This window comes from Lolium perenne, chromosome 4 (assembly GCF_019359855.2).
Source record: "Lolium perenne isolate Kyuss_39 chromosome 4, Kyuss_2.0, whole genome shotgun sequence".
NCBI lineage: Eukaryota > Viridiplantae > Streptophyta > Magnoliopsida > Poales > Poaceae > Lolium > Lolium perenne.
This window is the reverse complement of record NC_067247.2, coordinates 112,828,927-113,117,284: the sequence shown is the minus strand read 5'-3', so window position 1 is coordinate 113,117,284 and position 288,358 is coordinate 112,828,927. Positions and strand designations below refer to the sequence as shown.

Genomic DNA, 288,358 nt, shown 5'->3' with positions numbered 1-288,358 from the left:
GCAGGAGAGAAAGTAATCGCTAGTTTCCTCATTTTGCCCCTGCATGCTCGCACGATTAAAGCTCCTTCCGCACGCGCTGGACTCCTCGTTTCCTTAAACCTCCTCGTTTCTCGGGATAGACCAACAGTTTTTCAGGATCTTGTTTTTTTTTTTTTTGACAATCAATACCACATATATTCATAGCAACAAATAGTACATGGTAGAGATACATGAACTGACTCCAATGATTACAAAATAAAGTCTAAAAGATAGTAACAAATCTTCGAGGTCTTCAATTTTTTTCTTCTTCCAGAACACAATCTTGTACTTTTACGAAGGCGACCAAAAATAGATAACTAACCATAGACACAGAGATACCGAGTGAAAGTTCTCCCATGATTTTTTGAGCCGCAATGCCAAAGCTGCGTGCACGCACGCAACCATTAAAGCAATCATACAACATCGGCAAGAGTACCAACACCGGTATATCGGGGAATAATAACCGAGCTAGCTTTGTCATCGTCGATGGAGAGCCGAGAGTACGAATCACCATTGTCGAGGACGTAGCAGCCGGGACAAAAGCTGCGAGGATAATCCTCCCCACGGCAACAAAGACAAAAGATCCAAAATCGATCTGGCGAAGCAAGATCCAAAGGCCCATACCTAGAAAATTGTGATCGTTCAAGACCACCATTGACGCCAGGAAGAAGATCTCGTCGCCGAACGAAAGGCCGAAGATCACTTATTGCAGACGATGCCATCTCCATTGAGGGGAAACCAACAAGAAGGCGGCTACCAAAATCCTAACATAATCTAATATAATCTAATGAAAACAATACTTTTATTCGAAACTCCACGCATAGATCGGGTTCCCCACTCCTCCCGACGCCGCGAAGCCAACCGGAGGAGGGGGAACCAATCTATGGAGGAGGAAGAACTGAGGCGGCTAGGGTTGAGGCGGCGGCTTCGGGATCTTGGGTTAATGTGGCCGGAGTTTCGACTTTCGACTAGTGGAAACGGGAAAGCAGGTGCAAATTAGGGAGATAAGCCGAACCACAACCACCCGCGCCTTAAGCATCGAGTAATATCGGGAAAAATGCGCCTTTTGGCTATGATTACGATTTGACAAGGGCTCCCATCGGTATGGGGTGAACAAGCCCTCCCATCGAGATATCAGAGGAATTTGACAAGGGCTACATGACGACTAGATACATCACCAAAAAAGGTGATGCATGTCTCCTTCACCAAAACAATTTGAAACAAGTACATGAACGCAAGTACACCACCATAATAATACTACTACATTAACACAAGTACGAGTAATAAAGTAAGAGTACTACTCCCTCTAATCTAATTTAAACCAAAATTAAACTTAAACTTCATCCTAAATTTGAACTAGTGCCTCGTCCTCGTTCTTCGCTCATTTTCTGATCCAAGACGGCGCAGAGTGCCAGAGTGCATGGCACGGAACTCTTCATCGGTGGCATGCATGGGCATGTCACCGGATGCATGATTTTTTTCGCAATGTTTTAAATTTGAATTTAGGCCGCATGTCACACGGTGACATGCAAAAGGTGCATGTCACCTGGTGGTGGTAGGCAACTACCCTCATTTACGGCGGCGTAGGCGGCGGGACGCCCGCGTGGCCAGCCGGCGCCTCGTGGCCGCCTCGGTTTCCACGCGGGAGACCATTAAACGCCGACGACCAACCTTCCCGCGTCACGGTTAGCGACTATGACTATAAGGGCAAAACGCTAAACTCTCTCGTTCCATTCACTTTCTTCCTCTCTCCACCTAACAAACATTTGTTCGTCGCTCTCTCCTCCAGCAATGTTTTCAAAATTCAGGTCGTCGGCGGTCAAGTACGCGGAGAAAAAACGCCGGCTCGAAATTTCGAGAGACGCTTCCAGAAACCAAGTGGGCTCGCCGTCGCCGCCGCCTTGGCAAACGCGTCCGTGCTGTGCTCACCGGGTTAGTTTCCTTCGCCATGTACTTTCATTTCTTTCGTCGCTCTCTCCTCCAGCAATTAATGTGTTCAAACTTCAGGTCGCCGGCGGTCAAGTATGCGGATAAAAATGCCGGCTCGAAATTTCGAGAGACGGTTCCAGAAACCAAGTGGGCTCGCCGTCGCCGCCGCTGCCGCCGTCGCCGAAACGCGTCCGTGCTGTGCTCACCGGGTTAGTTTCCTTCGCCATGTACTTTCGTTTCTTCTTGCCCGGGCTCAAGCTCTTTAAGAGTCTCTATGGTTATACATCTTAAAGGGTTGGAAGTTCCAACGACGCCCGTGCTGCACCAACTTCCACGACCAAGGAATCATCGTCTTCCGATGATTTCAACCCGGCCCTACCCCGGCGAAATGAGGTAGCACCAAGCACTGTGTAGTTATCTTCTTCTTCTTCTTCTTCTTCTTCTTCTTCCTTTGCGCTTACTTGCTACCGATGATTTCGCCCTGAAGGAAGCGGCGCCGACTATCGACACCACTGTCGCCATCTTGATGGAAAAAAACGAGGAGCTCAGCTTAGAGTGTGATCGCCTCCGAGACGATTTGGCTGCCAAGAAGAAGAATTCGAAAACTCTTGTGGAGCTCATTTGCAGCCTTCGCAATGAGCGCGATATGTTGAAGAACGAGCTGATTAAGCGAGAAGAGAGGAACATTGCATCGGCGGAGAAAGCCAAGCGTACTCAAGACTGTGTGCCTCGAAAGAGACAAGTCCGATATAGAGTACAAAATCCTTCTTCAGATAAAGTACAGTCCAAAAGTTGAACCTTGAATATGTCGACATCGCCATCCTTGCCCTTCTCGAGAGGCGAAGGCACAAGATAAGTTGATGCACCCGATATTGGAGAGCTGCAGTGAAAGAGAAGAGACATTGAAAGAAGTGAGCAGTTTGGTGGGATACATGAGTGACGTCGGGCGAACTTCGCGAGAATCCGCCCTACTGAGCTCAAATTCCAGCGGAACCAGCTTTCAGCAATGCATGTTATGCGCACCTACAACTTCTACTCATTGATTAGAGGTCGCACGACATGGCATTTTCCCTCGAAATAGTAGTACTTTACTAATAGTTGTACTACTTAATATGTACCTTTTTGTAAAATAATTTCTTACATGTATTAGAAACTACCCCTCTCGTTTTTGGATGCACCCGGGACATTGTCATCCGGCCCTCTTCTGGACAAACCCCCTCGTGAAGGACGGTATATTTTGCACATTTCGCTACTAGTACTTCTAATTCCACCGCTTATTTTTCTAATCCGTTAAATCGTTAATTGGATGACCAACTGATGGAAGCTGCGATAGATTAGACCAACAAGTGGTGAATTGTGCAAAAGATATGTCCGTGTTTTATGCAAAAGAGTGATATGGGGATCTGGTGGAATCTTGAATTTCCTCTTCAGTGGTAGGCATGCTTCACTTATATAGCTGGAGTACATTGCGGACCTGGTGCATTTCGTCAGTACCGATCAGCTATTTTTGCTTATCCGGGAAGAAAAGGTAGTACTAGCCTTTTCTGTGAGATGTCTTTTCAGTGCTACGGAGTTGTCTATTGTAAGCCCCAGGAGTAGGAAAACCCAGAGCGCGCAGGTACGAGGGGTTTATGTGCATGAGGTCACTACAAAGGACCGTGAGGTCGCCTCGCATTCCCAAGCTTATGGGTAGGCCAAGCAAAGCTCGACACGCCCATGCACACAACACCCACCTCATAGGCTCACGTTAGGCTTTCCAGGCCTGAGTGCTTCACCTTCCTGTGCACTTCACACATACACACACTGTGCACAGGATACGAGGGTAGAATACAGCTTGAATATCACAACATGACTATGTATGACACAAAAGATGGAAATAAGGTTCATATATAGCAACGCTCTACTGAGCAAGATCCAAATGACACGCAAAGGGACACATATCCCATCAGTACATCGTACATAAGGTAGCCAAATAGTCTGGGTACAGACAAGATCCAAATTGGACTAAGAGTCCTGAAGATAATCAAGCGGTGTTTCCATAACCAACAAGCCACAGGCTGCTGCCTTAGGAACGATCCTGCTACGCAACGAAGTCGTCGTCCGTAAACTCGACAAAGTAGCCACCTGTGTACTGCTCATCATCTGTCGTACCTGTTTGTCGAAAAGCGGGTTCCGGAAAAAGAAGAAGAAAAACGAGGGTAAGTACCGTTGGCACGTACTTGCGAGACAAGACCAGCTATGCTTGCTGGTGGGCGGTGTAAACTTCGCCCGGCTATATGTGGAGTTTAGCGGCAGCAAAGCACTAACCAATAGAGACACGCTACAACATCCGTCTAATAGAGAAGGTGAGAGAGCGCATAATCTAGAAGTTCTATACTCTGCAAACAACAACCCAGCCAGTGCGATCCCCCTTAGCCAAGAGGTACTAACAAGGCACTCACACAGTTGACAATTTTATATCCATTCCATTATAATAGGGCTAACTTACTACGCAAGTAATTAGCAAGTTATTAGCGACAACATTAGGTGTAAGTTGTTCTATGATCGAGTTAAACAGCTCCAAGTCGTCCATAACCGCGGACACGGCTTATCGATAAGATTTAACCCTGCAGGGGTGCACCAATGTTACCATACACGCATGCTCGAACCCGCTTAATTACGGCGGAGTCTCACAACAAGACCGTTCCCAATTCAACAAGAAAGTCTAGGGGGGCCACCCGCCTAAGCTACCCGTATCGAAGTTCGGCCGTACTCCGAGACGGACTCAGAGGTTTGCGCCGGCGGCTAGGCGTGCGAACCACACGCTTCGCTAAACGTCCCGCAAGGTACAGTACAGAATATAAACACCCGAAGGCAACAGGAAGTAAACACCCGAAGGCAACAGTAAGTTAAGCATGGCATACATGGCATAGGCAAATAAAACCAAGGTTGTGGCCCCCTTTTCAACAGACTTGAGAAATGGTAATGGGTGATGGGGGGTCCCGATAAAACCTCCCACGAGTGGTTAGCGCGCTCAGTCTTAGAAACAGATAACAAGAACTCGGGTCCTAGGGGACATTAGCAAGTCAAAGTTCCGATGCTTTCGCAAAGGGGCTCACAGATGCCTCTGCATATTATATCCCTTAGCAATTTTAAGTTGTAGCAAAAGTTATCATCATCATTTTGAAAAGGTAGTACATGTGTCAACATCCCAACAAGATATCCCGAATATTTCGAGATATCAACAGAAAACCCTAAACTCGCCTACGACTCGCAAAGCTGGCAAACAACAAACAATAGGTAGGGCGAGGAGGTGTATCTCGGAGATATAGGTAACAGGTGGATAGGACACGTGACACAACAGAATCGCAACATAAGGATAGCAATAGATCAAAAGAGCATGTAAAAGTAAAATAGGTGAAGGGGTGGGCTACTTTGTCGGATCGAGAGGTAGAAGCACCGACACGATCCTCCAGGGGAACTCGTACTCTGCTCAGATCGCTCATGCGTCGGCGTCTACTCGAGAAGAACCAAATAGCACATACAAAAAAAGTAATAGCACAAATCAATACAAGTGCAATGCGCAATATGATGCATGATGACATGGCAAGATGATATGTGCAAGGTTTCATGTATAGCAAATTAAGTGGGGTGTTCAAATATAGCATGAAAAGATGGAACACCCACACATAACATTTAGTTATGGTTGCAAATTTTACTTATTTCGAACCAGGGATGATGCCAATGATGCATGACAATGTTAAAATTGAATTCCTCTCATTTTTCTGATACAAAAAGATATAAAGTTTGTCAAATTCGGAGTTGTAGAGATGAAGTTATGAATTATGCAACAATAATCAAGTTTAGTCCAGATTTGAAATTGACACAATTTTAGTTGTTCAAAAGTTGAAACAAATTACATGGTTGGAAAGAGCATGTTTTTCTGATCGAAATGGACATATGGTTTGTCCAATTTGGATTTGTAAAAGTGCAGTTTTTAAGATTTTAGAAAACCATCTGTTTGCGTAAACTTCTGAAAACTGAATTTCGACAGCTGAGAACTGAAACGGAACAGCTGCTGTTTCCTGTAGATGGATTTCTGCACGAATTTTAAAGTGACCGCCGCGAGAGATCTGGGCAGTTCTAGACGAGGCTCTCGACAGTCGGAGCATGCTGATTGTGCCAACATTCAAATGGGACAGATTTGGGACGTTTTGGTGAACCGTGGCGACGGTGAGGTTCGCCGGAAAACGGTACCGCGACATGTGCGAGAAACAGCGAAAACTGAAAACAGATTCTGGACAGATGTTTGATCGAAGGTGGCGTCGTCTACAGGCAACGAAATTGAGTGATTCCAAAACGAAAGTTGTAGCCCTTCGTCTCAGCTTTCCAACGGTGCGAAGAACGCAAGCTGGAGTGGCCTGTGCTGGCGAGGAGATGTGTCGAAAGACAGGTGCTGAGAAGAAAAACTGGGCGTTTTTATGTGAACTCGATCTCGTCTGATCTCGTCTCTCCTTCTCAACTCGGACCAGATGAAGCAAGGAAACAAGTAGGAAGGTCAGGGCATGCAGCTGCTCACCCTGGAGGTGTCGACGACGAGGAGGAAACGGCAGGGGAGGTCGGAGTCGAGGCCACGGTCGCCGGAGTCCGGGAACAAGACGGCAGCGGCGGTGAAGATGTTGAGCAGACCACAGCGTCTCCGGTTCCGTGAAGTAATCCGGGAGGTAGAGGAAGGAGTGGCGGTGCGATTCCCGTCCTCAGCTGGGCGTGCGGCGGTCCATGGCGTCGGCGGCGATCATCGGAAGCTCCGGGAAAAACCCCTCTCAACTCACGGACGGAAAGAGATGGAGGTGGCGGCGCGGAGAGGGAGGAGCGAGCTAGGTTTCCTGGGGCTGCTCCTGGCGTCTTAAGGAGATGAAAAGAGGGGCAGGTGGCGAGCATCCATGGAGGGGGAGAAGATCATGTGGTGCTGGCTTGGTTCGTACAGGAGGCGACGCCAAAGTAGGAAGACGTACAGGAGCTGCGTCTCCAAAGTTTGGACCTGGGCTAAGGTTGGGCTTAGACCAAGGTAGGCTGCTGGGTTAGATTTAGCTAGGCTTGGGTTAAAGAAGAGGCTGCCGTGGCCTGAGGCTAGCTCCAGGGAAGAAATAGCTACTAAGGATGCTGGGTTAGATACGTAGGTTAGGTTAGCTTTTCCCTTTTTATTTCTTTTTCCTGTTTTCTGTTTTTATTTCTTTCTCTTTTCAAAACTCTTTTCGGAAATTGAGATGTGAACATTTGAATTTGAATTCAGAGAAGGACTCAAGCGTCTATACCAACCTTGGTAGCTTGAGAGAATAAAAGAAAAAGAAGAAGAGCGGGACATAGAGAAATAAAGAGAAGATGAAATATTAGGTAAACCTTAATGGCTCAAACATTTGAGAAGGTAAACCATCTCAAGATCATAAAACATGTGCGTTGCAAAAATAGAGAGGAGAGGTAGGTTTATAGTAACCATATAAGAATTTTGGCATGACCTATTTGAAAGATAGATCAAGTAGAGGAATAGGTTTAGGCTTGTTAGCTTTTCTTGGAACATCACAAGAGGGAGGGGATGAACCAAGAGAGAGGAAGAGAGGAAGAACCACAAGCAAACAAAGCAAAGCCAAAACCAAATGCAATTTTATCAAAGCCAAAAGGTGGTGATATGCATGAATGCAACATGATGAGATGATGACAATGCAAGAAAGGTAAAAAGGATCTAGGTATTACTCTTGGGATGTTACAAACGCCCCCCCTTGAAGGAATCGCGCCCCGAGATTCTCAGGAAGAAGAGAAAAAGGACGGGTACTCGGAACGGAGTTGATCTTCCCGCTCCCAAGTTGCTTCTTTATCAGAATGGTGCGACCACTGCACCTTGAGGAACTTGACAGAGTTGTTGCGAGTTCGGCGTTCAGCTTCATCAAGAATCCGAACGGGATGCTCTTTGTAGGAGAGGTCTTCTTGTAGGTCGATGGACTCGTGATCAACTGCACGGCCCGGATCTTTGAAGCACTTCTTGAGCTGTGACACGTGGAAGACATCGTGCGCTTTGGAGAGCTTCTCAGGGAGTTCAAGGAGGTAAGCGACTTCACCACGCTTTGCTAGAACTTTGAAAGGACCAATGTATCTTGGCGCCAGTTTGCCTTTGATACCGAAGCGATGAGTGCCCCTCATAGGAGTAACACGAAGGTAGGCTTGATCACCAGGATGATATAACATATCACGGTGCTTGCTATCATAATAGCTTTTCTGCCGAGATTGTGCTATCTTCAGATTGTCACGAATGATTCTCACCTTTTCTTCAGCCTCGTTGATGACATCGGGGCCAAAGATTTGCCTTTCACCAGTTTCAGACCAGTTCAGAGGTGTTCTGCATTTGCGACCATAGAGAGCTTCGAAGGGTGCCATGCCCAAGCTGGCTTGATAGCTGTTGTTGTAAGAGAACTCAGCGAATGGAAGGCATTCTTCCCATTTCATGCCGAAGGAGATAACACAGGCACGGAGCATGTCCTCGAGAATCTGATTGACTCTTTCGACTTGCCCACTCGTTTGCGGATGGTAAGCTGTGCTGAAGAGCAGATTAGTTCCCATAGCTTTCTGAAAGCTTGCCCAAAACTTGGAAGTGAAGATACTTCCGCGATCAGAGCTTATTTCCAAGGGAACACCATGAAGAGAAACAATCTTTGCAGTGTAGAGCTCAGCCAACTGACTAGCAGATATTGTTTCTTTGACAGGAAGGAAGTGAGCAACCTTGGAAAGACGGTCAATCACCACGAAGATAGCATCATTGCCTTTCCGAGACTTTGGAAAACCAGTCACAAAGTCCATCTCAATCTTATCCCATTTCCACTCAGGAATCTTCAGGGGTTGGAGGACACCGGTAGGTCTCTGATGTTCTGCTTTGACACGGCGACAAACATCACATTCTGAGACATAGCGAGCAACATCCCTTTTCATCCTAGTCCACCAATAGGTAGACTTGATATCGAGATACATCTTTGTCTTTGCCAGGATGGATAGAAAGAGGAGTGTTGTGAGCTTCTTTGAGAATGAGGTTTCTCGTGTCCTGGATCATTCTAACAACAAAACGACCTTGGAAGAAGAGAGTTCCTTGATCATCGAGAGAGAAAGACTTGTACTTGGGCTTGTGCATATTCTCTTTGATATTCTTGCTGCAAATATCTCGCAACTGTCCTTTTCGGATCTTATCTTCAAGATTTTGCGTGATCACCAAGTTTGCAAGGTAACCTTGGGGAACAAGCTCAAGATTTAATTTCCTGAATTCTTCATAAAGAGCAGGTTGACTTTCTTGAATCATGAGGTTGTTGCAATAGGACTTGCGACTAAGGGCGTCAGCCATGACATTAGCTTTGCCTGGAGTGTAGCTGATAGACAGATCAAAGTCCTTGATGGTTTCCATCCATCTCGTTTGACGGAGGTTCAAGTTGGGTTGTGTGAAGATGTATTTGAGACTCTTGTGGTCGGTGAAGATCTCACATTTGTTGCCCAACAAGTATTGGCGCCATGTTATTAAAGCATGTAACATGGCTGCAAGCTCAAGATCATGTGTGGGATAGTTGAGTTCATGCTTTTTCAACTGACGAGAAGCATACGCCACAACTTGACGTTCTTGCATGAGGACAGCACCTAGTCCATGAAGAGAGGCATCACAGAATATCTGGAAAGGTTTAGAAGTATCTGGAAGAACAAGGACAGGTGTGGAAGTGAGCTTCTGCTTGAGAAGATCAAAGCTTTCTTGGCATTGAGGAGACCAAAGGAACTTCTTGTCTTTCTTCAGGAGATCGGTAAGAGGCTTGGCGATCTTGGAGAAATTCTCAACAAAGCGGCGGCAGTAACTTGCCAAACCGAGGAAACTTCTCACTTGCTTGACATTCTTCGGAGGAAGCCATTCAACGATCGCCTTGACGGTTTCAGGATTGACAGCAATGCCTTTTCCCGAAATAACATGGCCAAGATAGACGACTTGAGGAAGCCAAAATTCACACTTGGAGAACTTGGCGTAGAGACGGTGTTCACGAAGCTTCAGGAGGATGAGGCGAAGATGCTCTTCATGCTCCTCATTGGACTTGGAGTAGACAAGGATATCATCAAGATAGACTACCACAAACTTGTCAAGGTACTCCATGAAAATGTAGTTCATCAACCGAGAGAAAGTGGCAGGAGCATTAGTGAGGCCAAAGGACATGACGGTGTATTCGTAGAGACCATAACGAGTTTTGAAGGCTGTCTTGGGTACATCCTCCTTGCGGATTTTGATTTGGTGATAACCACTTCTCAAATCCATCTTAGAGAACACAGTTGCACCCGCAAGCTGATCAAAGAGCTCATTGATGCGAGGAAGAGGATATGTATTCTTGATCGTTTTCTCATTGAGAGGGCGGTAGTCAACCACCAATCGATCAGTTTTATCCTTTTTCTTCACGAAGATGGTAGGACATCCCCATGGAGAAGTGCTTGGCTGAATGAAACCAAGTTTTTGCAACTCATCAAGCTGCTTCTTGAGTTCAGCCAACTCATTGGGACCCATTTTGTATGGCCTCTTTGAGATAGGAGTTGTTCCAGGCTCTAGTTCAATGACGAACTCAACAGCCCTGTCAGGTGGCATACCTGGAAGTTCTTCAGGAAAGACATCAGGAAAGTCGCAAACCACCGGTATAGACTCAAGCTCCGGAAGAGAACTAGGATTCAAAGCAAAGAGCTGAACGGAAGGTGTTTGGGAAGATGTATAGGTCAAGGTTCCTGATGAAGTAGGAAAAGAAACTGAATGGTTGGCGCAATCAATGACAACTTTGTTGGCCTTCAACCAATCCATGCCAAGGATGACATTAATGCCAGAGTTTCGAAGGAGTATCAAGGAGGCGAGAAAGATATGGTTTCCAATTTGAATTTGGTTACCATGGCTTAACTTCGAAGATATCATTTGTCCTCCGGGAGAGTGAACCACGAGATTAGATGGCAAGAAAAACACAACAAACTCGTGCATGAGCGAAACTTGAGAGATGAAAGAATGTGACGCTCCGGTATCAAACAGAACTGTAGCTGAGAAAGGGTTGATAGGAAGGACGAGGAACCATTTATCTTGTAAAGCTGAAACAGAACTTTTGCTGAACTTGAGATCTCCGTGGAACAGAAAGAGGGGTGGGAGGGCGGGAAACAAAACCTTCGAACGAGGCACGTAGGTGGGTTGCGCCGGAACAACAAGATCAACACATTTATCAAATTTAACAAAACCCAATATTAGTGCTAACGAGAACTTCAGAGGAAACATGAATATGACAAGATATCTTCAAGGTACAAGAATTCAAGTACACGAGAGGTAGCCATAACATGTAAAAGATTAGAACGATAGCAGCAACAGTACTTCACAAAGATACCTTGCGAGGTTTATGAAGTGCAGCTATACAAAAGTTTTTGCAATAGCAAGTGTCAATAACTTGGGTCGTGTTGACACTAGTTATGCATATTGGAAGGAAAACAACAGGGTATGAGCTTGGCGAAAACAACTTCGGGGAAGGAAAGTTGATATATGCACCGGAACAAAAAGTGGTCGAGATAGCAGCGGAACAACAGAGAGGAAACACATTAGCATGAAAATACCAATATGGCAAAGGAACAGATTATATGTGGAGATTGACAAAAGATGATAAGGAAGCAACCATAGTACAGAAAATTTTTCAAAACATTTTTCCCTATGGCACTATGGTTTCCCACAAGCACGTCCAATCCTAGATGAAACAAGATAAGAATAGAGTAAAACCGTTGCACGTCCTTACCAGAGGGAGGGTGGGTGGGGTAAGAAATAAAAGCAGAATTCCTACTCTCGCGCACAATTTTTCCTATGTAGCTAATAAAATATTAGTTTCTAGACTCAACTTCGTCCGCTGCAAGGGGCTCCTAAAGGCGATCTGCTCGATACCAAGTCTCAGTAAGCCCCGGGGAGTAGGAAAACCCAGAGCGCGCAGGTACGAGGGGTTTATGTGCATGAGGTCACTACAAAGGACCGTGAGGTCGCCTCGCATTCCCAAGCTTATGGGTAGGCCAAGCAAAGCTCGACACGCCCATGCACACAACACCCACCTCATAGGCTCACGTTAGGCTTTCCAGGCCTGAGTGCTTCACCTTCCTGTGCACTTCACACATACACACACTGTGCACAGGATACGAGGGTAGAATACAGCTTGAATATCACAACATGACTATGTATGACACAAAAGATGGAAATAAGGTTCATATATAGCAACGCTCTACTGAGCAAGATCCAAATGACACGCAAAGGGACACATATCCCATCAGTACATCGTACATAAGGTAGCCAAATAGTCTGGGTACAGACAAGATCCAAATTGGACTAAGAGTCCTGAAGATAATCAAGCGGTGTTTCCATAACCAACAAGCCACAGGCTGCTGCCTTAGGAACGATCCTGCTACGCAACGAAGTCGTCGTCCGTAAACTCGACAAAGTAGCCACCTGTGTACTGCTCATCATCTGTCGTACCTGTTTGTCGAAAAGCGGGTTCCGGAAAAAGAAGAAGAAAAACGAGGGTAAGTACCGTTGGCACGTACTTGCGAGACAAGACCAGCTATGCTTGCTGGTGGGCGGTGTAAACTTCGCCCGGCTATATGTGGAGTTTAGCGGCAGCAAAGCACTAACCAATAGAGACACGCTACAACATCCGTCTAATAGAGAAGGTGAGAGAGCGCATAATCTAGAAGTTCTATACTCTGCAAACAACAACCCAGCCAGTGCGATCCCCCTTAGCCAAGAGGTACTAACAAGGCACTCACACGATTGACAATTTTATATCCATTCCATTATAATAGGGCTAACTTACTACGCAAGTAATTAGCAAGTTATTAGCGACAACATTAGGTGTAAGTTGTTCTATGATCGAGTTAAACAGCTCCAAGTCGTCCATAACCGCGGACACGGCTTATCGATAAGATTTAACCCTGCAGGGGTGCACCAATGTTACCATACACGCATGCTCGAACCCGCTTAATTACGGCGGAGTCTCACAACAAGACCGTTCCCAATTCAACAAGAAAGTCTAGGGGGGCCACCCGCCTAAGCTACCCGTATCGAAGTTCGGCCGTACTCCGAGACGGACTCAGAGGTTTGCGCCGGCGGCTAGGCGTGCGAACCACACGCTTCGCTAAACGTCCCGCAAGGTACGGTCTGAATATAAACACCCGAAGGCAACAGAAGTAAACACCCGAAGGCAACAGTAAGTTAAGCATGGCATACATGGCATAGGCAAATAAAACCAAGGTTGTGGCCCCCTTTTCAACGAGACTTGAGAAATGGTAATGGGTGATGGGGGTCCCAGATAAAACCTCCCACGAGTGGTTAGCGCGCTCAGTCTTAGAAACAGATAACAAGAACTCGGGTCCTAGGGGACATTAGCAAGTCAAAGTTCCGATGCTTTCGCAAAGGGGCTCACAGATGCCTCTGCATATTATATCCCTTAGCAATTTTAAGTTGTAGCAAAAGTTATCATCATCATTTTGAAAAGGTAGTACATGTGTCAACATCCCAACAAGATATCCCGAATATTTCGAGATATCAACAGAAAACCCTAAACTCGCCTACGACTCGCAAAGCTGGCAAACAACAAACAATAGGTAGGGCGAGGAGGTGTATCTCGGAGATATAGGTAACAGGTGGATAGGACACGTGACACAACAGAATCGCAACATAAGGATAGCAATAGATCAAAAGAGCATGTAAAAGTAAAATAGGTGAAGGGGTGGGCTCGCCTGTCAGATCGAAGGTAGAAGCACCGACACGATCCTCCAGGGAACTCGTACTCCTGCTAAATGCTTGCTTTCTGCGTCGCGTCTACTCGAGAAGAACCAAATAGCACATACAAAAAGTAATAGCACAAATCAATACAAGTGCAATGCGCAATATGATGCATGATGACATGGCAAGATGATATGTGCAAGGTTTCATGTATAGCAAATTAAGTGGGGTGTTCAAATATAGCATGAAAAGATGGAACACCCACACATAACATTTAGTTATGGTTGCAAATTTTACTTATTTCGAACCAGGGATGATGCCAATGATGCATGACAATGTTAAAATTGAATTCCTCTCATTTTTCTGATACAAAAAGATATAAAGTTTGTCAAATTCGGAGTTGTAGAGATGAAGTTATGAATTATGCAACAATAATCAAGTTTAGTCCAGATTTGAAATTGACACAATTTTAGTTGTTCAAAAGTTGAAACAAATTACATGGTTGGAAAGAGCATGTTTTTCTGATCGAAATGGACATATGGTTTGTCCAATTTGGATTTGTAAAAGTGCAGTTTTTAAGATTTTAGAAAACCATCTGTTTGCGTAAACTTCTGAAAACTGAATTTCGACAGCTGAGAACTGAAACGGAACAGCTGCTGTTTCCTGTAGATGGATTTCTGCACGAATTTTAAAGTGACCGCCGCGAGAGATCTGGGCAGTTCTAGACGAGGCTCTCGACAGTCGGAGCATGCTGATTGTGCCAACATTCAAATGGGACAGATTTGGGACGTTTTGGTGAACCGTGGCGACGGTGAGGTTCGCCGGAAAACGGTACCGCGACATGTGCGAGAAACAGCGAAAACTGAAAACAGATTCTGGACAGATGTTTGATCGAAGGTGGCGTCGTCTACAGGCAACGAAATTGAGTGATTCCAAAACGAAAGTTGTAGCCCTTCGTCTCAGCTTTCCAACGGTGCGAAGAACGCAAGCTGGAGTGGCCTGTGCTGGCGAGGAGATGTGTCGAAAGACAGGTGCTGAGAAGAAAAACTGGGCGTTTTTATGTGAACTCGATCTCGTCTGATCTCGTCTCTCCTTCTCAACTCGGACCAGATGAAGCAAGGAAACAAGTAGGAAGGTCAGGGCATGCAGCTGCTCACCCTGGAGGTGTCGACGACGAGGAGGAAACGGCAGGGGAGGTCGGAGTCGAGGCCACGGTCGCCGGAGTCCGGGAACAAGACGGCAGCGGCGGTGAAGATGTTGAGCAGACCCTGGCGTCTCCGGTTCCGTGAAGTAATCCGGGAGGTAGAGGAAGGAGTGGCGGTGCGATTCCCGTCCTCAGCTGGGCGTGCGGCGGTCCATGGCGTCGGCGGCGATCATCGGAAGCTCCGGGAAAAACCCCTCTCAACTCACGGACGGAAAGAGATGGAGGTGGCGGCGCGGAGAGGGAGGAGCGAGCTAGGTTTCCTGGGGCTGCTCCTGGCGTCTTAAGGAGATGAAAAGAGGGGCAGGTGGCGAGCATCCATGGAGGGGGAGAAGATCATGTGGTGCTGGCTTGGTTCGTACAGGAGGCGACGCCAGGCGAGGAAGACGTACAGGAGCTGCGTCTCCAAAGTTTGGACCTGGGCTAAGGTTGGGCTTAGACCAAGGTAGGCTGCTGGGTTAGATTTAGCTAGGCTTGGGTTAAAGAAGAGGCTGCCGTGGCCTGAGGCTAGCTCCAGGGAAGAAATAGCTACTAAGGATGCTGGGTTAGATACGTAGGTTAGGTTAGCTTTTCCCTTTTTATTTCTTTTTCCTGTTTTCTGTTTTTATTTCTTTCTCTTTTCAAAACTCTTTTCGGAAATTGAGATGTGAACATTTGAATTTGAATTCAGAGAAGGACTCAAGCGTCTATACCAACCTTGGTAGCTTGAGAGAATAAAAGAAAAAGAAGAAGAGCGGGACATAGAGAAATAAAGAGAAGATGAAATATTAGGTAAACCTTAATGGCTCAAACATTTGAGAAGGTAAACCATCTCAAGATCATAAAACATGTGCGTTGCAAAAATAGAGAGGAGAGGTAGGTTTATAGTAACCATATAAGAATTTTGGCATGACCTATTTGAAAGATAGATCAAGTAGAGGAATAGGTTTAGGCTTGTTAGCTTTTCTTGGAACATCACAAGAGGGAGGGGATGAACCAAGAGAGAGGAAGAGAGGAAGAACCACAAGCAAACAAAGCAAAGCCAAAACCAAATGCAATTTTATCAAAGCCAAAAGGTGGTGATATGCATGAATGCAACATGATGAGATGATGACAATGCAAGAAAGGTAAAAAGGATCTAGGTATTACTCTTGGGATGTTACATATTCACTGCTTGCTTTGTCTGTCGGTGACTTTGCCAAGCTGACTTTGCCATGACTTTGGGTGACTGATATGTGGACCACAGTTGTAAGTGACTCAAAGTCACTGACTTTGGGGACTCCTGAATGCTTCGTATATTTCTGACGGTTTCTGAATTATGTACTCCGTACAACTTTTGTAATATTGGTCAAACTAGTTTTGACCAGGGTTTGTGTAGGGTGGTTTTTTTTTGGTTGGTCCAAATGGTGTTGTGTGGTCCAAATGTGATGTATCATCACACCACCATGTGCCCCCCTCCCCCCACCCCACCCCTAGGTTTTGGTAATGCCATTCTGATACATGCTTCTTAGAAGGAGTACATTTTTTCCGTTAGGGCATGACAATTTTGAAAAATTCAAAAAAAATGGGAAGACAGAATGGTAACATCATTTTCCATGTGATGATGCACCCCTGTGCCAAATTTTGGTTCATTTTAAGAATGTAAGGTGACAAATTACTCGAGGAAGCTAGTTGGAGTAGACGGGCATGATCGGATTGGCATAGGGGATTTATTTTTTGAAGGATGTTATTTTTGATAGACAATATCTGACACAAAAAATAAAATGTTAAGGTCTCATATTATTCTGAATGATTTTGAATTACTTATGACGTTTGGAAGTATTGGTATACATGAGTCCCACATGAAGTTAAATGGTCCCAAAAAAAAGTTTCATACACGTCTCCCAGAAAGTGGAAAGTCGAGTACATGCATGACTTCACGCGTCCACTACTGGATACAGAGAGTCAGAGGCTATAACATAATCGGCCTCATCATCTCTCGCGAGCTCGTCCTCTCCACTCCCCCAACTTGCCTCCCCACACCGTGAAAACCCCCATCCACTCACCGCACCTCCGAGGCATCGACTTTCCCGTTTCCAACCGCAGCAAGATGAAGATAGGTATTGCATACGAGGCGGAGCAATTGGCGACCGCCCACGCAGAGGATGCCTCTACGGTAGTGGCCGTCGCGGTGGGTGAGGCTTCACCGGCACCCGTGCCGCTCGTCTCCTCTCGCTTGTCGGATTCTTCGACCTCGGTCGACATGGGCGCCCTGGCCGTCACGACCGGGGAGGCTTCCTCGGGCACCCAGGCCCCTCGTCTCCTCTCGCTTGTCTGGTTCTTCGACCTCGGTCGAAACGGGCGTCCCGGCCGTCGAGCGTAAGGTGGATACCAATGTTGTTTATCCCGCCGAAGATGTGCACGGCATTGCAGGCCACCACGGCGAGGTCTTCCTAGGCCCGATGTCGGACGCGAACCTCGACCCCTTCGACGATTTTGGCCCAAACGTTCGTTCCGGGAGGATGTTGAGGGTGATGACGAGGAGGTACTTCTCTTTGACCGAAACTGTCCCAACCCTCTTTGTGTCATATTGTTGTTCACATGGTTTGCACGAGCCTGGTTCTTGATTGATTTGATATCCTACCTTGTTCTTGTAGATGTAATTGATTCTACGATTCGTAAGATCAGATTCTAGTTTAATTTCGACTAATCTGCCATGTAGTCATATAATCAATTTATGTGTTCATACTTAGTGGACTTGCAATTGTTGTGGCTTATGTTCATGGTTGTTCATCGGGTTTCTCATGATTTATTACGATTTCTTCTGCCATTTACTTGTTCTACACATTTAATTTTAGGGTTTCTAAGGTTTGATTATGTTAGTGGAGTATTTATTCGATCTGTCATAAAAAACCTGATTATGTAGTACTTAATAATTCATAGGAGTATTCTGATGACATGGACAACAACAAGGTGCGCAGGACCGGAAAAGCCGCTATGTTCTCAAGCGGCTGAAGGGTGGTGAAATTCGTTTACGCATGCGCGGGGAGCTATTTTGCCCATTATGTGGCAAATTTCTCTAGAAGGACATCCACAGCCTCGATCCAACATGCGATGGGTGTAGGCCTAAGTACATAGGGGGAAACACCGCCCGCAACCAAGGCCAAGCACGCATCATATGGCCTCTTCCTCCGTAATTACGTCTTGCCTAGCTTGCTCCACGTCAATGCCCCCGCCGCTGGCCCTCATGCTCCCGGTCATGTTTAAAGTTCATATGTGTAATCTTAATCCCTTTGGAAGTTCAGCATTAAACTCTACTAGTACAACCGTGGTGGTCTTGTGATGTAGTACTCTTTTGATGCATTTGTGATGTAGTAGTACTTTTTTTGAAATGATATAGTACTATCTAAGAAAAGTACTCCTCCGATTCACATTCATTTCACATCAAGAAATATGGATCAGAGCGAGGGAGTAAATTAAACATGGCATCTCGTGCATGAAGCTTGACATATCGATCAAAGTTGGCTAGAATAGCAATACAATGCTGCTCATTAGGCAAATGCATGCCATGTACGATAGTATACATCCAAGAAAGAAGTCTATACCGACATAAAAAAACTACTTTGGGGATGAGAGTCAATTGGGGCATCTACAATATAGAAAATCTTGCTCGTAGATGATTTTGGCTAAGAGGGTTTTACTCACATTACACGTGCCACTTTCCTTGTCTCAAGCAAAACAAGTTCCAATAAAGGGAGAGGAAAGAAGAGGGTATTGTGGGCGAGATTGAACACCTTTTTTATGTGTTAAGCCGAGGCCTCGTTTAGATGAGGATTTCGACTTATGCCTAACAGCTCAACACACCCACAAATAATTCTGCTTGCGCGCACCACCGTTCATTAAAATAACAATATTAGCTCGCAAGATTAAGAACGAAGTGAATTTAAGTAACTTGGTAAGCTTTTCGAGCAATATATTCAGAGAAAGAGCACACATGTTCGGCTCAAAATAATCATAAGAGAAGAACAATAAATCTAAGGCACCACATGGATTCATACCTTGAGTCGACGCTGGCTCGTAGAAGGGCGGCCGCGCCTCGAGGATGCCGGGGACGTCTCCACCTCGGTCTCACATGTGACTGCTTATCGGCGGGTGGTGCGCCGCGCCATGTAGAAGATCTATCAAGAGAGGAGAGCCCGATGACGCTACCGACGTCTCAACCTTGATAGCACCGACCTGTTGCTCCGCACCGAGATGCGCCACGTGCAAGATTTAGCGGATGCACCAATTTTAGAGATATGTCATGATCATTGTAACAAATTTCAACGTGATGATGATTTGATCTTGTACTCGGCCTTGAACATAAGAACTAGTACAATCTCACATTTTTTTTATCATTATCCTTTGCGAGATTTAGCGGATGCGCCAAATTCAGAGAAATATCATGATCATGGTAACACAATTTTCAATGTAATGATGATTTGATGTTGCACTCGACCTTGAACATAAGTACTAGTACGGTCTCACAAATTTGTATCATTATACTTTGCAAGTTTTAGTGGATGTGCCCATTTTCAGAGGTAGATCATGATCATGGTAAGTTGGTAACAAATTTTCAACGTGATGATGATTTGATTTTGCACTCGGCCTTGAACAGAGGTACTAGTACGGTCTCACAATTTTTTATCATTATACTTGGACGGTGGCCAAATTCAAAATCTCATAGCGGCAAAACTTCCCGCCCACAAAATACAAAAATTTCACACGCTTCCAAATTCCCATTCTACCCCTGTGGAGATGGCAGCAAAGTCGGTTGGTGGGGTCTCGCCCGTCATTTTTTGGATCCCAACTTCCTAGCCCGGAAACCCTCCCAAAAAAAATACATTTCCTTCAGACCACCCACCGGAACTTCCCAAGTCCCTCTCTCCCACCTCCACGACCACCGCACCGGAACATCCCCGCCAGACTTCCCTGGCCTACCCGAGCCCTCGCGATCCTCGTCATCCGGCTGCCTGCCGGAGCCGCTTCATCGACGCCGTCATCAACCGGACCGGATCATCCCCGCCGAACCTCGAAACCATATGCTCATCCAGCAGTCTACCGCAGTCGCTTCAGCTGCGGTATCATCCACCCCACCGGAGCCGCTTCACCGGATCCGTCGTCCACCGCATCGTATCTTGCTCACCGACACCGCTGTGCATGAACCGGATCTGCTTCACCGGCGCCTTGCATGATCTAAACTCTTCTACTGTCGCTTTTCTATTGCTTGCCTGCAAGTTCTTGTTTAATCTTGGGGGAACCTGTTTGTGCTAACGACGCGCCGTTACGTTTTGCGGATGAGATGAGTAATCATGAAGTGTAATGGCCGTCTCTCCAACCCCAAGTAGCACATGTAGCGTACTTCATCACCGGATCTATCAACCCCGTGAAGATCTGCTTTGTGACTCCCACGAGTGCTGCTCCAAATGTACGTCCCGTGTTGTAGCGCCATGATCGGGGTTCAGACGCTTGTTTGTCTGACGCTCTTTTCCTACATGCCTAGCTAGGCCCGTAACACGTTGCTATTTTCTACTTCATTGCTAACTTTAAGCGATTGAACATTTTGGTTTGCATTCCCTGCTCGTAGATGTAGCCATCATAACTTCTATCTTGCTCGATCATTGTTACAAAAATTATAGGTATTATAGTAACATCCTGCTATTATTTAGTTCATGGCCAATTTTAAGTAATTGCACATGTTGGTTCGCATTCCCTGCTCTATAGCTTTTGGCATCGTAACTTCTATATTTGGTTTACATTCCCTGCTCTGTAGATCTAGCCATCATAACTTTATCTTGCTCAGTCGTTGTTACAAAAATTATGGCCTGCTACTATGTTGTTTGTGCCAATTTTTTACTCCATGAACATGTTGGCTTGCATTCCCTGTACTACAGGTGATGCCATTGTTTTGTATCTAGTTCATTGTAAGCTAACAAAGTAAGGACTTAGTTTGGCATGCTATCACTCTGCTATCTAGCCTGTAGTACAAATAAACTTGTCATACTACTAGATAATAATTTTGCGTGCCATCTTGTTCTTCAAAAGCTGCATTATTGACTTGTTTCTCTGACTTGGCATGACACTCACATATGGAAAGCTGAACATATTGGTTTGCATTCCCTCTTATACAAGTTCACAGTGTGATCCCACTATATTCGTATCTGGTCCATCCTAAGCTCCAAAGCATTAACTATCCTCTATGTGTTGCTCATTACAAGTTTATATCCCGAAACATCTTGATTTGCATCCCCTTCACTATAAGTTCAGAGTATTATTTAGTTCACGGCCAAAATGAAGTAATTGCACTTGGCACATGTTGGTTCACATTCCCTCCTCTTTAGCTTTTTCCATCGTAACTTCTATTTTTGGTTTACATTCCCTGCTCTCGTAGATGTAGCCATCATAACTTCATCTTGCTCGCCGTTGTTACAAAATTTATAGCCTGCTACTATGTTGTTCATGCCAATTTTGTACTCCCCGAACATGTTGGTTTGCATGGGACTCGGCAAAGTAAAGTCTCATTTGTTTCATTCTAACATGCTCTGTTATATTGGTCATTGGTATGCGGCATGCACTCTTTGTTTGCTTATTGTGCGCATTACAATGATCTTGTTATAACGACGAAATGATGAGTTCCAAATTCTTTGGCAAACAATATTGCGGTGTCTTTGCGTTTCCATAGTTCTTTGTCTTAACTTGTAATGTCTTTGTTTCAGATATAGGTGCCGCATGGACAACTTAAAAGATTGCCGGATCGCTTCATTGTATTGCTAGGTTTAATTACCATTCAATTTCTCTCGGGTTCTGTAATATTTTTCAAAGCCTTGCACTGATGTAATATTTAGTTAGTTTTTATAGTTCTTTCGCGCATTTTTTCTTTGGTGCTTGTGGTAAGTGAGGCTATCCGACGTAAATCAATGCTGCGTAAATATTCTCGATATCTAAATCACGAATTCCTATCCCTTAAACAGCCCAATTAAGCGAAATCACATACGTGCCGGCCCGCAAAATCCTAAAGCGCCTTTTACGCCGGCATATAAACAAGAACTAAACGGGCTGGCCCACTTACTTATTGGGCCGGCCCACTTGATTTCTTGTGGACCCCACACTCTAATTGGGCCGCCCACTTGCTTTAAGGTGGACCCTACCCACCACCGGGCCGGCCCACTAACTAGTTGGGCCAGCCCAATTGCTTTTGCGGTGGACCCCGCATACTAAATGGGCCGGCCCTTTAAGACGAAAGTGGGACCCACTGTGTGTTTTAGGCCGTGCCCACTATCTTGGTGGGGCCCACTTGCTATATGGTGGACCCCACATACTAAACGGGCCGCCCTTTAAGAGGAAAGTGGGACCCACCAGTGTTTTGGCCCGCCCACTAGCGTGTTGGGCCGCCCACTTGCTATATGGTGGACCCCACATACTAAATGGGCCGGCCCTTTAACAGAAAGTGGGACCCACCGATGTTTTGGCCCTACCACTATCTTGTTGGGCCGGCCCACTTGCTATATGGTGGACCCCACATACTAAATGGGCCAGCCCTTTAACTAGAAAGTGGGACCCACCTGTGTTTTTGGCCCGGCCCACTATCTTGTTGGGCCTACCACTTGCTATATGGTGGACCCCACATACTAAATGGGTGGCCCTTTAACAGAAAGTGGGACCCACCGTGCTTTTGGCCCGGCCCACTGGCTTGTTGGGCCAGCCCATTTGATCAAATGTGGTCCCCACGTACTAAATAGGCCGGCCCGATAGCAGGAAAGTGGGACCCACATGCTAATTGGGCCGGCCCAATAACTTCTTGGGCCGGCCCAGTTGCTTTAATGTGGACCCCACATTGTAAATGGGCCGGCCCGATACCAGGAAAGTGGGTCCCACATGTCTTGTGGGCCGGCCCTTTTGCCTGTTGACCGGTCAAACGAGTGCATTCGGCCCGGCCCACATGCTTAGTGGGCCGGCCCATTAAAGTTTTGACCAAATCAACCTTAGAGGTTAGGCCGGCCCACGTAACTAATGGACCAGCCCAGCTATATAGTTGACCGGTCAAACTAAGTCACCGCCCGGCCCCGCAAACTTAATGGGCCGGCCCGCTTAAGACGTGGCGGAGCCTCGTGTGGGCCTACCATCTACCACGGGGTTTCGGTTAACGCCGTTAATCGCAATTAACGGCGTCTGCCACGTGTCAGTTTTCATGACGTCAGCAGTCAACGGGCTCCCGGAAACACTTGGGCAACGGTCTGATTTTCCATGGCGGAAGGGCGCCCAAGCGCGACGGACCGAAAAAATCGTCGTAGGACTTTGCCTGACGCAGTTTCCACAACAGAACCCATATCGTCGGGTTAGGCCCATAGGCGACGAAAAATACCCCTTAGCGGACGATTTTGAGACGTTGTCTATCAGAACTTTTCTTGTAGTGTAATGTATTTTGCCATCCTACTAGCATATCTCATAAAAGAAATATGCAGTGATTACTAGAATAATCCACATAGACTATAAGCATCGTTACGGAAGATCTAATCTTATCGTAGTCAACTCTTTGAACTTTGTCATAAATAACTTTTCGACAAGTCGAGCTTCTTCAAGGATATTCCATCCAAGTCCATCAATTTTATAGATCCATTTACTTTCAAAAAGTATTCACCTATCTTGGATTTCATGGCGCATAGCCATTTTAACGGAGTCAGGGCCCATCACAACTTCTTTGTATGTAGTTGGTTTATCATTGTTCAAAATCAATCCTTTGTCCACAAATCATTTATTTGATCACAAAGTAAACCATACCTACAAGGTTCAATAGGTACTTCTATCTCCATGGCTATAACACTTTGTAGACATGGGAGCCATGATCATCGTGGCCGCTTCTAGAACCTATTTCTGATGCTGCGCTACTCTGATCATCATGCTCAGGTTCATCAACCTTATAAAGTTCTATTGTCCTCCCACTCAAATACTTCGCTAGGAACAATTTCTTGGAAATAAGAAACATTAACAAACACTTTTGTCTTTGTCTCCATCGTGGAAATAATTCCCAATCAATTCTCTGGGATAACCAACAAAGACATTCATCTGATTTTGGTTGTAAACTTATTTACTTATGATATGCATACCAAAATTTAAGAAAGGACTATTAGGGTTTATACCCATGCCATAACTCGTATGGTGTCATTTCAACGGATCATGATGATACTCTATTCAGTGTAAAAGCGGTAGTATCTAAAGCATAATCCACAAAAATATAATGGCTTCGTTTTATTTTATCTCATCATTAACCCAACAAGGTTTGGATACGTCTCTCGGATACTCCATCATCACTATGATACTCCAAGGAACGTGAGTTGTAGAATAATTTCATAACTCTCTTAGATGTTCGCTAAAACTCGTAATTCAAATATTTCCACCATGATCCAATCATAGATATTTGACTTTTCTATTACGATGATTTCCACTTCATGCTGAAATTTATTTGAATCCATTCAAATGTTTCAAACTTCTTCCTTATCGAATATATCCACATATATATACTCAATTCATTGTTGGAAGTTTTCATGAAGTAGAAGAATCTTCCGCACACAACTATGCCTAGTGAACCATATACATCACCATGTATGTTTCCACTAAGTTAGTTGCCCGTTCAACTCTTGGCCTATGAACGGTATTTCAGTCATTCTCTTTAGAAAAGATTTGCAAGCGCCAAATGATTCAAAAATCAAATGACTCCAAAAATCCATTTGCATGGAGTTTCTTCATGCGTTCCTTTCTAACATGACCTAAATGGCAGTTCCACAAATAAGTGGACTTCAAATCATTTGCCTTATGGCATTTTAGCGTCAGTGTTATGCATGTGTTTTTCACCATAAAGATTTGTAATAACTTATCCATCGTACATGGAATACTGTCAAAATTTAAACAACTCATTGTTTTCATTTGACCAGAACTAAACAACAATTATGAAGTTCTTTATTATAAATCTGAAGGGCTAGATAGAATGCCAACGATGAACATAATAACACTTTATTTTTGTTCTAGACGTGCATTTCTATCATATTCCTTATCAGTCACTTAGGCCATTGTATTCTTGTATTGCGTTGTTTTGTATGACACTTCATACCAACCAATATGGTACAAATACCCAAGAATTTCATTGTGTGACCAAACTAGGAATACATTCATAACATGTATATCATCTATATACACCTGAGCTAGACTTTCTAGTCTTTTCTTTCTTTCTGCCAATAATTTTTTGTAGTTTCTCTCTTAGCTTTCCTCATTCTCAGAAAAACACTTCAACATCAATAACTTCTAGATTTGTTGGTCAAATACCAATAACCTTTAGGTTCTTACTTTGAAGTTGATCATCATATGACAAGTGTTCCGGATTTCACTATTACTAACCTTTTAATGTGATGAACAATTTCACTCATAATTTTTATCCATCAAATCATGGCGACTTTCTGAGACCATGTCTGTACATGCTAGGCTCATAAAGTTTAACCTCAGTATTCGCATGTGCAAATCTGGCTTGCACCCGTTGTATGCACACGTAGAATCTATAACACCCGATCACATCACATGATGCTTCGAAACGACGAGTCTTAGCAATGGTGCATACTAAGGACGATCACTTCATGGATATGCGAATATCGTTAGTGCCCAACTAGTTGGAGGATTGGGAGGCCTGGAGTCTTCAACCTTCGTACATTCCCATAAAACTTATGAGTTTATGTAGTCTCACCAAATTATATTCTATCACCTTGCAATAAGGTCTTAGATATCACATATATCTCATACCTTGCTTATTTCTGAAAACAAAATTTTCAGCTCCTTACTTTTCAAACAGATTTGAACTTCTAAGTTTCACGGAGACAAGATGATTTTAGGTACTAATTGAAACCATTGTTCTTTGAATCAGCAATGTGAGGTTTACTAAAAGTTTCCAATAGGACTTAATCATTTCTTGATTCTTTAACAATACGGTACCAGTCTGTAAAGTTTCTTGTCAGACTTAACAAAATTTCTATCTCAATTACAAGACTAGCGCATGGTAGATAACGGATGCCAATTCTACAAATTTAATTCAAAATACTATTCAGACTATGTTCATGATAATTAGTTCATGTTTTAATCTAATTACTAATGAACTCCCACTTAATACAACACCCCTCATAGTTGTTTAGTGGTACACGATCCATATCCACTACACCAAAACCGATCATCACGTGAGATGATGTAGCTTCAATGGTGAACATCGACATGTTGATCATATCATCCATATGACTCGTGTTCAACCTTTCGGTTTCCTGTGTTCCGAGGCCATGTCTGTACATGCTAGGCTCGTCAAGCAAACCCAAGTATTTCCGCGTGTGCAACATAGCTTACACCCGTTGTATGTGAACGTAGAATCTATCACATCCGATCATCACGAGATGCTTCAAAACGACGAATTGTAGCAACGGTGCATACGAGGGGAGAACACTTTATTATCTTGATATCAATGTGAGGGATCATCTTATAATGCTAACGTCGTGATCTAAGCAAGATATGATGCATAAAGGATTAACATCACATGCAATTCATATGTGATATGATATGGCCCTTTAGTCTTTGCGCCTTTGATCTTCATCTCCAAAGCACGGACATGATCTCCATCATCAACGGGTGTGATCTCCATCATCGTCGGCGTAGCGTCAAGGTCCATGGCGCCGTCTTCATGGTTGTTCACCACATGTAGCAACTATTACAACTACTTTCAAATAATACTACTACATGAAATATAAAGACAACCATAAGCTCCTGCCGGTTGCCACAATACAATAATGATCATCTCATACATATTCATCATCACATCATGGCCATATCACATCACCAAACCCTGCAAAAACAAGTTAGATGCCTCTAATTTGGTTTGCATATTTTACGTGGTTTAGGGTTTTCGAGTAAGATCCAATCTACCTATGAACATGAACCACAATGGTGATACTAGTGTTGTCAATAGAAAGAGTAGATTGAATCTTCACTATGGTGAGAGAGACAGACACCCGCAAAGCCACTTATGCAATACAAGTTGCATGTCGAGCGTGGAGCAAGTCTCATGAACGCGGTCATGTAAAGTTAGCCCGGGCCGCTTCATCCCACCATCCCGCAAGATGCAAAGTACTCTAACTAAAAGCAACAAAAGCATCAACGCCCATAAAACCATTGTGTTCTACTCGTGCAACCAATCTATGCATAGACACAGCTGTGATACCACTGATGAGATTCGTAGCATAGAAAACAAAAAATTTCCTACCGTAAGAACGAATAACAAGCCAAGATCCAATCTAGAAGATGGTAGCAACGAGAAGATCATGAGACTAACCCTCGAAGATTTCCAAAGCCTACGAGATTAGATCTCGTTGTTGCTGTAGTCGATCACTTGCCGCTTTCAAAAGCGCGTAGAAGATATTGACGGTGCCACAGTCGGGCAGCACCTCCGTACTCGGTCACACGTTCGGTGTTGATGACGACGTCCTTCTCCCCGTTCCAGCGGGCAGCGGATGTAGTATATCCTCCTCGGAATCCCGACATCACGACGGCGTGGTGTCGGTGGTGGTGGAGATCTCCGGCAGGGCTTCGCCGTAAGCACTACGGGAGAAGAAGGAGGGAGAAGCTAGAGTTTGGGAGAGGGGGGCTCTAGGGCGCCGGCCTCAAAGCCCCTTGTGTGGTGCGGCCAACTTGGTGGCTGGCCTCCTCCCTCTCTCCCTCATTATATAGGTGGAATCCCCCTAGGGTTTGCCCCAAAACCAATCTGAAGTCCAACTCCAAAACTGCCATATGGACGAAACCTAGAGGGACATGGACTCTCCCTTTCCCCCCTTGCTTGGCCGGCCAAGAAGGTGGAGTCCACCATGGACTCCACCCTCCCACTTGGTTGGCTGGTTAGGGTTGGTGGAGTCCAACCGGGACTCCACCTTCCATGGTGATTTCTTCCAGAAGGTTCTAGAACATTCTAGCGCCTTCCATAAATACATCGGATCATTTTCAAACTTGGAAAGTGACTTCCTATATATGAATCTTATTCTCCGTACCATTCCGGACCTCCTCGTGATGTCCTGGATCCCATCCGAGACTCCGAACAAAATTCGAACTCCATTCCATATTCCATATATACTTAAAACGACATCAAACCTTAAGTGTGTCACCCTACGGTTCGTAAACTATGCAGACATGGTTGAGACTTCTCTCCGACCAATAACCAATAGCGGGATCTGGAGATCCATAATGGCTCCAACATATTCAACGATAACTTAGTGATCGATTGAACCATTTACATACGACATCGATTCCCTTTGTCACGCGATACTCTACTTGTCCGAGGTTCGATCATCGGTATCACGATACCTTGTTCAACCTCGTCACCAACAAGTACTCTTTACTCGTACCGTGGCATATCATCTCTTGTGAACCAGTCACATGCTTGCAAGCTAATCAGACGACATTCCACCGAGAGGGCCCAGAGTATATCTATCCGTCATCGGGATGGACAAATCCCACTCTTGATCCATATGCCTCAACTCACACTTTCCGAATACTTAATCACATCTTTATAACCACTCATTTACGCAGTGGCGTTTGATGTAATCAAAGTACCCTTCCGATATAAGTGATTTACATGATCTCATGGTCGAAGGACTAGGTAACTATGTATCAGAAGCTAATAGCAAGTTGAACTTAATGACGTGATCTTATGCTACGCTTATTTGGGTGTGTGTCCATTATATCATTCATCTAATGACATAACCTTGTTATTAATAACATCCAATGTTCATGATCACGAAACCATGATCATCTATTAATCAACAAGCTAGTTATACAAGAGGCTTACTAGGGACTCCTTGTTGTTTACATAACACACATGTATCAATGTTTCGGTTAATACAATTACAGCATGGTATGCAAACATTTATCATAAACACAAAGATATATTATAATAACCATTTTATTATTGCCTCTTGGCATATCTCCAACAATAGTCTGTTGCTTGAAACTTAATACTGAAAGGGATTCGAACGATAACCTGAAGGTGGATTATAATAATAAACACAGTTGGATTACGGTCTATGTATCTCCACTACTTATAAAAGCTCAAACATGGCAGGAACATTTGATCTCAGCCATCTATTTCACTAGATCTAAGGGTTCAAGACTCTTCAATGACATTGCAAGTCATTTCCATTTTGCATCTCCACTAATTCCGGATCACGAGCGTCAGTTACGGATTCACTGGTTGTTTGAGGCCTACCTTTCTGGCCTTAACTGGTTGTGCCTGGCAATGACCTTGTTTGAGGCATTGTTTTGAGAGCGGGGACTATCTTCAGGGTGAAAACCTAAGATCTTTGATCGGGCGACGACGGTGTTAGTGAAGGAGATATGCCCTAGAGGCAATAATAAAGTGGTTATTATTTATATCTTTATGTTTATGATAAATGTTTATATATCATGCTATAATTGTATTAACCGAAACATTAGTACATGTGTGATATGTAGACAAACAAAGAAGTCCCTAGTATGCCTCTTAACTAGCTTGTTGATTAATGGATGATTAGTTTCATAATCATGAACATTGGATGTTATTAATAACAAGGTTATGTCATTGTATGAATGATATAATGGACACACCCAATTAAGCGTAGCATAAGATCTCGTCATTAAGTTATTTGCTATAAGCTTTCGATACATAGTTACCTAGTCCTTATGACCATGAGATCATGTAAATCACTTATACCGGAAAGGTACTTTGATTACACCAAATTCCACTGCGTAAATGGGTGGTTATAAAGGTGGGATTAAGTATCCGGAAAGTATGAGTTGAGGCATATGGATCAACAGTGGGATTTGTCCATCCCGATGACGGATAGATATACTCTGGGCCCTCTCGGTGGAATGTCGTCTAATGTCTTGCAAGCATATGAATAAGTTCATAAGAGACCACATACCACGGTACGAGTAAAGAGTACTTGTCAGGAGACGAGGTTGAACAAGGTATAGAGTGATACCGAAGATCAAACCTCGGACAAGTAAAATATCGCGTGACAAAGGGAATTGGTATTGTATGTGAATGGTTCATTCGATCACTAAAGTCATCGTTGAATATGTGGGAGCCATTATGGATCTCCAGATCCCGCTATTGTGTTATTGTGTTCGTCGTTGGCATTCTATCTAGCCCTTAGAATTTATAATAAAGAACTTAATAATTGTTATTTTGCTCTGGTCAAATGAAAAACAATGAGTTGTTCAAATTATGACATTACTCCATGTACGATGGATAAGTTATTATAAATCTTAATGGTGAAACACACATACATAAAACTGACGCTAAAATGCCATAAGGCAAATGATTTGAATTCCACTTATTTGTGGAACCGCCATTTAGGTCATGTTAGAAAGAAACGCATGAAGGAACTCCATGCAAATGGATTTTTGGAGTCACTTGATTTTTGAATCATTTGACGCTTGCAAATTTTTTCTAAAGAGAATGATTAAAATACCGTTCATAGGCCAAAAGTTGAACGGGCAACTAACTTAGTGGAAAAATACATGATGATGTATGTGGTTCACTGGGCATAGTTGTGTGCGGGAGATTCTTCTACTTCATGAAAACTTTCAACAATGAATTGAGTATATATATGTGGATATATTCAATAAGGAAGAAGTTTGAAACATTTGAATGGATTCAAATAAATTTCAACATGAAGTGGAAATCATCGTAATAGAAAAGTCAAATATCTATGATTGGATCATGGCAGAAATATTTGAATTACGAGTTTTAGCGAACATCTAAGAGAGTTATGAAATTGTTCTACAACTCACATTTCTTGGAGTATCATAATGATGATATAGTATCCGAGATATGTATCCAAACCTTGTTGGATTAATGATGAGATAAAATATTATGACGCCATTATATTTTTGTGGATTATGCTTTAGTGACTACCGCTTTTACACTGAATAGAGCATCGTCATGATCCGTTGAAATGACACCATACGAGTTATGGCATGGTTATAAACCTTAATAGTCCTTTCTTTAAATTTTGGTCTAAGAGTTTTCAACCAAAATCGGATGAATGTCTTTGTTGGTTATCCCAGAGTTTTAATTGGGAATTCTTCCCACGAGACAAAGACAAAAGTGTTTGTCAATGTTTCTAATTTCCAAGAAATTGTTTCTAGTGAAGTTTTTGAGTGGGAGGACAATATAATTAGATAAGGTTTATGAACCTGAGCATAATGATCAGAGTAGCGCAGCATCGGAATTGGTTTCGGAAGCGGCCACGACGATCATAGCTCCCATGACTACAAAGTGTTTTAGCCATGGAGATCGAAGTACATATTGAACCTTGTAGGTATGGTTTACTTTGTGATCAAATAAATGATTTGTGAACAAAGGATTGATTTTGAACAATGATAAACCAACTACAAACAAAGAAGTTATGATGGGCCCTGACTCCGTTAAAATGGCTATACGCCATGAAATCCAAGATAGATGAATACTTTTTGAAAGTAAAAGAATCTATAAAATTGATGGACTTGGATGAAATATCCTTGAAGAAGTTCAACTTGTCGAAAAGTTGTTTACGACAAAGTTCAAAGAGTTGACTACGATAAGATTAGATCTCTCGTAGCAATGCTTATAGTCTATGTGGATTATTCTAGTAATCACTACATATGAGATATACTAATAGGATGGCAAAATACACTACTTAACAGAAGTATGTATTAAAGGTGTATACAAGATACAACCAATTGTTTTGCTAGTCCGTAGAATACTAGATAAGTATACGAACTTCAATTGGATGAAGTGAGTATCGCGAGTTGGAATCTTCACCAAGATGAAATAGTCAAAGAGTTTTTGATTTCATCAGAGACGATGAAGAGGCTTGCATTTGCAAGAAATTAAGTGGGAGCGCTAAGACACATTTATAATACTTTATGTAGGTGACATATAGTTGGTTATAAATGACGTAATTATATAGTTGATTAAAAGGTTTCATTGAGAATTAACTTCAATGAAAGGATATGGACTGAAACAAATTTAGTGTCAAGATCTATGAAGATAGATTGAAACACATAAATAAGTTTAAGTCAAAGTACATAGAATAGATATTGAAATAGTTCAATATAGAAATATTAAGAAAATATTCTTGTCATGTTAAAGTTTTAACAAGACTTGAGTGTATCTGACACTCAATGAGTAAAAACACATGAGTGATTATAGATCACGAATAATATGTACACAATCAGATATCATGTGCTATAAAGTGTTATGAGCATATACCGGAATGATTCATGAGATGATCATTGGACGACAGTAAGAATATCCTTGAGTACTTTAGAAGAACCAAGGATATATATATAGTTTTGTATGGAGAAATGACAAACAAATCGCTGTAAGGTGATTACACCGATATTTGTTTTGTCACATATAAAAATAAAATTTCAATCTCAAATTAGACTAAGTGTTGTTTTAAAAGGTAGCACAATGAGCTAGAAGTTGTCTATGCTAGATTTAGAAGAGTTCTAAATATTGTGACGGAATCTACAAAAGAAGGCGTAGTATGTCATTGTTTTGAAAATGACAAAGGATGTTAAGTCAAAAGGTTATTTGAGAACTTTGTGTATTTTCGACAAGAGTCGAACTTTGAAGCTATATTGTGTGTGACAATATTAGTGACATATTTCAGACCGCGGAATTAAGGTTCCACCAGAAGACCAAACTTATTTAATGCCGACTCATTTGGAAATGAGTGATGCGTTGAGACGCAAATGAATTACAAAATACATACGGTTCTGAGCTTGTCAGATCCATTGACTAAAACCTCTCCCGTGAGCGAAACATGATAAAGCACCAGAAGGCCAAGGTGTTATATCTTTACAAATGTAAACTAGATTATTGACTCTAGTGCAAGTGGGAGACTGAAGGAGATATGCCCTAGAGGCAATAATAAAGTGGTTATTATTTATATCTTTATGTTTATGATAAATGTTTATATATCATGCTATAATTGTATTAACCGAAACATTAGTACATGTGTGATATGTAGACAAACAAAGAAGTCCCTAGTATGCCTCTTAACTAGCTTGTTGATTAATGGATGATTAGTTTCATAATCATGAACATTGGATGTTATTAATAACAAGGTTATGTCATTGTATGAATGATATAATGGACACACCCAATTAAGCGTAGCATAAGATCTCGTCATTAAGTTATTTGCTATAAGCTTTCGATACATAGTTACCTAGTCCTTATGACCATGAGATCATGTAAATCACTTATACCGGAAAGGTACTTTGATTACACCAAATTCCACTGCGTAAATGGGTGGTTATAAAGGTGGGATTAAGTATCCGGAAAGTATGAGTTGAGGCATATGGATCAACAGTGGGATTTGTCCATCCCGATGACGGATAGATATACTCTGGGCCCTCTCGGTGGAATGTCGTCTAATGTCTTGCAAGCATATGAATAAGTTCATAAGAGACCACATACCACGGTACGAGTAAAGAGTACTTGTCAGGAGACGAGGTTGAACAAGGTATAGAGTGATACCGAAGATCAAACCTCGGACAAGTAAAATATCGCGTGACAAAGGGAATTGGTATTGTATGTGAATGGTTCATTCGATCACTAAAGTCATCGTTGAATATGTGGGAGCCATTATGGATCTCCAGATCCCGCTATTGGTTATTGGTCGGAGTGAGTACTCAACCATGTCCGCATAGTTCACGAACCGTAGGGTGACACACTTAAAGTTGGATGTTGAAATGGTAGAACTTGAATATGGAATGGAGTTCGAATATTTGTTCGAAGTCTCGGATGAGATCCCGGACATCACGAGGAGTTCCGGAATGGTCCGGAGAATAAGATTCATATATAGGAAGTCATATTCCAAGTTTGGAAATGATCCGGTGCATTTATGGCAGGTTCTAGAAGGTTCTAGAAAAGTCCGGAAGAAATCACCATGGAAAGTAGAGTCCCGGAGGGACTCCACCTTGCATGGCCAGCCAACCCTAAAGGGGAGGAGTCCAAGGTGGACTCCTCTAGGGTGGCCGGCCAACCCCCCTCATGGAAGGGGGGAATCCCACCCCAAGTGGGATTCCCACCTTGGGTAGGTTTTCCTACATATGGGAGGTTTTAGTGTTGGGGTCTTATTCGAAGACTTGGACTAGAACTCTTGGGGCTTCCACCTATATAATGAGGAGGAGAGGGAGGGGGGCAGCCACTCTTTGGCTCAGCCTTGGCCGCACCCCTTAGAGGGCCGGCGCCCAACCCCCCCTCTCTCCCCAAACCCTAGCGGTCTCTCTCCTCCACCACATCCCGCACGCTTAAGCGAAGCTCCGCCGGATTTCTCCACCACCACCGACACCACGCCGTCGTGCTGTCGGATTCAAGAGGAGCTACTACTTCCGCTGCCCGCTGGAACGGGGAGGTGGACGTCGTCTTCATCAACAACCGAACGTGTGACCGAGTACGGAGGTGCTGCCCGTTCGTGGCGCCGGAAGCGATCGTGATCAAGATCTTCTACGCGCTTTTGCAAGCGGCAAGTGATCGTCTACCGCAGCAATAAGAGCCTACTCTTATAGGCTTTGGAATCTCTTCAAGGGTTAGTCTTGATCATCCCCTCGTTGCTACCGTCTTCTAGATTGCATCTTGGCTTGGATTGCGTGTTCGCGATAGGAAAATTTTTGTTTTCTATGCAACGTTCTCCTACAGTGGTATCAGAGCCGTGTCTATGCATAGATGGTTGCACGAGTAGAACACAATGGTTTTGTGGGCATTGATGCTCTTGTTATCTTTAGTTTGAGTACTTTGCATCTTTGTGGCATAGTGGGATGAAGCGGCCCGGACTAACTTTACATGACCGCATTCATGAGACTTGTTCCTCATTCGACATGCAACTTGTATTGCATAAGAGGCTTTGCGGGTGTCTGTCTCTCCTACTATAGTGAAGATTCAACTTACTCTTCTATTGACAACACTAGTATCACCGTTGTGGTTCATGATCGTAGGTAGATTAGATCTTACTCGAAAACCCTAAACCACGTAAAATATGCAAACCAAATTAGAGACGTCTAACTTGTTTTTGCAGGGTTTGGTGATGTGATATGGCCATAATGTGATGATGAATATGTATGAGATGATCATTATTGTATTGTGGCAACCGGCAGGAGCCTTATGGTTGTCTTTAAATTTCATGTTGAGTAGTATTTCAAAGTAGTTGTAATAGTTGCTACATGAGGTGAACAACCATGAAGACGGCGCCATGAACCTTGACGCTACGCCGACGATGATGGAGATCATGCCCAAAGATGATGGAGATCATGTCCGTGCTTTGGAGATGAAGATCAAAGGCGCAAAGACAAAAGGGCCATATCATATCACATATGAACTGCATGTGATGTTAATCCTTTTATGCATCTTATTTTGCTTAGATCGCGACGGTAGCATTATAAGATGATCCCTCACATTAATATCAAGATAATAAAGTGTTCTCCCCTCGTATGCACCGTTGTAACAGTTCATCGTTTTGAAGCATCTCGTGATGATCGGATGTGATAGATTCAACGTTCACATACAACGGGTGTAAGCCATGTTGCACACGCGGAATACTTGGGTTTGCTTGACGAGCCTAGCATGTACAGACATGGCCTCGGGACAACGGAAACCGAAAGGTTGAACACGAGTCATATGGATGATATGATCAACATGTTGATGTTCACCATTGAAGCTACATCATCTCACGTGATGATCGGTTTTGGTGTAGTGGATTTGGATCGTGTACCACTTAACAACTATGAGGGATGTTGTATTAAGTGGGAGTTCATTAGTAATTAGATTAAAACATGAACTATTTATCATGAACTTAGTCTGAGTAGTATTTTGAATTAATTTTGTAGTTTTGGCATCCATTTACTACTATGCGCTAGTCTTGTAATTGAGATAGAAATACTGTTAAAAATCTGATAAGAAACTTTACGGATTGGTACTGTATTGTTAAAGAATCAAGAAATGATTAAGTCCTATTGCAAACTTTTAGTAAACCTCACATTGTTGATTCAAAGAGTTGTGGTTTCAATTAGTACCTAAAGTTATCTTGTCTCCGTGAAACTTGAAGTTCAAATCTGTTGGAAAAGTAAGGAGCTGAAAATTTAGTTTTCAGAAATAATCAAGGTATGAGATATATGTGATATCTAAGACCTTATTGCAAGATGACAGAATATAATTTGGTGAGACTACATAAACTCATAAGTTTTATGGGAATGTATGAAGGTTGAAGACGCAAGGCGTCACAATCCTCCAACTATTGGGGCACTAACAATATTCGCATATCCATGAAGTTATCGTCCTTAGTATGCACCGTTGCTAAGACTCGTCGTTTCGAAGCATCACGTGATGATCGGGTGTGATAGATTCTACGTGTGCATACAACGGGTGCAAGCCAGATTTGCACATGCGAATACTAAGGTTAAACTTTATGAGCCTAGCATGTACAGACATGGTCTCAAAAAGTTGTCATGAATTGATGGATAAAATTATGAGTGAAATTGTTCATCGTATTACAAAGTTACTAATAAGTGAAATCTAGAACACTTGTCATATGATGATCAACTTCAAAGTAAGAACCTCAAGGTTATTGGTATTAGACCAACAAACCTAGAAGTTATTGATGTTGAAGTGTTTTTCTGAATAATGAGGAAAGCTAAAAGAGAAACTGCAAAAGATATTTTGGCAAAAAGAAAAGAAAAGACTAGAAAGTCTAGCTCAGGTGTATATAAATGATATACATGTTATGGTTGTATTCCTAGTTAAGTCACACAATGAAAATTCTTGGGTATTAGTACCATATTGGTTGGTATGAAGTGTCATACAAAACAACGCAATACAAGAATATAATGGCCTAAGTGACTGACAAGGAATATGATAGGAATGCATGTCTGAAACAAAATAAAGTGTTATTGTGTTCGTCGTTGGCATTCTATCTAGCCCTTAGAATTTATAATAAAGAACTTAATAATTGTTATTTTGCTCTGGTCAAATGAAAAACAATGAGTTGTTCAAATTATGACATTACTCCATGTACGATGGATAAGTTATTATAAATCTTAATGGTGAAACACACATACATAAAACTGACGCTAAAATGCCATAAGGCAAATGATTTGAATTCCACTTATTTGTGGAACCGCCATTTAGGTCATGTTAGAAAGAAACGCATGAAGGAACTCCATGCAAATGGATTTTTGGAGTCACTTGATTTTTGAATCATTTGACGCTTGCAAATTTTTTCTAAAGAGAATGATTAAAATACCGTTCATAGGCCAAAAGTTGAACGGGCAACTAACTTAGTGGAAAAATACATGATGATGTATGTGGTTCACTGGGCATAGTTGTGTGCGGGAGATTCTTCTACTTCATGAAAACTTTCAACAATGAATTGAGTATATATATGTGGATATATTCAATAAGGAAGAAGTTTGAAACATTTGAATGGATTCAAATAAATTTCAACATGAAGTGGAAATCATCGTAATAGAAAAGTCAAATATCTATGATTGGATCATGGCAGAAATATTTGAATTACGAGTTTTAGCGAACATCTAAGAGAGTTATGAAATTGTTCTACAACTCACATTTCTTGGAGTATCATAATGATGATATAGTATCCGAGATATGTATCCAAACCTTGTTGGATTAATGATGAGATAAAATATTATGACGCCATTATATTTTTGTGGATTATGCTTTAGTGACTACCGCTTTTACACTGAATAGAGCATCGTCATGATCCGTTGAAATGACACCATACGAGTTATGGCATGGTTATAAACCTTAATAGTCCTTTCTTTAAATTTTGGTCTAAGAGTTTTCAACCAAAATCGGATGAATGTCTTTGTTGGTTATCCCAGAGTTTTAATTGGGAATTCTTCCCACGAGACAAAGACAAAAGTGTTTGTCAATGTTTCTAATTTCCAAGAAATTGTTTCTAGTGAAGTTTTTGAGTGGGAGGACAATATAATTAGATAAGGTTTATGAACCTGAGCATAATGATCAGAGTAGCGCAGCATCGGAATTGGTTTCGGAAGCGGCCACGACGATCATAGCTCCCATGACTACAAAGTGTTTTAGCCATGGAGATCGAAGTACATATTGAACCTTGTAGGTATGGTTTACTTTGTGATCAAATAAATGATTTGTGAACAAAGGATTGATTTTGAACAATGATAAACCAACTACAAACAAAGAAGTTATGATGGGCCCTGACTCCGTTAAAATGGCTATACGCCATGAAATCCAAGATAGATGAATACTTTTTGAAAGTAAAAGAATCTATAAAATTGATGGACTTGGATGAAATATCCTTGAAGAAGTTCAACTTGTCGAAAAGTTGTTTACGACAAAGTTCAAAGAGTTGACTACGATAAGATTAGATCTCTCGTAGCAATGCTTATAGTCTATGTGGATTATTCTAGTAATCACTACATATGAGATATACTAATAGGATGGCAAAATACACTACTTAACAGAAGTATGTATTAAAGGTGTATACAAGATACAACCAATTGTTTTGCTAGTCCGTAGAATACTAGATAAGTATACGAACTTCAATTGGATGAAGTGAGTATCGCGGAGTTGGAATCTTCACCAAGATGAAATAGTCAAAGAGTTTTTGATTTCATCAGAGACGATGAAGAGGCTTGCATTTGCAAGAAATTAAGTGGGAGCGCTAAGACACATTTATAATACTTTATGTAGGTGACATATAGTTGGTTATAAATGACGTAATTATATAGTTGATTAAAAGGTTTCATTGAGAATTAACTTCAATGAAAGGATATGGACTGAAACAAATTTAGTGTCAAGATCTATGAAGATAGATTGAAACACATAAATAAGTTTAAGTCAAAGTACATAGAATAGATATTGAAATAGTTCAATATAGAAATATTAAGAAAATATTCTTGTCATGTTAAAGTTTTAACAAGACTTGAGTGTATCTGACACTCAATGAGTAAAAACACATGAGTGATTATAGATCACGAATAATATGTACACAATCAGATATCATGTGCTATAAAGTGTTATGAGCATATACCGGAATGATTCATGAGATGATCATTGGACGACAGTAAGAATATCCTTGAGTACTTTAGAAGAACCAAGGATATATATATAGTTTTGTATGGAGAAATGACAAACAAATCGCTGTAAGGTGATTACACCGATATTTGTTTTGTCACATATAAAAATAAAATTTCAATCTCAAATTAGACTAAGTGTTGTTTTAAAAGGTAGCACAATGAGCTAGAAGTTGTCTATGCTAGATTTAGAAGAGTTCTAAATATTGTGACGGAATCTACAAAAGAAGGCAGAGTATGTCATTGTTTTGAAAATGACAAAGGATGTTAAGTCAAAAGGTTATTTGAGAACTTGGTGTATTTTCGACAAGAGTCAGAACTTTGAAGCTATATTGTGTGTGACAATATTAGTGACATATTTCAGACCGCGGAATTAAGGTTCCACCAGAAGACCAAACTTATTTAATGCCGACTCATTTGGAAATGAGTGATGCGTTGAGACGCAAATGAATTACAAAATACATACGGTTCTGAGCTTGTCAGATCCATTGACTAAAACCTCTCCCGTGAGCGAAACATGATAAAGCACCAGAAGGCCAAGGTGTTATATCTTTACAAATGTAAACTAGATTATTGACTCTAGTGCAAGTGGGAGACTGAAGGAGATATGCCCTAGAGGCAATAATAAAGTGGTTATTATTTATATCTTTATGTTTATGATAAATGTTTATATATCATGCTATAATTGTATTAACCGAAACATTAGTACATGTGTGATATGTAGACAAACAAAGAAGTCCCTAGTATGCCTCTTAACTAGCTTGTTGATTAATGGATGATTAGTTTCATAATCATGAACATTGGATGTTATTAATAACAAGGTTATGTCATTGTATGAATGATATAATGGACACACCCAATTAAGCGTAGCATAAGATCTCGTCATTAAGTTATTTGCTATAAGCTTTCGATACATAGTTACCTAGTCCTTATGACCATGAGATCATGTAAATCACTTATACCGGAAAGGTACTTTGATTACACCAAATTCCACTGCGTAAATGGGTGGTTATAAAGGTGGGATTAAGTATCCGGAAAGTATGAGTTGAGGCATATGGATCAACAGTGGGATTTGTCCATCCCGATGACGGATAGATATACTCTGGGCCCTCTCGGTGGAATGTCGTCTAATGTCTTGCAAGCATATGAATAAGTTCATAAGAGACCACATACCACGGTACGAGTAAAGAGTACTTGTCAGGAGACGAGGTTGAACAAGGTATAGAGTGATACCGAAGATCAAACCTCGGACAAGTAAAATATCGCGTGACAAAGGGAATTGGTATTGTATGTGAATGGTTCATTCGATCACTAAAGTCATCGTTGAATATGTGGGAGCCATTATGGATCTCCAGATCCCGCTATTGGTTATTGGTCGGAGTGAGTACTCAACCATGTCCGCATAGTTCACGAACCGTAGGGTGACACACTTAAAGTTGGATGTTGAAATGGTAGAACTTGAATATGGAATGGAGTTCGAATATTTGTTCGAAGTCTCGGATGAGATCCCGGACATCACGAGGAGTTCCGGAATGGTCCGGAGAATAAGATTCATATATAGGAAGTCATATTCCAAGTTTGGAAATGATCCGGTGCATTTATGGCAGGTTCTAGAAGGTTCTAGAAAAGTCCGGAAGAAATCACCATGGAAAGTAGAGTCCCGGAGGGACTCCACCTTGCATGGCCAGCCAACCCTAAAGGGGAGGAGTCCAAGGTGGACTCCTCTAGGGTGGCCGGCCAACCCCCCTCATGGAAGGGGGGAATCCCACCCCAAGTGGGATTCCCACCTTGGGTAGGTTTTCCTACATATGGGAGGTTTTAGTGTTGGGGTCTTATTCGAAGACTTGGACTAGAACTCTTGGGGCTTCCACCTATATAATGAGGAGGAGAGGGAGGGGGGCAGCCACTCTTTGGCTCAGCCTTGGCCGCACCCCTTAGAGGGCCGGCGCCCAACCCCCCTCTCTCCCCAAACCCTAGCGGTCTCTCTCCTCCACCACATCCCGCACGCTTAAGCGAAGCTCCGCCGGATTTCTCCACCACCACCGACACCACGCCGTCGTGCTGTCGGATTCAAGAGGAGCTACTACTTCCGCTGCCCGCTGGAACGGGGAGGTGGACGTCGTCTTCATCAACAACCGAACGTGTGACCGAGTACGGAGGTGCTGCCCGTTCGTGGCGCCGGAAGCGATCGTGATCAAGATCTTCTACGCGCTTTTGCAAGCGGCAAGTGATCGTCTACCGCAGCAATAAGAGCCTACTCTTATAGGCTTTGGAATCTCTTCAAGGGTTAGTCTTGATCATCCCCTCGTTGCTACCGTCTTCTAGATTGCATCTTGGCTTGGATTGCGTGTTCGCGATAGGAAAATTTTTGTTTTCTATGCAACGTTCTCCTACAGTTAGAGCACTGTTCCCTTCTTGGAGGCGTCGTTTTTTGGAGAGTCTGTATTTCAGGTGTTGTCTTGGCGATGGATGTATTGCTATTGTTAGGCCCGAGATACTGTAGCGGGACTTTTGTTTCTTAATTTTCTTTTCCTTTTTTTGGCTGTGTGTATCCGCAGTGCCATTAGGGTGGTACGTTGTTGCAGAAGCTGGGTGTAATTGGTATCTTTTGATATTAATATATTCCCTTTATCGAAAAAAAAAGTTATGAATTCACGCTAGGCAGTTCAGCCAGGACACAGTAAATCTGAGTTCTAATTAACCTCCACGCAAAATTTTCCTTTTCCCTCGGGAGTGGTGTTTTGGAACATGGGAGCATATGCTCCCTCTAATTCGAAATTCATCTTACACATATTTTAAATTTTAAAAAATTGAAACGAAAAATTTGCACGTACATCATCACGTGCTACGCGCTCATAAAGTTGTTTCATAAAAAATGGACTTCATGTGATGGTAGACCACAAAAAATATTATTTTTTCGTGAAAATTGACGAATGCATATATATCATGGAGATGTGCATGTAAAATTTTTTGTCAAAATTTTTCGACAACTCGAAATATAATTTTTGGTATAGGGAGCATACGCACCCGGAAGCCGAATTAAATTTCTGTTTTCCCTCCCTACCAAGAAGAAAAAACAGCCGCCGATGTATTCATGAATCGCGCAACTGGAATACAAGACCTGGCTTCTGTGTCTACTGCGCTCCGGCGTGCGTCGTTGCACTCCTCGCAGCCACCTTGCCCCAGTGCGCCAGCACCCCCAGACCCTCCTGCAGTCTTTGTCGTCCTTCGAAGCACACGGTGACCCTCCCGCACTTGCCGCTGCCGTCTCAGGACCCTCCCGCACTTGTCGCCGCCGTACCCTGGCGCAAAAATCATCTTCGTGTCAAGGCTCCAGCCGGTGAGTCTCGACTGCGTATGCACAGCAAATAAACATGTGAGGTATAGGCGATATATTAGTAAGCAGGCATGGTTCTTCATATGTTAAAAGCAGCTGGTACGAAAACTCTTGCCTGATCGTGCCATCTACGACTCATGCTCTTTTCTTTGCGGATGTACATATCAGACACATGCTCCGTCAGCTCACATATTACCATACTTACACCTGCGGACAACAAATAGCTACTAGAAGTGCAATTGTGTAGTGATCCAAATTACATTGCAGTGCAGTTGTAGTTCATATAAAACATGCCTTTCTTAATACAAAAAAGAATATTATGTGCTATATATGATGAGTTCATTTTTTGGAGATCATCCTACAAACAGGGTACAACCAGGATATGATATTGGTTTAGAAAGGCATGTGTCATCCTTTCACTTTAACATTGTTTCTCCTATATTACTAATTCAAGTTTTTTTATAGCTGAGACAAGGTTTTCTGTTGTTACTAGGCACTATGATTTGATTGGAACTGCCCAGCCAACTATGCAATCATGTCAAACTTATCTGGGAAAACAATCCATAAATTGTATTACTGAGCATCGCTCCAATGAAAAAATACTGTAGGGGAACATGATCCATGTTTCAACGGTTTGAGGCATTATTATCCTGTCAGGCCTATCACCATAAACATGTACATGCAAAATTTTATTTTATTTTGTAAAAAATATTTTAAATAGCATTTGTTTTCAATTTTTGAATAGACGGGTGCGCCTACATCCATGTTAGCTATTTCCGGCGACATTACTCTTCTTTATTTTCTTCTCCACTTGCCTACATAGCATGTTTCATAAATTTTTACACGTCCTCAATACGTATAAATTTCAAGCTTTCACGAATAGGCTAAGATCGAATATCTCTTCAGTTTCAATTGGCACGAAATTAATATTAGGCGTTTTCTTTTGTCCAACTAGCATTGTAATTATATGAAGATTTTAAAGATTTTATTTTCTTTTAAATTATAATGAAAACTATTAATATTCTCTGTAAATGTTTCCCTTGATTATACTACGAAATAAAAAAATGAAAATTATGTAATCACATAGATCATCATGTCATTTGTGGATGTTAAACTTTTTGGAGTATGGTATATATTTTTTTCTAACGTTTCTAAACATGTATTTTGCTTGATTATGATGGTCCTTCATTGGAGTAACTAATTTTTTTTGTCATTTCATTTTTTGACTAAATTATTCATGTGGCATTGCAACTTTACAAAAAGTTCAATTCCAAAGATGTTCATTTCTTACTCGGTTTTGTGCTTTGTGGATTTTAAGGTATGCCGGTTATGTGAATCATATGTTGGACTCACATGGTTCCACCATTAGGCCATGAGACATATTTAAGTGGCTTAATGAACAAAACTATAACAAGATTAACTCAACTTAAAATAATATAATTTTCTAGACGTGCGTTGCACGTGCACGCTTACTAGTTATGTTGTAATGCCCATATCAAATCAAATCTCATAGTAATAATCTTGTCATGTATTGGTCGATATTCTATCAATTGCCCAGCTCTAATTTTTTCACTCAACATGCTATTTATCTTTATGGAGAGACACCTCTGATGAACTGTGGACCCCGGTCCTATTTCCTTTACTGATAAATTCTACTGCAATCCTATTCTATTTACTTTCTGCAAACATCTCTTTCCACTTGATACGTCTAATCTTTTGTGTTCAGCAAACCGGTAAGATTGACAACCTCACTGCAAATTGGGGCAAAGTACTTTGGTTGTGTTGTGTCAAGGTTCCACGTTGTTGATGACGTCGGTAGTGCGCCTTGCCACTAGTCAGCCAGCAACATCTTCAGAAGTCACACCTTTCTCCTACTGGTCGATTAAACCTTAGTTTCGTACTGAGGTAAAACTTTTTATTGTGCTCATCACACCTTCCTCTTGGGATTTCCCAACCGCTTCCACAACAACGCTCAGCAAGATTGTCTGGCGCCATCACCGGAGCACCATCAAGATTTTTTGGCGCCGTTGCCGGGGAGAAAGAGGATTTCTGCAAGGGGAGTCTTCGATCTCCAATCTCTTTACTTTGTTGTAGTTTGCTTAGTTACTTTATTTTGTTTTGTTCGCTTCTTTATATAAAAAACACAAAAAAATTAGTTTCTATTATAGCTATCATTTATGTTGCTTAGTTTATTCCATGCTCACTTTCCATATTGATGTTTCTTGTTTTTATTTTCACTAGTTAGGCTTAATAGAAAATAACAAACAAAATTAGAGATATTTATGGTATTTATCTTGAGTTAGGACATGAAGTGTTCAAAGAGAAAATTTAAAAACCTATGGAACTTTATTTGCATGCTAATAACAATGTTATGAGTATGAATTATTTGAACACCATTATTGCTAATGCTATGGAAAATTCTAAGCTTGGGGAAGCTAGTTTTCATGAAAATGATCTTTTTTACTTCCCATATTTATAGAGGAGAAAATTTGCTATGATGATTACAATGATGAATATGATATTTTCAGTCCACCTACTATTGAGGAGAAAATTAATTATGATTACAATATGTCTCCTATATCTGATGATTATGATGATGAGAATAATAATGACAGCTATTTTGTTGAATTTGCTCCCACTACAATTAATAAGAATGACTATGCTTATATGGAGAGTAATAATTATTTTATTCATGTGGCTCATTATAATAATGTTTTATGTGATAGTTATGTTGTTGAGTTTATTCATGATGCTACTGAAACTTATTATGAGAGAGTAAAATATGGTTGTAGTAGTTTTCATGGTACTAAAACATCTCTCTATATGCTTAAAGTTTTAAAGTTACTCTTGTTTTATCTTCCTATGCTTGCCACTTTGTTCTTTGTGGATTTATTTGTATACAAGATTCTTATGTATAGGAAGTGTGTTAAATTTAAATGTGTTTTATATTTGCTCCTTTATGCTCTCTTTTACTTCAATTCATATTTCTTATGTGAGCATCTTCTCAAATTACTGAGTCAGCCTAGCTGAAAGACGTTAAAGAAAAGTGCTTATGGGAGATAAGCCAAGTTTATTTACAGTAATTTTCCTTTTTGTTGAGTCTTAGAAGTTATTACCTCTGTAATAACCTCTTCTTATCATTTTTATTTCGTTTTTGTGCCAAGAATAGCCTCTAATAGGAAGAAAGTACGATTTGAGAAAGTTGTTGTCCTGAAAACAGATTCAATGCCGTTACCATAAAAATTCGGAAAAATATCCAGTGCGAAATTTTGAGCTGTAATGTTTTATGCACATGCCCGAGGTTATTATGTAACTTTCGTTAGTTGACCACTTTTCGAGATAAGCAACAGAGTATTTTCAAAAAAATCGACCTTTACCTGTTGTTCTGCGTTGATAGATTTCTGCACTATTTGCATTTGCCTCTTAAATCTCTTTCTTTTTAGTTCTTTTGATCAAAGAGATTTTTGAAAGGTTTCTACAGTAGCTTATGCTTTAATAGATGTTTTATATATGTTAATATTGAACCCAAGTGGATTTGTTTATTTTGATTGTAGTAATGCTGCTAATGAAGAATTGTGTGAAGTTTTGTATGAAGAAAGTTTTCAAGTGTAGGGAAAGAAAAATGATGTGATAAGATGAAGAATGGATAAAGGCTCAAGCTTGGGGATGCCCCTGCACCCCAAGATATATTCAAGAGGTACAAACGTCAAAGCTTGGGGATGCCCAAGGCATCCCGTGGGCATCCCCTCTTCATCAACAAAGCGACATGTTATCTCTCTATGCGCTATATTTTATTGCTTCATACGCTATGTGTTATTCTTGGAGCGTCTTTATTTTTGTTTTGTTTTTTTTCTGTATCATATGTTGGATACTGACACATTTGTTTTGGAGAAAGACCCGCTCCTTTTTAATTGCATAGAATGGTCTAGTTTTCGGTGTTATTGTTCTGCGAGTGTTCTAGTTTTCTGGTACTGCATTTAGCTCTTATTATTTCACTTGAATTTTTTTAGAGAATGTTAGTATTCTTTATTTCTGAATGATTACCTCTCTGGTCCATAATGAATTTCATCTCTGAGAGTTATTTTAAATAAGTTGATTGGTGTTGGATACGAGTAAAATATTTCATGACTATAGTGATCCAAAAGGAGCTTGTCTAGACTGTGGCATAGACTTTGGCATGTCATGTTGGATGTTATTTTTGTCATATGCTTAGTATTTATTGTTGTAGCATGACTTGTTTCAAATGGCTGAGAGTGCATAATGTGTCATTGAAAGAATTATGTGTTGTTTCTATCATGAAATCATAATATTATGGTATTCTCCTTTGATGCTTTATTGGATTGACTTGGCGCATGATTACATCATGTTATGACTATAACCAGTCAACTAAAGCCTATATGATCATTTAGTTTTTGACTTGTAATATCACTTTATGCTTTGATTGACAATGTTTTGTCGCTATGCATGATTATGGTCATTATTGCTCTCTTACTTGGTCGCTCCCAGCCTTTTGCTAGCCTTCGTCTGTGTTGAGTACGATCTCTACTCGTGCATCCAACCACCATGAAACAAAGTTTGCCAATTGTGTCCACCATATCTACCTATTAGCATTATTGCTATTCCAAGTAATTCATCATGTTTTTATTTATCTTCCAAATAAAATTTTGGTATGAGAAAATTAGTCAGTAAAGCTCTCACGAACTTGATGGCACATTTACTTTCTTGTACTTAATAAATTTTATCATTGTGCCTATCTTATGAAGTTTATGTGTTTTCAAATTGCGAGTTGGGAATTAGTAGAACCATACTTTCATGGGGAACACTTTCGACATTACACTTATATTTAGTTGATGTCATGTTCTTTTGTCTATGGATGCCTAGCGGTGCCCAAATAAAATGGAAACTTATAAGTCCATGTTGTTTGTATATGAGTTAGGGAAACACCTGGGTCGCTAATATAAGCCATGCATCATTCATGGTGGAAATTTACAGCTAAGCCATAGTGAGCATTCTGTGAAGCATTTGCAATAAAAAGCTATACCCATAATAAATAAAAAATTGCTGAGATGCTTACTGTCCGTTTGTTTTGTCATTTTGGCATGGGATTGCTCCACAAGAGTACCTCCATATCATCGGGCAAGAGGTACCCCGTTGGCGGTTCTCAATGATACATGTATACTTACAATGACAAGAACTTATTTGGGACCTAAGTTGAGTAGCATGAGGTTTAGGTACTCGCATTCAAGGGGCATGAGATTTTCAACTTGTGATTTGAAAGTATATATATAGCTCATTTTTGACTCATAATAACTTTAACCATTCAAGATTCTTATGATAGGGGCAATGAGATCTCAAAACTAATAAGTACCATACTTTTTGGAAGGTTTATAAAACTTGTTTATCTTGCTTACTCTGCAAAGAGTCTCTCTTTTACTTTTATGTTGAGTCTTCACCTTCTACTTTATGCACCGATTAAGAGAGCATAGTTGTCATTCTTAGTGCAATGTGCATAGTCCCAAAATTATTATTGTTTGATTCATGATTGTGACTATTGCTTGTTCTCAAATTACTTGTATCTAGTCACCCTCTGAACTTTGAAGGTGTCCTAGCATTTATTTTTTGCTATTCCATAAAGGACATGTTAAGTACCACTTTTTATGTTTACTTTCAATGCACTATTATTCATGATCTTTGTTTGAGTTACTCTTCATGATATAACATAGTTGCTAAGTTCAATTGAATTATATCTATCATGCCTATGTTAGTGTACTTAGATCCCAGCTCACAATGCTTTACATGCTTGATCAAGATCGTGTTGGCTTCATGTCACCTCAAAAATTATCTTTGTTATCTCATACCTACTCGAGAACGAGAAGGAGTTAAGCTTGGGGATGCTTGATACGTCTCAAACGTATCTATAATTTTTGATGCTCCATGCTTGTTTTACACCAATTCATATATGTTTTGCCTACACTTTGTTGCACTTTTACATGATTTCCGAAACTAACCTATTAATAAGATGCCACAGTGCAAGTTCCCTGTTTTCTGTTGTTTTTGTATTTCAGAAAAGTTGTACAGGAAATATTCTCGGAATTGGACGAAACAAAAGCCAAAGTTAATATTTTACCGAAACGAAGACGAAGTCCAAAGGGGGTTGAAGAGGTGCCACAGGGCGGCCAGACCACCCCATGCCGCGGCCTAGGCCTGGCCCGCGCCAAGGGGTGGTCTGGCCCACCAGGCGCCCCACCGACCTAAATCCTCCGCCTATTTATACATCTTCTCGGGAAAACCCTGGATACCCGAGCCTCCGCTGATGAAAAGTTTCATCGCGGCCGCCAACGCAGAACCCATCTCGGGGGTTCTGAAGCTCTTCCCGCCACCCTGCCGGAGGGGGAAATCATCCCGGAGGCATCTACATCGCCATGTCCGCCTCAGAAGTGAATTGTGAGTAGTTCATACCTGGACTATGGATCCATAGCAGTAGCTAGATGGTTGTGTTGTCCACTTTGTGCTTCATGTATCGATCTTGTGAGCTGCCCTACATGATCAATATTACCTTTATGTAATCCTATATGTTTGGTTTACTGGGATCCGATGAATATTGTATACTATGTGGAGATTGATTATATATTCATGTTATATGTTATTTGTGATCTTGCATGCTCTCCGTTGCTAGTAGAAACTCTAGCCAAGTGGACACTTGTTACTCCAAGAGGAGGTATTTATGCTCGATAGTAGGTTCATGCCTCTAGTTTTCTGGGAGAGTGACGTTTAACTTCTAAGATTGTAGATGTGTTGTTGCTACTAGAGAGAAAACAAGGATGTTTTATCCGAGGGTAATTCTATTGTTTACTTTACACACATTGCTTAATGCGATAGTCTGTTGCTTGATGCGTGCAGTTAACACACGTCCGTTGGGAACCCCAAGAGGAAGGTGTGATGCGTACAGTAGCAAGTTTTCCCTCAGAAAGAAACCAAGGTTTATCGAACCAGTAGGAGCCAAGAAGCACGTTGAAAGTCGATGGCGGCGAAATGTAGTGCGGCGCAACACCAGGGATTCCGGCGCCAACGTGGAACCTGCACAACACAATCAAAGTACTTTGCCCCAACGTAACAGTGAGGTTGTCAATCTCACCGGCTTGCTATAACAAAGGATTAGATGTATAGTGTGGATGATGATGTTTGTTTGCGAATAACAGTAAAGAACAATTACAGTAGATTGTATTTCAGATGTAAAGAATTGGACCGGGGTACACAGTTCACTAGTGGTGTCTCTCCCATAAGATAAAGGGATTTCTATTTTCGTGCCCCTGCTTCGTTAGTTGTACTCAGTTTTCCCCAGCTCGTTAGTTTTTCCTCAGTTTTCCCCTCCTCTAGTTTGAAACCCCTCGAAGACGCGGGTTGCCGTCAGGTCAGAGGCCTTACCGTTACCGTGAGGTCAGTTCCTCGCTGACCGTCTCGTGCTGACGGGTGGATCCATCTACCGCTGACGCGTGGGCCGTTTTATTTCCTGATTGTATACGCGGTGCTGCCAATGACAAATGGGGCCGCTCTATGGGGCTGCCGCAGCCAATGACCAGTGGGTCGTCTATTTATTTATAGAAAATTATATATTGCCGCTCTGTGGGGCCTCCGCAGCCAATGACCGCTGTGGTCGTCTATTTTATTTAGAGAATATAATATAGAGCCGCTCTGTAGGGGTCGCCTCAGCCCATTTTCGCATCTTAATCTAAAGTGACTCTTATGCTAAACATTGTGTATCCCGACGTTGACCTAGCAGTGGCGGCGAGCATAGCCGTTCTGACCATGCCGATATCGGCATCGGCATCGGCATCGTTTGGAGGATGTGGTGCTCGAATAATAGTGGAAATGCGATATTATTTTTTACATGCATAATATATAGAAAATAGCTAGATCTCTAAATCGATGCATATGAAGCTACATATATATTCTTGGTCATAATCCCCTTAATTATCTAAAGGGGATGGATGCATGGCTTCACGTCGTCGTCGCTTTCATCGTCAGTATCTTCGTCGTCTGAGTAGTAGTACCTCCTGCACATTGTTCCGTTGAACACCTTCACTGTGAGCACATCATCGCCTTCATATTTGAAGTGTACGAACCAGCCGAAATCCACACCGTGCGCGATGGCGAATTTCTCCCAGCCCTTGTCGAGGTACATCCGGCCTTGTCCGTCAAATAGGACCTCCACGGTCCAGAGACGAGGACCGCAGTCAGCTGCTCGCAGATACACCTTAGCTGGCTCCTGGCCATCAAGATAGTCCGCAAACTTTTTTGGGAGAGCCTGCAAAGAGATTGAGCGCCGATCGTTTGAAATTAAAGGTTTTTTAGAACATGCCCATAATCAATCACATGCATCATATATGTGGGAACGCGTACGTACCTTCTTGACCAAAGGGTCTTCATAGACGACGATGAAGAACTCCTCTATGATCAATGGCAGTGTTGACGGTGGTGGTGGCAATGATGATGATCCACTTCCCCTTCCCCTTCCCCTTCCCCTTCCCCTTCCCCTTCCGGTCCGCGTCAAGGGACGTGGAAGCCATGGCAATGGATAAAGTGTATGTGAACGAAAAGAAGAGAGAGGCAGAAACTATTGACACAAGGGATGGCCGTGTGGGTGTTTATAAGGGAGAGATGACCGTTGTAGGGTTTACACAATAAAATAAGGAGGAGATGACCGTTGTAGGGTTTACACAATAAAATAAGGAGGAGATGACCGTTGTGGGGGTATAGTTTATCATTTTACCGTGAAAAGTAATGCCTAAAAGGAAAGTAATGGCTACAAGAAATCGGTGATGGTTTATCGTTTTTTGCGTGAAAAGTAATGGGTACAAGAAATGGGTGATGGTGTATCATTTTTTGCGTGAAAAGTAATGGCTACACGAAATGGGTGATGGTGTATCATTTTTGTGCGTGAAAAGTAATGGCTACAACAAATCGGTGATGGTTTATCATTTTTGTGCGTGAAAAGTAATGGCTACAACAAAATCGGTGATGGTTTATCATTTTTTTGCGTGAAAAATAAAGGGTACACGAAATGGGTGATGGTGTATCATTTTTGTGCGTGAAAAGTAATGGCTACAACAAATCGGTGATGGTTTATCATTTTTGTGCGTGAAAAGTAATGGCTACAACAAAATCGGTGATGGTTTATCATTTTTTGCGTGAAAAGTAATGGGTACACGAAATGGGTGATGGTGTATCATTTTTGTGCGTGAAAAGTAATGGCTACAACAAATCGGTGATGGTTTATCATTTTTGTGCGTGAAAAGTAATGGGTACAACAAAATCGGTGATGGTTTATCATTTTTTGCGTGAAAAGTAATGGCTACAACAAAATCGGTGATGGTTTATCATTTTTTGCGTGAAAAGTAATGCCTAAAAAGAGTTTATAATTTAGCTCGTGAAAAATAATGCAGAAAACCAAACTTTGCGTGAAGCTAACCGACGACAGAGAGAGAGGGTGGTGGCCCCGACCAGAGAGAGAGATAGGGGTTATCCTGCCCGTTAGATCATACGATCAACGGTCGTCGGGCACGATCCGCGTGACATGGGCTAGACCAATCAGGGCAATGTTGGGTGTCTGTGAGAGTTTGTGAAGGGAGAGGGCAAAACTGAGTAGTATCAAGAAACCAAGGGCAAGTGAGTAGTAAACAGACTAAGGGATTCAAATATGAGATTTAAAAAATGGAAAATGCGTGTTTTGTACAATGAAACCCATCTTGGCCTACCTCAAACTATTTGCAATACAAATCTACATGAGTGTGAAAATTATGGTCTCATTCAGACAAAGTATGTTTTGGGGAAAGCTGTTTTGGGTAGGGCTTATTATGGAAAACCATGCACCTTCATAGCTACTAGGTGATTTGAGAAGTGGCAATTTGTGGTGAAACTTGATTTATCTACGATTTATCTATGATTTGAGAAGTGGAAATTTGTGGTAAAGACTCCATGAGTAAGTGCCACTCCTTTTCGGAATTTTTGCACATTAAATAACTCATTTAACTAGTTAATCCCATTTGTTGACTCTCTGTTGACCAGCCACTTGAGGGTAAAACTGAGTATATTGCACTAGCCGATATTAGCACTCAAGGTGGAAAACTGAGCATACAAAAAATGCTAGTCTATGACTCGAGGGTATACATGAGTATATCTAAATTTCCAGGGTTAGACTCGAGGACGCGTGTTGCGGTGCGAAGTGGAAGACGTGCCATTGTTGACGCGTGTCGCGGTGCGGACGTGGAAGACGTGCCATTGTTGACGCGGGTCGCATTTAGGACGCGTAAGCCCCTCTCTCCCTCCCTCTCTGCACACAGACGTCTCATTATCGCTCACGCACGAAACCACCCCTTCACGTCCCATCAACTTCTCCAAAAAACCCCAACCGCCGTACGAGCCCTCCCCTGCCGGCGATGGAGAAGAAGAATGCGCCGGCGGCCATCGCCCCGAGCCCGTCGCCTCCGAGCCCGTCGCCTCCGAGCCCGTCACCTCGAGCCCGTCGCCGCCGAGCCCGTCGCCGCCGAGCCCGTCGCCGCCGAGCCCGTCGCCGCCGAGGGCGGCGCATCCAAGCGCGGCGCCTCCGTGACCTGGGCCGGTCTCACGGCTGACGGACCACTTCACAAGATCGGCGAATGCTTATTGGCGAAAGAGGAGTACGTGGACCGCTACTGCTATGAGGCAAGTCTGTAGAAATTGGCGCTACGGTTTACCCGATCCCGACGTGCACCTGCACGAATGGATCATGCTACACCACGCCCTTCCACGCGCCGCTGAGTTCACCTTCCTCCATCTCGGCACATCCCGCTACGTCACCATAGATCTATCTGCCCAGTTCGTGCAAGGTTCAAATTCCTCGGCTTTTCCCGTGGCGTCACCATAGATCTTATTTTCAATCTTAGTGCTGAATGTTATCTTTTCAATATATTTTAGATTCTACTTCGTCGGCTTTTCCCGTGGCGTCATCGTGCTTGCCCGAAGAACCCGCCGCACAAGATACGGTTGCTGAACCCACTCACAAAGAAATCGAACACGATGTTTGAGGCGCAGATGCCATCTGTTTTTACGAAATCGATCGCTGTTATCAAATCCCCGACTATGGTCTTCGTTGCCGCACATTACCCGCCGGAAATTGGTTGGGTCGATGAGAGCACTCCAACTAAGGATATAAATGAAGATTGGGGAGAAGGAAGATTTTCGATCAAGAACCATTATGCTGCGTTGCATTACCCCGTTCAATGGTGAACTGTATGCGATTTGTGGACAATTTTGAGATCGGAAGAATAGTGTGCACCAATGTACGATTGCAGCAGCGCGAAACCTTTATCAAGATGGAGACACTAATTTCATTTCCAGAACTTGGACGTCGAAGTTCTACCTTGTGAAGTCGGATGGTGATCTGCTGCTTGTGTTGTTGGTCGGCGAGGCTTTGGCGGGCAGACCATTGGTGTACCGTGTGGACACTCGAGCCGCTCTCTCCATCCGGTCGGTAACATTGGCGGTAATGCCTTCTTCGTGAATTATACCCGGTGTATCTCCGTCGACACCGAGTGTACCCGACACTTCAACTTTGGCAGCATCTACTACACGGATTTGGGTTATATCGGAGAGTACTCTCATGATACAAAGGCCTGGGATGAGTGGCCACTACGTGTGGATAGAATAGGACTCTACGGTTTGAGAAATGAACACAGGCCATACCGTTTGGAGGATGTATTGGCCTCACACTGCAGACGGAAGGAGTTCAATGAATATTTCCTTGTGGTAATGCACGAATGGAGGGAGGAAGAAATATATGGGGAGGATTGAAGAACAAATTCATTCATCCTGGGGTCCCTATCCTAATCTTCTTGTTGTCCATACATTGCGTGCGTCTTGTATATTTTTCAGCTTAGTTTGTCGTGAACATTAACAACGTTATTGGCTGCTTTTGGCTGCTGTATGCAGTTTATGTATTATACTTAGTTTTCTGATTATGCTGTTGTGAATTTATCATATACTAGCTTCTAGATTTGCTGCCATATTGGGCAAAAAACGAGGGCCAAAAGGCATAAATAACCCCAGAGATTTGCTACTAGATTTGCTACTAGATTTGCTGCCATATTGAAGAAAGACAGAAATAGAAGCTTCTCTAGATTTGATACTAATTTGGTGAAAAAGAAAGAGAGAGAAAGAGGGGAAAAGGTGCTCTTAAAAATGCCAATTTGGGCCGAGAGAGACAAAACCCAGCTCCTGCTCACGTGCAACCAAACGCTTCTCGTCCTATCCCACGCGGTCCCTTTCTACCAGCCCCACACGACGCGGCCCCACAGACGACGCGGCGCAACACGTCAGCACAGAACGTCCAAAACCCAGCTCCTGCTCACGTGCAACCAAACGCTTCTCGTCCTGTCCCACGCGGTCCCTTTCTACCAGCCCCACGCGACGCGGGCCCACACGACGCGGCCCCACACATCAGAACGGAGCGGTCAACTTAACGGGAATCCTGCCGTCTGAGCTGCCTTCTGCGGGTTTCAAACAAGGACTTGGGGAAAAGTGAGGAAAAACTAAGGGGCTGGGGAAAACTGAGCACAACTAAGGAACCGAGGGCACAAAAATAGAAATCCCTAAGATAAATAGCATGTTGGGTGAACAAATTAAAGTTGAGCAATTGACAAATAAAGAAGGCATAACAATGCACATTCTTTAAAACAAGTAATCCTGTTGAGATCGGTGGCCTCTCAGCGCTCGGCAGTGCCATGCCGTGTTTCTGTCACTGACGGTGGGCCTGTGTATGAGAGACATCTGTCGTGCCTGTGTTCGTTGGGCGGTGCCAGCTTGATGGTGAACGTGCCACCTATCTTCGCGTGGTTTCCTTGCTTTGACACCCAAACCCGTCCACATAGCTTGATCTTTTTTTTTTTTTTTTTTTTTTTGAACAGAGAAGGGTCCAGAGGACCCAGAAGCTTCATTCATATCGGTGGGAACAAATTTACAAAGAGAACCCTAAACATTACAGAGATTGCATCATGGCCCTCAGACTTTGCAAAAAGGACCTCAAAAGAAAGCGAAAAACGCGATCCAGTCCTTCTCCACCGTCGCTGCTGCAAAGCTTCAATGCAACGGCCGTCGACCGCACCACCAGGGACGAGACCACTTGGGGCGTGGCTGACGCGCGGCGCCGTGCTGAAGCAGAAGTTCCTCCGCTGTGGCACACCGGCCTGGAGGACGAAAAACCGTCGGCGCAAAAAGCACCGAGGCGTGGAGTGGTTTCTTGAACCAAGGATAACGGCGGCGCAGGATCGCCGGCGTTGATGAACTCCACCAAGAGAAGCTTCAAGATCTTCTTCAACGCCACCAGATCGTATGGTTGCATCCTTCTGTCCACCTCCACGACGGACGGATCTGGAAGCAACCGCACAAATCGGAGACGCCACGAGCTTATTGCTGATGCCGACACCAGATCGGATCCTCACTGCTCCCCTCCACCATGGAGTTCCAGCAGAGAAGCCCACCGGCCATCTTGCACCGCTGCTCGCCCACGACCAAGACCAGCATCTTCTACACGGCATAACGCCAGTCGCCATGGAGGCAAAACCAAATCCTACACTACAGCTGTACAGGGGAGGGACCCTCACCACACCACGACGCCGGCGGTCGCCGGAGACGGGAGGGGGAGGGGCCTGCCGGCCCTGTCTCAGAGAAACCAAGGGAGGAGAGCGGTGGGGAGGAGAGCGGAGAGGAAAAGGTTGCTAGGGCAGTCGTTCCTCCTTTTTATGCCTCCCTCTGCCTCAAATCAACCACCGCACAGCCAGGCCCATGAGGTTGGGAAAGTCCTGCTCGAGGAGGGGGTCATGAGGCCATGATGGCGCCGTGCAGGAGGACAAATCGGCGGCTGAGGCTTTGCCTCTCCCGCCGAAGCCGGCATGGAGGAAGGGCAGTCGGCAGTCTTGGAGGAGAGGAACAGACCTTGCGCCGCTGCAGCCGAGATGGAAGCAGGCCGAGCCGGCCATCAGGGGGAGAATCGCCGGCGCCGGAAGGGACGACGACCATGCCGCCGGGGGATGCCCAGCGGAAGAGAGGAAGACACCGCCTCCAGGCCGACACCGTCCCCAATCATCCAGCGCCCCGGCCACTGCCCTTCCCAACTACTGCGCGCCGCCGCGGACGCCGTGCTGCCTCACCTTTTTTTTGCGGGCGAGCGCGTGTGCGCCATGGCGCTGTAGTTTAAACTCGCCGAGCTGGGAGCGCTGCCGCTCGCGACGCTCGCGGTCGTGCTCCGGCCGCCGTGGACACTGCGGGGAGGCTGACGCACTGCCGTCCCCCCTGCGCCCTAGATTGCCGGCCGGTTGCTACTGGACTCCAGGCACGCAGCGTGGAAGAAAAATACTACCAGAATCACACAGGTATTTTTTTCGTCCTACTTTGATTGTGCAATTTCTTCTTACTGTTTTTGTTACCTGTAGGTTTAACACTCCGGTACATCCAGATTTAATGTACCATCGATTTTATTTGGGATGTTCTTCATGTCTTTGCATTTCCTGTACTGTGAGGGTTTGACGTACAATCATGCTTGTGGTTTAAAGCCATTCAGTTTTTGGCCAAACTAAGTTCTCTTTGTAAAAGGAGATGAAGTGGTGAAAATCAATAGTTACTGCAGAATGATGTTATATTATTAAAAAAATAGTTACATTTGTAGTGAAAATCAATTTTCAAGAACCCAAGAATCATTTTTCAGTTACACTTCGGAAGTACTAGGAACTTAGAACTGATGAACCATTATATGTCGCACAACAACATGGGAAAAGCTTCGTTATTATAATTCCTATAGGTTATTGGACTTTTCTACAAGGAAGATTATAGATATTGTTACAAAACCTGTATTGTCTCCTCTTTTTCATCGGTTGAGCTGAAGCAAATCTATTAAATCGGATCAGTGTCCAGATTACGGATGTGGTAACAAATTTGTAGCATGCAGGAGATTGGTTCCCTTAACGAATCAACTAGACTGAAGGTACTTTGTTGTTAAGCTGGGTAAACGTGATAACCAGATATTTGATAGGTCGAGTTGAATTGTAGCACTACTCTAGAGCAACTTGAGTAGCTCTTCTTTAATCCTTCAGTCTGATTCTTGCTATAGGGATGGTGTACTTCAGGTTGTAGAATATTATGAATGCATACGCACAAGGAGATAGTCAGTTAAATGCATGTTTAAATGGCTAGCGAAGGTATTGGTAAATAAATCAAATATGGATTCAACTTACTGATTTTATCCTTCATTGGCATGTTTATGTATGCCACTCCTTATATTCGAGCGTATAATTTTGTGCTATGTGTGAAGACTGTTAACAGAATGTCTTATGTGGGTGTAACGCAATTTCTAGAATGTTTTCGTTGTTTATGATTCATCCACTGGCTACTTAACCAAATTTGATTATATAATGGGTCAATCACTGACTCATTTTCTCTAACATGCTAAAAGTGTTTTATGGTATATTTATGATTATAACAGTGCTTTGTATGTACTATAACTATTTAACCACTAACTTGAAAAACTAACTTTTAGAGTTAAGCGACAAGCAATATTTAGTTTTTTTGCCGCTTTCTTTCTTAATTATTCGTGGATTTTAGCAACTACTACGTAAATTTAGTTGTGAAGAAGTTTCTGTCAACTGGGTTTTCTCAAGCAGGATATTGCTATGCTTGCTTTAGTTGTTCTGAGATTGCTTAATTTTTCTTACCACAATAAAATGTATACGGAGAGAAGGTGGGAGCTCGACAAGCTACAACTACACTTTTCCAGATTTGTGGTTTGTCCACTCAGAGCTCAGACACCATCATTAATTTCCATTCCTCCTTTTGCTGTATGGTAGAACTTGTGTCTGTAATGTCTTTGCTGAATTGCACAAGTCATGTTCATGCATTTAGAAATCGACAATGGTCTTTAAGTTCATTCCTTTGTATGCCCTTAAATTCTTCACGTTCTAAAATTATCGATTTTCTTAAGTCCCTTTTTTTCTGTTTGTAGGTTCTACCAAAGTACTTCAAAGGTATATACAATACAGTAGGATCTTAGTTCTATAATCTTTTAGTTTTAGGGCCGATGGATGTTTTCTTGGCTTTAATTATCGATGTGTTTTTCTGTTGCCATTGCATAGACCTAACTTCCTGCTGATGGTGAAAGATCTTGTTTAAATATATTTTGGAAGGGATTTTGAGCTATTTGAAAGTTTAGGAAAATAATTCTCACATGATTTTTTATTGATTTCCTTAAATATCCACATGTTCCTGAGCATAGTGCGAGGCCCAGTGCCCCAAACGATGCTATGTGAGCGTGGCAGCTTGTGCAAACAGCCGGGCACTAGCGCAGCAAAATCCACGTGTCACCGAGCTTGCCGGAGCGCAACAGCGTGCGCAGCCAGCAGGGCACTAGCGCACAAAATGAGCACCTGACCATGAGGCGTATCGACTAGAAGCAGATGGACATTTGCAAAGGTGTTGGTTTGGTAGATTTTCGCAAGAGTAGTTCTCTTAGTAGGATCGTCATCCAGCAAGTGAATTAAAACTCCAACACTTTGAGCAGAAGTTACATGGATTCAATTGGGGCAGGGCCTGGAGGTACTAAAACATTATTTATTTTTTGTCGTAGTCAATGGATATATTTATCCCTTTTGATTCAGCAGTAGCATATGAGGTTTGAGACAGCATAATTTTCTAAAAATTAAGCAAAGGTTGAAATTCTCACCGGAATGGAGGTGAACATTTTTCATGGGAGTTAACTTTCCTTTGATGCAGTGGTGAGAGTCACGACTTCAATTCATATAATTGCTTCACGCAAAAGTTTCATATGCTATACAACAAGGCAATCGTTGCCTTGGTTGGTGCTTAATGAGTGTTGTACTTTTCATGTACATCAGCAGGGTTGTTAACTAGAACTCATTTATATGTATCGCAGTGAAACATGATGGTTTAAATCAACTTTATTTTATCTTTAAGTGTTGAATGGAGTTCTTAGTAGGTATCTCCCACTGAGTACAAAAAAGGAAGCCATGTAGTAGGTTTAGCTAGAAATTAAACACATCTAACTTTTTTTGTTTTTTGTTTTACCATGTTCTAAAATAATTCCTGATAGTCCTTTTTCAAGGACATGACTGATAAGATTGCTTGCAAGCAACCAGAAGCTTTGAATATTATCGTAACAAGTTATCAATCTCTTAGTATTCGTTGTTTGTCTTTCGTTTTCGCAAATCAGTGATATGCAAGAGAGGTGTAATCTCATTTGGCAAAAAACATGACACCGTAGAGGTAAATGTAAATTTCCTGTTTAGTCATCATGATTTCGAGATCTTATTTTTGTTCTAATATCAGTTTCCTATACTATGGTACAAATAGCTAGACCTGACAAGTGAGTAATACTCTACAAAAGTGAAATTAAGTTGGTCATGTTATGACCCGAAGGAGAAAAAAACATTAGCTCGAGCAGAAAACATAAGCTCAGTCTTATGCCCCATTTTCCATTCATGCAAAAGCACTTTAGTAGTTTAAACAATATTTTAACACGTTGTTGTGCATAAGAGAATGATTTTTAGCACTTCAAGGTTGTATTTTGAGATCAGACTTGGAAAATATAGCCGTGATAATGATGCATGTAGGTCGGTGATGAATTTGCTTCAGTGTTCAATATCCTCTCTGGTACCACCTATGCATCCATTGACCTATGTGAATCTTGAGTCGATCTCCTGTACGTAATAATATGTAATTCCGCAATTATACTTGAACAATAAGCCTATGCTCAGTGGATTCATGCGGGCTATTTACTCACTTTGAGTAGTATTTCAAAGATACATTGGAGATAAAGAAGATTTTAGCGTTGAAGTTAAAGAATGTTGTCCTCCTACTAAAAAGTGATCACATATTCAGTATTTGGTCATGTATCATCCCTGTGTATAGCAAATTGTCGCATTGTTGAATAGGCATGATCTACCTGCTGTTTCAGCATCCACTGAATCACTTTAATCTGATTGGATTTCTCTAACTAATGATGATCTTGGATATGTACAAAAGAAGATGGATTGGCATGTGACTCAAGAGTCTCCTCTTAGATCTGCTGCTGAAATCATCCCTTTGAGGACACTGAGATCTGAATAATTTTGGCCAACATCAACCCTTTTGCGTCTAAGATGCTTCTTTCCTGTGTGAAAGAAATCAAAACTAGAGTATCCAGATTCAAAAAAGACATTTATGTGATAATCTTGGTGATCTTTGTGAACCATGGTATTTTTAAAATTTTGTACACTATATATATTGTATTGTCGTTCATAGAGGAAAGTAAATGAAACTATTTGTGGTTCAGCATCACAGGATCCTGAGCAAGATCATTTGTTCTTATTATGCCTTGCTCCTCTGCAATATGGAGAACCTTCTCAGAAAATTAAATATTTGTATTGCCTGCATTGTTTTTTCCCAGACATAAGTGTTCCATATCTTACTTTGCCCAATATGACCCAAGATAAATGAAATATATTTATATTGTGGTGTTCATTGTTTTGCTAAAAACAACTGGCATAATTTTGTTTTGTGATTTTTTTCTACATGCAACATTTGTGCCCTCCGACATTATAAGCCTAACAGAAGGGGCAATGTTCACGAAAATAACTCTTCATTTGCAGTGTCGCATGTTCTGACGTTGGACCATGTATTGTGTTAATACCTATAAACGTTTGCACTGATTTTTTGGAGCATGCAAATATGTCTGTGATCTACAAGTATGTATTATGCAAGCAAAGACATGAACTGGCAACCTAAATGCGTGCTACCAGCGCTGGCCATGCTATGATAGAATGAATTGAAGGTGGCGCGGCGAAGCGCGCTTCTTTATCTAGTACATATATCATGATGAGTACTATGAGATTTAATCAGGGCATTACGACAAAGTACATAGACCGCTATCCAGCATGCATCTATGCCTAAATAGTCCACTTTCAGGTTATCATCCAAACCCCTTCCGGTATTAAGTTGCAAGCAACAGACAATTGCATTAAGTATGGTGCGTAATGTAATCAACACAAATATCCTTAGACAAAGCATCGATGTTTTATCCCTAGTAGCAACAGCACATCCACAACCTTAGAACTTTCTGTCACTGTCCCAGATTCAATGGAGGCATGAACCCACTATCGAGCATAAATACTCCCTCTTGGATTCACAAGTATCAACTTGGCCAGAGCCTCTACTAGCAACGGAGAGCATGCAAGAACATAAACAACATATATGATAGATTGATAATCAACTTGACATAGTATTCAATATTCATCGGATCCCAACAAACACAACATGTAGCATTACAAATAGATGATCTTGATCATGATAGGCAGCTCACAAGATCTAACATGATAGCACAATTAGGAGAAGACAACCATCTAGCTACTGCTATGGACCCATAGTCCAGGGGTGGACTACTCACACATCGATCCAGAGGCGATCATGGCGATGAAGAGACCTCCGGGAGATGATTCCCCTCTCCGGCAGGGTGCCAGAGGCGATCTCCTGAATCCCCCGAGATGGGATTGGCAGCGGCGGCGTCTCTGGAAGGTTTTCCGTATCGTGGCTCTCGGGACTGGGGTTTCGCAACGAAGGCTTTATGTAGGCGGAAGGGTAGGTCAGGAGGCGTCACGAGGGGCCCACACAACAGGGCCGCGCGGCCAGCACCTGGGCCGCGCTGCCCTAGCGTGTCGCCGCCTCGTCGCCCCACTTCGTTTCCCTTTCGGACTTCTGGAAGCTTCGTGGAAAAATAGGCCCCTGGGCGTTGATTTCGTCCAATTTCGAGAATATTTCCTTACTAGGATTTCTGAAACCAAAAACAGCAGAAAACAGCAACTGACTCTTCGGCATCTCGTCAATAGGTTAGTGCCGGAAAATGCATAATAATAACATATAATGTGTATAAACATGTGAGTATCATCATAAAAGTAGCATGGAACATAAGAAATTATAGATACGTTTGGGACGTATCAAGCATCCCCAAGTTTAGTTCCTACTCGCCCTCGAGTAGGTAAACGATAACAAAGATAATTTCTGAAGTGACATGCTATCATAATCTTGATCATACTATTGTAAGCATATGAGATGAATGCAGCGATTCGAAGCAATGATGAAGATAATGAGTAAACAAATGAATCATATAGCAAAGACTTTTCATGAATAATACTTTCAAGACAAGCATCAATAAGACTTGCATAAGAGTTACTCATAAAGCAATAAATTCTTAGTAGAGGCATTTAAGCAACACGAAGGAAGATATAAGTTTCAGCGGTTGCTTTCAACTTCAACATATATATCTCATGGATAATTGTCAACACAAAGTAATATAACAAGTGCAATAGGTAAACATGTAAGAATCAATGCACACAGTTGATACAAGTGTTTGCTTCTGAGATAGAAAGAATGGGTAAACTGACTCAACCAAAAAAGTAGAAGAATGGCCCTTCGCAGAGGGAAGCATGGATTACTATATTTGTGCTAGAGCTTTCCATTTTGAAAACATAGAAACAATTTTGTCAACGGTAGTAATAAATCATATGTGTTATGTATAAGATATCTTATAAGTTGCAAGCCTCATGCATAGTATACCAATAGTGCTCGCACCTTGTCCTAATTAGCTTGGATTAACACGGATTATCATTGCATAGCATATGTTTCAACCAAGTGTCACAAAGGGGTACCTCTATGCCGCCTGTACAAAGGTCTAAGGAGAAAGTTCGCATTGGATTTCTCGCTTTTGATTATTCTCAACTTAGACATCCATACCGGGACAACATAGATAACAGATAATGGACTCCTCTTTAATTCATAAGCATTCAACAACAGATAATATTCTCATAAGAGATTGAGGATTTGTGTCCAAACTGAAACTTCCACCATGATTCATGGCTTTAGTTAGCGGCCCAATGTTCTTCTCTAACAATATGCATACTCAAACCATTTGATCATGAAAATCACCCTTACTTCAGACAAGACGAACATGCATAGCAACTCACATGATATTCAACAAAGGTAATGTTGAGGGCGTCCCCAGAAACATGGTTACCGCTCAACAAGCAACTTATTAAGAAATAAGACACATAAGTACATATTCTTCACCACAATAGTTTTTAAGGCTATTTTCCCATGAGCTATGTATTGTAAAGGCAAAGAATCTATACCTAATAATAAAAGGAGGATTGTTTCCTTGGTCCAACACTTTTTTGGACAGTTTTACCCTCCCACCAAATCGCATAATACATGAAAATACTTACCGGTCCGGATCTATTCTTATTGGAAACGGTTCAATGTGTCCCCATCGGTTCGTCCCATCGACGGAAACGACTCGATGTCCAGTTCCTATATATAGCTACCACGATCTCAGAATCTCACATCAGACCGAGAATACCAGAACTCCGAGGGCACGATGTCATCGGCGTAGCTCAGACGAGCTCTGGCAAGACGGCGCCACCGCCGATCGCCAACGAGGCGGATGCAGCTGCAGGTCCGCACGTCTGTACGCAAATTCGTTTGCAGATGATCCGTCCGCGAAGTCGTGTGGTTGATGAGATACGTTTGGTGTCTGGGCTGCAAAAGTGCAGATCGCGGCGGCGCCCGTTCCAGTTCCTTCCGTTTGGTGCTCGGTGCTCTAATGTTCGATAATGTAGCTCCAGGATCTCCCGTCCTAAATAGATTGATTCATGGTGCCGATCTAAGCTGGCCACTCTTTCTAGCTCCAGGATCTCCCGTCCTAAATAGATTGATTCATGGTGCCGATCTAAGCTGGCCACTCTTTCTGTGCTCATGCCGCGGCAGCGGCCAATTTTTTTGCAAGGAAAATATCTTGGAGCGTTGGACTGCGGCACATGTTGGCATCAACTCTGATCGATCCAAATTTTATGCAAGGTTAAATCTTATCAAGAGATGGGCTGCAGAAGTTTTTTTGCAAGGAAAATATCATGGAGCGTTGGACTGCGGCACATGTTGGCATCAACTCTGATCGATCCAAATTTTATGCAAGGTCAAATCTTATCAAGAGATGGGCTGCAGAAGGCTGACCTCAATTCTCTTAGATATAAACTAGCAAAAGTGCCCGTGCGTTGCGACGGTCAAACTTAAAGACGTATATTTCCCCTCATCCGGAAATATCACCACTTATTTTATGCACTCTAGATTTTGTTTTCGTTACAAACAACTTAGGTGTCCTCTAGATTAATTTTTGTACCATTGAAAACATGTTGGCTTGCGCTCTTTAAATCAGACAAAACTATTTCCTTTAAACCTTGATGCACTTGCTACTTGAGAAATCTGAACTTATCTTGAAAAATTGATGCCTACTATTAAATTTGAATATTACCTTGGATGTGTACGGGCGCGGCGGAGACTCGGGCACCGACGATGAGGTCAAAGTCACAACGTTGACAGTGAGTTAAATTGAGCGTGCGTTGAGGCAAAGCTGATGGCACACCAAAGGTACTCATGATTTTCCTGATGAGATCTCGCATTATGTAATCCTCGCCCTCCTTAGCTACCATCCGGGTAGCAAATGAGACAAAATTGACGGGACCATTACCAATATGGCAAAATTTAAGGCGAATGATTTCAAATGTATTACCCACAGTTTTTTTATTCATCCCCTCCACCGAGCTGAACACATTTTTTTATAGACACCATTGTCAACCGGCATATACTGGTATGCCCAAATTCATGTGTTGTGACAATCATGATTGATTATACTATTTGAACAAAGAGATCGGCCAATCGTAAATCCGCTTAGAAACTATAAAGTTCAATTTTTTTTTGCTCTATCTGCACTTTAATAACATCTTATTTATTGTACTATTGCAAGAGACATATCCATCTTTATTGAAAAAAATAGATATATCCATGTTGTGGCCAGACGCAAAACCAATAACACGTCAGACACATCATATGAATAAAATTGATACATCCTGTGCGCCTAATTGCATGAAAGTTTGAGAGCATATATGTGCAAGGGGTATTCATCTGAGTTCCATAAAAAAATATTACAAAGATCATATCAAATACACCACCAGAAGTTTATGCACTATAAGGAAAGGTGAATAAATCTTATAAGCGAGAACCTGTGATTTATGAGTGACATAAAAAGTACATTACCATTACAAACATAGGAGAAAACTTAGATAGTGAATAAAATTGGTAGGAGCCTGGAGCTGCTTTCTTGATCCCCAAATTTCTCCCCTATCGTGAACTGGTATTTTTCTTCCGTTGTGTGGACTCATCCCAAGCTGAGAGCCCTTGCGTGAGGACTGAGGAACAGTGCGTCGCATCAGATCCTAAGTACATGGAGCCCAAGCACTGCGCAGTGCTGCACATTGAGTGACCGGAGGAAATTGGCGCTCAAGGAAAAAAGCGGGCACTCAGGCTTCGCACGACGCGGCGAGGTCACCGGCAGGCACCTGCGCCTTCTCTTACTTACGATGGTTAACGAAGTGCTCCTGTCTGCCAGATAGCTTGGGGGAGGTTGGGGGTTGCATGCCGTGCTCGAGGGTGGCCGCAGCTACCTGCAGCCGACGAACTTTGGGACAAGCTGCCGCCAGCAACCGACGAAAAACAGGCGGATAGCTGGGGACCCTCGATCGAGCCGAACTTGAAGGTGCATCCCGCGGCGCTGCAGACATTCATCGGCACCACCATTGTTGCCTTCATCCAATTTCGAGGGATCCGAGGGCATAGTTGAGATCTCGGTCAGGGTTTTGACGTAGATGTACATCTTGGCAGATTGACCAACCTCTCCCTCGGTTCTTAGCTTGTTCAATTGATGGCCAACGGTCTCGTGTTGTGGTAGATCTGGTATCCTCTGCCCCACGTCTTGGTTGCTATATAGAGAATCTGGGAGCTAGGAAACACATCATGTATATACCCGATCGACCCAATCAATGTAGAGTTCTTTTCTTCCACGATGGTCGAAAGAAAACCGGCTACGACTCTGAACGTACATGTACGGAAAATCAAACGCGGTGGACGATTAGTTACGGACGAAAACACACTTTAGGACGGACCAAAGCGTACTTAGACGGACGAAACCAAGGAAACGTTAGCTCCTTTATTATTAGGTATAGATATATATTAAGCAACCGATGGTTAATATTTTTTTGGTGATTTATGTGGCGACAATGGTTGAGGCTTGCTCGGCCGTGATCGAGAGCAATTCACAAGGTACGGCAGCACACATCGGGAGCAATGCATGCTACAAACGAAATATGCACGAGAGCGGCAGAACGAGAAACATGCCTTCAGTGCGTGGCCCCAAGCTCCGACCAGCTGCGGCAGCGAACGTGCCAACGAACGCCTATGCTGCCACCGCGGGTGAAGAGAATACAGGGAGGCTTCGAGCCGGAGCAGAGAACGGGGTAGAATATGCGACGCCGCCTGCACTCTGAGAAAGCGAGATACAAGGTTCAGATGTCCTCTTTAGTTATTCTTTTGTGTATTACACATGTCCTCTTGAGTTGGTTTGAAGCTCACCTATCTGTTATTTGCTACGCCGTACTATACTAGATACTATGAAGTAATATTATTTAGTAATTCACTGGTTTCATGTGTTTTTGGTTTCACATGTATCTAGGTATTTGTAGGTAAATATTGTACAAAGTTGGCCCTTTTTTTTTGTGACATCCTTCCTTTTTCTTATTCACAAGCATGTCTTTGGAATCTGTATATTCACTTAGGTGGACATTTTTTACGATTATGTACACTTGGTGTGTAAACAGAGCTGTTAGGACTTGGCATGAGGTGCCGCAAGCGAGCGGCCAAAGCTGGCGTCAGGGCTAACTACATGACGGGCGGCCATGCTTGGAGGCCGAGGGAGAGGATTATACACAAATCATTTTTCTCTCCAATGAGAAAAAGAAAGGCATCGACTAGGGTTCCATCTTAGCTGTCGCCGCTACCAACATCGTCTTCGTCATCTCCGACCATGAGTCGACGGGTCCCAGCCTCCTTTGCTTGCCGCTCTGGATGATGGAGGGGGTGAGGACCTCGGACTTGCGTTCGGCGCTGCAGTAGGGTTCCTAAAGTTAGAGATTGGTCAACCAACTGTGACGTTTTGGTGGCTATACCCACCTCCTCGTCCACCTTGTCGGCAGCGATCTTGCCGATGACGTGAGGAGGGTGGGGTTCGTCTGGTCCGTACTTCCATAGGGTGGTTAATCTCGTTCATTCTATGTGTGTTTACATGTTTGGTGCAAATATTGGATCAGTTGAAGACCTCAATGGTGATGAATTCTGCTCTGGGACGCTGGTCCTTGGGAGCACGTGCATGAAGATTTCCCGGCTGTCATCAACAATTTCGGGCCGGTTCCGATAGGGGAGCGGCGCGTTGGCGCATCGTTCCGGCGGAGTGGTCGTTAGTCGTTTAAGAATCTCAATGTAATTTTTATTATGTTTGGGGTGATTTTTTACTTCTTTTTTACTTCTATAATAGATCCGGATTTTTCTCGCAAGAAAAAACTTGGAGGGCCGAGGCAACCGATATGTCTGATTAGGAGGGAGACATGTTGGCGTGAGCGAGGGAAACTGAGAAGAGAGAGAGAAAGATAGTAGGGGCACAAGCTGATGAGGTACGTAGGAGATCACGCTAGCGAGAGGGAGGTGTCACTAGGACTGTTGGGAGATCGAGGAAACGAGAGGTAGAGTAGAGGCCAGCGAAGGGTCATGTAGGGATCCTACGACGCTGCGTTATATGGGGTTTTGGCCGGGTAAATCCTATTTTAGACCCGATCTAAATTGGGCTGGATGTTTCTCTCCCGTTGCAACGCACGGGTTTTTTTCCTAGTAGAATTTTAAAGGTAGCACTCAAGTAATGTACTTTGGAATGGCAGGGAAATACCATGTGGTAAGTAGGTATGGTGGACACAAATGGCATAGTTTTTGGCTCAAGGATTTGGATGCACGAGAAGAATTCCTCTCAATACAAGGCTAGGCTAGCAATGTTGTTTGAAGCAAACTCAAGTATAAAAGGTGCAGCAAAGCTCACATATGAACATATTGTAAGTATTATAAGACTTTACATTGTCTCCTTGTTGTTCAAACACCTTAACCAGAAAATATCTAGACTTAGAGACCAATCATGCAAACCAAATTTTAACAAACTCTATGTAGTTATTCATTAATGGGTGCAAAGTACATGATGCAAGAGCTTAAACATGATCTATATGAGCACAACAATTGCCAAGTATCACATTATTCAAGACATTATACCACTTACCACATGCAGCATTTTCCGTATCCAACCATATAACAATGAATGAAGTAGTTCAACCTTCGCAATGAACATTAAGAATAAAGCTAAGAACACATGTGTTCATATGCAACAGCGGAGCGTGTCTCTCTCCCAAACAAAGAATGCTAGGATCCGATTTTATTCAAACAAAACAAAAACAAAAACAAACAGACGCTCCAAGTAAAGCACATAAGATGTGACGGAATAAAAATATAGTTTCACTAGAGGTGACCTGATAAGTTGTCGATGAAGAAGGGGATGCCTTGGGCATCTCCAAGCTTAGACGCTTGGATCTTCTTAAAATATGCAGGGATGAACCACGGGGGCATCCCCAAGCTTAGACTTTTCACTCTTCTTGATCATATTGTATCATCCTCCTCTCTTGACCCTTGAAAACTTCCTCCACACCAAACTCAAAACAATCTCATTAGAGGGTTAGTGCATAATTGAAAATTCATATATTCAGAGGTGACATAATCATTCTTAACACTTCTGGACATTGCACAAAGCTACTGAAAGTTAATGGAACAAAGAAATTCATCAAACATAGCAAAACAGGCAATGCGAAATAAAAGGCAGAATCTGTCAAAACAGAACAGTCCGTAAAGACGATTTTTTTTGAGGCACCAGACTTGCTCAGATGAAAATGCTCGAATTGAATGAAAGTTGCGTACATATCTGAGGATCACGCACGTAAATTGGCAGTTTTTTCTGAGTTAGCTACAGAGAACCCTGCCCAAATTCGTGACAGCAAGAAATCTGTTTCTGCGCAGTAATCCAAATCTAGTATTGACTTTACTATCAAAGACTTTACTTGGCACAACAATGCAATAAAATAAAGATAAGGAGAGGTTGCTACAGTAGTAACAACTTCCAAGACTCAAATATAAAATAAAAATGCAGAAGTAAAATGATGGGTTGTCTCCCATAAGCGCTTTTCTTTAACGCCTTTCAGCTAGGCGCAGAAAGTGTGAATCAAGTATTATCAAGAGATGAAGCATCGACATCATAATTTGTTCTAATAATAGAATCATAAGGTAACTTCATTTTCTTTCTAGGGAAGTGTTCCATACCTTTCTTGAGAGGAAATTGATATTTAATATTACCTTCCTTCATATCATGGTAGCACCAACAGTTCGAAGAAAAGGTCTTCCCAATATAATGGGACAAGATGCATTGCATTCAATATCCAAGACAACAAAATCAACGGGGACAAGGTTATTGTTAACCATAATACGAACATTATCAATCCTCCCCAAAGGTTTCTTTATAGCATTATCAGCAAGATTAACATCCAAATAACAATTTTTCAATGGTGGCAAGTCAAGCATATCATAGATTTTCTTAGGCATAACAGAAATACTTGCACCAAGATCACATAAAGCATTACAATCAAAATCATTGACCCTCATCTTAATGATGGGCTCCCTGATGTCTACGGGTGCTTCTATTCTTGTAGACAGTGTTGGGCCTCCAAGAGCAGAGGTTTGTAGAACAGCAGCAAGTTTCCCTTAAGTGGATCACCCAAGGTTTATCGAACTCAGGGAGGAAGAGGTCAAAGATATCCCTCTCATGCAACCCCTGCAACCACAAAGCAAGAAGTCTCTTGTGTCCCCAACACACCTAATAGGTGCACTAGTTCGGCGAAGAGATAGTGAAATACAGGTGGTATGAATGAATATGTGCAGTACTAACGGCGCCAGAAAAGTGCTTGCTGGCGTGCAGTTGATGGTAGTAATATTGCAGGAAGTAAAGATGCGTGACAGGTAAACAAACAAGCAGCGATAGCAGTATTTAGGAACAAGGCCTAGGGATCAGACTTTCACTAGTGGACACTCTCAACATTGATCACATAACAGAATAAATAGATAGATGCTAGACTCTACACCCTCTTGTTGGATGATGAACACCACTAACTGCGTAGGATTACACGAACCCTCAATGCCGGAGTTAATAAGCTCCACAATATTCAATGTTCATATTTAAATAACCTTAGAGTGCATAACAGATCAACATAACCAAACCAAGTACTAACATAGCATGCACACTGTCACCTTCACATTACGAAAGGAGGCATAGATCACATCAATACCATCATAGCAATAGTTAAGTTCATAATCTACAGGAGATCACAATCATAGCCTACGCCAAGTACTGCACGATGCACACACTGTCACCATTACACCGTGCAGGAGGAATAAACTACTTTAATAACATCACTAGAGTAGCACACAGATAAATTGTGATACAAAACACATTGCAATCATAAAGAGATATAAATAAGCACTTCACTATGCCATTCATAACAGTGAATAAGTATTCTGTGAAATATAGCCTAAGAGACCCACACGGTGCACACACTGTCACCTTTACACATGTGGGACAAGGAGTCTCCGGAGATCACATAAGTAAAATCCACTTGACTAGCATAATGACATCTAGATTACAAGCATCATCATATGAATCTCAATCATGTAAGGCAGCTCATGAGATTATTGTATTGAAGTACATAGGAGAGAGATGAACCACATAGCTACCGGTACAGGCCCGAGCCTCGATGGAGAACTACTCCCTCCTCATGGGAGACAGCAGCGGTGATGAAGATGGCGGTGGTGTTGATGGAGAAGCCTTCCGGGGGCACTTCCCCGTCCCGGCGGCGTGCCGGAACAGAGACTCCTGTCCCCCAGATCTTGGCTTCGCGATGGCGGCGGCTCTGGAAGGTTTTCTCTGGTTTCGTCGAACGTGATAGGGTTTTCGTGACGGAGACCTTAAGTAGGCGAAAGGGCAACCTCGGAGGGGGTCTGGGGCCACCACACACTAGGGCGGCGCGCCCCCTCCTGGGCCGCGCCGCCACCATGTGTGGGCCCCCTGTGGCCCCTCTCTGGCGGCTCTCGGGTGTTCTGGAAGCTCCCGGGGATTCTAAGATGCTGGGCGTTGATTTCGTCCAATTCCGAGAATATTTCCTTACTAGGATTTCTGAAACCAAAAACAGCAGAAAATAGCAACTGGCCCTTCGGCATCTCGTCAATAGGTTAGTTCCGGAAAACGCATAATAATGGCATAAAGTATGCATAAAACATGTAGATATCATCAATAATGTGGCATGGAACATAAGAAATTATCGATACGTCGGAGACGTATCACTCCCAACCATCTTCTAACTTCCTAGGAACAGAAGTTTCAAGTTTTAGTTTATCTTCTCTAGCTTTTATGAGAGCATTTGTAATATGTTTTGTAAAGGCCAAATTTATAGCACTAGCATTGGGACTTTTAGCAAGTTTTTGTAAGAACTTTATAACTTCAGAGATGTGACAATCATCAAAATCTAAACCATTATGATCTACAGCAATGGGATCATTGTCCCCAATGTTGGAAAAAAATTCAGCAGTTTTATCACAAGCAGTTTCAGCAGTTTTAGCAGTTTCAGGCAATTTTGCACGCTTTGCACTAGGAGTAGTAACATTGCCAACACCAATTATTTTACTATTGGTAGTAGGAGGTTTAGCAACATGTGAATCATTATCATTACTAGTGGTGGTAATAGTCCAAACTTTAGCTACATTATTCTCTTTAGCTAGTTTTTCATTTTCTTCTCTTTCCCACCTAGCATGTAATTCAGCCATCAATCTTATATTCTCATTAATTCTAACTTGGATAGAATTTGCTGTAGTAACAATCTTATTATCATTATCCTTATTAGGCATAACTTTCAATTTTAAAATATCAACATCAGAGGCAAGTCTATCAACCTTAGAAGCAAGGATATCAATTTTATCAAGCTTTTCTTCAACAGATTTGTTAAAAGCAGTTTGTGTACTAATAAATTCTTTAAGCATGGCTTCAAGACCAGGGGGTACATTCCTATTATTGTTGTAAGAATTACCATAAGAATTACCATAACTATTACCATTAGCAGAAGGATATGGCCTATAGTTGTTACCAGAATTATTCCTATAAGCATTGTTGTTGAAATTATTATTTTTGATGAAGTTCACATCAACATGTTCTTCTTGGGCAACCAATGAAACTAAAGGAACATTATTAGGATCAAAATTAGATCTACCATTCACAAGCATAGACATAATCACATCAATCTTATCACTCAAGGAGAAGGTTTCTTCGACAGAATTTACCTTCTTACCTTGTGGAGCTCTTTCCGTGTGCCATTCAGAGTAATTAATCATCATATTATCAAGAAGCTTTGTTGCCGCCCCCAAAGTGATGGACATAAAGGTACCTCCAGCAGCTGAATCCAATAGGTTCCGCGAAGAAAAATTCAGTCCTGCATAAAAGGTTTGGATGATCATCCAAGTAGTTAGTCCATGGGTTGGGCAATTCTTTACCAAAGATTTCATTCTCTCCCATGCTCGAGCAACATGTTCATTATCTAATTGCTTGAAATTCATTATGCTATTTCTCAAAGATATAATTTTAGCGGGAGGATAATATCTACCAATAAAAGCATCCTTACATTTAGTCCATGAATCAATACTATTTCTAGGCAAAGATAGCAACCAATCTTTAGCTCTTCCTCTTAAGGAGAAAGGAAACAATTTCAATTTTATAATATCACCATCTACATCCTTATACTTTTGCATTTCACAAAGTTCAACAAAATTATTAAGATGGGCAGCAGCATCATCAGAACTAACACCAGAAAATTGCTCTCTCATGATAAGATTTAGTAAAGCAGGTTTAATTTCAAAGAATTCTGCTGTAGTAGCAGGTGGAGCAATAGGTGTGCATAAGAAATCATTATTATTTGTGCTAGTGAAGTCACACAACTTAGTATTTTCAGGAGTATTCATTTTAACAGTAATAAATAAAGCAAACTAAATATAGTAAATGCAAGTAACTAATTTTTTTGTGTTTTTGATATAGAGAACAAGATAGTAAATAAAGTAAAACTAGCAACTAATTTTTTTGTGCTTTGTTTTAGTGCAGCAAACAAAGTAGTAAATAAAATAAAGTAAATCAAGACAAAAACAAAGTAAAGAGATTGGAAGTGGGAGACTCCCCTTGCAGCGTGTCTTGATCTCCCGACAACGAGCGCCGAGAAAAATCTTTATTACTGTGGGAGTTGGCAATTTTCGTGGTGTAGCTTTTCTTCAGTTCCCCGGCAACGGCGCCAGAAAAGGTGCTTGATGCGTGCAGTTAACACACGTCCGTTGGGAACCCCAAGAGGAAGGTGTGATGCGTACAGTAGCAAGTTTTCCCTCAGAAAAAAACCAAGGTTTATCGAACCAGTAGGAGCCAAGAAGCACGTTGAAGGTTGATGGCGGCGAAATGTAGTGCGGCGCAACACCAGGGATTCTGGCGCCAACGTGGAACCTGCACAACACAATCAAAGTACTTTGCCCCAACGTAACAGTGAGGTTGTCAATCTCACCGGCTTGCTGTAACAAAGGATTAGATGTATAGTGTGGATGATGATGTTTGTTTGCGAAGAACAGTAAAGAACAATTGCGATGGGTGTATTTCAGATGTAAAGAATTGGACCGGGGTCCACAGTTCACTAGTGGTGTCTCTCCCATAAGATAAATAGCATGTTGGGTGAACAAATTACAGTTGGGCAATTGACAAATAAAGAAGGCATAACAATGCACATACATATATCATGATGAGTACTATGAGATTTAATCAGGGCATTACGATAAAGTACATAGACCACTATCCAGCATGCATCTATGCCTAAATAGTCCACTTTCAGGTTATCATCCGAACCCCTTCCGGTATTAAGTTGCAAGCAACAGACAATTGCATTAAGTATGGTGCGTAATGTAATCAACACAAATATCCTTAGACAAAGCATCGATGTTTTATCCCTAGTAGCAACAGCACATCCACAACCTTAGAACTTTCTGTCACTGTCCCAGATTCAATGGAGGCATGAACCCACTATCGAGCATAAATACTCCCTCTTGGAGTCACACGTATCAACTTGGCCAGAGCCTCTACTAGCAACGGAGAGCATGCAAGAACATAAACAACATATATGATAGATTGATAATCAACTTGACATAGTATTCAATATTCATCGGATCCCAACAAACACAACATGTAGCATTACAAATAGATGATCTTGATCATGATAGGCAGCTCACAAGATCTAACATGATAGCACAATTAGGAGAAGACAACCATCTAGCTACTGCTATGGACCCATAGTCCAGGGGTGGACTACTCACACATCGATCCGGAGGCGATCATGGCGATGAAGAGACCTCCGGGAGATGATTCCCCACTCCAGCAGGGTGCCGGAGGCGATCTCCTGAATCCCCCGAGATGGGATTGGCGGCGGCGGCGTCTCTGGAAGGTTTTCCGTATCGTGGCTCTCGGTACTGGGGGTTTCGCGACGAAGGCTTTATGTAGGCGGAAGGGTAGGTCAGGAGGCGTCACGAGGGGCCCACACAACAGGGCCGCGCGGCCAGCACCTGGGCCGCGCCGCCCTAGCATGTCGCCGCCTCATCGCCCCACTTCGTTTCCCTTTCGGACTTCTGGAAGCTTCGTGGGAAAATAGGCCCCTAGGCGTTGATTTCGTCCAATTCCGAGAATATTTCCTTACTAGGATTTCTGAAACCAAAAAACAAAGACAAAGCGGCTCTTCGGCATCTCGTCAATAGGTTAGTGCCGGAAAATGCATAATAATGACATATAATGTGTATAAAACATGTGAGTATCATCATAAAAGTAGCATGGAACATAAGAAATTATAGATACATTTGGGACGTATAATTGCTTGCGATATAATATTGAAAGGGTTCGGACGATAACCTGAAGGTGGATTATTAGTCATAGACGCAGTTGGATTAGGGTCTATGTATTATGTTGTAATGCCCATATCAATTCTCGTAGTAATCATCTTCTCATGTATTGGTCGATATTCTATCAATTGCCCAGTTGTAATTTTTTCACCCAACATGCCATTTATCTTTATGGAGAGACACCTCTGATGAACTGTGGACCCCAGTCCTATTTCTTTTACTGATAAATTCTACTGCAATCCTGTTCTGTTTACTTTCTGCAAACATCTCTTTCCACTCGATACGTCTAATCCTTTGTGTTCAGCAAAGCGGTGAGATTGACAACCTCACTGCAAGTTGGGGCAAAGTACTTTGGTTGTGTTGTGTGTAGGTTCCACGTTGTTGCTGATGTCGGTAGTGCGCCCTACCACTAGTCAGCCAACAACACCTTCAGAAGTCACGCCTTTCTCGTACTGGTTGATTAAACCTTGGTTTCGTACTGAGAGAAAACTTGCTGCTTTGCTCATCACACCTTCCTCTTGGGGTTTCCCAACTGCTTCCACAACAACGCTCAGCAAGATTGTGTGGCGCCATCACCAGAGCACCATCAGCGTTGTACAACTTTGGAACAGTGGTGTAAGGTAAGGGTCGGGCACCCGTGAAATCACTTCAACCTCCGAGATCTCGTTGTGAATCACTCACACCCATTCACCACCGAGGTTTTGAGGACATGGTCCACCACTGCCTCCTTGGCATGTACAGGGAGGTCGTAGAGTGATACTAGGTACATAGTTTGATTGACTCCATCCCTGGCGTAGATGTAGATTGGGAGCGAGAATGGAGAAGGGAGTTGGGTGCGAAATGCCAAGGAAATAGGAGGAAATTATATAGGAAGGGCATTCGACCAACTCAGTATTTTGTAAGTGTCTGTCTTGGTAAAAGCTAGAGGCTCCGTCATTCCTCCAAATATTTTTAAGGCTTTGTACCATATATATTATGTATTGAAATACTCAATAGAGCATAAAGACTCACAGCGATGAACTCGTAGTTGAACATGTGTTAAGACACTAGCCAGTTTCGTGACGTGGTTAAAAAAAATATCACCCTCCCGATGGGCAGGGCCTATCACTAACAAGCAATATATTTTCTAGGCCTTCTCGAGTGATTTGATTTGGAACCATGGCCATACACAACTCGGTTATGAGTTAACTAGGGAGTCAGATTAAGTGTTAGTCCAAATAAATAGAATCGAGAAGAGAGTTATGATATTAAAGGGATAACACGTCTATAGCTTAACAATATATATCGTGATGCAAAGGGACTTAGACATATGCCACATTGGGTCATTAGGGATTCGTCATGTTCTACTAATATTCGTTGCTGACTACCGGCTTAAGCCAGAATAATGAAAAATACGTACTCTCTCTAATCCAATTAAATTGACTCGTCAACAAACACATCTAGGTAGAGCCGTATCCAGACGAAGTAGACTCAACTAGTTTGGATCGGATGAAGTATTGTATTTTTGTTTGTTTCATAGCATTGTTGTTCGCATATTAGGTTAAGAAAATAATTTAATCTGGCTTCATAGATTAGTATCAGACTTACCAATACTTCATCATAAATTATACTTATCGAAAAGGAAAATGTGGGTTTCAAAACAAAGTACACAATACAAATCAACACCACAACATCATAAGGGGATTTCATATGAACCACATACTTGACTGAACAATAGATTTTTTTGGAGGGGATGACCAATACATTTATTTACAAACTAAGCGCTGGAGGTGCATCTGGGCTTGAATCTCATGCCGTCGACCAAACCTAGTCTAACAACTTATTGCCAGGGCCTGCCTAAAAATCAACAACCAATCCAGGTCCGCTCCCGGCCCATAACACAGACTACGCTTCCGCAACGCGGCTTACGTACTCCGGGCTCTACATTAGCCCTGCCGTATCGAACGGGGCCAAACCCTCTCTCACTCGCTCCGTCCGGCCGCCCACTTTGACCGGCTCCTCCTCTCCCCTGCTCACCCACCCGCCGGCGGGAGAGGCCAGCGGCGGCGCGCGAGGAGGGTCTACCCCACCCACCGGCGGCGAAGATGTTCGGCCGGTTGCCCAAGAAGAGCGACAACACCAAGTACTACGAGATCCTCGGGGTGCCCAAGACCGCCGCCCAGGACAACCTCAAGAAGGCCTACCGCAATGCCACCATCAAGAACCACCCCGACAAGGGCGGCGACCCCGTGATACGTCCATTTTGCATCACTATTTTATATCATAATTTACTGTTATTCATTGATATATTTCATATTTAGAGATGATACTTATGTTATTTCATCTATTTTGCATGTTTCATGATTATTGGAGGATCATTCACCGGAGTCAGGATTCTGCTGGAAAAAGCACCGTCAGAATGCAATATTTCTGGAGATCAACAATTGACGGAAATTACACCGAAGATCTTATTCTTCCAGAAGAATGAGCCATCCAAAAGGAGGGGCCGAGGAGGGCCGCCATGGCCCCCCCCATAGGCCGGCGCGGGCCCTGGCCTGGCCGCGCCGCCTTGTGGGGAGGGGGCCCACAGCCCCCTTCGGCCGCCTCTCTTTCGCGTACTTCTTCTCCCCGAAAACCTAAGCTCCAGAGGATAACCGCGAAGGGACACAACCGCCTCTGCGGGGCGGAAAACACCAGAGAGAAAAGAGCTCTCCGGCAGGCTGAAATCCGCCGGGGAAATTCCCTCCCGGAGGAGGAAATCGACGCCATCGTCACCACCATCGAGCTGGACTTCATTGGGATCATCATCACCATCATCTCCACCACCGTCACCGTCATCTCCACCACTGCACCTCGTCACCGCTGTAACATCTAGGGTTGAATCTTGATTGTTTGGTAGGGGAAACTCTCCCGGTATTGATTACTCCTTGTTATTGATGCTATTGAGTGAAACTATTGAACCAAGGTTTATGTTCAGATTGTTATTCATCATCATATCACCTCTGATCATGTTCCATATGATGTCTCGTGAGTAGTTCGTTTAGTTCTTGAGGACATGGGTGAAGTCTAAATGTTAGTAGTGAACTATGTTGATTAATATTCAATGGTTTGATATTTAAGTTGTGGTGTTATTCTTCTAGTGGTGTTATGTGAACGTTGACTACATGATGCTTCACCTTTATGGGCCTAGGGGAATACATCTTGTATTCGTTTGCTAATTGTGGGGTTGCCGGAGTGACAGCAACCTGAACCCCCGTTGGTATATCGATGCAGGAGGGATAGCAGGATCTTAGAGTTTAAGGTTGTGGTTAGATTTATCTTAATTACTTTCTTGTATTTGCGGATGCTTGCAAGGGGTATAATCACAAGTATGTATTAGTCCTAGGAAGGGCGGTGCATTAGCATAGGTTCACCCACACAACACTTATCAAAACAATGAAGATTAATCAGCTATATGAAGCGAAAGCACTAGACTAAATTCCCGTGTGTCCTCAAGAACGTTTGGTCATTATAAGTAAACAAACCGGCTTGTCCTTTGTGCTAAAAAGGATTGGGCCACTCGCTGCAGTTATTACTCTCGCATTTTACTTACTTGTACTTTATTCATCTGCTATATTAAAACCCCCTGAATACTTATCTGTGAGCATTTATAGTGAATCCTTCATCGAAACTGCTTGTCAACACCTTCTGCTCCTCGTTGGGTTCGACACTCTTATTTATCGAAAGTACTACGATACACCCCCTATACTTGTGGGTCATCACCCCGAGAAGGGTCCGCCCCTTCCCCCTCCCTCCCATGATCGGATCTTAGCTACTTGCCATGTCTGCTTTTTGGCCCCGTCCGGCGCGATCTGGTATGATCTGTTCTTGGTAGATAGATGGGGTCATGTGATGCAGGTATTGACGTTGGGGTAGATGTATCTGCGATGGTAGTTGCGCTATGATACGTCTCCGACATATCGATAATTTCTTATGTTCCATGTCACATTATTGATGATATCTACATGTTTTATGCATACTTTATGTCATTATTATGCGTTTTCCGGAACTAACCTATTGACGAGATGCCGAAGGGCCAGTTGCTATTTTCTGCTGTTTTTGGTTTCAGAAATCCTAGTAAGGAAATATTCTCGGAATCGGACGAAATCAATGCCCAGGGTCCTATTTTTCCACGAAGCTTCCAGAAGTCCGAAGGGGAAACGAAGTGGGGCCATGAGGTGGGGACACAGTAGGGCAGCGCGGCCCAAGCCCTGGCCGCGCCGGCCTAGTGTGTGGCCCCACCAGGACTCCACCGACCTTGCCCTTCCGCCTACTTAAAGTCTCTGTCGCGAAAACCCTACCACGTTCGACGAAACCAGAGAAAACCTTACTGAGACGCCGCCGCCGCCAATCCCATCTCGGGGGATTCAGGAGATCGCCTCCGGCACCCTGCCGGAGAGGGGAATCATCTCCCGGAGGACTCTTCACCGCCATGATCGCCTCCGGAGTGATGAGTGAGTAGTTCACCCCTGGACTATGGGTCCATAGCAGTAGCTAGATGGTCGTCTTCTCCTTGTGTGCTTCATTGTCGGATCTTGTGAGCTGCCTAACATGATCAAGATCATCTATCTGTAATGCTATATGTTGTGTTTGTCGGGATCCGATGGATAGAGAATACTATGTTATGTTGATTATCAATCTATTACCTATGTGTTGTTTATGATCTTGCATGCTCTCCGTTATTAGTAGAGGCTCTGGCCAAGTTTTTGCTCTTAACTCCAAGAGGGAGTATTTATGCTCGATAGTGGGTTCATGCCTCCATTAAATGCAGGACATGTGAGAAAGTTCTAAGGTTGTGGATGTGTTGTTGCCACTAGGGATAAAACATTGATGCTATGTCCGAGGATGTAGTTATTGATTACATTACGCACCATACTTAATGCAATTGTCTGTTGTTTGCAACTTAATACTGGAAGGGGTTCGGATGATAACCTGAAGGTGGACTTTTTAGGCATAGATGCATGCTGGATAGCGGTCTATGTACTTTGTCGTAATGCCCAATTAAATCTCACTATACTTATCATATCATGTATGTGCATTGTCATGCTCTCTCTATTTGTCAATTGCCCAACTGTAATTTGTTCACCCAACATGCTACTTATCTTATGGGAGAGACACCTCTAGTGAACTGTGGACCCCGGTCCATTCTTTTACATTGAATACAATCTACTGCAATACTTGTTCTACTGTTTTCTGCAAACAATCATCATCCACACTATACATCTAATCCTTTGTTACAGCAAGCCGGTGAGATTGACAACCTCACTGTTTCGTTGGGGCAAAGTACTTTGGTTGTGTTGTGCAGGTTCCACGTTGGCGCGGAATCCCTGGTGTTGCGCCGCACTACATCCCGCCGCCATCAACCTTCGACGTGCTTCTTGACTCCTCTTTGGTTCGATAAACCTTGGTTTCTTGCGAGGGAAACTTGCTGCTGTACGCATCACACCTTCCACCTGGGGTTCCCAACGAGCGTGTGCTTTACGCGTCATCAAGCTAAATTTCTGGCGCCGTTGCCGGGGAACGAAGAAAAGTTACACCACAAAGATTTCTAACTCCCACGTCAACTACACGCCAGCAAGCAAATTTCTGGCACCGTTGCCGGGGAGATCAAGACACGCTGCAAGGGGAGTCTCCACAATCCAATCTCTTTACTTTGTTTTTGTCTTGCTTTATTTTATTTACTAATTTATTTGCTGCATTATATCAAAACACAAAAAAAATTAGTTGCTAGTTTTACTTTATTTACTGTCTTGTTCTCCATATTAAAAAAAACACACAAATTTTTTTTAGTTACTTGCATTTTACTTTTGCTACCATGTCTAGTTCTGCACTGATTACTTCTTCACCTGAGGAATTAGTCTTCACTTTTAAACAAGGGGATGAGGAGAGTTTTAAAGATGCTTGGTCCAGAATTTTTACTTCTTATCGTAAAGCTGAACCTCAAATGACTCTAAGTTTGCTCCTTAGTAATTTTTATTTTGGTCTTATGATTCGCTATAGATATGCCTTGGATGCTGTAGTGGGAGGAGATTTCCTTCATTGCAATGGGGATCAAGCTTTTAATGCCATAAAGAAGTTGGTTGCATCACATGATTCAGCTAATAACTTTGATTCAGCCCTTATTAGCATTTATAATAGATTAAACACTCTTGAGACAAGTGCATCTCGCTTGAATGAAAATTATAGATATGTTCGTAACCGTCTTGATCAAGTTTTAGTGAACTCTGAACCTTCATTATGGGATCCTACTATTAAAATTGTTATCGGTGACCAAACTCTTCATGCCAATTGTGATATTATGTCTGAATTTTGCTCAATGCCTAAGAGTATTCATGAATCTTTGAAACTTTGGGGATTCGTTGAAGGGGGAGAAGGAATAACTCTTATTGATAACTCTGTTATAATTCCTAGAGGAATAGCTGCGGGTGTGCATACAACCGTTCTTGGGAGAACAATATCCATTGATTATCTTGTTATTGAATGTGCAGGAACAGGACAAATCACACTCGGAAGATCCCTGTTGAAACTTTTGGGAGCAGTCATAGATATGGGAGAAGGCACCCTAAAATTCATCTCTACACCCGGGGGTAGACATATATTCCCTAAATCAAAGGGTAAGAAAAATAACAAGAAAGGTAAGGGTAAAGCCCAAGATAATGTTGATGCTTCATCTCTTGATAACACTTGATACACACTTATTGCGCCTAGCTGAAAGGCGTTAAAGAAAAGCGCTTATGGGAGACAACCCATGTTTTTACTACAGTACTTTATTTTATATTTGAGTCTTAGAAGTTGTTTACTACTGTACCAACCTCTCCTTATCTTAGTTTTGTGCATTGTTGTGCCAAGTAAAGTCGTTGATAGTAAGGTTCATACTAGATTTGGATTACTGCGCAGAAACAGATTTCTTTGCTCTCACGAATCTGGGCCTAATTCTCTGTAGGTAACTCAGAAAATTATGCCAAATTACGTGAGTGATCCTCAGATATGTACGCAACTTTCATTCAATTTGGGCATTTTCATTTGAGCAAGTCTGGTGCCACTTTAAAATTCGTATTTACAAACTGTTCTGTTTTGACAGATTCTGCCTTTTATTTCGCATTGCCTCTTTTGCTATGTTGGATGAATTTCTTTGATCCATTAATGTCCAGTAGCTTTGTGCAATGTCCAGAAGTGTTAAGAATGATTATGTCACCTCTGAACATGTAAATTTTTATTGTGCACTAACCCTCTAATGAGTTGTTTCGAGTTTGGTGTGGAGGAAGTTTTCAAGGATCAAGAGAGGGAAATGATGCAATATGATCAAGGAGAGTGAAAGCTCTAAGCTTGGGGATGCCCCGGTGGTTCACCCCTGCATATTTTAAGAAGACTCAAGCGTCTAAGCTTGGGGATGCCTTGGGCATCCCCTTCTTCATCGACAACATTATCAGGTTCCTCCCCTGAAACTATATTTTTATTCCATCACATCTTATGTGCTTTGCTTGGAGCGTCGATTTGTTTTTGTTTTTGTTTTTGTTTGAATAAAATGGATCCTAGCATTCATTGTGTGGGAGAGAGATACGCTCCGCTGTTGCATATGGACAAATATGTCCTTAGGCTTTACTCATAGTATTCATGGCGAAGGATGAATCTTCTTCGTTAAATTGTCATATGGTTGGAATCGGGAAATGCTACATGTAGTAATTTTAAAATGTCTTGAATAATTTTATGCTTGGCAATTGTTGTGCTCATGTTTAAGCTCTTGCATCATATACTTTGCACCCATTAATGAAGAAATACATAGAGCTTGCTAAAATTTGGTTTGCATATTTGGTCTCTCTAAAGTCTAGATAATTTCTAGTATTGAGTTTTGAACAACAAGGAAGACGGTGTAGAGTCTTATAATGTTTACAATATGTCTTTTATGTGAGTTTTGCTGCACCGGTTCATCCTTGTGTTTGTTTAAAATAACCTTGCTAGCCTAAACCTTGTATCGAGAGGGAATACTTCTCATGCATCCAAAATCCTTGAGCCAACCACTATGCCATTTGTGTCCACCATACCTACCTACTACATGGTATTTCTCTGCCATTACAAAGTAAATTGCTTGAGTGCTACCTTTAAATTTCCATCATTCGCCTTTGCAATATATAGCTCATGGGACAAAATAGCCTTAAAAACTATTGTGGTATTGAATATGTACTTATGCACTTTATCTCTTATTAAGTTGCTTGTTGTGCGATAACCATGCTCCTGGGGACGCCATCAACTCTTTGTTGAATATCATGTGAGTTGCTATGCATGTTCGTCTTGTCTGAAGTAAGGGCGGTTTTCACAATCAAATGGTTTGAGTATGCATACTGTTAGAGAAGAACATTGGGCCGCTAACTAAAGCCATGAATCATGGTGGAAGTTTCAGTTTGGACATAAAACCTCAATCTCTTATGAGAATATTAACTGTTGAATGCTTAAGCATTAAAAGAGGAGTCCATTATCTGTTGTCTATGTTGTCCCGGTATTGGTGTCTAAGTTGAAGAATGATCAAAATCGAGAAATCCAATGCGAACTTTCTCCTTAGACCCTTGTACATGCGGCATAGAGGTACCCCTTTGTGACACTTGGTTGAAACATATGTTATACAATGATAATCCGTGTTAACCCAAGCTAATTAGGACAAGGTGCGGGCACTATTAGTATACAATGCATGAGGCTTGCAACTTGTAAGATATAATTTACATAATACATATGCTTTATTACTACCGTTGACAAAATTGTTTCATGTTTTCAAAATAAAAGCTCTAGCACAAATATAGCAATCGATGCTTTCCTCTTTGAAGGACCTTTCTTTTACTTTTATGTTGAGTCAGTTCACCTACCTCTCTCCGCCTCAAGAAGCAAACACTTGTGTGAACTGTGCATTGATTCCTACATACTCGCATATTGCACTTGTTATATTACTTTACATTGACAATATCCATGAGATATACATGTTATAAGTTGAAAGCAACCGCTGAAACTTAATCTTCCTTTGTGTTGCTTCAATACCTTTACTTTGATTTATTGCTTTATGAGTTAACTCTTATGCAAGACTTATTGATGCTTGTCTTGAAGTACTATTCATGAAAAGTCTTTGCTTTATGATTCATTTGTTTACTCATGTCATTACCATTGTTTTGATCGCTGCATTCATTACATATGCTTACAATAGTATGATCAAGGTTATGATGGCATGTCACTCCAGAAATTATCTTTGTTATCGTTTACCTGCTCGGGACGAGCAGGAACTAAGCTTGGGGATGCTGATACGTCAGACTCTTCTCCGACGTATCGATAATTTCTTATGTTCCATGCCACATTATTGATGATATCTACATGTTTTATGCTTACTTTATGTCATTATTATGCGTTTTCCGGAACTAACCTATTGACGAGATGCCGAAGGGCCGATTCTTTGTTTCTGCTGTTTTTGGTTTCAGAAATCATAGTAAGGAAATATTCTCGGAATCGGACGAAATCAACGCCCAGGGTCCTATTTTTCCACGAAGCTTCCAGAAGTCCGAAGGGGAAACGAAGTGGGGCCACGAGGTGGGGACACAGTAGGGTGGCGCGGCCCAAGCCCTGGCCGCGCCGGCCTAGTGTGTGGCCCCACCAGGACTCCACCGACCTTGCCCTTCCGCCTACTTAAAGTCTCCGTCGCGAAAACCCTACCACGTTCGACAAAACCAGAGAAAACCTTACTGAGACGCCGCCGCCGCCAATCCCATCTCGGGGGATTCAGGAGATCGCCTCCGGCACCCTGCCGGAGAGGGGAATCATCTCCCGGAGGACTCTTCACCGCCATGATCGCCTCCGGAGTGATGAGTGAGTAGTTCACCCCTGGACTATGGGTCCATAGCAGTAGCTAGATGGTCGTCTTCTCCTTATGTGCTTCATTGTCGGATCTTGTGAGCTGCCTAACATGATCAAGATCATCTATCTGTAATGCTATATGTTGTGTTTGTCGGGATCCGATGGATAGAGAATACTATGTTATGTTGATTATCAATCTATTACCTATGTGTTGTTTATGATCTTGCATGCTCTCCGTTATTAGTAGAGGCTCTGGCCAAGTTTTTGCTCTTAACTCCAAGAGGGAGTATTTATGCTCGATAGTGGGTTCATGCCTCCATTAAATCTGGGATAGTGACAGAAAGTTCTAAGGTTGTGGATGTGTTGTTGCCACTAGGGATAAAACATTGATGCTATGTCCGAGGATGTAGTTATTGATTACATTACGCACCATACTTAATGCAATTGTCTGTTGTTTGCAACTTAATACTGGAAGCGGTTCGGATGATAACCTGAAGGTGGACTTTTTAGGCATAGATGCATGCTGGATAGCGGTCTATGTACTTTGTCGTAATGCCCAATTAAATCTCACTATACTTATCATATCATGTATGTGCATTGTCATGCTCTCTCTATTTGTCAATTGCCCGACTGTAATTTGTTCACCCAACATGCTATTTATCTTATGGGAGAGACACCTCTAGTGAACTGTGGACCCCGGTCCATTCTTTTACATTGAATACAATCTACTGCAATACTTGTTCTACTGTTTTCTGCAAACAATCATCATCCACACTATACATCTAATCCTTTGTTACAGCAAGCCGGTGAGATTGACAACCTCACTGTTTCGTTGGGGCAAAGTACTTTGGTTATGTTGTGCAGGTTCCACGTTGGCGCCGGAATCCCTGGTGTTGCGCCGCACTACATCCCGCCGCCATCAACCTTCGACGTGCTTCTTGACTCCCTCTTTGGTTCGATAAACCTTGGTTTCTTACTGAGGGAAACTTGCTGCTGTACGCATCACACCTTCCACTTGGGGTTCCCAACGAGCGTGTGCTTTACGCGTCATCAAGCTAAATTTCTGGCGCCGTTGCCGGGGAACGAAGAAAAGTTACACCACAAAGATTTCTAACTCCCACGTCAACTACACGCCAGCATGCTACGAATTTCCTTGTGGATTACTGATCTGGTTCTGCGGGGTTTCGTAGTTTGCGGTGCGTCCCTTGAGGAGCTGCGGTGGCTGATCAAGGTCTTCTAGCCTGGGTTGTTCGTTGGGGCTTTACGTGATGCGATCATGATCACGATCTTGCGGGGCGTGATCAGGGTTTGATATTTCCTTCTGCAAGTTCTGTCTATTGTTACCGACGAGACCTGAGAAACAATTCCTTCTACCGTAATTGAGGTAGTATCCAGCTTAGTACTCATTTTTGCGGATTCACCTAGGGATAATGCATTTTCTAGACGGCTTTGCTAGAATGCTAGTTAAAGCCACCGACTTATGAGCATTCTTTTCTCTATGCTATCCATCTTTGTCTATCACAGGTAGTGGTACTCAGAGGCGCTCTCGGACTCAAAGGTCGAGTGATGAGTTTGCACACAACGCTCCAAGGAAGTCCACCACTCTGAGGCGGAAAGGCAAGGAAACAAGGGAGAACTACAAGACCATGGACATTATCCCATATGCTGCTATCGGACAGAAGAACTGGTATGACGATGTTGAGAGGGAAATTGACATTGAGGATCAGCGCTTCTGGTGCATGGAGCAGAGTTACATTTTCAAGGACATCTATGAACCTATGAAGAAGGTGAGACCTATGAAAGCCATTGATGTGGAACTTCTCTCTCAGAATGATCATTTTGAGGATGCTATTTGGGTTACCGGAAGGATGGGGTTGCAGAAGCTTATGAAGGTTCAGTGCGACTACAGTCCTGATTTAGTCAAGCAATTCTATGCTACTCTGGCTTTCAAGAAGGATGAAGAGCGCACTATTCAGTGGATGTCTGGCTCCTCTCCCTGTGCGGCCTCTTTTCGCCGGTTTGCTGCGGTTCTTGGCCTTCCCTATGAAGGTGGTCACCGCCTCCATGGACCTCAGAAGACTGATAAGGATGTTCTATGTGATCTATATGACCAGTCTGGAGCTGTTGGTACTACCAAGGGGCTTCTACCTATTTATGGTCACCTGCTCCGCTTCTTTAGAGCCACCATTGCTCTAAGTGGTGGGAACAATAATGCTCTCCGTGGAGCTCTAGTGGACCTTATGCATCTCGCCTTTCAATGTGCTCAGGATGGTGATGAGGAATCAGATTTCACTCTTGATATCATGGACTATATCTTTAATGAGATTCATGATGCCATGGTTTCCCGGACAACTATGCCTTATGCTCCATACATTCAGCTTCTCATCAGCAACACTGCGCTAGCAGAAGATTTGAGTCAGTTTTCTACAGAGAGTCACACATTCAAGAAGGCATATAAGAAGAAGCCAGTTGCCCGTGTTGCACCAGTTTCTGGCTCTTTTATGGGAGATGCCCGCTCTAGTGGTTATGCACCCGGTCGTCCTGTTGCTACCCCTCTGATTCAGAAGCAAGTGAAGAAGCTCAGTTGGTTCCAACGCAATGTTCTAGGCATGAACATTGAGATTCACAAGGAGAACTTTAAGGCCAGCCGTCAGCGCACAGAGATTCAGCATACTCAGGTGGTCATTCTACACAGGCTCAGTGGTGAACAAGGGCCTCCTCCTCAGCCTCCAGTTCACCATGCCTATAGTGGGTGGCACTCTTCTCAGGTTTCGTGGTCTGACCTCGAGCTCAGTATTCAGAGGGCCAACATCACTCACGACTCTTCTCCAGCTGCTGACAGTGATGACGAGTATGTCTCCGAGTCGGGCTCCGAGTGATCTCCGTGGGACGCGTAGCATCGCGCTTTTCTCTTGTTGGCATCTCGATGCCAAAGGGGAGAAGTGTTCTATTTAGGCCTTCTCTACGGGATTTGCATGGGTAGGGCACAAGCATATGCGTTTACCATTCCTTTATCGCTTGTGTCCTCTTTTATGTCATTTGTTTGAACTATTTGGCTTGGTTTGTTCGTTCAAAACTATGTTATATGTGTGGTTGTGAGACATTGTGTTAAGGATTTCTGAATTCTATATGTTGAGACCAAGGCTTATGATATGGGGTGTTATTTTAAATATTCAGTATTATATATCTCCATATGGATATGATCTCTATCACCTTATCTCAACTATATATATATTTTTGTCAATGTCTCTTGTTTGAGCACATGTTGGATATCTTTTGAGTTGAGGCACCTCGCACCTATATGTTGTGCATTTGTATTCAAATGCAAATTATTTGTATGCACACATGTAGGGGGAGTGCCTCTATCTTTTGCCAATATGTTGGTTCCTTCTAGTGCTTTTATTGCAAAACCGTATATTGTCATCAAACACCAAAAAGGGGGAGATTGAAAGAACATCTCCCGGTTTATGTTTTGAATGTTTGATGTCAATATATGTGATACTCTAATGTTTGATGAGATGGTGCAGATAATATATATGTATGTATATGTGGTTGTTTTGTGTGAAAAAACAAGACAAAAAGCAACTGCATCAACTTCACCAGGCCGGATTTTCCGGGCCGGATATTTGCAAAATATTCGGCCCCTGAAATTTGGCTAGACAGTGTCGCGCAGTAACCCCCTGGACCAGGGCCAGACTTTTGCCCGGAATTTCCCAGAGGCCGGATTTTCCAGGGGGGGGGAGGCGGATTATCCGGCCCTCACTTACACCGGATTATCCGGCCCTGGATTTCCCCTAACGGCTGGATTTTGGAAGGGGGTATTTATACCCCCTTCGTCCTCCTCCCCAAGCTGCTCATTTCATTGCCAAGTTCATCACCATTAGAGCCACCTCAAGAAACACAAGAATCACAAGATCTCCTCCTCCACCCAACCAAAAATCTTGATCTTTGGAGAATCGAAGGAGAAGACCCCGATCTACATCTTCACCGAAGCGATTTGCATTTCACCCTCATATGCTTGAGGGCCCCTTTGCCAGTGTTCCTCTTTTGAGAAACCCTAGTTGTTTGTAGTTGATATTGTTCTTCTTGTTGTTGTTACAGATCTGGGAGCCTCCAATTTGGTTGTGGATGTGTGCCCCAAGAACCTTGTAAAGGCCCGGTTTTCGCCTCAAGGAAATCCCTTAGTGGAAGTGGGCTAGGCCTTCGTGGCGGTGCTCACAGGAGACCTGAGTGAAGCCTTCGTGGCGTTGGTCTGGCTTTCGTAGCGACCACACTCTTCCGAACGTACACGTACCTTGTTGCAAAGGAAGGGAACTACGGGAATCAACTCCGTGTCTCCGCATGCTCCACTCTCGGTTACCTCTATCCTATTATCTCCCTTATATATTGCGTAGTGATACGTCTCAAACGTATCTATATTTTCTTATGTTCCATGTTACTTTTATGATGATACACACATGTTTTGTTCACACTTTATGTCATTATTATGCATTTTCCGGAACTAACCTATTAACGAGATGCCGAAGTGCCAGTTCCTGTTTTCTGCTGTTTTTGGTTTCAGAAATCCTAGTAAGGAAATATTCTCGGAATTGGACGAAATCAACACCCAGCATCTTAGAATTCCACGAAGCTTCCAGAACACCCGAGAGCCACCAGAGGAGAGCCCTGGGGGGCCCACACGTGTGGCCGGCGCGGCCAGGGCTGGGCCCGCGCCCCCTATTGTGTGGCGCCCCCGTAACCCTTCCGACTCTGCCTCTTCGCCTATTTAAAGGTCCCTGACCTAAATCTTCGAGACGGAAAAGCCACGGTACGAGAAACCTTCCAGAGCCGCCGCCATCACGAAGCCAATATCTGGGGGACAGGAGTCTCTGTTCCGGCACGCTGCCGGGACGGGGAAGTGCCCCCCGGAAGGCTTCTCCATCGACACCACCGCCATCTTCATCACCGCTGCTATCTCCCATGAGGAGGGAGTAGTTCTCCCTCGAGGCTAAGGGCTGTACCGGTAGCTATGTGGTTAATCTCTCTTCCATGTACTTCAATACAATGATCTCATGAGCTGCCTTACATGATTGAGATTCATATGAGTTTTGTATCACTATTCATCTATGTGTTACTCTAGTGATGTTATTAAAGTACTCTATTCCTCCTTCATGATGTAACGGTGACAGTGTGTGCATCATGTAGTACTTGGCGTAGGTTATGATTGTAATCTCTTGTAGATTATGAAGTTAATTATTGCTATGATAGTATTGATGCGATCTATTCCTCCTTCATAGTGTGATGGTGACAGTGTGCATGCTATGTTAGTACTTGGTGTAATTGCAATGATCTATCATGCACTCTAAGGTTATTTAAATATGAACATCGAATGTTGTGGAGCTTGTTAACTCCGGCATTGAGGTGCTCTTGTAGCCCTACACAATTAGTGGTGTTCATCATCCAACAAGAGAGTGTAGAGTGGTTTTATTATGTGATCAATGTTGAGAGTGTCCACTAGTGAAAGTATGATCCCTAGGCCTTGTTTCCAAACATCAAATCTCCGTTTATTTACTGTTCTGTTGCATGTTTACTCACTGCCATATTTTATTCAGATTGCTATTACCACTCATATACATCCATACTACTTGTATTTCACTATCTCTTCGCCGAACTAGTGCACCTATACATCTGACAAGTGTATTAGGTGTGTTGGGGACACAAGAGACTTATTGTATCGTGATTGCAGGGTTGCTTGAGAGGGATATCTTTGACCTCTTCCTCCCTGAGTTCGATAAACCTTGGGTGATCCACTTAAGGGAAACTTGTCTTTGTTCTACAAACCTCTGCTCTTGGAGGCCCAACACTGTCTACAAGAATAGAAGCACCCGTAGACATCAAGCACTTTTCTGGCGCCGTTGCCGGGGAGAAAAGGTAAAAGGCACTCATACTCCGGTCCCAGGTAACTAAGTACTTTTCTGTTGCCGTTGTGTGTGTGCTCGAAGCTATTTCCTTTAGATCCTGCAATTGCATCTTTTTGTTTCTTGTTTTCACTAGTTAGGCATAATGGAAAACAACAAAATATGAGAGATCTTTATGAACTTTATCTTGAATTAGGACATGATGTGTTTGAAGAGAGAATTAAAAAACCCATGGAACTTTATATGCATGCTAATGGGAATGTTATTAATATGAATGCTTTGAACACCATTGTTGCTAATGCTATGGAAAATTCTAAGCTTGGGGAAGTCGGTTTTGATGAAAATGATCTCTTTAGCCCTCCGGGTATTGAGGAGAAAGTTTATGTTGATTATGATATGCCTCACATATATGATGATTATAATGATAGTGGTCTTTTGGTGCCGCCTACTATGGAGAGTAAATTTTATTATGATGATACTATACCTCCTATATTTGATGATGAGAATAATAATGATAGCTACTTTGTTGAATTTGCTCCCACTACAACTAATAAAATTGATTATGCTTATGTTGGGAGTAGTAATAATTTTATGCATGAGACTCATGATAAGAATGCTTTATGTGATAGTTATATTGTTGAGTTTGTTCATGATGCTACTGAAAGTTATTATGAGAGAGGAAAATATGGTTGTAGAAGTTTTCATGTTACTAAAACACCTCTCTATATGCTGAAAATCTTGAAGTTGCGCTTGTCTAGTTTTCCTATGCTTGTTGCATTATGCCTACATGACTTGTTTATTTACAAGATTCCTTTTCATAGGAAGTGGGTTAGGCTTAAATTTGTTTCATATTTGCTTCTTGATGCTCTCTTTTGATTCAACTCTTATTTCTTGGGAGTGCATCATTAAAACTTCTGAGCCCATCTTAATGGCTATAAAGAAAGCACTTCTTGGGAGATAACCCATGTTTTTTTTTACTACAGTACTTTTGTTTTATATTTGAGTCTTGGAAGTTGTTACTACTGTAGCAACCTCTCCTTATCTTATTTTATTGCATTGTTGTGCCAAGTAAAGTCTTTCATAGTAAAGTCAATACTAGATTTGGATTACTGCGCAGAAATAGATTTCTTGCTGTCACGAATTTGGGCAGGGTTCTGTGTACGTAACTCAGAAAAATCTGCCAATTTACGTGCGTGATCCTCATATATGTATGCAACTTTCATTCAATTTGGGCATTTTCATCTGAGCAAGTCCAGTGCCTCTAAAAAATTCGTCTTTACGGACTGTTCTGTTTTGACAGATTCTGCCTTTTATTTCGCATTGCCTCTTTTGCTATGTTGGATGGATTTCTTTGTTCCATTAACTTCCAGTAGCTTTGTGCAATGTCCAGAAGTGTTAAGAATGATTGTGTCACCTCTGAACATGTGAATTTTTGATTATGCACTAACCCTCTAATGAGTTTGTTTTGAGTTTGGTGTGGAGGAAGTTTTCAAGGGTCAAGAGAGGAGGATGATATACTATGATCAAGAAGAGTGAAAAGTCTAAGCTTGGGGATGCCCCCGTGGTTCATCCCTGCATATTTCAAGAAGACTCAAGCATCTAAGCTTGGGGATGCCCAAGGCATCCCCTCTTCATCAACAACTTATCAGGTTTCTTCTCTTGAAACTATATTTTTATTCGGTCACATCTTATGTACTTTACTTGGAGCGTCTGTGTGCTTTTATTTTATTTTCGTTTTGTTATTTTCATTCTCTGAATAAATACATGCTTGTGTGGGAGAGAGAGACACGCTCCGCTGTTGCATATGAACACATGTGTTCTTAGCTTTACTCTTAATGTTCATGGCGAAGGTTGAAAACTGCTTCGTTCATTGTTATATGGTTGGAATCAGGAAATGCTGCATGTGGTAAATGGTATAATGTCTTGAATAATTTGATACTTGGCAGTTGTTGTGCTCATATAGATCATGTTTAAGCTCTTGCATCATGTACTTTGTACCCATTAATGAAGAACTACATAGAGCTTGTTAAAATTTGGTTTGCATGATTGTTCTCTAGAGTCTAGATATTTTCTGGTTGAGGTGTTTGAACAACAAGGAGACGATGTAAAGTCTTATAATGCTTACAATATGTTCATATGTGAGTCTTGCTGCACCGTTTTATACTTGAGTTTGCTTCAAACAACCTTGCTAGCCTAGCCTTGTATAGAGAGGAATTCTTCTCGTGCATCCAAATCCTTGAGCCAAATCCATGCCATTTGTGTCCACCATACCTACCTACCACATGGTATTTCTCTGCCATTCCAAGCAAATACTTCATGTGCTACCTTTAAACAATTCAAAAGCTATTATCTCTTATTTGTGTCAATGTTTTATAGCTCATGAGGAAGTATGTGGTGTTTTATCTTTCGATCTTGCCATTTACTTTTGACAGACTTTCACAATGGACTAGTGGCTTCATCCGCTTATCCAATAATTTTGCAAAAAGAGCTGGCAATGGGGTTCCCAGCCCCAATTAATTAACTTGCATTAATAATTCTCTTCACATGCTTTGCCCTGATCTATCAGTAAGCAACTTAATTTTGCAAATAGACACTCCTCCATGGTATGTGAATGTTGGAAGGCACCCGAGGATTCGGTTAGCCATGGCTTGTGTAAGCAAAAGGTTGGGAGGAGTGTCATCAATAATGAAACTAAAATACATGTGTAAACAAAAGAGAAGAGGGATGATCTACCTTGCTGGTAGACATAACGTCCTTCATGGGAGCCGCTCTTGAAAGTCTGGTTGATAAGGTAGTTAGAGTACCCATTACCATTCGTTGACAACAACAAACACCTCTCAAAACTTTACTTTTATGCTCTCTATATGATTTCAAAACTTAAAAAGCTCTAGCACATGATTTAATCCCTGCTTCCCTCTGCGAAGGGCCATTCTTTTACTTTATTGTTGAGTCAGTTTACCTACTTCTTTCTATCTTAGAAGCAAACACTTGTGTAAACTGTGTGCATTGATTCTTACATGTTTACCTATTGCACTTGTTATATTGCTTTATGTTGACAACTATCCATGAGATATACAAGTTGAAACTGAAACTTAATCATCCTTTGCGTTGCTTCAATGCCCTTTACTTTGAATCTATTGCTTTATGAGTAACTCTTATGCAAGTCTTATTGATGCTTGTCTTGAAAGTATTATTCATGAAAAGTCTTTGCTATATGATTCAGTTGTTTATTCATTGTCTTCATCATTGCTTTGAATCGCTGCATTCATCTCATATGCTTTACAATAGTATTGATCAAGATTATGATAGCATGTCACTTCAGAAATTATCCTTGTTATCGTTTACCTACTCGAGGGCGAGTAGGAACTAAGCTTGGGGATGCTTGATACGTCTCAAACGTATCTATAATTTCTTATGTTCCATGCTACTTTTATGATGATACACACATGTTTTGTTCACACTTTATGTCATTATTATGCATTTTCCGGAACTAACCTATTGACGAGATGTCGAAGTGCCAGTTCCTGTTTTCTGCTGTTTTTGGTTTCAGAAATCCTAGTAAGGAAATATTCTCGGAATTGGACGAAATCAACGCCCAACATCTTAGAATTCCACGAAGCTTCCAGAACACCCGAGAGCCACCAGAGGAGAGCCCTGGGGGGCCCACACGTGTGGCCGGCGCGGCCAGGGCTGGGCTCGCGCCCCCCTATTGTGTGGCGCCCCCGTAACCCTTCCGACTCCGCCTCTTCGCCTATTTAAAGGTCCCTGACCTAAATCTTCGAGACGGAAAAGCCACGGTACGAGAAACCTTCCAGAGCCGCCGCCATCGCGAAGCCAAGATCTGGGGGACAGGAGTCTCTGTTCCGGCACGCTGCCGGGACGGGGAAGTGCCCCCGGAAGGCTTCTCCATCGACACCACCGTCATTTTCATCACCACTGCTGTCTCCCATGAGGAGGGAGTAGTTCTCCCTCGAGGCTAAGGGCTGTACCGGTAGCTATGTGGTTAATCTCTCTTCCATGTACTTCAATACAATGATCTCATGAGCCGCCTTACATGATTGAGATTCATATGAGTTTTGTATCACTATTCATCTATGTGTTACTCTAGTGATGTTATTAAAGTACTCTATTCCTCCTTCATGATGTAACGGTGACAGTGTGTGCATCATGTAGTACTTGGCGTAGGTTATGATTGTAATCTCTTGTAGATTATGAAGTTAATTATTGCTATGATAGTATTGATGCGATCTATTCCTCCTTCATAGTGTGATGGTGACAGTGTGCATGCTATGTTAGTACTTGGTGTAATTGCAATGATCTATCATGCACTCTAAGGTTATTTAAATATGAACATCGAATGTTGTGGAGCTTGTTAACTCCGGCATTGAGGTGCTCTTGTAGCCCTACACAATTAGTGGTGTTCATCATCCAACAAGAGAGTGTAGAGTGGTTTTATTATGTGATCAATGTTGAGAGTGTCCACTAGTGAAAGTATGATCCCTAGGCCTTGTTTCCAAACATCGAATCTCCGTTTATTTACTGTTCTGTTGCATGTTTACTCGCTGCCATATTTTATTCAGATTGCTATTACCACTCATATACATCCATACTACTTGTATTTCACTATCTCTTCGCCGAACTAGTGCACCTATACATCTGACAAGTGTATTAGGTGTGTTGGGGACACAAGAGACTTATTGTATCGTGATTGCAGGGTTGCTTGAGAGGGATATCTTTGACCTCTTCCTCCCTGAGTTCGATAAACCTTGGGTGATCCACTTAAGGGAAACTTGCTGCTATTCTACAAACCTCTGCTCTTGGAGGCCCAACACAGTCTACAAGAATAGAAGCACCCGTAGACATCACGTAGCTATATCTTGCTTAGTCGTTGGCCTTGTCATATAGGTAAATTCATATAGTTGCATATCTAGAGAATTTATCTTCGTCTCTAGCCTAAATTGAAAAAGAACTAAAAATTGGTTAGCACCAATTCACCCCCTCTAGGTGCGACATATGATCCTTTCACAACTGCCATCGCCACAGGACGTCGGAGGAGGACAGGAGCCACCGCCATCCCCAAAAGCCGAGGTCGCACCATCGCCATACACTGGCGTTGTGAGTCGATTGAGGTCCCCGCCGAAACCGGCGAGGCACATCCGTTGTGGCGCGTCGACCGGGGAACTCCCCGTGCTTGCTCGGCTACAGAACCAGTGACCTCAATCGACGTCGTGGACGAAGCACCACCGGATCCTCCACCTCCAGCCGCAAACCTTGCATCAGGGCACCAGATCGCTCGAGCGCCGACGCCGGCGAGTCCAATACTGACCACGAAGCTCCTGCAAAGGCTCCCGTATCCACAAGCAGAGTTGGAGAGAGCTCTACCGTGACGACGATGGATCCGAAGCACAAAAGTCCAGGGCTTGGACGGCACCGTCGTCTCTCCGCCAAACCCGACCATACATTTGTCCTCTCTGGACAACATCCAGCAGAGGCACACATATCTTGCCATCGCGCACGAGCGGGAAGAAGACCAGGCCACCGGCTTCGTCACGCCGCCCCGAGGGACGCCATGGTGGGGGAGAAGCCTCATCACCTTATTCAGACGCGGTGTTGACTCCTCCACTCCGACAACGCCTCTGGAACATCTAACCCTAACCCTATCTACAAGCCGGAGATAGAGGACCGGGGTTCCCCCACCCTCCCGCTGCTGTGGCAGCAAGGGAAGGGGAAGGGAACCGCCGACCTCGCCGGCGCTCGACGGGAGGGACGCGGTCGCCTCCGGTTTTGCCTTTAGATGTACTATAGCAAGAGTAGGAGGGGAAAGCGGAGCAAACTTCCTACAAGAGTTGATTTTTGGCCGGGTTCGAATCAAACTGCGTGGCATGGATGACCAAGACAAAATGTGCCCCTCCAACTTGGAGAGATATTCTCTAGTCCCTCTCGAGTGATTTGATTCAGAAGCGTGACCATGAGCGACTCAGTTAAGAGTTAATCGGGGAGTCGGATTAACTGTTAGCCCAAATGAATCAGATAGAGAAGAGAGTTAAAATATTCAAGGTACAACAATTTTTAGCTTGATAATATATATCGTGAGGCAAAGGGACTTAGACATATGCCACATGGGGTAGGTTCGTCGTTATGACTTTGAGACATTAGGAAGCCGACATGCTCTGGTAGGAGCAGCTGCCGACTATCAACTTAAACCATAATAATGACAAATATGTATTTTTCTCTTTGTTTCACAACGATGTCAGGTTCGTATATAAGAGAAGAAAAAATTAATTAAATCTTGCTCCATGGATTGGTATCAGACTTACTAATTAATACTTCATAAATTATAGTGGTTGAAAGGGAAAATGTGAGGTTCAAAATAACAAAAGACACAATACAAATCAACACCACAACATCATAAGGGGATTTCACATAAACCATATACTTTTTTTTGAGGTACATAAACCATATACTTGACTGAACAATACAATATTTTTTGGAGGGGATGAACAATAAATTTATTTACAAATTATAAGCGCTGGAAGTGCATGTGGGCTTGAATCTCCTGCCGTCGACCAAACCTAGTCTAACAACTTATTGCCCAGGCCTGCCCAAAAATCAACAATCAATCTAGGTCCGCGTCCCGGCCCATAGCATAGACTACGCTTCCGCAGCGCGGCTTACGTATTCCGGGCTCTACATTAGCCCTGCCGTATCGAACGGGGCCAAACCCTCTCTCACTCGCTCCGTCCGGCCGCCCCACTTTGACCGGCTCCTCCTCTCCTCTGCTCCACCCACCAGCCGGCGGGAGAGGCCAGCGGCGGCGCGCGGCGGCGAAGATGTTCGGCCGGTCGCCCAAGAAGAGCGACAACACCAAGTACTACGAGATCCTCGGGGTGCCCAAGACCGCCGCCCAGGACGACCTCAAGAAGGCCTACCGCAAGGCCGCCATCAAGAACCACCCCGACAAGGGCGGAGACCCCGAGAAGGTCCGCCCCCCTCTCTCCCTCCCTCCCGTGATCGGATCTTAGCTGCTTGCCGTGTCTGCTTTTTTGGGCCCGTCCGGCGCGATCTGGTATGATCTGTTCTTGGTACATAGGTCGGGTCGCGTGATGCAGGTGTTCACGTTGGGGTAGATGTATCTGCGGTGTGGTTGCGCGGCGAATTTTGCGGTGGATTCATGATCTGTCTCTGCCGGGGTTCGGAGTTTCCGGTGCGTCCCTCGAGGAGCTGCGGTGGCTGATCAGGGTCTTCTAGCACGGGTTGTTCGTTGGGGCTTTACGTGATGCGATCATGATCACGATCTTGCGGGGTGTGATCTGGGTTAGGCATTGCAGTCTGCAAGTTCTGGCTGTTTTTACCAGCAAGACCTAGTAAACAATTCCTTTTACCGTAATTGAGGTAGTATCCAGTTTAGTAGTACTCATTTTCGGGGATTCACCTAGGGATAATGCATTTTCTAGATAGCTTTGCTAGAATGCTAGGTAAAGCCACCGACTTTTTTTTGCTATAATGTCATGAGAAGATGCATGATGTTTCTTCTAGTTTCTTTCATAAATATATGTTCAATTTCCATATTTCACCTACCACCCCTAGAGAGTATTAGTGCTCAGCTATTGAACTTGTTAGGAGTGGCAACGTTGCCCTATCATGGGAGCCCATCTCTTAGCTAGTTTATGACATGTGGCAGCTATAGTCTGTTTGTCATGCATGATGTCCCAGCTGATAATTGTGCATGGGTTGGTTATACACTTCATGGCTCAAGTGCCAAATTCCATGCTGGTGGATGCACATGATGCACAGTGGTCTAGTCTGCTTTTCAGACTAAGGTTATTCTTATGACATTTCGCCTTTATGCACTTTTGATTTATGTGTAGCTTATATCAGAAGACACCCTGTGGAACTTTTAGTTTCCTGCATTACCCCTACTTAGCTGTGATGCAGACTCCCTTTGTAATGCCTAGTTTGTTTTGTTTTGTCTGAGGTTTTATTAGTTCATCGTTGTTATTGGGGGTTTATATCTGTTGACAACTTAGATATGTCTGATGCAGTTTTATTTTCTTACTCATGATGCGTATTATAATGCTTCTTAGTTATCTTGTGATATGTCTGAAAGTTCAAAAATATGCGCTCTGCTACTTGTTAGCAATGTCATTATACTTCTGTACTTTGTTTAAGTTTTACCAAATGGTACTCTTGGAATTTATTGATAACATGTTTATTGAACATAATGGGGTATCTGCTTGAAAATGTTCAAATGTTATTAATGAGCGTAACTGTATATTGCCCCCTCTTTTCTGTTCTATTTTTTGTTCTTGTGCTAGAATTGAAGGCTTTTAATTTCTTTTCAGTTCAAGGAGCTAGCACAAGCTTATGAGGTTTTGAGTGACCCTGAGAAGCGTGAAATCTATGATCAGTATGGTGAAGATGCCCTCAAGGAAGGAATGGGAGGAGGAGGAGGAGGTGGAGTTGATCCATTTGACATCTTCTCATCATTCTTTGGGCCGTCTTTTGGAGGTATTTCTTAAATACAAACTGTTTCTTTTTGTCCGCTGAACTCTGTTATACTCCATGTGGTAGTAATGTGATAAATTACATATATGTATTTTGTGAACAGGTGGTGGTGGCAGCAGCAGGGGCAGAAGGCAAAGGAGGGGAGAGGATGTTGTTCATCCACTGAAAGCTTCTCTGGAAGATCTTTACAATGGTACCTCAAAGAAGCTCTCTCTTTCCCGCAGCGTCCTCTGCTCCAAGTGCAAGGGGTAAGTCTTGTTTGCCCTTTCCAAGTAACCCAGCTGGCCACGTATTTTTTGTTATACTGCTCTTGAACATACTTTCTTGTTTATTTCAGCAAGGGCTCCAAGTCTGGTGCTTCCATGAGGTGCCCAGGTTGCCAGGGTTCAGGCATGAAAGTGACTATCCGTCAGCTGGGGCCTTCCATGATACAGCAGATGCAGCAGCCTTGCAATGAGTGCAGGGGTACTGGAGAAAGTATTAATGAGAAGGATCGCTGCCCAGGCTGCAAGGGTGAGAAGGTTCATCAGGAGAAGAAGGTTCTGGAGGTCCATGTTGAGAAGGGGATGCAACACAACCAGAAGATCACCTTCCCTGGAGAAGCTGATGAAGCGGTATGCTCGTTCAAACCATGATCGTTTGTACTAGTTAGTGCCTTGGGTGTCCACAGATTTACAGTGTGGTTTGTTTTGCAGCCTGATACTGTTACTGGGGACATTGTATTCGTCGTCCAGCAGAAGGAACACCCGAAGTTTAAGCGGAAGGGCGATGATCTCTTCTATGAGCACACCTTATCTCTCACCGAAGCTCTCTGTGGGTTCCAACTTGTTCTGACCCATCTGGACAACAGGCAGCTGCTCGTGAAGTCAAACCCTGGTGAAGTTGTTAAGCCTGGTAAGACCTTGTGTAGGTCTCGCGTGGGGTTGTTTCGCTTACACATATGTACTTGCTGACAATCCTTGTTTTTTGAAAAATTGAGCAGATTCATTCAAGGCAATCAGCGACGAGGGAATGCCGATGTACCAGAGGCCTTTCATGAAGGGCAAGCTCTACATCCATTTCACTGTAGACTTCCCTGACTCCCTGGCGCCTGACCAGTGCAAGGCTCTCGAGGCCGTGCTTCCACCAAAGCCTGCATCCAAGATGACTGACATGGAGCTTGATGAATGCGAGGAGACAACGATGCATGATGTGAACAACATCGAGGAAGAGATGCGCAGGAAAGCCCAGGCTGCTCAGGAGGCGTACGACGAGGATGATGATGAGATGCCCGGAGGCGGTGGCCAAAGAGTGCAGTGTGCACAGCAGTAAGCAAGCGGGGTACATTGTCTAGGAACCTGTCGTTGTTGCGCCAAGGTTGGCAGCAAGTCTTTTGGATCCAAGATGCCTGCTCTCTGGTTTTGGTGTTGCTATCGATGAAGCTGATTTAGGGGCGTATGGCGCCAGGACTGTATCCTCCTTGCCTTTGAAAATTGCTATCCAGGAATAGCTTGCTACTTTTGCTGTAGTACGATACCTCGTAGTACGAGTGCTTCCTATAATGGTAATCTTGTGGTGGAAACTACAATGCACGGTCGCTGAATATGTTTGTCTAAACGACTGATTGTGCAAGTATATGTTTGTGGTTTTTGCATCATTCTACACATCATCATTCATTTCCTAGCTATTAGCTAATTCTTGGAATAATCCCTTGAATCAGTGCTGAATTGCTGATAGTATCTTACATAGCACGTACATGTGTATATCACCAGATAGATTCAGGAGACGAATGGAAGTAGGTACTGTAGGATACACTAGAGAATGCAGAGAAGTACTACTATTATTCAAGGCTAGGGTCGTTTCTCTGACGGGAGCCAGATCTTGACTCCGAGGCTGCAGTAGTTGGCGATGCTGCTGATGAAGTAGCGCACATCAGGGAACTCGATATGGTAGACGGCGGGGCTGGTGTCGAAAATCTGGTAGGGGTCCTCCGCCGTGCAGGCGTCGTACTCCCCCCTGCCCACCTGCATCACGTTGTACATTCCTGTGTCGAACCGGAACACTGCACACACACACACACACACACACACAGAGAATAAGTTGCGTTCTTTGCCGCGAGGTAACAACAGAGAGACAGCAGCTCTGCTCGCTACTACATGAGCGATTCGACGGCGGCGGCTTACCGAGGTTGTCGCCGGCGAAGAAGGTCCGGTTGCTCGCCCAGACGCGGTAGTGGTCGTTGCTCGTAGGGATGGACCAGATCGAGTCCCCGATGACGTGGTCGGTCGCTGCAACGCCGGACCACGGCGGCGGCGCGACGAGGAGGAGGATGAAACCGGCCAGGAGCGCCGTCAGTAGACTTGGAATCGCCATCACCGACGTTCACAGGCAGGAGGGAGATGGATGGAAGACGAACGAAGAAATGAGCAACTGCTCTCCAGCACCGTGCGTTTCCCTCTTCCTGTCGAAGGAATGAACGGAAAATATTTAATGGGCCTACGAGAAAAACAACTAAAAGAGGCCCATTTAGCGGACCGTCGTAGCCCAACAAGCAGGAAAGCCCACGTAAGGGTATATATAAGCTCGGCCAAGCTGCCTCGCTCCCCAGCCCTTCTCTCTCGCCCGCCCGCGCCGCCGCCGCCTCTCTTCTCAGGAGCTCCCTCCTCGCAGGCGAGATGGTACGTCCGCGATCTCTCCTCTTCCCCTCGACCATGGCTGCTGCTTCCATCCGCGCGCTGCTGCGCGTTGCGACTGGCTTTCGCGCGCCGCCGGTCTAGGTTTTCCATGTCTGTAGTAGGTTTTGCTGCTAGCTTAGGGTTTTAGTGATGAATCAGGACCTGCGGTGAGATTTGCCTAGCTTCTCCTCTGTTTTGTGGAGAGAACACGCTCCCGACCCGTAGAATCTGGTAGATCTGGAGTTAATCGGTCGTCACTTTTTTCCCAATCGTTTGGTGATGTTAGGGTTCTTCCGAATCATACTGCCTATGTAAATCTCCATTTCGTAGACCGGATTCACCAGTTCCGTGAATGGACGAGTAATCTCGTCATTTTTATTTGTTGTCTCTAGGAAGGGGGTATTATCTAGTACTGGTGTTTACGTTCTCAAGTGTTAGAGCTTCAAATCAGGTTTCTGATAATCTGTTAGAACTACTTTGTGCCCACCCACGGGATATCCGAGCTGAGATGTTCGTTTGTGCCATCTGATAGCGCAACATATTGGGCAGAATTATCATCTATGACCGAGGTGTATTCACGTGCTTCTTTTGGCTACGTCTTCCAGGTGTTCGTCAAGAACCAGAAGTCGAGGGCGTACTCCAAGCGTTTCCAGGTCAAGTACAGGAGAAGGCGACGTATGTTTAATCCCCTGACTCCATTTTACTCTGCTACTTCTTTCATTTGACAGTGATTTTGACTGGTTGCCTTCCCTTTGCCTTTGTTTTTCTCAGAGGGGAAGACTGACTACAGGGCCAGGCTGAGGCTCACCACCCAGGACAAGAACAAGTACAACACACCAAAGTACCGCTTTGTTGTGCGTTTCACCAACAAGGATGTCTGCGCCCAGATCGTGCATGCCACCATTGCTGGTGACATCGTGATGGCTGCTGCCTACTCTCACGAGCTGCCGCGATATGGTCTTGAGGTTGGCCTCACCAACTATGCAGCAGGTATGTTTTATCTTCTGAATGAATGTGCAATGTGGATGCTGTGACTTTGATGTGATGTATCTCATGGTGCCGAATTTCATTTTCTGAATCTCTCATGTAGCCTACTGCACGGGTCTGCTTTTGGCCCGTCGTGTGCTCAAGGTCCGTGATTTGGATCAGGAATATCAGGGCAACATTGAGGTATAATTTATTTGTTGACATTTCATCATTCATAATTGTATATATCTTACCTGCTTCTGACTAACACATAATTTCTCTGGTTCAGGCATCTGGGGAGGACTTCTCTGTCGATCCTACTGGTGAGAGGAGGCCTTTCCGTGCCCTCTTGGATGTTGGTCTTCTTAGGACCACTACTGGAAACCGTGTGTTTGGTGCACTTAAGGTATGTGATCCTGTAATGGCACAATTGTATGCTTGTACTACGTAGGTACTTGTGTGAATATATTGACATGAAAGTTTGGGGTGGATCACCATAAGTCTTGATTCTTGAGATATCTTAGACATGTTAATTACACCATTGGGCCATGAACAGTTTGATGTTTGCTTATTATGGAAGTTAAATTTGGGGGAATAAAATTGTTCTTATTGATTTGCTCGCATCTTTGATTTTTATGGATTTATATCTAACTCATCATCCAGTTATGCTTCCAGAACATCTTTGTGTTGCTTTTTGCTTGCAACCCTTTATAGCATTTTTGCCTTTGTTTTATTTTCGTTTTGCTGCTTAGCCCTAGATGTAAATATTTTTGCTGCTGCAGGGAGCCTTGGATGGTGGTCTTGACATTCCCCACAGCGACAAGAGGTTTGCTGGTTTCAAGAAGGATGAGAAGCAGCTGGATGCTGAGGTTCACCGCAAGTACATCTATGGAGGACATGTTGCTGCCTACATGAGGGTGAGTTGAAACCATTGCTTGCTCATGATAATGTAATGGTGACCTGTTTCATTATCTGGTGTTCTTGCTGTTGTTCCTAAGGCATTGTACTTGTTGTTTGAAGATGTTTTACTGTTATTAATTCTGCACCATCTTATTCCAGACACTAGCTGAGGAGGAGCCAGAGAAGTACCAATCTCACTTCAGCGAGTACATTAAGAAGGGAATCTCTGCTGATGACATGGAAGCAATTTACAAGAATGTTCATGCTGCCATCCGTGCTGATCCCACCTTGGTGAAATCAACCAAGGAGGCTCCCAAGACGCACAAGAGGTAATGTTCATAATAGCACCTCTAGTCTGGACTACAGATTTCTTCGCCTTGACATAGCAGCATTTTAACTTGGCTTCCTGATGCAGGTTCAACCTGAAGAAGCTGACTTATGAGCAGAGGAAGGCCAGTCTCGTCGAAAGGCTCAATGCCCTCAACTCCTCCGCTGGCGCCGCTGATGATGACGAGGACGACGACGAATGAAGAGTGTTGTCGACCCCAGTTTAGTGTTGCAACGTGCATTTTTGTTAAAGTTTGGCACTCCGCGCAATGGACCTCTTTCTTTCTGTTTTCGGTATCGTGCTGGAGTTATAGATTATGATCATGTGACTTGCTGCCATTTGGATATTGTTCTGAATCTGTTGGTTCTGCTCTTATGTTTATCTGTTGTGTTCGTTGCGGACCTTTGTTTTCTTATTAGGTGATTATGATTATAGTACATTCATAGCCACTACTGGCCATTGGCCGATTGCTGTTACCTCAATCGGAAATGGTTCTTTTTGCTGGCCTTGCTCCACCACGACCTTCTTGCTGCCAGCGTGCTAGGATCCGTTTGCCATGATGAAATCTCGATACACACCAAAAATAAATGCCATCGTTGATTTTAGTAGCGAAACTAAACGGGTCGTAGACACTATTCAACATTGCTCTGACCTCGATCCCAAATGATCACCATTTGGCCGGCCGAGCTCAACGAACCAAAAATGCCACTGTTCCTGGCCGCAGGTGCGGTTGACCATGAACAAGTCTCAATTGTTCTCCACACCAAAGATGCCAACCATCGATTTCTGTAAGCGAAAATAACCTGAAATTTATTGTGAAAAGCAAACTTAATACCCACATGTCGGCACACGTTGACACGTAGGGACGTAGACAGCCAAGATGGATATAAGGAACTTCTAGCGTAAGCTAATTCGCCACGGCAAGAAGGAAATCTGCCGAAAGATTCTTAGAAACAGCATCACTGGAGCTCGTACAAAAGCAGAGCTGGATGAGGCGAGTGAAGGCAGACACGGAAAAGAAGGTCACTGGGATTGCCATTTATTTGGTTAACCGAAAGAAGATCCAAGGGACGGCCGCCCCACCTTCAACTCCTCTCCCTTATCTCTAGCTACAGTAGAGAGAGGCGACCGAGAGGGCGAACGCGGCTTCCTCCCCGTTTCTCCGGCGCCGCCGTGGGTTCCCCTCCTCTTCTCCGTCCGCTGCGGCGGCGGAAGAGTGGGGGAACCCCGGATCTGTGCGTTCGGCTGTAAATAGGGTAGGTTTAGGTGGTGCCGGCGGTGGCGTCTGCGAGGGGGCGGCGTCGGCGGGTCCGGCGTTTTGGTCTCCCTGGATCCGGCCCTCTCCCGTCTCCGTTCTTCGCGGTGGCGGCGGATCTATGGGAGTTCTCCTGCGCGGTCGGCATGTCGACGATGCGGAGCGCGTGTGGTGGAGTAGCCGTCCTCGAGCTCTTCTGTCGGCGCGGCGTCGTCCCCTCCAACGGCGACGCGGAGCTTCTGAGGTATGTGTGCGGAGGTTGAAGGAGTCCGGCGGCTGGGTGGGTTTGTGGAGGTTGGTGGAGGGATCTGCCTGTCGTCTGTGTGGCGGCTTGGCTTTCGCCATGGATCCGGAGCTGAAGATGCTTGGGAGCGTGTCTCCCGCCGATGTCCTTTTCGGGTCAAGATCCAGCTTCATGGAGCTGGTGGATACTGCGGTTCTTCAACGCCTGCGTGCTAGGGGCCTCTTCTGCTCCTGGGAGGCTGCTTCGCCGTGCGTTTTCTTTCCTCCGGCGACGGTGGACGGGCGTGCGCGGTGCGGCGGCGACGGTTGCGAGGTTGCCGGAGAACTCGAGTTCTCTGGTTTCTTCTTCGTAGTTAGGTGGTGTTACCTGGCTTGCCTGTATCCTTTCAGTTTTACGTGTATTTGTACTACTCTGTATTGTATTTCCTTACCGTATGAATACAAGTAACGTATGCCTTCGGGCGTACGTAGTCAAAAAAAAAAAAAAAAAAAAAAGAAAGAAGATCCAAGGCCAAGAAAGGGAAGAGGCCACAAGCATTGCCTTTCTATCGGTCAGTCCAACCAGCAGGACATGAGCCCCGACGTGGCGCTCTACCTCGAGGTCGCCGCGGTGGTGGCCATGGTGGTGCTCATCGTCGCCCTCGCCGCCGCTGCCTCCGGCGCCTGCCGCAATGACTGTCGCGCCGCGGCGGCAGCCGACGCCGACATGGAGCGCGCGCTCGGCGACGCGACGCTGGTGCCGTACGCGCAGACGGCGGTGGAGGCGAGGGCGCGGCAGCGCTGTTGCGTGTTCTGCCAGTCGGAGTACGCCAAGGCGCCCGACGAGCTGGTGCGCGTGGTGCCGGCGTGCGGCCACTTCTTCCACGCGGCGTGCGACGCCGACCGGTGGATCCGGACGCGCCGGACGTGCCCGCTCTGCCGCGGCGCTCTCTGGCCGCGCACGGGGACGATCGGCGCCGGCGCGGCTGTCGTCGTGGCCGTACCGTAGCCGATCATTTGTTTGTTGTTCTTGTGAGACTGCCGACCTGCTCCTGGGCACGTCAGCTTCCAGGTGAAGGCAACCTGCTGCCTCTGACTGAGAATCATTCTTTCATTTCCAAGATTTTTTTACTCCCTCTGATCTTGTGATTTTAGTTCGTAGTATAATGATCCGAGTGAGTAACTTACTGGCTTATATTACGCTAACTTGTTGGCGATGCGTTTCACTAGACTTGGGGGATAATGTGTCGACGGATAATTCATATTTTAGGAGGCAGTCCAGAACACACCATTAATTACCAGCACGCCACCGAAAGATAATGTAGAAAAAAAGTATCTCCAAGGTTCAGACTACCAATAGAATGGCTTCACCGAAATAGCTACCTATTTTTACTCACCATTAGCATGGACCACTAAGCAAATTTAAGGCTTTGGACATATTTTTTCGTAGTTACAACCTCACTTGCAACCGATTTTTTTTTAGTTGCAACCCCATGCAACTGAAAAATCTCGGTTGTAACCCCACTTGTAACTCAAGTTCACGAATCACGACGCAAATCCGATGTTGCAAGAGTCTACTAAACACGATCTTCATTCTCAGCCTACCGAGAACTAGCAACTTTGTAGGGGAAAAATAATCCTTTGCCCACGTCCCCCCGAGGGCAACTCACATCTTTCCACCACCCTTCCTCGCCGCCGCCTGATAAGGGCCCCGGACTAGCCCACGCCGTGTCGGTGATGGTGGTGGCGAGGATCCACCACTTTATGTCCTGCGTAAAGGGTTTTGGCAACCGAGCGGCAGTGTTGATTGTGCGTCCCAAGACGGGCACGGTTGCCAGCTGTAGTTGTTGGTGGTAGAGGGATGTCGTAGTTGTTGTCTTCGCTCGGCTTCTCTACATCTTCGTGTTTAGCGGCTGCTCCCCAGTTTACCCTTTTCGTCTTGGTTGCCTTGGGCTTTGAAGCTTCTTGTTGTGATGTGCTCGTCATAGCGAGGTGGTCCGTGTGCTTTGTCCTTTTTGGTGGCCTCTTGGACTGCACGACTCCTTGTTCTAGGGTGAATCTCTCCTTCACCTAGCGGCCCAACATCCTTCGATCCAGGGCGAGTGGGTAGTGTTCCTCTTCGGCGATGAAGGTGGATGGTGTGTTTCCGTATACACATGAAGCTAGGTGATCTGTTGCTGCTACTATGCTTCTACTTTGGAGTTCGAGAGCGCGCAGGACTTCATGTTCTTCAAGACGCGCTTTATTTTTTGTGTGTGAGCCTAGGTTCTGCGTGGTGTTGTAAGTTGTTAAACAGCATCACTTATATCTTTCAGTCATTCTGGTTTAATTAATTTTATTAAAGCCGAGTATTTATGCCTAGCACAACAGCGAGACATATGACAGTTTGCATCAATACACCTATAGATCTGCACGCACAAAGTCGTACTCTGTGGCTCCGTGTGTGAACTTTGACGTGTCTCTAACATTTTCTTCCCATTCGTTTTTTTCCTTTTGGACTTTGATGGCTCTGGAATGTATTCTCTTGCCATTTTTGCCGAAGTTTATACTGACAAGCCAAAAAAAGTACTCCCTCCGGTTCATATTAATTGACTTCAATATGGATGTATCTAGACAGTTCTAGATACATCCATATTGAAGTCAATTAATATGAATCGGAGGCACTCTTTACCTCCTTTAGAGTTCAAACCAGCTGCTTAGGAGATAGCAGATTTCTGGCGCCGTGGTCACGCAACAGAGTACCAGTTCCAAACATAAGTTTGTATTATATGTATATGGCCTCGAGTCTAAAACATTCTGATACATCTCATTCCTATCTACCGGCATGCACTAATCGTACGTGTAATTTCTTTTTCTATTTTGCACTATTCAATAGACCATCCTAACAAGCCGTGAAAAATGCATATTGGATCAGTCATCCTTAAACCTCCTCCATAGCTGTTTAGTACAACTATAAGATCGTGCGCTCTTTGGGCACTAAGTGGATCATTAGCCTTCGATCCTTAATTGCCGCTTTGATCGACGGGAAAACACCACGCTGGGAGAGATTCTTTTGCCCAATCGCTAGGAACCTTGGTCGCAGCGCTCGCTATAGTAAGCCCAATAAACCGGCATAGAGGGAGTAGATTGTTTGTATGAAATTAGTATCATTAAAAAGTGCTTTTCAATACGAATCTAACAGTACTAATTACATATAATATAATCAAGACATTGTTGTTTAATTTTTATGGTCAAAGTTCGTTTTAAAATACGCGTGCGCCTTATGCCTTGAAACAGAGGTAGTATTTTACTCCCTCTGATCTTGTGATATTTGTACGGAGTATAATGATCCGAGTGAGTAACTTACTGGCTTATACTATTGTATTACGCAAACTTGTTAGCGATGCATTTCATTAGACTTGGGGGATAACGTGTCGACGGATAATTCATATTTTAGGTGGCAGTCCAGAACACACCATTAACTACCAGCACGCCACCGAAAGATAATGTAGAAAAAAAGTATCTCCAAGGTTCAGACTACCAATAGAATGGCTTCACCGAAATAGCAACCTATTTTTAACTCAACATTAACATGGACCACTAAGCAAATTTAATGGTTTGGACATATTTTTTCGTAGTTACAACCTCACTTGTAACCGATTTTTTATTTAGTTGCAACCCCATTTGCAACTAAAAAATCTCGGTTGTAACCCCACTTGTAACTCAAGTTCACGAATCACGACGCAAATCTGATGTTGCAAGAGTCTACTAAACATGAGCTTCATTCTCAGCCTACCGAGAGCTAGCAACTCCGTAGGGAAACAAAAATCCTTTGCCCATGTCCCCCCCGAGGGCAACTCAGGGACGACTAGGGTTTCCCGCGCGCCGCCACCTCTTTCCACCACCCTTCCTCGCCGCCGCCTGATAAGGGCCTCAGACTATCCCACGCCATGTCGGTGACGGTGGCGGCGAGGATCCGCCACTTTACGTCCCGCGTGAAGGGTTTTGGCAGCCGATCGGCATCGTCGATCGTACGTCCCAAGGCGTGCATGGTTGCCAGCTGACATCCTAGGCTGTGTGGGCGGCAGGGGGATGACGGGCGTGGGCCGCGTGCAGGGGATGCTTCGACTACAGGCGCACTAGATCTTGAAGATCAGATCTTTCTCTTTCCTCTTGATCTCTTCTCCCCGCCGGTGTAGGATGTCGATGTCCTCTTGGTGCAGGCCCAGATGCTAGCAGGAAGTTGATCATGCGAGTTGGGTCTAGGAGAAATCTCTACTTAGACTCCACGGATTTTGGGTGCCGCTTACCTTCATGGAGATGTCGTTGAGGTCCCATCTCCTCAGCCCCCATCCCATCCCATGTGAAATCCTAAAATTCGCTTCAGATTGGACGACGACGAAGTTGTGGCCGTCGTTTCCTCCTTGGAGGCGCCGTCTGGGGTTCGGCGGTGGAACATGCGAGTGGTGCCATGGTTGGAAGGAGTTTGTCCGTGGTATGGTCGTGGTGTTGTTGGCAGAGGGATGCCGTAGTTGTCATCTCTGTTCGGCTTCTCTACATCTTCATGTATAGCGGCAGCTCCCCAATTTAACCTTCTTTTTGGTTGCCTTGGGCTTTGAAGCTTCTTGTTGTGATGTGCTCGTCGTAGCGAGGTGGTCCATGTGCTTTAGCCTTTTTGGTGGTCTGTTGGACTGCACAACTCCTTATTCTAGGGTGAATGTCTCCTTCACCTAGCAGCCCAACGCCCTTCGATCCAGGGTGAGGGGGTAGTGTTCCTCTTCGGCGATGAAGGTGGATGGTGTGTTTCCCTATACACATGAAGCTGATCACATTGTGATGCCCTCAAGTTGACTAGGTGATCTGTTGCTGCCACTATGCTTCTACTTTGCAGTTCGAGAGAGCGGAGGACTTCGTGTTCTTCAAGCTACATTTTTTCTTTTGGTGTGAGCCTAGGTTTTGCGTGGTGTTTTTCCTGACATGTTCTGCGTGGTGTTGTAAGTTGTTAAACAACATCACTTATATCTTTCGGTCATTCTGGTTCAATATTTAATTAAAGCCAACTATTTATGGTGTGTATTCCTATGTACATGAAGGTGATCACATTGTGATACCGTCACGTTGACTAGCTGATCGATCTTTTGCTGCTAGTATGTTTCTACTTTGGATTTCGAATGCAGAGGACTTCGTCTTCTTTAAGATACGCTTTTGTGTGTGTGTGGTTGTGTGTGGTGTTGTAAGCTATTAAACAACATGTTTATAGATTTATTAATTTAATTCAATCCGAGTATTTATGCCTAGCACACCACTGAAACATATGCCATTTGCAAAAATACACCGGCACATACAAAGTCGTACATACTCTCTGGCTCTATGCGTGGACTTTGTCGTGTCTCTAACATTTCCTTCCCTATTGATTCGTTTTTCCGTTCGTTCTTTGATGGCTCTGGAATGTAGTCTCTTGCCATTTGGCCGGAAGTTTATACTGAGAAGTCAAAAAAAATCTACACTGTTTACCTCCTTCAGAGTTCAAATCGGATGAGATCGAATCAAGCCTTCATAAAGCTGCTTAGGAGATGGAGTGTTTACTGCGGCGCAGTGGTCATGCAATTCAGTACCTCTTCCAAACATAAATCTGTAGTATGTGTATATGGTCTCGAGTCTAAACATTCCGATAAATCTCATTCCTATCTGCCGGCAGGCGCTATCACATCGTACGTGTAATTTCTTTTTCTATTTTGCACTATCCAATAGACCATCCTAACAAGCCTTGAAAAATGCTTATTGAATCACTCATCCTTATGTACCTTGTGAAGAAATACCCTTATGTAGCCAGTTGTGTGTGATGGATATTACTTCACCAACCATGCATTTGCTGCATGCCTCCTCAATAGCTGTTTAATACAACTATAAGTTCATGCACTCACAACTGGAAACAACCACAACACTACAACAACCACACAATAACACAAAGAAGCTGAGCCGAACACATGAGCAGCGGCCAATGATCCGGAAGTAGAACTCCCCAATCCCCATGTAACTTGACAGCTCTGAAGCGCCATCGCCCATCAGAGAAACGAGCACATCGAAAAAATTGATCACCACAGTGGATCTCACAATATTTTTTCAAAGGTGATCTCATTTCACTACAAGGGAAAGGCCTATTGCCGGCGCACCAAATAGGCCTATTGCCGGCGCACCTAAGCCCGCCGGTGCGAACGGACCGGTGATAACAGCTCATTGCCGGCGCGCCTGGATGTTCGCCGGCGGTAAGGCAGCTACTGCCGGCGCACCGGCCCTGATTCGCCGGCAACTACCATATTCCACCGGCGCACTTGTTGCTGCGCCGGCAGTAGGGATGCCAGCACTGGCGCGTGCTTTGTGCGCCGGCAGTAGGTAATGTAGGTTCGCCGGCAGTAGCAGTCGAAAATACAATTTTATAGCCTTTTTCCAGCTTATTACAATGCATATTTGCAAATTTATACAACAGTTCATATTTGTACAGCAGCACATGCAATATGAGAAGCACATAGAGAGTCAAGTATCATTTCGGTATCAATACACAAATACACAAGTCTCGTTCCGGAATGTTGATTCATACAACACATGTGCATATGCAACACCGAAGGACGAAGTTTCACAAAGTTAGAAGTCTCGGTACATAGTCGTCGCAAGTGTCGTTATACACCTCACAATGTAGCTCCTAACCTAAACTACAATCACATAGAACATGACCAACATGGTCACGATGACCATCATCACGAAGGCTATGGTCTTCATCCGGTTCCTCCTCATGTCCCTCATCTCTCCCGCTAGATAACGGGCGTATCTTCCTTCCGCCTCCACCCTAGTAGGGTATCCCTTGTAGCTGTTGCCGCTGAAACGGTGCACCTGTCTCCGACAGTCCTCCCAGTCGTCGTAGACTCCAGGAACCCTCCCCTTGTACACGATATATGTCGTCGGCATCTCCATGCACAAGACAAGTAAAACGTTAGTACCAATGCAATGAACAAGTGCCAACTCAAATAAGAGACAAGTAGTATGAACTAAATAGCATGTGCCTCATACTTTGTTGGTCGAAATAAATAATAACATACAGGGATGGGGTCAGCGAGGCTAGGTAGGATGCACAATAGATTGATATTTGTGGCCATCACACCAAGCCTCACTGGCCCCACCCCGGAGTGTACAGGTGACCAAACATTTTAATCATTGGCCAATGCAATTAAGAAGTGCGAACTCAAATAAAAGACAATTAGTACGAATTAAATAGCGTGCCTCATACTTTGTCGGTCGAAACACATATTAACATCCAGGGATGGAGTCAGTGAGGCTAGGTAGGATGCACAATAGATTGATACTTGTGGCCATCGCACCAAGACTCACTGGCTCCACCCCCGAGTGTACGAGTGACCGAACATTCTAATCATCGGCGAACTCCAAATACGAGGCAAGTAGGGGTCGAGTAAATGCAAATAATTATTAAGGTATCTACGCCATAATCTTGAAATATATAGCAAAGTAAATGAAACTATAGACACATGTTCACATGCACATCCATACAACTAAATAAAAGCAACAAGTCGTTTCTATGGGAATATGTAGCAATTATTACAATACGGAAGTTCAAAGACATATCGTTCAAGCTTTAGCAGTAGTGTTCCCGTAGTAGGATCAAGTTGTACGCCTAGGGGGGAATGGACGGCAGCCCTCAAGCGTGTTGAACGGCCTCTCATCACGCGACATCTCCAAGCGGAGTTCTATCTCGTCATTAGGTGGTAGACCGTAGCCGTAGAAGAACTCGCCAGACCTAGTGTTGACATCCTGCACGATTACCGTGCAAATGAACTGCTGGATGCGACCCCAGTTCTTTCTAATCTCTCTATCAGGGGCATCCGCCATGTTTGCAAACCTGTTTCTGAGACTCTCTGGTAGCAACATGTCATCTGCGTACTTTATGTACTCCTGCATCTGAAGGATGGCGTACCACGCGTCCATCCCATTGTCTTCCTTCGACTGCCTGAGGCAGGGGAAGTTGGTTGTGTGGGTTAAGACCAAGCCTCCTCGGGATTTCCTCTCTACTTTGAGGGGGCCTGCCTTGTTGGCGAAGCCGGTGAGAGCATCATTGAGAAGGGCCTTGATGTGGGAGTAGTCTTTCTTCTTGTCCCTACTCGAGTCGAGATAGACTGCATGCGAGTGTTGCGGGTGCACGACGATGAGGGTGCAGAACTTGTCTCTGCGGAGAACACACGGATTAACCTTTGGAAATGCAAATGGAGATATAGGATAGAATGGTGATGGGGACTAGCGAGTGATTACTTACTCGGGGAAGTAAGGGATGAGAATGGCGCCCTTCTTAATGTTCGCCAGCATGAAATCCTCGACCTGCCGGGTGGCAATCGCCCGATCCCCAGGGTTGCAGATGATGCTCTCCCGCATATAGAAGGGGTGCATTATCGCGATGGTCGGCGTCTCCTCCTTAACGATCTGGGAAGACAAGCTAAGAGCAACTAGGCGAACCACACTAAAGTGGAGCATTTGCATGCGAAAGATGCTGAAGATGTCATTGAACCGGATGAAGCACAAGTCCGCGGGGTACTTCTCGAAGAAGTTCATGCCAGTTGGCACCTTCGCCACGAAGAGAGGGTAACTAGGATCTTTTGATTTGAGAAGCTGCTTCTCCAAATAGAGGACTTGGTTATGCAAGCTCGCCATATCCGCGGTGAGTCTGTTGATGACATGCTCCGGCAGCATCGGTTCACCCAAGTGATGGATAGGTCGCCAATTGTTTGGCAACTTGTCAAGGAGTGGGACCTTGTCCTTGGATTTGGCCGCCGCCTTGTCTTTGGCGTCCTTCTTAGCCGGCCTCTTCCTCTTCTTGGGTTGTAGTGCTGGACCATTGATAACCCACAAGTATAGGGGATCGCGATAGTCTTCGAGGGAAGTAAAACCCAAATTTATTGATTCGACACAAGGGGAGGTAAAGAATACTTATAAGCCTTAACAACTGAGTTGTCAATTCAGCTGCACCTGGAAAAGCACTAGTAACAAGGGTGATGTGAAAGTAGCAGTAATATGAGAGCAATAGTAACAATGATACAGCGATGTGATAATATGAGAGCAATGGCACCAGAAAATAGTTGGTACTACTTCCAATGACATGTAGAACAAGTATATTATGATGAGAGATGGACCGGGGTTCCCAGCGATCTACACTAGTGGTAACTCTCCAATAACAAGTGTTGGGTGAACAAATTACAGTTGGGCAATTGATATGAATCAAAGCATTAAGATAGAACATCAGGCTTATTAATTATGTAGGCATGTTTTCCGTATATAGTCGTACGTGCTCGCGATGAGAAACTTGCACAACATCTTTTGTCCTACCAGCCGGTGGCAGCCGGGCCTCAAGGGAAACTACTGGATATTAAGGTACTCCTTTTAATAGAGTACCGGAGCAAAGCATTAACACTCCATGAAAACATGTGATCCTCACATCACTACCATCCCCTCCGGTTGTCCCGATTTCTGTCACTTCGGGGCCTTTGGTTCCGGACAGTGACATGTGCATACAACTTGTAGATACAATCTAAGCAATAAGTATAGAGCTCAAATCTAAGATCATGCCACTCGGGCCCTAGTGACAAGCATTAAGCATAACAAGATTGCAGCAACAATAACTTCACAAACTTTATTGATAGACTAATCATAATGTATCATCCATCGGATCCCAACAAACACAACACCGATTACATCAGATGAATCTCAATCATGTAAGGCAGCTCATGAGACCATTGTATTGAAGTACATGGGGGAGAGTATACCAACTAGCTACAGCTAGAACCCGTAGTCCATGGGGGAACTACTCACGGAGCATGATGGAGGCGGTGGCGTCGATGGAGATGGCTTCCGGGGGCACTTCCCCGTCTGGCAGGGTGCCGGGACAGAGACTTCTGTCCCCCCGAATTGGAGTTTCGCGATGGCGGCGGCGCCCCTGGAGTCTTTCTGGAGTTTCGTCAATTGGTACTGCGTTTTTAGGTCGAAAGGGGTTTTATAGGCGAAGAGGCGGCGCAGGGGGGTCGACAGGGTGGCCTCACCCTAGGCCGGCGCGGCCAGGGTCTGGCCCGCGCGGCCCTATGGTGTGGGGCCCCCTGGCTCTCCTCCGACTCTTCTTCGGTGTTCTGGAGCCTTCCGGGAAAAATAGGAGGTTTGGCGTTGATTTCGTCCAATTCCGAGAATATTGCCCGAACAGCCTTTCTGGAACCAAAACAGCAGAAACAGGAACTGGCACTGTGGCATCTCGTTAATAGGTTAGTTCCGGAAAATGCATGAAATCATCATAAAGTGCAAGCAAAACATGTAAGTATTGTCATAAAACAAGCATGGAACGACAGAAATTATGGATACGTCGGGGACGTATCAGCATCCCCAAGCTTAGTTCCTGCTTGTCCCGAGCAGGTAAACGATAAAAAGAATAATTTCTGTAGTGACATGCTACTTACATAACCTTGATCATACTATTACAAAGCATATGAAATGAATGAAGTGACTCAAGGCAATGATCTATAGTTGCTAACAAATAGATAACATATAGCAAAACTTTTCATGAATAGTACTTTCAAGACAAGCATCAAAAGATTGCACAAGAGTTAACTCATAAAGCAATAGATTCAAAGTAAAGGCATCGAAGCAACACAAAGGAAGATATAAGTTTCAGCGGTTGCTTTCAACTTTCAACATGCATATCTCATGGATAATTGTCAACATAAAGTAATATGATGAATGCAAATAAGCAAGTATGTAAGAATCAATGCACAGTTGACACAAGTGTTTGCTTCTAAGATGGAAGGAAGTAGGTAAACTGACTCAACATAAAAGTAAAAGAATGGCCCTTCGCAGAGGGAAGCATTGATTGCTATATTTGTGCTAGAGCTTTGGTTTTGAAAACATAAAGAGAGCACAAAAGTAAAGTTTTGAGAGGTGTTTGTTGTTGTCAACGAATGGTAGTGGGCACTCTAACCCCCTTGCCAGACAAACCTTCAAAGAGTGGCTCCCATTTTATTTTTATTTTTGGGTGGCACTCCTTCCAACCTTTCTTTCACAACCCATGGCTAACCGAATCCTCGGGTGCCTGCCAACAATCTCATACCATGAAGGAGTGCCTTTTTATTTTAGTTTTATTATGATGACACTCCTCCCAACCTTTGCTTACACAAGCCATGGCTAACCGAATCATTCGGGTGCCGTCCAACAATCACATACCATGGAGGAGTGTCTATTTAGGTTAATTAATTTGGGACTGGAAATCCCATTGCCAGCTCTTTTTGCAAAATTATTGGATAAGCGGATGAAGCCACTAGTCCATTGGTGAAAGTTGCCCAACAAGAATGAAAGATAAACACCACATACTTCCTCATGAGCTATAAAACATTAACACAAATTGAGAAGCATTTTGAATTGTTTAAAGGTAGCACTCAAGCAATTTACTTTGGAATGGCAGGAAATACCACATAGTAGGTAGGTATGGTGGACACAATTGGCATAGTGGTTGGCTCAAGGATTTTGGATGCATGAGAAGTATTCCCTCTCGATACAAGGCTTAGGCTAGCAAGGTTGTTTGAAGCAAACACAAGTATGAACCGGTACAGCAAAACTTACATAAGAACATATCGCAAGCATTATAATACTCTACACTGTCTTCCTTGTTGCTCAAACACTTTACCAGAAAATATCTAGACCTTAAGAGAGATCAATTATGCAAACCAATTTCAACAAGCTTTACGGTAGTTCTCCACTAATAGGTTTAAACCACATGAAAAAAACTTAATCTATTTGAGAGCTCAAAACAATTGCCAAGTGTCAAATTATCCAAGACATTATGAGGCATTTTCTGTTTCCAACCAAATAATAATAAGTGCTATAGCTTCCAACTTTTATCATTGAACATTAAAAGTAAAACGAAGAACAACTGTTCATATGAAAAAGCGGAGCGTGTCTCTCTCCCAAACAAGGATTGCTAGGATCCGAATTTATTCAAACACAAACAAAAATAAAAGCACACAGACGCTCCAAGTAAAGCACATATGATGTGACCGAATAAAAATATAGTTTCAGGGGAGGAACCTGATAAGTTGATGAAGAAGGGGATGCCTTGGGCATCCCCAAGCTTAGACGCTTGAATCTTCTTAAAATATGCAGGGATGAACCACGGGGGCATCCCCAAGCTTAGACTTTTCACTCTTCTTGATCATATATCATCCTCCTCTCTTGACCCTTGAAAACTTCCTTCACAACAAACTTCTCATAAACTTCATTAGAGGGGTTAGTACTCAAAAAATTTGAATCCACCTTGGTCCTGTAGTGGCACATTGCAAGAACTCAATAAAACATTAGCTACAGCTCTCTATGTCTAGAAAAGCTCGCTTAAAGTCCACAAGAGACAATGCAAAAAATAGAGACAGAATCTGCCAAAACAGAACAGCCAGTAAAGACGAATTTTAAATAAATACTTCCGTTGCTCAAATCAGAAAACTCAAAACTAATGAAAGTTGCGTACATATCTGAGGAACACACACGTAAATTGGCATAATTTTCTGAGTTTCCTACAGAGAATTAGACCCAGATTCGTGACAGATAGAAATCTGTTTCTGCGCAGAAATCCAAATCTAGTATCACCCTTCGATTAGAGGCTTCACTTGGCACAACAAAACACAAAACTAAGATAAGGAGAGGTTGCTACAGTAGTAAACAACTTCCAAGACACAAATATAAAACAAAGTACTGTAGCAAAATAACACATGGGTTATCTCCCAAGAAGTTCTTTCTTTATAGCCGTTAAGATGGGCTCAGCAGTTTTAATGATGCACTCGCAAGAAATAGTATTTGAAACAAAAGAGAGCATCAAGAGGCAAATTCAAAACACATTTAAGCCTAACATGCTTCCTATGCAAAGGAATCTTGTAAATAAACAAGTTCATGAAAAGCAAAGTAACAAGCATAGGAAGATAGAACAAGTGTAATTTCAACAATTTCAGCATATAGAGAGGTGTATTAGTACCATGCAAATATCTACAACCATATTTTCCTCTCTCATAATAATTTTCAGTAGCTTCATGAACAAACTCAACAATATAACTATCACATGCAGCATACTTTTCATGATTTCCAAACTCATAATTTTTATCAAGTTCAAGAATAGTGGAATTAAAACTTTCAAACTTACTTTTATTAATAATATAACAAGGTAGTTGATCAATCTCAAGAGATATGGGACTCATAGAATAAGTCAAGGACTCTCCAATCCCATTTTCATTAGTAGTACAATTAATTTTATAAGTAACATAGGACCATCATCTAGAGCTTTATCATAAACATTTGCTAAGCAAAATTCTTTAGTACCATGCATTTCGACATCAGGCACAAACAAAGCATTATCATAAGATTTATCAAAGTAGCATTGATTATCATAAATAACAGTAGCATAATTATTCTCACAAGTTTTACTCATAGGGAATATTTCAAGAGAATCCACAGGAACATAACATTCAACCTCTTTCGGTAAGCATGGAGGACAATCAAATAGTGTAAGAGATGAAGAGTTACTCTCATTAGAAGGTTGGCATGGGTAGCTAATCCATTCTTCCTCCTTTTGTTCGTCGCTCTCCTCTTCTTTTTCATCCAATGAGCTTTCAGGTTCATCAATTTCCTCCTCTTTTTCATCCAATGAGCTTTCAGGTTCATCAGTTTCTTCTTCCACCGGTTCCTGCAAATTGTGAGTGCATTCTTGTGCATTAATGTGTCTCTCTTTATAATCAAGGATATAAGGATTCCTACTGTAGCATTCTATGCAAGAATTAAGGATAGTAGAGACATAATCTTTAAGGTCCTTACAAATAGCACAAGTTTCATAATTCTCAACCATGAAGGATTCTATCTCGGAGGCTCCCATAAATAAGACAAATTGCTCTACCTCTTCGAACCCATAATGAATATAGCAATTCCGATTATAGCTCTTAATAAAAAATTCCTCACTAAAGCCACATTGAAATTTAAGATGTTTAGTATCCTGTTGAGAGCAACAGTTTATATCATGGCGTCTAAGCAAGATTCTAGCAATTGTATTCAATTTTTCTATCATAGCACACATTACTTTACCAGTTCTTGATTCTCTATAACAATTATAACATTCCATAAGCTCCAAGTAGGTTGTTGGTTCTCCCATGACAGCAGTTTTTAATTTTTCGGTTTTTCAAATTTTTATGGATTTTTGGGTATATGAGGAAAATAAAACAAAACTGAAATAAACTAGACAAAAGTAAACTAAGCAAAGTAATACTAGACAGAAATAAACTAAGCACAAGTAAACTAGGAAAAAGTAAACTAAGCAAAACAAAATAAAATAAAACAGAGAGAGAGGTAGAGTGTACTCCCCAGGTGAACTTATGAGTAGAGCTATGCCTCCCCGGCAACAGCGCTTTAAAACAGTCTTGATAACCCACAAGTATAGGGGATCGCGATAGTCTTCGAGGGAAGTAAAACCCAAATTTATTGATTCGACACAAGGGGAGGTAAAGAATACTTATAAGGCTTAACAACTGAGTTGTCAATTCAGCTGCACCTGGAAAAGCACTAGTAACAAGGGTGATGTGAAAGTAGCTGCAATATGAGAGCAATAGTAACAGTAACACAGCAGCAGTAACAGTAATATGAGAGCAATGGCACCAGAAAATAGTTGGTACTACTTCCAATGACATGTAGAACAAGTATATTATGATGAGAGATGGACCGGGGTTCCCAGCGATCTACACTAGTGGTAACTCTCCAATAACAAGTGTTGGGTGAACAAATTACAGTTGGGCAATTGATAGGAATCAAAGCATTAAGATAGAACATCAGGCTTATTAATTATGTAGGCATGTTTTCCGTATATAGTCGTACGTGCTCGCGATGAGAAACTTGCACAACATCTTTTGTCCTACCAGCCGGTGGCAGCCGGGCCTCAAGGGAAACTACTGGATATTAAGGTACTCCTTTTAATAGAGTACCGGAGCAAAGCATTAACACTCCATGAAAACATGTGATCCTCACATCACTACCATCCCCTCCGGTTGTCCCGATTTCTGTCACTTCGGGGCCTTTGGTTCCGGACAGTGACATGTGCATACAACTTGTAGATACAATCTAAGCAATAAGTATAGAGCTCAAATCTAAGATCATGCCACTCGGGCCCTAGTGACAAGCATTAAGCATAACAAGATTGCAGCAACAATAACTTCACAAACTTTATAGATAGACTAATCATAATGTATCATCCATCGGATCCCAACAAACACAACACCGATTACATCAGATGAATCTCAATCATGTAAGGCAGCTCATGAGACCATTGTATTGAAGTACATGGGGGAGAGTATACCAACTAGCTACAGCTAGAACCCGTAGTCCATGGGGGAACTACTCACGGAGCATGATGGAGGCGGTGGCGTCGATGGAGATGGCTTCCGGGGGCACTTCCCCGTCCTGGCAGGGTGCCGGGACAGAGACTTCTGTCCCCCCGAATTGGAGTTTCGCGATGGCGGCGGCGCCCCTGGAGTCTTTCTGGAGTTTCGTCAATTGGTACTGCGTTTTTAGGTCGAAAGGGGTTTTATAGGCGAAGAGGCGGCGCAGGGGGGTCGACAGGGTGGCCTCACCCTAGGCCGGCGCGGCCAGGGTCTAGCCCGCGCGGCCCTATGGTGTGGGCCCCCCTGGCTCTCCTCCGACTCTTCTTCGGTGTTCTGGAGCCTTCCGGGAAAAATAGGAGGTTTGGCGTTGATTTCGTCCAATTCCGAGAATATTGCCCGAACAGCCTTTCTGGAACCAAAAACAGCAGAAAACAGGAACTGGCACTGTGGCATCTCGTTAATAGGTTAGTTCCGTAAAATGCATGAAATCATCATAAAGTGCAAGCAAAACATGTAAGTATTGTCATAAAACAAGCATGGAACGACAGAAATTATGGATACGTCGGGGACGTATCAACCATCCATCGCCGTAGTGGCCGTAGCACGGAGTGTGTTTGGGCTCAGCATCTTTTTAATGGCGGCGGTGGCGACCTCCTGAGGATTTTCCTCCTCAGCCGTTTCTTGAGAATCGAACAGCTTCTTGGAGCACACATATTTCAAGGCCGGCGCATCCTCATGGACAACTTGTGAAGGCGTAGGAATATCCCATTGGAAGTCGTCACGTTCGTATTCCTCGGCCTCTGGCGCCGCTGGCTGTTGTGGTGGGGCGCTGACCACCGGCGCAGCTGGCCGTTGTGGTGGGGCGCTGACCTCTGGCGCAGCTGGCCGTTGTGGTGGGGCGATGACCACCGGTGCCGCTGGCTGTCGTGGAGGGACGCTGACCTGTGGCGCCGCAAGGTGCTTGTCTTTGCTTGTCGTCGACCCCGAGTAGGTGTTGATCCTAATTAGGGTCTTCGGCCATAGCAGTACCCAACCCTTCAGTGAGGCCAGATTCAACGGGCTATCGTCATCGGCACCATGCGGTTGATTAGGAGGAAACAAATCCTCATAGCCCGGTAACGCTCGATCCACTTCAACCCGGTAAACGTCATCCTCCATATCTCGTGTGTGCCACTTCTTATCCAGGGGCCGAAGGATGGACCCCCTCGCGACGTCTTTGAGTTCGTCGTTTACTCTCATCAGGAAGGTGCATGGCGTTGAGAGCGCCTGCGAGAACATGTGTATGGCGTTAGAGAGAGGGCAAGGATGACGAAACTAATATATTAACTTGATGTACACATTAGTTAATTACCGTGAGGGCATTGAGCTCGGCTAATGTCGATGAGCCGGCACATGCGGCGGCGGGCGTGCAAGTGACGGAGGGGCTGCTACCCGGCATGGACGGTGAATCCCTAGCACCAGCGACATTGCCGACGGTCGGAGGAGTCTCCATTATAACATTGTCATTGCCGGCGGACGGCGGCGCCATCGAGTTGCTGCCGTCGAAGCTAACCACTTGCATTTTCGGGGCTTGTTTGCCACCCTCATACCACGCGTGTAGAGCGTTGAAATCTGCTTGGACTGAAGCGGCGACTTCAGCTTTGACTTCAGGTACGAGTGTAGCTTTGAGTTGCGGTACCAGTTGCAGTACCAAACCAGCTTGGACTTGGGCTAGGATTGACTCCCTCATTTCCTCCGCCTCCCGCTGCTTCCTCTCATTGCGCGCATTTTTATCGGCCGCAGACGACAAGCCGCAGTGACCATGCTTGTAGCCTGTATCGGCGCGAGCCACACGGCCTCTATGCGGCCTTGTCGTCGGTGAATGCTCACTAACGATGTTTAGGCCCGTACGAGAGGCTTGTCCCAGGCTACCTTGCCCGTCGACGCCTGGGAGGAGGAGCCTTCGTCACATTGAGAAAGTTTTTGTCTTTCTTCTTCCTGCGGAAGAAACGCGAACCATTTAGAAATGTTGCTACTATTATATGAACGATACTTGATCTAATTAAACCGGTAAATTGCTTACCAGTTTTTTCTCCAACGCCAGGACCTTCTTGTCGTTCGTGAACCAAATTATGTCGGTTACGACCTTCGGGTCCGTGACAAGTTCCCCGGTTAGTTTCTTCTTATGGTACCGGGACCTGATGAATCTTCTTTCAAGCGGGTCCTTGTACTTGAGCCAGGGGTTCTCAATGCCGGCATTTACATACGCCTCGTCCTCCTTCACCCAATAGGGCTCCTTTCCCTCGTACCCACGGCTCCCAAGGTTGTGGTTGCCGATGTTAAGCTCCCGCATTTCCTTCCCCCACAACTTGCGATTCTTGGTTGCTTGTAGCTCTTCATTGGCCACAAAAGCATCAAAGTCCACCTGGGAGACATGCGGAAAGGCGGAGTGGACCTCTTCGAAACCTTTGCCCTCAGCAATCAGCTTCCGCACCATGTACTTATAGCTGCTGAGGTGTTTGGTGAACTTCAGGAGGGCTTGTGAGTTCACAATGTTGTTGGTTTGATGACTAGAGGCGTAGTCGCCTAGGAACTTGTATCGTGCGTGCAACCTCGCAATGAGCTGGGCTCGCAAAGGCGCTTTGTTCTCAGCTCGGAGGTCCGTCTCGTTGAGATTGACGACCTCTCGGAGGATACATGCCAGTTGGTTGCCGTACCCCTTGGCAACATCCTTAGGCTCCACCGGCAAACCACTGGCGGGGTCCACCTCTTTGATTGTGTCTCTGCCGGTGGCGACCGTGTTTTGGCGCCTTGACTTCCGCGGCCTCTTGGAACCACTTGTCCCGGTGCCACTACTCCCGGCGGCGCCGCTAGGATCGTCGCCGCTTGTCTCACCGCCACCCCCGGCGGCGCCGGTTGCCTCGTCGCCGCTTGGCGCGTAGGTACTACCCCCGGCGGCGTCGCTTGCCTCGTTGCCGCTTGGCTCGTCGGCACTACCCCCAGCGTCATCCTCCATCTCATGGTCCTCGTCGCCGCCAACACCAGCGGCCTCGGCATCCTCCTCCATCCTAAAGAAGTGCCTATTGTAGTGCTCCTCTAATTGTTCTTGAGACGCCATGGTGGCTTGCACTAATAGAAGATGAAAAAGAGTTAGAATTCACGGAAAAATTCGGCATGACCTTTGCTAAAAATTGGTCATGCCGAGTGCTAGAATTGCCGGAACGGAAATGAATCGATATTCCGGCACTCAATAGCAACTCAATCCCTGTAACAGAAATGCAAGCATCTTGACAACACATGTAAATATTTACAGACATGTAAATGTGTAACAAACATCAACTATTTAACACATGCAACACCAACTGATAGCACTTGTTCTTTTTAAATCCAGCATACCTATTTTTTACCTTTCAGCCAGCCAGCACACTTACAGAGAGCTAGCTAGACCTTGGCATTTTGCTATATCTTGGCATTTACAGAATTTGTACAGAATTTACAGAATTTCAGCCAGCCCACATGATGAACCAACAACAATAGTAGCAGCAGCATTTAACCAACAACAATAGTAGCAGCAACATTTAACCAACAACAATAGTAGCAGCAGCATTTAACCAACAACAATAGTAGCAACAACATCTCTGGCTACATCAGGAGCTACTCTCTGGCTACATCAGCATCAAGAGCTACTCTTTGGCACCAAGAGCTTGTAAAAACCATCATCATTTAAATCCTACTGCTAACCAGAGAATAAATGCATCAAGAGCTTGTAAAAACCATCAGCATTTAAATCAGCTTGTAAAAACCATCAGCATTTACATCAGGAGCTACTCTATGGCAGAGAGCATACAACATACAAAACCATCAGCATTTAAATCCTACTGCTAACAAATTATTTCTGAACTAAATAACCATAATCCAAAACTGGTGCATCAAGCAGAAGGGCCTTGGTGGGTTTGTACATTTTTTCATTAAGCATTATTAAACCAGAGAATAAATGCAGTAGCATTCTTTCTTTTTTGATCCAGAGAATAAATGCAGTAGCATTTTTAAACCAGAGAACTATATGAATGCAATGCAATGCAACCAGGGAACATTCTTTCTATATGCAATGCAATGCAATCCATCAAGTAAATCATCAGGCAACATCACTTTTATCTCATTGCTTAAACCAGAGAACTCTCTGCCCGGGGTCATTTTTATTTTGATCAATATATAAAACAATAGGAGCCTAGATAAATGAACTAAATTTCAAACCAGATAAAAAATTCATTTTCTTTTGTTTTTTCAAACCAGAGAACACTTGTTCTTTTTATGAACTAAATGAACCTAGCTACTGCAAGAAAACTAATTTAGCCTTGCTACTGCAACAAAACTAATTTAGCCTTGCTACTGCAAGTATTTTTTTTTGCATTTTAGCTAAATGAACCAGAGAATTGCTAACATCATTTCATCATTTCATTTAACCTTGCTACTGCATTTTCATTTTCATTACAGTAGCAGCTTTGTTTTATCACATTTTAGCTACTACAACCTGCAACTAAATCAACTAGCTAGCAATAATGAACTAAAATCATTTAATACACATGTATACAGGTTATCATTCTTGCAATGTTAACCACATCAAACATGTCATACTGCAAGCATTTTCATACTGCAAGAATTCTAGAGTGTTGAGAATGCATGGCAGTGTGTGCAAAATTCGGCTACTGCATGCAAGAACTAAAATTAGGGCATGTTTTTTGAATGTGACAAGAATAGAGCATCCAATTCCCCCATTTCCATATTACTACTGCAAGAATTCGGCCACTGCAAATTCGGCCACTGCAAGAACTGATGCGAGAGAGGGGAATTTGGGGAGGGACAGGGGAAGGAAGAGGGGGAGGGAGGGAAGGTGGAGGAGATCCTGGCGGCGTCGGGGAAGGATGAGGGGAAGGGAGAGGGGCGATTCTTACCGACGGTGGCGACGGTGGCCGGCGCGTGTGCGACGCCCTCCTCCTCCTCCGCCGCGACGGTGGCGATGGTGGCCGGCGCCTGCTCGATCCTCCTCTCCGAGGCGACGGTGTGGAGACACCTGCTCCTCCTCCTCTCGGTGGCTCTCCTCCTCTCGGCGGCTCGGGTGCGGCGGTGGCGTGACGGTGGCGGTGCGGTTAGCTAGGGTTGTGAGAGATGGTTTGGGGAAGATGGGTTTCGGCCGAAACGACTAAGTCATATGACTAGTCTTATTGCCGGCGCACGAGGGTATTGGTTCGCCGGGGACAACCTTGTCCCCGGTGAACCAATACCCTGGTGCGCCGGCAATAAGACTAGTCTGCTATAGCTGCGACTTAACCCAATCCACAGATAGCTAGGCTCTGGTTTATTGTTTTATTTCCTTTTTTCTTTTAGTTTTCTTTATTTTATGTTTCTTTATTCACATATGTGAGTTATACATACATGACTATTATATTTGAGTTATAGGAAAACAAAGCAAATATGCATGGGTGTTATTAATTATGCAAAAACAAAAAGATATATATGTGAGTTACATACACACAAAATATTGACCAACACAATATTAATTAGTCATACATAAAATATTGTCCATGACCATATGAGTAGTTATGAATTACACAAAATATGAGTTATAGATTGCAAATAAAGTTTTACATCATCGATTGAGAAGAGTGTTTCGCTTTCTTCTTGCTTTTCTTGCTCGTCGTTGAATAATTTAGCCCCGTGTCGTGACTTCTTCTTTTGAAGGGTCGACCTGACCTCGGTAGCGTGGTCCTGCTTCTTCTTGTGGTGTATGTTGTGTCTTCGGGTAGAAACATGGTGGTGAAATACCGGTCTTCTTTTGTGACGCTCTTAGCCCATCTGATACGGAACATCGGCACTTTCTCCCCAGCGTAGCTAAGCTCCCAGATTTCCTCGATTCTTCCGTAGTATCTAGTCTTTAGGTCACCCGTCCAGGAATCCATCGTTACCCCTGAGTTCTGGTAAACACTGTTCTTGTCTTTTTCTTCAGTGTAGAATGTGTACCCGTTGATATCGTACGCTTGGTAAGTCATGATGTTGGGCGCGGGGCCATGTGACAAGGCCAATACTAGTTTATCCTTGTCAGAATCCATTGGTGGGGGATTAGCATCAATGTGGTCTTTGAACCAGCGCGCGAAAGAGGAGTTGTGCTCTCTGTATATTTCTGCTTCCGTCATCATCGGTTTGCCACTGTTCTCTATCATGGTTTTGTGCTCTTTCAACCAAGGATCGATCAAGTCAATGTGTTGTAGCGCTACTAAGTTGGCCCTGTCAAAGTCGGAAGTCCGACCAGACATGTGCACGTGCAGTTCCTTCCTTCCATTTTTGTGGCCTACTCCCTCGAACCTGCGGAGGTGCTTGTTTTGAGGCAAACCAACAGGGTCCTCGATGTCTAGATAATTCATGCAGAAAGAGATGCACTCTTCGGCGAGCCAGCCCTGGATGATGCTTCCATCCGGATGTGACCTGTTACGAACGTATCCTTTAATGACCCCATTCATTCTTTCAAACGGCATCATGTTGTGTAAGAATGTCGGCCCTAGACTGACGATATCATCCATGATATAGACCAACAGATGGACCATCACGTCAAAGAATGCAGGCGGGAAGTACATCTCAAGCTCACATAGGATCACCACGATCTCTTCCTGGAGCCTTGCGAGTTTCTTCACGCTTATCGACTTCCGAGTTATGACGTCGAAGAAGTTACAGAGCCCAGTCAGCGTTGCACGGACATGGTCATCCATTATACCTCGGATTGCAACCGGAAGAATCTGCGTCATCATCACGTGACAGTCATGAGACTTCATGCCGCTGAAGTTTCGTTTCTTGGGGTCCATGTATCTGCTTATTAGCCCGGAGTAACCGAAGGGCACTCTGACTCCTAGAAGGCAATTGAAAAATTGATCAACCTCGGCCGGACTAAAAGTGAAGCAGGAGGGGGGACAGTAATAGTCTGGCTGCTTAATCCTTTTGCGCTTCTGACCGCCGTCCGCCTCCTCCTCCGACAGTCCCTCTTGGGCCGCCGGGATCTGAAGCTCTTCCCTGATTCCCAAAACTTTCAGGTCGTGTCTTGCTTTCGGCCCATCTTTGGTCCGGTCCGGCATGTTGAGAAGAGTGCCAAGCAAGCTCTCGCACATGTTCTTTGTAATATGCATGACATCAAGGCAGTGAGGTGTATCGAGAATTTTCCAGTACGGCAAGTCCCAAAACACGGACCTCCTTTTCCATACACCAATGAGCGGCGTCGTTTCCTTTTTCTTCTTCTTCTCTCCAGGCTTTTGATGAATCTTTCCCGGCGCAGGGCACTCCTTCCAACCTTTCAGTAATGTATCGATCTCTTCGCCGCTCTTCTTACGTGGAGGTCCTCGGGGTTCATTTGTACCATCGAACAGATCTCCACGCTTTCTCCACGGGTCAGTCTTCTGTAGCCACCTTCGATGCCCCATGTAAACTGTTTTCGAAGAGCCGGGATCCTTACCAAGCTGCAAAAACATCGTCTCTTCCATGCACCTGACACATGCCTTGTGTCCATGGCACACCTGGCACGAAATGTAACCGTATCCGAGGTAGTCTTGCACCGTCGTGATCAACGCGGCTCTCAAAGGGAAATATTCTTCCGCGACGACGTCCCATGTATCTACCCCTTCCTCCGCCCACAACGTTTCAAGCTCCTCCTTTAATAGTTCGAGATACATGTTGATATCGTTTCCTGGCTGTGTCGGCCCTTGAATTAGCATACTCATCTGTATGTACTTCCTCTTCATGCACAGCCAGGGCGGGAGGTTGTAGATCCATACAAACACGGGCCATGTGCTATGTGTGCTGCTCTGGTTTCCGAACGGATTGAATCTGTCCGTGCTCGCACCCAACCTGATGTTTCTGGGATCTGCCCCAAAACTTCCGAATTCATTGTCTAATGCTTTCCACTGGCTTGCATCCGAAGGGTGCGTCAGCACTGGGTGCTCAATCCGCTCTTCATCATTCAACACTGCCTCCTTTCTTTCAGCGTGCCAGCGCATGAGCTTTGCTTCCTTGCGGTCCGCGTAGAACCGTTGAAGCCAGGGGGCGAGCGGGAAGTACCACACAACTTTCCGAGGAGCTTTCTTCTTCCCTTTCTTGTACCGTTCAGCTTCACACACAGGACATTTGGTCTTGTCCATGTGCTCCTTGCGATACATGATACAATCGTTGATGCAGGCGTGATACTTTTCGTGGGGTAAGTCGAGAGGGCACGTGATTCTCTTGGCCTCGGCTAGACTACCAGGACACGTGTTCCCGGCAGGAAGGAGATCTTTCACGTATTCCAGGATGTCGTCGACGCTTGTGTCCGTCCATCCGTGTTTCGCCTTCATCTGCAGCACATCGAGAGCTACTCTCAAGCGAGACTCCCCCAACCCGCGACCTGAGTCGTACAACGGAGTATTCGAGTCTATCTCGAGTTGCTCAAGCTTTGATTTCCGCTTGGCGCCTTTCGTCTTTTCGAGAAGCAGATCTTGAAGATGAGGGTCCCGCACGACTGAAGCTAGCGGCACCTCTTCGTCGTCGTCAAGGTTATTGTCGTCGTCAAGGTTATCGTCCTGTGCGACAAACTCTTCATCGTCATCAATATCATGATGCGCTCCTTCTTGCCGGCCATTATTACCATCTGCTGCCGTCGCCCCATTGATCTCCGCGCCATCATCACTCATCCATTGAGTGTGTCCATGCATGAAACCATTAGTGAGCAGGTGCCCCTGCAATTTGCCTGAATACGGGTCAAACCATTTCCCTCGTTTGCATCTCCGACACGGACACAATACCTCCGTGCGGTTATTTTCATACATGTCGATGATCGCGTGTTTCAGATATCTCATCACGATGCTTTCACTCATCTCGATAACCATTATCGCCTGCATGGTAAGATTACATAATTGATTAGAACCATGCATCCGTCGGTAGTTTTCACGGAAAATTTCGGCATGACCTTCCTACACGATAGGACATAGGAGCGCCAGAAATGTGCCGAAACAGAAACTTAACGAATCAACATTTCGGCGCAACGTTGGCAACTCATTTTCAACGCCAACACACACAAGCACAAACACAACATATATATATATATATGCCACACACGAGAGCTTTGCTTCAAATGTCCAACATACGTCGATTTCATTCCTCAATTTGTTCATTAATCACCTATTTGTTTGATATATTCGTCGATGAGATCGAGACGACGCGCCGCGACAACGGCGTATGGAAGCCGACTTTCTAGATCTAGATCTAGATTGAGCGGTCAATGCGGGATAGTAGATCTAGATCTACATAGGGGGATGTGGAAGATGCATGTAGGAAGAGAAGATTTGCTCAAAAAATATGATTTTGTATGGTCAAATTGGCTAAATTGGTGGTAGAAATGGGCAAAAATGAGCTGGATTGGGAGAAGGCTCGGGTTTGTGTGGAGAAGTGGAGTAATGGTAGTGGGGAGTGGTAGGTGTGCAGAAATAAGATCCCAGGTTACTGCCGGCGCACCAGGACCTGGGTGCGCCGGCAGTATACAGCCGTTCCGGCTAAAATTGGTGCGGGCCAGGCCCAGCAAGTATTGCCAGCGCACCGTCCCAGGGGTGCGCCGGAGGAATTCCGGCGCACCCCTGGGACGGTGCGCTGGCAATACTTGCTGGGTCTAGCTCGGACGAGCGAAGCCACGGCCTCAGTTTGTCACCGGTGCGGCGTCTTGGCTGGTGCGCCGGCAGTGTGCTGTCATCGCCGGCGCGGCGACAAAGTGGTGCGCCGGCACCACTTGCCACCGGCGCGGCAGAATAGTGGTGCGCCGGCAACGTTTTCTCCACCTATAGCCATTTTCCTAGTAGTGTTTCTAACATTCCATATAGCTCAGCAAATCGCAGCTACAAGCAAACGTATGAAATTTCTTTTCCAAGTGGAAAAAGAGAGTGTAGCAAAGCAATCTTTTGCAACTACACGGGAAAAGTACAAAAATATAAAAGAACCACACCTAAGCACCAGGACACATAAGACACTTCCAACTTAAAGTAATTTGCCACGACAAGAAGGAAATTTGCCAAAAGATTTTACGAAATAGCATTACTGCAGCTCGTACAAAAGCATAGCTGGATGAGCCGATCGAGTGAGGGGAGACACGGAAAAAGAAGGCCAGTCCGTTTACTTGGTTAGCCGAACGGAGTACAAAGCAAGGTCGGGCAAGAAAAGGGCCACATGCATTGCCGTTCGATCGATCAGTCCAAGAAATGGAAGTGGTCACACGCATTGCCGTTCCATCGTCGCACTCGCCAACGCGGCCGGCGGTCTCCGGCACCGACGACGACGTGGAGCGCGCGCTCTGCGACGCGATGCTGGTGGCGTACACGCAGTCGGCCGTGGCGAGGGCGTGGCAGTCGGAGTACGCGAAGGCCGACGTGCACGCTCTGCCGCGGCGTGCTCTGGCAGCTCATGGGGTCAACGGTCGTCGTGTCCGTACCATAGCCAACATTTGTTGTTCTTGTCAGATTGACGACCTGCTCCAGGGCAGTGGGCACGTCAGGGATTTCATTGGAGCGTTGGGGATAACTTGTCGACTGATAATAGTGGACAAATGGAGACCGAATTACATGTAGCTTTCTATTTTTTTTAAAAAAATGAAAATTATCAAAAAATTACAGAAACAATCCAGAATGTAGCCAATGATGTATTCTACAATGATGCAAAATGGTAATATAAAATCTTTTAAATCATACACTACATAAAAAAGATAAAATCTGACATGTTTTATAGTTTTGGGAAATACTTTTGTACTCACACGCATGGGTGTGGATGTTTCCGTCACCATCCGTTATGCTTTGAGATTCGGATAAAAAGAGGAAAGAGAAAAGAATCTTTCCATCTACCATAGTCAGTATAAATATTAAAATATAAATGGACGGTGACGGAAACACCCACAACCATACGTGTAAGTACAAAATCCACTCTCGTATAGTTTTGGTGAGCACAAATATTGCATTATTCACTCTACTCATATTCACACATTTGTTACTTTTGTGTAGCCTAAAATAGAAAAAAAAATTACATTGAGATTTTGCACGTTTTTTTAGTGCACATCATTGGTTACATCCAAGAATTTTTTTTCAAATTCCTTTAAAACTCTAAAGTATGATTTTCAAATTATTAAAAATAAAAGGCTACATATATATAGATTTTGACTCCATTTGCAGTTTCCGCTTTCACATACGCTTAACGAAGTAAGCATGCAAGTTGCAAGCTAAACACACAGTTAAGTTCAATTAAAATCCAGCTACATACCTACAACAAAACAGTCTTTCCTACTCGAAGAAGGAATAAATTGGGGGAAATTTCAACCCCTGTCTTTCTCTTTCTCGCTACCTAATGATTTGGCTGAGAAGCCTGTCGACCTTAATTAGCTCATGTACGAACGGTTGAGCTACCTTATACTAGACGCTGGCCAAGGTGACCAAGGTAGAATGACCCTGGAGGTCGCGTTTGACATGGAGACCGTCTTGACGCTGCTCATTGTCGCCGTAGCCGCTCCCAACGCATGTTGTACTAGTTTTTTTTTTTTTGGAGCAACCGGCAGGAGCACTGCCTTTTCATTAAGAAGAGGGAAATTTGGTCAGTTTATAAGGAAAACTGACCGAAAACCGTACAACCCAAACGCCACACACCGGCCCCGAGACCGCGCACCACACGAGCCGACGACACTCCCGCCCTAGCAAGAAGTGGCAGCACCCAAAACAGAAAGCTCCCGAAGCCGCCGCTCCGACGTCCACACCGGTCCCGAGACCGCGCACACTGGCGAGAACAGGAAAAAAACACCCAAACACAACACACCGGCCCCGAGGCCGCGCACACTACGAGCCGACGACACTTCAGCCCAAGCTAGAAGGGGCGACACTCAAAGAAAGGAGAGTTCCGGAGCCGCCGCTCCGGCGTCCACACCGGTCCCGAGACCGCGCACCAGCCTGGCCGGCGAGGCAGATACCACACAAAGCATGCCAAAACTTGCCTAGCGGAGTACCAGACCTCCAAGGCATCGCCCCCAAGAGGGAGACGACGATGGCGCCGCCGATGCCCGCTCTAGCGAAAGCCAAAGCTCAGGTTTTCACCCGGAGAGTCTGAGGCTTCACACGACAAGGGAGGTGAAGGAGCTCCTCGACAATGCCTCCAACGAGGGGAACGACGTCCAAGGACGCCGACATCGCCGGCACCAACCGAAGTGGATGCAGTGCTTTCGCGCGGAGTTCACCCGAACCCAAGTCGTTGAAGCCTATCCACGAAGGCGAAGAAGACATGCCCGCGTCGCACCACACCATCGCCACCGCACGAAGCCAACCTTCAGGACGCGCCCCACGGTCGCCCACGCAGTCGTGCCCTGCCGCCTTGTACTAGTTAAATTACAGAGTAGAGTACTTGACTTGATTTTTGCATTTGCTAGCTGAATTACTCTTCGTAATACTTACTTGAAAACCATAGTAGACATGGGCGCAAGTCAGGTGGATTCTAGCAATCGTCTGGAAGAGAAATGCTTCTGACTTCTATTTTACATTTCTTGAGTAATAATAAATAAACAGGGAGCGCGAAAATGTCGGTGTGAAATATCACCGAGTAAGAACTCACCAGGAACTAAACAAGTACTACTTCACGTTCTACAATGTAGATGGCTTTCCAAAAGTGGGATTAGCTTAGAGACACAATTTAAGATTTGACAATCTTGATTTTTGTCTCTTGTCATTTCCATGAAGTTTGTACTGGTAAGTCAAAATTGTACACACGCCTTGACATTTTTAGAGTTCAAATCATATGGGACTAACTGAAGCATTCACAAAGATGCTAAGGAGGCTATGAAAGTCTTGTGCAGCGAACTCAGGAATGACCACCGTATCTAAACATGGCTTTGGGTCTAACCATTCTGATCCATCCCAATCATATCCTACCGGCATGCAGTGTTAGGCCCTATGCACCTGTCACATCGTACGTGTGATTTCTATTTCTACTTTGTACTAGTATCCAATAGACCATCCTAACAGGCCGTGAAAAATGCGTACTGAATCACACATCCTTATATAGCTCGGAAGAACTATCCTTACGTAGCTAGTTATGTGATATCTTTTACTCCACCAGCCATCGATTTGCTGCATGCCTCCTTAATAGTTGTTTAATACAACTATAATTCAGGGGCTCTAACTATTCGGCCTTAGAGCATCTCCAGCCGTTGGCGCTCCCCACGACCAAATCCGGCGCTATTTAGCGTCGGATTGGATGAAATTTTCGACCAGGGAGCGCTGAAGTTCCAGCCGTCTCCTCGGTAGACGCCCGTTGTTGGGCGTTTTTCAGAAATAAACATCCCTGGCTGCTAAACCCACCATGGCGACCGATGGCAGACTCGGCGTACAAGCCGGATAGGCAAACTAGGATCAACATGTGTTCCTCGTCTTGGGCGGCGGCTGCCATTTCTTTTTCAAAGAGCTCGGCGAACATCTGCTCCTCCTCCTCATCGGAGTCCATGTCCGACCAGGGAATTGGACGAACACCTGCCGGGCGTGTCGACGAGGCGCGACGCGAGGGAGTTGCCCGACGGCGGAATATAGGCAGAGGGCACGACGGGTGGCGGAATATAGGCTGCTGGGTGGAGGGACGGCGGAGTTCGGGCAACCAACCCGCGGATTGGCGAGCGGTGGTGCCGGCGGCGACAGAGCAATGAGAGGGGAGGGGGGATTTGCGTCGACAAAGTGGTGGGATTCGTGTGTTCTCTCGCCGACAGAGCGGGCCCATCCCCGCTTTTCTCTCATCCGGAGTCCCCGAGCGCACCCCAGGGGCAGGGATGGCCTGGGCTCTCTGGATGGATTAAAGGCAAAATCCGGGGGGAAACAAGGAGCCGGGGGCACGGCTGGGCTGAATAACACCGTCCGGATGTAAAAAAGGGCTGTCGGGGGCCTCTTCGGGGAGACGGCTGGAGATGTTCTTAGGCCATCTCCAATGGCTCTCCGCATCCGTATGTATTGTGTCTGTTGGGGTTCGCGGAGGGCGAAAACGAGGCCCAACGCAGTACAAAAATGGACTTTGAGCGGCGGATTGGTCTGTTTCGAAGCAAACCTGGTCCAAATTTGAGCCGGGTTTGTGGTAGCGCGGACATCGCGCGGACAGCAACCGAGAGGGAAAATGTGTCCGCCTGCCAACACTTTTCCTCCCCCTCCTCCACTCTCATCCAACCACCACCCTGTAATATCCCAGTATTTGAGGTTACAAAAATAGAGGAAACAGATGTGTGCATTGCATTCATGCATAGAAAATCCGGGGAATTTTCGCGCTTTAAAGTAAAACAGTCACAGTAACTGAAGTTTCACTTGATCTTGGTGGAATTGAAGTAGCTCATCAAATCAAGCGCTATAAACATCGATGTGACTTTGTTAAAACCTTGTTTTGGGTAGAGATGATTTGATCTAAGGGGTTAGATCAAATGGAACTAAAACCAACACAATAACATATTAATCAAGGATCAATTACTTGACCTTATTAAGATCATAATATGGTATTATTTGCCATAACATATGAACATATATTCAATGGTAAATCATGTAACAATAAAATGAAGAAACCATTTTTCACTTATCTTTTCCATATCTTTAAACTAATCATTGATCCTACCATGAACCTCATGGTATTCATCCTATTTCAATCTTGGAAACAAGACAAGGAGATCAACTCTAGAAGTATATATTCTTCTCTATTCCAAATTAATATACATCAAACCTAGAAAGGTGAGAGTTATATGTAATTTATTAAGAGATCAGGAGCAATGACAAACTTTGAGCTAAACCTTGGATATACATCCTTGTCCTTAAGTCATCATCTTTAAGAAGAACCCTAGGATATTATTCAAGATATTCCCTAGGGAGAGAACTAATTTATGTTAAACATAGATATTGATGATCACATCATTCTCTATGGAGCCTAACCTTAGGTTGTTACTAAAGTCCTTCACAAATGAGAGAAACCATAAATACCAACATTAGTTTTACTAATTAAGAACCAATGACAATTCTTAAACTAATGTATTAGGACAAACCATTTCACCTTGGAGTGGTGAGATGAGCTAGGATCAAATGGAATAATATCATATCCATGAATTGATAAAGTAAGAATAAGACCAATCCAACTAAACTAGACAAGTGGAGCCTTAGCCTAGATACCTAAGGAGATATTAGGAGTACACCATAAACCCTAGAATAACTATTCCTATATGAGAGATCTCAAGCTATGGTGTTACACTTAACTCAGTTGAGGCAACACTAGAAATTAAGAGAGAGACCTACGCATATATTCAGTTGATTAAATCATCATTCCTTGAGAATAATTATAAGTGTATATCTCAGGTATTCTCCTGGGATATAAATTATTGAGTTAACCATATCCATTCATGATAATCTAAGAAAGAAACTATATCTAGTTGATCAAGACAATACTTAATCTTGGGAGTGAGAAACCTTAATCTTGAGAGATAACTTAGGAAGCCAAACCTTGATCATTATAAATTGTGTAGTGATCATAAACCCTAAGAACTTGAAGTAGAGGATATAAGCACATAAGAAAAGCTTAGAGTTTAAGCCTATAATTTATATGGTAAGAAACCATTCATCATTAGAATCAAAGTTAACTATAAAAAGATATATAACTACTTTAGTTACTTTAACAATAGATTAAGGATATAATAGCAATCTATTGATATAAGGTAAAACCAATTCTCAAGCCTTAGTAATTAAAGGAGAACAGAAACAATTAAGCAACTAACCATATTACCTTGGTTAGGGGAGATTAAACCCTAGAAAATGCAATATGATGTCATCCCAACTCTACAAACTAGAAGTATATCTCAACCCTAGTTTATGCATCACTATGGTGATCATAATATAAACCTAGGTCATAATTGAGATTCAAACCAATTGCCATTAGGTAAATATAATTAGAACCCTAGAAATTCACCCTAGTTAAATCCTATACTTAATTAAGGAGCATAAGATGAACCTAGTTTAAACCCTACAAATTAAACTTATGTGTGGTGATCAACCACTTATCCTTATAACTAAGACCAACCCATGATGAGAGTTGTACCTACTTTAGGTATTCCAAGGTGTTATTAAAATATAGTACTAGTATTAACCTTGGAATAGGATTATAATAAAACCTACAAGACCTTAACAAGCAAGTGCTCACATAAAATTATATGCAAGTGACAAATTCCTCAAATAGAAACCAAGCCTTAATAACAACCTTTGAAATACTTTGAGTTCAAAGTATTCCATCTAATCATTCCAAAGGATTTTATTCATAAGAAAAAGGAAATTAAAATGAGAATATAAACTCATATCTAATTGTTATTTTGAATAAGCCACATGTATGAATTTAATCAAATATAAAATATTTTCTTCAATTCGGAGAGTAGTGAAATAATTATTGCTCCACATCTTCATTAAAATAACATCATTGAGACACCTGCAAAATAGAAAAGAGTTAAAATATGAATTCAAATATGAATTCAAAATAGAAAAAATGAAAACAGAAAATAAAAATAAAAAGGAAATGAGAGGAGAGGCTTACCAGACTACCTGGCCGTGTAGCCCACCAGCACAGCCCAGAGGAGCCCAACAGTAGCCCACCAACGCCAACCCAACCCAGCCCAGGATAACGATTCGTGGAGGGGAGGTCGTCTTCTTTCTCCTTCTCCGCATGAACGCCACCGAGACAGCATGACGGAATTCGCCGGCCACGTCCTCGTCGCCGATAAGGACGCGTCGGATGCGAGCGTCGTCCCCAGAGCCCTAGGGCATTGCCGTGGAGTCCGCAGCCAATCGGATCATTAAGATTCGGGCATTGAAAACCCTAGCCGCACCACCACCGTATCCTGGCCGCTCGTCGCCGACGCTTGTCGTCGTTCTAGGCCACCTCGAGGCCTATAAAGTCACCAGGAGGGCCGCCGTGTTGTTCTTGTTCACCTCCACCACTCCAATTCCACCCAGACCCTCCTAATCTCTCGCCATTCTCATGTACTGGCCGCCGGAGTCAGAGAAGAAGCCGATGATAGGAGCCGCCCCATACTTCGGCAAGTGGCCCAGGAGATGCGCCTCGATGCGTAGAGCAACTGTACGGAAGTACGCATCCAGGGGAGCTGAGAATCGGCCCAATTTCAACATTTTCTTCATCAGCACCTCGCCGGAATCGGCGATTTCCCGGCCGTCTGCGTCAACAATCGATGACATCGACCATACCCTCAGTACCAAGGTGAACACGCGCTTCCTTAGAGCCTCTTAACACGTCATATCGTCGCCCGTAGCTCGGTTTCGGGGTCTCGCCGGAGTTGCTCCGCCGCGGGCATGTTTGCCGACGATGCTCCGGCGACCCATTCGAAAATCTAGCACCACCACGGTGTCCAGTGTGTCGAGGGGAGTCTGTAGGTGTTAGTTGCGCATCCGGGGAGGCCGTAAATCGGCGGCGCCACCTGCAGTTGACCGCCGGCGTTTAACCGTCGGCGAGGTCAAACGCTCGGTTAAACTTGACCAGTCGTCGCTTGCGTGGCAGCCTACGTGGCACATGCCCCACGGGTTAGTGTCTAGCGCTAGGGTCTGCCACGGTACCAAACGTTTTGTCCATTTATTTTAAATTACAGAAAATTGCTGAAACTTTGCAGATTTATATAAAATTCATTATAACTCAGAAAAATATAAATGAGATATAAAAATTCTTATAAAAATAAACTCTGTCCTATAAAAATATAATATGAAATTTTTATTTTTAATAAAAATGTAATTATTTAATAAATGTTATTTAAGTATTTCCTTTTATTCTTAATTGAATTAAAATTCAATAATTAGGAAAAATTCTCCAAATTAAATAAAACCAGTAAATAAATAAAGAAAACATTAAAACTAATTTTCTTTCTTTATTTATTTTGTTAAATCCTTATTATAAGGATTTGAACCCTAATTAATAATTACCTTATTTATTGAATTCTTTAAAAATAAAAAAGGGACAAATCCAATATTATTTTTATTTCAAAGTTATTAATAACTTCAACTTTATTAATGAAGTTATTAATCCAAGAATTATAGGATAATTAGGAAACCCTAGTTCCATTATAAACAAAGTGATAACCTCATAATTTTATGTGATTCCTAAAACTCTGATCCAAATAGGAACCCTAGCTTCATTAACCAATATGAACCCTAAATTGGGTCTAAACCTAAACCTTAGGTTAGAACATGTGATAATGATACTTTGCTTTTCATCCATAGAACCATAACTAGCAATTAAATACTTGCCATGTTCACATATAATGTAGGAGCTCTATTATCAATAATTTAGTGTTCCATATATGAATCCCTATCCACCTAGATGATCAAATTAGGATCAACCAAGTCTAAACCCTAGTTTCTAATGCCAAAACCATCATCCTTATTCATCAATACTTAGCATCACACCATTATGAGGAACTCCAATAGCAACCTTGCCAATATTGTGCATCCTATTCCATACACACTAAACCCTATTAGGGTGAGAAAATTATTAATCCTCCTATTTAGGAAACCACCATTCCTTACTTAGTAGATCCAATAGGAAACTCTAGATACCCTCACCCACTACAAGAAAAGTTCTGATAGACAACGTCTCAAAATCGTCCGCTAAGGGGTATTTTTCGTCGCCTATGGGCCTAACCCGACGATATGGGTTCTGTTGTGGAAACTGCGTCAGGCAAAGTCCTACGGCGATTTTTCCGGTCCGTCGCGCTTGGGCGCCTTTCCGCCACGGAAAATCGGACCGTTGCCCAAGTGTTTCCGGGAGCCCGTTGACTGCTGACGTCATGCAAACTGACACGTGGCGAGCGCTGTTAATCAGCGATTAACGGCGTTAACCGGCTGAAACCCCGTGGTAGATGGTAGGCCCACACGAGGCCTGCCACGTCTTAAGCGGGCCGGCCCATTAAGTTTGCGGGCCAGGCCAGCTGACTTAGTTTGACCGGTCAACTATATAGCTGGGCTGGTCCATTAGTTACGTGGGCCGGGCCTAACCTCTAAGGTTGACTGGTTAAAACATTAACGGGCCGGCCCACTGAGCATGTGGGCCGGGCCGAATGCACTCGTTTGACCGGTCAACATGCAAAAGGGCCGGCCCACAAGACATGTGGGACCCATTTTCCTGTTATCGGGCCGGCCCATTTACCAAGTGGGGTCCACCTTAAAGCAAGTGGGCCGGCCCAAGAAGGTATTGGGCCGGCCCAATTAGCACGTGGGTCCCACTTTCTTGCTATCGGGCCGGCCCATTTAGTACGTGGGGTCCACATTAGATCAAATGGGCTGGCCCAACAAGCCAGTGGGCCAGGCCAAAAGCACAGGTGGGTCCCACTTTCCTGTTAAAAGGCCAGCCCATTTAGTACGTGGGGTCCACCATATAGCAAGTGGGCCGGCCCAACAAGATAGTGGGCCGGGCCAAAAGCACAGGTGGGTCCCACTTTCCTGTTAAAGGGCCGGCCCATTTAGTATGTAGGGTCCACCATATAGCAAGTGGGCCGGCCCATCAAGATAGTGGGCCGGGCCAAAAACACAGGTGGGTCCCACTTTCCTCTTAAAGGGCCAGCCCATTTAGTATGTGGGGTCCACCATATAGCAAGTGGGCCGGCCCAACAAGATAGTGGGCCAGGCCAAAAGCACAGGTGGGTCCCACTTTCCTGTTAAAGGGCCGGCCCATTTAGTATGTGGGGTCCACCGTATAGCAAGTGGGCCGGCCCAACACGCTAGTGGGCCGGGCCAAAAGCACAGGTGGGTCCCACTTTCATCTTAAAGGGCCGGCCCATTTAGTATGTGGGGTCCACCATGTAGCAAGTGGGCCGGCCCAACAAGATAGTGGGCCGGGCCAAAAGCACAGGTGGGTCCCACTTTCCTGTTAAAGGGCCGACCCATTTAGTATGTAGTGTCCACCATATAGCAAGTGGGCCGGCCCAGCAAGATAGTGGGCCGGGCCAAAAACACAGGTGGGTCCCACTTTCCTCTTAAAGGGCCGGCCCATTTAGTATGTGGGGTCCACCACAAAAGCAATTGGGCTGGCCCAACTAGTTAGTGGGCCGGCCCAGTAGTTGGTGGGGTCCACCTTAAAGCAAGTGGGCCGGCCCAATTAGAGTGTGGGGTCCACCGTAAATCAAGTGGGCTGGCCCAATAAGTAAGTGGGCCAGCCCGTTTAGTTGCTGTTTATATGCCGGCATAATAGGCGCTTTAGGATTTTGCGGGCCGCCACATATGTGATTTCGCTTAATTGAGCCGTTTAAGGGATGGGAATTTGTGATTTAGATACTGAGAATATTTACGCAACAATGATTTCTGTCAGATAGCCTCACTTACCACAAGCACCAAAGAAAAAATGCGCGAAAGAACTATAAAAACTAACTAAATATTACATCAGCTGCAAGGCTTTGAAAAAATATTACAGAACCCAGAGAAATTGAATGGTAATTAAACCTAGCAATACAATGAAGCGATCCGGCAATCTTTTAAGTTGTCCATGCAGCACCTATATCTGAAACAAAGACATTACAAGTTAAGACAGCAACAATGGAAAGGCAAAGACACTACAATATTGTTTGCCAAAGAATTTGGAACTCATCATTTCATCGTTATAACAAGATCATTGTAATGCGCACAATAAGCAAACAAAGAGTGCATGCCGCATACCAATGTACCAATATAACGAGCATGTTAGAATGAAACAAATAGGACTTACTACTGTCGAGTCCCATGCAAACCAACATGTTCAGGGAGTACAAAATTGGCATGAACAACATAGTAGCAGGCTATAAATTTTGTAACAACGACTGAGCAAGATGAAGTTATGATGGCTACATCTACAGAGCAGGGAATGTAAACCAAAAATAGAAGTTACGATGGCAAAAGCTAAAGAGGAGGGAATGTGAACCAACATGTGCCAAGTGCAATTACTTCATTTTGGCCGTGAACTAAATAATACTCCTGAACTTATAGTGAAGGGGATGCAAATCAAGATGTTTCGGGATATAAACTTGTAATGAGCAACACATAGAGGATAGTTAATGCTGGAGCTTAGGATGGACCAGATACAGAATATAGTGGGATCACCTGTGAACTTGTATAAGAGGGAATGCAAACCAATATGTTCAGCTTTCCATATGTGAGCGTCATGCCAAGTCAGAGAAACAAGTCAATAATGCAGATTTTGAAGAACAAGATGGCACGCAAAATTATTATCTAGTAGTATGACAAGTTTATTTATACTACAGGCTTAGATAGTAGAGTGATAGCATGCCAAACTAAGTCCTTACTTTGTTAGCTTACAATGAACTAGATACAAAACAATGGCATCACCTGTAGTACAGGGAATGCAAGCCAACATGTTCATGGAGTAAAAAATTGGCACAAACAACATAGTAGCAGGCCATAATTTTTGTAACAACGACTGAGCAAGATAAAGTTATGATGGCTAGATCTACAGAGCAGGGAATGTAAACCAAATATAGAAGTTACGATGCCAAAAGCTATAGAGCAGGGAATGCGAACCAACATGTGCAATTACTTAAAATTGGCCATGAACTAAATAATAGCAGGATGTTACTATAATACCTATAATTTTTGTAACAACGACTGAGCAAGATAGAAGTTATGATGGCTACATCTACAGAGCAGGGAATGCAAACCAAAAGCAATGAAGTAGAAAATAGCAAGGTGTTACGGTCATAGCTAGGAATGAACTAAAAGAGCTTCAGACAAACAAGCATCTGAACCCAGAACATGGCGCTAAAACAAGGGACTTACATTAGGAGAAGCACTCTGTGGGAGTCACAGCAGATCTTCACTGGGTTGATAGATCCGGTGATGAAGTACGCTACATGTGCTACTTGGGGTTGGAGAGACGGCCATTACACTTCATGGTTACTCATCTCATCTGCAAAAACGTAACGGCGCGTCGTTAGCACAAACAGGTTCCCCCAAGATTAAACAAGAACTTGCAGGCAAGCAATAGAAAAGCGACAGTAGAAGAGTTTAGATCATGCACGGCGCCGGTGAAGCAGATCCGGTTCATGCACAGTGGTGTCGGTGAGCAAGATCCGATGCGGTGGACGACGGATCCGGCGAAGCGGCTCCGGTGGGATGGACGATACCGCAGCTGAAGCGACTGCAGTAGACTGCTGGATGAGCATATGGTTTCGAGGTTCGGCGGAGATGATCCGGTCCGGTTGATGACGGCGTCGATGAAGCGGCTCCGGCAGGCAGCCGGATGACGAGGATTGCGAGGCCTCGGGTAGGCCAGGGAAGTCCGGCGGGGATGTTCCGGTGCGGTGGTCGTGGAGGTTGGAGAGAGAGAGAGACTTGGGAAGTTCCGGTGGGTGTGGTCTCAGAGGAGAGACTGAGGGGAATGAATTTTTTTTCGGTTAGTTTCCGGGGCTAGGGAGGTGGTGATCGAAACAAATGACGGGTAGACCCCCCACCAACCGACTTATACATGGACATTGTTGTCATCTTTACGAGGGTAGAATGGGAAGTTAGAAGCGTGTGAAATATTTGTATTTTTCGGGCGGGAAGTTTTGCCGCTGGAATGAGATTTTGAATTTGGCTACAGTGCAAGTAATACAAAAATATGAGACCGTACTAGTACGGCCAAATGTCACATCAAGTCATCATCACGTTGAAAATTAGCATCATTAGAAAGTGCTTTTCAATACGAATCCAACGATACTAATTACATACGGAGTATAATATAATCAAGATTGTGTTGCTCAATTTTTATTGTCAAAGTTCGTCTTGGAATACGCGTGGGCCTTATTCCTTGGGACGGAGGTAGTACTTACCACTATGACTAGTCTAATATAAAAATGGTAGACCATGCGAAGTAGCTCTGCTCAGGCATTTATTCCCAGCGATCATATCAAGCCATTATCACAAACAAAATCAGTTACTCCCATGTCCTCCGAACTGCAATTCAAAAATGCCTTTGAAATATTTCGGAGTTAATTGGCTAGTGGTTTTGCAGCTCAACTGATTTTGAGTTTGAGTGTGGCTATAGTCGAAGCTATATCTGTATCTGTCCATCTATATCTATATCTGTCCACCTATCCACTATATATAAAAAAAATCTCAGTTTTTGAAATCAGATAAGCCATCACCATGATGCACAAGCAATTATTGGCCGTTGGCACATCAGTTCTCCAACGCTTGATCCAACGGTCAAAGTTCCCTTTTAAGAGAACGGTCAAAATTCATTTGATTCGCTGAATCGCGCGCGCCAAAATGAGTCTGACGAAGAGTTCTCACGGACGCGCCTTGGCGATACATTGAATGCATATCATGCAAGGTCAAAAAAAATGCAAATATTGCAGGATCGTATGTGGCTCCTATGAGCTGAAGTACTCCATGAAACCATGAACATACATGTAGATGGGAATCCCATGTAGATGATCTGAAGAACGACCATTTGCATCTTTCACAAATCCATCTACATGACATCATAAACTTTAATTAGGAAGCAGCCACTTAACAATCATTGCCCAAAATCTAACGGGTTCGACAATAAGCTGGTAATTCTCTATTATATATAAACACCAAAAAAATAAATTAGCAAGTAAGAAAGGAGTGTCAATGCCACCAGGACTTACAAAAAAAGGGAATTAGCACTTTGTAATCTCTTTGTTTTAACACATACGTTACGCTTCAGAATCCAGGGCCTAGGGTCACATCAAGTCATAATCAGAACCAAAGTCGGTTCCCATGTTCTCCAATTCAAAACGCGTACAAAATATTTCAGTGTGTGAAATAATTGTATTCGATAGGTAGGAGGTAAATGCTACAGTGTTGAGATTTTGAATTAGACGGTTGTTAAGCTATTGATTATAATTGTATTTGAGTAGCATACATAAGTATCTCTGTTCACAACTCGCCTCTACAGAAGCAGGAACAGTTGTTGAGTTGCAGCACAACACAAAGGAGAAGCCACTGTTCCGTTCATTGCCCTCAATACAACGATGAATGAACCAGACCAGTTGACAAGCTTCTAGACCTGGACTATATGTAGAAAGCTGGAAACCAATGGATCACAGAAAATCATCAGTGTCAAGCTTTAATGCACTAGCCAACGCGACCAAAAGTCCGAACTGATGGAAAGGGCTAGGCAATCCACTTTATACATCTCAACATAGCCAACGCAACAAAAAGTCCAAACTGACAGAAAGGGCTAGACCGGGAGAAGAGAAGAGAAGGTTTGCGAAAGCGATGACTCGAACTTGAGACTATGGGCTCTGATACCATGTCAAGCTTCATCCACAAGCCAACGGAACCACAAGTCAGAACTGATGGAAAGGGTTAGGTAATCCACTTATAATATTAACAATCAGCAGGGTTTCGGTTCAAAAAAAATCCACATCACAACAAGGAAACGACCACCAAGATCATAGCAATTGCAGATAAATGCACCTACGAAATATGCTCAGACTAAGGAACCATTTTACAAGACCAAGATACTGACCTGTCACTGTCCCCGTTCATCTCCAATTATCTAGCAGATACTCTTCTTACTACTTACTAGCATTCCTAACCTGCTCCAGTAGGGCCTCCTTCAGGTCGCTATCGTTCTAAAATTGTCGACTTCTAGTCTTAGCGCAGCTGATGCAGCTCGTTCTACTTGGAGTTGCTCCTCTAGAACTTGAGCATGCAAATACTTTGACTTGGACATGGACTTGCACTTCACCAGTCCAGCATTCCGTAAGAAAGTGTTTTTGGCAATGCCTTTCTTTTTTATTGCCATGGAAAATGCCTTCACACATTCTTCATCGGTTTTTTCTAGACCGTTTTACCGGGTTTTGCCATCTCTAATTTCATATCTTCCTGCAAAAAATTCAGTTCGTACACATGTGTAAACATGATAGTTACTACAGAGAAACTTGCTGATAGTAGATTTATCATGTGTATGACCTACTTTTATTCCTACAGTTTGGCATGTCCGATTCACATCACATGAATTTTAATAAACATCTATAATATCATATTGACATGTACTTTACTACTCCTACAAGTTGGGATGTGAGTCGTCACAAAATTTCAATCTTAGAGAAGACTTACAAGAACACTCTGTGCGATTTCTCCAATCACTTCAAGTTTGTTCTTCTGGCATGCTTCAAAAATCTCTGGCAGAGTCATCTCTTTGTTTGGTTCCCTTTTACTTGCATTATGTAACATCTGCATTTTAGTACTACCATTTATAAATCGAATAACGCGGTTGAAATGGAGGATCATAATATAAGCTGCACACTGGTGTATATACTCTGCATGATCTTTTACTAAAATATTTCTAAATAGCAGTATAAAACAACATGTCCTTACTTTTTGCCGAATGTGCACTATAAGGTTACGAGATCCCGTACGGCTAGGTAAAAGTAGTTTACCGCGGTTTTTCTGATTCTGTTTAGCCAAATTCTGCAAAAAGGAGACTAGTGAGACACTGCTATAAATAAGAATCCAAGATGTGATCTGGTATCAGTCTTACAAATCATACCATATTCTTTGGATCAGACCAGTGCTTCACAAGATCTCCCCACTGTTTGTCAGTCATTTGCTTAAGAGGAGATCTAGTTGGAACACTCCCAGTAATCTTTCCAGTGAAGTATTTCTTCTTTAGCCTGCTGCGACATCACGCAGCATGACGATCCGAGAATAGACTGTTGAGAACATGCTTTACTTCCTCTTGGTCATCATCGAACTCGAACCTTAACTGTTCACAACAATATAAACCGTTGGTGCGATATGCATAGAGCCAACAACAAGCTAGAAGGAACGGGACGTGCCAATGTGGTATACTAGTATGAGTAACATTACCAAGAGAAAGATGACTTACGTGTAACCTGTGCACTAATTTTTCAAAATGCGCAGAGGTGTCTACGTGCTCTTTCCATGTTGGGAAGATAGGAATTTCATTCCTGACGAAAATTCCTACATCCGATGCTAATTTACAAGATTCTTCTGGGTCCAGTGGCCTTCTGCCACCTACGATAGATGAAAGGCGAAATCTTGATTCCATCCCAGCAAGCTTAGCTACGAACATTTTCCCTAATGTTGGGCCCCTCGTTTTTCTTGATCGTGATGCAACTACAAAGTTAAGCATTACATCAAGCTATCAAGGTAGATTTTTTTTTTATATATACATATTTATCTATAAAGTATAACTTTATAACGGAGAATGAAACTATAAGCATTGGAAAATGTACCTTCTTCGGTGTGGGGCTCATCCTCATTGGAGTTGTCTATGGCAGGATTGGCGGGACTAATATGGGTCAGTGGGAGATCATCAACAGTTTGTTGATGTTGTGCTAGCAGTGTTTGGCCAGTTGTGGTTGTGTCAGCTGGGACTGGTACAGTGTGTCCTTGGGCAGTATTTCCTACCACAGCTACTTCTGATCCCAATTGTGGCTGAGAAGTTGCCGTGGAAACTGGTTCTGCTGCCAATTGTGGTTGAGAAGTTGCTGTGGAAACTGGTTCTGGTGCCAATTGTGGCTGAGAAGTTGCTGTGGAAACTGGTTCTGCTGCCAATTGTGGTTGAGAAGTTGGTGTGGAAAATGGTTCTGCTGCCGATTGTCGCTGGTTGACTGGATTGGTAACAGGTGGCTGATTCAACCGCTTGGGGTGTTCACCACGTTTTTATTTATTTCAGTACTCTTAGCATTTGCGTTATTTTCTTCAACTAGTGCCATGAATCGCTGAGACTGTCTAGTAGCAGAAGCAGATTTCTTTTTTGGTTGCAGCTGTTCTATCACCGATTCAGTTGCCTGTTGAAAGGTCTTCCTCTCAGTGGTGGTTCCTGCGAAATTCTTACTTGAAGCTGCAGATTTCAAGCACACATAAACGATATTTCAGTCTACAGAAGTGCCATATATGATGATATGCAAATGGAATAGAATGAAGAACAGTAAAGGATGACGTGCATGCTGAAACATATATATATGATGCGTTAAGGAGACCTAGAGGTGGCATGTGAACATGTTTGGTGGGATTCAGGATACAAGTATACACCACATGGAAGTTGCAACAGATATCTCAAAGTAAAAAAAACAGAAATCACCTGGTGGGGTTGAGGAGAATGGTCAGGCAAGGCATCTTCCTGAGTCAGCTCTCCAAGAGGCTCAGCAGGATCAAATTGTGAATCATAACATTGTTCTTTATCTTTGGGGAGGGGAAAGGGTTCTTCTCCGATTTTGTTTAGGTTTGCACTAGAGGCAATAGCGTTGCAAATGTTTGTGCCCACACGGCTTGAAAATCTCCTACATATCTTCCGTCTCCGTTCCTCTTTTAATTCATTCTGTAGTGCAATAATATCTAGCATGCATTACAAAAAAAATGCTAATGAGATGGCGGTGCAAGTAAGCAAAAAAATACTTTTCGAAAGCACCTGCATAACGAAAGCGGCCATATCAACCTTCTTGGGAGTGGGCGCGTGTACGCTTTGGTTTCCTGCCGTGGACCATGGAGTCGCTTTGTGTACCCATCTCTCCAGTCCGGTGGACGGAAGGAGTCGGGGATTAAGATACGAGAACCCGGCGATGGTGAATGTCGCTGACAAGGCGGCGGTGGAAGTCGGCTACGGAGGAGCTCGTATGGTACAGTGGTCGTCGGTGGGGGTGGGGGGAGGTGGAAGCTACTCCGACTTGCTAAAAAGCAAGGGAGACGGTGGAACGTCGTCAGTCACTACGGTGGCCGATGAGAAGGCAGTAGTGCTGGTGTGGGAGTGGGATAGTGGGCCGGCGCCGGCGCCGGCGTGTGAGATTATCCGGTGGGTCATGCAAGGTGGAAGCATGAGAGAGAGATGCGGGGTTCGGCGCCGCCGGTGATAGGTCTGAATTGAGCGGTCCGGGGGGATAAGATCGTCACTGTACTTATTTCACATCGCTTTGAATTTTGGAAGCGGGGGGGATTTCGGCGGGAATTTTGGGGCAGAGTTGAAATTATTATTACTGGTTGGTGGAAAACTGTGGAACCCTAGTCTACGAAATCCCAGGTCTGAAGCTGAGGGCCCTTTTGTTGTGCCTTTTTTTTGGCTTTTTGGCTTTGGCAAAAGCCAAAAAAAGCACCTAAATAGGTGCTTTTTTGGCTTTTGATTTTGGAAGCCAAAAACAAAAGGATCTTTTCTTTTGGCTTCCAAAATCCGAAAGCCAAAAAGGCAAAAAAAAGGCACAACAAAAGGGCCCTGAGTAGGTTCGGGGTCAAGGGGATATGCTTGTTGGTTCTTGGGTGCATATGATCTCTTTATTTCGAAATTCATCTTCTATACATTTTGAATTTTCAAAAAAGAATAAAACGAAAAATGCATGTGTACTTCTTCGCTTGCTATATACACATAAAATATTTCAATGGAAAATCGAATAGTAATTTGGGCTATGTAAAAAAGAGTTACTCTGTAAAAAAATTGTGCTAACCATAAGGCTTTTTATGAGACATGTTTTCTCTCTTTTTTTACATCGACCATGAAAAAAACTTGTTTTTTTACATCAACCATGAAAAATACTTTTTTTACATCGACCATGAAAAATACTAGGAATTTGCTAAAGTTATATTTTCCATCTTGTACACAATTAAAAATATCTTTAAAACAAACAAATCTCTAATGTCTAGGTGTACCATCTCTACTAGTAGTATATACTTGTAAATTGCACGTGCCTTGCACGTGAGAGCTTTTTTTTAGTGAAATAACTTCGATGCAATAAGAATTCGATATTTTTTTAACAAAGGAGGGGGGCCCAAGGGCTTGGATACCATTAAGTGCAACAGAGGGGTACATATTACAGATTGCAGTCAACAGTCACTTGCGGTTGAAAGCGAATGCAAGCCCGCCTACATGATAGCAGGATTTTGTGAAGCTTTTTAACTTAATTGGTCAAACATGCGAAGCATGTGCCATTTACTTGTACAACTTTATCGGAAAAAAATACTTGTACAAGCTAGTTCCCCTAAGTACTACCAGCACATAAGTAAACAAAAGAACCAGGGACATCATCAACTGAAACAACAATCTATTCATATAGCGGCTCTTGCATCACCCTTTGAAAATCATCTACCTGCAAAGATGAGTGCAGAGTTTCTGCTCGTGCTTTCAACTATTCCAAGATCGTCCAGTTGATCTCATGGACATCTGCATCAGCCAAAGCGGTAACCAAATTGCCACCCACTAGCTTCTGCAGATCAGCAACAGCATGTAGGCCATCTTGAATTGTAGAATTCATCCTCGGTTCATTTCTTTGTTCCGCCAAGTGGCCACATCCAAGTCCTTTTGAAGATGCCTAATCTTAGCTTCCCCAGTGCCACATCCTTCTGTTTTGTTCCTACAAACGTTTGCATCACTGGAACTCTGGACATCTGTGCTACAATGCTGCTTGGCAGGGACATGAGCAGTCACTTGCTTCTGCGATTTGCCATGCATTAAATCAATCAGCAGATTAAAAGGAAATATGTTGGTTGATTCATGTCACCACTTTGAGCAACCCATGAGTTTCTAAACCTTAAATGGAGTCTAAAACATTGCAATAAAAGGGTGGGTGCATCATTTGGATGCAGAGGCCGGGGCTACCCTATTTTGAAGAAAAAATTAGGAAATCTGAAATCTATATCTATATCTCTACCATCTATACCACTCCACTCCTGTTGACAGTTGATCTCTTTCAGTACATTAGATTATGTCATGTTTAAAACACTATTATAAAATTACCTCCTTAATGTTGAGCTCAGGAGGATCCAGATGTGCTGATCCTAGGTGGCCCCTCAAATGATTGCTTGCTAGAACAATAGGACCAAATCCCGCCTCCTTTCTACCAATGTCTCCATCACTGGCGCGCTCACTGTCTTTGTTAGGAACATGAGCAGTGGCTAGCTGCTGCAAATCAAAGTTCATCAAATCAATCAGCAAACAACACATATGAAATTTGAGCAGTGCGGCTAAATACCTTCTTCAGCAGCAGCCCCACGGGATCGTCCTTTTGGCGGCACATCACACGGGTGAAAAATCTTGGCAACGACTTGGGGTGCGGTGATTTTGTCCCATTCCACAGTATGCCGATCGAGGCTGCAATTATCTTATTCTGCAAGATATTTTGCCTCCGAGATTCTTCGTAGGCATTCTCGAGTGGAATATCTAGCAGGCATTACAAAAAAAAACAGATGCTAATAACAAGCAATGGAAGCAAGCAATAAACTAGTCTCGGAAATCAAATACATAACAAAAGCTGCCGGACAAAGTGTTCAACCTTGGTCGACTGGGGAGGTGGCACGTTGGCTGTTCGGTTTGGTTCGGTGGATCATGGTGGCGCTTTGTGTACCGATCTCGCCGGCCGGTACGATAAACCAGTGAGTCAGGAAGCAGATCCGATGAAGCGGACGGAGTGTGGTTGATTGCGTCGTTGAGCTGGCTCCGGCGCGGTGGATGTCGGCTACGGATGGAGGACTGAGAGGGAGCGAGGTAGGGAGAGAGGTCCTTGCATGTCCGTGGGTGGGGCTGGATATAGGGGAAAAGAAAGCACTAGAAGATAGCATCCTGCTAATATCCTACTCGAATATATGGTGCTGAATTGCGGGCGGCTCATAGCTTGTGCACAAATAAAATGGGAAAATCCAAAAAATGTAGTTCAACAAAAAAAACTCTAGTAGGCAAAGTCGCTAGCTCGCCATGAGAAGATGCACTCCGCCAAAAAAATGTCATGACAAGCTAGTTTGCTATGGATCTTGCATTAACCCTGCTCGATAAAATGGTGGGCACAAAAGACAAGCTAAATCAAAAATAATGGTGGTGGAAAGATGTAAACTCTTAAATGTAAACTCTACTAAACAGGGCCAACTCAAAAACATGCCTCATATTATTAGTACTTCCTCCGGTCCATATTAACTGCCACTAAAATGGATGTATCTACAAATACATCCATTTGAGTGGCATGTATATGGATAGGAGTAGTAGATCAAGGAGTTGCGAGACAGTGGAGGAAATGAGGTGGGGAGGAGGAGGGTGACGACCAGACCCCCACCTCCACGGCACCGCATAATAGAAGCTAAAATATGTGAAACAGTGGAGGAAATGAGGTGGGGAGGAGGAGGGCGATGAACAGACCCGATAACAGTACTCCCCCCGGTCGAACTACTCCTCATGTCGTGCAAGGTGAAAAAAGGGGTATTTTTTTCATTGACTTGATGGAGAAAAAAAGGTCTTCTTTTTAGCCCCAGCGTCACCGCAGATCAGGTGACATGCACCTATTGCATGTCACCGTGTGACATGCGGTTTAAATTCAAATTTAAACATTGCAAACAAATCTGAAAAAAATCATGCATGTTCACAGCACATATTAAAATAACCCCTAAAAATTTCAGATCAAAATTCGAAACATACATCGAGAAACAAAAAAGAGAAATCTGTCCTGAATAGTTCCCGAATTCAAATCTGAGTTTCTCTGTAGACTATTCACATCTGAGTTTCTCTTTTTTGTTTCTCGATGTATGTTTCGAATTTTGATCTGAATTTTTTAGGGGTTATCTTAATATGTGTTGTGAATGTGCATGATTTTTTCAGATTTTTTCGCAATGTTTAAATTTGGATTTAGGCCGCATGTCACACGAGGTGCATGTCACCTCGCTACCGCTCGAGAAATGGAGCCCCTCTCCGCTGGGCTCCAATAAAAGCTTCACTGCTCGTGTCAGACTGTTGAAGACACTGGCAAGTGCATGTCAGGGGGACAGAGAATAAATTGCGTCCACGCGTCGGCGCGTGCTGTCTACCCCAAACCCTAAACTCTGTCTTATGAAGTCAAGCATGCATGAAGAGAAGTGGTTTTTGGTTTCAAACATGGAAATTTCAAAAAACCTCCCAAGAGCTACATTTTGGAGTGACTAATTATTCATATTCATTATTTAAACTTGTTTAAATGGGCATAAAATTCAAAATAAATCAAAATAAATGAAAAACCAAGGCACATAGTCTTCTTTTGTCATATAGTAAGCATTCAATTAAGTTGATAAATGATGCGTGTGGTTGGCACGTCCGTTGGGAACCCCAAGAGGAAGGTGTGATGCACACAGCGGCAAGTTTCCCTCAATAAGAAACCAAGGTTTAATCGGACCAGTAGGAGTCAAGAAGCACGTTGAAGGTTGATGGCGGCGAGATGTAGTGCGGCGCAACACCAGTGATTCCGGCGCCAACGTGGAACCTGCACAACACAACCAAGATACTTTGCCCCAACGAAACAGTGAGGTTGTCAATCTCACCGGCTTGCTGTAACAAAGAGTTAACCGTATTGTGTGGAAGATGATTGTTTGCAGAAAAACAAGAGAACAAGATTGCAGTAGATTGTATTTCAGTAAAGAGAATTGGACCGGGGTCCACAGTTCACTAGAGGTGCCTCTCCCATAAGACGAACAGCATGTTGGGTGAACAAATTACAGTTGGGCAATTGACAAATAAAGAGAGCATGACCATGCACATACATATCATGATGAGTATAGTGAGATTTAATTGGGCATTACGACAAAGTACATAGACCGCCATCCAACTGCATCTATGCCTAAAAAGTCCACCTTCGGGTTATCATCCGAACCCCCTCCGGTATTAAGTTGCTAACAACAGACAATTGCATTAAGTATTGCGCGTAATGTAACTAGTGACTACATCCTTGAACATAGCACTAATGTTTTATCCCTAGTGGCAACAGCACATCCATAACCTTAGTGGTTCTTGTCACTCCTCCAGATTCACAGAGGCATGAACCCACTATCGAGCATAAATACTCCCTCTTGGAGTTACTAGCATCAACTTGGCCAGAGCATCTACTAATAACGGAGAGCATGCAAGATCATAAACAACACATAAGCATAGCTTTGATAATCAACATAACAAGTATTCTCTATTCATCGGATCCCAACAAACGCAACATATAGAATTATAGATAGACGATCTTGATCATGTTAGGCAGCTCACAAGATCCGACAATGATAGCACAATGGGGAGAAGACAACCATCTAGCTACTGCTATGGACCCATAGTCCAGGGGTAGACTACTCACACATCACACCGGAGGCGACCATGGCGGCGTAGAGTCCTCCGGGAGATGATTCCCTCTCCGGCAGGGTGCCGGAGGCGATCTCCCGGATCCCCGAGATGGGATCGGCGGCGGCGTCTCTGGAAGGTTTTCCGTATCGTGGTTCTCTGCACCGGGGTTTCGTCACGGAGACTTTTTATAGGCGGAAGGGCAGGTCAAGAGGCGGCACGGGGCCCCACACCACAGGGCCGCGCGGCCAAGGGGGGCCGCCCTAGGGTGTGGCCCCCTCGTCGCCCCTCTTCGTCTCTCCTTCGGACTTCTGGAAGCTTCGTGGAAAAATAGGCCCCTGGGCTTTGATTTCGTCCAATTCCGAGAATACTTCCTTACTAGGATTTCTGAAACCAAAAACAGCAGAAAACAGAATCGGCACTTCGGCATCTTGTTAATAGGTTAGTTCCAGAAAATGCACGAATATGACATAAAGTGTGCATAAAACATGTAGATAACATCAATAATGTGGCATGGAACATAAGAAATTATCGATACGTCGGAGACGTATCAGCATCCCCAAGCTTAGTTCTGCTCGTCCGAAAGGTAAAACGATAACACGTATAATTTCTGGAGTCACAGGCCATCATAATCTTGATCATACTATTTGTAAAGCATATGTAGTGAATGCAGTGATCGAAACAATGTATATGACATGAGTAAACAAGTGAATCATATAGCAAAGACTTTTCATGAATAGCACTTCAAGACAAGCATCAATAAGTCTTGCATAAGAGTTAACTCATAAAGCAATAATTCAAAGTAGAGATATTGAAGCAACACAAAAGAAGATTAAGTTTCAGCGGTTGCTTTCAACTTGTAACATGTATATCTCATGGATATTGTCAACATAGAGTAATATAATAAGTGCAATAAGCAAGTATGTAGGAATCAATACACAGTTCACACAAGTGTTTGCTTCTTGAGGTGGAGAGAGATAGGTGAACTGACTCAACATTGAAAATAAAAGAATGGTCCTCATAGAGGAAAAGCATCGATTGCTATATTTGTGCTAGAGCTTTGATTTTGAAAACATGAAACAATTTTGTCAACGGTAGTAATAAAGCATATGCATCATGTAAATTATATCTAATAAGTTGCAAGCCTCATGCATAGCGTACTAATAGTGCCCGCACCTTGTCCTAATTAGCTTGGACTACCGGATCATCACAATGCATTGTTTTTACCAAGTGTCACAAAGGGGTACCTCTATGCCGCCTGTACAAAGGTCTAAGGAGAAAGCTCGCATTGGATTTCTCGCTATTGATTATTCTTCGACTTAGACATCCATACCGGGACAACATAGACAACAGATAATGGACTCCTCTTTTATGCATAAGCATATAACAACAATTAATAATTTTCTCATTTGAGATTTGAGGATTATTGTCCAAAACTGAAACTTCCACCATGGAGCATGGCTTCGGTTAGCGGCCCGATGTTCTTCTCTAACATATGCATGCTTGACCATATGGTGGTAGATCTCTCTTGCTTCAGACAAGACGAACATGCATAGCAACTCACATGAAATTCAACCAATGAATAGTTGATGGCGTCCCCAGTAAACATGGTTATCGCACAACAAGCAACTTAATAAGAGATAAAGTGCATAATGACATATTCAATACCACAATAGTTTTTAAGCTATTTGTCCCATGAGCTATATATTGCATAGGTGAATGATGGAATTTTAAAGGTAGCACTCAAGCAATTTACTTTGGAATGGCGGAAAATACCATGTAGTATAGGTAGGTATGGTGGACACAAATGGCATAGTGGTTGGCTCAAGTATTTTGGATGCATGAGAAGTATTCCCTCTCGATACAAGGTTTAGGCTAGCAAGGCTTATTTGAAACAAACACAAGGATGAACCGGTGCAGCAAAACTCACATAAAAGACATATTGAAAACATTATAAGACTCTACACCGTCTTCCTTGTTGTTCAAACTCAATACTAGAAATTATAGAGAAACCAAATATGCAAACCAAATTTTAGCATACTCTATGTATTTCTTCATTAATGGGTGCAAAGCATATGATGCAAGAGATTAATCATGAGCACAACAATTGCCAAGTATCACATTACCCAAAACATTTATAGCAATTACTACATGTATCATTTTCCAATTCCAACCATATAACAATTTAACGAAGGAGAAACTTCGCCATGAATACTATGAGTAGAAACCAAGGACATACTTGTCCATATGCTACAGCGGAGCGTGTCTCTCTCCCATAAAGTGAATGCTAGGATCCATTTTATTCAAACAAAACAAAAACAAAAACAAACCGACGCTCCGAGAAAAAGCACATAAGATGTGATGGAATAAAAATATAGTTTCATGGGAGGAACCTGATAATGTTGTCGATGAAGAAGGGGATGCCTTGGGCATCCCCAAGCTTAGACGCTTGAGTCTTCTTGATATATGCAGGGGTGAACCACCGGGTGCATCCCCAAGCTTAGAGCTTTCACTCTCCTTGATCATGTTGCATCATACTCCTCTCTTGATCCTTGAAAACTTCCTCCACACCAAACTCGAAACAACTCATTAGAGGGTTAGTGCACATTATAAATTGACATATTCAGAGGTGACACAATCATTCTTAACACTTCTGGACATTGCATAATGCTACTGGACATTAATGGATCAAAGAAATTCATCCAACATAGCGAAAGAGGCAATGCGAAATAAAAGGCAGAATCTGTCAAAACAGAACAGTTCGTATTGACGAATTTTAAAATGGCACCAGACTTGCTCAAATGAAAATTCTCAAATTGAATGAAAGTTGCGTACATATCTGAGGATCATGCACGTAAATTGGCTTAATTTTCTGAGCTACCTACAGGGAGGTGGACCCAGATTCGTGACAGCAAAGAAATCTGGAACTGTGCAGTAATCCAAATCTAGTACTTACTTTTCTATCAACGGCTTAACTTGGCACAACAAAACACAAAACTAAGATAAGGAGAGGTTGCTACAGTAGTAAACAACTTCCAAGACACAAAATAAAAACAAAGTACTGTAGGTAAAAACATGGGTTGTCTCCCATAAGCGCTTTTCTTTAACGCCTTTCAGCTAGGCGCAGAAAGTGTGTATCAAGTATTATCAAGAGACGAAGTGTCAACATCATAATTTGTTCTCATAATAGAATCAAAAGGTACCTTCATTCTCTTTCTAGGGAAGTGTTCCATACCTTTCTTGAGAGGAAATTGATATTTTATATTACCTTCCTTCATATCAATGATAGCACCAACAGTTCGAAGAAAAGGTCTTCCCAATATAATGGGACAAGATGCATTGTATTCAATATCCAAGACAACAAAATCAACAGGGACAAGGTTATTGTTAATGGTAATGCGAACATTATCAACCTTACCCAAAGGTTTCTTTGTAGAATGATCAGCAAGATTAACATCCAAATAACAATTTTTCAGCGGTGGCAAGTCAAGCATATTATAAATTTTCTTAGGCATAACAGAAATACTTGCACCAAGATCACATAAAGCATTACAATCAAAATCTTTAACCTTCATCTTAATGATGGGCTCCCAACCATCCTCTAACTTTTTAGGAATAGAGGCTTCACGCTCTAGTTTCTCTTCTCTAGCTTTTATGAGAGCATTTGTAATATGATGCGTGAAAGCCAAATTTATAGCACTAGCATTAGGACTTTTAGCAAGTTTTTGCAAGAACTTTATAACTTCAGAGATGTGGCAATCATCAAAATTCAAACCATTATAATCTAAAGCAATGGGATCATCATCCCCAATGTTGGAAAAAATTTCAGCGACTTTATCACAGCAGTTTAAAGCAATTTTAGCAATTTGAGCAGTTTTTCGCGCTTTGCATTCGAAGTGGAAACATTGCTAACACCAATTCTTTTATTAGTATGAGTAGGAGGTGCAGCAACATGTGTAGCATTAGCATTACTAGTGGTGGTAATAGTCCAAACTTTAGCTATATTCTTCTTAGCTAGTTTTTCATTTTCTTCTCTATCCCACCTAGCACGCAGTTCAGCCATTAATCTTATATTCTCATTAATTCTAACTTGAATGGCATTTGCTGTAGTAGTAATTTTATTATGATGATTCTCATTAGGCAAAACTTTTGATTTCAAAAGATCAACATCAGCAACAAGACTATCGACTTTAGAAGCAAGTATATCAATTTTCCCAAGCTTTTCTTCAACAGATTTGTTAAAAGCAGTTTGTGTACTAATAAATTCTTTAAGCATGGCTACAAGTCCAGGGGGTGAACTCCTATTATTGTTGTAAGAATTCCCATAAGAATTACCATAACCGTTGCCATTATTATAAGGATATGGCCTATAGTTGTTACTAGAATTGTTCCGGTAAGCATTGTTGTTGAAATTATTATTTTTAATGAAGTTTACATCAACATGTTCTTCTTGTGCAACCAATGAAGCTAATGGAACATTATTAGGATCAATATTAGTCCTATCATTCACAAGCATAGACATAATAGCATCAATCTTATCACTCAAGGAAGAGGTTTCTTCGACAGAATTTACCTTCTTACCTTGTGGAGCTCTTTCCGTGTGCCATTCAGAGTAGTTGATCATCATATTATCAAGAAGCTTTGTTGCTTCACCAAGAGTGATGGACATAAAGGTACCTCCAGCAGCTGAATCCAATAAATTCCGTGAAGAAAAATTTAGTCCTGCATAGAAGGTTTGGATGATCATCCAAGTAGTCAGTCCATGAGTTGGGCAATTTTTAACCAGAGATTTCATTCTTTCCCAAGCTTGAGCAACATGTTCAGTATCTAATTGTTTAAAATTCATTATGCTACTCCTCAAAGATATAATTTTAGCAGGGGGATAATATCTACCAATAAAAGCATCCTTGCATTTAGTCCATGAATCAATACTATTCTTAGGCAGAGATAGCAACCAATCTTTAGCTCTTCCTCTTAATGAGAAAGGGAACAATTTTAATTTTATAATGTCACCATCTACATCCTTATACTTTTGCATTTCACATAATTCAACAAAATTATTAAGATGGGCAGCAGCATCATCAGAACTAACACCAGAAAATTGCTCTCACATAACAAGATTCAGTAAAGCAGGTTTAATTTCAAAGAATTCTGCTGTAGTAGCAGGTGGAGCAATAGGTGTGCATAAGAAATCATTATTATTTGTGGTTGTGAAGTCACACAACTTAGTATTTTCAGCGTTCGCCATTTTAGCAACAGTAAATAAAACAAACTAGATAAAGTAAATGCAAGTAAACTAATTTTTTTTTGTGTTTTTGATATAGCAAACAAGATAGCAAGTAAAGTAAAACTAGCAACTAATTTTTTTGTATTTTGATTTAGTGCAGCAAACAAAGTAGTAAATAAAACTAAGCAAGACAAAAACAAAGTAAAGAGATTGAGAAGTGGAGACTCCCCTTGCAGCGTGTCTTGATCTCCCGGCAACGGCGCCGTAAATTTGCTTGATGCGTGTGGTTGGCACGTCCGTTGGGAACCCCAAGAGGAAGGTGTGATGCGCACAGCGGCAAGTTTCCCTCAGTAAGAAACCAAGGTTTAATCGGACCAGTAGGAGTCAAGAAGCACGTTGAAGGTTGATGGCGGCGAGATGTAGTGCGGCGCAACACCAGTGATTCCGGCGCCAACGTGGAACCTGCACAACACAACCAAGATACTTTGCCCCAACGAAACAGTGAGGTTGTCAATCTCACCGGCTTGCTGTAACAAAGAGTTAACCGTATTGTGTGGAAGATGATTGTTTGCAGAAAAACAGTAGAACAGTATTGCAGTAGATTGTATTTCAGTAAAGAGAATTGGACCGGGGTCCACAGTTCACTAGAGGTGCCTCTCCCATAAGACGAACAGCATGTTGGGTGAACAAATTACAGTTGGGCAATTGACAAATAAAGAGAGCATGACCATGCACATACATATCATGATGAGTATAGTGAGATTTAATTGGGCATTACGACAAAGTACATAGACCGCCATCCAACTGCCTCTATGTCTAAAAAGTCCACCTTCGGGTTATCATCCGAACCCCCTCCGGTATTAAGTTGCTAACAACAGACAATTGCATTAAGTATTGCGCGTAATGTAACTAGTGACTACATCCTTGAACATAGCACTAATGTTTTATCCCTAGTGGCAACAGCACATCCATAACCTTAGTGGTTCTTGTCACTCCTCCAGATTCACAGAGGCATGAACCCACTATCGAGCATAAATACTCCCTCTTGGAGTTACTAGCATCAACTTGGCCAGAGCATCTACTAATAACGGAGAGCATGCAAGATCATAAACAACACATAAGCATAGCTTTGATAATCAACATAACAAGTATTCTCTATTCATCGGATCCCAACAAACGCAACATATAGAATTACAGATAGACGATCTTGATCATGTTAGGCAGCTCACAAGATCCGACAATGATAGCACAATGGGGAGAAGACAACCATCTAGCTACTGCTATGGACCCATAGTCCAGGGGTAGACTACTCACACATCACACCGGAGGCGACCATGGCGGCGTAGAGTCCTCCGGGAGATGATTCCCCTCTCCGGCAGGGTGCCGGAGGCAATCTCCTGGATCCCCCGAGATGGGATCGGCGGCGGCGGCGTCTCTGGAAGGTTTTCCGTATCGTGGTTCTCAGATCGGGGTTTCGTCACGGAGACTTTTTATAGGCGGAAGGGCAGGTCAAGAGGCAGCACGGGGCCCCACACCACAGGGCCGCGCGGCCAAGGGGGCCGCGCCGCCCTAGGGTGTGGCCCCCTGCCGCCCCTCTTCGTCTCTCCTTCGGACTTCTCGGAAGCTTCGTGGAAAAATAGGCCCCCGGGCTTTGATTTCGTCCAATTCCGAGAATATTTCCTTACTAGGATTTCTGAAACCAAAAACAGCAAAACAAAGAATCGGCACTTCGGCATCTTGTTAATAGGTTAGTTCCAGAAAATGCACGAATATGACATAAAGTGTGCATAAAACATGTAGATAACATCAATAATGTGGCATGGAACATAAGAAATTATCGATACGTCGGAGACGTATCAATAAACAAGGTCTAGACATATTCAAACTAGAAAAATCATGTATCTCCCCTAACCCTAAACTCTGTCTTATGAAGTCAAGCATGAAGAGATGTGGTTTTTGGTTTCAAACATGGAAATTTCGAAAACCCTCCCAAGAGCTTCATTTTGGAGTGACTAAGAAGCATACATGCTTACTTTTTCATATTCATGTTTTAAACTTGTTCAAATCTTGGTCAAACCTAGTATTTGATCAAGATTCAAATGGGCGTAAAAATTCAAAAAAAAACAAAAAAAATGAAAAACCAAGGTCTTCTTATGTTATATAGTAAGCATTCAATTAAGTTGATAAACAAGGTCTAGACATATCAAACATGAAAAATCATGTATCTACCCCCTAACCCTAAACTCTGTCTTATGAAGTCAAGCATGCATGGTGAAGAGAAGTGGTTTTTGGTTTCAAACATGGAAATTTCAAAAACCCTCCCAAGAGCTTCATTTTGGAGTGACTAAGAAGGATACATGCTTACTTTGTCATATTCATGTTTTAAACTTGTTTAAGTCATGGTCAAACCTTGGATTTGACCAAGATTCAAATGGGCATAAAAATTCAAAAAAAAAAACAAAAACCAAAGCACATAGTCTGTGTATGTCATATAGTAAGCATTCAAGTTGATAAACAAGGTCTAGACATATTCAAACCAGAAAAATCATGGAAATTTCAAAAACCTCCCGCGAGCTTCATTTTGGAGTGACTAAGAAGGATCGATGCATGTTACTTTTCATATTCATGTTTTAAACTTGTTTAAATCTTGGTCAAACCTAGGATTTGACCAAGATTCAACAAATGGGGATAAAATTCAAAAAAAAACAATAAAATGAAAAACCAATGCACATAGTCTTTTTATGTCATATAATAAGCATAAAATTAAGTTGATAAACAAGGTCTAGACATATTCAAACCAGAAAAAACATGTATGTGGCTACCCCTAACCCTAAACTTTGTCTTATGAAGTCAAGCATGAAGAGATGTGGTTTTTGGTTTCAAACATGGAAATTTCAAAAACCCTCCCAAGAGCTTCATTTTGGAGTGACTAAGAAGCATACATGCTTACCTTTTCATATTCATGTTTAAAACTTGTTCAAATCTTGGTCAAACCTAGGATTTGACCAAGATTCAAATGGGCATAAAAAATCAAAAAAAATGAAAAACCAAGGTCTTCTTATATATGTCATATAGTAAGCATTCAATTTAGTTGATAAACAAGGTCTAGACATATTAAACCTGAAAAATCATGTATCTGCCCCTAACCCTAAACTCTGTCTTATGAAGTCAAGCATGCATGGTGAAGATAAGTGGTTTTTGGTTTCAAACATGGAAATTTCAAAAACCCTACTAATTAAGAGCTTCATTTTGGAGTTACTAAGAAGGATACATGCTTACTTTTTCATATTCATGTTTTAAACTTGTTTAAGTCATGGTAAAACCTAGGATTTGACCAAGATTTAAATGGGCATAAAAATTCAAAAACAAAATCATAAACCAAAGCACATAGTCTTTGTATGTCATATAGTAAGCATTCAAGTTAATAAACAAGGTCTAGACATATTTAAACCAGAAAAATCATGGAAATTTGAAAAACCTCCAACGAGCTTCATTTTGGAGTGACTAAGAAGGATCGATACAGGCTTACTTTTTCATATTCATGTTTTAAACTTGTTTAAATCTTGGTCAAACCTAGGATTTGACCAAGATTCAACAAATGGGAATAAAAATTCAAAAAGTAATCATTAAAATGAGCACATATTATTCTTATGTCATATATATAGTAAGCATTCAATTAAGTTGATAAACAAGGTCTAGACATTATCAAACCAAAAAAATCATGTATCTAGCTACCCCTAACCCTAAACTCTGTCTTATGAAGTCAAGCATGCATGAAGAGAAGTTGTTTTTGGTTTCAAACATGGACATTTCAAAAACCCTCCCAAAGAGTTAAATTTTGGAGTGACTTAAGAAGGATAGATGCTTAATTTTTCATAATCATGTTTTAAACTTGTTTTAATCATTGTCAAACCTAGGATTTGACCAAGATTCCAAATGGGCGTAAAAATTCATAAAAAATGAAAAGAATGAAAAACCAAAGCACATAGCATTCTTATGTCATATAGTAAGCATTAAAGTTGATAAACAAGGTCTAGACATATTCAAACCAGAAAAAATCATGTATATATCTACCCCTAACCCTAAACTATGTCTTATGAAGTCAATCCTGAAGAGAAGTGGTTTTGGGTTTCAAACGTGGAAATTTCAAAAACCTCTAAAAAAATCATTTTAGAGTGACTAAGAAGGATGCAGGCTTCCCTTTTCATTTTCATGTCTTAAACTTGTTTAAATATTGGTCAAACCTAGCTAAGATTTGACCAAAAGATTCAAACGAGCATAAAGTTAAAAAAACAGAAAAATGAAAAACAAAAGCATATAGTCTTCTTATGTCATATAGTAAGCATTCAAGTTGATAAACAAGGTCTAGACATACTCAAACCAGAAAAATCATGTATATATCTACCCCTAACCCTAAACCATGTCTTATGAAGTCAATCATGAAGAGAAGTGGTTTTTGGTTTCAAACATGGAAATTTTCATGTTTGAAACTTGTTTAAATCTTGGTCAAACGTACCTAGGATTTGACCAAGATTCAAATGGGCATAAAATTCAGAAAAAATTAGAAAAATGAAAAATAAAAGCACATAGTCTTATGATGTCATATAGTAAGCATTCAAGTTGATAAACAAGGTTTAGACATATTCAAACCAGACAAATCATGTATCTACCCCCTAACCCTAAACTCGGTCTTATGAAATCTAGCATGAAGAGAAATCGTTTTGGGTTTCGAACGTTTAAGCCAAAAGCCCCATTTCAAATATTTCAAACTTATTCAAATGTGGTTCAAATTTGAAAGACATACTAGTTATAGCACACATAGTGCATACATGTTCACACATACTGCAGTAGATGTTCAAACATGGAAACTTCATTTTAGAGTGACTAAGAAGGATACAAGCTTCCCTTTTCATTTTCATGTTTTAAACTTGTTTAAATCTTGGTCAAACCTAGGATTTGACCAAAAGATTCAAATGGGCATAAAAATTCAGAAGAAAATCAAAAGAATGAAAAAACAAAGCACATAACATTCTTATATGTCATATATATAGTAAGCATTCAAGTTGATAAACAAGGTCTAGACATATTCAAACCATACAAAATCATGTATCTACCCCTAACCCTAAACTCTGTCTTATGAAGTCAAGCATGAAGAGAAGTGGTTTTGGGTTTCAAACATGGAAATTTCAAAAACCTCCCAAAACTTCATTTTAGAGTGACTAAGAAGGATACAAGCTTCCCTTTTCATTCTCATGTTTTAAACTTGTTTAAATTATCTTGGTGAAATCTAGGATTTGACAAGATTCAAATGGGAAAACATATGATAAGTGATGCAAATATCATTTCTAAGTGCGGGCAAACCAGCCTTTAGCTTAACATATTACAAGATTTTAGAAAATTGAGTGGGGGCAGCTGCCCCCCTTGGCTATAGTCTGGTTCCGCCCATGCTATAGTTTGAGGCCATTTGGATGACGTCGAAAAAAATCTTCGATTAGAAATGGGGTTGTTCGAACCCCGTAGTTGGTTTTTTTTAACCTTGATCTGTAGTACTGGGAAAACCCTAGTTTAACCTATTTAATTATAGATTCGTAGGTCGATTTTTCTACGGAGTACCTTTTTATTATTACTATGCAGCACATATGTGTTTGCCCGTCGAGTGAAACTCGGAGGAAGAGGGATCACTCGGAAGGAGAGAAGAAGGGAGTGCATTATGCTGTCTCCCTTTTTCGGGTGATGATGTTGACTGTTGTGCAGGTTTTGTCAGTGAGCAGGAGGTGCGAGCGAGCGAGTCGAGCGAGGCCGAGAATGAGAGAGATTTGTTCTTTTTGTGAGAGGGACAACCGAAGGATCCTGAAGGACCCAGAGACTTCCAATACGCATCCTGATGCGTCTTCTCTTGACAAAGAAAATGGCTGGGAGTTTGCGTACCTATTGCACGTGACTTGTGGTCACTGAAGTGCGGGACCTCACGCATGGGCACCACACGTAAGTGACATACCTGTTGGTGTAAAAACTCGGTTGATTATTATAGTGCATTAGAACAAAGTTTCCTATGGATTCATATAGTAAGCATTCTCAATTAAGTTGATTTTATAGTGACTAAGAAGGATGCAGGCTTCCCTTTTCATTTTCATGTTTTAAACTTGTTTAAATCTTGGTCAAACCTAGGATTTGACCAAAAGATTCAAATGGGCATAAAATTTCAGAAAAAATCAAAAGAATGAAAAAACAAAGGACATAGCATTCTTATATGTCATATATATAGTAAGCATTCAAGTTGATAAACAAGGTCTAAAAATATTCAAACTAGAAAATCATGTATATATCTACCCCTAACCATAAACTCTGTCTTATGAAGTCAAGCATGCATGAAGAGAAGTGGTTTTTGGTTTCAAACATGGAAATTTCAAGAACCCTCCCAAGATTTACATTTTGGAGTGACTAAGAAGGATAGATGCTTAATTTTTATATTCATGATTTCAATTTGTTTAAACCATGGTCAAACCTAGGATTTGACCAAGATTCAAATGGGCATAAGAATTTAAAAAAAATCAAAAAATGAAAAACCAAGGCACATAGTCTTATTATGTCATATAGTAAGCATTCTCAATTAAGTTGATTTTATAGTGACTAAGAAGGATGCAGGCTTCCCTTTTCATTTTCATGTTTTAAACTTGTTTAAATATTGGTCAAACCTAGGATTTTACCAAAAGATTCAAATGGGCATAAAATTTCAGATAAAAATCAAAAGACTGAAAAAACAAAGGACATAACATTCTTATATGTCATATAAATAGTAAGCATTAAAGTTGATAAACAAGGTCTAGACATATTCAAACCAGAAAAAATCATGTATATATCTACCCCTAACCCTAAACTCTGTCTTATGAAGTCAATCATGAAGAGAAGTGGTTTTGGGTTTCAAACATGGAAATTTCAAAAAACCTCTTAAAAAATTCATTTTAAAGTGACTAAAAGAAGGATGCAGGCTTCCCTTTTCATTTTCATGTCTTAAACTTGTTTAAATATTGGTCAAACCTACCTAAGATTTGACCAAAAGATTCAAACGGGCATAAAATTAAAAAAACAGAAAAATGAAAAACAAAAGCATATAGTCTTCTTATGTCATATAGTAAGCATTCAAGTTGATAAACAAGGTCTAGACATACTCAAACCAGAAAAATCATGTATATATCTACCCCTAACCCTAAACTATGTCTTATGAAGTCGATCAATCATGAAGAGAAGTGGTTTTGGGTTTCAAACATGCAAATTTTCATGTTTGAAACTTGTTTAAATCTTGGTCAAACGTGTACCTAGGATTTGACCAAGATTCAAATGGGCATAAAATTCAGAAAAAAATTAGAAAAATGAAAAACAAAAGCACATAGTCTTATGATGTCATATAGTAAGCATTCAAGTTGATAAACAAGGTTTAGACATATTCAAACCAGACAAATCATGTATCTACCCCCTAACCAGGCCTAAACTCGGTCTTATGAAATCTAGCATGAAGAGAAATCGTTTTGGGTTTCGAACATTTAAGCCAAAAGCCCCATTTCAAATATTTCAAACTTATTCAAATGTGGTTCAAATTTGAAAGACATACTAGTTATAGCACACATAGTGCATACATGTTCACACATACTGCAGTAGATGTTCAAACATGGAAACTTCATTTTAGAGTGACTAAGAAGGATACAAGCTTCCCTTTTCATTTTCATGTTTTAAACTTGTTTAAATCTTGGTCAAACCTAGGATTTGACCAAAAGATTCAAATGGGCATAAAAATTCAGAAGAAAATCAAAAGAATGAAAAAACAAAGGACATAACATTCTTATATGTCATATATATAGTAAGCATTCAAGTTGATAAACAAGGTCTAGACATATTCAAACCATACAAAATCATGTATCTACCCCTAACCCTAAACTCTGTCTTATGAACTCAAGCATGAAGAGAAGTGGTTTTGGGTTTCAAACATGGTAATTTCAAAAACTTCCCAAAAACTTCATTTTAGAGTGACTAAGAAGGATACAAGCTTCCCTTCTCATTCTCATGTTTTAAACTTGTTTAAATCTTGGTCAAACCTAGGATTTGACCAAAAGATTCAAATGGGCATAAAAATTCAGAAGAAAATCAAAAGAATGAAAAAACAAAGGACATAGCATTCTTATATGTCATATATATAGTAAGCATTCAAGTTGATAAACAAGGTCTAGACATATTCAAACCAGAAAATCATGTATATATCTACCCCTAAAACCCTAATTAAACTATGTCTTATGAAGTCAATCATGAGGAGAAGTGGTTTTGGGTTTCAAACATGGAAATTTTCATGGTTGAAACTTGTTTAAATCTTGGTCAAACGTACCTAGGATTTGACCAAGATTCAAATGGGCATAAAATTCAGAAAAAAATTAGAAAAATGAAAAACAAAAGCACATAGTCTTATGATGTCATATAGTAAGCATTCAAGTTGATAAACAAGGTTTAGACATATTCAAACCAGACAAATCATGTATCTACCCCCTAACCCTAAACTCGGTCTTATGAAATCTAGCATGAAGAGAAATCATTTTGGGTTTCGAACGTTTAAGCCAAAAGCCCCATTTCAAATATTTCAAACTTATTCAAATGTGGTTCAAATTTGAAAGACATACTTGTTATAGCACACATAGTGCATACATGTTCACACATATTGCAGTAGATGTTCAAACATGAAAACTTCATTTTAGAGTGACTAAGAAGGATACAAGCTTCCCTTTTCATTTTCATGTTTTAAACTTGTTTAAATCTTGGTCAAACCTAGGATTTGACCAAAAGATTCAAATGGGCATAAAAATTCAGAAGAAAATCAAAAGAATGAAAAAACAAAGGACATAACATTCTTATATGTCATATATATAGTAAGAATTCAAGTTGATAAACAAGGTCTAGACATATTCAAACCATACAAAATCATGTATCTACCCCTAACCCTAAACTCTGTCTTATGAAGTCAAGCATGAAGAGAAGTGGTTTTGGGTTTCAAACATGGAAATTTCAAAAACCTCCCAAAACTTCATTTTAGAGTGACTAAGAAGGATACAAGCTTCCCTTTTCATTCTCATGTTTTAAACTTGTTTAAATTATCTTGGTCAAATCTAGGATTTGACAAGATTCAAATGGGCAAACATATGATAAGTGATGCAAATATCATTTCTAAGTGCGGGCAAACCAGCCTTTAGCTTAACATATTACAAGATTTCAGAAAATTGAGTGGGGGCAGCTGCCCCCCTTGGCTATAGTCTGGATCCGCCCATGCTATAGTTTGAGGCCATTTGGATGACGTCGAAAAAAATCTTTGATTACAAATGGGGTTGTTCGAACCCCGTAGTTGGTTTTTTTTAACCTTGATCTGTAGTACTGGGAAAACCCTAGTTTAACCTATTTAATTATAGATTCGTAGGTCGATTTTTCTACGGAGTACCTTTTTATTATTACTATGCAGCACATATGTGTTTGCCCGTCGAGTGAAACTCGGAGGAAGAGGGATCACTCGGAAGGAGAGAAGAAGGGAGTGCATTATGATGTCTCCCTTTTTCGGGTGATGATGTTGACTGTTGTGCAGGTTTTGTCAGTGAGCAGGAGGTGCGAGCGAGCGAGTCGAGCAAGGCCGAGAATGAGATAGATTTGTTCTTTTTGTGAGAGGGACAACCGAAGGATCCTGAAGGACCCAGAGACTTCCAATACGCATCCCGATGCGTCTTCTCTTGACAAAGAAAATAGCTGGGAGTTTGCGTACCTATTGCACTTGACTTGTGGTCACTGAAGTGCGGGACCTCACGCATGGGCACCACACGCAAGTGACATACTTGTTGGTGTAAAAACTCGGTTGATTATTATAGTGCATTAGAACAAAGTTTCCTATGGATTCATATAGTAAGCATTCTCAATTAAGTTGATTTTATAGTGACTAAGAAGGATGCAGGCTTCCCTTTTCATTTTCATGTTTTAAACTTGTTTAAATCTTGGTCAAACCTAGGATTTGACCAAAAGATTCAAATGGGCATAAAATTTCAGAAAAAAATCAAAAGAATGAAAAAACAAAGGACATAGCATTCTTATATGTCATATATATAGTAAGCATTAAAGTTGATAAACAAGGTCTGGACATATTCAAACCAGAAAAAATCATGTATATATCTACCCCTAACCCTAAACTCGGTCTTATGAAGTCAAGCATGAAGAGAAGTGGTTTTTGGTTTCAAACATGGAAATTTCAAAAAACCTCTTAAAAAATTCATTTTAGAGTGACTAAAAGAAGGATGCAGGCTTCCCTTTTCATTTTCATGTCTTAAACTTGTTTAAATATTGGTCAAACCTAGCTAAGATTTGACCAAAAGATTCAAACAGGCATAAAATTAAAAAAACAGAAAAATGAAAAACAAAAGCATATAGTCTTCTTATGTCATATAGTAAGCATTTAAGTTGATAAACAAGGTCTAGACATACTCAAACCAGAAAAATCATGTATATATCTACCCCTAACCCTAAACTATGTCTTATGAAGTCGATCAATCATGAAGAGAAGTGGTTTTGGGTTTCAAACATGCAAATTTTCATGTTTGAAACTTGTTTAAATCTTGGTCAAACGTGTACCTAGGATTTGACCAAGATTCAAATGGGCATAAAATTCAGAAAAAATTAGAAAAATGAAAAACAAAAGCACATAGTCTTATGATGTCATATAGTAAGCATTCAAGTTGATAAACAAGCTTTAGACATATTCAAACTAGATAAATCATGTATCTACCCCCTAACCAGGCCGAAACTCGGTCTTATGAAATATAGCATGAAGAGAAATCGTTTTGGGTTTCGAACGTTTAAGCCAAAAGCCCCATTTCAAATATTTCAAACTTATTCAAATGTGGTTCATATTTGAAAGACATACTAGTTATAGCACACATAGTGCATACATGTTCACACATACTGCAGTAGATGTTCAAACATGGAAACTTCATTTTAGAGTGACTAAGAAGGATACAAGCTTCCCTTTTCATTTTCATGTTTTAAACATGTTTAAATCTTGGTCAAACCTAGGATTTGACCAAAAGATTCAAATGGGCATAAAAATTCAGAAGAAAATCAAAAGAATGAAAAAACAAAGGACATAACATTCTTATATGTCATATCTCTACTATTAAGAGCAAACTGGTGAATGCCTGGTGTCACATTTTCAGGATGGACAATAATACCCCCACGTCTACTATCCAAGATGATTTATCTCAACGCAACAAACAACTCCACACCATTAGGCGTAGCTTTTCAAAATTTCAAATGGCACAACAAACACCTACTATTTCTCAACTAACACGTCTTCGTCATCAATTTTTCTCTAACCTAGCGGCTTGATTAAGATCCGGTTAATAGGGAGATGGTTTGGCTTTTCAAAGTCCCAATCTTTAACAGCCAACGCTACAGCCACGCCTAAGATGGATGTTTTTCGTCATCCCCGCACCACACGCTGCCCTTCTCCACATCTCTCTCGGCCGCCTCCCCGCCATCCTCCATCGCAGCCGACGCACACCATCTTCCCCAAGCAAACGCACGCCGACATCATGGAATTCCCCGCACTGCCGGACCAGGAGGAAATAGACGAGGAAGGGAACAACACTAGCCCATTCAACCCTGACTTGCGCGGGCGGCCGCATCGCACGCCAGATCCCACCGCTCATTGCTCTCCGAGGCCGGTGCGCCGTGCAAGGCCATGCTCAACGACCTCCGACAACAACTCCAATGGAACGAAGCTCGTCGCCGCAACACGCGTCATCACGCCGCGGCGGACAATACACCGACGGCAGAGCTGTTCGTCGCCTGCGCGGAGAAGGCGCAGCTCCGTCTCCACTGTCATGGACATCAGCCTAGGATTACAGAAATTCTTGAAGTTACTTGTACAGGTACTACTCAATGGCGTGAGATGAGACTGTAGCTTCTCCATTCCCTGCAAATCCACCTCACGATTTCAGGTGAGCTACGATGCTTTTTCCTGTACCGGATATTTCACACGAAATTAAAGATCATGGTTCTACAACTTTTATTTCCAGTCCATTTGATTCATACAGTGATTTTAAGGACAAATGGTTGGACGGTTACCATCAATTTGATTCATGCAATGAGTATAAAGACAATGGTTCTGGTGTTACTTTCGTATGGTATTCTGAAGACAAACTACATTGATGAACTACTAAATTAGGAAGATGATTAGTATGTCCCAACCCTTAAAATGTTGCTTGTTTTATTTTTCACTTGAAGTAGTCTTGATGAACTACTAAATAGAAAGAAGTTTGTCGATCTTGATGTGATTTTGAGTGTCTGGAGAACTGATAATTCGCTTGGCAGCAGACAATGATTACTTTAGAGTCCTACTACAACTAAAAGTATTCAGTTCAACAGTCCAATACAGTCCTACCAAAAAGGTAAGGTGAACATACAACATGCATTTTCTTTACTTTATTTTATGGTTGTTAGAACATTACTCAAATGCGTGGGATAGGATATGAAATTGGCCCTTTATAATTTTACCTCTGAAGGTTTTTTATTTTCTTATTTAAATCCCTACGGTCGTTTAGTAATTGTGTTTATGTTCATGCAGACAATATGCATTCGTTCATTTGAGTGTCTAGCGTTGTGAAGAGCATATTTGTGTACCATTTTAAGTTCTTCTATAGTTCTATTCTATATGAAAGAAATTGGAATTAAGAATGAGAATAATCCTAGGCTTGCCATAATGTAAACATTACAACGTGTTGATCAGTGGAATTGGATGTAGTTAGCAGGGATGGAGATTGGATGCATGACGAGGCATACCAGTGACACACCTTTATTATCTTTTCAGTTTCGAAGTTTTTGACCGTGTTATAATTTTTGTACTGAGTTATGCATTAATTCCTGATTTAAACCTCCGAGGGAATCACACATGTTGTAGCCAGGAATAACATCCTTACTCACTTGTTATTTTTGTGATTTATAATTGTACCTAATGTAAAGATTTCCTTTTTCTCTGTACATGTAATCTGTTTACGGATGGAGTACACCCATTTTAGCCAAGAAGTTACAATTTGGAGACACGATCAAGCGCAAGTTTAGAATATACAATTTTTAAAATGTGCATTTATATAGTTCTGCATAAGCGTGGAAAATTCCAATTAAAACACCTAATCCTTGGCTTTTGTTAGAGAAACAATGGCATTCATACGGACTGTTGCATAAACTCTTCTTTCTCTCTGTTTTTAGTGGTTAGCTATGGTGCGGAGATGTTTAGCTGAACTTACATAGTTTTAATCCAGTTGTTATTATTTGAAGTGAAAAAACATCAGTATTGACGAAGATCTTCCATGAGTTATATCTTAAAACTGGAATTTTGTACTAAATAATGGAAATCAAAAAATTATTCAACCCTGACTTGCGCGGGCGGCCGCATCGCACGCCAGATCCCACCGCTCATCGCTCTCCGAGGCCGGTGCGCCGTGCAAGGCCATGCTCAACGACCTCCGACAACAACTCCAATGGAACGAAGCTCGTCGCCGCAACACGCGTCATCACGCCGCGGCGGACAACACACGGACGGCGGAGCTGTTCGTCGCCTGCGCGGAGAAGGCGCAGCTCCGTCTCCACTGTCATGGACATCAGCCTAGGATTACAGAAATTCTTGAAGTTACTTGTACAGGTACTACTCAATGGCGTGAGATGAGACTGTAGCTTCTCCATTCCCTGCAAATCCACCTCAGGATTTCAGGTGAGCTACGATGCTTTTTCCTGTACCGGATATTTCACACGAAATTAAAGATCATGGTTCTACAACTTTTATTTCCAGTCCATTTGATTCATACAGTGATTTTAAGGACAAACGGTTGGACGGTTACCATCAATTTGATTCATGCAATGAGTATAAAGACAATGGTTCTGGTGTTACTTTCGTATGGTATTCTGAAGACAAACTACATTGATGAACTACTAAATTAGGAAGATGATTAGTATGTCCCAACCCTTAAAATGTTGCTTGTTTTATTTTTCACTTGAAGTAGTCTTGATGAACTACTAAATAGAAAGAAGTTTGTCGATCTTGATGTGATTTTGAGTGTCTGGAGAACTGATAATTCGCTTGGCAGCAGACAATGATTACTTTAGAGTCCTACTACAACTAAAAGTATTCAGTTCAACAGTCCAATACAGTCCTACCAAAAAGGTAAGGTGAACATACAACATGCATTTTCTTTACTTTATTTTATGGTTGTTAGAACATTACTCAAATGCGTGGGATAGGATATGAAATTGGCCCTTTATAATTTTACCTCTGAAGGTTTTTTATTTTCTTATTTAAATCCCTACGGTCGTTTAGTAATTGTGTTTATGTTCATGCAGACAATATGCATTCGTTCATTTGAGTGTCTAGCGTTGTGAAGAGCATATTTGTGTACCATTTTAAGTTCTTCTATAGTTCTATTCTATATGAAAGAAATTGGAATTAAGAATGAGAATAATCCTAGGCTTGCCATAATGTAAACATTACAACGTGTTGATCAGTGGAATTGGATGTAGTTAGCAGGGATGGAGATTGGATGCATGACGAGGCATACCAGTGACACACCTTTATTAGCTTTTCAGTTTCGAAGTTTTTGACCGTGTTATAATTTTTGTACTGAGTTACGCATTAATTCCTGATTTAAACCTCCGGGGGAATCACACATGTTGTAGCCAGGAATAACATCCTTACTCACTTGTTATTTTTGTGATTTATAATTGTACCTAATATAAGATTTCCTTTTTCTCTGTACATGTAATCTGTTTACGGATGGAGTACACCCATTTTAGCCAAGAAGTTACAATTTGGAGACACGATCAAGCGCAAGTTTAGAATATACAATTTTTAAAATGTGCATTTATATAGTTCTGCATAAGCGTGGAAAATTCCAATTAAAACACCTAATCCTTGGCTTTTGTTAGAGAAACATGGCATTCATACGGACTGTTGCATAAACTCTTCTTTCTCTCTGTTTTTAGTGGTTAGCTATGGTGCGGAGATGTTTAGCTGAACTTACATAGTTTTAATCCAGTTGTTATTATTTGAAGTGAAAAAACATCAGTATTGACGAAGATCTTCCATGAGTTATATCTTAAAACTGGAATTTTGTACTAAATAATGGAAATCAAAAAATTAAATAAAGTGAAGGGGTTGTTTTGTTTGATTGCTTAGAGTGCCAAAAGTTAAATTGGAGAGAGGGCTGGCATAGAGAGGATTCGCACAAATCAAATTAGCCAAATGGAGTTAATGGTTAGATTTTAAAATGTAATTGGCATACTACCACCAACATATATATGTAATTAAATTGTGCAACACGTTTCAAAATCACTTAATGTCACGAGCATCCACAAAATAGAAACTAATCTAAACAACAACATCCAGAATTTAGTTTATATCACGTACCAACACACCGTGTCAATTTTAGAGGACTTCTGAATTTTTCTCTATCTCATGTTTAAATTTTCTAACGTCCTAACGTGTCTTGCTTTCTATCCTTTTTCCTCTCTTATGTTTCAAACTTGAGCCTTTCTAGAGCACCAATATGTAGTTTGCACGGAATTGACAGACGAGGTACGTGCTATAGGCAACAATGCATCATAGCCAAGGTCATTTTAATTGCACATGCTGAAATTGTATACTGCATTCGTGGTGTTGTTAAATATATAGATACCTACATCTGAAGATATTAATTGCCGTTTGCTCCGTAGCGAAGCACGAGCATTCTGCTAGTATATAGTAAGCATTCAAGTTGATAAACAAGGTCTAGACATATTCAAACCATACAAAATCATGTATCTACCCCTAACCCTAAACTCTGTCTTATGAAGTCAAGCATGAAGAGAAGTGGTTTTGGGTTTCAAACATGGTAATTTCAAAAACCTCCCAAAAACTTCATTTTAGAGTGACTAAGAAGGATACAAGCTTCCCTTTTCATTCTCATGTTTTAAACTTGTTTAAATCTTGGTCAAACCTAGGATTTGACCAAAAGATTCAAATGGGCATAAAAATTCAGAAGAAAATCAAAAGAATGAAAAAACAAAGGACATAGCATTCTTATATGTCATATATATAGTAAGCATTCAAGTTGATAAACAAGGTCTAAACATATTCAAACCAGAAAATCATGTATATATCTACCCCTAAAACCCTAAACTATGTCTTATGAAGTCAATCATGAAGAGAAGTGGTTTTGGGTTTCAAACATGGAAATTTTCATGTTTGAAACTTGTTTAAATCTTGGTCAAACGTACCTAGGATTTGACCAAGATTCAAATGGGCATAAAATTCAGAAAAAAATAAGAAAAATGAAAAACAAAAGCACATAGTCTTATGATTTCATATAGTATGCATTCAAGTTGATAAACAAGGTTTAGACATATTCAAACCAGACAAATCATGTATCTACCCCCTAACCCTAAACTCGATCTTATGAAATCTAGCATGAAGAGAAATCGTTTTGGGTTTCGAACGTTCAAGCCAAAAGCCCCATTTCAAATATTTCAAACTTATTCAAATGTGGTTCAAATTTGAAAGACATACTAGTTATAGCACACATAGTGCATACATGTTCACACATACTGGAGTAGATGTTCAAACATGGAAACTTCATTTTAGAGTGACTAAGAAGGAAACAAGCTTCCCTTTTCATTTTCATGTTTTAAACTTGTTTAAATCTTGGTCAAACCTAGGATTTGACCAAAAGATTCAAATGGGCATAAAAATTCAGAAGAAAATCAAAAGAATGAAAAAACAAAGGACATAACATTCTTATATGTCATATATATAGTAAGCATTCAAGTTGATAAACAAGGTCTAGACATATTCAAACCATACAAAATCATGTATCTACCCCTAACCCTAAACTCTGTCTTATGAAGTCAAGCATGAAGAGAAGTGGTTTTGGGTTTCAAACATGGAAATTTCAAAAAACCTCTTAAAAAAATTCATTTTAGAGTGACTAAAAGAAGGATGCAGGCTTCCCTTTTCATTTTCATGTCTTAAACCTGTTTAAATATTGGTCAAACCTAGCTAAGATTTGACCAAAAGATTCAAACGACCATAAAATTAAAAAAACAGAAAAATGAAAAACAGAAACATATAGTCTTCTTATGTCATATATAGTAAGCATTCAAGTTGACAAACAAGGTCTAGACATACTCAAACCAGAAAAATCATGTATATATCTACCCTAACCCTAAACTATGTCTTATGAAGTCGATCAATCATAAAGAGAAGTGGTTTTGGGTTTCAAACATGCAAATTTTCATGTTTGAAACTTGTTTAAATCTTGGTCAAACGTGTACCTAGGATTAGACCAAGATTCAAATGGGCATAAAATTCAGAAAAAAATTAGAAAAATGAAAAACAAAAGCACATAGTCTTATGATGTCATATAGTAAGCATTCAAGTTGATAAACAAGGTTTAGACATATTCAAACCGGACAAATCATGTATCTACCCCCTAACCAGGCCTAAACTCGGTCTTATGAAATCTAGCATGAAGAGAAATCGTTTTGGGTTTCGAACATTTAAGCCAAAAGCCCCATTTCAAATATTTTAAACTTATTCAAATGTGGTTCAAATTTGAAAGACATACTAGTTATAGCACACATAGTGCATACATGTTCACACATACTGCAGTAGATGTTCAAACATGGAAACTTCATTTTAGAGTGACTAAGAAGGATACAAGCTTCCCTTTTCATTTTCATGTTTTAAACTTGTTTAAATCTTGGTCAAACCTAGGATTTGACCAAAAGATTCAAATGGGCATAAAAATTCAGAAGAAAATCAAAAGAATGAAAAAACAAAGGACATAGCATTCTTATATGTACGTCATATATATAGTAAGCATTCAAGTTGATAAACAAGGTCTAGACATATTCAAACCATACAAAATCATGTATCTACCCCTAACCCTAAACTTTGTCTTATGAAGTCAAGCATGAAGAGAAGTGGTTTTGGGTTTCAAACATGGTAATTTCAAAAACCTCCCAAAAACTTCATTTTAGAGTGACTAAGAAGGATACAAGCTTCCTTTTTCATTCTCATGTTTTAAACTTGTTTAAATCTTGGTCAAACCTAGGATTTGACCAAAAGATTCAAATGGGCATAAAAATTCAGAAGAAAATCAAAAGAATGAAAAAACAAAGGACATAGCATTCTTATATGTCATATATATAGTAAGCATTCAAGTTGATAAACAAGGTCTAGACATATTCAAACCAGAAAAAATCATGTATATATCTACCCCTAACCCTAAACTCTGTCTTATGAAGTCAATCATGAAGAGAAGTGGTTTTTGGTTTCAAACATGGAAATTTCAAAAACCCTCCCAAGAGCTTCATTTTGGAGTGACTAAGAAGGATATATCCTTAATTTTTCATATTCATGTTTTAAACTTGTTTAAATCATGGTCAAACCTAGGATTTGACCAAGATTCAAATGGGCATAAAATTAAGAAAAAACAATAAAATGAAAAACCAATGCACATAGTCTTCTTATGTCATATAGTAAGCATTCAATTAAGTAGATAAACAAGGTCTAGACATATTCAAACCAGAAAAATCATGTATTTACCCCTAACCCTAAACTTTGTTTTATGAAGTCAAGTATGAAGAGAAGTGGTTTTTGGTTTCAAGCATGGAAATTTCAAAAACCCTCCCAAGAGCTACATTTTGGAGTGACTAAGAAGTATAGATGCTTAATTTTTCACATTCATGTTTTAAACTTGTTTAAATCATGGTCGAACCTAGGATTTAACCAAGATTCAAATGGGCATAAAAATTCAAAATAAATCAAAATACATGAAAAACCAAGGCACATAGTCTTCTTAATTATGTCATATAGTAAGCATTCAATTAAGTTGATAAACAAGGTCTAGACATATTCAAACCAGAAAAATCATGTATCTACCCCCTAACCCTAAACTCTGTCTTATGAAGTCAAGCATGAAGAGAAGTGGTTTTTGGTTTCAAACATGGAAATATCAAAAACCCTCCCAAGAGCTTCATTTTGGAGTGACTAAAATGGATAGAGGCTTAGTTTTTCATACTCATGTTTTTAACTTGTTTAAATCTTGGTCAAACCTATGATTTGACCAAGATTCAAATGGGTATAAAAAATCAAAAAAAAATCAAAAAATGAAAAACCAAAGCACATAGTCTTCGTATGTCATATAGTAAGCATTCAAGTTGATAAACAAGGTCGATCTAGACATACTCAAACCAGAAAAATCATGTATCTACCCCATAACCCTAAACTCTGTCTTATGAAGTCAAGCATGAAGAGAAGTGGTTTTTGGTTTCAAACATGGAAATTTCAAAAACCCTCTCAAGAGCTTCATTTAGGAGTGACTAAGAAGGATCCATAGGAAACTATGTACTAATACAGTATAATAATCACCCGAGTTATTAGAGCAACAAGTCTGTCACTTACGTGTGGTTCCCATGCGTGAGGTCCCACACTTCAGTGAGCACAAGTCACGTACGCTAGGTAGGAAAACTCCCAGCCATCTTCTTTGTCAAGAGAGAGGCATCAAGACTCTCTCTGTCTCTCCATCTCTCCAATTATCCACCTCCGTTGGCTGCCGGTTTTGGCAGGGCGTTTCTAGCTCAGCTCAGAGGCCATGGTGTGCAGGCTCTGTAGCCATGGCGATTTGGTCGCGCCAAGTTGTTCGTGCCCGGCTGCGACGAGGATCAATCCGGACGGTGGCTGTTAAGGACCCGATCGCATTTCTTGCTTTCAGCCTGGGGTCTAGCATGTAAATCTTAGGGATTTAGACGTAATTTCCTGTTTATTTTGTGTCCTGCTGTAAACTGTGCTCTGATGCGTATTGGAAATCTGGGTCCTTCAGGATCGTTTGGTTGTCCCTCTAAAAAAAACCATCTCTCTCATTCTCGGCCTCGCTCGCTCGCACCCCCTGCGCACTGACAACCCTGCACAACAGTCAGCATCACCCGAAAAAATATAGGCACCATAAATAAGTGGGGCCCCGTGACTGCTCTCCCTTCGTCTCCTCCCGTGTGATCCCTCTTCCTCCGACTACCGACCTTGCGGAAAAGAAAAATGAAATGAAAGAGTTTCACTGGACGGGCAAACACATGTGCTGCCTAGTAATAATAATAATAATAACGTAAAAAAATCGACCTACGAATCTATTATTAAATAAGTTAAACTAGGGTTCTGCCCAGTACTACGGATCAATTTCAAAAAATGCAACTACGGGGTTCGATTTTGGCCTGCTAATATAAAATTAAATAATCTGAACTAGTATTCCTCTAAAACATCATTTTGGTATGCATCGTTTGGTACTTTTGATAGCAAGAGTGCTTACTCCCTCCGTTAGCAAATAGTCTTCATTTTCATGTTTATGAAGTCAAGCATGAAGAGAAGTGGTTTTGGGTTTCAAACATGGAAATTTCAAAAACCTCCCAAAACTTCATTTTAGAGTGACTAAGAAGGATACAAGCTTCCCTTTTCATTTTCATGTTTTAAACTTGTTTAAATTATCTTGGTCAAATCTAGGATTTGACAAGATTCAAATGGGCAAACATATGATAAGTGATGCAAATATCATTTCTAAGTGCGGGCAAACAAGCCTTTAGCTTAACATATTACAAGATTTCAGAAAATTGAGTGGGGGCAGCTGCCCCCCTTGGCTATAGTCTGGATCCGCCCATGCTATAGTTTGAGGCCATTTGGATGACGTCGAAAAAAATCTTTGATTAGAAATGGGGTTGTTTGAACCCCGTAGTTGGTTTTTTTAACCTTGATCTGTAGTACTGGGAAAACCCTAGTTTAACCTATTTAATTATAGATTCGTAGGTCGATTTTTCTACGGAGTACCTTTTTATTATTACTATGCAGCACATATGTGTTTGCCTGTCGAGTGAAACTCGGAGGAAGAGGGATCACTCGGAAGGAGAGAAGAAGGGAGTGCATTATGGTGTCTCCCTTTTTCGGGTGATGATGTTGACTGTTGTGCAAGTTTTGTCAGTGAGCAGGAGGTGCGAGCGAGCGAGTCGAGCGAGGCCGAGAATGAGAGAGATTTGTTCTTTTTGTGAGAGGGACAACCGAAGGATCCTGAAGGACCCAGAGACTTCCAATACGCATCCTGATGCGTCTTCTCTTGACAAAGAAAATGGCTGGGAGTTTGCGTACCTATTGCACGTGACTTGTGGTCACTGAAGTGCGGGACCTCACGCATGGGCACCACACGTAAGTGACATACCTGTTGGTGTAAAAACTCGGTTGATTATTATAGTGCATTAGAACAAAGTTTCCTATGGATTCATATAGTAAGCATTCTCAATTAAGTTGATTTTATAGTGACTAAGAAGGATGCAGGCTTCCCTTTTCATTTTCATGTTTTAAACTTGTTTAAATCTTGGTCAAACCTAGGATTTGACCAAAAGATTCAAATGGGCATAAAATTTCAGAAAAAAATCAAAAGAATGAAAAAACAAAGGACATAGCATTCTTATATGTCATATATATAGTAAGCATTCAAGTTGATAAACAAGGTCTAAACATATTCAAACCAGAAAATCATGTATATATCTACCCCTAACCATAAACTCTGTCTTATGAAGTCAAGCATGCATGAAGAGAAGTGGTTTTTGGTTTCAAACATGCAAATTTCAAGAACCCTCCCAAGATTTACATTTTGGAGTGACTAAGAAGGATAGATGCTTAATTTTTATATTCATGATTTAAATTTGTTAAAACCGTATGGTCAAACCTAGGATTTGACCAAGATTCAAATGGGCATAAGAATTTAAAAAAAATCAAAAAATGAAAAACCAAGGCACATAGTCTTCTTATGTCATATAGTAAGCATTCAACTAAGTTGATAAACAAGGTCTAGACATATTCAAACGAGGAAAATCATGTATCTACCCCCTAACCCTAGCTAAACTATGTCTTAAGTCAAGCATGCATGTAGATAAGTCGTTTTGGGTTTCAAACATGGAAATTTCAAGAACATCCCAAAAGCTTCATTTTAGAGTGACTAAGAAGGATCCATGCTTACTTATTTGTTTTCACGTGTTAAACTTGTCTAAATCTTGGTCTAACCTGCTAGGATTTGACAGAGATTCAAATGGGCGGAAAATTAAAAAAAACAGAAAAATGAAAAACCAAAGCGCATAGTCTTCTTATGTCATATAGTACGCATTAAAGTTGATAAACAAGGTCTAGACATATTCAAACCATACAAATCATGTATCTACCCCTAACCCTAAACTATGTCTTATGAAGTCAATCATGAAGAGAAGTGGTTTTGGGTTTCAAAGATGGAAATTTAAAAAACCTCCCATAAACTTCATTTAGAGTGACTAAGAAGATACATGCTTCCCTTTTCATTTTCATGTTTTAAACTTGTTTAAATCTTGGTCAAACCTAGGATTTGACCAAGATTCAAATGGGCATAAAAAATAAAAATAAAATCAGAAAAATGAAAAACGAAAACACATGGTTTTCTTATGTCATATAGTAAGCATTCAAGTTGATAAACAAGGTCTAGACATATTCAAACCAGAAAAATCATGTATATATCTACCCCTAGCCCTAAACTCTGTCTTATGAAGTCAAGCATGCATGAAGAGAAGTGGTTTTTGGTTTCAAACATGGAAATTTCAAGAACCCTCCCAAGATTAACATTTTGGAGTGACTAAGAAGGATATATGCTTAATTTTTATATTTATGATTTAAATTTGTTTAAACCATGGTCAAACCTAGGATTTGACCAAGATTCAAATGGGCATAAGAATTTTAAAAAAATCAAAAAATGAAAAACCAAGGCACATAGTCTTCTTATGTCATATACTAAGCATTCTCAATTAAGTTGATTTTAGAGTGACTAAGAAGGATGCAGGCTTCCCTTTTCATTTTCATGTTTTAAACTTGTTTAAATCTTGGTCAAACCTAGGATTTGACCAAAAGATTCAAATGGGCATAAAATTTCAAAAAAAAAATCAAAAGAATGAAAAAACAAAGGACATAGCATTCTTATATGTCATATATATAGTAAGCATTAAAGTTGATAAACAAGGTCTAGACATATTCAAACCAGAAAAAATCATGTATATATCTACCCCTAACCCTAAACTCTGTCTTATGAAGTCAATCATGAAGAGAAGTGGTTTTGGGTTTCAAACATGGAAATTTCAAAAACCTCTTAAAAAATTCATTTTAGAGTGACTAAAAGAAGGATGCAGGCTTCCCTTTTCATTTTCATGTCTTAAACTTGTTTAAATATTGGTCAAACCTAGCTAAGATTTGACCAAAAGATTCAAACGGGCATAAAATTAAAAAAATAGAAAAATGAAAAACAAAAGCATATAGTCTTCTTATGTCATATAGTAAGCATTCAAGTTGATAAACAAGGTCTAGACATATTCAAACCAGAAAAATCATGTATATATCTACCCCTAACCCTAAAATCTGTCTTATGAAGTCAAGCATGCATGAAGAGAAGTGGTTTTTGGTTTCAAACATGCAAATTTCAAGAACCCTCCCAAGATTTACATTTTGGAGTGACTAAGAAGGATATATGCTTAATTTTTATATTCATGATTTAAATTTGTTTAAACCATGGTTAATTAAACCTAGGATTTGACCAAGATTCAAATGGGCATAAGAATTTTAAAAAAATCAAAAAATGAAAAACCAAGGCACGTAGTCTTCTTATGTCATATATATATTAAGCAGTCGACTAAGTTGATAAACAAGGTCTAGACATATTCAAACCAGGAAAATCATGTATATATCTACCCCTAACCCTAAACTCTGTCTTATGAAGTCAATCATGAAGAGATGTGGTTTTGGGTTTCAAATATGGAAATTTCAAGAACCTCCCAAAAGCTTCATTTTAGAGTGTGACTAATTAAGAAGGATCTAGGCTTACCTTTTCATTTTCATGTTCTAAACTTGTTTAAATCCTGGTCAAACCTAGGATTTCACAAAGATTCAAATATATGGGTATAAAATTCAAAAAAATAGAAAAATAAAAACCAAAGCACATAGCATTCTTATGTCATATAGTAAGCATTAAAGTTGATAAACAAGGTCTAGACATATTCAAACCAGAAAAAATTATGTATATATCTCCCCCTAACCCTAAACTTTGGCTTATGAAGTCAAGCATGCATGAAGAGAAGTGGTTTTTGGTTTCAAACATGGAAATTTTAACCCCCCCAAGAGCTATATTTTGGAGAGTGACTAAGAAGGATAGATGCTTATTTTTTCATATTCATGATTTAAACTGGTCAAACCTAGGATTTTACCAAGATTCAAATAGGCATAAAAATTCAAAATAATTCAAAATGAATGAAAAACAAGGCACATAGTCTTTTTATGTCATATAGTAAGCATTCAATTAAGTTGATTTTAGATTGACTAAGAAGGATGGAGGTTTCCCTTATCATTTTCATGTTTTAAACTTGTTTAAATCTTGGTCAAACCTAGGATTTGACCAAAAGATTCAAATGGGCATAAAATTTCAGAAAAAATAAAAGAATGAAAAAACAAAGGACATAGTATTCTTATGTCATATATATAGTAAGAGCATTCAAAAGTTGATAAACAAGGTCTAGACATATTCAAACTAGAAAATCATGTATATATCTACCCCTAACCCTAAACTCTGTCTTATGAAGTCAAGCATATGCATGAAGAGAAGTGGTTTTTTGTTTCAAACATGGAAATTTCAAAAACCCTCCCAAGAGCTTCATTTTGGAGTGACTAAGAAGGATATATCCTTAATTTTTCATATTCATGTTTTAAACTTGTTTAAATCATGGTCAAACCTAGGATTTGACCAAGATTCAAATGGGCATAAAATTAAAAAAAAACAATAAAATGAAAAACCAATGCACATAGTCTTCTCATGTCATATAGTAAGCATTCAATTAAGTAGATAAACAAGGTCTAGACATATTCAAACCAGAAAAATCATGTATTTACCCCTAACCCTAAACTTTGTTTTATGAAGTCAAGCATGAAGAGAAGTGGTTTTTGGTCTCAAGCATGGAAATTTCAAAAACCCTCCCAAGAGCTACATTTTGGAGTGACTAAGAAATATAGATGCTTAATTTTTCACATTCATGTTTTAAACTTGTTTAAATCATGGTCGAACCTAGGATTTAACCAAGATTCAAATGGGCATAAAAATTCAAAATAAATCAAAATACATGAAAAACCAAGGCACATAGTCTTCTTAATTATGTCATATAGTAAGCATTCAATTAAGTTGATAAACAAGGTCTAGACATATTCAAACCAGAAAAATCATGTATATACACCCTAACCCTAAACTCTGTCTTATGATGTCAAGCATGAAGAGAAGTGGTTTTTGGTTTCAAACATGGAAATTTCAAAAACCCTCCCAAGAGCTTCATTTTGGAGTGACTAAAATGGATAGAGGCTTAGTTTTTCATACTCATGTTTTTAACTTGTTTAAATCTTAGTCAAACCTATGATTTGACCAAGATTCAAATTTGTATAAAAAATAAAAAAAAATCAAAAAATGAAAAACCAAAGCACATAGTCTTCGTATGTCATATAGTAAGCATTCAAGTTGATAAACAAGGTCGATCTAGACATACTCAAACCAGAAAAATCATGTATCTACCCCATAACCCTAAACTCTGTCTTATGAAGTCAAGCATGAAGAGAAGTGGTTTTTGGTTTCAAACATGGAAATTTCAAAAACCCTCTCAAGAGTTTCATTTAGGAGTGACTAAGAAGGATCCATAGGAAACTATGTACTAATACAGTATAATAATCACCCGAGTTATTAGAGCAACAAGTCTGTCACTTACGTGTGGTTCCCATGCGTGAGGTCCCACACTTCAGTGAGCACAAGTCACGTACGCTAGGTAGGCAAACTCCCAGCCATCTTCTTTGTCAAGAGAGAGGCATCAAGACTCTCTCTGTCTCTCCATCTCTCCAATTATCCACCTCCGTTGGCTGCCGGTTTTGGCAGGGCGTTTCTAGCTCAGCTCGGAGGCCATGGTGTGCAGGCTCTGTAGCCATGGAGATTTGGTCACGCCAAGTTGTTCGTGCCCGGCTGCGACGAGGATCAATCCGGACGGTGGCTGTTAAGGACCCGATCGCATTTCTTGCTTTCAGCCTGGGGTCTACCATGTAAATCTTAGGGATTTAGACGTAATTTCCTGTTTATTTTGTGTCCTGCTGTAAACTGTGCTCTGATGCATATTGGAAATCTGGGTCCTTCAGGATCGTTCGGTTGTCCCTCTAAAAAAAAACCATCTCTCTCATTCTCGGCCTCGCTCGCTCGCACCCCCTGCGCACTGACAACCCTGCACAACAGTCAGCATCACCCGAAAAAATATAGGCACCATAAATAAGTGGGGCCTCGTGACTGCTCTCCCTTTGTCTCCTCCCATGTGATCCCTCTTCCTCCGACTCCCGACCTTGCGGAAAAGAAAAATGAAATGAAAGAGTTTCACTGGACGGGCAAACACATGTGCTGCCTAGTAATAATAATAATAATAACGTAAAAAAATCAACCTACGAATCTACTATTAAATAAGTTAAACTAGGGTTCTGCCCAGAACTACGGATCAATTTCAGAAAATGCAACTACGGGGTTCGATTTTGGCCTGCTAATATAAAATTAAATAATCTGAACTAGTATTCCTCTAAAAAATCATTTTGGTATGCATCGTTTGGTACTTTTGATAGCAAGAGTGCTTACTCCCTCCGTTAGCACATAGTATTCATTTTCATGTTTATGAAGTCAAGCATGAAGAGAAGTGGTTTTGGGTTTCAAACATGGAAATTTCAAAAACCTCCCAAAACTTCATTTTAGAGTGACTAAGAAGGATACAAGCTTCCCTTTTCATTTTCATGTTTTAAACTTGTTTAAATTATCTTGGTCAAATCTAGGATTTGACAAGATTCAAATGGGCAAACATATGATAAGTGATGCAAATATCATTTCTAAGTGCGGGCAAACCAGCCTTTAGCTTAACATATTACAAGATTTCAGAAAATTGAGTGGGGGCAGCTGCCCCCCTTGGCTATAGTCTGGGTCCGCCCATGCTATAGTTTGAGGCCATTTGGATGACGTCGAAAAAAATCTTTGATTAGAAATGGGGTTGTTCGAACCCCGTAGTTGGTTTTTTTTAACCTTGATCTGTAGTACTGGGAAAACCCTAGTTTAACCTATTTAATTATAGATTCGTAGGTCAATTTTTCTACGGAGTACCTTTTTATTATTACTATGCAGCACATATGTGTTTGCCCGTCGAGTGAAACTCGGAGGAAGAGGGATCACTCGGAAGGAGAGAAGAAGGGAGTGCATTATGGTGTCTCCCTTTTTCGGGTGATGATGTTGACTGTTGTGCAGGTTTTGCCAGTGAGCAGGAGGTGCGAGCGAGCGAGTCGAGCGAGGCCGAGAATGAGAGAGATTTGTTCTTTTTGTGAGAGGGACAACCGAAGGATCCTGAAGGACCCAGAGACTTTCAATACGCATCCTGATGCGTCTTCTCTTGACAAAGAAAATGGCTGGGAGTTTGCGTACCTATTGCACTTGACTTGTGGTCACTGAAGTGCGGGACCTCACGCATGGGCACCACACATAAGTGACATACCTGTTGGTGTAAAAACTCGGTTGATTATTATAGTGCATTAGAATAAAGTTTCCTATGGATTCATATAGTAAGCATTCTCAATTAAGTTGATTTTATAGTGAATAAGAAGGATGCAGGCTTCCCTTTTCATTTTAATGTTTTAAACTTGTTTAAATCTTGGTCAAACCTAGGATTTGACCAAAAGATTCAAATGGGCATAAAATTTCAGAAAAAAATCAAAAGAATGAAAAAACAAAGGACATAGCATTCTTATATGTCATATATATAGTAAGCATTAAAGTTGATAAACAAGGTCTAGACATATTCAAACCAGAAAAAATCATGTATATATCTACCCCTAACCCTAAACTCTGTCTTATGAAGTCAATCATGAAGAGAAGTGGTTTTGGGTTTCAAACATGGAAATTTGAAAAACCTCTTAAAAAATTCATTTTAGAGTGACTAAAAGAAGGATGCAGGCTTCCCTTTTCATTTTCATGTCTTAAACTTGTTTAAATATTGGTCAAACCTAGCTAAGATTTGACCAAAAGATTCAAACGGGCATAAAATTAAAAAAACAGAAAAATGAAAAACAAAAGCATATAGTCTTCTTATGTCATATAGTAAGCATTCAAGTTGATAAACAAGGTCTAGACATATTCAAACCAGAAAAATCATGTATATATCTACCCCTAACCCTAAAATCTGTCTTATGAAGTCAAGCATGCATGAAGAGAAGTGGTTTTTGGTTTCAAACATGCAAATTTCAAGAACTCTCCCAAGATTTACATTTTGGAGTGACTAAGAAGGATATATGCTTAATTTTTATATTCATGATTTAAATTTGTTTAAACCATGGTTAATTAAACCTAGGATTTGACCAAGATTCAAATGGGCATAAGAATTTTAAAAAAATCAAAAAATGAAAAACCAAGGCACGTAGTCTTCTTATGTCATATATATATTAAGCAGTCAACTAAGTTGATAAACAAGGTCTAGACATATTCAAACCAGGAAAATCATGTATATATCTACCCCTAACCCTAAACTTTGTCTTATGAAGTCAATCATGAAGAGATGTGGTTTTGGGTTTCAAACATGGAAATTTCAAGAACCTCCCAAAAGATTCATTTTAGAGTGTGACTAATTAAGAAGGATCCAGGCTTACCTTTTCATTTTCATGTTCTAAACTTGTTTAATTCCTGGTCAAACCTAGGATTTCACAAAGATTCAAATATATGGGTATAAAATTCAAAAAAATAGAAAAATAAAAAACCAAAGCACATAGCATTCTTATGTCATATAGTAAGCATTAAAATTGATAAACAAGGTCTAGACATATTCAAACCAGAAAAAATAATGTATATATCTCCCCCTAACCCTAAACTCTGTCTTATGAAGTCAAGCATGCATGAAGAGAAGTGGTTTTTGGTTTCAAACATGGAAATTTTAACCCCCCCAAGAGCTACATTTTGGAGAGTGACTAAGAAGGATAGATGCTTAATTTTTCATATTCATGATTTAAACTGGTCAAACCTAGGATTTTACCAAGATTCAAATAGGCATAAAAATTCAAAATAATTCAAAATGAATGAAAAACAAGGCACATAGTCTTTTTATGTCATATAGTAAGCATTCAATTAAGTTGATTTTAGAGTGACTAAGAAGTATGGAGGTTTCCCTTATCATTTTCATGTTTTAAACTTGTTTAAATCTTGGTCAAACCTAGGATTTGACCAAAAGATTCAAATGGGCATAAAATTTCAGAAAAAAATAAAAGAATGAAAAAACAAAGGACATAGTATTCTTATGTCATATATATAGTAAGAGCATTCAAGTTGATAAACAAGGTCTAGACATATTCAAACTAGAAAATCATGTATATATCTACCCCTAACCCTAAACTCTGTCTTATGAAGTCAAGCATATGCATGAAGAGAAGTGGTTTTTGGTTTCAAACATGGAAATTTCAAAAACCCTCCCAAGAGCTTCATTTTGGAGTGACTAAGAAGGATATATCCTTAATTTTTCATATTCATGTTTTAAACTTGTTTAAATCATGGTCAAACCTAGGATTTGACCAAGATTCAAATGGGCATAAAATTAAAAAAAAACAATAAAATGAAAAACCAATGCACATAGTCTTCTCATGTCATATAGTAAGCATTCAATTAAGTAGATAAACAAGGTCTAGACATATTCAAACCAGAAAAATCATGTATTTACCCCTAACCCTAAACTTTTTCTTATGAAGTCAAGCATGAAGAGAAGTGGTTTTTGGTTTCAAGCATGGAAATTTCAAAAACCCTCCCAAGAGCTACATTTTGGAGTGACTAAGAAGTATAGATGCTTAATTTTTCACATTCATGTTTTAAACTTGTTTAAATCATGGTCGAACCTAGGATTTAACCAAGATTCAAATGGGCATAAAAATTCAAAATAAATCAAAACACATGAAAAACCAAGGCACACAGTCTTCTTAATTATGTCATATAGTAAGCATTCAATTACGTTGATAAACAAGGTCTAGACATATTCAAACCAGAAAAATCATGTATCTACCCCCTAACCCTAAACTATGTCTTATGAAGTCAAGCATGAAGAGAAGTGGTTTTTGGTTTCAAACATGGAAATTTCAAAAACCCTCCCAAGAGCTTCATTTTGGAGTGACTAAAATGGATAGAGGCTTAGTTTTTCATACTCATGTTTTTAACTTGTTTAAATCTTGGTCAAACCTATGATTTGACCAAGATTCAAATGGGTATAAAAAATCAAAAAAAAATCAAAAAATGAAAAACCAAAGCACATAGTCTTCGTATGTCATATAGTAAGCATTCAAGTTGATAAACAAGGTCGATCTAGACATACTCAAACCAGAAAAATCATGTATCTACCCCATAACCCTAAACTCTGTCTTATGAAGTCAAGAATGAAGAGAAGTGGTTTTTGGTTTCAAACATGGAAATTTCAAAAACCCTCTCAAGAGCTTCATTTAGGAGTGACTAAGAAGGATCCATAGGAAACTATGTACTGATACACGTAAATTCAGTATAATAATCACCCGAGTTATTAGAGCAACAAGTCTGTCACTTACGTGTGGTTCCCATGCGTGAGGTCCCACACTTCAGTGAGCACAAGTCACGTACGCTAGGTAGGCAAACTCCCAGCCATCTTCTTTGTCAAGAGAGAGGCATCAACTCTCTCTCTCTCTCTCCCACTCTCCAATTATCCACCTCCGTTGGCTGCCGGTTTTGGCAGGTCGTTTCTAGCTCAGCTCGTAGGCCATGGTGTGCAGGCTCTGTAGCCATGGCAATTTGGTCGCGCCAAGTGGTTCGTCCCCGGCTGCGACGAGGATCAATCCGGACGGTGGCTGTTAAGGACCCGATCGCATTTCTTGCTTTCAGCCTGGGGTCTACCATGTAAATCTTAGGGATTTAGACGTAATTTCCTCCATATTTTGTATCCTGCTGTAAACTGCGCTCTGATGCGTATTGGAAATCTGGGTCCTTCAGGATCGTTCGGTTGTCCCTCTAAAAAAAACATCTCTCTCATTCTCAGCCTTTCTCGCTCGCTCGCACCCCCCTGCGCTGCGCACTGACAACCCTGCACAACAGTCAACATCACCAGAAAAAGGATAGACACCATAAATAAGTGGGGCCCCGTGACTGCTCTCCCTTCGTCTCCTCCCGTGTGATCCCTCTTCCTCCGACTCCCGACCTTGCGGAAAAGAAAAATGAAATGAAAGAGTTTCACTGGACGGGCAAACACATGTGCTGCCTAGTAATAATAATAATAACGTAAAAAATCGACCTATGAATACTCGCGCATTTCAGAAGTTGAGTGCCCAGCTTAGAATAAGTATTGCTTTGGTACTATTTAGAAATATCAACATATCTAGTTAGAATAGACATTTGCAATTTTGTTTCTTTTATTTCAAAATTGTAGTGTAGATAGTCGATATACTTGTATCTCTCCATGAACAAGTACATGATTTCCCTTCTAAGAATAGTGTATGCAATCATATCTCCCTTTCTCTCACTCTTTCTAAAAGAGTTCTCTTGTTGATGTCAATCTAAAGAATCATTTTTCAGGTAGGAGGAATTTAAACGCTTGAAAATGGTTCATGCCGGCGTCTTAGCTCCTAAAAAAAATATACACCAATTGATTTGATGAATTGATGATTTACTCTAGTCTGCTTCTAGACCATGCAGCTAGCGAGCATTCATATGTACTGGATGAAGCCCCCAACTTTTGACTTCCCATGTCGAAAAAGGCCTGTTTAATAATGTGGAGCAGTGAGGTACTCCGAAGTATCTAGAGGGTTCCAGTGTTTCAGGCTTTCTTTCAGCATCGCCAGTCCAAGGGGAAGCATGGGTGACGAATCCGTGCATTCACAGCCGTTAGATCTGAAGAGTCCTTGTATGATGAGCGGTAGATAGCACCTTTAAGCTACAAATCAACGGCTTCAATTACTTCAAATGAGCATTGGCCGGAAGGCTGACAGAGTGAAAAAATTCAAATTCAAAAACTCATGTATAGAATAAAAAAAATTAAAAAACATGTAGATAGATAGAGGTACAGATAGATATTATACTCCAGTAGATAAATAGATTAGCCCAAAAAAGAAGAGGAGGCGCCAGTGGTGACTTCGTCAACCTCAAGATATGCCGGCTCAGGTCCTCGGAGGTGCTCATAGGGGTAGGGTGTGCGTGCGTTCATAGGGGTGTTTGTACGTGCGTGTTTGTGAGCGTCTGCGTTGTACTGTGTTCTCAAAAGAAAAAAAAAGAAGAAGAGGACGGGGAAATTTTCACCAGCAGACACCTCCCTCGCGCACCTAAACTTTCGAACGCGCATCCAATATTTCGAACGCTCGCCTTTAACCCAGCACCCAGCCCACCTTGTTCTTCTCTAGACACCTCCTTCGGCGCCCTGTTCTTCTCTAGACACACCCTCGGTGAACCAGGCCGCGCACCAAAACTTCCCCACGTTGTCTATCAGCCGCGTCAGCCGGCGACTGCTGGTGGCGCCGTTCTTCTCCAGCCGCACCGGCAGGCGCGGTCAGCTGGTAGATCCTCATGGTATGCATGCTATCTTCAGGCCTGGGCAAGTACGGTTCATTATAGCTCAATCGAAGTCAGTCGCCGTCGCCCAACCCTTATAAGTTCGTTAGTTCGTTCGAATCGATCGGTTGATATTGTTTTCCTCTCGATGTGTTTGTTTGACATTGTTTTCCGCTTTACCTATTTGCTCGAATTCATTCATACTGTACACTGTACTGCTCACCATTGCCCAATGTCTGTAGTCGTCGCTTGGTGCCAGTCCTCTATGGACCTGTTTGTAATCTTATAACTTCTGGGTTCTTTGCACTGCTAATACATCAGTGGATTTACGGCCAAAAAGAAGAAAAAAATTGTTGGTATTATATTGCTTTCGATTGATCTGTTCGCCCCCAAGCATTTACAGAAGACGCAAGAGATTCAAGGATGAAATGGCTCTCCTTGTTTGTAAGGCAAAGAGGAAATCATATCATGGCTTATTGATACGTCTCCGACGTATCGATAATTTCTTATGTTCCATGCCACATTATTGATGTTATCTACATGTTTTATGCACACTTTATGTCATATTCGTGCATTTTCTGGAACTAACCTATTAACAAGATGCCGAAGTACCGATTCTTTGTTTTTGCTGTTTTTGGTTTCAGAAATCCTAGTAAGGAAATATTCTCGGAATTGGACGAAATCAAAGCCCAGGGGCCTATTTTTCCACGAAGCTTCCAGAAGTCCGAAGGAGAGACGAAGAGGGGCGACGAGGGGGCCACACCCTAGGGCGGCGCGGCCCCCCCCTTGGCCGCGCGGCCCTGTGGTGTGGGGCCCCCGTGCCGCCTCTTGACCTGCCCTTTCGCCTATAAAAAGTCTCCGTGACGAAAACCCCAGTACCGAGAACCACGATACGGAAAACCTTCCAGAGATGCCGCCACCGCCGATCCCATCTCGGGGGATCCAGGAGATCGCCTCCGGCACCCTGCCGGAGAGGGGAATCATCTCCCGGAGGACTCTACGCCGCCATGGTCGCCTCCGGTGTGATGTGTGAGTAGTCTACCCCTGGACTATGGGTCCATAGCAGTAGCTAGATGGTTGTCTTCTCCCCATTGTGCTATCATTGTCGGATCTTGTGAGCTGCCTAACATGATCAAGATCGTCTATCTGTAATTCTATATGTTGCGTTTGTTGGGATCCGATGAATAGAGAATACTTGTTATGTTGATTATCAAAGCTATGCTTATGTGTTGTTTATGATCTTGCATGCTCTCCGTTATTAGTAGATGCTCTGGCCAAGTTGATGCTAGTAACTCCAAGAGGGAGTATTTATGCTCGATAGTGGGTTCATGCCTCTGTGAATCTGGAGGAGTGACAAGAACCACTAAGGTTATGGATGTGCTGTTGCCACTAGGGATAAAACATTAGTGCTATGTTCAAGGATGTAGTCACTAGTTACATTACGCGCAATACTTAATGCAATTGTCTGTTGTTAGCAACTTAATACCGGAGGGGGTTCGGATGATAACCCGAAGGTGGACTTTTTAGGCATAGATGCAGTTGGATGGCGGTCTATGTACTTTGTCGTAATGCCCAATTAAATCTCACTATACTCATCATGATATGTATGTGCATGGTCATGCTCTCTTTATTTGTCAATTGCCCAACTGTAATTTGTTCACCCAACATGCTGTTCGTCTTATGGGAGAGGCACCTCTAGTGAACTGTGGACCCCGGTCCAATTCTCTTTACTGAAATACAATCTACTGCAATCTTTGTTCTCGTTTTTCTGCAAACAATCATCTTCCACACAATACGGTTAACTCTTTGTTACAGCAAGCCGGTGAGATTGACAACCTCACTGTTTCGTTGGGGCAAAGTATCTTGGTTGTGTTGTGCAGGTTCCACGTTGGCGCCGGAATCACTGGTGTTGCGCCGCACTACATCTCGCCGCCATCAACCTTCAACGTGCTTCTTGACTCCTACTGGTCCGATTAAACCTTGGTTTCTTACTGAGGGAAACTTGCCGCTGTGCGCATCACACCTTCCTCTTGGGGTTCCCAACGGACGCGTGTCGAACGAAAAGACAATACGTCAACCACGCGCATCAAGCAAATTTCTGGCGCCGTTGCCGGGGAGATCAAGACACGCTGCAAGGGGAGTCTCCACTTCTCAATCTCTTTACTTTGTTTTTGTCTTGCTTAGTTTTATTTACTACTTTGTTTGCTGCACTAAATCAAAATACAAAAAAATTAGTTGCTAGTTTTACTTTACTTGCTATCTTGTTTGCTATATCAAAAGCACAAAAAAATTAGTTTACTTGCATTTACTTTATCTAGTTTGTTTTATTTACTGCTACTAAAATGAGTAATCCTGAAGTTGAAGTTCGCACGTTTAAGCAACGAGGGGGAGAATGTTTGAGAGATGCTTGGTATAGAATTAGCGATGCTCATAATAGATGCACTAAGAAGCACTCCACCATTATTTTACTCAGGAATTTTTATGTTGGTATCTCTAGCTGGAATAGATATGTTCTTGATAGTCTCGCAAAAGGTGACTTCCTAAGTACTCCTGCATTAGAAGCTAGTTGCATTATTGAGAGCTTATTTGGAATACCCCCTGTTGATAAAGTTAAAACTGAAATCTCTCTTGAAGATGTTATGAAAAAATTGGAAACCATAGAGAAAATTTTTCCAAGTATTGAAGCTAAATTGGAAATATTACTTGATAAAACTGATGAACTTGATAAATCCTTAGGAGGAATTGATGAAAGAATTAGTGACCTAGGAACTAATGCTGTCCATGATGATCAAATCAATAGGATTGACGAACTTGAAAAAGCTATGGGAACCTTGGGTTCAACATTTTCTTCTCTTAAATATAAGGAGAAAGCTTATGTGGGTAAGGAGCAAAAGTTTATGTATGTCTCTAAAGTGCCTAGGCCAAAGAAGTATTATTATAGGCCTAAAATTGACAAAGCCCTTAGTACCACTATGGATGGGGGAGCTCATGATAACGGTGCACCATCTCTTGATAATACTTGATACACACTTTCTGCGCCTAGCTGAAAGGCGTTAAAGAAAAGCGCTTATGGGAGACAACCCATGTTTTTACCTACAGTACTTTGTTTTTATTTTGTGTCTTGGAAGTTGTTTACTACTGTAGCAACCTCTCCTTATCTTAGTTTTGTGTTTTGTTGTGCCAAGTTAAGCCGTTGATAGAAAAGTAAGTACTAGATTTGGATTACTGCACAGTTCCAGATTTCTTTGCTGTCACGAATCTGGGTCCACCTCCCTGTAGGTAGCTCAGAAAATTAAGCCAATTTACGTGCATGATCCTCAGATATGTACGCAACTTTCATTCAATTTGAGCATTTTCATTTGAGCAAGTCTGGTGCCATTTTAAAATTCGTCAATACGAACTGTTCTGTTTTGACAGATTCTGCCTTTTATTTCGCATTGCCTCTTTCGCTATGTTGGATGAATTTCTTTGATCCATTAATGTCCAGTAGCATTATGCAATGTCCAGAAGTGTTAAGAATGATTGTGTCACCTCTGAATATGTCAATTTATAATGTGCACTAACCCTCTAATGAGTTGTTTCGAGTTTGGTGTGGAGGAAGTTTTCAAGGATCAAGAGAGGAGTATGATGCAACATGATCAAGGAGAGTGAAAGCTCTAAGCTTGGGGATGCACCCGGTGGTTCACCCCTGCATATATCAAGAAGACTCAAGCGTCTAAGCTTGGGGATGCCCAAGGCATCCCCTTCTTCATCGACAACATTATCAGGTTCCTCCCCTGAAACTATATTTTTATTCCATCACATCTTATGTGCTTTTTCTTGGAGCGTCGGTTTGTTTTTGTTTTTGTTTTGTTTGAATAAAATGGATCCTAGCATTCACTTTATGGGAGAGAGACACGCTCTGCTGTAGCATATGGACAAGTATGTCCTTGGTTTCTACTCATAGTATTCATGGCGAAGTTTCTCCTTCGTTAAATTGTTATATGGTTGGAATTGGAAAATGATACATGTAGTAATTGCTATAAATGTTTTGGGTAATGTGATACTTGGCAATTGTTGTGCTCATGATTAAGCTCTTGCATCATATGCTTTGCATCCATTAATGAAGAAATACATAGAGCATGCTAAAATTTGGTTTGCATATTTGGTTTCTCTATAATTTCTAGTATTGAGTTTGAACAACAAGGAAGACGGTGTAGAGTCTTATAATGTTTTCAATATGTCTTTTATGTGAGTTTTGCTGCACCGGTTCATCCTTGTGTTTGTTTCAAATAAGCCTTGCTAGCCTAAACCTTGTATCGAGAGGGAATACTTCTCATGCATCCAAAATACTTGAGCCAACCACTATGCCATTTGTGTCCACCATACCTACCTATACTACATGTTATTTTCCGCCATTCCAAAGTAAATTGCTTGAGTGCTACCTTTAAAATTCCATCATTCACCTATGCAATATATAGCTCATGGGACAAATAGCTTAAAAACTATTGTGGTATTGAATATGTCATTATGCACTTTATCTCTTATTAAGTTGCTTGTTGTGCGATAACCATGTTTACTGGGGACGCCATCAACTATTCATTGGTTGAATTTCATGTGAGTTGCTATGCATGTTCGTCTTGTCTGAAGCAAGAGAGATCTACCACCATATGGTCAAGCATGCATATGTTAGAGAAGAACATCGGGCCGCTAACCGAAGCCATGCTCCATGGTGGAAGTTTCAGTTTTGGACAATAATCCTCAAATCTCAAATGAGAAAATTATTAATTGTTGTTATATGCTTATGCATAAAAGAGGAGTCCATTATCTGTTGTCTATGTTGTCCCGGTATGGATGTCTAAGTCGAAGAATAATCAATAGCGAGAAATCCAATGCGAGCTTTCTCCTTAGACCTTTGTACAAAGCGGCATAGAGGTACCCCTTTGTGACACTTGGTAAAAACAATGCATTGTGATGATCCGGTAGTCCAAGCTAATTAGGACAAGGTGCGGGCACTATTAGTACGCTATGCATGAGGCTTGCAACTTATTAGATATAATTTACATGATGCATATGCTTTATTACTACCGTTGACAAAATTGTTTCATGTTTTCAAAATCAAAGCTCTAGCACAAATATAGCAATCGATGCTTTTCCTCTATGAGGACCATTCTTTTACTTTCAATGTTGAGTCAGTTCACCTATCTCTCTCCACCTCAAGAAGCAAACACTTGTGTGAACTGTGCATTGATTCCTACATACTTGCTTATTGCACTTATTATATTACTCTATGTTGACAATATCCATGAGATATACATGTTACAAGTTGAAAGCAACCGCTGAAACTTAATCTTCTTTTGCGTTGCTTCAATATCTCTACTTTGAATTATTGCTTTATGAGTTAACTCTTATGCAAGACTTATTGATGCTTGTCTTGAAGTGCTATTCATGAAAAGTCTTTGCTATATGATTCACTTGTTTACTCATGTCATATACATTTTTCGATCGCTGCATTCACTACATATGCTTTACAAATAGTATGATCAAGATTATGATGGCATGTCACTCCAGAAATTATCTGTGTTATCGTTTTACCTGCTCGGGACGAGCAGAACTAAGCTTGGGGATGCTGATACGTCTCCGACGTATCGATAATTTCTTATGTTCCATGCCACATTATTGATGTTATCTACATGTTTTATGCACACTTTATGTCATATTCGTGCATTTTCTGGAACTAACCTAATAACAAGATGCCGAAGTGCCGATTCTTGTTTCTGCTGTTTTTGGTTTCAGAAATCCTAGTAAGGAAATATTCTCGGAATTGGACGAAATCAAAGCCCAGGGGCCTATTTTTCCACGAAGCTTCCAGAAGTCCGAAGGAGAGACGAAGAGGGGCGACGAGGGGGCCACACCCTAGGGCGGCGCGGCCCCCCCCTTGGCCGCGTGGCCCTGTGGTGTGGGGCCCCCGTGCCGCCTCTTGACCTGCCCTTTCGCCTATAAAAAGTCTCCGTGACGAAAACCCCAGTACCGAGAACCACGATACGGAAAACCTTCCCGGAGACGCCGCCGCCGCCGATCCCATCTCGGGGGATCCAGAGATCGCCTCCGGCACCCTGCCGGAGAGGGGAATCATCTCCGGAGGACTCTACGCTGCCATGGTCGCCTCCGGTGTGATGTGTGAGTAGTCTACCCCTGGACTATGGGTCCATAGCAGTAGCTAGATGGTTGTCTTCTCCCCATTGTGCTATCATTGTCGGATCTTGTGAGCTGCCTAACATGATCAAGATCGTCTATCTGTAATTCTATATGTTGCGTTTGTTGGGATCCGATGAATAGAGAATACTTGTTATGTTGATTATCAAAGCTATGCTTATGTGTTGTTTATGATCTTGCATGCTCTCCGTTATTAGTAGATGCTCTGGCCAAGTTGATGCTAGTAACTCCAAGAGGGAGTATTTATGCTCGATAGTGGGTTCATGCCTCTGTGAATCTGGAGGAGTGACAAGAACCACTAAGGTTATGGATGTGCTGTTGCCACTAGGGATAAAACATTAGTGCTATGTTCAAGGATGTAGTCACTAGTTACATTACGCGCAATACTTAATGCAATTGTCTGTTGTTAGCAACTTAATACCGGAGGGGGTTCGGATGATAACCCGAAGGTGGACTTTTTAGGCATAGATGCAGTTGGATGGCGGTCTATGTACTTTGTCGTAATGCCCAATTAAATCTCACTATACTCATCATGATATGTATGTGCATGGTCATGCTCTCTTTATTTGTCAATTGCCCAACTGTAATTTGTTCACCCAACATGCTGTTCGTCTTATGGGAGAGGCACCTCTAGTGAACTGTGGACCCCGGTCCAATTCTCTTTACTGAAATACAATCTACTGCACATCTTGTTCTCTTGTTTTCTGCAAACAATCATCTTCCACACAATACGGTTAACTCTTTGTTACAGCAAGCCGGTGAGATTGACAACCTCACTGTTTCGTTGGGGCAAAGTATCTTGGTTGTGTTGTGCAGGTTCCACGTTGGCGCCGGAATCACTGGTGTTGCGCCGCACTACATCTCGCCGCCATCAACCTTCAACGTGCTTCTTGACTCCTACTGGTCCGATTAAACCTTGGTTTCTTACTGAGGGAAACTTGCCGCTGTGCGCATCACACCTTCCTCTTGGGGTTCCCAACGGACGCGTGTCGAACGAAAAGACAATACGTCAACCACGCGCATCACTTATCATCATGGGTAGAACTTTTTTAGCTAGATTTTGCTGTTTGGGATCTATGATCCTTTTAGTTGCTGCTCTCCAGTAACCTTTCCCTCTTTTTTATTACAGTGATAAATACACAGCGAGAAAACCACTGTCCAGCCTAAAAAAAATAGACCTCAGTTGGTTTGCTGAAATCGGCTCAAATAACATGGCATTTAGTTATATAGTTTTATATTCGACCTGTTTGCTCAGAGATGTTGGTTTACATTCATACGCAACCTGTTGGGCAAGTATGGACACAGCTTCAGTGACTTTCAGGTCAAAATTCCAGCGGTTGAGTGATTTTTGGTTGGATCCATTCCTGTGCGTTCGATCGGCTTTTGATGGCTGTTATTGAGACAAAGTCATGGCTGGACTTTTGACGCAGCTCCAGTGACGTTCAGGTTAGAAGTCCAGCTTTGACTTTGGTTCAATATCAGCCATCCAAAGCCAATCGAACGCACATGAATGTATCCAACCAAAAATCACTCTACAATAAGTCGTTTCCAGACTAAAACAATGTTTATTCTCAAACTATTTATTTGAATCCGACCAATCTTTCCCAGAATGCAGAAGAAATATATAAGATTTACTGGAATGTTGTTCTTTTTTCTGGACAGTTTGAATTTTAAGTTTAAAGTTGGTTGTAAAACATAAAATGAGGTTTATTGATAAACAATATGGCTGAATCTGATGAAACTCCCCCAGAATGCATAACCCAACATATAAGATTTACTGGATTTTTGTTTCAAATACTTCTAGGCGATTTAATTTTAAGTTTAAAATTTTCTCGTGAAACTAAAAATGGGTAAATTTTGGATCCATTCTCGTGCGTTCGATCGGCTTTTGATGGTTGTTATTGAAACAACGGTTAATTGGTTCTATGCCACTCCTCAATTCACAAGTTGTGTTTATGCCATTAAAAAAATTGAAGTTGTGTTTATGCCACTCTCAATTCTTAATATCCCCTTCTATGCCATTTTCAATACTCCACTATAATAAATATAGCATATCTATGATAGTACCCCATGATACCACCCACTATGCACCCATGTTCCAAAACGCCACTCCCGCTGACTGTAACTTATTGTATCGACCGATAAGCTTGATGAGCAACCCAAACAAACAAACAAAAAGACTGTACCTTATTGTACTTGCTCTTACCCGTATATTCTCTTTCTCTTTCATCGCGAGTGCAGCTAATTCAGTTAGTCTTCCAATGAATATTAATATTTTGTCTCAATGATTTTTATGAAGTACTAATTGAAGATTCATTTTTGAAAGATGTCATGTTTCGACTAACAATTAGCAATTTTGAATTCTTAGATTGCTTTTTCACACGATGCACTTCTTTTAATTTATTTTACCACATTTCAATGTGAACCTTGACCAAATAAATAGGACAACAATATCACGATCATATAATACATAAGCAGCATTGTTAGAATCGTGATGGAAAATACTTTCTAATGATACCAGTTTTATATCAAAAAAAAATTATATACTTCGTCCTGAAAAATATGTTTCAACTTCATCAAAACTTGCATGTATCTGCAAACTAAACTCATCTAAATACATGTATATCTACATAAAATTGAAACATCATTTTTAAATAGAGAGATATAGATTAATATTTTTTCGAAGATAAAATACGAAAAACAAGGGTGCATTGTTTATTGAAATGGAGTGAGTAGTATATATAAAATCATTTTAGTTGCCAATGATCATGTTGAGGTCCTCTATTTCTTGTTTTGCTCAGGCTCTCCGTATTCTCAGGTACGGCCTGGTGGTCTATGGAACTGTTTGTAATCTAATTACTTTTGACTTCTTTGCACTGCTAATAGATCGGCGGAATTACGGCAAAAAATAAGAAAGAATGTGCTGTTTTGTATTGCTTTCGATATATCTGTTCGCCCCCCCAAGCATTTACAGATGGCACAAGAGATTCAAGGATGAAATTGCTCTCCTTGTTCATAAGGCAAAGAGGAAATCATATCATGGGTAGAACATTATATATATATTTTGCTGTTTGGGATCTATGATCCTTTTAGTTGCTGCTCTCCAGCAACTTTTGTACAAATACAAAGTGGGGAAACCTAGTGGTCAGCCTAAAAAAAAATCTGTTCGCTAGGTAGCTGTAGTTTTGCACTCAGTTCGTTTGCTGAAATCGGCTCAAATAATGTAGCATTTATAGTTTTATATTCGACCTGTTTGCTCAGGTATGTTTGCTTACATTCGTAGGTGACCTGTTTGTTGAAATAGCTTATCGCTTCTTTGACCATCTATTCCCTTAACAGATGGACAGAACTTGGATATTATTTCACTCATTAAACACACCAACATATTTGAGTGGTATTGAAGACTTCATGAAGCAAGTTAGTGATTTTACTGACGGCGACACAACAAAGGAAGTGATTTGTCCATGCCGCGTATGTTTGAATATTGGGTCCAAGCCTCAACATGTAGTCTCAGATCATTTATTCCTTTATGGGATGGACCAGACATATATCAGGTGGATTAACCATGGTGAACACTATGATCAGCCTGAGATTATTGATCCTCTTTATTCTGATGGTTATCAGCCTGAAGATCTCGTCCAGGATGAGGCTCTTTGCTAATTTGTTCTGGGATCTGTATCCATATGCAAGCCAACAGCCCCATGGTTATCACAAAAAGCCTCTTTTCCATGACCTGATAGAAGATGCTAAGCGCTTAGTGGCCCCTGGTTCTGTTGTGTCAAGATTCGAATTAATTGTGAAATTACTTCATGACAAGTCATACCAGGGGATTACCAATAAAGCCTTCAATGCAGCTGCGAAGACATACATCGATGCACTCCCTGGGGCTGGACTGCCAAAATCCTTTTATGAGGTGAAGCAGTACATCAAGGTACTGGGACTTGGATATGAGAAGATTGATTTTTGCAAAAATAACTGTGCACTGTTTTGGATGGAGTATAATGACCTCGATGAATGTCCAGTATGTAAGGAATCAAGATGGAAACATGATGGAGCTGGTGGTAAGAAAAAGATTCCTTGGAAGGTTCTGAGATACTTTCCACTTGTACAAAGATTGCAGAGGTTGTTTGCTTCAGAACAAACATCTCGGGAAACAAGATGGCACAAAGAGAATCTCACGCCCGACCCTGATTTCTTTGAGGCATCCTGGCGATGGCGATGAATGGAAGCAATTCGACACGGATCATCCAGATTTTGCTGCAGATCCAAGGAACCTGAGACTTGGCCTTGCTACAGATGGATTCAACCCATTTGGCAACATGAGCAACTCGTATAGCATGTGGCCAGTACTAGTTACACCTTACAACCAGGCTCCCTGGACATGCACCGATCAGTGGAACTGTATGATGGCCTTACTCATCCCCGGTCCCAAATCTCCTGGGAAGGATTTTGATGTGTTCATGCAGCCTCTTATTAGAGACTTGCAAACATTATGGGAGGGTGTCCCTACACGGGATGTGTGTCAACCTAAAGAACAAAATTTTCTATTACGTGTTTCTTGTCTGTATTGCACCCATGATTATCCAGCTTTGGGCACTATGTCGAGGCGGAAGTAACATCAGGTTATAATGCGTGTGTTCAACTGTGATACGAGATCAGGTGGCGATGAGGATAATAAACAAGATATGCTATATGGGCCATCGCCGTTTCCTTCCAATAGGTCACGGTTTCCGAAAAATAGTAAAAAATTGCAATTTATTGGTGATCAGGCTGTGCAAAGGCGAACCGCAGCACTTTACGAGTCACGAGTTGGAGGCGCACCTAGAAGCGGTCAGAAATGTTAAACCAGGAAAACCACCAGCCGCCACAAACAGAGAAGAATACGAAGATGCAGCAGCGGTAGTAGCGAGGTAGAAAAAGGAAGAAGAGAGGAGATGAACTGAGTCTAGCAGCTACCAAAAGGAAGATGGGAGGTGAAATAGCAGCATGTACCAAGAGGAAGGAAATGGAAAATGATAGACCGAGAATATTTTATAAGCGCAGGGCCACTCTTTGGGACTTGCCGTATTGGGCTGGTAAGAAGCTTCGACATAATATTGATATCATGCACATGGAGAAAAATATATGTGACAGCATTGTCGGCACATTACTCAACATTCCATCCAAGACAAAAGATAGCTCAAATGCTAGGATTGATTGTGCAACATTGAATGTTAACAGGCACTTGCAACTGGATCGTAATGACAAAGTGAACAAAGGCAAGGAAAAACATTATAAATTTCGAGGCGCGGAATTCACATTGCCGATGCCTAAAAGGAGATTATTTTGAGAGTACCTCCGAGGTGTGATGTTCCCGTTCGGATTTGCTTCCAACATTGCAAATTGTCTCAATGCTGAAGGAAACAAGCTCCAAGGGTTGAAAACTCACGATTGTCACATCCTGCTGCAAAGGCTTTTAGCTATTGGCATTAAAGATTTAGTGAAGCCAAATATGTACAACGTGATTGCAGAGTTGGGAAGGTTCTTTAGGGAAATATGTAGTAAAACTCTAAGCAGAGCTGTTGTACTACGTCTTAAGGTGGACATAGCAGTAATCCTGTGCAAGCTGGAGCTGATATATCCTCCAACGTTCTTTGATGTGATGGTGCATTTGGCTATTCATCTACCTGATGAGGCACTTTTAAGAGGTCCGGTACAGTATGGATGGATGTACCCTATAGAACGTCGACTGTGCACTTTCAAGAATACAGTTAGGAACAAAGCTAGACCGGAGGCTTGCATTGCAGTGGCGTATATTGCTGCTGAAGCATATACATTTGCATCAAGATATATTCCTGATATTGAGACCAGATTCAACCGGGGTCGCAGAATTTTGGAAGTTGGAGGATCTGTTTTTAATCATGGTGTTGAGCTAATAGGAAAGAGGACCGAAAAAACATTAGAGCAGTCTGAATTTGAACAGCTGTCTTGGTATGTGCTGAATAATGCTGCAGAGGCTGATGAATATGTTAAGTGAGTACTATGCACACGAAATCCTCAGTTCCTCGCATATACTATGAAATTGTATCAAAATGAAATATATTCAGCTGACTTGGCTACGTTTTGCAGGTTGTACATGGAAACGAATGGAAAGCTATCGGCACGTGGGAGTGGGTTTCAGGACTGGTTTGAGAAACATGTAAGATGTTCAATTGCACTCTGACTTGTCTATGTGTTTTCACATGAGATGACCTCTTGTCTATTTTGTAATCGTAGATCTCGAAACTCCATGCGGAGAATCCAGGCGCTGTTAGTGCTGATCTCCTTGTCCTATCACGTGGTCCAGATAAGAGGGTGTTGGTAGCTGCAGCTTGCAATGCCAATGGTGTCCATTACAGCTCCTATGAGCGTGAACAACATTTGAAGACATGAAATAGTGGCATCACAACCAGTGGAGATCACTTGACAACCAGAAAGAAGAGATCAGAGTCATTTGACCATTATGGTCACATAGAAGAGGTTATTCCGTTGTTCTATAGTGATAAGGTTCTTGTCCGATCTGTGGTTCTATTTAAGTGTTACCGGTACAACCAAGATCCAAACAAGGGCAAAGGTGCCGAAGTGATGGGTATTTCATATCGATCAATACTACGCTCGGTGGTACAAGGATGATCCTTATATTTTGGTACCTCAAGCGGCCAAGGTACTTTTCTTGGAAGACAAATCTAGAAAAGGATGGCAGTATGTGCAAAAGTTTGTGGCAAGGAACATATATGATTTGGATGAGAATGCGGATCCAATAATTGGTGCCCAGCAAGATGATTTCGCTGGTTCTAGGCAAACTAAAGTTGCTGACATTGATGAAACCTCGTTGGATACAGGTATCCCTGCACATGATGGAGAAGTAGATTTCACTGTTGAGGTTAGTATAGTCAACAAAGAGATGGATAAACTGAAGCTACCTGGTGAATCTCAGGAGGAGAATGGACACGACGAGCAGGATGAGACCATGCACGAATATCAGAATGAAGACGGAGGTGATGATGATGATGATTAGACTCTTGTCTCTGTATCATGCTATGAGATGAAGAACCATGATTTGTTTTGATTTTTCTATTTGGAAAACGTATGAGTCCTGAAGACAATTATCTGTTGGATTGTAATCCCATGATGACTAATTATTTATGTTTGTTGTCCTACTAAAAGTTGGTCAAACTTAATTGTGTGGAAGTAATCCCAGGCTGTTTGATTCATAGGGTCATATCCCATAGGAAAATAGAATGATAATAGATCAAACTAATGCAAAATATCTTATAACCACAATCAAATAGAATTTCTCTTGACATAGGATTCAAATTGGCATGGCATCCCTATCATACAGGGTTTTTATTCATACTATGCTACAAATCGAAAATAAGATGGGTCAGCACTTTATCGCGGCAGATAGGGCAGCTGGCGTTCGTTACAAACCAGGAGAAAATGCACTTCCTATGGAACGGGTGTTTGCATCCCCGGAGACGCACCGTTGTGCGCCGCGACAGCCCCAGCATGCATATGCTGCAGTGGCCGTCCTCTGGCGCAACTAGGACCCAACTGTCTTGCAGCACCGGCAAGTTGACGATGAGCCGGTGGTCCACTCTAAGGGTGAGGTCGAAGTGGAGGCCACCGACCCGACGACACGCCTGCTGCCACATCAGGTGCATAACATCGTAAGGCATGATGATGTCCCACTCCTCCTCCATGAGGTTCAGGTTCTTGAGCAGCCATACACGGGCAAGAATCTCGTGCATAGTTCGCACGACATAGCCCCCACTACGCAGCTCCCTCGGAGGCAAGCCAAGATCCAGCACCACCTCTTCGCAGGGTGTAGTGGTGATATCGTCCTCATCCAGTGGGGCAGGGAGGGGGCCGGCCATCCTCCTGAGCTCGTACGTCCTCGAGAAGAAGATGTGCACTGTCATAGTGTACGGGGACGCCTCGCCCTCGCCCACGGCCGGCGGCTCGCCGACGGAGAAGTCGGTCATGCTTGCCGACACACGGCAGGCACGGAAGACATGTGGGCCAGACTCGATGATGCGCTCGCGTGAGGAGCGCTCTAGTAGGGGCGTCACCGCCATTGGGGATTCTTCGGAGGGGTGTAGACTGGCGGCTAGTCGACGGTGAGGTGGTTGGTGTGAGATCTCTGGGATGAGGCCAGGGGAAGTGGGCGAAGTGCTCGGGACTAGGGACTCCCCTCAACTTTCCGCACTAGTATAATAATAATTGGTGGACGAGGGAGACTAGTCCAGAGACTACCCAAAGTTGAGTACAGTAGTAGTAGTACATCATGTTCGAGGGAAAATGCCCAAGATTTATATCAAAATTCAAGCTAATTTTTCCTATTTTGTTCTGCCTTTTTTTCTTGAACACAGTTCTGCCGTTCATTAGACATCATCCAACGGCCTTGGTCTCTGGGATTCGCTGCTACAGTGTCATCTACTATTTTCTACCCATTTCCAGAAACATCCATAAAGCTATAGATAGCTTTCCTGCTTGTTGGCCCCACCCCATTTTTTAAATATTTTCTTCCTTATCCCCTTCGCTCATGCTAGCAGCTACTTGCAGCCATTGCTACACCAGCGAGGTGATCTCTATGATAGGCACGGTTTTAGTAAGACAGCAAGTTGTAGATAGCTAACCATGAGACACATGCCTCCCTGGTTGAGACTGAGCTCGCTCTTGTGATTGGGCTCCAATGGTCGAGGTGAGTCACAGCTGCAATGACAGAGGTTTGTGCTGGATGTAGGCACTGGGATAGAATTAATTAGCACAGAGGCGTAACTAGAACTAGATGGAGAAGGCATAGTACACATATCGGACACGAAGTCGCGCCTGGCGAGCAGCTCGCATTCACTTGCATCAGTGCGGTACAACAAAGATGATGAAGAAGGATTGGAGCTTTGAAGGTAGTCAGAAAAGTTACAAAAAATAATACGTGCAAAACTTAACCTGTATAAACGCACATGCATGGATAATTTTACATTTCTGCATGAGAAAGACATGTCAATTTTCAGTAAGACATGGTTTGATTTGTCAAATTTGATGCTCCTTAATGCATTTTAAGTGAAAATTACAGGTTTATCCATTATAATTGCCGATTTTTAACGTTACATGCAGCTGACTAGCAAACTATAAGTGTGTGATTGCTTGCTTCCAAAATAAGGATATGTAATCATTTTGTATAAGGTAGTACCAATTAGTCGTTATATTGCAGAACTTAAAGAGTTTTGAGAGATTCAACTCGTTGCTACTCCATAAAAATGGTCATGTTGACAAATTTGATCCAGTGTTGAACAGAGCCAGAAACATTTCTAAAACTTGAGCATGGAAGAGGCTAGGGGTAAATGCCCCAAGGCCAGCCGAGCCTATCGTAGGTGCCGTCGCGAGGCCGATGTGCTCGTCGCCGGTACGTATCTCCGCTTAATAGGTACCTTAATTTGGGGCGCGCGCGGACGCTGCGCTACCCCGAGCTCGAGACGCCGCCGTACCGCTAGCTCGACCATGGCGGCGGAGGCGGAAGCGGAGCGGCGGCGGCGGAAGGTAAAGCTCCTGCTGACAAACATATTAGGCACAAATGGGCAACCTTCAGTAACCCATGTTCCATTTTTTTGTCAGGATAACCCCATGTACCACCTTCCCAATAGAAAAAGTACTGTTCAACCTTCCCCTGTTGGGCCCAATATTTCACTTTTGGGTTGCCAACGAACATCTACATGGTAATTGTTATCGGTCTACTTGCTCCGGCTGTCGAAGCCCAATAACTACAAATGGGCCTTTCTGCTCATGCAATTTTGGCCCTTTTCTAATGAAACACAGATCCTATGATTGGCAAAAAAAAAAAACACGGAGATTCTACATAAAAGTTGTTTTTACTTATTTTGAATTATTGGGCTACAATTTTTGAAATTGCTCATGCCCAATATGAAAATCCATGATCGCTCCATACCCACATGGATAACGGTATTTTTAAAAATTCATAAAGTGGATTTGAAATTTAAAACATATCCTGATAATTCCATGATTTAATCTATCAACTTGCAAGATCTTGGAGCGAAAGAGCTTGTATTAGTCTGCAAAAATAATACTGATAAACATGTCGTTAACAAGAAATGAAGGTTTATCGTTCAGAGAGGATGCCACGTGGGACCCATGAGACAGTAGCGTCCTCAACGTTTCAAAGAAAAAGGCAATTAGCCCTAAAATAGGGGTAAAAAATAAATCCTAGAAAGGAAACATTTATAGTTCATAGAGGCTGACCTGTGGGACCGATCTGCCAGCAGCATCCTCATCATTTCGAAGTCGGCAGGGATCAGAAGAAAAAGGCAAATAGCCAGAAATTAGGGGTCAAAAATATATCCAAAAAAGGAAACTTTTATTCTTCATAGAGGGTGACATGTGGGACCGACCTGCCAGCAGCGTTTCAAAGGGGGCAGGGGATCAAAAGAAAAATGCAAATAGCCAGAAATTAGGTGTAAAAAATAATTCCAACAAAGGAATGGTTTATTGTTCATAGATGCTGACATGTGGGACCCATGAGCCACCTGCGACCTCAATTTCAAAGGCGGCATATGAACGAAAGAAAAAGGCAAGTGACCAAAAATTAGGGGGTAAAAAAAATCTAAGAAAAGAAACTTTATTGTACATAGAGGATGACATGCGGGTTCCATGAGCCAGCACCTTACTCAACGTTTCAGGGGCGGCATGAGATCGAAAGAAAAAGGAAAGTGACCAAATATCAGGAGCAAAAAATAATCCAAGAAAAGAAACTTTTATTGTACATAGAGGATGACATATGGGTCCCACTTATACAAGCTCTCCAAGATCTTGCAAGTTGATTGTACATAGAGGATGACATGCGGGCCCCTTATGTCAGCAGCTTACACAACGTTTCCAAGGCGGCAGGGGATCAAAAGAAAAAGGAAGTAGCCAGAAATTAGCGGTAAAAAATAACTCCAAGAAAGGAAACTTTTATTGTTCATAGAGGATGACATGCGGGACCCATGCGCTAGCAGCTTCCTCAACGTTTCAAAGGCGGCATGAGATCGAAAGAAAAAGACAAGAGACCAAATATCAGGATTCAGGAGCCAAAAATAATCCAAGAAAAGAAACTTTATTGTACATAAAAGATGACATGCGGGTCCCATTTTGCAGCAGCGGTGTCAACGTTTCAAATGCGGCTTGAGATAAAAAGAAAAAGAGTAGCCAGAAATTAGGGGGTAAAAAAAACTCCAAGAAAAGAAAGTTGATTGTACATAGAGGATGGCATGCGGGTCCCATTTTGCAGCTTACTCAACGTTTCCAAGGCGGCAGGGGATCAAAAGAAAAAGGAAATAGCCAAAAATAAGAGGGTGAAAAAAATCCAAGAAAAGAAACTTTTATAGTACAGAGGATGACATGTGGGTCCCATGAGCCAGCAGCTTCCTCAACGTTTCAGAGGCTGCATGAGATCGAAAGAAAAAGGCAAGTGACCAAATATCAGGAGCCAAAAATAATCCAAGAAAAGAAACTAGATTGTACATAGAGGATGACATGCGGGTCCCATTTTGCAGCAGCGGTCCCAACGTTTCAAATGCGGCTTGAGATCAAAAGAAAAAAGAAATTAGGGGGTAAAAAACTCCAAGAAAGGAAAGCTTTATCGTTCATACATGCTGACATGTGGGACCTATGAGCCAGCAGCTTACTCAACGTTTCAAAGGCGGCAGGGGATCAAAAGAAAAAGGAAATAGCCAAAAATCAGAGGGTGAAAAAAATCCAAGAAATTAAACTTTTATTGTACATAGAGGATGACATGCGGGTCCCATGAGCCAGCAGCTTCCTCAACGTTTCAAACGTGGCATGAGATCGAAAGAAAAAGGTAAGTGACCAAATATCAGGAGCCAAAAATAATCCAAGAAAAGAAACTTTATTGTACATAGAGGATGACACGCGGGTCCCATTTTGCAGCAACAGTCTCAACGTTTCCAAGGCGGCACAGGACCAAAAGAAAAATGAAGTAGCCAGAAATCAGGGGGTGAAAAAAATCCAAGAAAAGAAAGATTTCAATTGGGCTGCATCTGGACATCTGGGCATTCGAACTATCCTGCTGGGCCTTTTGACTCGTACAATTTCAGGCCACTCCAAAACATGAAAGTTCGGATTTTTCTCAAAAAAAAAACAGGAAAGTCCTATGCTTCGCAAAACAAAAAACAAGGAGATTCAACATATAAGTTGTAAAAATAAAGATTTAATTTATCCGTTGCAATAGCTCAGAGCGAAATACACTATTTATTGTCTGCAAAATAATCGAGATATCACATGTTTCTTGTACGGGGAGGCTGACATGTGGGACCCATGAGCCAGCAGCATCGTCAACATTTCAAAGGCGGCAGGGGATCGAAAATAAAAAAAAATCAGTTGGTAAAAAAATCCAAGAAAAGAAAACATTTATCGTTCTGAGAAGATGACATGCGGGACCCATGAGGCAGCAGCATCCTCAACGTTTCCAAGGCGGCAGGGGATCAAAAGAAAAAAAAGGAAATAGCCAGAAATTAATTAGGGGTCAAAAATAAATCCACCAACGGAAACTTTTATTGTTCATAGAGGATGACATGTGGGACCGACCTGCCAACAGAGTCCTCAACGTTTCAAAGGGGGCAGGGGATCAAAAGAAAAAGGCAAATAGCCAGAAATTAGGGGTCAAAAATAACTCCAAGAAAGGAAACTTTAATTGTTCGTAGAGGATGACATGCGGGACCCATGAGCCAGCTGCTTACTCAACGTTTCAAAAGGCGGCATGAGATCAAAAGAAAAAGGCAAGTGACCAAATATGAGGTGCCAAAAACAATCTAAGATTTATTGTACATAGAGGATGACATGCGGGTCCCATTTTGCAGCAGCGGTCTCAATGTTTGACATGCGGCTTGAGATCAAAAGAAAAAGAAAGTAGCTAGAAATTAGGGGTAAAAAAACTCCAAGAAAGGAAAGCTTTATCGTTCATACAGGCTGACATGTGGGACCTATGAGCCAGCAGAGTCCTCAACGTTTCAAAGGCGGCAGGGGATCAAAAGAAAAAGGAAATAGCCAAAAATCAGAGTGTGAAAAAACCAAGAAAATGAACTTTTATAGTACATAGAGGATGACATGCGGGTCCCATGAGCCTGCAGGTTCCTCAACGTTTCAAACGTGGCATGAGATCGCAAGAAAAAGGCAAGTGACCAAATATCAGGAGCCAAAAATATTCAAGAAAAGAAACTTGATTGTACATAGAGGATGACATGCGGGTCCCATTTAGCAGCAGCGGTATCACCGTTTGAGAGGCTGCACGGGATCGAAAGAAAAAGGCAAGTGACCAAATATCAGGAGCCAAAAATAATCCAAGAAAAGAAATTTTATTGTACATAGAGGATGACATGCGGGTCCCATTTTGCAGCAGCGGTCTCAACGTTTCCAAGGCGGCACAGGACCAAAAGAAAAATGAAGTAGCCAGAAATCAGGGGGTGAAAAAAATCCAAGAAAAGAAAGATTTCAATTGGGCTGCATCTGGCCGTCTGGGCCTTCGAACTATCCTGCTGGGCCTTTTGACTCGTACAATTTCAGTCCACTCCAAAACAGGAAAGTTCGGATTTTTCTAAAAAAACAGGAAAGTCCTATGCTTCGCAAAAACAAAAAACAAGGAGATTCAACATATAAGTTTGTTTATGTAAAAATAAATATTTAATTTATCCATTTGCAATAGCTCAGAGCGCAATACACTGTTTATTGTCTGCAAAATAATCAAGATATCACATGTTTCTTGTACGGGGAGGCTGACATCGGGGACCCATGAGCCAGCAGCGTTGTCAACGTTTTAAAGGCGGCAGGGGATGGAAAGAAAAAATATACCAGAAATCTGTTGGTAAAAAATCCAAGAAAAGAAACATTTTCGTACTGAGAGGATGACATGCGGGACCCATGAGGCAGCAGCATCCTCATCGTTTATTGTTCATAGAGGCTGACATGTGGGACCCGTGAGCCAGCAGCGTCCTCAACGTTTTAAAGGCGGCAGGAGATCGAAAGAAAAAATAAGCCAAAAATCATTTGGTAAACAAAATCCAAGAAAAAGAAACATTTACCGTTCTGAGAGGATGACATGCGGGACCCATGAGGCAGCAGCATCCTCAACTATTCCAAGGCGGCAGGGGATCAAAAGCAAAAAAAGGAAATATCCAGAAATTAATTAGGGGTTCAAAATAATCCATCAAAGGAAACTTTTATTGTTCATAGAGGATGACATGTGGGACCGACCTGCCAACAGCGTCCTCATCGTTTCAAAGTGGGCAAGGAGATCAAAAGAAAAAGGCAAATAACCAGAAATTAGGGGTCAAAAATAACTCCAAGAAAGGAAACTTTTATTGTTCGTAGAGGATGACATGCGGGACCCATGAGCCAGCAGCTTACTCAACGTCTCAAAGGCGGCATGAGATCGAAAGAAAAAGGCAAGTGACAAAATATCAGGAGCCAAAGATAATCCAAGAAAATAAACTTTATTTTACATAGAGGATGACATGCGGGTCCCATTTAGCAGCAGCGGTCTCAATGTTTCAAATGCGGCTTGAGATCAAAAGAAAAAGAAAGATGATTGTACATAGAGGATGACATGCGGGTCCCATGAGTCAGCAGCTTACTCAACGTTTCAAAGGCTGCAGGGGATCAAAAGAAAAAGGAAATAGCCAAAATTCAGAGGGTGAAATTTTTTTCAAGAAAATAAACTTTTATAGCACATAGAGGATGACATGCGGGTCCCATGAGCCACCAGGTTCCTCAACCTTTCAAGGCATGAGATCGAAAGAAAAAGGCAAGTGACCAAAAATCAGAGGGTGGAAAATAATCCAAGAAAAGAAACTTTTATTGTACATACAGGATGACATGCGGGTCCCATTTTGCAGCAGCGGTCCCAACGTTTCAAATGCGACTTGAGATCAAAAGAAAAAGAAAGTAGCCAGAAATTAGGGTGCCAAAAAAAATCCTAGAAAAGAAAGTTGATGGACATAGAGGATGACATGCGGGTCCCATGAGCCAGCAGGTTCCTCATCGTTTCAAACGTGGCGTGAGATCGAAAGAAAAAGGCAAGTGACCAAATATCAGGATCCAAAAATAATTCAAGAAAAGAAACTTGATTGTACATAGAGGCTGACATGTGGGACCTATGAGCCAGCAGAGTCCTCAACGTTTCAAAGGCGGCAGGGGATCAAAAGAAAAAGGAAATAGCCAAAAATCAGAGTGTGAAATAAAACCAATAAACTTAAATTTTATAGTACATAGAGGATGACATGCGGGTCCCATAAGCCAGCAGGTTCCTCAACGTTTCAAACGTGGCATGAGATCGAAAGAAAAAGGCAAGTGACCATATATGAGGAGCCAAAAATAATTCAAGAAAAGAAAGTTTTATAGTACATAGAGGATGACATGCGGGTCCCATTTAGCAGCAGCGGTCTCAACGTTTCCAAGGTGGCAAGGGATCAAAAGAAAAAAGGAAGTAGCCAGAAATCAGGGGGTCAAAAAAAATCCAAGAATAGAAAGAATTTTGGTTCATAGAGGATGACATGCGGGACCCATGAGTGCCAAAAATAATCCAAGAAAAGAAATTTTATTGTACATAGAGGATGACATGCGGGTCCCATTTTGCAGCAGCGGTCTCAACGTTTCCAAGGCGGCACAAGACCAAAAGAAAAATGAAGTAGCCAGAAATCGGGGGTGAAAAAATCCAAGAAGAAAGATTTCAATTGGGCTGCATCTGGACATCTTGGCCTTCGAACTATCCTGCTTGGCCTTTTGACTCGTACAATTTCAGCCCACTCCAAAACAGGAAAGTTCGGAATTTTCTAAAAAAAACAGGAAAGTCCTCTGCTTCGCAAAAACAAAAAAAACAAGGAGATTCAACATATAAGTTTGTTTATGTAAAAATAAAGATTTATTTTATCCGTTTGAAATAGCTCAGAGCGCAATACACTGTTTATTGTCTGCAAAATAATCAAGATATCACATGGTTGTTGTACGGGGAGGCTGACATCGGGGACCCATGAGCCAGCAGCGTCGTCAACGTTTTAAAGGCGGCAGGGGATGGAAAGAAAAAATAAACCAAAAATCTATTGGTAAAAAATCCAAAAAAAGAAACATTTTCGTTCTAAGAGGTTGACATGCGGGACCCATGAGGCAGCAGCATCCTCAGCGTTTATTGTTCATAGAGGCTGACATGTGGGACCCGTGAGCCAGCAGCGTCCTCAACGTTTTAAAGGCTGCAGGAGATCGAAAGAAAAAATAAGCCAAAAATCGTTTGGTCAACAAAATCCAAGAAAAGAAACATTTACCGTTCTGAGAGGATAACATGCGGGACCCATGAGGCAGCAACATCCTCAGCGATTTCAAGGCGGCAGGGGATCAAAAGAAAAAAAGGAAATATCCAGAAATTGATTAGGGGTTCAAAATAAATCCATCAAAGGAAACTTTTATTGTTCATAGAGGTTGACATGTGGGACCGACCTGCCAACAGGGTCCTCATCGTTTCAGAGGGGGCAGGAGATCAAAAGAAAAAGGCAAATAGCCAGAAATTAGGGGTAAAAAATAATTCCAAGAAAGAAAACTTTTATTGTCGTAGAGGATGACATGCGGGACCCATGAGCCAGCAGCTTAGTCAACGTTTCAAAGGCGGCATGAGATCGAAAGAAAAAGGCAAGTGACCAAATATTAGGTGCCAAAAAAATCCAAGAAAAGAAAGTTTTATTGTACATAGAGGCTGACATGCGGGTCCCATGAGCCAGCAGGTTCCTCAACGTTTCAAACGTGGCATGAGATCGAAAGAAAAAGGCAAGTGACGAAATATAAGGATCTAAAAATAATTCAAGAAAAAAAACTTGATTGTACATAGAGGCTGACATGTGGGACCTATGAGCCAGCAGAGTCCTCAATGTTTCAAAGGCGACAGGGGATCAAAAGAAAAAGGAAATAGCCAAAAATCAGAGGGTGAAAAAAAACCAAGAAAACGAACTTTTATAGTACATAGAGGATGACATGTGGGTCCCATGACCCTGCAGGTTCCTCAATGTTTCAAACGTGGCATGAGATCGAAAGAAAAAGGCAAGTGACCAAATATCAGGATCCAAAAATAATTCAAGAAAAGAAAGTTTTATAGTACATAGAGGATGACATGCGGGTCCCATGAGTCAGCAGCTTACTCAACGTTTCCAAGGCGGCAGGGGATCAAAAGAAAAAGGAAATAGCCAAAAATCGTAGGGTGAAAAAATCCAAGAAAATAAACTTTTATAGCACATAGAGGATGACATGCGGGTCCCATGAGCCAGCAGGTTCCTCAATGTTTCAAACGTGGCATGAGATCGAAAGAAAAAGGCAAGTGACCAAATATGAGGAGCCAAAAATAATTGAAGAAAAGAAAGTTTTATAGTACATAGAGGATGACATGCGGGTCCCATTTAGCAGCAGCGGTATCACCGTTTGAGAGGCTGCACGGGATCGAAAGAAAAAGGCAAGTGACCAAATATCAGGAGCCAAAAATAATTCAAGAAAAGAAAGTTTTATAGTACATAGAGGATGACATGCGGGTCCCATTTAGCAGCAGCGGTATCACCGTTTGAGAGGCGGCAGGGGATCGAAAGAAAAAGGCAAGTGACCAAATATGAGGAGCCAAAAATAATTCAAGAAAAGAAAGTTTTATAGTACATAGAGGATGACATGCGGGTCCCATTTAGCAGCAGCGGTATCACCGTTTGAGAGGCGGCAGGGGATCGAAAGAAAAAGGCAAGTGACCAAATATGAGGTGCCAAAAAAAACTCCAAGAAAAGAAAGTTGATTGCACATAGAGGATGACATGTGGGTCCCATTTAGCAGCAGCGGTCTTAACGTTTCCAAGGCGGCAAGGGATCAAAAGAAAAAGGAAGTAGCGAGAAATCAGGGGGTCAAAAAAAATCCAAGAATAGAAAGAATTTTGGTTCATAGAGGATGACATGCGGGACCCATGATCCTGCATCGTAAACGACTCGATCGGAGAGCGTTGAACGAGATGGCGCGATCGAGAAAAAAAACAATGCCAGAGAGGCTGCCATCTGGGCCCTACATCCCTCGGCGGTGCGGATTTGCGTTGACTCGGCCGGCGAACCCGAGATTTCGAGATGCACCACGTCCCGGGACACCATACGCCACGTTTTGGCCGTTTTCGTCGGGCTAGGTGGCCTCAAAAACGAGAAAAAAAAACATTTTGACATGCACAACGGAGAGACCAAAAATCGGCGGCCATGGTACACCAGCAACCACGGCGCGACTTCAACTTCGTCGGCCATGGCAACTTTTCTTGTAGTGACCATTAATTGAAATACTTCGTATTACTTAAGAAGTATGTTCTTCAAAAGTTATTATTTTGAAGTAAACAGAGAATCATCACCAACCCTGCCTAATAGGACCTATAGACAATAGCCAGCCATCACCAGTAAGGTATAACCAATCTTGATAGCACCCCTGTGTAATTAATTGCTTAAGATGCTTAGGCTTAGCTCAACCCTTACAACTTATAGCTTATGAAAAAAAACCAACATGGTTGGGATCCATCTAATCCTTATTCCAGAAGCTAATTGGAACCATAGTCAACTATAGAACCCCACCAACCTAATTATCATACTTGTTCTTTATTAAAGAACATGTTCTTCAAAAGTTATTCTTTTGAAGTATATAACAAGTAATCATCAACCATGCACTATAGGACTTAAAATTGACAACTGCTCTTTACTTATTATACAACTACTATTCATTGATGTGTATGATTATTACTATGCATTTTACCACTTGCTTATGATTCTAAAACAACACAAACCTGAATAAGAACCTTGTTTGTGAATCACTCTAAAAGTGCAACACACCCTGAAACTAATCATTACAACTAACTAATCCTAAATCATCGGGGTTAGGTCACGTTTAGAACGATTGCATCTCATACTTATGCATTATAGCATCTTTGCCAATCTTTTAAACATCGACCTTACCGGACGATGATGCTATTTCAGAATTTGGAGTTATTGCGTATCGAAGACCTTGACTGCATAATCTTGCAGTCAAGAAAGGCAAGTTCATCGCTTGCTCATGTCATTTGAGTATTTTACCAAATTACTTGCAAAGTACTATACTTATAACTCTTGCATAAAAATCAAAAGTACTATTTTCATAACTATGAATATGACTATGTGGTGGGCAATGGAACCATGGTATGTGTTGATATGGTGGAGGTTCCATTGCAATGGGTTTATATCCATCTAGGATTAAACAAAAAATGTCGTCTAGTGATTCTTGTGCCGTAAAACTCGTTTTAACCATAAGATCTGGAATGGGACGGACTAGTCAATTGTATTTCCACCTCTTGTACATCAACGGATGCGCTTACCGTAGCGGTTATATCTGGAGGCGCAATTTGAGGGAGGGGATCCCACTCTAATTCCCCACGGTAATGCAATGCTTACCGTAGCGGTTGCGGCTTGCGGAACAATTTGAGGGTGGGGATCCCACTGTAATTCCCCACGGTAATGCGGTCTATGATGGGTTGCATCTACCGGCGAAGGAGTTTGGCACTAGCCATACAGTCGTCGTGGTAGGGGGCCGTCCTTAATTGGTATAAGAGCACCGGCGAGGACCCAAGGTCGGGGTATGCAACAACGGGTGGGTGTGCGAGGTAGCGGAGGAATATAATTGACTATGACCTTATACCGGGCCCCACACCAAAGGAAGTGTGGACGAGAACTAGACTCGGTTGGCACCAAGGTTAAGATCTCTTATGGATAAAGCAACACACCTCTGCAGAGAGTAATGAATCGTGACCCGTCACTCCCTGTTCCGGGTTTGGAACTGCGAACACTGCCGGAAAGGAACTCCATGAAGTTCTAGTAAACCGGTGAAGGCTGACGGACATAGTTCTTCTGAATAAAAGCAACCTTTTGAAGAAATGATTATGAAAACCTGCATTGGTATTAGACTTTCTGGTCTAATGCCGTAGCTAGTGCATTAAACACCTCTTTCCTATAATGAACTTGTTGAGTACGCTCGTACTCATCCCACTCTTAAATCCCCTGCTTAGATATGGAGGCATCGAAGGAGGATCTACAATGCAACTCGAAGGCCGAGGAGTCAACAACTACTTCCAGGGACAGGACCCTGTCAGAAGAGTCAGATATCACATACAACAAGGAGAAAACCTAGATTAGCAATAGAAAGGAACTAGCTTCCTAAACTTAGCTCCTATTTAGCTAGAATCTATTCATAGCCTCTATAGCTAGTTAAATACTCTACAAATAGAGTTCGTAATAGGATTAGACTACGAGTCGTTCTTCTGGAGTTTATTTGCAGTTTTACCTCATTGTAAAGTAGGAGGCTGTGATGATCTTATGTAACAGAGTCTGTGTGTAATTCTATAGACATGCCTTGGACCCGCATATGTTTCTGTTGTACCACAGCGATATAATACTAGTGGAACGGTGTTTCATTGGTGTTATATCAGACTTGCAAACTACACCATGCAGTGGTATGCCGGGTCACCACAGTTGGTATCATAGCAAATGCTTTGACCCTAGGATTAAAACCCTTTAAACGTGTGAGGAAGTGACGAATTCTGAAGATCTTAAAGACAAGATGAAGATTCGTCAGAAGAAGGAAGAAAAGTTGTGGGAAGTAACCACAATACTCAGAAGGAAGTATCAATCAAAACTCATGCTTTACCTCAACAGAGGAGTACTTTAGTACATAAGAAGCATGAAGGTGAGAAATCTAGTGATTATGGTGAAGTAGAAGTAGAACCATAGTCATTATGGAAGAGGGAATTCAAGGAAGAACACTTTGGATACTATATTCATAGTGGTGTTCTTGCAAAATAAACCCTGAAGGAGGGAAGATGACCTATGAAACCATAGCAGATATAAGAAGACCACAGTTGTGGTATAGGATCAATACTGCGAGATAAAGTAGAAGATGTCTCTTGATTGATCGAACCTATAATAGAATCCATTTTTAGATAACAAATAGCCACAATTGGTATCAAGTAGTCCACCATTGGATTATTTGTACCAAGAAGTTGTGAACAAATAAAATTTTGTCAGCCAAATAACTATGACTTATAAGCATTTAATTGAAGGATTCACATTGGATGTCCACAATTGAGTGGATACACCACAAAGACTCTTCACAAAACCTTAGAAGAGGACAACCCATAAATTAGACCTAGACCAATATTCTAACCATAAGTCCAATGATTGGAAGAAAAAGGAGTTGAAGACCATAAGAAAACTCCAAGGGGTAGTGTAAAGATTGAGTTGGATGTACAATGACTCAATACTTTGAGCAAAATAGAAGAAGAAGGCCTAAACTGAGAGGAAGTTCGATCTTATTTTCATAAGATTGTTAAAAAATACTTTCAGAAGGATGTCAGACCAGAAGCCAAGGTTTATACCTCGAGTAAGTAAGAAGTGGACTATAACTTGAGAAAGTGAGTAATATTTACTCAAAAGTATGAAAGCTGAAGTAAGTTAAGTTTAATGAAGTTGGATGAAGGAATTACAATAGACCATATACAACTTGAGAAGGCCAAAGATTGAAGAAGATTGACCATACCAAAACTAAATACTATTAGAAAGATTCCTTTCATGGAACATAAAGAAACCAAAATAGTTATAGGTATCAACCCTACACCATGATTGGATAGACTAAATGAGTCTAATCCACTCTTAGGGAAATAAACCATCAAGACCATTTCCATGGTAAGTACCTTACTAAGTACCATTATTGCAGTTTTGGTAGTAAGGGAAAACAAAGACCTATGTTACCAATTAAGGGTATGTTATCCAATTAGTCTTCAGTTAGAACTATCAGTACCAGAAGAAGTCTCAATCATTGCATCCTCAATGAGAAAGGAAACAAGATTATAGTATTGAAAGAAATCCTGGAATTGAAGTAAGAAGCCATTGTTCAGAGATAGACACTCATGGATTCCAGGAAGAATCTGGACAAGGGATATATACAATTATATCAAGAGAGATCATCACGGAGTTCGAGAAAAATTGTAGTCTGCACAAGTCAGATCCACACTCCGAAACGTGAGAGAGATCAAACTTCGAGGACGAAGTTTAGTTTAAGGGGTAGAGACTGTAATATCCCAGTATTTTGGGTCACAAAAATAGAGGAAACAGATGTGTGCATTGCATTCATGCATAGAAAATCCGGGGAATTTTCGCGCTTTAAAGTAAAACAGTCACAGTAACTGAAGTTTCACTTGATCTTGGTGGAATTGAAGTAGCTCATCAAATCAAGCGCTATAAACCTCGATGTGACTTTGTTAAAACCTTGTTTTGGGTAGAGATGATTTGATCTAAGGGGTTAGATCAAATGGAACTAAAACCAACACAATAACATATTAACCAAGGATCAGTTACTTGACCTTATTAAGATCATAATATGGTATTATTTGCCATAACATATGAACATATATTCAATGGTAAATCATGTAACAATAAAATGAAGAAACCATTTTTCACTTATCTTTTCCATATCTTTAAACTAATCCTTGATCCTACCATGAACCTCATGGTATTCATCCTATTTCAATCTTGGAAACAAGACAAGGAGATCAACTCTAGAAGTATATATTCTTCTCTATTCCAAATTAATATACATCAAACCTAGAAAGGTGAGAGTTATATGTAATTTATTAAGAGAAGCAATGACAAACTTTGAGCTAAACCTTGGATATACATCCTTGTCCTTAAGTCATCATCTTTAAGAAGAACCCTAGGATATTATTCAAGATATTCCCTAGGGAGAGAACTAATTTATGTTAAACATAGATATTGATGATCACATCATTCTCTATGGAGCCTAACCTTAGGTTATTACTAAAGTCCTTCACAAATGAGAGAAACCATAAATACCAACATTAGTTTTACTAATTAAGAACCAAGGACAATTCTTAAACTAATGTATTAGGACAAACCATTTCACCTTGGAGTGGTGAGATGAGCTAGGATCAAATGGAATAATATCATATCCATGAATTGATAAAGTAAGATAAGACCAATCCAACTAAACTAGACAAGTGGAGCCTTAGCCTAGATACCTAAGGAGATATTAGGAGTACACCATAAACCCTAGAATAACTATTCCTATATGAGAGATCTCAAGCTATGGTGTTACACTTAACTCAGTTGAGGCAACACTAGAAATTAAGAGAGAGACCTACCCATATATTCAGTTGATTAAATCATCATTCCTTGAGAATAATTCTAAGTGTATATCTCAGGTATTCTCCCGGGATATAAATTATTGAGGTAACCATATCCATTCATGATAATCTAAGAAAGAAACTATATCTAGTTGATCAAGACAATACTTAATCTTGGGAGTGAGAAACCTTAATCTTGAGAGATAACTTAGGAAGCCAAACCTTGATCATTATAAATTGTGTAGTGATCATAAACCCTAAGAACTTGCAGTAGAGGATATAAGCACATAAGAAAAGCATAGAGTTAAAGCCTATAATTTATATGGTAAGAAACCATTCATCATTAGAACCAAAGTTAACTATAAAAAGATATATAGCTACTTTAGTTACTTTAACAATAGATTAAGGATATAATAGCAATCTATTTATATAAGGTAAAACCAATTCTCAAGCCTTAGTAATTAAAGGAGAACAGAAACAATTAAGCAACTAACCATATTACCTTGGTTAGGGGAGATTAAACCCTAGCAAATGCAATATGATGTCATCCCAACTCTACAAACTAGAAGTATATCTCAACCCTAGTTTATGCATCACTATGGTGATCATAATATAAACCTAGGCCATAATTGAGATTCAAACCAATTGCCATTAGGTAAATATAATTAGAACCCTAGAAATTCACCCTAGTTAAATCCTATACTTAATTAAGGAGCATAAGATGAACCTAGTTTAAACCCTACAAATTAAACTTATGTGTGGTGATCAGCCACTTATCCTTATAACTAAGACCAACCCATGATGAGAGTTGTACCTACTTAGTATTCCAAGGTGTTATTAAAATATAGTACTAGTATTAACCTTGGAATAGGATTATAATAAAACCTACAAGACCTTAACAAGCAAGTGCTCACATCAAATTATATGCAAGTGACAAATTCCTCGAATAGAAACCAAGCCTTAATAACAACCTTTGAAATAATTTGAGTTCAAAGTATTCCATCTAATCATTCCAAAGGATTTTATTCATAAGAAAAAGGAAATTAAAATGAGAATATAAACTCATATCTAATTGTTATTTTGAATAAGCCACATGTATGAATTTAATCAAATATAAAATAGTTCCTGTTTTCTGCTGTTTTTGGTTTCAGAAATCCTAGTAAGGAAATATTCTCGGAATTGGACGAAATCAAGGCCCACGATCTTATATTTGCACGAAGCTTCCAAAACACCGGAGAGGCACCAGAGGGAGGCCCAGGGCCTCCACACAACATGGCGGCGCGGCCAGAGGGGGGGGGCCTACTGTGTGGGCCCCCCAGAACCCTTCCGACTCTGACTCTTCGCCTATATAAGTCTCCCTGACCTAAATCTTCGATACGGAAAAGCCACGGTACGAGAAACCTTCCAGAGCCGCCGCCATCGCGAAGCCAAGATTCGGGGGACAGGAGTCTCTGTTCCGGCACGCCGCCGGGACGGGGAAGTGCCCCCGGAAGGCATCTCCATCGACACCACCGCCATCTTCATCACCGCTGCTTACTCCCATGAGGAGGGAGTAGTTCTCCATCGAGGCTAAGGGCTGTACCGGTAGCTATGTGGTTATGATTGTAAGCTCTTGTAGATTATGGAGTTAACTATTACTATGATAGAATTGATGTGATCTATTCCTCCTTTCATAGTGTGATGGTGACAGTGTGCATGCTATGTTAGTACTTGGTATAATTGCAATGATCTATTATGCACTATAAGGTTATTTAAATATGAACATCGAATGTTGTGGAGCTTGTTAACTCCGGCATTGAGGTGCTCTTGTAGCCCTACACAATTAATGGTGTTTGTCATCCAACAAGAGAGTGTAGAGTGGTTTTATTATGTGATCAATGTTGAGAGTGTCCACTAGTGAAAGTATGATCCCTAGGCCTTGTTTCCAAACATCGAAACTCCGTTTATTTACTGTTCTGTTGCATGTTTACTCGCTGCCATATTTTATTCAGATTGCTATTACCACTCATATACATCCATACTACTTGTATTACACTATCTCTTCGCCGAACTAGTGCACCTATACATCTGACAAGTGTATTAGGTGTGTTGGGGACACAAGAGACTTCTTGTATCGTGATTGCAGGGTTGCTTGAGAGGGATATCTTTGACCTCTTCCTCCCTGAGTTCGATAAACCTTGGGTGATCCACTTAAGGGAAACTTGCTGCTGTTCTACAAACCTCTGCTCTTGGAGGCCCAACACTGTCTACAGGAATAGAAGCGTGCGTAGACATCAAGCACTTTTCTGGCGCCGTTGCCGGGGAGGTAAGGTAAAAGGTATTCACATCCTCCGACTACTAAGCTATTTCCTAGCACTGTTGCCGGTGTGTGAGTGCTCGAAGCTATTTCCTTTAGATCCTGCAATTGCATCTTTTGGTTTCTTGTTTACACTAGTTAGGCATAATGGAAAGCAACTGTGAGCTTTTTAATCTTTTTCCTGAGTTAGAATTGTTTGCTGCGAAAATTAAAAAACCTATGGAATCTTATTTGCATGCTAGTAGCAATGATATTAGTATGAACGCTTTGAACACCATTGTTGCTAATGATATGGAAAATTCTAAGCTTGGGGAAGCTGGTTTTGATGAGCATGATATCTTTAGTCCCCCAAGTTTTGAGGAGAAAATTTTCTTTGATGATACTTTGCCTCCTATTTATGATGATTATAATGATAGTGGTCTTTTGGTGCCGCCTACTATGGAGGATAAAGTTTATTATGATGATACTATACCTCCTATATTTGATGATGAGAATAATAATGATAGCTACTTTGTTGAATTTGCTCCCACTACAACTAATAAAATTGATTATGCTTATGTGGAGAGTAATAATTTTATGCATATAGCTCATGATAAGAATGTTTCATTTGATAGTTATATTTTTGAGTTTGTTCATGATGCTACTGAAAATCATTATGAGAGAGGAAAATATGGTTGTAGAAGTTTTCATGTTACTAAAACACCTCTCTATATGCTGAAAATCTTGAAGTTGCGCTTGTCTAGTTTTCCTATGCTTGTTGCATTATGCCTACATGACTTGTTTATTTACAAGATTCCTTTTCATAGGAAGTGGGTTAGGCTTAAATTTGTTTTGAATTTGCTTCTTGATGCTCTCTTTTGCTTCAACTCTTATTTTTTGGGAGTGCATCATTGAAATTACTGAGCCCATCTTAATGGCTATAAAGAAAACACTTCTTGGGAGATAACCCATGTGTTTATTTTACTACAGTACTTTTGTTTTATATTTGAGTCTTGGAAGTTGTTACTACTGTAGCAACCTCTCCTTATCTTATTTTATTGCATTGTTGTGCCAAGTAAAGTCTTTGATAGTAGGGTTGATACTAGATTTGGATTACTGCGCAGAAACAGATTTCTTGCTGTCACAAATTTGGGCAGGGTTCTCTGTAGGTAACTCAGAAAAATCTACCAATTTAAGTGCGTGCTCCTCAGATATGTATGCAACTTTCATTAAATTTGAGCATTTTCATCTGAGCAAGTCCAGTGCATCTAAAAAATTCGTCTTTACGGACTGTTCTGTTTTGACAGATTCTGCCTTTTATTTCGCATTGCCTCTTTTGCTGTGTTGGATGGATTTGTTTGTTCCATTGACTTCCAGTAGCTTTGGGCAATGTCCAGAAGTGTTAAGAATGATTGTGTCACCTCTGAACATGTGAATTTTTGATTATGCACTAACCCTCTAATGAGTTTGTTTTGAGTTTGGTGTGGAGGAAGTTTTCAAGGGTCAAGAGAGGAGGATGATATACTATGATCAAGAAGAGTGAAAAGTCTAAGCTTGGGGATGCCCCCGTGGTTCATCCCTACATATTTCAAGAAGACTCAAGTGTCTAATCTTGGGGATGCCCAAGGCATCCCCTTCTTCATCAACAATTTATCAGGTTTCTTCTCTTGAAACTATATTTTTATTCAGTCACATCTTATGTACTTTGCTTGGAGCGTCTGTTTGCTTTTATTTTCGTTTTGTTATCTTCATTCTCTGAATAAATTCATGCTTGTGTGGGAGAGAGACACGCTCCGCTGTTGCGTATGAACACATGTGTTCTTAGCTTTACTCTTAATGTTCATGGCGAAGGTTGAAACTGCTTCGTTCATTGTTATTTGGTTGGAAACGGAAAATGCTGCATGTGGTAACTGGTATAATGTCTTGAATAATTTGATACTTGGCAATTGTTGTGCTCATATAGATCATGATTAAGCTCTTGCATCATGTACTTTGTACCCATTAATGAAGAACTACATAGAGCTTGTTAAAATTTGGTTTGCATGATTGGTCTCTAGAGTCTAGATATTTTCTGGTTAAGGTGTTTGAACAACAAGGAAGACGATGTAAAGTCTTATAATACTTACAATATGTTCATATGTGAGTCTTGCTGCACCGGTTTATACTTGAGTTTGCTTCAAACAACCTTGCTAGCCTAGCCTTGTATTGAGAGGAATTCTTCTCGTGCATCCAAATCCTTGAGCCAAAAACTATGCCATTTGTGTCCACCATACCTACCTACCACATGGTATTTCTCTGCCATTCCAAGCAAATACTTCATGTGCTACCTTTAAACAATTCAAAAGCTATTATCTCTTATTTGTGTCAATGTTTTATAGCTCATGAGGAAGTATGTGGTGTTTTATCTTTCGATCTTGTCATTTACTTTTGACAGACTTTCACAATGGACTAGTGGCTTCATCCGCTTATCCAATAATTTTGCAAAAAGACCTGGCAATGGGGTTCCCAGCCCCAATTAATTACAACTTGCATTAATAATTCTCTTCACATGTTTTGCCCTGATCTATCAGTAAGCAACTTAATTTTGCAAATAAGACACTCCTCCATGGTATGTGAATGTTGGAAGGCACCCGAGGATTCGGTTAGCCATGGCTTGTGTAAGCAAAAGGTTGGGAGGAGTGTCATCTATAAATAATAAAACTAAAATACATGTGTAAACAAAAGAGAAGAGGGATGATCTACCTTGCTGGTAGAGATAACGTCCTTCATGGGAGCCGCTCTTGAAAGTCTGGTTGATGAGGTAGTTAGAGTACCCATTACCATTCGTTGACAACAACAAACAACTCTCAAAACTTTATTTGTATGCTCTCTATATGATTTCAAAACTTAAAAAGCTCTAGCACATGATTTAGGGCCTCTTTGTTTGGGCTTTTAGGTGCTTTCCACTGAAAAAAGCTGGACAAATGAAACAAACAGTCCGGCTGTGCGGTAGGCTTCGGCCGAAGCAGGTGCTGCTCCCGTGTAGACGAAAAAGCACCTCCGGAGGGTGCTTCCCGGGCTTTTGTTCCTTTGCACCGAATCGTTGTAAGGCATTGCCCCATCTATTTCACTTATTTACAAAAAATCTGCCACCGCAGCTCCAACCCAGCACTTTGTACGTGCATGGACCACTCCGTCCGTACATGATTGGACCCAGATTTCATTCTTTATCGTTTCTGCCTGAACATACGTACTGTTTCAAATTAGCAAAAGAAGATTGCACATGCACCTTGTCTCGTCCAATAAACTTCTATTTGAGGCTGGTAAAAAGAGATGGCTTATGCACCATTCATTCATTGTTAATTCACAACGATGATTGGCTTGGCTCGATATGTCTTGGGCATTAGTCACTGACTACATTATTTGCAGCTGTACCAAAAAATTAAGGTTGTTATATTTTTTTGGGTCCATATCTACTACGAGCCGAGCTCAGCGAGCCCAAAGCTCGTCCTGACGTCCAGTCTTAGGGCATCTCCAACGGGCCGACGCATTTCGGACATCCAAATTGTTCGATTGTGTCTGTTTGCTTCGGTCCACGGACGCTATGCGGACTAGGGAGACCGTTTGCATCGGGTGTATCTCCAGCGGTGCGGACGTATTTTTTTAGCGGAGACAACGTCAAGGTCACTAATGGCGGTTAACGTCCCGCCGTGGCTATATATTGTGGACACCGGCGGGGGTGACGGGCACACCTTAAGCTAAACCCTAGCGTCCATCCATGGCCCAGCACAACCTTAGCTGGGATCAGGGCATGAGTGCCTCGCCGTGGCCAGAACGGAAATCGCCGATGCTAGGGCCGAGCTCGCCGAGGCTAGGGCGACGCTCGCGGAGGCGCGGGCGGCGATGGCGGCCCCACCTGCGGACGCCATCATCCACGACATCACCGATGACGACGTCGTACCCACCCGCTTCGACTGCGGTGGCGACCAGATTGTTTATATGTTATTTATTCAACGTAATCAACAAACTAACTTGGAGGCTATTCCAGACAATTCACCAGTTCACAGCCAAACAGCCAACCAAATAGCCAAAGAGTAAAACTTAAAACAGTAGCTTTTCCTGCGCAGCAGCTTTCTCTGCGCAGCTGCACAGCCAACCACAGCCAGCCACAGCCAGCCCAAACAAAGAGGCCCTTAATCCCTGCTTCCCTCTGCGAAGGGCCTATCTTCTACTTTATTGTTGAGTCAGTTTACCTATTTCTTTCTATCTTAGAAGCAAACACTTGTGTCAACTGTGTGCATTGATTCTTACATGTTTAATTATTGCACTTGTTATATTGCTTTATGTTGACAGCTATCCATGAGATATACATGTTACAAGTTGAAAGCAATTGCTGAAACTTAATCATCCTTTGTGTTGCTTCAATGCCTTCTACTTTGAATCTATTGCTTTATGAGTTAACTCTTATGCAAGACTTATTGATGCTTGTCTTGAAAGTACTATTCATGAAAAGTCTTTGCTATATGATTCAGTTGTTTAGTCATTATCTTTACTATCACTTCATTCACTTCATATGCTTTACAATAGTATGATCAAGATTATGTAAGTAGCATGTCACTACAGAAATTATTCTTTTTATCGTTTACCTACTCGAGGGCGAGTAGGAACTAAGCTTGGGGATGCTTGATACGTCTCCAACGTATCTATAATTTCTTATGTTCCATGCTTGTTTTATGACAATACCTACATGTTTTGTTCACACTTTATGTCATTATTATGCATTTTCCGGAACTAACCTATTGACGAGATGCCGAAGTGCCAGTTCCTGTTTTCTGCTGTTTTTGGTTTCAGAAATCCTAGTAAGGAAATATTCTCGGAATTGGACGAAATCAAGGCCCACGATCTTATATTTCCACGAAGCTTCCAGAACACCGGAGAGGCACCAGAGGGGAGGCCCAGGGCCTCCACACAACATGGCGGCGCGGCCAGAGGGGGGGGCGCCCCCCTACTGTGTGGGCCCCCCAGAACCCTTCCGACTCCGACTCTTCGCCTATATAAGTCTCCCTGACCTAAATCTTAGATACGGAAAAGCCACGGTACGAGAAACCTTCCAGAGCCGCCGCCATCGCGAAGCCAAGATTCGGGGGACAGGAGTCTCTGTTCCGGCACGCCGCCGGGACGGGGAAGTGCCCCCGGAAGGCATCTCCATTGACACCACCGCCATCTTCATCACCGCTGCTGTCTCCCATGAGGAGGGAGTAGTTCTCCATCGAGGCTAAGGGCTATACCGGTAGCTATGTGGTTAATCTCTCTCCTATGTACTTCAATACAATGATCTCATGAGCTGCCTTACATGATTGAGATTCATATGAGTTTTGTATCACTATTCATCTATGTGTTACTCTAGTGATGTTATTAAAGTACTCTATTCCTCCTTCATGATGTAATGGTGACAGTGTGTGCATCATGTAGTTCTTGGCGTAGGTTATGATTGTAATCTCTTGTAGATTATGGAGTTAACTATTACTATGATAGTATTGATGTGATCTATTCCTCCTTTCATAGTGTGATGGTGACAGTGTGCATGCTATGTTAGTACTTGGTATAAATGCAATGATCTATTATGCACTCTAAGGTTATTTAAATATGAACATCGAATGTTGTGGAGCTTGTTAACTCCGGCATTGAGGTGCTCTTGTAGCCCTACACAATTAATGGTGTTTGTCATCCAACAAGAGAGTGTAGAGTGGTTTTATTATGTGATCAATGTTGAGAGTGTCCACTAGTGAAAGTATGATCCCTAGGCCTTGTTTCCAAACATCGAAACTCCGTTTATTTACTGTTCTGTTGCATGTTTACTTGCTGCCATATTTTATTCAGATTGCTATTACCACTCATATACATCCATACTACTTGTATTTCACTATCTCTTCGCCGAACAAGTGCACCTATATATCTGAGAAGTGCATTAGGTGTGTTGGGGACACAAGAGACTTCTTGTATCGTGATTGCAGGGTTGCTTGAGAGGGATATCTTTGACCTCTTCCTCCCTGAGTTCGATAAACCTTGGGTGATCCACTTAAGGGAAACTTGTTGCTGTTCTACAAACCTCTGCTCTTGGAGGCCCAACACTGTCTACAGGAATAGAAGCGTGCGTAGACATCAGGAAGTAACCACAATACTCAGAAGGAAGTATCAATCAAAACTCATGCTTTACCTCAACAGAGGAGTACTTTAGTACATAAGAAGCATGAAGGTTAGAAATCTGGTGATTATGGTGAAGTAGAAGTAGAACCATAGTCATTATGGAAGAGGGAATTCAAGGAAGAACACTTTGGATACTATATTCATAGTGGTGTTCTTGCAAAATAAACCCTGAAGGAGGGAAGATGACCTATGAAACCATAGCAGATAGTTGGTATTAGAAGACCACAGTTGTGGTATAGGATCAATACTACGAGATAAAATAGAAGATGTCTCGTCCAGTTGATCAGAACCTATAATAGAATCCATTTTTAGATAACAAATAGCCACAATTGGTATCAAGTAGTCCACCATTGGATTATTTGTACCAAGAAGTTGTGAACAAATAAAATTTTGTCACCCAAATAACTATGACTTATAAGCATTTAATCGAAGGATTCACATTGGATGTCCACAATTGAGTGGATACACCACAAAGACTCTTCACAAAACCTTAGAAGAGGACAACCCATAAATTAGACCTAGACTAATATTCTAACCATAAGTCCAATGATTGGAAGAAAAAGGAGTTGAAGACCATAAGAAAACTCCAAGGGGTAGAGTAAAGATTGAGTTGGATGTACAATGACTCAATGCTTTGAGCAAAATAGAAGAAGAAGGCCTGAACTGAGAGGAAGTTCGATCTTATTTTCATAAGATTGTTAAAAAATACTTTCAGAAGGATGTCAGACCAGAAGCCAAGGTTTATACCTCGAGTAAGTAAGAAGTGGACTATAACTTGAGAAAGTGAGTAATATTTACTCAGAAGTATGAAAGCTGAAGTAAGTTAAGTTTAATGAAGTTGGATGAAGGAAATACCATAGACCATATACAACTTGAGAAGGCCAAAGATTTAAGAAGATTGACCATACCAAAACTAAATACTATTAGAAAGAGTCCTTTCATGGAACCTAAAGAAACCAAAATAGTTATAGGTATCAACCCTACACCATGATTGGATAGACTAAATGAGACTAATCCACTCTTAGGGAAATAAACCATCAAGACCATTTCCATGGTAAGTACCTTACTAAGTACCATTATTGCAGTTTTGGTAGTAAGGGAAAACAAAGACCTATGTTACCAATTAAGGGTATGTTATCCAATTAGTCTTCAGTTAGAACTATCAAGACTAAGAAGTCTCAATCATTGCATCCTCAATGAGAAAGGAAACAAGATTATAGTATTGAAAGAAATCCTGGAATTGAAGTAAGAAGCCATGGTTCAGAGATAGACACTCATGGATCCCAGGAAGAATCTGGACAAGGGATATATACAATTATATCAAGAGAGATCATCACGGAGTTCGAGAAAAATTGTAGTCTGCACAAGTCAGATCCACACTCCGAAACGTGAGAGAGATCAAACTTTGAGGACGAAGTTTAGTTTAAGGGGTAGAAACTGTAATATCCCAGTATTTGGGGTTACAAAAATAGAGGAAACAGATGTGTGCATTGCATTCATGCATAGAAAATCCGGGGAATTTTCGCGCTTTAAAGTAAAACAGTCACAGTAACTAAAGTTTCACTTGATCTTGGTGGAATTGAAGTAGCTCATCAAATCAAGCGCTATAAACCTCGATGTGACTTTGTTAAAACCTTGTTTTGGGTAGAGATGATTTGATCTAAGGGGTTAGATCAAATGGAACTAAAACCAACACAATAACATATTAATCAAGGATCAATTACTTGACCATATTAAGATCATAATACGGTATTATTTGCCATAACATATGAACATATATTCAATGGTAAATCATGTAACAATAAAATGAAGAAACCATTTTTCACTTATATTTTCCATATCTTTAAACTAATCCTTGATCCTACCATGAACCTCATGGTATTCATCCTATTTCAATCTTGGAAACAAGACAAGGAGATCAACTCTAGAAGTATATATTCTTCTCTATTCCAAATTAATATACATCAAACCTAGAAAGGTGAGAGTTATATGTAATTTATTAAGAGATCAGGAGCAATGACAAACTTTGAGCTAAACCTTGGATATACATCCTTGTCCTTAAGTCATCATCTTTAAGAAGAACCCTAGGATATTATTCAAGATATTCCCTAGGGAGAGAACTAATTTATGTTAAACATAGATATTGATGATCACATCATTCTCTATGGAGCCTAACCTTAGGTTATTACTAAAGTCCTTCACAAATGAGAGAAACCATAAATACCAACATTAATTTTACTAATTAAGAACCAAGGACAATTCTTAAACTAATGTATTAGGACAAACCATTTCACCTTGGAGTGGTGAGATGAGCTAGGATCAAATGGAATAATATCATATCCATGAATTGATAAAGTAAGAATAAGACCAATCCAACTAAACTAGACAAGTGGAGCCTGATACGTCTCCGACGTATCGATAATTTCTTATGTTCCATGCCACATTATTGATGTTATCTACATGTTTTATGCACACTTTATGTCATATTCGTGCATTTTCTGGAACTAACCTATTAACAAGATGCCGAAGTGTCAGTTGCTGTTTTCTGCTGTTTTTGGTTTCAGAAATCCTAGTAAGGAAATATTCTCGGAATTGGACGAAATCAAAGCCCAGGGGCCTATTTTCTCACGAAGCTTCCAGAAGTCCGAAGGAGAGACGAAGAGGGGCCACGGAGGGGCCACACCCTAGGGCGGCGCGGCCCCCCCCTTGGCCGCGCGGCCCTGTGGTGTGGGGCCCCCGTGCCGCCTCTTGACCTGCCCTTTCGCCTATAAAAAGTCTCCGTGATGAAACCCCCAGTACCGAGAGCCACGATACGGAAAACCTTCCAGAGACGCCGCCGCCGCCGATCCCATCTCGGGGGATCCAGGAGATCGCCTCCGGCACCCTGCCGGAGAGGGGAATCATCTCCCGGAGGACTCTACGCCGCCATGGTCGCCTCCGGTGTGATGTGTGAGTAGTCTACCCCTGGACTATGGGTCCATAGCAGTAGCTAGATGGTTGTCTTCTCCCCATTGTGCTATCATTGTCGGATCTTGTGAGCTGCCTAACATGATCAAGATCGTCTATCTGTAATTCTATATGTTGCGTTTGTTGGGATCCGATGAATAGAGAATACTTGTTATGTTGATTATCAAAGTTATGCTATGTGTTGTTTATGATCTTGCATGCTCTCCGTTACTAGTAGATGCTCTGGCCAAGTAGATGCTTGTAACTCCAAGAGGGAGTACTTATGCTCGATAGTGGGTTCATGCCTACATTGACACAGGACGATGACAGAAAGTTCTAAGGTTGTGTTGTGCTGTTGCCACTAGGGATAAAACATTAGTGCTATGTTCAAGGATGTAGTCACTAGTTACATTACGCGCCATACTTAATGCAATTGTCTGTTGTTAGCAACTTAATACTGGAGGGGGTTCGGATGATAACCTGAAGGTGGACTTTTTAGGCATAGATGCAGTTGGATGACGGTCTATGTACTTTGTCGTAATGCCCAATTAAATCTCACTATACTCATCATGATATGTATGTGCATGGTCATGCTCTCTTTATTTGTCAATTGCCCAACTGTAATTTGTTCACCCAACATGCTGTTCGTCTTATGGGAGAGACACCTCTAGTGAACTGTGGACCCCGGTCCAATTCTCTTTACTGAAATACAATCTACTGCAATACTTGTTCTACTGTTTTCTGCAAACAATCATCTTCCACACAATACGGTTAACTCTTTGTTACAGCAAGCCGGTGAGATTGACAACCTCACTGTTTCGTTGGGGCAAAGTACTGTGCTTGTGTTGTGCAGGTTCCACGTTGGCGCCGGAATCACTGGTGTTGCGCCGCACTACATCTCGCCGCCATCAACCTTCAACGTGCTTCTTGACTCCTACTGGTCCGATTAAACCTTGGTTTCTTACTGAGGGAAACTTGCCGCTGTGCGCATCACACCTTCCTCTTGGGGTTCCCAACGGACGTGCCAACCACACGCATCAAGCAAATTTCTGGCGCCGTTGCCGGGGAGATCAAGACACGCTGCAAGGGGAGTCTCCACTTCTCAATCTCTTTACTTTGTTTTTGTCTTGCTTAGTTTTATTTACTACTTTGTTTGCTGCACTAAATCAAAATACAAAAAAATTAGTTGCTAGTTTTACTTTATTTGCTATCTTGTTTGCTATATCAAAAACACAAAAAAATTAGTTACTTGTTTTACTTTACTTAATATCATGCATGTTTTTATTTCACTAGTTAAGCATAATGGAAAACAACAAAAATATGAGAGATCTTTATGAACTTTATCTTGAATTAGGACATGATGTGTTTGAAGAGAGAATTAAAAAACCCATGGAACTTTAAATGCATGCTAATGGGAATGTTATTACTATGGATGCTTTGAACACCATTGTTGCTAATGCTATGGAAAATTCTAAGCTTGGGGAAGCTGGCTCTGATGAGCATGATCTTTTTAGTCCCCCAAGCATTGAGGAGAAAATTTTCTTTTATGATTACAATATGCCTCCTATATATGATGATAGCCACTTTGTTGAATTTGCTCCCACTACAACTAATAAAATTGATTATGCTTACGTGGAGAGTAATAATTTTATGCATGAGACTCATGATAAGAATGCTTTATGTGATAGTTACATTTTTGAGTTTTCTCATGATGCTACTGAAAATTATTATGAGAGAGGAAAATATGGTTGTAGAAATTTTCATGTTACTAAAACACCTCTCTATGTGCTGAAACTTTTGAAGCTACACTTGTTTTATCTTCCTATGCTTGTTACTTTGCTCTTCATGAACTTGTTTATTTACAAGATTCCTATGCATAGGAAGCATTTTAGACTTAAATGTGTTTTGAATTTGCCTCTTGATGCTCTCATTTGCTTCAAATACTATTTCTTGCGAGTGCATCATTAAAACTGCTGAGCCCATCTTAATGGCTAAAAAGAAAGAACTTCTTGGGAGATAACCCATGTGTTATTTTGCTACGGTACTTTGTTTTTATTTTGTGTCTTGGAAGTTGTTTACTACTGTAGCAACCTCTCCTTATCTTAGTTTAGTGTTTTATTGTGCCAAGTAAAGCCGTTGATAGAAAAGTAAGTACTAGATTTGGATTACTGCACAGTTCCAGATTTCTTTGCTGTCACGAATCTGGGTCCACCTCCCTGTAGGTGACTCAGAAAATTAAGCCAATTTACGTGTGTGATCCTCAGATATGTACGCAACTTTTATTCAATTTGAGCATTTTCGTTTGAGCAAGTCTGGTGCCATTTTAAAATTCGTCAATACGAACTGTTCTGTTTTGACAGATTCTGCCTTTTATTTCGCATTGCCTCTTTCGCTATGTTGGATGAATTTCTTTGATCCATTAATGTCCAGTAGCATTATGCAATGTCCAGAAGTGTTAAGAATGATTGTGTCACCTCTGAATATGTCAATTTATAATGTGCACTAACCCTCTAATGAGTTGTTTTGAGTTTGGTGTGGAGGAAGTTTTCAAGGGTCAAGAGAGGAGTATGATGCAACATGATCAAGGAGAGTGAAAGCTCTAAGCTTGGGGATGCACCCGGTGGTTCACCCCTGCATATATCAAGAAAACTCAAGCGTCTAAGCTTGGGGATGCCCAAGGCATCCCCTTCTTCATCGACAACATTATCAGGTTCCTCCCCTGAAACTATATTTTTATTCCATCACATCTTATGTGCTTTTTCTTGGAGCGTCGGTTTGTTTTTGTTTTTGTTTTGTTTGAATAAAATGGATCCTAGCATTCACTTTATGGGAGAGAGACACGCTCCGCTGTAGCATATGGACAAGTATGTCCTTGGTTTCTACTCATAGTATTCATGGCGAAGTTTCTCCTTCGTTAAATTGTTATATGGTTGGAATTGGAAAATGATACATGTAGTAATTGCTATAAATGTTTTGGGTAATGTGATACTTTGCAATTGTTGTGCTCATGATTAAGCTCTTGCATCATATGCTTTGCACCCATTAATGAAGAAATACATAGAGCATGCTAAAATTTGGTTTGCATATTTGGTTTCTCTAAGGTCTAGATAATTTCTAGTATTGAGTTTGAACAACAAGGAAGACGGTGTAGAGTCTTATAATGTTTACAATATGTCTTTTATGTGAGTTTTGCTGCACCGGTTCATCCTTGTGTTTGTTTCAAATAAGCCTTGCTAGCCTAAACCTTGTATCGAGAGGGAATACTTCTCATGCATCCAAAATACTTGAGCCAACCACTATGCCATTTGTGTCCACCATACCTACCTATACTACATGGTATTTTCCGCCATTCCAAAGTAAATTGCTTGAGTGCTACCTTTAAAATTTCATCATTCACCTTTGCAATATATAGCTCATGGGACAAATAGCTTAAAAACTATTGTGGTATTGAATATGTCATTATGCACTTTATCTCTTATTAAGTTGCTTGTTGTGCGATAACCATGTTTACTGGGGACGCCATCAACTATTCATTGTTGAATTTCATGTGAGTTGCTATGCATGTTCGTCTTGTCTGAAGTAAGAGAGATCTACCACCATATGGTTAAGCATGCATATGTTAGAGAAGAACATTGGGCCGCTAACCGAAGCCATGTTCCATGGTGGAAGTTTCAGTTTTGGACAACAATCCTCAAATCTCAAATGAGAAAATTATTAATTGTTGTTATATGCTTATGCATAAAAGAGGAGTCCATTATCTGTTGTCTGTGTTGTCCCGGTATGAATGTCTAAGTTGAAGAATAATCAATAGCGAGAAATCCAATGCGAGCTTTCTCCTTAGACCTTTGTACAGGCGGCATAGAGGTACCCCTTTGTGACACTTGGTAAAAACAATGCATTGTGATGATCCGGTAGTCCAAGCTAATTAGGACAAGGTGCGGGCACTATTAGTACGCTATGCATGAGGCTTGCAACTTATAAGATATAATTTACATGATGCATATGCTTTATTACTACCGTTGACAAAATTGTTTCATGTTTTCAAAATCAAAGCTCTAGCACAAATATAGCAATCGATGCTTTTCCTCTATGGAGGACCATTCTTTTACTTTCAACGTTGAGTCAGTTCACCTATTTCTCTCCACCTCAAGAAGCAAACACTTGTGTGAACTGTGCATTGATTCCTACATACTTGCTTATTGCACTTATTATATTACTCTATGTTGACAATATCCATGAGATATACATGTTACAAGTTGAAAGCAACCGCTGAAACTTAATCTTCTTTTGTGTTGCTTCAATATCTCTACTTTGAATTATTGCTTTATGAGTTAACTCTTATGCAAGACTTATTGATGCTTGTCTTGAAGTGCTATTCATGAAAAGTCTTTGCTATATGATTCACTTGTTTACTCATGTCATATACATTGTTTCGATCGCTGCATTCACTACATATGCTTTACAAATAGTATGATCAAGATTATGATGGCATGTCACTCCAGAAATTATCTGTGTTATCGTTTTACCTGCTCGGGACGAGCAGAACTAAGCTTGGGGATGCTGATACGTCTCCGACGTATCGATAATTTCTTATGTTCCATGCCACATTATTGATGTTATCTACATGTTTTATGCACACTTTATGTCATATTCGTGCATTTTCTGGAACTAACCTATTAACAAGATGCCGAAGTGCCGATTGCTGTTTTCTCGCTGTTTTTGGTTTCAGAAATCCTAGTAAGGAAATATTCTCGGAATTGGACGAAATCAAAGCCCAGGGGCCTATTTTCTCACGAAGCTTCCAGAAGTCCGAAGGAGAGACGAAGAGGGGCCACGGAGGGGCCACACCCTAGGGCGGCGCGGCCCCCCCCCCTTGGCCGCGCGGCCCTGTGGTGTGGGGCCCCCGTGCCGCCTCTTGACCTGCCCTTTCGCCTATAAAAAGTCTCCGTGATGAAACCCCCGATCGAGAGCCACGATACGGAAAACCTTCCCGGAGACGCCGCCGCCGCCGATCCCATCTCGGGGATCCAGAGATCGCCTCCGGCACCTGCCGGAGAGGGGAATCATCTCCGGAGGACTCTACGCCGCCATGGTCGCCTCCGGTGTGATGTGTGAGTAGTCTACCCCTGGACTATGGGTCCATAGCAGTAGCTAGATGGTTGTCTTCTCCCCATTGTGCTATCATTGTCGGATCTTGTGAGCTGCCTAACATGATCAAGATCGTCTATCTGTAATTCTATATGTTGCGTTTGTTGGGATCCGATGAATAGAGAATACTTGTTATGTTGATTATCAAAGTTATGCTATGTGTTGTTTATGATCTTGCATGCTCTCCGTTACTAGTAGATGCTCTGGCCAAGTAGATGCTTGTAACTCCAAGAGGGAGTACTTATGCTCGATAGTGGGTTCATGCCTACATTGACACCTGGGACAGTGACAGAAAGTTCTAAGGTTGTGTTGTGCTGTTGCCACTAGGGATAAAACATTAGTGCTATGTTCAAGGATGTAGTCACTAGTTACATTACGCGCCATACTTAATGCAATTGTCTGTTGTTAGCAACTTAATACTGGAGGGGGTTCGGATGATAACCTGAAGGTGGACTTTTTAGGCATAGATGCAGTTGGATGACGGTCTATGTACTTTGTCGTAATGCCCAATTAAATCTCACTATACTCATCATGATATGTATGTGCATGGTCATGCTCTCTTTATTTGTCAATTGCCCAACTGTAATTTGTTCACCCAACATGCTGTTCGTCTTATGGGAGAGACACCTCTAGTGAACTGTGGACCCCGGTCCAATTCTCTTTACTGAAATACAATCTACTGCAATACTTGTTCTACTGTTTTCTGCAAACAATCATCTTCCACACAATACGGTTAACTCTTTGTTACAGCAAGCCGGTGAGATTGACAACCTCACTGTTTCGTTGGGGCAAAGTACTGTGCTTGTGTTGTGCAGGTTCCACGTTGGCGCCGGAATCACTGGTGTTGCGCCGCACTACATCTCGCCGCCATCAACCTTCAACGTGCTTCTTGACTCCTACTGGTCCGATTAAACCTTGGTTTCTTACTGAGGGAAACTTGCCGCTATGCGCATCACACCTTCCTCTTGGGGTTCCCAACGGACGTGCCAACCACACGCATCAGAGCCTTAGCATATATACCTAAGGAGATATTAGGAGTACACCATAAACCCTAGAATAACTATTCCTATATGAGAGATCTCAAGCTATGGTGTTACACTTAACTCAGTTGAGGCAACACTAGAAATTAAGAGAGAGACCTACCCATATATTCAGTTGATTAAATCATCATTCCTTGAGAATAATTCTAAGTGTATATCTCAGGTATTCTCCTGGGATATAAATTATTGAGGTAACCATATCCATTCATGATAATCTAAGAAAGAAACTATATCTAGTTGATCAAGACAATACTTAATCTTGGGAGTGAGAAACCTTAATCTTGAGAGATAACTTAGGAAGCCAAACCTTGATCATTATAAATTGTGTAGTGATCATAAACCCTAAGAACTTGAAGTAGAGGATATAAGCACATAAGAAAAGCTTAGAGTTAAAGCCTATAATTTATATGGTAAGAAACCATTCATCATTAGAACCAAAGTTAACTATAAAAAGATATATAGCTACTTTAGTTACTTTAACAATAGATTAAGGATATAATAGCAATCTATTGATATAAGGTAAAACCAATTCTCAAGCCTTAGTAATTAAAGGAGAACAGAAACAATTAAGCAACTAACCATATTACCTTGGTTAGGGGAGATTAAACCCTAGCAAATGCAATATGATGTCATCCCAACTCTACAAACTAGAAGTATATCTCAACCCTAGTTTATGCATCACTATGGTGATCATAATATAAACCTAGGCCATAATTGAGATTCAAACCAATTGCCATTAGGTAAATATAATTAGAACCCTAGAAATTCACCCTAGTTAAATCCTATACTTAATTAAGGAGCATAAGATGAACCTAGTTTAAACCCTACAAATTAAACTTATGTGTGGTGATCAACCACTTATCCTTATAACTAAGACCAACCCATGATGAGAGTTGTACCTACTTTAGGTATTCCAAGGTGTTATTAAAATATAGTACTAGTATTAACCTTGGAATAGGATTATAATAAAACCTACAAGACCTTAACAAGCAAGTGCTCACATAAAATTATATGCAAGTGATAAATTCCTCAAATAGAAACCAAGCCTTAATAACAACCTTTGAAATACTTTGAGTTCAAAGTATTCCATCTAATCATTCCAAAGGATTTTATTCATAAGAAAAAGGAAATTAAAATGAGAATATAAACTCATATCTAATTGTTATTTTGAATAAGCCACATGTATGAATTTAATCAAATATAAAATATTTTCTTCAATTAGGAGAGTAGTGAAATAATTATTGCTCCACATCTTCATTAAAATAACATCATTGAGACACCTGCAAAATAGAAAAGAGTTAAAATATGAATTCAAATATGAATTCAAAATAGAAAAATGAAAACAGAAAATAAAAATAAAAAGGAAATGAGAGGAAAGGCTTACTAGACTAACTGGCCGTGTAGCCCACCAGCACAGCCCAGAGGAGCCCAACAGTAGCCCACCAACGCCAACCCAACCCAGCCCAGGATAACGATTCGTGGAGGGGAGGTCGTCTTCTTTCTCCTTCTTCGCATGAACGCCACCGAGACAACGTGACGGAATTCGCCGGCCACATCCTCGTCGCCGATAAGGACGCGTCGGATGCGAGCATCGTCCCCAGAGCCCTAGAGCATTGCCGTGGAGTCCGCAACCAATCGGATCATTAAGATTCGGGCATTGAAAACCCTAGCCGCACCGCCACCGTATCCTGGCCGCTCGTCGCCGACGCTTGTCGTCGTTCTAGGCCACCTCGAGGCCTATAAAGTCACCAGGAGGACCGCCGTGTTGTTCTTGTTCACCTCCGCCACTCCAATTCCTCCCTAACCCTCCTAATCTCTCGCCATTCTCATGTACTGGCCGCCGGAGTTAGAGAAGAAGCCGATGATAGGAGCCGCCCCAGACTTCGGCAAGTGGCCCAGGAGATGCGCCTCGATGCGTAGAGCAACTGTACGGAAGTACGCGTGCAGGGGAGCTGAGAATCGGCCCAATTTCAACATTTTCTTCCTCAGCACCTCGCCGGAATCGGCGATTTCCCGGCCGTCTCCATCAACAATCGATGACATCGACCATACCCTCAGTACCAAGGTGAACACGCGCTTCCTTAGAGCCTCTTAACACGTCATATCGTCGCCCGTAGCTCGGTTTCGGGGTCTCGCCGGAGTTGCTCCGCCGCGGGCATGTTTGCCGACGATGCTCCGGCGACCCATTCGAAAATCTAGCACCACCACGGTGTCCAGTGTGTCGAGGGGAGTCTGTAGGTGTTAGTTGCGCATCCGGGGAGGCCGTAAATCGGCGGCGCCACCTGCAGTTGACCGCCGGCGTTGAACCGTCGGTGAGGTCAAACGCTCGGTTAAACTTGACCAGTCGTCGCTTGCGTGGCAGCCTACGTGGCACATGCCCCACGAGTCAGTGTCTAGCGCTAGGGTCTGCCACGGTACCAAACGTTTTGTCCATTTATTTTAAATTACTGAAAATTGCTGAAACTTTGCAGATTTATATAAAATTCATTATAACTCAGAAAAATATAAATGAGATATAAAAATTCTTATAAAAATAAACTCTGTCCAATAAAAATATAATATGAAATTTTTATTTTTAATAAAAATGTAATTATTTAATAAATGTTATTTAAGTATTTCCTTTTATTCTTAATTGATTTAAAATTCAATAATTAGGAAAAATTCTCCAAATTAAATAAAACCAGTAAATAAATAAAGAAAACATTAAAATTAATTTTCTTTCTTTATTTATTTTGTTAAATCCTTATTATAAGGATTTGAACCCTAATTAATAATTACCTTATTTATTGAATTCTTTAAAAATAAAAAAGGGACAAATCCAATATTATTTTTATTTCAAATTTATTAATAACTTCAACTTTATTAATGAAGTTATTAATCCAAGAATTATAGGATAATTAGGAAACCCTAATTCCATTATAAACAAAGTGATAACCTCATAATTTTATGTGATTCCTAAAACCCTAATCCAAATAGGAACCCTAGCTTCATTAACCAATATGAACCCTAAATTGGGTCTAAACCTAAACCTTAGGTTAGAACATGTGATAATGATACTTTGCTTTTGATCCATAGAACCATAACTAGCAATTAAATACTTGCCATGTTCACATATAATGTAGGAGCTCTATTATCAATAATTTAGTGTTCCATATATGAATCCCTATCCACCTAGATGATCAAATTAGGATCAACCAAGTCTAAACCCTAGTTTCTAATGCCAAAACCATCATCCTTATTCATCAATACTTAGCATCACACCATTATGAGGAACTCCAATAGCAACCTTGCCAATATTGTGCATCCTATTCCATACACACTAAACCCTATTAGGGTGAGATAATTATTAATCCTCCTATTTAGGAAACCACCATTCCTTACTTAGTAGATCCAATAGGAAACTCTAGATACCCTCACCATTAATTGAAATACTTCATATTACTTAAGAAGTATGTTCTTCAAAAGTTATTATTTTGAAGTAAACAGAGAATCATCACCAACCCTGCCTAATAGGACCTATAGACAATAGCCAGCCATCACCAGTAAGGTATAACCAATCTTGATAGCACCCCTGTGTAATTAATTGCTTAAGATGCTTAGGCTTAGCTCAACCCTTACAACTTATAGCTTATGAAAAAAAACCAACATGGTTGGGATCCATCTAATCCTTATTCCAGAAGCTACTTGGAATCATAGTCAACTATAGAACCCCACCAACCTAATTATCATACTTGTTCTTTATTAAAGAACACGTTCTTCAAAAGTTATTCTTTTGAAGTATATAACAAGTAATCATCAACCATGCACTATAGGACTTAAAATTGACAACTGCTCTTTACTTATTATACAACTACTATTCATTGATGTGTATGATTGTTACTATGCATTTTACCACTTGCTTATGATTCTAAAACAACACAAACCTGAATAAGAACCTTGTTTGCGAATCACTCTAAAAGTGCAACACACCCTGAAACTAATCATTACAACCAACTAATCCTAAATCATCGGGGTTAGGTCACATTTAGAACGATTGCATCTCATACTTATGCATTATAGCATCTTTGCCAATCTTTTAAACATCGACCTTACCGGACGATGATGCTATTTCAGAATTTGGAGTTATTGCGTATCGAAGACCTTGACTGCATAATCTTGCAGTCAAGAAAGGCAAGTTCATCGCTTGCTCATGTCATTTGAGTATTTTACCAAATTACTTGCAAAGTACTATACTTATCACTCTTGCATAAAAATCAAAAGTACTATTTTCATAACTATGAATATGACTATGTGGTGGGCAATGGAACCATGGTATGTGTTGATATGGTGGAGGTTCCATTGCAATGGGTTTATATCCATCTAGGATTAAACAACAAATATTGTCCAGTGATTCTTGTGCCGTAAAACTCGTGTTAACCATAAGATCTGGAATGGGACGGACTAGTCAATTGTATTTCCACCTCTTGTACATCAACGGATGCGCTTACCGTAGCGGTTGTATCTGGAGGCGCAATTTGTGGGTGGGGATCCCACTCTAATTCCCCACGGTAATGCAATGCTTACCGTAGCGGTTGCGGCTTGCGGAACAATTTGAGGGTGGGGATCCCACTGTAATTCCCCACGGTAATGCGGTCTATGATGGGTTGCATCTACCAACGAAGGAGTTTGGCACTAGCCATACAGTCGTCATGGTCGGGGGCCGTCCTTAATTGGTATAAGAGCACCGGCGAGGACCCAAGGTCGGGGTATGCAACAACGGGTGGGTGTGCGAGGTAGCAGAGGAATATAATTGACTATGACCTTATACCGGGCCCCACACCAAAGGAAGTGTGGACGAGAACTAGACTCGGTTGGCACCAAGGTTAAGATCTCTTATGGGTAAAGCAACACACCTCTGCAGAGAGTAATGAATCGTGACCCGTCACTCCCTGTTCCGGGTTTGGAACTGCGAACACTGCCGGAAAGGAACTCCATGAAGTTCTAGTAAACCCGTGAAGGCTGACGGACATAGTTTTTCTGAATAAAAGCAACCTTTTGAAGAAATGATTATGAAAACCTGCATTGGTATTAGACTTTCTGGTCTAATGCCGTAGCTAGTGCATTAAACACCTCTTTCCTATAATGAACTTGTTGAGTACGCTCGTACTCATCCCACTCTTAAATCCCCTGCTTAGATATGGAGGCATCGAAGGAGGATCTACAATGCAACTCGAAGGCCGAGGAGTCAACAACTACTTCCAGGGACAGGACCCTGTCAGAAGAGTCAGATATCACATACAACAAGGAGAAAACCTAGATTAGCAATAGAAAGGAACTAGCTTCTATTTAGCTAGAATCTAAATTAGCTCCTATTTAGCTAGAATCTATTCATAGCCTCTATAGCTAGTTAAATACTCTACAAATAGAGTTCGTAATAGGATTAGACTACGAGTCGTTCTTCTGGAGTTTATTTGCAGTTTTACCTCATTGTAAAGTAGGAGGCTGTGATGATCTTATGTAACAGAGTCTGTGTGTAATTCTATAGACATGCATTGGACCCGCATATGTTTCTGTTGTACCACTCTGAGCGATATAATACTAGTGGAACGGTGTTTCATTGGTGTTATATCAGACTTGCATACTACACCATGCAGTGGTATGCCGGGTCACCACAGTTGGTATCATAGCAAATGCTTTGACCCTAGGATTAAAACCCTTTAAAGGAGACCTATAGGATTGGTAGTGTCTATAGGAAGTTATCTTAGTTAAACCAAATCTTCTTATGACTTGAGATGGATATTCACTTGAGAATAATCCTGACACACTTGAGTCAACCTTTCCTATCTATCTTTCCTACGTAAAGTTAGTTAGCTAATCCCAAGTATGTAGCATACCATTAAGTTCTCAAAACAATAGAGGAGTAGATCATAGTTGGTATACAACACATGGTAGTCCAAAGAGAGGATATAACCATAAGGAAGATATCCTATTGGAAGATGTGTACCAACACTTGTTATGGTTAAGTAAGAATTATCCAGACCTATAATAAGAGTGATATCAAGTGATAAAGATAAGTAAGAGATCCTATTATAAGGTGTATACCCAGACAAGTAATGGGTAAGTAAAATCTATCCAAACTTGTGAAACATTTGATAGTAAGTAATAAATATAAGTTAGATAAAGTAATATAGACCATGATGAGTCAATCATGGGAGGTAAGGAAGAGTGATAGGAATAATATATGTCTACTTCCAAGGTAGGGATAGTAATTATATATGATTCACCTGAGAATCATTGTGTGATGGAGTAGAACATCATAAATATTTAGGAGGAAAACAACAAGAAGCCAGTTGTTCAACAATAGTGCAAGAATTGTGTTCCAAAACCATTGGTAGTGTGCCAAGCACACCTTCTATCATAGTCTTATGATAGAAACACTTGGAGGTATAGGAGTTATATCCTAATAAATAGGTATTAAGAGTAGACATGTTAGAACAAATTGTATCATAGGAAGTAGTCCTCAACAGCACGTATATATGGTATACTATTTTGTTAGTACTTCCAAAGAAAACTAGGTTAACTTCCACTATCCTAAACCATTTTGTTTCAAGTTTGTCTCATTGCAAATGTGCAATTAAGATAAATGTTGAGGCAAATAGTAGAAATTCACGTATTCATGCTAAGTATCACGATATAAACCTATCTTATGTGGTGTTATATACTACACATCAGAGCCTGATGTTTAGAGATGTCTTACTCAACTATTATATTCAGGCTTATGATGTTGTGTATTATATGCACGAAGCTGAATCTTCTTGGATTTTATTGGATTTTCATTGTTTGACTAGATCCATACATGAAGTTTGACTTTGATATGCAAATGCATGTGGCAATATCAAGTTTTTTACTTGATGCTATCGATCTAGAGGGTAATGGTAAACGTGTGAGGAAGTGACGAATTCTGAAGATCTTAAAGACAAGATGAAGATTCGTCAGAAGAAGGAAGCAAAGTTGTGGGAAGTAACCACAATACTCAGAAGGAAGTATCAATCAAAACTCATGCTTTACCTCAACAGAGGAGTACTTTAGTACATAAGAAGCATGACGGTGAGAAATCTGGTGATTATGGTGAAGTAGAAGTAGAACCATAGTCATTAGGGCATCTCCAACGGAGCGACCCAAACCGCGCCCGCACGTCCGGATGGGTCGAACCGGACAAAAATGCGGCCCAACGCGCGGACCCATCCCTAAAACGGATGGCCGCGGCGTCCGGGACGACCCAAACCCGGCCCAAATCTGGGATGAGTTTGCGTGGCCGCGGACGCCGGATGCTGGTCGCTCGCGTCCTCCCCTTGTCCGCCCCTGGCCCGCCTGTCTGTCTCCCAAAACACAAACCCCTCGCACACATCTCCCGCCGCTCCGCCGCCAGCCAAGGACCGGCGATTTGGGAGAGGTGTCGACGCCGGCCACCGTCATCGACACGCCAGCAAGCGGGGCGGAAGCATAGGTCACGGCCCCGCGCTGCTTTCGCCGCGTCGTAGCAGAGTCGGAGGACACCGTCGCTGTCGCCGCTGTCCTCCCACCGTCGCGAGACCTCCCGCCGTTCGCAGCTGCGCCGTTGCCGCCGGAGGTGAGCTCTCGTGCACCGTGTTTGCAGACCGCAAGTCGGCCGAGACGGCCATGGCCTGCAGGTCCCTACGGACGCACATGATGGCCTCCGCGTGCGACGTGTTCGATGAAATGGGCATACTAAAATTTGTCCCTTTTCATCTGTAGATCATGGTGGACAGTGACGACGACTACTTCTTCAAGAACTTCATCGACACGTCGTCCGACGAGGACTCGGACGACGAATTTTTCACGGATGCTGCGCTGATCATCCACGATCACATTGTCTCGCAGATCCCCGTGCACCGGGGGTCCTTGCCGGGGCGCGCCGCCGCCTTGGACCGCAAAAGAGAACGCGGCCAGGACCAGCTCTTCACCGATTACTTCCAACCCAAGGCATTGTACACGCCGGCCTTGTTTCGCCGTCGTTTTCGGATGTCCAGACCATTGTTCCGCCGGATAATGGATGGCGTCAAGCTCTACGACGACTACTTCCACGCGAAAGTGGATGCAATTGGCAAGGTAGGCCTCTCTTCGTACCAGAAATGCACGGCAGCGATTAGGATGCTTGCATATGGCGTTGCCGGTGATTTCGTAGATGAGTACACGCGCATGAGTGAGTCTACCGGCTTGGAATCGATGTACAGGTTTTGCAGAGCTGTGATCGGTTCGTTCGGAGAACAGTACCTCTGGCAACCTAATGCAGAGGACACAGCTCGTCTGTTGTCAATCAACGCTTCCAGGGGGTTTCCTGGGATGCTTGGCAGCATAGACTGCATGCACTGGGAGTGGAAGAACTGCCCCTTTGGTTGGCAGGGGGCATACAGTGGCCATTCTGAGGGGTGCACAATCATTCTTGAAGCTGTTGCTTCACAGGATACATGGATTTGGCACTCATTCTTCGGAATGGCTGGCTCGCACAATGACATCAATGTGCTGCAGCGCTCTCCGGTGTTTGATAGGCTAGCGTACGGTCAGTCCCCTGATGTGGATTTTGAGATCAATGGCCACCACTACACCAAGGGGTACTACCTTGCTGATGGTATCTATCCACCTTGGGCTACACTCGTGAAGACAATCCGAAAACCCAACTCAGAGCAGGAGGCAAGGTTTGCCAAAGAGCAGGAGGCAGCCCGGAAAGATGTCGAGCGGGCGTTTGGCATCCTCCAAGCTCGTTGGGCTATCGTCAGACACCCTGCCAGAGCCTGGGATGTGCAAACTCTGTGGGAGGTGATGACCGCATGTGTAATCATGCATAACATGATTGTTGAGGTAGAGCGGGATGATTCACTCTATGATAATGACTGGGAGGGCAAGGGAGAGTTGGTTACTCCTCAAGGTGGCCCGGCATCATTCCAGAAAATTCTTCATGCACACCATGAAATTCGAGATCTAGCTGTACCGAACCAGCTGCAGGCAGATTTGATCGAGCACGTCTGGCAGCATGTAGGCAACAATCCTGCAAACAACAATGATCAAGGAAATCCGGAAGCCTAGATCATTTGTATCATTTTTTCAATTTTTTTGAATAATACTTTATCCTTGATTACGTGGACAATGTAATGTGTAAAAAAATTTGAGCATTTGAACTATTTTTATATATTTTCTACAATTTATTTTGTGTTTTTATAGTGGATTTACAAGAAAAAGTACTGTACGGGGCCGCGACCCAAACCTGCCGCGTTGGGCGCAAGGCGCGACCCAAACGGACGCGCGGACGCGGGGCTCCGTCCGCGCGTCCGCTCGGCCACCCAAACGGCCCAAAACGGACGGCCCAACGCGTCCGTTTGGGTCAGCCGGTTGGAGATGCCCTTATGGAAGAGGGAATTCAAGGAAGAACACTTTGGATACTATATTCATAGTGGTGTTCTTACAAAATAAACCCTGAAGGAGGGAAGATGACCTATGAAACCATAGCAGATATAAGAAGACCACAGTTGTGGTATAGGATCAATACTGCGAGATAAAGTAGAAGATGTCTCATCCAGTTGATCAGAACCTATAATAGAATCCATTTTTAGATAACAAATAGCCACAATTGGTATCAAGTAGTCCACCATTGGATTATTTGTACCAAGAAGTTGTGAACAAATAAAATTTTGTCAGCCAAATAACTATGACTTATAAGCATTTAATCGAAGGATTCACATTGGATGTCCACAATTGAGTGGATACACCACAAAGACTCTTCACAAAACCTTATAAGAGGACAACCATAAATTAGACCTAGACCAATATTCTAACCATAAGTCCAATGATTGGATGGAAAAGGAGTTGAAGACCATAAGAAAACTCCAAGGGGTAGAGTAAAGATTGAGTTGGATGTACAATGACTCAATGCTTTGAGCAAAATAGAAGAAGAAGGCCTGAACTGAGAGGAAGTTCGATCTTATTTTCATAAGATTGTTAAAAAATACTTTCAGAAGGATGTCAGACCAGAAGCCAAGGTTTATACCTCGAGTAAGTAAGAAGTGGACTATAACTTGAGAAAGTGAGTAATATTTACTCAGAAGTATGAAAGCTGAAGTAAGTTAAGTTTAATGAAGTTGGATGAAGGACCATATACAACTTGAGAAGGCCAAAGATTGAAGAAGATTGACCATACCAAAACTAAATACTATTAGAAAGATTCCTTTCATGGAACATAAAGAAACCAAAATAGTTATAGGTATCAACCCTACACCATGATTGGATAGACTAAATGAGTCCAATCCACTCTTAGGGAAATAAACCATCAAGACCATTTCCATGGTAAGTACCTTACTAAGTACCATTATTGCAGTTTTGGTAGTAAGGGAAAACAAAGACCTATGTTACCAATTAAGGGTATGTTATCCAATTAGTCTTCAGTTAGAACTATCAGTACCAGAAGAAGTCTCAATCATTGCATCCTCAATGAGAAAGGAAACAAGATTATAGTATTGAAAGAAATCCTGGAATTGAAGTAAGAAGCCATGGTTCAGAGATAGACACTCATGGATTCCAGGAAGAATCTGGACAAGGGATATATACAATTATATCAAGAGAGATCATCATGGAGTTCGAGAAAAATTGTAGTCTGCACAAGTCAGATCCACACTCCGAAACGTGAGAGAGATCAAACTTCGAGGATGAAGTTTAGTTTAAGAGGTAGAGACTGTAATATCCCAGTATTTGGGGTCACAAAAATAGAGGAAACAGATGTGTGCATTGCATTCATGCATAGAAAATCCGGGGAATTTTTGCGCTTTAAAGAAAAGCAGTCACAGTAACTGAAGTTTCACTTGATCTTGGTGGAATTGAAGTAGCTCATCAAATCAAGCGCTATAAACCTCGATGTGACTTTGTTAAAACCTTGTTTTGGGTAGAGATGATTTGATCTAAGCGGTTAGATCAAATGGAACTAAAACCAACACAATAACATATTAATCAAGGATCAATTACTTGACCTTATTAAGATCATAATATGGTATTATTTGCCATAACATATGAACATATATTCAATGGTAAATCATGTAACAATAAAATGAAGAAACCATTTTCACTTATCTTTTCCATATCTTTAAACTAATCCTTGATCCTACCATGAACCTCATGGTATTAATCCTATTTCAATCTTGGAAACAAGACAAGGAGATCAACTCTAGAAGTATATATTCTTCTCTATTCCAAATTAATATACATCAAACCTAGAAAGGTGAGAGTTATATGTAATTTATTAAGAGAAGCAATGACAAAATTTGAGCTAAACCTTGGATATACATCCTTGTCCTTAAGTCATCATCTTTAAGAAGAACCCTAGGATATTATTCAAGATATTCCCTAGGGAGAGAACTAATTTATGTTAAACATAGATATTGATGATCACATCATTCTCTATGGAGCCTAACCTTAGGTTATTACTAAAGCCCTTCACAAATGAGAGAAACCATAAATACCAACATTAGTTTTACTAATTAAGAACCAAGGACAATTCTTAAACTAATGTATTAGGACAAACCATTTCACCTTGGAGTGGTGAGATGAGCTAGGATCAAATGGAATAATATCATATCCATGAATTGATAAAGTAAGAATAAGACCAATCCAACTAAACTAGACAAGTTGAGCCTTAGCCTAGATACCTAAGGAGATATTAGGAGTACACCATAAACCCTAGAATAACTATTCCTATATGAGAGATCTCAAGCTATGGTGTTACACTTAACTCAGTTGAGGCAACACTAGAAATTAAGAGAGAGACCTACCCATATATTCAGTTGATTAAATCATCATTCCTTGAGAATAATTCTAAGTGTATATCTCAAGTATTCTCCTGGGATATAAATTATTGAGGTAACCATATCCATTCATGATAATCTAAGAAAGAAACTATATCTAGTTGATCAAGACAATACTTAATCTTGGGAGTGAGAAACCTTAATCTTGAGAGATAACTTAGGAAGCCAAACCTTGATCATTATAAATTGTGTAGTGATCATAAACCCTAAGAACTTGAAGTAGAGGATATAAGCACATAAGAAAATCTTAGAGTTAAAGCCTATAATTTATATGGTAAGAAACCATTCATCATTAGAACCAAAGTTAACTATAAAAAGATATATAGCTACTTTAGTTACTTTAACAATAGATTAAGGATATAATAGAAATCTATTGATATAAGGTAAAACCAATTCTCAAGCCTTAGTAATTAAAGGAGAACAGAAACAATTAAGCAACTAACCATATTACCTTGGTTAGGGGAGATTAAACCCTAGCAAATGCAATATGATGTCATCCCAACTCTACAAACTAGAAGTATATCTCAACCCTTGTTTATGCATCACTATGGTGATCATAATATAAACCTAGGCCATAATTGAGATTCAAACCAATTGCCATTAGGTAAATATAATTAGAACCCTAGAAATTCACCCTAGTTAAATCCTATACTTAATTAAGGAGCATAAGATGAACCTAGTTTAAGCCCTACAAATTAAACTTATGTGTGGTGATCAACCACTTATCCTTATAACTAAGACCAACCCATGATGAGAGTTGTACCTACTTTAGGTATTCCAAGGTGTTATTAAAATATAGTACTAGTATTAACCTTGGAATAGGATTATAATAAAACCTACAAGACCTTAACAAGCAAGTGCTCACATAAAATTATATGCAAGTGACAAATTCCTCAAATAGAAACCAAGCCTTAATAACAACCTTTGAAATACTTTGAGTTCAAAGTATTCCATCTAATCATTCCAAAGGATTTTATTCATAAGAAAAAGGAAATTAAAATGAGAATATAAACTCATATCTAATTGTTATTTTGAATAAGCCACATGTATGAATTTAATCAAATATAAAATATTTTCTTCAATTAGGAGAGTAGTGAAATAATTATTGCTCCACATCTTCATTAAAATAACATCATTGAGACACCTGCAAAATAGAAAAGAGTTAAAATATGAATTCAAATATTAATTCAAAATAGAAAAAATGAAAATAGAAAATAAAAATAAAAAGGAAATGAGAGGAGAGGCTTACCAGACTACCTGGCCGTGTAGCCCACCAGCACAGCCCAGAGGAGCCCAACAGTAGCCCACCAATGCCAACCCAACCCAGCCCAGGATAACGATTCGTGGAGGGGAGGTCGTCTTCTTTCTCCTTCTCCGCATGAACGCCACCGAGACAGCGTGACGGAATTCGCCGGCCACGTCCTCGTCGCCGATAAGGATGCGTCGGATGCGAGCGTCATCCCCAGAGCCCAAGAGCATTGCCATGGAGTCCGCAGCCAATCGGATCATTAAGATTCGGGCATTGAAAACCCTAGCCGCACCGCCACCGTATCCTGGCCGCTCGTCGCCGACGCTTGTCGTCGTTCTAGGCCACCTCGAGGCCTATAAAGTCACCAGGAGGACCGCCGTGTTGTTCTTGTTCACCTCCGCCACTCCAATTCCTCCCAGACCCTCCTAATCTCTCGCCATTCTCATGTACTGGCCGCCGGAGTCAGAGAAGAAGCCGATGATAGGAGCCGCCCCAGACTTCGGCAAGTGGCCCAGGAGATGCGCCTCGATGCGTAGAGCAACTGTACGGAAGTACGCATCCAGGGGAGCTGATAATCAGCCCAATTTCAACATTTTCTTCCTCAGCACCTCGCCGGAATCGGCGATTTCCCGGCCGTCTCCATCAACAATCGATGACATCGACCATACCCTCAGTACCAAGGTGAACACGCGCTTCCTTACAGCCTCTTAACACGTCATATCGTCGCCCGTAGCTCGGTTTCGGGGTCTCGCCGGAGTTGCTCCGCAGCGGGCATGTTTGCCGACGATGCTCCGGCGACCCATTCGAAAATCTAGCACCACCACGGTGTCCAGTGTGTCGAGGGGAGTCTGTAGGTGTTAGTTGCGCATCCGGGGAGGCCGTAAATCGGCGGCGCCACCTGCAGTTGACCGCCGGCGTTTAACCGTCGGCGAGGTCAAACGCTCGGTCAAACTTGACCAGTCATCGCTTGCGTGGCAGCCTACGTGGCACATGCCCCACGGGTCAGTGTCTAGCGCTAGGGTCTGCCACGGTACCAAACGTTTTGTCCATTTATTTTAAATTACAGAAAATTGCTGAAACTTTGCAGATTTATATAAAATTCATTATAACTCCGAAAATATAAATGAGATATCAAAATTCTTATAAAAATAAACTCTATCCAATAAAAATATAATATGAAAATTTTATTTTTAATAAAAATTTAATTATTTAATAAATGTTATTTAAGTATTTCCTTTTATTCTTAATTGAATTAAAATTCAATAATTAGGAAAAATTCTCCAAATTAAATAAAACCAGTAAATAAATAAAGAAAACATTAAAATTAATTTTCTTTCTTTATTTATTTTGTTAAATCCTTATTATAAGGATTTGAACCCTAATTAATAATTACCTTATTTATTGAATTCTTTAAAAAGAAAAAAGGGACAAATCCAATATTATTTTTATTTCAAAGTTATTAATAACTTCAACTTTATTAATGAAGTTATTAATCCAAGAATTATAGGATAATTAGGAAACCCTAGTTCCATTATAAACAAAGTGATAACCTCATAATTTTATGTGATTCCTAAAACCCTAATCCAAATAGGAACCCTACCTTCATTAACCAATATGAACCCTAAATTGGGTCTAAACCTAAACCTTAGGTTAGAACATGTGATAATGATACTTTGCTTTTGATCCATAGAACCATAACTAGCAATTAAATACTTGCCATGTTCACATATAATGTAGGAGCTCTATTATCAATAATTTAGTGTTCCATATATGAATCCCTATCCACCTAGATGATCAAATTAGGATCAACCAAGTCTAAACCCTAGTTTCTAATACCAAAACCATCATCCTTATTCATCAATACTTAGCATCACACCAATATAAGGAACTGCAATAGCAACCTTGCCAATATTGTGCATCCTATTCCATACACACTAAACCCTATTAGGGTGAGATAATTATTAATCCTCCTATTTAGGAAACCACCATTCCTTACTTAGTAGATCCAATAGGAAACTCTAGATACCCTCACCATTAATTGAAATACTTCTTATTACTTAAGAAGTATGTCCTTCAAAAGTTATTCTTTTGAAGTAAACAGAGAATCATCACCAACCCTGCCTAATAGGACCTATAGACAATAGCCAGCCATCACCAGTAAGGTATAACCAATCTTGATAGCACCCCTGTGTAATTAATTGCTTAAGATGCTTAGGCTTAGCTCAACCCTTACAACTTATAGCTTATGAAAAAAAACCAACATGGTTGGGATCCATCTAATCCTTATTCCAGAAGCTACTTGGAACCATACTCAACTATAGAACCCCACCAACCTAATTATCATACTTGTTCTTTATTAAAGAACATGTTCTTCAAAAGTTATTCTTTTGAAGTATATAACAAGTAATCATCAACCATGCACTATAGGACTTAAAATTGACAACTGCTCTTTACTTATTATACAACTACTATTCCTTGATGTGTATGATTGTTACTATGCATTTTACCACTAGCTTATGATTCTAAAACAACACAAACCTGAATAAGAACCTTGTTTGTGAATCACTCTAAAAGTGCAACACACCCTGAAACAAATCATTACAACTAACTAATCCTAAATCATCGGGGTTAGGTCACGTTTAGAACGATTGCATCTCATACTTATGCATTATAGCATCTTTGCCAATCTTTTAAACATCGACCTTACCGGACGATGATGCTATTTCAGAATTTGGAGTTATTACGTATCGAAGACCTTGACTGCATAATCTTGCAGTCAAGAAAGGCAAGTTCATCGCTTGCTCATGTCATTTGAGTATTTTACCAAATTACTTGCAAAGTACTATACTTATCACTCTTGCATAAAAATCAAAAGTACTATTTTCATAACTATGAATATGACTATGTGGTGGGCAATGGAACCATGGTATGTGTTGATATGGTGGAGGTTCCATTGCAATGGGTTTATATCCATCTAGGATTAAACAACAAATGTCGTCCAGTGATTCTTGTGCCGTAAAACTCGTGTTAACCATAAGATCTGGAATGGGACGGACTAGTCAATTGTATTTCCACCTCTTGTACATCAACGGATGCACTTACCGTAGCGGTTGTATCTGGAGGCGCAATTTGAGGGTGGGGATCCCACTCTAATTCCCCACGGTAATGCAATGCTTACCGTAGCGGTTGCGGCTTGCGGAACAATTTGAGGGTGGGGATCCCACTGTAATTCCCCACGGTAATGCGGTCTATGATGGGTTGCATCTACCGGCAAAGGAGTTTGGCACTAGCCATACAGTCGTCGTGGTCGGGGGCCGTCCTTAATTGGTATAAGAGCACCGGCGAGGACCCAAGGTCGGGGTATGCAACAACGGGTGGGTGTGCGAGGTAGCGGAGGAATATAATTGACTATGACCTTATACCGGGCCCCACACAAAAGGAAGTGTGGACGAGAACTAGACTCGGTTGGCACCAAGGTTAAGATCTCTTATGGGTAAAGCAACACACCTCTGCAGAGAGTAATGAATCGTGACCCGTCACTCCCTGTTCCGGGTTTGGAACTGCGAACGCTGCCGGAAAGGAACTCCATGAAGTTCTAGTAAACCGGTGAAGGCTGACGGACATAGTTCTTCTGAATAAAAGCAACCTTTTGAAGAAATGATTATGAAAACCTGCATTGGTATTAGACTTTCTGGTCTAATGCCGTAGCTAGTGCATTAAACACCTCTTTCCTATAATGAACTTGTTGAGTACGCTCGTACTCATCCCACTCTTAAATCCCCTGCTTAGATATGGAGGCATCGAAGGAGGATCTACAATGCAACTCGAAGGCCGAGGAGTCAACAACTACTTCCAGGGACAGGACCCTGTCAGAAGAGTCAGATATCACATACAACAAGGAGAAAACCTAGATTAGCAATAGAAAGGAACTAGCTTCCTAAACTTAGCTCCTATTTTGCTAGAATCTATTCATAGCCTCTATAGCTAGTTAAATACTCTACAAATAGAGTTCGTAATAGGATTAGACTATGAGTCGTTCTTCTGGAGTTTATTTGCAGTTTTACCTCATTGTAAAGTAGGAGGCTGTGATGATCTTATGTAATAGAGTCTGTGTGTAATTCTATAGACATGCCTTGGACCCGCATATGTTTCTGGTGTACCACTCTAAGCGATATAATACTAATGGAACGGTGTTTCATTGGTGTTATATCAGACTTGCATACTACATCATGCAGTGGTATGCCGGGTCACCACATACCCCCATGCCCTAGATCGATCCATGGAGTCCGCAGCTCCCGCCGGTGAGGGCGCAACTTATGACGCCGTCATGCTAGACGTCGCGGATGCCGCCGCAGACACACCTCCCGCAGCCCAGCTGCCGGCTCCTCCGCACGCGCGTGCCTGCCCGAGAAAACCCGCCGACCCCGGAGTGCCGGCCAAGCCGAAGAAGGAGCTCAGGCCGGAGGAGCAGGCGTTGAGTCGGGAAAGAGGGCCAAACGAAGGATGAACTTGAAGTTCAAGCTAGCCGCCGCCCAACTCGCCCAAGAAAGCTCGATGCATTGGCGTACGCGGCCACTGTGTAGGCGTGAGAACGCCGAGGCCCTGGCGGCGCAAGCGGCACTACTCGTTGGGGGCCAGGTGATGGCCAACGCGCTGGCCACCAGTTGTCGCCATACGGTTGTACCATCGACATACGGGTGGTGGGAGCAGCTGGGGAGGCCTCCAATGCGCGGCACGTGGAGCTAACCGTCGGCGTAGCTCCCTACAGGCGACACCAATTCTAGGGCCTATAGGGCTACCAGGTATGCCGACGGTTGTATATACACCGCCGTTTGCTCGCTGGTTCGCTGGACGGCTAGGTAAAACCCTCGGCTTACCGCACCTATGCCGACAGTTTAGATGTGCTGACGGTGTTTTAGCTGTGCCGGAGACAAGCTATGCCGACGGCTGTACGCCGAGGGCCACCGTCGGCATAGGTCTACGCCGGCGGTTTTCAGACCTATGCCGGCGGTGATCACCGTATAGGACGGTTCTTATTTATTTGGTGTCATCTTTGATTTGCATGGAATTATATCTAGTCATAATTCAGTTACGCTCCCCAAAAAAATCGTATTAAAATACGCTGTAATCCTTTTGTAGAATTTTAGCCTTTGTTTTAGTTCCGATGATGACGAGACGACGAGCGAGGAGTGTTGTCCATGTCCACCGCAGTGTAGTCTTGCAACGTGCATTTTTGTTAAATTTCGGCACTATGCACAACGGACCTGTTTCTTCCAGTTTTGGGTATCGTGATGGGGTTCTAGATTATTATTGTTATCTTATCATGCGACCTGCTGGCATTTGCATGTTGATCTGAATCCTTTAGTTCTGCACTTAATTATGTTGATTTTGTGGTGCTGCCGTGCAGGTTTCTAGCCTTCATTTATTAGTGGTTATATAGAGCTTTCGTACGTAGACACTATTCAACATTGTTCTGACCTCGATCCCAAATGATCACCATTTGGCCGGCCGTGCTCAACGAACCAAAAATGCCACTGTTCCTGGCCGCAGGTGCGGTTGACCATGAACAAGTCTCAATTGTTCTCCACACCAAAGATGCCAATAACCATCGGTTTCTGTAAGCGAAACTAAACAGAAATTTTGGGAAAAGCAAACTTATGGCCCACATGTCGGCACACTTTGTTGAATGTAGATGGGCTGGAGCCCAGTTAGGCGGCCTATATAGTCTACGATTCCTGAAATCTCAAAGCCCATCAAGTTGACGCCTTGAGACAGCCATGGGGACAAAGTTTAGTCCCACGTAGCTAGTTGGGAGAGAGTTGGAGTGGTATATAAGAGCTGCTGTTCTAGTCCTTCCAAGTGAGTGAGAATAGGAGCCCTCGCGCACTCCTCCTCTTCCGCCCGCCCCGCCTCGGCTCGGCACGCACGTCGTGTGACTCGAGTTCGAGTTCGATACACACTCAAGGAAGCCTAAATTTTTTGCTTGGTGCACCAACTGAGGTACGTATCGACCTGCATGTGCATGCTCACCGCGTGTCCCTGGCTTCCTACGCGTGGCAGCTCTCCTCCTAGGCTATATAAGGAGACAGATGCTAAGATGAAGGCCACAAGTGGATATGTTTTCACTCTTGGTGGTGGCGCTGTTTCCTGAAAGTCTTGCAAGCAGACCATCTTAACGAGATCAACTCAGTTGGTGCACCAACTGAGTTGGGTACGTATCGACCTGCATGTGCATGCTCGTCGCGTGTCTCTGCCTTCCTACGCGTGGTAACGCAGTCGGGTCGGCTCTCCTCCAAGGCTATACAAGGAGACATATGCTAAGATGAAGGCCATAAGTGGATATGTTTTCACTCTTGGTGGTGGCGCTGTTTCCTGAAAGTCTTGCAATCAGACCATCTTAACGAGATTAACTATTGAAGCAGAACTCACAGCATTAGATACAGCTACTGTCGAAGCGGAATAGCTTCGTGAGCTCCTGATAGACTTGCCTATGGTTGAAAAACCAATACCGGCCATCCTCATGAACTGTGATAATCAAACTGTGATTATCAAAGTGAAAAGTTTTAAGGATAATATGAAAAGTTTCAAACATATCAAGAGGAGATTGAAGTCTGTCAGAAAACCGAATAACTCCGGAGTGATAGTATTGGATTATGTCCAAAGTGCTAAAAATCTGGCAGATCCTTTCACAAAAGGACTATCAAGAAACATGATAGAACTTGCATCAAGGGAGATGGGTTTGAGACCCACTTGAGTTGCCGAGGGGGTAACCCACCAATGTGATCGGAAATTCCGTGAACTAGGACCTGGGAAAACAAACCGGAGCAACTGAGTTGAGAGAAAATTTAATACTCCCACTCCGCTGCGGACACAATTCTCTCATAGCTACTGTAAGGCAGGTTGACAATTTCTTAACGTGTTCTGAACGGTTCTTGATGAGCGAAGACGTTGTCCTACATGGCGATCTTTGAAGAACACACCTATACGAGTGGCACTACTGGTCATAGTGTGGGAGATTTGGGTGAATCTCTAGTAAGCTCATGAAGGGCCGAGGAGTATGACTTATAAGCTCCACCCGAGGGGAAGGCTATGGTAGCCTAGTACCGTGCCGGCATTGAGTGAAACTTACTGCACAAAGACTGACAATTCAAGGCAGAGTCCATTGTTCAGTTGTAGTCAAGCGTAACTCCTTGTCTAGGTGGAAGTTCAACTTAACAGTCTCCACTAAAGTGCAGGTATATTAAACAGTGAATGGAACTAATGTGTCATCTGATGTGCATATGAGATCTGGTGGGGGATTGTTGAATGTAGATGGGCTGCAGCCGAGTTAGGCAGCCCATGTAGTCTACAATTTCTGAAATCTCAAGGCTCATCACGTTGGCAGCTTGGGACAGCCTTGGGGGACAAAGTTTAGTCCCATATTGCTAATTGGGAGAGATTTGGAGTGCTATATAAGGGCTGCTGTTCTAGTCCTTCCAAGTGAGTGAGAATAGAAGGAGCCCTCGCGCACTCCTCCTCCTCCGCCCGCCCCGCCTCGGCTCGGCACGGCTCGGCACGTCACGCACACACGTCGCGTTTCGTGACTCGAGTTCGAGTTCGAGACACACTCAAGGAAGCCTAAATTTTTGCTTGGTGCACCAACTGAGTTGGGTACATATCGACCTGCATGTGCATGCTCGCCGCGTGTCCCTGGCTTCCTATGCGTGACAACGAGGTCGGGCCAGCTCTCCTCCCAGGCTATACAAGGAGACATATCAGATCTGGAGAACATAGCTCTCAGAACTCTCTAGTCCGTCTCTCTCACGAAGTTCCTTTTGTTGCGCTACTCTCTAGTCTTCCCCATCCCGGCGACTGCGTGCACAGCCGTTCGGGAGAGCAGGCCTCCGAAACCCGTCCATTGAGATCCTGCACCGGGAGACGGGCGATATGGTTTTTGGGGAGCGTCTCGGCGTGACTGCTCGCTGTTGTTCGTGTTCTCCTTCGCCGGTTCGACTTCTTCATCGACTAGTTCGTCTATACCATGGGCGACATCAACAATACCCATGGTGGTGGTGCTGCTGCTGGTGTGACTTTCCCGGTCGCGATGTACGTGCTCTTCCTCTCGTATCTTGCACTGCTACTTGTTCCATGTTCAGATCTGATGCATGTGCTTAGTCTGATGTGTGTGGTTAACTATGCTTGTGCATCTGTCATATTGTTTTCGGTAATTAATCTCACACGGAAATTGCCTAATAATCTAACAATCCAAAAACCTTATATGCTTATGCAATTTTCACCGTCTAGTTTTGCTGTTGCGCTCAAACCGTGCCCGTTTACGGGTTCTCATTTCAAGAGATGGCAGAATAAGACCCTCTTGTGGCTCACTTCTATGGGCGTACACCGAGTTGCGGAACGTACTCCCAGAGGTCTGCTTACTCCTGAAGAGGATAAAGCGTTTGGGGATGCCACCATAATCTTTGTGGGTGCCGTCCTAAGTGTGCTTGGAGACAAGTTGGTTGATGCTTATCTGCACATCCGACATGGGAAGGAACTGTGGGATGCACTGGACGCTAAGTTTGTTGCTGCCGATGCCAGAGGTGAACTATATGCTATGGAGCAGTTCAATGACTACAGAATAGTTGAGAACCGATCTGTAGTAGACCAGGCTCATGAGATACAAATCATGGCAAAGGAACTTGAGCTCCTCAAGTGTGTGCTACCGGACAAGTTTGTCGCGGGATGCATTGTCGCTAAGCTCCCCTTTAATGGAGGAACTTTGCCACTTCTCTGAAACATCAGAGGCATGAGTTCTCTGTTGAGAATATCATGGGCTCTCTAGATGTTGAGGAGAAGGCGAGGGCAAAAGACAAACACACTGGAGGAAACGAGGGACGTTCTGCTGCCAATATGGTGCAAAGAAATGCCCACAAGTCTAAGGGAAAGAACAAGGGAGTCTCCCAGACCACCAACTTCAAGAAGAAGGGGAAAACGGAGAAGAAAGATCATTGCTGGGTGTGTGGCGAGACAGGCCATTGGGCTAATCTCTGTCCACAACGCAAAGGAAAGAAAGGTCAGGCTGGACAAAACTCAAATTCTGTCAACATGGTCATTGGCAACACAGAGGAAGCAACTACAAGGTATGGTAATATATTACCTACTGTTTTTTCGGTGTTTCAGCCCACGGAATGGTAGGTTCATACAGGTGCTAATGTTCATGTGTGTGCTGACATATCCATGTTTACCTCTTATCAGGCCCGAGGTTCCTCAGTAATGATGGGGAATGGGTTACATGCTACTGTTCGTGGTGTTGGCACGGTAGATCTGAAGTTTACTTCGGGGAAGATCGTGCAACTGAAGAACGTGTTGCATGTCCCTTCTATCAAGAAGAATCTTGTTAGTGGCTCCCGTCTTATGAAAGATGGGTTTAAGTTGGTGTTTGAGTACAATAAAGTTGTATCGTCTAAGTATGAAACTTTTGTTGGAAAGGGCTATGAATGTGAGGGAATGTTTCGCTTCTCTCTAGAAGACTTCTGTGATAATGTTGTGAACCATGTAAGCACTAGTGTTAATCAAACTAATGTTTGACTAATGTTCTCTCTAGAAGACTTTGTCATGTTAATTTCGGTTGTATGACGCGGCTTGCTGATATGAGTTTAATTCCGAAATTCATCTTTGTCAAAGGCTCTAAGTGTCATGCTTGTGTGCAAGCAAAGCAACCCCGCAAGCCTCACAAGCCTGCGAAGGAAAGAAACTTGGCACCACTAGAGCTCATACATTCAGATCTATGTGAGATGAATGGTGAGTTGACAAGAGGTGGAAAGAAATATTTCATGACTTTGATTGATGATTCCACTAGGTACTGTTATGTGTATCTCCTGAAAACTAAAGATGAGGCTCTTGATTTCTTTAAATTCTATAAGGCTGAAGTTGAGAATCAACTTGAAAGAAAGATAAAAAGGGTTCGTTCCGACCGTGGTGGAGAGTAATTTTCTAACGAGTTCAATTTATTCTGTGCGGAACATGGTATAATACATGAGAGGACGCCTCCCAATTCCCTATAATCCAATGGGATTGCGGAAAGGAAAAACCGCACTCTAACAGATTTTGTTAACACCATGTTAGATGTTTCGGGTTTATCTAAGGAATGGTGGGGGGAGGCTATATTGACTTCGTGTCATGTCCTAAACCGTGTTCCAACCAAGAATAAAGAGATTACCCCTTATGAGGAATGGGAAAAGAAAAGGCCATCACTCTCCTACCTACGAACTTGGGGCTGTTTGGCTAAAGTGAATTTGCCAATCACCAAGAAGCGAAAGCTTGGGCCAAAAACCGTGGACTGTGTCTTTCTTGGCTATGCTGCCCATAGCATTGCTTATAGATTTCTTGTGGTGAAATCTGGAGTGGACGACATGAATGTTGGTACCATCTTTGAATCAAGAGATGCTACATTCTTTGAGGATATATTTCCTATGAGAGGTATGCATGGCATGTGTAGTTGGAAATCTGATCCAATACATGAAACTCCCATGGAGTCTGATGAGGAATCTGATGATGAGAGTTCAGATTCTGATGAAGATGACAATGAAGCTCCCACAAGGAGTAAGAGACAAAGGACAGCAAAGTATTTTGGTAATGATTTCATTGTGTATCTTGTGGATGATACTCCCACTACCATTTCAGAAGCTCTGGCATCTCTTGATGCAGACTACTGGAAGGAAGCAGTTCAAAGCGACATGGATTCCATCTTGGCTAATGGAATGTGGGAGTTAACTGAGCGTCCTTATGGGTGCAAACCTGTAGGATGTAAATGGGTATTTAAGAAGAATCTTCGAGCTGATGGTACTATTGAGAAGTACAAAGCTCGACTTGTAGCCAAAGGCTATACCCAAAAGGAAGGCGAAGATTTCTTCGATACCTACTCACCTGTGGCGAGATTGACCACCATTCGAGTACTACTATCATTGGCTGCCTCACACGGTCTTCTCGTTCATCAAATGGATGTTAAGACGGCTTTCCTAAATGGAGAGTTGGACGAGGAAATTTACATGGAATAGCCTGATGGTTTCGTACTAGAAGGTCAAGAAAGAAAGGTGTGTAAATTAAAGAAATCTTCGTATGGTCTCAAACAAGCTCCCAAACAATGGCATGAGAAGTTTGAAAGAACTTTGACATCTGTGGGCTTTGTTGTCAATGAAGCTGACAAATGTGTGTACTACCGCCATGGTGGGGGTGAGGGAATTGTCCTATGCTTGTATGTGGATGACATACTAATTATTGGGACAAGTCTCAAAGTGATTGAGGAGGTAAAAGCCTTCTTATCTCAGTGTTTCGAGATGAAAGATCTTGGAGAAGCTGATGTTATATTGAACATCAAGTTATTGAGAGATGGGAATAATGGGATTAGACTTGTGCAATCTCATTATGTTGAGAAGGTATTGAGCAGATTTGGCTATGCTGATTGCAAATCTTCTCTCACACCTTATGATCCTAGTGTCTTGCTTCGAAAGAATGAAAAGGCAACTAGAGATCAATTGAGATACTCTCAAATCATTGGTTCACTCATGTATTTAGCTTGCGCTACGAGGCCTGATATCTCGTTTGTGTATGCAAACTTAGCCGGTTTGTGGCCAACCTAGGAGATGATCATTGGCAAGCTCTTGAGAGAGTGATGCGCTATCTAAAGGGAACCATGAGTTATGGAATTCATTATACCGGGTATCCAAGAGGACTTGAAGGGTATAGTGATTCCAATTGGATTTCAGATGCTAAGATAAAGGCCACAAGTGCCACAAGTGGATATGTTTTCACTCTTGGTGGTGGCGTTGTTTCTTGGATGTTTTGCAAGCAGACCATCTTAACGAGGTCAACTATGGAAGAAGAACTCACAGCATTAGATACAGCTACTGTCGAAGCGGAATAGCTTCGTGAGCTCTTGATGGACTTGCCTATGGTTGAAAAACCAATACCGGCCATCCTCATGAACTGTGATAATCAAACTGTGATTGTCAAAGTGAAAATTTCTAAGGATAATATGAAAAGTTCCAAACATATCAAGAGGAGATTGAAGTCTGTCAGAAAACTGAAGAACTCCAGAGTGATAACATTGGATTATGTCCAAAGTGCTAAAAATCTAGCAGATCCTTTCACAAAAGGACAATCAAGAAACATGATAGACCTTGCATCAAGGGAGATGGGTTTGAGAACCACTTGAGTTGCCGAGGGGTAACCCAACCTATGTGATCGGAAATTTCGTGAACTAGGATCTAGGAAAACAAACCGGAGCAACTGAGTTGAGAGAAAATTTAATACTGCCACTCCGCTGCAGATGCAATTCTCTCATAGCTACTGTAAGGCAGGTTGCCAATGTCTTAATGTGTTCTGAGCGACTCTTGATGAGCGAAGACGCTGTCCTACAGGGCGATCTTTGAAGAACACACCTATACGAGTGACACTACTGGTCATAGTGTGGGAGATTTGGGTGAATCTCTAGTAAGCTCATGAAGGGCCGAGGAGTATGACTTATAAGCTCCACCCGAGGGGAAGACTATGGTAGTCTAGTACCGTGCCGGCATTGAGTGAAACTTGCTGCACAAAGACTGACAATTCAAGGCATAGTCCATTTGTTCAGTTGTAGTCAAGCGTAACTCCTTGTCTAGGTGGAAGTTCAACTTAACAGTCTCCACTGAAGTGCAGGTATATTAAATAGTGAATGGAACTAATGTGTCATCTGATGTGCATATGAGATCTGGTGGGGGATTGTTGAATGTAGATGGGCTGCAGTCCAGTTAGGCAACCCATGTAGTCTACAATTCCTGAAATCTTAGGGTCCATCACGTTGACAGCTTGGGACAGCCTTGGAGGACAAAGTTTAGTCCCACATTGCTAGTTGGGAGAGAGTTGGAGTGGTATATAAGGGCTGCTGTTCTAGTCCTTCCAAGTGAGTGAGAATAGAAGGAGCCCTCGCGCACTCCTCCTCCTCCGCCCGCCCCGCCTCGGCTCGGCACGCACGCATGTTGCGTTTCGTGACTCGAGTTCGAGTTCGAGACACACTCAAGGAAGCCTAAATTTTTGCTCGGTGCACCAACTGAGTTGGGTACGTATCGACCTGCATGTGCATGCTCGCCGCGTGTCCCTGGCTTCCTACGCGTGGCAACGCGGTCGGGTCGGCTCTCCTCCCAGGCTATACAAGGAGACAGATCAGATCTAGAGAACATAGCTCTCAGAACTCTCTAGTCCATCTCTCTCACGAAGTTCCTTTTGCTGCACTACTCTCTAGTCTTCCCCATCCCGGCGACTGTGTGCACAACCGTTCGGGAGAGCAGGCCTCCGAAACCCCGTTCGTTGAGATCCTGCACCGGGAGACGGGCGATAAGGTTTTTGGGGAGCGTCTCGCCTCGACTGCTCACTCCTGTTCGTGTTCTTCTTCGCCGGTTCGACTGCTTCATCGACGACTTCGTCTATGATGTCTACGGGTGCTTCTATTCTTGTAGACAGTGTTGGGCCTCCAAGAGCAGAGGTTTGTAGAACAGCAGCAAGTTTCCCTTAAGTGGATCACCCAAGGTTTATCGAACTCAGGGAGGAAGAGGTCAAAGATATCCCTCTCAAGCAACCCTGCAATCACGATACAAGAAGTCTCTTGTGTCCCCAACACACCTAATACACTTGTCAGATGTACAGGTGCACTAGTTCGGCGAAGAGATAGTGAAATACAAGTGGTATGAATGAATATGAGCAGTAGTAATAGCACCAGAAAAGTGCTTGCTGGCGTGTAGTAAGTAAAGATGCAGCAGAACAGTAAATAAGCGATGATTGCAGTATTTGGAAACAAGGCCTAGGGATCATACTTTCACTAGTGGACACTCTCAACATTGATCACATAAATAAATAAGTTCTCTTCCTTTGTGCTACATATACTCTTGTTTGATAATGAACACCATTCGTTGTGTAGGGCTACAAGAGCACCTCAATGCCGGAGTTAACAAGCTCCACAACATTCGATATTCATGTTTAAGTAACCTTAGAGCATAATAGATCTTTGCAACTTAAACCGAGTACTAACATAGCATACACACTGTCACCTTTACACTATGAAGGGGGAATAAATCACATCAATACTATCATAGTAATAATTAACTCCATAACCTACAAGAGATTATGATCATAACCTACGCCAAGTACTACACGATGCACACACTGTCACCATTACACCGTGAAGGAGGAATAGACTACTTTAATAACATCACAAGAGTAGCACATAGACTAATAGTGATACAAAGCTCATATGAATCTCAATCATGTAAGGCAGCTCATGAGATCATTGTATTGAAGTACATCGGAGAGAGATTAACCACATAGCTACCGGTACAGCCCTTAGCCTTGATGGAGAACTACTCCCTCCTCATGGGAGACAGCAGCGTTGATGAAGATGGCGGTGGTGTCGATGGAGAAGCCTTCCGGGGGCACTTCCCCGTCCCGGCGGCGTGCCGGAACAGAGACTCCTGTCCCCCAGATCTTGGCTTCGCGATGGCGGCGGCTCTGGAAGGTTTCTCGTACCGTGGCCTCGAGGTTTTAGGTCAGGGACCTTTAAATAGGCGAAGAGGCGGAGTCAGAGGGCTGACGAGGCGGCCACACAATAGGGCGGCGCGGCCAGGGCCTGGGCCGCGCCGGCCTGGCGTGTGGGCCCCCCAGGGCTCCTCTCTGGCGGCTCTCGGGTGTTCCGGAAGCTTCGTGGAAAAATAGGATGCTGGGCAATGATTTCGTCCGATTCCGAGAATATTTCCTTACTAGGATTTCTGAAACCAAAAACGGCAGAAAACAGGAACTGGCCCTTCGGCATCTCGTCAGTAGGTTAGTTCCGGAAAACGCATCAAAACGATATAAAGTGTGAACAAAACATGTAGGTATTGTCATAAAACAAGCATGGAACATAAGAAATTATAGATACGTTTGAGACGTATCAAGCATCCCCAAGCTTAGTTCCTACTCGCCCTCGAGTAGGTAAACGATAACAAGAATAATTTCTTAAGTGACATGCAACCAACATGATCTTAATCAACAATATTGTAAAGCATATGAGATGAATGCAGCGATTCAAAGCAATGGTGAAGACAATGCGTAAACAACTGAATCATATAGCAAAGACTTTTCATGAATAGTACTTTCAAGACAAGCATCAATAAGACTTGCATAACAGTTAACTCATAAGCAATAAATTCAAAGTAAAAGGCATTGAAGCAACACAAAGGATGATTAAGTTTCAGCAATTGATTTCAACTTGTAACATGTATATCTCATGGATAGTTGTCAACATAAAGCAATATAACAAGTGCAATAGGTAAACATGTAAGAATCAATGCACACATTTGACACAAGTGTTTGCTTCTAAGATAGAAAGAAGTAGGTAAACTGACTCAACATAAAGTAAAAGAATGGCCCTTCGCAGAGGGAAGCAGGGATTAAATCATGTGCTAGAGCTTTTTAAGTTTTGAAATCATATAGAGAGCATAAAAGTAAAGTTTTGAGAGGTGTTTGTTGTTGTCAACGAATGGTAATGGGTACTCTAACTACCTTATCAACCAGACTTTCAAGAGTGGCTCCCATGAAGGACGTTATCTCTACCAGCAAGGTAGATCATCCCTCTTCTCTTTGTTTACACATGTACTTTAGTTTAGTTTATATTTTTTTATTTTTTAGATGACACTCCTCCCAACCTTTGCTTTCTCAAGCCATGGCTAACCGAATCCTCGGGTGCCTTCCAACATTTCACATACCATGGAGAAGTGTCTATTTGCAAAATTAAGTTGCTTACTGATGAATCAGAGCAAAACATGTGAAGAGAATTATTAATGCAAGTTAATTAATTGGGGCTGGGAACCCCATTGCCAGCTCTTTTTGCAAAGTTATTGGATAAGCGGATATGCCACTAGTCCATTGGTGAAAGTCTGTCAGAAGTAAATGACAAGATCGAAAGATAAACACCACATACTTCCTCATGAGCTATAAAACATTGACACAAATAAGAGATAATAGCTTTTGAATTGTTTAAAGGTAGCACATGAAGTATTTGCTTGGAATGGCAGAGAAATACCATGTAGTAGGTAGGTATGGTGGACACAAATGGCATAGTATTTTGGCTCAAGGATTTGGATGCACGAGAAGAATTCCTCTCAATACAAGGCTAGGCTAGCAAGGTTGTTTGAAGCAAACTCAAGTATAAAACGGTGCAGCAAGACTCACATATGAAAATATTATAAGAATTATAAGACTTTACATCGTCTTCCTTGTTGTTCAAACACCTCAACCAGAAAATATCTAGACTCTAGAGAACAATCATGCAAACCAAATTTTAACAAGCTCTATGTAGTTCTTCATTAATGGGTACAAAGTACATGATGCAAGAGCTTAAACATGATCCATATGAGCACAACAATTGCCAAGTATCAAATTATTCAAGACATTATACCAATTACCACATGAGCATTTTCTATTTCCAACCATATAACAATGAACGAAGCAGTTTCAACCTTCGCCATGAACATTAAAAACTAAGAACACATGTGTTCATATGAACCAGCGGAGCGTGTCTCTCTCCCACACAAGGATGAACTTATTCAAACATAAACAAAAACAAACAGACGCTCCAAGTAAAGTACATAAGATGTGACCGAATAAAAATATAGTTTCAAGAGAAGAAACCTGATAAATTGTCGATGAAGAAGGGGATGCCTTGGGCATCCCCAAGCTTAGATGCTTGAGTCTTCTTGAAATATGCAGGGATGAACCACGGGGGCATCCCCAAGCTTAGACTCTTCACTCTTCTTGATCATAGTACATCATCCTCCTCTCTTGACCCTTGAAAACTTCCTCCACACCAAACTCAAAACAAACTCATTAGAGGGTTAGTGCATAATCAAAAATTTCACATGTTCAGAGGTGACACAATCATTCTTAACACTTATGGACATTGCACAAAGCTACTGGAAGTTAATGGAACAAAGAAATCCATCCAACACAGCAAAAGAGGCAATGCGAAATAAAAGGCAGAATCTGTCAAAACAGAACAGTCCGTAAAGACGAATTTTAAAGTGGCACCAGACTTGCTTAGATGAAAATGCCCAAATTGAATTAAAGTTGCGTACATATCTGAGGATCACGCACGTAAATTGGCAGATTTTTCTGAGTTACCTACAGAGAATTCTGGCCAGATTCGTGACAGCAAGAAATCGGTTTCTGTGCATTAATCCAAATCTAGTATCAACATTACTATCAAAGACTTTACTTGGCACAACAATGCAATAAAATAAGATAAGGAGAGGTTGCTACAGTAGTAACAACTTCCAAGACTCAAATATAAAACAAAAGTGCTGTAGTAAAATAAACACATGGGTTATCTCCCAAGAAGTTCTTTCTTTATAGCCATTAAGATGGGCTCAGCAATTTTAATGATGCACTCGCAAGAAATAAGAGTTGAAGCAAAAGAGAGCATCAAGAAGCAAATTCAAAACACATTTAAGTCTAACATACTTCCTATGCATAGGAATCTTGTAAATAAACAAGTTCATGAAGAGCAAAGTAACAAGCATAGGAAGATAAAACCAGTGTAACTTCAAAAATTTCAGCATATAGAGAGGTGTTTTAATAACATGAAAATTTCTACAACCATATTTTCCTCTCTCATAATAATTTTCAGAGGCATCATGAACAAACTCAACAATATAAGTATCACATAAAGCATTTTTATTCACATGCATAAAAGTATCATTACTCTCCACATAAGCATAATCAATTTTATTAGTTGTAGTGGGAGCAAATTCAACAAAGTAGCTATCATTATTATTCTCATCAAGTGTAGGAGGCATAGTATAATCATAATAAAATTTACTCTCCATAGTAGGCGGCACCAAAAGACCACTATCATTATAATCATCATATATGGGAGGCATATCATAATCAACATAAACTTTCTCCTCAATACCCGGAGGACTAAAGAGATCATTTTCATCAAAACCGACCTCCCCAAGCTTAAATTCTTCCATAGCATTAGCAACAATTGTGTTCAAAGCATTCATACTAATAACATTCCCATTAGCATGCATAAGTTCCATGGGTTTTTTAATTTTCTCTTCAAACACATCATGTCCTAATTCAAGATAAAGTTCATAAAGATCTCTCATTTTGTTGTTGTCTTCCATTAAGCCTTACTAGTGAAAATAAAAACAAGAGACAAAAAGATGCAATGCAGGATCTAAAGGAAATAGCTTCGAGCACACACACAACGGCAACAGAAAAGTACTTAGTTACCTGGGACCGGAGTATAAGTGCCTTTTACCTTTCCTCCCCGGCAACGGCGCCAGAAAAGTGCTTGATGTCTACGGGTGCTTCTATTCTTGTAGACAGTGTTGGGCCTCCAAGAGCAGAGGTTTGTACAACAGCAGCAAGTTTCCCTTAAGTGGATCACCAAGGTTTATCGAACTCAGGGAGGAAGAGGTCAAAGATATCCCTCTCAAGCAACCCTGCAATCACGATACAAGAAGTCTCTTGTGTCCCCAACACACCTAATACACTTGTCAGATGTATAGGTGCACTAGTTCGGTGAAGAGATAGTGAAATACAAGTGGTATGAATGAATATGAGCAGTAGTAACAGCACCAGAAAAGTGCTTGCTGGCGTGTAGTAAGTAAAGATGCAGCAGAACAGTAAATAGGCGATGATTGCAGTATTTGGAAACAAGGCCTATGGATCATACTTTCACTAGTGGACACTCTCAACATTGATCACATAAATAAATAAGTTCTCTTCCTTTGTGCTACATATACTCTTGTTTGATAATGAACACCATTCGTTGTGTAGGGCTACAAGAGCACCTCAATGCCGGAGTTAACAAGCTCCACAACATTCGATATTCATGTTTAAGTAACCTTAGAGCATAATAGATCTTTGCAACTTAAACCGAGTACTAACATAGCATACACACTGTCACCTTTACACTATGAAGGGGGAATAAATCACATCAATACTATCATAGTAATAATTAACTCCATAACCTACAAGAGATTATGATCATAACCTACGCCAAGTACTACACTGTGGGGACCCCGGACTAGCTGTCCGAAATTCCCTGTTATGTATACAGTTCACGATCCCATGATCAGTGCGCCGTGAACACATAACCGAACTGATATCAAATTACACCATCCATTACAAAGCGGAATAAGAAAATTACAACATGGTCACATGACCGATAATTACATAATAGCCTCGAAGGGCCTAACTAAACATCAGAGTAGCAACATCACTTCAGCAGCGCAGTACCCAAGTCATCTGCCATAACCCTACAGGCAACTGACTGGGAATTCGTTCCTAGCTCGCATAGACGTCGCCAACTCCTTCTTCATCCGCCGTGTTCCTCCAAGTCTGGCCAAGTAAATAGCCAGGGACAAAGCCGTGAGTACATTTGGAATTGTACTCGCAAACCATCAAGAAAGGTACTTTGCAAGAGTGCAAGATAACAAGTGCTAGTCTAAGATGACAAGAGGGAAGAGCTAATTTCTCTAGTGGAAATAGCATGTGGAAGAGAAATAGTTTCTCTTGTGGATATAGCATGCCGGCATCACAAGTGATGCGGACACCAAAGTGGTACTATGACATCTCTATATCTTTATTGAAGAAGATACTTCAAAAGATAGCTATGACATATCTATATTTTTATTGAAGAAGAGTTAGCATACCACCATCTCAGGTGATGGGGATACTAGGGAAGTCCTATGACATCTCTATCTTTCTTAAAGAATTCATCTTCATGAAACACTAGGAAGGGAGTAACCCAATTTGTATTCCAAACCCTCGAACATCTCCATGTGGTCGACAAAGCCTCTTTCCCGTACCCTTCCGGTACTTCCAACACACGCATTTCCTTTGGAAATCATTTTCAAAATCAAAGCTCGACACAGCTCGGTAACGGCCATCCCAACCGTCCATGACCGCGGACGCGGCTATTCGAATAGTTTTAACTCTGCAGAGTTTGCACACTTTCACCACAACTATCCGGATACCTATCGTGTGGGCATCATCCCCGCATAACGACATATGCCACGACGGATACCCGGACATAACCTTTCGCCCATTCGACTTAACACGAGGTCCTACCCTATGGAGTATGTACCTCCCCGGCACCGTGGCAGCTCACCTCCTCTTGAGCGTGGCTCCACCGCCAAGCCAGGAGACCCATAGTGTCTTCCGGACGGGTCAGCCCCGAAGGCCTCCCGTTATACTATTGTCCCAACCTCGACAACCCGGACTCGGGGGTAACCGTACCCTTGTATAGTTGTGCGGTGCCTCATGCTAAGAAGAACAAACGTCAAGTTAAGCCCGTGCCCACTTTGGGGTAGCTATGGTTGCGCTGTGTAATTGTTCCAGGCGAATACAAAGAACCATGTGTCGTTTTTCTCAAAACTCAACTCACACACACATTTCTTTTCTCAATCATCCTTGACAAGATCCTTTTTGCCTTCATAAACCATACACTTGGGTAAGGTTATCTCACCCAAGGTTTTTCATAAACATTTACAACAAGGTAAACCTTGAGGGGTTCCCAACCTAAAGTTTCATGAGTTGAACTAATACAACACTATGGCCGAGATGAGGGTCATCACGCCATTGAGGGTATGAATAAGAGGTATTGGAGTGGATCATACTTGCTTGAGCTAAGCATGTATTATGACAACATAAGAGGAAATATACTTTCAGATTTGTGGTGCTATTTAACCCAATCAATAGATAGGGATGAGAATTTACCAACACCAACACCATTTATGGAATTAGGCATACTCATCACAATTTGAGAATACACCAAGATCATGGTATTGATACCTCTACACTAGAAGGTGGTGTAGTATGAATCTTGTCCCGAGGTGGAACATGTTCAAGCTAAATATAGAAAACAAGTTGGATAGCAATGGCCATGATACCATACACCCAACCAATTACCAAGACCTTGACAAGATAAAACTACTAGAGGTACCATGCTTGCATCCAAGCATAGATGACAACAATATGGAGATCATCACACATAGAACCAGGATGCTATTGATAGCACAAGATGACATGCAAAGAGACATCATATCAGAGATCAAAAGAAGGCTTGCCTTGGTTTGCTTATTTGTCCCTGGACTTCTTCAACTCCATCAAAAGAATTCCAACAATATAAATAAAAACCTTGTCCAATCCACTTCTTCTTCTTCTCCGTAATTGTTCGCATCTATCGCCGGAAAATATAAAAGGAACACAATCAAACACATTGCACCAACAAAACAATAAGCAACAAGCATCAATCAAAAACTAACCACTCTACTAAGGCTAACATATTAAGGACATATAGATACTACAAAGCATCTAGAAGAAACCCCATTTTATTTACCTAATAAAGGTATGAGAGTACCATGCTTAGTAATTGCCTCTCTCGGTTATCAGCATGGCATAAACCAAATATCCCCTGGTAGATAACGTCATAAAGAGGACAAGTGCATTAGTTTGGCATCACAAACATTCATATTATAATTTGAAACATTTTTGGAAAAGCGGGAAATCATTCTCTCTATTTTATAAAGCTTACATAACACTACACAAGAATAGGAAGTAGACAATATTCCACATCATTGGAAAACTTAAGCCAACAATAGAACTAAGGTTAAGTTGCAGAGGTTTTGTTTTGCAAGAATAAAACATTGGTTGACCAATTTTTTTAATGCAAAGAGGTGGTTAAGGTTTCCAAATAAACCAAAAAGTTTTGCTACAACAACCCATGTCACACATACACATTACTAACAGTAACAAAAATGCATGAACAGAGACTAACACTATTTTTCCTAGATGGCCAGTACTAATACAAGACTAACCCAATTGGACTCACTCAAAAATATTAAACCTACAAATTTAGGAATTTGTTTGAATCTGACTGTACAGAAAACAAGATCTGTAAGCCATAAATCGTAGAAAAATCCTAAAAATATGAGACCACTGGCATTTGAAAGATATTTAAACAGAGATGCATACACAATTGGATTTGGGTTCAAATTGTTTCTGAAACTCTCACAAATGGATTAACAAGGTTACTGCATGTCTTTACCATTTTCTTTACAACTAGATTTTCATAACAGATAAAAGTTTGAAACTTGTTTGAGATGATTAGGAAAACATCCAGCAGTCCTACAAAGTTGGAATCACTCAATTAGGTTCAAAGCTGAATTTTTGGTGATTTAAAAGCTAACAGCCATGTCTGCAGAACCCACAGAACACGTTTAACTCACCACAAATCGTACACAAATCATAAAAATATAAGGTCAATTGCATATGAAAGGTCTTGAAAACTTGGTTCTTACCCAATTTGTTTCATTCAAAAATTCGTTCCCAAGCTCCATATTTAATTTGACAAAGTCAGATCTGACCAGATCTTGATCTGTGAACCATTTCAGTTTTAGGAGGTCAATCGAAATGAAACCACCGCCAAATTGAAGGTATTGAAGAGGGCTTTCACCCACAGTTGAGTTTGCTCAAAAAGGTTTCGTAAAACGGAACACATCTAACAAACAGTGAATCTGGATGCTTACAGAACTTTATTTGCCGAGGAAAATCTGTAACGAATTTGAGGGTGAAACCAACGCCAAGTTGTAGAGATTTTCAATATCTATCCGAGAAACTTTGAATCACTCGATTTGGCCCTGCACACGAGTTTTGGCGGATTTTACAAAATCGTACAGAATCTGAAATAGCAAGATAGCAGAAATTACTGCAGGGATTTAGACGAACTTTGCTCAAGAACTTCAGATCTGAGGATAGCTCAAGCTTCTCCATGCTTGGACCAACATGCACCTGCATCAAGATCCAATCTTAGCAAGGGAGGAAGAAGAAGAGGAGAGAAAACCATCTAGGGTTGGGGAGAAGAAGGAGATGGATGCTCTCATGGTGAGGAGGAGCTTGAGGGAGGAGGGGAGCTTCTTCTTGGTAGGTTTCCATGGCCATGGCCGGCCATGGTAGCTAGGGGAGCAGCATTTTCGTGGGGAGAGGTAGGAGAAGAGTGTGAGGGGGTGAAGGAAGGAGTGGGGAGTGAAAAGAAATGAGGCAAATGGGGAGGAGGTGGCCGGCCAAGCTCTATTTATAGAGGGATTGGTGGGTTGGCTGCTTCCTCATTGATTGGGTTGGTTGGGAGGCTGCCCATTTATGGATTGGGTTAGGTGGGAGGCAAGTCTTGTAGAGGAAGAAAAATGGAGAGGAATGGCTGGCCGAAATTTTCATGCATACACAATGGCCGGCTCCTTTCTTGCCAAACTCAAGTGAAAAAAAAAAGATGCATAACATCCATGTGTATAGATAAGGCATGATGTTGAGGAGGTAATGTCAATGGAGGTAGAGACATAGGGATAGAAATGGAGGGTGAGGGTGATATGCATCAAAAGGAAAAATTGTTATCACTTCGTTTGTGACAAACAAATGATGGAAAGAGATAGTTCCATGGTATTGTTGATGAACAGAGGTTTTTATTTGAAATCAAATTTGGAAGGATTGGTATGGACCACTATATGTGAGTTGATAAAAAGTTGGAGGGGTTTTCATGGAACTTGCTTTTGAAAACATTTTAAAAGAGAACCAAAGATATTTAAAACAAATAGGTCTACTTGCATCATAATGCCAAATAGATCTTTCCCATGTGTTATCAAAAAGGGTGCAAGGATGGCACATGTACCATAACCATGCATTAGAAGAAATAATAAAACCAACACTTTGATAAAAAAAGTATTTTGGGTTGAAGGAATGAGATGATAAAATACCATTCACAATTCCCTCTTGTTATTTGAAGAAACCATTTGAAGAGTTTTAATAAAACTAGAAATAGTTTTGTGATCAAAACTAGAGAAGGAAAAACAATAGGGTTTTTAAGAAAGAAAACTAAATTAGGAAGGAGTGTTCTCAAGGGTAGATGGTGGCTACAAAATGTACCCATCATACCTACTCTTGGTTTTGTGAATATTAAACTTGAATAAATACAAGAGGTAGAAGTGAAGGAAGTGATCTTGAGGTTAAACATTGGATATGGTACAAGATCAAGGGAGTATAAGAGTTGAAAGGATTGACTGAGATATGCAAGACATGGAGGTTGAAGAGGGTGTTGCATAGGTGGGACCCATGCATTGAGATCACCAATAACAGTGGTGGTTGCTTAGATATCAATTGCCAAAGTCTGGAACTTATAAGCCTGCCAAAATAGATTGTTGACTTGGCTTCAGAATCATCCATGATGAGTGGGTATAAGAGAAGGATGTGATGAGGGGTAGATGATCCCAAATTTTGAATTAAGGAAGATTTGAGCTAGATTATCACAAAGAGGAATATCAAGATGGTACACTCAGGTTGCCATCAGGAGAAGGGTTTGATGTAGTAAAAAGAAAAACAAGTTTTCCTAAGTCACATATGTGTTTTATTTTGGTGAGTTGTTTGTTTGACCACTAGAGGTGTTGTTCTTTGGGTTAGCTCAAGACAAAACTCAACAAGCAAAACAAGACAATCCATCTACCAACAGGTCAAAGCAATTCATCATAACAAACAGATCAAGGCAATTCATCAAATTAGTCTATAGAAAAAGTTTTTGTTCCCCCTAATTTTTGCACTAAGGACAACTAAACCAGGTTGCAAAAGTTGGGGTGTGACATACACGATGCACACACTGTCACCATTACACCGTGAAGGAGGAATAGACTACTTTAATAACATCACAAGAGTAGCACATAGACTAATAGTGATACAAAGCTCATATGAATCTCAATCATGTAAGGCAGTGATACGTCCCAAACGTATCTATAATTTCTTATGTTCCATGCTACTTTTATGATGATACTCACATGTTTTATACACATTATATGTCATTATTATGCATTTTTTGGCACTAACCTATTGACGAGATGCCGAAGAGCCAGTTGCTGTTTTCTGCTATTTTTGGTTTCAGAAATCCTAGTAAGGAAATATTCTCGGAATTGGACGAAATCAACGCCCAGGGTCCTATTTTTGCACGAAGCTTCCAGAAGACCGGAGGAGATACGAAGTGGGGCCACGAGGTGCCGCCACAATAGGGTGGCGCGGCCAGCAAGGGGCCCACGTGGCTCTAGCGTGTGGGGCCCTCGTGTGGCCCCCTGACCTGCCCTTCCACCTACCTAAAGCCTCCGTCGCGAAACCCCCAGTATCGAGAGCCACGATACGGAAAACCTTACAGAGACGCCGCCGCCGCCAATCCCATCTCGGGGGATTCAGGAGATCGCCTCCGGCACCCTGCCGGAGAGGGGAATCATCTCCCGGAGGACTCTTCATCGCCATGATCGCCTCCGGATTGATGTGTGAGTAGTTCACCCCTGGACCATGGGTCCATAGCAGTAGCTAGATGGTCGTCTTCTCCTAATTGTGCTATCATGCTCGATCTTGTGAGCTGCCTATCATGATCAAGATCGTTTCTTTGTAATCCTACATGTTGTGTTTGTTGGGATCCGATGGATATTGAATACTATGTCAAGTTGATTATCAATCTATCATATGTGTTGTTTATGTTCTTGCATGCTCTCCGTTGCTAGTAGAGGCTCTGGCCAAGTTGATACTTGTGACTCCTAGAGGGAGTATTTATGCTCGATAGTGGGTTCATGCCTCCATTAAATCTGGGACAGTGACAGAAAGTTCTAAGGTTGTGGATGTGTTGTTGCCACTAGGGATAAAACATCGATGCTTTGTCTAAGGATATTTGTGTTGATTACATTACGCACCATACTTAATGCAATTGTATGTTGCTTGCAACTTAATACCAGAAGGGGTTCGGATGATAACCTGAAAGTGGACTTTTTAGGCATAGATGCATGCTGGATGGCGGTCTATGTACTTTGTCGTAATGCCCTGATTAAATCTCATAGTACTCATCATGATATATGTATGTGCATTGTTATGCCTTCTTTATTTGTCAATTGCCCAACTGTAATTTGTTCACCCAACATGTTATTTATCTTATGGGAGAGACACCGCTAGTGAACTGTGGACCCCGGTCTATTCTTTACATCTGAAATACAATCTACTGCAATACTTGTTCTTTACTGTTCTTCGCAAACAATCATCTTCCACACAATACGGTTAATCCTTTGTTCACAGCAAGCCGGTGAGATTGACAACCTCACTGTTACGTTGGGGCAAAGTACTTTGGTTGTGTTGTGCAGGTTCCACGTTGGCACCGGAATCCCTGGTGTTGCGCCGCACTACACTTCGCCGCCATCAACCTTCAACGTGCTTCTTGGCTCCTCCTGGTTCGATAAACCTTGGTTTCTTTCTGAGGGAAAACTTGCTACTGTCTGCATCACACCTTCCTCTTGGGGTTCCCAACGGACGTGTGTTAATTGCACGCATCAAGCTCTTTTTCTGGCGCCGTTGCCGGGGACCTGAAGAAAAGTTACACCACAAAGATTTCTATCTCCCACGTCAACTGCACGCCAGCAGCTCTTTTTCTGGCGCCGTTGCCGGGGAGATCAAGACACGCTGCAAGGGGAGTCTCCACTTCCAATCTCTTTACTTTGTTTTTGTCTTGCTTTATTTTATTTACTACTTTGTTTGCTGCACTTAAACAAAACACAAAAAAATAGTTGCTAGCTTTACTTTATTTACTGTCTTGTTCTCCATATCAAAAACACAAAAAAATTAGTTACTTGCATTTACTTTATTTACCTTTTGTTTATTTCATCATGCTTCCTCCTAAGTTCACTCTAAAAAAAATACTGGTAGGATAAGGGTCTATCATTGGAAGAGATAATATAGAAGAATTTTTCACCCATGTTAGTATGGATGAAGATTTTGAAGATATACCATTATTAAAATTTGCTCCTACTTATGTAAGTGCTTCTGCTTGTTTAGTACACATGTTAGAAACTAGATTTGTTAATCTCAATCCAATAATACAACATATGTTTCTTACACTTTCTGATATGGAGATGGGAGAAAAGAGAAATTTTGTTTTAAAAGTCCTTGCTAGAGAATTTGAGGATATAGTTAAAAAAGCTAGAAAAGTTTTTATCAAGCATAAGAGGCTTGGTATGTTCCCTGATTTTAAAAGAACACTTGAAAAAATGGACATGGATAGAATAAGGTACACTAGTAATGTTAATGATGGTAAGGAAATTAAAGCACCGATACCTAGTAAGCTCCTAGGAATGCATGAAGCTCTAGAAAATAATTATGCTTGGCTTGTTCCTGAAAATTTGTTTGATGAGAATAGTAAGCCTAAAAGCATACAAAGAGGAGTTACTTATATAGAATAGATACAATGCATTGTTGAGGCAACTCCCAACACCCGAGGTAATGTTGATGCTTCATCTCTTGATAACACTTGATTCACACTTTCTGCGCCTAGCTGAAAGGCGTTAAAGAAAAGCGCTTGTGGGAGACAACCCATGTTTTTACTACAGTACTTTGTTTTATATTTGAGTCTTGGAAGTTGTTTACTACTGTAGCAACCTCTCCTTATCTTTATTTTATTGCATTGTTGTGCCAAGTAAAGTCTTTGATAGTAAAGTCAATACTAGATTTGGATTAATGCACAGAAACAGATTTCTTGCTGTCACGAATCTGGCCAGAATTCTCTGTAGGTAACTCAGAAAAATCTGCCAATTTACGTGCGTGATCCTCAGATATGTACGCAACTTTCATTCAATTTGGGAATTTTCATCTGAGCAAGTCTGGTGCCATTTTAAAATTCGTCTTTACGGACTGTTCTGTTTTGACAGATTCTGCCTTTTATTTCGCATTGCCTGTTTTGCTATGTTTGATGGATTTCTTTGTTCCATTAATTTTCAGTAGCTTTGTGCAATGTCCAGAAGTATTAAGAATGATTATGTCACCTCTGAATATATGAATTATGCACTGACCCTCTAATGAGTTTGTTTCGAGTTTGGTGTGGAGGAAGTTTTCAAGGGTCAAGAGAGGAGGATGATACAATATGATTAAGAAGAGTGAAAAGTCAAAGCTTGGGGATGCCCCCGTGGTTCATCCCTGCATATTTTAAGAAGACCCAAGCGTCTAAGCTTGGGGATGCCCAAGGCATCCCCTTCTTCATCGACAACATTATCAGGTTCCTCTAATGAAACTATATTTTTATTCAGTCACATCTTATGTGCTTTGCTTGGAGCGTCTGTTTGTTTTTATTTTTGTTTTGTTTGAATAAAGTCGGATCCCACAATCCTTTATATTGGAGATATTACGCTCCGCTGTTTCGTATGAACACATGTGTTCTTAGCTTTATCCTTAATGTTCATTGCGAAAGTTGAACTACCTCATTCATTGATATATGGTTGGAAACGGAAAATGCCGCATGTGGTAAATGGTATAATGTCTTGAATAATGTGATACTTGGAAATTGTTGTGCTCATATAGATCTTGTTTAAGCTCTTGCATCATGTACCTTGTACCCATTGATGAATAACTACATAGAGCATGTTAAAATTTGGTTTGCATGATTGTTCTCTCTAAGTCTAGATATTTTCTGGTTGAGGTGTTTGAACAACAAGGAGACGATGTAAAGTCTTATAATGCTTACAATATGTTTATATGTGAGTCTTGCTGCACCATTTTATACTTGAGTTTGCTTCAAACAACCTTGCTAGCCTAGCCTTGTATTGAGAGGAATTCTTCTCGTGCATCCAAATCCTTGAGCCAATAACCATGCCATTTGTGTCCACCATACCTACCTACCACATGGTATTTCTCCGCCATTCCAAAGTACATTACTTGAGTGCTACCTTTAAAATTTCTATTCTTTACCTTTACAATATATAGCTCATGGGACAAAATAGCTTAAAAACTATCGTGGTGAAGAATATGTACTTATGTGTCTTATTTCTTAGCAAGTTGCTTGTTGAGCGGTAACCATGTTTCTGGGGACGCCATCAACTTTTTACCTTTGTTGAATATCATGTGAGTTGCTATGCATGTTCGTCTTGTCTGAAGTAAGGGCGGTTTTCACAATCAAATGGTTTGAGTATGCATACTGTTAGAGAAGAACATTGAGCCGCTAACTAAAGCCATGAATCATGGTGGAAGTTTCAGTTTGGACATAAAACCTCAATCTCTTATGAGAATATTAACTGTTGTTGAATGCTTAAGCATTAAAAAAGGAGTCCATTATCTGTTGTCTATGTTGTCCCGGTATGGGTGTCTAAGTTGAGAATGATCAAAAGCGAGAAATCCAATGCGAACCTTCTCCTTAGACCCTTGTACAGGCGGCATAGAGGTACCCCTTTGTGACACTTGGTTGAAACATATGTTATGCAATGATAATCTGTGTTAACCCAAGCTAATTAGGACAAGGTGCGAGCACTATTAGTATACTATGCATGAGGCTTGCAACTTATAAGATATCTTATACATAACTCATATGATTTATTACTACCGTTGACAAAATTGTTTCTTGTTTTCGAAATGAAAAGCTCTAGCACAAAAATAGTAATCCATGCTTCCCTCTGCGAAGGGCCTTTCTTCTACTTTATTGTTGAGTCAGTTTACCTATTCTTTCTATCTTAGAAGCAAACACTTGTATCAACTGTGTGCATTGATTCTTACATGTTTACCTATTGCACTTGTTATATTACTTTGTGTTGACAATTATCCATGAGATATACATGTTAAAGTTGAAAGCAACCGCTGAAATTTATATCTTCCTTTGTGTTGTTTCAACGCTTTTACTAAGAATTTATTGCTTATGAGTTAACTGTTATGCAAGTCTTATTGATGCTTGTCTTGAAAGTATTATTCATGAAAAGTCTTTGCTATATGATTCATTTGTTTACTCATTATCTTCATCATTGCTTCGAATCGCTGCATTCATCTCATGTGCTTTACAATAGTATGATCAAGATTATGATAGCATGGCACTTCAGAAATTATCTTTGTTATCGTTTACCTACTTGAGGGCGAGTAGGAACTGAGCTTGGGGATGCTTGATACGTCCCAAACGTATCTATAATTTCTTATGTTCCATGCTACTTTTATGATGATACTCACATGTTTTATACACATTATATGTCATTATTATGCATCTTCCGGCACTAACCTATTGACGAGATGCCGAAGAGCCAGTTGCTATTTTCTGCTGTTTTTGGTTTCAGAAATCCTAGTAAGGAAATATTCTCGGAATTGGACGAAATCAACGCCCAGGGTCCTATTTTTGCACGAAGCTTCCAGAAGATCGGAGGAGATACGAAGTGGGGCCACGAGGCACCGCCACAATAGGGCGGCGCGGCCAGCAACGAGCCCGCGCGGCCCTAGCGTGTGGGGCCCTCGTGTGGCCCCCTGACCAGCCCTTCCGTCTACTTAAAGCCTCCGTCGCGAAACCCCCAGTACCGAGAGCCACGATACGGAAAACCTTACAGAGACGCCGCCGCCAATCCCATCTCGGGGGATTCAGGAGATCGCCTCCGGCACCCTGCTGGAGAGGGGAATCATCTCCCGGAGGACTCTTCATCGCCATGATCGCCTCTGGATTGATGTGTGAGTAGTTCACCCCTGGACCATGGGTCCATAGCAGTAGCTAGATGGTCGTCTTCTCCTAATTGTGCTATCATGCTCGATCTTGTGAGCTGCCTATCATGATCAAGATCATTTCTTTGTAATCCTACATGTTGTGTTTGTTGGGATCCGATGGATATTGAATACTATGTCAAGTTGATTATCAATCTATCATATGTGTTGTTTATGTTCTTGCATGCTCTCCGTTGCTAGTAGAAGCTCTGGCCAAGTTGATACTTGTGACTCCAAGAGGGAGTATTTATGCTCGATAGTGGGTTCATGCCTCCATTAAATCTGGGACAGTGACAGAAAGTTCTAAGGTTGTGGATGTGCTGTTGCCACTAGGGATAAAACATCGATGCTTTGTCTAAGGATATTTGTGTTGATTACATTACGCACCATACTTAATGCAATTGTCTGTTGCTTGCAACTTAATACCGGAAGGGGTTCGGATGATAACCTGAAAGTGGACTTTTTAGGCATAGATGCATGCTGGATGGTGGTCTATGTACTTTGTCGTAATGCCCTGATTAAATCTCATAGCACTCATCATGATATATGTATGTGCATTGTTATGCCTTCTTTATTTGTCAATTGCCCAACTGTAATTTGTTCACCCAACATGCTATTTATCTTATGGGAGAGACACTGCTAGTGAACTGTGGACCCCGGTCTATTCTTTACATCTGAAATACAATCTACTGCAATACTTGTTCTTTACTGTTCTTCGCAAACAATCATCTTCCACACAATACGGTTAATCCTTTGTTCACAGCAAGCCGGTGAGATTGACAACCTCACTGTTACGTTGGGGCAAAGTACTTTGGTTGTGTTGTGCAGGTTCCACGTTGGCACCAAAATCCCTGGTGTTGCGCCGCACTACACTTCGCCGCCATTGTAACACCCCCAAATTTCAATAAAAAGAAAGTTAGAGGATTCCAAGAAAGCAAAATTTCAAACCAACAAAAACTTTCCTTTTGCATATAGTACCATGCATAGGACTTGTGCACTTGAGTGATATGCCATGATGATTGCTTTTACTTGTATTTGCTATGCTCTAAAACCCTAGTGTGATCATGGGAAGATCACCAACCAAATAAATCAAAGAGGAAGAAATTCCAATAATTGAAAAACCCTAAAAACCCTCACATATGCCCTATGGCATTTTTATAAATCTTGACCCTAGACCTATTTGGTCTTCACCATTAGTTGGATAATGTTATTAAACACTTATTACAACTTTTGGAATCAAGGTTTCACAATTCAAATAAATTTCAAACACATTTCCCACTCACATATGATAATGGTCATTTTTGACAATTATAGTCTGATCACCACTTTGAGCCCCTGCAATTCAATTTTCCCAAACCAATTCTTGCTAACTCTTTGCACCATTTCAAAGTCAACATCAAGGTGAACAACTTTGATGAAGATCACCCTGCCAAATTCATCTTGGATCACTAGCTATGCTCATCCAAATTTGCAACTTTATAACAAGTTCAACAACCTCCACTTAGCCATTTTGGCCAAATTGTGAACTCTAATTTTTCCACCACCACCTCCAATCACCTCTGGTCTTTCACAACTAATGTCAACACTCACATATCACCAACTTTCACCAATTGAAATTTTTCCAATTTTGGATATTTTGCAAATTCCAAAATATGGCACTATTTGCACTATTTGCAAATAGTGAATCTACTCCACCCCATCTACCCTAACTTGCACCAAATGGTCCCCTGGTCCCCTTAACCCATTTTAATGCCAAATAAGAACCTAGGTAGAGGAGGAGCAAGGCTAGACATGGCCATGCCGGCCATGTCGCCTGAGCCGACCACCTCCCCCTCTCTCCCTTGCTCGCCACCCCTGGCCACCTCGCCACCGTGTGCCACTGCATCTCCTACACCACCTAGCACCGGCCATGTCGCCATAGATGCCCTAGCCTCGCCGGAGATCACGCGCCCAAAATCGCCCGGCATGCCGCTCGCGACGCGACCATGCGCGCCATGGACGCGCCCTGGACACGCGCCGCGCAGCCACCTCGCCCACACCCTGGACCCCCTGCGAGCGCCTTGAGCACACACTCGACACCGCGATGCCGTTGGACACGCTCTCGACCCCGACCCGCAACCGCCGTCGCCGGAGAAGCCAACCCTGGTCCGCCGCAGACGCGACGGACATGGAAGCAACGCGACCCAACCAGGCCCTCCCCGACCACGCTGTCGCCACCGTTCGCTTCGCCAGGAACCGTAGAACACTGTCGCACCCTCGCTTAGCTCGCTAGCTCACCGGAGACGCCGCGAGCATGTCGACCACCACCCTGCCCCGCAGCACCCATGCGCTGCTATAAAAGGAGAGCTCCCCTGAGCAATCCAAGCACACCACCAGACTCCTCACCTCTCACAGCTACTCAACCACCTCACCACTCTCTCGATTCACCCCGGAGCAAGGCCAATCGGGAGCTCGCCGCCGCGGAAGCCCTGCAGCAATCGCCGGCGAACCAGACCACCTCGAGCTCCGCCACTGCTACCAGCCGCTTCGCCGTCATCCACATCTACCTCGAGCACATTGCCAACCCTTGCTGGAGCCGCCGTAAGCCCTCCGACCCCCTAGGCTCGCCGCCCGACCCTCTGCTTCTCGTCGGAGAAGACGACGACCGTGCGCCGTTGGATCGCCTTCTAATCCAACGCGCCACGTCGCTCGTACCGCTTCGGCGTTTAAAAGCCGCTGACATGCGGGACCCCCTGTCAGGCAGCCCACGCGGGCACAGACGCGTGGTGGGCTGGCTTGGGCTGTTTTTAAACCGTTTCGGCCCACGTTGGTTTCCCGCCGGCCTTTTTAATTCAAATTAAGTTTAATTAATTCAAATGAAATCCAATACTGCCCAAACTTTGAAATTCAACCATTTCAAATTGGCTAAACCAAATTTAGGGAATTTTATATTGTTGGAAAGCCACTGAAATCCTCTACAACATGCCACCGGCCTCATGGTCAATTTCTTTGTAGAATTAATTTGACAAAAATAACAAGGAAGGGACTTTTCCCTATTCCAATAATTCTTAAAAATCAACCAAAATAGATATTAAGTTATTTCCAACTCTAATAGCTCACATTTGACTTACACTAATTGTTTATGCAATAAAATGGGGTGGTCACTTTGTATGATCATGCCATGGTTTAATGAATGGATATTAAGGCTAGTTTAACTAGTTGATATTATCCAAAACTATTAAAGTTAAATTGTGTGAAGTCTTACACTTCATTTAAACTTGTCTCACATGGATTCATGGGATGTTTGGACCCCTGGTTCCAAACTCTCTTATATGAATTACTTGAGATTTAAATCAAATATAAGGTTATTTAAATGGTATGAGGTGATCCACCTCATTTAAATCATTTTCCCAAATGATGATGATGAACATTTGACTTAAGTCAATATGAGTTCATCTATGATTGTTGGAGAAATTAAATCTTAAGAAGATTTCAATGAGAGGAAATTATTTCTCAAGAACCCTATGGAAACTATCTTTTACATATGGAATGCAAATTCTATTTAAACCCCACAACCCATGCACCCTAGTTTATTTATTTGGTGTGCATAGAGTAGTTTGTGTGTTTATTTGTGATGCATGGAATAGCCATTGAATTAGTGAGTAATTATACTCGTATTCAAATTTAGACGGTAGCACCGGAGAGTACGCCGAAGAAGAAGGTTGCTACCAGGAGGAGGAGGAGGAACAGTTTGAAAACTACCAAGGCAAGCTAAATTACTATGCAAGCTCATATTCTTGCAAAGTGCAAAGCCCCTTGGGGCAAGGCACCATGTTTCTTATCTGTTCTTAGGTGAACCCATCCCAGGTTTCTACTTTACAAGTTTTTACTTGTTTTATAAATGAGTTACTTTTATAGTTAACTTTGGTCAAAATACAAGTTGGTTATTAGAGTAGTGAGTTAGTCTTTTCCAAGCAAAGCAAGATAGCGCCCCTCATGAAGTAGAGCTAGTGCTAATGAACTAAACTTGACTACTCTAGTTTGGGAACAATATGTGTTTGAAGGATTTTTTTTAAACCTTGGAATGAAGATGCATTCCATTGAATGATTTTTGAAGGTGAATATGACCAAGAGAAGATGGTGATTTTTGATAAAACCTGATGTTGGTTTGAATGCGATACCTTTCCAATTATTAAGTACCCCCACAATACCTGATTATGGGTAGGGCTTAACTGGAAGTTTATGCGTCTTAGTATGGGTTCCCTCTAAACAAGCGTCATCGGGGTTATGCCGAAAGCTGCCTCTACCACAAAAGAAACGATACGATATGATGCGAAATGAGGTGAATGTCCGGCCCAAGCCCTGTGCAGTTCTCAGGTTGACAGTTGGTCTTCCCTGGGAGGCCAAGCTCATGGGGAGAGGTGCTCATACTAGGATTCGTAAGTGAAAGGTTATGGTTGATGATCCGCGTACTGTGTTACGATGATTCGGGGAAATCCCGACGGATGAAATCAAATGTTGTGGCACAAGTGTGCAACCTCTGCAGAGTGTAAACCTATTCGAATAGCCGCATCCACAGTTACGGACGGTTGGAAAGGCCATACAGTTTCCGATGTCATATCTTTGAAAATGATGTTGAAAGGTGATGGTAAGATGACTTGTGGTGGATTGAATTGAAATCACCACTGGAATGGTGGGAATGACACTAATGTTCCCCCTTGAGTTAGTTAGCACTTGAGTAAGCTTTTCTCAAAAACTTTGTGAAATAAAACTAGCTTTATGCAAATAAACTAGAGCTTAGCAAACCCTACTAGAATGTCTAGCACTTACATTAGTATTAGTTTGCGAGTACTCAACGTACTCACGGCTTTGTCCCTGGCTATTCAAATGGCCAGAGTATGAAGATGACCAAGGAGATGACCAGCAGGACGCCTACGACAACTAAGCGCCTTCCGACGTCAAGCGTTGGCCTGTGGACTAGAGAGTCCTTGTATCTTACGCTTCCGCTATGTTGAACTATGAACTTGTGTTTGTTCGTTGATCAATAGATCAACTATTCGTGTAATATGGATCATGTGATTCCAATTTGTAAGACTTATGGTTTGTAATGAATGATGACTGTGATACTTAACTATTATGCCTCGCAACAACAATATTCCTGGGATTGCGATGTATGACATAATAGGCATTCGGACTTAAAAATCCGGGTGTTGACAAGTTGGTATCA

General features: G+C 41.9%; 5 protein-coding genes and 1 long non-coding RNA gene across 6 annotated transcripts; 3 read left to right on the top strand and 3 right to left on the bottom strand.

Annotated features, from left to right (window-relative positions):
- Nucleotides 1-7,235: 7,235 nt before the first annotated feature.
- LOC139839081 (uncharacterized) lies at nt 7,236-10,780 on the bottom strand. Its single transcript, XM_071829129.1, has 4 exons — nt 10,237-10,780; nt 9,561-9,645; nt 7,822-8,374; nt 7,236-7,253 (listed from the first exon to the last, which is right to left on the bottom strand). Exons 1-4 carry the CDS (start codon nt 10,778-10,780, stop codon nt 7,236-7,238), a joined length of 1,200 nt encoding a protein of 399 aa, XP_071685230.1.
- Nucleotides 10,781-97,910: 87,130 nt separating this feature from the next.
- On the top strand, nt 97,911-101,346 carry LOC127302994 (dnaJ protein homolog 2). The gene is made up of 6 exons (XM_051333734.1): nt 97,911-98,185; nt 99,548-99,713; nt 99,814-99,958; nt 100,048-100,324; nt 100,406-100,604; nt 100,693-101,346. Exons 1-6 carry the CDS (start codon nt 98,036-98,038, stop codon nt 101,019-101,021), a joined length of 1,266 nt encoding a protein of 421 aa, XP_051189694.1. The 5' UTR covers nt 97,911-98,035; the 3' UTR covers nt 101,022-101,346.
- Nucleotides 101,347-101,408: 62 nt separating this feature from the next.
- Nucleotides 101,409-102,070, bottom strand: LOC127302996 (stellacyanin-like). The gene is made up of 2 exons (XM_051333735.2): nt 101,873-102,070; nt 101,409-101,751 (listed from the first exon to the last, which is right to left on the bottom strand). The coding sequence occupies exons 1-2, from the start codon at nt 102,060-102,062 to the stop codon at nt 101,540-101,542; spliced, it is 402 nt and encodes a 133-aa protein (XP_051189695.1). The 5' UTR covers nt 102,063-102,070; the 3' UTR covers nt 101,409-101,539.
- Nucleotides 102,071-102,264: 194 nt separating this feature from the next.
- Nucleotides 102,265-104,933, top strand: LOC127302993 (large ribosomal subunit protein uL18z). The gene is made up of 8 exons (XM_051333733.1): nt 102,265-102,367; nt 102,970-103,039; nt 103,136-103,354; nt 103,455-103,534; nt 103,620-103,736; nt 104,113-104,247; nt 104,390-104,559; nt 104,646-104,933. Exons 1-8 carry the CDS (start codon nt 102,365-102,367, stop codon nt 104,758-104,760), a joined length of 909 nt encoding a protein of 302 aa, XP_051189693.1. The 5' UTR covers nt 102,265-102,364; the 3' UTR covers nt 104,761-104,933.
- A 26,756-nt stretch (nt 104,934-131,689) lies between these two features.
- On the top strand, nt 131,690-257,098 carry LOC139839080 (uncharacterized). Its single transcript, XM_071829128.1, has 3 exons — nt 131,690-131,977; nt 247,315-248,422; nt 256,827-257,098. Exons 1-3 carry the CDS (start codon nt 131,690-131,692, stop codon nt 257,096-257,098), a joined length of 1,668 nt encoding a protein of 555 aa, XP_071685229.1.
- A 16,630-nt stretch (nt 257,099-273,728) lies between these two features.
- LOC127298420 (uncharacterized) lies at nt 273,729-275,023 on the bottom strand. Its single transcript, XR_007849745.2, has 3 exons — nt 274,947-275,023; nt 273,986-274,060; nt 273,729-273,826 (listed from the first exon to the last, which is right to left on the bottom strand). It is a non-coding gene; the product is annotated as an uncharacterized lncRNA (long non-coding RNA).
- Nucleotides 275,024-288,358: the final 13,335 nt, after the last annotated feature.

What these genes read in the sequence shown, in the direction of transcription:
- LOC139839081 (XM_071829129.1), bottom strand. Translation starts at nt 10,780, where the DNA reads ATGGATTGGTTGAAGGCCAACAAAGTTGTCATTGATTGCGCCAACCAT. An exon ending in TAAGATGGATTTGAGAAGTG is followed by an intron (nt 9,646 to 10,236) that starts GTTATCACCAAA and finishes TTGTTCTTCCAG; the next exon opens with ATACTTCTAAACCTTTCCAG. An exon ending in CAAGAACGTCAAGTTGTGGC is followed by an intron (nt 8,375 to 9,560) that starts GTATGCTTCTCG and finishes TTACAACAACAG; the next exon opens with CTATCAAGCCAGCTTGGGCA.
- LOC127302994 (XM_051333734.1), top strand. Translation starts at nt 98,036, where the DNA reads ATGTTCGGCCGGTCGCCCAAGAAGAGCGACAACACCAAGTACTACGAG. An exon ending in CTTTGGGCCGTCTTTTGGAG is followed by an intron (nt 99,714 to 99,813) that starts GTATTTCTTAAA and finishes TTTTGTGAACAG; the next exon opens with GTGGTGGTGGCAGCAGCAGG. An exon ending in CTGGAGAAGCTGATGAAGCG is followed by an intron (nt 100,325 to 100,405) that starts GTATGCTCGTTC and finishes TTTGTTTTGCAG; the next exon opens with CCTGATACTGTTACTGGGGA.
- LOC127302996 (XM_051333735.2), bottom strand. Translation starts at nt 102,062, where the DNA reads ATGGCGATTCCAAGTCTACTGACGGCGCTCCTGGCCGGTTTCATCCTC. An exon ending in CTTCGCCGGCGACAACCTCG is followed by an intron (nt 101,752 to 101,872) that starts GTAAGCCGCCGC and finishes GTGTGTGTGCAG; the next exon opens with TGTTCCGGTTCGACACAGGA.
- LOC127302993 (XM_051333733.1), top strand. An exon ending in CAAGTACAGGAGAAGGCGAC is followed by an intron (nt 103,040 to 103,135) that starts GTATGTTTAATC and finishes TGTTTTTCTCAG; the next exon opens with AGGGGAAGACTGACTACAGG. An exon ending in CCTCACCAACTATGCAGCAG is followed by an intron (nt 103,355 to 103,454) that starts GTATGTTTTATC and finishes TCTCTCATGTAG; the next exon opens with CCTACTGCACGGGTCTGCTT.
- LOC139839080 (XM_071829128.1), top strand. Translation starts at nt 131,690, where the DNA reads ATGGAAGTGGTCACACGCATTGCCGTTCCATCGTCGCACTCGCCAACG. An exon ending in TGCTCCAGGGCAGTGGGCAC is followed by an intron (nt 131,978 to 247,314) that starts GTCAGGGATTTC and finishes TCGTCCGACGAG; the next exon opens with GACTCGGACGACGAATTTTT. An exon ending in AGAGTTGGTTACTCCTCAAG is followed by an intron (nt 248,423 to 256,826) that starts GTGGCCCGGCAT and finishes TACATCATGCAG; the next exon opens with TGGTATGCCGGGTCACCACA.